Source organism: Conger conger, chromosome 8 (assembly GCF_963514075.1).
Source record: "Conger conger chromosome 8, fConCon1.1, whole genome shotgun sequence".
NCBI classification, from domain to species: Eukaryota; Metazoa; Chordata; class Actinopteri; order Anguilliformes; family Congridae; genus Conger; species Conger conger.
The window spans coordinates 37384496-37672853 of NC_083767.1; the positions used below are offsets into that span (position 1 = coordinate 37384496).

General features: G+C 43.3%; 2 protein-coding genes and 1 long non-coding RNA gene across 5 annotated transcripts; all 3 read right to left on the reverse strand.

Moving 5' to 3' along the window:
* Positions 1 to 42922: 42922 nt before the first annotated feature.
* Positions 42923 to 44161, reverse strand: LOC133134690 (uncharacterized; the record flags this gene model as incomplete). The annotated part of the gene is made up of 2 exons (XM_061250979.1): positions 42923 to 43849; positions 44045 to 44161. Coding segments are annotated over 2 exons (924 nt in total), but the record flags the coding sequence as incomplete, so codon positions are not given.
* A 4145-nt stretch (positions 44162 to 48306) lies between these two features.
* On the reverse strand, positions 48307 to 49949 carry LOC133134644 (uncharacterized). Its single transcript, XR_009709319.1, has 3 exons — positions 49932 to 49949; positions 49069 to 49399; positions 48307 to 48486 (listed from the first exon to the last, which is right to left on the reverse strand). It is a non-coding gene; the product is annotated as an uncharacterized LOC133134644 (long non-coding RNA).
* Positions 49950 to 70936: 20987 nt separating this feature from the next.
* Positions 70937 to 218112, reverse strand: pcdh7b (protocadherin 7b). Of its 3 annotated transcripts, none has more exons than XM_061252371.1 (4): positions 218049 to 218112; positions 214044 to 217908; positions 146586 to 146802; positions 70937 to 76338 (listed from the first exon to the last, which is right to left on the reverse strand). In XM_061252371.1, exons 2-4 carry the CDS (start codon positions 217140 to 217142, stop codon positions 75947 to 75949), a joined length of 3708 nt encoding a protein of 1235 aa, XP_061108355.1. In that variant the 5' UTR covers positions 217143 to 217908; positions 218049 to 218112; the 3' UTR covers positions 70937 to 75946. The 3 variants fall into 3 exon arrangements, with proteins under 3 accessions (XP_061108355.1, XP_061108354.1, XP_061108356.1); XM_061252372.1 differs by adding an exon at positions 77872 to 77890 and having other exon boundaries at positions 76303 to 76338; positions 214044 to 218076; XM_061252370.1 differs by having other exon boundaries at positions 214044 to 218076.
* Positions 218113 to 288358: the final 70246 nt, after the last annotated feature.

The window sequence follows — 288358 nt, forward strand, 5'->3', positions numbered from 1 at the left end:
GTTCCCAATTTGATAGCAAATATCCAATCAAATGTCTCATCTGGTCCTGTGATACAGTTGGTTTTTTTAAACATTATTAATAACACAGAGTAATGATGAGATGGGAATTTTTGTTGGAGTTGAAAAAAGCCTGTATGCTGGGTTTTATTGCTCTAGGACAGGAATGAGCAACTCAGGGTCCTTGAGGGCTGAGAGCTACTGGTTTCTCACCCTCCCTTTACCCAGGAGTCAGGTATGAAGACAGTCTGGCCAATCAGTAGCACTAATTACCCGGGAGAAAAGAAAACCAGGGCTGGATTTGGATTTAAGGGCCACAGTTCATGATCCCTGCTCTAGAGCAGGGGTGTCAAACTCCAGTCCTGGAGGGCCGCAGTGTCTGCAGGTATTTGTGGTTTCCTTTCAATCAGCAGCCAATTAAAGCCTTGAGAACAAGGTGTGTGGACTCTTTAGCCAATGAAAGACTTTGAAATGTATCAAAGTTGGACACGCCTACTTTAGAGCAATAAAATCTAGTATACAATATCGGGCTTTTTTTCAGTCAAACTCCAACAAACATTCAATCTCAACATTTCTCTGTGTTATTAATGATGCATGAAAAGCCAACTGTATCTCAGAACCAGATGAGACATTTGATTGGACATCTGTCCCTTTCACACCTATTGTCATCTGCATGTAGCCACAGTAATGATGTAGTGGGTATTTTGTTTAGTTTTTTTCTGTGTCCATCTTACTGCATGCTGTCTGCTTCACGATCAATGGTGGAAAAATTGTCATAAAGTCGCGCCGTTTTAATGCCATTTCATTCACCCAGCACACAGGGGAGAAAAAGGCACACATTTAGTATTTTCCTCCCTTTCCTTTAACTTGAGTAAATGATTTTGCTGGATTCTGGCTTTTTTATTTTAGGATTGCCCTTTTCCTAAATTGGTTAGCATGGCTCAGATGACACATGTTAGCAGGGAACAGAAGGATGACGTCTCACCATTAAACTGATATTTCTCTCAGCCTTTGTTCCTGTCCTGTATTTTTCATGACGAACATCGATGCCAGTTGGCTCAATTAACTGTAGCCACGGGAAGATATTTCTTATTCCTAAGCGTACCTTATGCGGGAAAGTTGTTTTTTTGTACATCATGTATTTATGTAAATTTGTGTCAAAATTTTCAGTAAATAAATACTACACAAGCCATGATGGCAATATCCTACTGACTTCTTACTGATCTCAGTTATCCATTATCTAACCCACTTTTTCCTGGTCAGGGTCACGGGAGGAACAGGAGCATATCCCAGCAAGCATTGGGCTACAGGCAGGAATATACCCGAGACAGGTCGGCAATCCCGCGCAGGGCACACACACAATACTCACTTACCCATTGACATTTAAAAGCAATTAAGACTCTCCTGAACCTAACCTGCTTGTCTTTGGCCTGTGGGAGGCAACAGAGGCCCAGAGGAAACCCAAATGGACATAGTGAGAGAATGCAAACCCCACATAGAAAGACCAAGGCTGTGATTGAAACCCAGGGCCTTCTTGCAGTGAGGCAACATTGCTACCTACTGTGTCGTATATGCAATCCCAAGGTTCAGGCTTTGCAGAGGAAGGAATGAAGCATTGTTACATAAGGCTGCCAATGTAAACGAGGTTGGCAGAAGCAAGAAATCAACAGAACAGAAAGGATGAGCTGCCCCTTCAAATTTCCAATATGTCAATAGTGTTTCCTCTCACGTTTTCCGTTGAACCATCTTTTACCTCTGTCTGCTGGTCCTTTAAGCTGTCAATATCCGATCACCTCACGTTTTCAATAGCCAGTCCCAGGGCAGGTGTCACTTTACATGTTAAATATTTTATGGATTTCGCTCAAACTCTGAAAGACAGGCCACACAGGTTGGTCATATAATGGCTATTTAAATTCTTTAGCAATAAAGCAGCTGTGATTTAAGGCCTGGCATTAGATAATGCCTGCAATATATAAATTCAGCCTTGAGGGAAAAAGCCCCTGAGCTCAAATGTCAACTTCATTCCAAAGAACTTTGTTTGATTAGACACTAAAAAAAATTCTTAATTTTTTATGTATTTATGTATTTATTTATTTCATCATTGTTTTATGTTTCGCCCATTGGTAATGCGGTGCGTGCAATTTGCTGACAAGCGCAGAACAATGCTGATAATGCAAAACGATCATCTGCTAAAGATATGAGCTTGAGTGTTCCGGAACCTTCCGCTTCCCTTTCGATCAAATTACTCGTGCTCCAAATAAATTCACCCTATAAAAAGCCGGCACTCGGAGACGTATTGAATTTTCGCTTGTGTACTTTCTATACCTAGATATGTTCCCCGACAGACAATGGACATATTTGTTTTCCCCGTTATTGATCTGAGTGCCTTTTGACGACAGCGTACATCTGAGAATGAATGGCGCGCGGCTGAAGGAGCGGTTTGTGTTGTGAATTCAGGTGCGGACAACTGAGGAATTTATGGCTCATCCCTGGCCATGCGCTGCCATTTCGCATTCACAGAGAAAAGATGTGGTCAGTTATCTATTTATTTACTGATTTGTTCATTTATTTATTTATTTAGTCAATTCATTCGTTCATGTGGAAACAGAACTGAGCAACAGACAAAATCAATCGCTGCCAACTATTTCCCATAAGCAATTTAGTTGTAGGTACAGTAAATAACAATATCTAATTAAGATTTAATGCAATGTTTGGTGTTTATTTCTACATTCTGTACTAAGATAATGTCGACTGCTAAGAGAAAACATGAGTTTCAGCTCATCTATTGTAGAGTGGTAGTTTGGGTTAAAACTGGTTTTTAAAATGGCTTTGCATGTTTTTGAATGCATGTGAGGCACAACAGACTCACTCACCATTGTTGCACAATAACATTAATGAAGTAAATTAATGATTGCCTGGGGGCTGCCTGTAGCCAAGTAGCTAAGGCACATGAGTGGGACCCTGAAGGTTGGTGGTTCAAGCCACAATAAGATCCGCACAGCTGTTGAGCCCCGCATTGCTCCAGGGGGGATTGTACCTGGCTTAGTCTAATCAAACGTACAGTGAGTTGCTTCGGATAAAAGCATCAGCTAAATCACTGTAATGTAACTTGTTAGCTACGTTCGACTGAGGCCTCCCAGTAAACTTTTGTGAGATACTTTTGTTCCGTTCACCGTGACAAGCGAAAGAGCGAACACGAAAAACATAAATGATCTCTAAGCCGTCCTCCGTGACTCTCCATATTGACAACATGCGATAATTAGCCCGAGACATTCTGTTGTTTTGCAGAGAGGAAATGTACCAGTGGCTTTGCTGCCGAAGGACATGTGGCCATTCCTCCTGCTTCCCATGATGAATCTTCTATTTTCTGGAGGGCATTTGCGCCCTATCCATCTCGGACGCGCACGGCTCATTTGTTAAACGGTTGATGGAAAATGGGTCTTTGTCCATTTTCTTCTGTTAATCTTCCGCTAATTACTCAACGGGAGTTGTTTGCCTTTTTTCAGGTCAGTCCTTAGTGTGAAGCACTCTTCAGAAAACGAGGGGGCAAAACAGTTGCGGCTAATTCCCATTTTGAAAAGGATAACGTTGCACTTCCTCGCAGTAATTGGCCCACAAACACGCTGCAATTTCCAGACTCGAGTGCGGTTTCAAGTCATGAAAATGTAAATTTAGCATCTGAGAACTCTTGGTTAATCAATTCTTGTAAAGCAATCCTTTTAGTTCATTAGTCAGACATTTCCATTTTAATCCACGAGAATATTGGTCCCAAATGCTTATCGGGGTAAGCTTTGGTTTTTGTCTTTAAGAATGGTAAGCAAGTTCAAATGTAGTCCCCTGCTTCTGCCACAACAGCAACACATTTGTTTAACCGAAGTGTTTAAGAAGACACAAGTAAGCGTTTGTGTTATTACACTCAGAATGAGTGTCAGAACTTAGTTTTGTTGCTCCTTGTACACAAGAGTAACCAAGTGCCTGAGTGTCTATGTGTGTGTTCTCTGCCATCTGCAAACTTGACAATGGCTTGTGCCTGTGAGACCTTGCTCATTTTGCGTTCCAGGGGGGTTGGATACACACAGCAAGCAGCGCTGTCTAGATGGGACAAATGACAGGGAAACAGACTCCTAATGGTGATTGGCTGTTTGGCTGAGGGCCAGAGCAACCATCATTTTGTAAAAAAAAAAAAACCCTTTATTCCAAGTAGGGGCCAGGAAGACCCCCCAAGGTAATCGCCCAGAGCTTTGCGAGAAAGGGTCACACACTAATCTTCTTCGCTGTGAGGAATGAGCGGTGTTTTCGTGTTGCCTTTTGGACTGAAAGTTGCCCCGGTCTTTCAGGCGGGAGAGCGGCCATCAATCTGCTGTCTGCCGTGCATTGTTTTGATTTCTGCGTGGTTAAGCGTGGATGCTGTGAGCTGGTGGGACTGTCGGCGAGAGGTTGTTTAACTGCTATTGTCTAGGCGTGGGGAGTACGTGGACAGCAAATCACTCCTTCAAGAGCGATTCTTCAGCGTTTATTTATTTATTCATTCGCTCGCTCGCTTGTGTTTGTGTTTCCGCAGACTTAAATATGCTCCATCTGTGCATTTTTTTTTTTTGCGCTTCCCTTGCATGAGATTAAAAATGACAGCGAGCCTGAGAGAATTAGCATTGCAGAAGTCAGATTTAGGCCACGAGAAGCTCCGGTTCTGGTTTCTGCTTAACAGCGAGCAATACATTTGAACGAGTGTAACTTTATAATTATCGACACGGTTTCTGTTTGTTTCCACTGCCGCCAGATGTAATTATATCTATGCAATGAGATGCACGTTAAAAAGAGCATTAATATGTAACACACCACCTGTTCACATTATGCTAACCACGGTGATGGGCCGTTCTTAAAGGTACAATAGGTAAGATTTTTGTGTTAAAACATTGTTACAAGACCATTGCAAATCCCTTCCTATCATTGAAAAAGGTTCACTGACATGTTGACTCACCCTCTGCCTGTGTTTATAGTCTTTAAATTCGGGTCTCAAAATATACAGTTGAATGCCCTGATGCTCTGTTCCAAAACATTGTATACCTGTGCAAGCTCATTGGTTGAAAATTGGTTCTAATTGCCACTGCCAATGGCATTTCAACGTCACCGTGTTTACAGAGAAGGGGGAGGGATAAACAGTGTTGTGGTTTGAGGGTGTTTGTTGCAGCAGTTCCTCTCTTTACCTTTAAAAGTCCAAAATTATTGTACCTTTAATTACTGTGTTTTGAAGTGAACGTTATGTATCAATCAATGCTATTGCTCATGATATCAATATCTCTCATAATGTCAATAATATCAATGAACCCTGCAAAAAAAAGCATGCAGAATTCAGGAAGAAACCAACAACAGTACCAAATAAAAAATCCAGCCATTGGGCTGAACAACAGCTCCAGCTTGTAAAAAAAGAGAGCGAGTAGGAGAGAGGATAAAGAACATGGCTGGAAGTTGTAATTAGAGGGTGGTCCCGTGTGATTTACTGGGAAGCCTCTCTCTCTTTCTCTCCCTCTCCCCTCTCTGTCTTCTCTCCCTCTCTCCAGTCTCTCTCTTCCTTCTCTCTCTTTTCTCCCTCTCTCCTCTCTCTCTCTTCTCTCCCGCGACCGCCCCTCGGGGAGCAATCTTTCGTCTCCCTGACACCAAACCTCCGTCCCTATCAGAGGGGAGCTAAACGGGAAGCGAGGAGTACACTCTCCCCCCCCCCCCCCCCCCCATACGCCAGCTCCATACGCGCAAGCTCTACAGATAGTTCTGATCACAGGCACCGTCAGCTCCTCTCCGTTCACACATCTGTCAAACGCCGACGCCACGCCAAACACGGCGAACCGCGCCCGCCAAAAATCCCTCTCTCTTCCCTCCTCTTGTGTTTATTTCCTTCATTGGTTTTGCAGGCACCCTCGAGCAGAACGACTTACGCTAGGCATTAGCTTGCCCTCTGCCCTTGCCCGGATCTGTGGCTGGGTATTTACAGCAGAAATGGTGAATGGTCTGCATTTATATAGCGCATTTATCCAAAGCGCTGTGCAATTGATGCTTCTCATTCACCTATTCACACACAGTCACTCACACACCAATGGCGATTAGCTGCCGTGCAAGGTCCCAACCAGCTCGTCAGGAGCATTTGGGGGTTAGGTGTCTCGCTCAGAGACACCCAGGGTAGGATTGAACTGGCAACCCTCTGACTGCCAGACGACTGCTCTTATCTCCCTTACCTCCTGAGTCGCGAAATTCACAGGAAGTTCCGTTCTAAAGCACGTAGTGGTGGCGAGATCCATATCCACCCCCGCCTCAAGCCAAGGTCACCTTGACAGGATTCATCTTTCGTTTGTTACTCCATCATTGTGCAGGGCGTTTAGGATGTATATACTGCATATATGGAGCGTAGATGACAGCGTCTGGTGAATTCGCATTTCTATTGCTTCCCCCTCACACACAGTCCTGCCGTTTAATAGGTTTTGCCTGCTACACAAACCATGAAATCACTTTAGTTTTGTTCCTCTGTGAATTAAGTGCTTTTGACTAATATTATATCTGATGGAATGCACTCCCCCATTAATCCCCAATGCCTTCTACCGATGTATTTATCTTTTTAATATAAGACTGCTTATATAGTAATATACTAACCTGAAGTATATAAGGCCATAATTCATAATACATGAAGATGAACTGTAAACGTTTCCTATGTAATTATCAAATAGATCATTTGTTTTACTGTGCTGACATGCATTCTGCTAGAAAGGCTATTGCGCTCATAGTCATGCACACACCAGCCCAGGCACCAGCCTAATAATAGTACAATGGGCCTGAGCTTATAATGCAGGCAGCATTTGGATCCCTGCTGAGAGGGAAATTATAAACAAACTCACAAGAGGGTGAAGGCATAGAATACAGCAAACACAAACATGGGAACTCTCATCTCAGCAAACGCAAAAGCTGTGGTGATGTCACAAAAGGGTGATAATAGTGAGGGTTGTGGAGGTGATGTCACAAAGTGCCGTAGCGGTGATGTGACAAACGTCTATGGCGGCGATGTCACAAAGGTACGGTCAGCAGCGAGAGGAGGAACAAAGCACGGTGACATCAGAAAGGATTGTGAAGGTGAAGTCACAAAGGGCTATAATAGTGATGTCAGAACGGATTGTGAGGGTGATGTCACAAAGGGCTATATTAGTGATGTCAGAACGGATTGTGCAGGTGATGTCACAAAGGGCTATAATAGTGATGTCAGAAAGGATTGTGAAGGTGATGTCACAAAGGGTTATGATAGTGATGTCAGAAAGGATTGTGAAGGTGATGTCACAGGGCTATGATAGTGATGTCAGAAAGGATTGTGAAGGTGATGTCACAAAGGCTTATAATAGTGATGTCAGAAAGGATTGTGAAGGTGATGTCACAAAGGGTTATAATAGTGATGTCAGAAAGGATTGTGAAGGTGATGTCACAAAGGGCTGCGGCAGTGATGTCACAACAGCCACTGCGGCGATCTCACAAAGGTACAGTCAGCAGCGGGAGAAAGAAAAGAAGCCCTTTCTTGAAGGCAGATGCACGGGGATTTTTTTTCTCCCCTGACATTCCGGTGTGGCAGAGATCCGCCGGACAGCTTGGAGCCCAGCGTGCGTCCCTGTTCTCACCCCCCCCTTCCCGCCTGGTCATCTGCGGCTCGCCGTCGGGCGTGTTGGGCGGGCCTCGGCAGGCCTCCGCGGGCTCTTTAGCGGCCAGCCAATCTGCCGCCAGGAGCCCCGCCCCCCCACCCCCCCGTCCCAGAACCGAGCCAACCGAGCAGAAACGCCATCTGACCGCGACACGCTTCCAACGAGCGCTTCCGAGAGCCGAGGTGAAGGAGGGAACGGCGTCTCTTCCTGAAGGAGATTCCCTCTGCATAAACGCTGCTTTCCGTAACATGGGGTAAAACCTCAGAGCTAAAAGCAGGTCAGCTCACAGGGAGTGGAACCTGGAAGTAGCATATGCAATTAAGCCTTTCTTTTAGGTGGACATATACCTTCTGCTCTCTGTACTGTAGCTGTATGTTGTATGAAGAGTATGTAGAGTATGAAAATCCACCGTTTTTTCAGAGGGGGGTTTTCTCTGAAAGCTACAGGATGGGAAAATGCCATTTTTATATCCACTCAGTGATCACTTTATTAGGTATTTATTTGACTTATTTTTTTACACTTACTGGTCTCCTGCTGCAGTAGCCCATCCGCTTTAAAGTTTGATGTTGTGCGTTCAGAGATGCACTAGTCATGTACAACTGTTGTAATGAGTGGTTATTTGAGTTACTGTTGCCTTCCTGTCAGCTTCGACCAGTCTGACCATTCTCCTCTGACCTCTCTCTTTAACAAGCCGTTTTCGCCCACAGAACTGCCACTCACTGGATGTTTTTTGGGTTTTTCACACCATTTTCTGTAAACTTTTGTGTGACAATCCCAGGAGAAAAGTGCTTTCTGAGATACTCAAACCACCCCATCTTGCACCAACAATCATTCCACGGTCAAAGTCACTCAGATCACATTTCCTCCCCATTCAGTTGTTTAGTCTGAACAGGAGCTTGTCTACACACTTTGATTCATAGAGTTGCTGCCACATGATTGGTTGTTACAATATTTACATTAACAAGCTGGTGTACTGTACAGGTCTACCTAATAAACTGTTAGTGTTAGTGAAAGGAGCACAGGAGTGTAATGCAAGTGCTTGAGATGCATGCTCGTGGTACGCACACTAAAAGTACACTTAATCAATGTCAACCGCTCTCTTTGTTAATGAGCTTAGCATGATTGTGATCACCCCCCCCCCCCCAGCCCCCAACCATGCTGCCACAACATGGAAGTATCTCTTAAATGTTATAATGTGCTTAAAGGCTACTGCAGATAACTGACCTTTTCATAGCGGTTGTGTGTAGTCAGCGCTCAGACACATAGAAATCCATGGAACCATTACGGTTATTTTTCCCACTCCCACTTCACGATTATCTGGCTGCCTGTGAGTCCTCCTTTACTTCACAAGATGTCACCCCCTAGCAGTAACCTTTGAATTTAACGTCACACCGGCGTGAACGTGAGAAGGCCCAACCGGCGGTTCCGTGAACACACGTGTCCAAATGTCAGGCTTTTTGAAGGTTTTTGCTTTATTGCTTCATAAAAAGGTATGCGAATGTACAGTGGAGAGGATATAGAAGGAGCACCTACACACTAAGATGTGTCACACAGACACAGACAGAAATAACCTTTGTTAGCCCCATTGTGATGTTCACATCATAGGGAACGCAAGAGCCATTGTTCTGTTGAACATTTTCCTTGCATTTGAAAATAAATAATTGCGAACTTTGCGAACTAAGTTTTGGCGAGATCAAATTTGTGATTGATAAACTTTATTTGCGTGGAAAGCAAAATGTAGGACTTGCATTTCTGAGACAAAGTCAAAGTACAAATACAGCAGCACCTGTTCTTCTAGCAATTCAACTCTTTCATGTGACTCATTTGATTCATCGCTGTTTCAGTTTGAAGCCCTGCCACAGCACCATGTGCTGTTCTTATACCACAGGCGAAACCAGGACTGCTCTCCCAGCACCTCTTCCACACAGTGGTCCAAGGCTCCGCGATGTTTTTTCAAAATATCTCACAAATATTTTGAGCTCAGAACTAAACGTGTGCCATATTGTCCACCTTTTTTCAGTGTTTTATTTATGTAAGAAGACGTTTGTATGGTTTTAAGTGCCAAAAGCATTCTCTATTCTGTTTTACATGTCAATTCTCCAGTGCCGCCCCACGTGCTTTAACAAGAACAGACAGTTCCGGTGACTGTGTCTTTAAGGCTCATTAATATCAATGAATATCAGTGTTCCGATTGGCTGGCTAACTCCTATGAACCGAACGGCATCTATGCTGAGGGCTTGTATTTCTTCCAGCTACAAGGTGGGCCTTGTTGAAGCCGGACATATGCTAATGACCGTATTGTTGTGATGTCGCAAATTCACAGCAGTGCAAAAGGCTAGTTGAAATGCACATCTTCTGCATACAGATGGATTAATTTTGGTGATGGAGTCTTTTGATACATTTACAGTGTTTTTTAATTTAATTCTCTCTGTTTTCTCTAACATGCACTATTCTTAGATTGTGATTTACACAACAATAATTATTATCATCACCACCATAATCGGAATCATTAATGTATTAAATATTTTTATGAATGCTGGCAGAAGGCAGATTCAAATGCCAAACTTATATGAATTGTGTTTTAAAATGACCAACTTTTGCTGTTTTATTCCGCTTGTCTGGGGGAAGGCAAAGGTCTGTGTAATTATTTCCTGCCTGCACAGAGCACAGAGCGTGTTCATTATTTCGCAGTCGTAGCGCTCTATCTCTCCGGGTTTTGTTTCCCTTGAATCAGAAAATCGGCGTTAAACACGGAGCTCTATTGAGATGCTTCCAGAGACAAGCGCGAGCAGCTGTCTGAATGAAATGCGGGGAAAACCGGGCCGAGTCTAGACAGCCAGGTTTATTGAAGTGATGTAGTCTGTCAGATTGATGGAAGACAAGGGAGAACAGTCTCACTTAAAGGGACAGGACACGTTTTTTATGCTTAATTTACTTTAAAAATGATTTATTATCCCTTTAAGTCTTACTGCCTGTTGAGTGCGATATCATGGGCGGAACAGTCACGAGACGGTAAAACGTGCTCGTTGCGCGGTCCGGGTGAATTCCTCCAACCGTCCCCCTGTTTCTTTGGTTTTCAGCTTTCCCCCCCCCCCTCACTTATGGTAATAAAACACATCACGTGTTCGGAACGACAAGGACGGATGGATGCATGTGGCAGGGTTGTGGTTTCAGGGTGATGTCATTATTGCGTAAGGGGTGAGGGATTTGTCTCCGGTGAGATATTGGCAGTAAGGCCGGGGTAGAATGTGTCACTGCCTGTGTCACCTACAGCTAGTCATAGAAGGCCATGCCAAGACTCCTCACTTGACCAATCACGGAGGGCCATGCCAATTCTCTTCACCGGGCCAATCACAGAGGGCCATGCCAATTCCCTTCTCTGGACCAATCATTGAAGGCCATGCCAATTCTCGTCACTCAGCGAATCACAGAAGGCCATGCCAACAGGCTCCATTGTTAACACAAATGAGAATAACCTTCTTTGTATCTGTGCTTGATTGAGAGACCACCGCCAGACCAGCTTCCAGGAGAATCTAATGATCTACCTCCTTACTTTAATTGCAATAATAACATATCAACACGCCAAGCGTATTGCTTTTGACGTTTACTTAAAAGTATCTTTAACTAAAGTATTTTGTGCAGTCATAAAAAACTGGGGTTTTAAATGGCAAGTCTGTGAGATGCGATCCTGAATTTCTGTGCCTATCATGTTTAATAGCAGGACAACCGCAGGAGGTGGTGTTATCACCGTGTCTGCTTTCTGGGAACTGCAGCTCGGAGTGACTAGCGAATGGGGGAGAGGGAGGGGAATGACATCACGTAAACGAGCAGGGGAGGAAGTGTGCGGACGCCGAGGTGTAAAAGCGTTTCTGTGGTTTTATTTCATTTCGCAGTCCTTCGAAAGTAAGGTGTCAAAGAATGAGCCATACGTCACCAAAGGATACAGAATATCCGAGGCCGTTTCAGGACCCATGGCTATGCTGCAGAACAACTGCAATACAGCCAATGTTCCCAGAGCCTTGCTTAACAGTATTTGTATCAGTTTTTATCCTGATTCTTTACATGTCTGATCCTGTTTGTTCACCTGTCTGGTTGCAGCATCTCTACATTTGGGATAAAGCAGACCAGCACTTTCTGTCCTCTACAGTAGTGGTTCTCAAACGTTTCTGTCGCAAGGCACACCATTTATGAAAACAAGTATTTCCAAGGCACATCTTGTGACTATAGCTATGTAAATCATCATAAATGAGACAAATTCCAAGGCACACCTGGCCAGCTCCCAAGACACAAAGGATACATACTATAGTGTGTGCGGCGGCGCGCAGTTTGAGAACGGCCGCTCTAAAGCATGCGCAGGCTGCAGCTGAGCTGCGCAGACGACGTGTCGGAAGAGCGCACGTGGCGTGCGGCCGGCTCGTTCCGAACGCGGGCGGTCAGTGTGCCAGGGCTCCTGCCGATGCACAGCGGAACAGAGACGGTAACACAGGAGTTAAACCCTACGCTAGCGGCACAACAGCCAGTCACGTGCGGCACCGTAGAGCACCCAGGCTCAGTCAACGATGCCTGAGTCACCGATGAATCAACTCACTCTGAAACCACCAACACACTGAGATGTGCAACGCTGACAGTGCGTACCCACGAGGGGATTAAAATGCACTCTGTTAGGTTAAAACGTACGCCATCAGAGTAAAACGTACTCCATCAGATTGAAATAGCAGAGCAATGTTTACTAGATCAGAGTTAAATGTTGTCTATCAGTGTAAAATGTAATTTCCATTTTACATTAGCAAGATGAACTGCCCAGGAGCACAAACACTTATATATAGTGTGTAAAATCTAGAATAGTATGTATCCAATTTCCTGGTTCTTAACATTACTCATACAAGTTAATTTATTTAATTTTCATTTAATTTTCATGACAATATACTTGTCTTTATATTGACATACAGTAATACAGTAGGCCATATATGCACAGTTAATTAAAAGGCTATTTATTGCATTTGTCTTGTTTACCTAAGAAAGACTCATTACCAGTATCAGTTGACTTTCTTATGAAAGCTATTTGTGACAAATAACTTCAGTGTGATTCTGAATTTGCTTTAACAAGTAGACACAAGTTTGTTAAATGAAAGTCTTTCAGATGTTAGTTTTTTTTCTCAGTGCCAGAATTTTACAGTCTAATCTATTCAGTTAACACAGTAATTTGTTGGATTGCTCTAAAGTCATCATGATCACTGTCTCTGTCTAATTAATCATTTCTTAATCGCTGCTAATTACCATGCTATGTGTTCATGACAAGAGCAGTTACATTGGCTTTCATCAGAATTACAGGCTACAAAAACCGGGTTTTTAAAACAGAAGAGCCCTTTTTGGTGACATGAACAAAACAATTCAATGACAAAAGGATTTAAACAGGTGTAGTAACTGAAAGTTGTACAATTAACGCTCAACACCAGCCATAGTGAGCTGACCTTTGAGGTACACTAAAAGTTAAAGGCTACGGACAAGTACATCCATAACCTTTTCACACTTTTATTTTGTTACTGTAACTTCATCGTTGCCTTTTTAATGGTCTTCTCCGGAAATGTTCCTCCAATTCAGGATAATTTATCACCGTTTTCTTATTTTTTGTTCCATACCAAAGCTGTGATTTGTATATATCATGTATTTTTTTATCTTTAGAAACACTCCTTAAAATTGCATTGTTTGATAAGACAAATCACAAGCCGCTTTAGCCAGTAACCACCCAGCTGTCACTGTCTGGGGCCGCTGGGGCGGCCTGTAGCGTAGAGGTTAAGGTAAATGACTGGGACACGCAAAGGTCGGTGGTTCTAATCCTGGTGTAGCCACAATAAGATCTGCACAGCCATTGGGCCCTTGAGCAAGGCCCTTAACCCTGCATTGCTCCAGGGGAGGATTGTCTCCTGCTTAGTCTAATCAACTGTACGTCGCTCTGGATAAGAGCGTCTGCCAAATGCCAATAATGTAATGTAATGTCTGTATGGAATTTACATGAATGCGATACCTGGCACTTCCTTATTGCTTCTGATATGTTGTTGTTGAGATAATAGGAACAGTTTGGTCTCCCTGACGTACAGTATGTTCAATTCAGCGAACGTTCACAGGGAACTATGTTGAACATTACATTTAGTTCACCACCAACGCTTTTTGAAAACAGTTTTTTCAAACTGTTAGCTAACGTTAGCAAACGATTGTGTTTGAATATGTCGGCTAACATTAGGTAACGTCAGCCATCTTGAATGCACGTCTGGACCAAGGAGTACTGCCACAGTTTCATGACAGGGATACTGCAACAGTATCCAGCTTCTTGTGAATGAGTTATTGAACAGAGGCCTTGACTCAATGCACCATAGGTCTCAAGGATTAGCTTCATACTGACCGAATGCCCGGTCTGGCGGGTTAATCACCTCCCAGTTTAATTGGGCGAATAAAACTCGGTCTCTGCTCCAGTTTAAGCAGGGGGAGGTGCAAAATGGCCCAGGCGGGGAGCGAGATGCTAACAGAGTTTGAGGTGAGTAAGCCCTCTCCCTATCCAGTCATAACATTTGTTGCAGTGTACTTGACCTCGCACTTGGGCGCAGAATGATTACCATTCTTATTTTATGTATGGTATCCTTCTCTCCAGAATTGTGTTGTACAGCGCATTGAGTGTGTGTGTGTGTGTGTGTGTGTGTGAATACAATTTACTGTTAATATTATTACCGTCACTGCCAGGTGCTGTGGGTGTCTTGAGTGGAACCCAAGCACAATATCAATGAAATCCTTCCATTTCTCGAAAACAATCATACCCTATTTTCAGTAGGAATTCAATCACTCAAAACATCATCGGGTGACTTATTTCTAATCTACTATATAGGTGGTTGTCAGAAGCAGGTAAGGACAAACCTTCAGAGCCCGTGGCTCTGCTTGGCTTCAGTAATGCGAAACCGGGCATTAGAAAGAGCCTGCTTTATTTCTGAATTGGAAAGATAAGTGGCTGCTGAAGGGACTAAAGGTCCCGGCAAAGGTCACTCTTATTCGGGGGAGCGGCCGTCAGATTCGGTCAGGGACGTTTCCCCTCAAACACGCGTTTTGCCCTCAGCTTCTAAAATTATATGGAATTGAATCCGTTCCGTTAAATGTCATTCCAAGGGTTTCTTTTTTCTTTTTCTTTTTTTTGTAAAGCTGCATTTGTGCACGTGCTTGTCTTTCTGTGTGAGGGAGAGAGAAAGAAAGTGAGAGAGAGAAGAAAAAGAAACAAGGACAAGGGGATAAAACTGGATTTCAGAAGAGGGAAAACCAGCTCTTGTGGGTGCAGGCCTCATATTTAGGGGGTGGCGTAAATGACCCCGGTGGTTGAAAGGAAAATCACTCTGACAGGTTTGATTACAGTAGTTTCTCCCTGTAATCCTTTCAGATGCTTTCTCTCCGCCGCACTGCGTTCAGCTATGTTATAATTAACTTGGCTGCCAAGAAATATTATATATCATCAGATGTTTCGCTGGCCTTAGGAAGTCATAGAGTGGCAGTGGTATTGTTCTGGCCTTAATCAGGTCAAAGCTGTGGCAACTTTAATTACAGTTATTTCCAAGGTGCTGGTTAGCATCCATAACAACAGATCTTGTCATTTGTCACCTTTTCTGTGTCTTTTTTTGAGCCCAGGAAGAAGCAATTAGGTTCAAAATCCAACCCCCTGCAAGAGACCCCTCGGTGCATCAGTAGGAAATGTCACTTGAAGCACCGACTGTGCTGTACATTATAATCTCTGCTGCTATGACTCACAAAAGATAAAATTCATAAAAGTCAAATAAATTTGAATATAAAAAATGCAGTATATATATAATAGATAATACTGACATTGCTATTCTTGAACACATATGCAAGAATATTCAGAATATGCAATATATATGTCTATTTTATAATAATGCCTAATTATAACATTATTATTATTATTATTATTATTATTATTATTATTTTTGTTATTTGGTTTTATTTGAGTATTCATATGTATCAAACACATTTTTGTATAAATGCATACGTATTTCACCCTGTACCCAAACTACCAAATTCACTAACGAACCCAGCCGTAACCCTCGTGCTCTGACCTGAGCTCTATGTAACGCCTGACGATAACTGCACCGAATCCATTTACAGAACGACAAAATAATTAACAGGTATTAGACCAGGTGTAGGTGTAGACTGGTTGACGATATCAATGACAAAATATTGGCGAGGTACAACAGCAAAAAAAATTAAAAATCAACCCAGACAGTGTGACAGGGGAGCATTCAATTTCATTGGCAAATCCAAACCAGGGAATGGTTGGTCGCAGATAATCTCAAAGCATAAAATAAATATAATAAAAGAATATTTTTAGAGCAACTGGATGATTTCATCTGTTCCCAAGGGCTAAGAAGAATGGATGAATCACCCAAATTGTCTAGGCCCGGTGTAGTCCAGAAGTCTGCTCGTCCAGATGTTCTGTTCTCCTGTCTCCGGTCACTGGATAGGATCCAGATTAAATAAAACATTTTGTTTGGGATTTCCTCACAGTTTGCAGCAGGGGAACAATGTGTCTCCCAATGTGTTGTGAAAAAGTATTTCTGATTTCATCTGTTATTGCACATTCTGTTTTACTGACTGGTTTCACGTTCTTAGACAAAATGTAATATTAGACAAAGGGAACCTGAGCAGGGATAGGTGAAAATACATCAAAATGTATTTTGATACAAAATACACAAAATGTGAATGTCTCAAAATAAACTTCTAAATACTGCAACCAAAAAAATTCTCAAAATAAAAAACAGTATTTTCTATTTTGAAAAAAATTTTCTAAATTAATTTTCCAGTGAGCATTAGCTTGGTGGTTCAAAAGCCTCCACTCCATATACAGTGCCCCCTAAATGTATGGTAACAGTAAAAACAACAATTTGTTATTTTTACCATATACTTACACCATTTGTATGTGAGAGCAATAGCAATCAGCTTTAATTGCATGGTATTTACATGTGTATATGTTTTACAGAAACAGCTCTTTTTGTGTTGAGTCCCCCCCGATTTCCCGCTCGGCAAAAGGAAGTTGCGAGATTGCATTTGGAGCCAGCAGACATACACCATTGTGAAAGAAACCACTGGTGGACATTAAACACTGCATAGGTCGGCAAAGGAAGACAACTGCGATTCATGACTGTGAAGAAAAGCTCTAAAACAACAGTCAGTGACATCACCAGCAGTCTCCAGATTGCAGGGGTGGAAATATCAAAACCCACCATACACAAAAGAGCACAGCACAGAGGCTATGCTGGTAGGTGCAAACCTCTCATCAATAGCAAGAAAAAAGAAATGGTAGACTAGAATTTGTCAAAAAATGTAAGGTTCGTTACGATGTTTTATGGACATATGAGACCAAAATAAACATTTACCACAATGACAGAAAGCCAAAAGTGTGGCCCAATGAAGGAACAGCCCATGGTCCAAAGCACCCACTTCATCTATGAAATATGGAGGAGGTAGTGTGTGTTATGTCTTGGGTATGTATGGATGGTTCTGGAACAGGCTCACTTGTCTTTATTATTGCTGTAACATGAACATGGAAGCAACAGCATAGCCAGACCTCATCCTGCAGCAAGACAATGCCAAAACCAGAAACACGCTGCCTACACTACCAAAGCATTCATCAGTGGGAAAAAGTGAAATGTTTTGGACTGGCCAAGTCAGTCACCAAATTTAAATCCAATCGAGCATTAACTTGCTGAACAGGATATTTAAGACAGAAACATACTGGGAAAATGACATTGCAGGCCAAAGTTCACTGCTTAGAAGCAATTTATTCTCAATGAAAAATGTTACTGACGAAGATAAAGATGTTGTTTCTGGATTGGTGCACTGGTTGATACACTGCCCAAATGGCTTAAGCCAGGTTGCAAATCGAATGCACACACTAGCCTCCTTTCCACTGTAAGCCAAAAGCCTAGGAACATAAGCCCAGGAACTCACGCCTGCTAGGGCCATATTTTTTGTCGCATTTTCACTGGGATTCAGCCAGTGTATCCCAGCTGTACCCTTGGAAATGAAGCAGAACAACATTTTTACATCTCAAAGCCAGTGGAGCTGATAGGCTGTGCATTTTACTTACCCTGTGGGAGATTCTGAAAGAGGATGAGGCCACCACCTTGCGGATGACAAGCCAGCTTACTGCAAATGGGTGGCGATTAAAAAGCTTTTAAAATGACAACTTAAAATGAAACATCTCAAAGAAAAGCAGTGAGAGACGACTAGTTATTCTGTGGTAATAATTATTGTAGTTATTTAACGCTAGTAGGCTAAGCCAGTTTGTAAAAAAAAAAAAAAATTCTAACATTCTAAGTTCTGGATAGCAAGATAAGTCCTTGCTGATTTTGGTGCTGACAAGAGTATCGAAGCAAACCAAGCAAATGTAGGGAAGTTTAGTGAACAGCTGTTGTGTTGGCTAACTTCCTCCAGTTGGCCGTGCCAATAAAAACAATGCCAGAGAACAGCCGGGCTAAAAATAAATGTCTCTACGAAAACATCTGTCCTCAATGTCATGTAAGCTAACATTGCCTATCTTCTCTATTAGAGTAAATCAGAGTAAAGCTAATGTTTAAAACTGTTTGCAAACATAGCTAGAGAGTGAGTTGTGTTTCGTAACAAAGCTAGCTAGGTGGCTGATCAGTTAGTGATAGCTAGATTTTGTGAAGGGCTAAAAAGACTACTGATGGGTTGTTTGACATAAAAACTGTAAAATGTTGAAGCAGTGCTTCTTGATGACATGTAATGACAGCTATGTTGGCTGCTGGAGAGTGCTTGTAGTGGGGAGTTCCTAGATGAGGCCTGTTTAAGCCAAACCCAGAACAGTGGAAAAGGGCCCAGGAACCCTGGAATTAAGTTCAGGCACTAGGTTTGGCCCAATGACACAGTTTTGTGGATGGATGAAAATACCAAAATGCACAACTATAATGTATTTTGATATAAATTACATGGAATGGAGATTTTTTTCTCCAACATAAAATACAAATGACAAAATACTATTTTGTATTTCAAATACATATTTCAAATACACGTATCAGAAATACTGCCCATCCCTGAACCTGAGTAAGCACAAAACATACAATTTTTATACAAAATTTCCATCTGCTTTTCAAAATGGTAAACATCAAAAAAGCATTAAAAATAATGATAAATATATGGCCATTGCTTAACATCTTTCAGTAGATAAACGTGAATATGGACACCGTTTAAAAGCATGAATACTGCATGTGAAAAAATTTACATATCTTGTGTGTACGTGGATGTGTGTCTGTGGGTGTGCATGCGTATGAAAGTGTGTATTTAGCAAAAAAAAAAAGAAAATAGTCACTTTTCAGACACTATTCAGTGAACACTGCTCAATTAGCAACAAGTATGTGGGCCTCTTTTTTTCCCAATTAACCTTACTCTCTGCACTAACATTCCACAAATTGCTTAGAGTTTTAAAATCACAAAAACTAATTCCATTCTGTTTACTACCAAGTATGAATAATGGAAGTGACAAAATGAATCTCTCAGCAGTAATCGTAGTAGAGGCTTTAAGCAGTGTTTCGTTAGGCTTGGATAGTTTTTGTAATTATGTTTTTTTTTTTCTCCAGCCTATGAATAGTTTAAAAAAAAAAAGCCAAGTTCAGTCTATAACAGTCTATATCTAAAATGGTCTCTCTTGCATTTGATTTTGTTCCCGGTTGGCATTAAATCCCATTGTTCTCTTTGAACAGAAACATGTACTGTACTATTGCGAAGGGACCTGCTTTTTTTTGGGTGGGGGTCCGATATCATGTACTGTACATGAACCAGTGGGAAAGATACCTTATACCGTTCCTGTTTCCAATTTAGCTTTTGAGGTTCTTTTAACAATGTTTGAAAATACTGTCGGGGGACTGGCGACCTTTTGCTTATTTAGACCGCATTGCTTTATTAATTTATTTATTTATTTGCTTATTTATTTTCTTTAGTGTTGCAAGGGTCATTTGCCTGCTACTTCATTACTAGAATGGCGTAAATCTGCAGTCTGTGAACTGCACTGTGAGTGTGGGGAAGAGAGAGAGAGAGAGAGAGAGAGAGAGAGAGAGAGAGAGAGAGAGAGAGAGAGAGAGAGAGCATGAGGGAGAGAGAGAGATAGAGAGAGAGAGAGAATATGAGAAAGAAGAGAGAGAACATGAGAGAGAGAGAGAGATTGTTCATAGTTTCCTATATATTCTTTTCTAACAATGAGCATATCTGGAGGGCAGCTGAGGAGCGATGCACAGTCTCTGGACTCAAGGAGTCAGGAGGAGGCTCTCATGTTCATCTGATGTGAAGTCAAAGGGTTCTCCTCGACAGGATGGTGGAGGAAGGCCTGTCAGATCTCCTTATCGCCTGTCTGAGGAGGCGCTCCTTTCCCACCCATCTCGACGTCTCGGCGTCGGACTCTAGTTCTCCACAGGGCTAGCAAGCACGATCAAAATCCACCGTACAGCTGGACCGGGAGAATCCGTAATGGTACAAGCCCCAGCCCTGGGTTTACAGAAGCTCAGCACCACTTGGGCTGAGAATATATTTAATCTTTAATCTTTAAAATCTTCTGCCTTTAAAGATCTTGCTTTTAATCCTTTTCATATCTTATCAGAATTAGTTTTTTTTTTTTAAAGATAGTGGACAGTCTGACCTCATGAATTTATTTTTACTCAGAGCAAGAAAAAAGAAAAATGTGGACTTGGTACAGAACTTGCCGGAAACGATCCTCTAGTCACACAGGACGTCCTACGAACACATGTACACTGGTTCACAGTTGGCCGCCTGACAGAATGTACCACATGGTCTTGCCAAATGCTGCATTTCTAAATCCAGTTCTTTCGCTCACGGATTAATTTCAGAAGCTGTCAGTTAACTAGTAAGAAATAAAGAATTCACAATCTTTTTTTTTACCAACTGTTAACAGAGACCCACTGTTTTTTCATGTTTTACAATCCTGGCCCTAATATTCTGTATATATATTTTTTTTTGTATTGATCACCAATATTGTTTTTGTGTCTGTGTTCTGTTATTATATTTGAACATACATTTTTCTGCTGCTTGTTTTGTACAGTACTCCACTGGAGAGTAGATGTCAGAAAGCACTGAGCTGAACTGAGTCAGGTTTAATTGACTTTAAATCACTGATCCCATTCCGCGTAACACCTTGTGCACACAGATGAAAGCTTTCAGGTCACTTAAAGTTTAGGGCATTGTACAACTTCAGGTTAACATTGGCTCAGTAATTTGGTTCGATCCCACCCTGGGTGTGTCAAAGTGTCCCCATGGAATGGTTGTATAAATAGTTGTATAAATACCAACTATTTACCATTTTACCAGTTACTACAGTACCATGGTATCCTGTTTGAAGCAGACTCTTAGTTTCAACTAAAGAGTACAGCAGAAGCTCTATATTAAGTGGACCAAAACACAAAAAGGGCTCCACAAAAATCTGAAGTATACGCAACATTTTCTGCATTCTGTTGCCAAATGCTTGCAGCTTTTTTGCTCAAGGTTTGAATTAGTCATTATTCTTGATTTGAGTTTCTTCATAACACTAATATGAGAATAAGAATGCGACAATTATTTGATAGCTTATCTCATGAGCCTAATTATGCCAATTGAATGTGTCGCAATTGTGAGATTGTTCATGTTTTTATCTTGATGAAATGACTCCACAGGGTTTGGCGGGATGGATGGGAGGTTGGGGGAGATGGGGGGGGGGGGGGTGTTGGTTGTCGTGGGGGGGGGTTGTCCTGGGGGTGTTGAGGGTGAATCATATAGTGAAGATAGTGTCAAAAAGCTCACACAAAGCATGAGCTTTTGTCTGCAATGATATAATTTGCCAATGTATCTACAATGTTTTTTTCTCTGTGTTGCTTTTCCAGTAGTATTACTGTCTTTGCTACTTTCATTTTATCTGCTATATTTTTCAGAATAATGTTGAGAAATGTGATATATGATAACCCTTATCATAACTTTCCCTGCAGCAATGAGAAAGCAAGCTTACAAACCTGTATTTACAATATGAAATGCCCACTCAGCTAATAACATGCTAATGGCAAATGGTTGGCATTTATATAGCGCCTTTATCCAAAGCGCTGTACAATTGATGCATCTCATTCACCCATTCATTCACCCGTTCATACACACACTCACACACCGACGACGATTGGCTGCCATGCAAGGCACCGGCCAGCTCGTCGGGAGCATTTGGGGGTTAGGTGTCTTGCTCAGGGACACTTTACCCTTATACCGACACAGCCCGGGCGGGGGATCGAACCGGCAACCCTCCGACTGCTCTTACTGCCTGAGCCATGTCGCCCCGAGGTTCAATGGCATACAACAAGTGAAAAGACAAAAATATGGTATTACAGTACCTCTTCACTGTGCAGTTTTTCACCATGGAAACAAACTCACTCAATCACTCACTCTTCAGGTACGATATCGAAAGGAATATTTAGCTAATGTTAGCCAAATAGACCATGCCTACCTACCTACATTATGCAAATTGCTACAGTAACTGCTGAAACTGCTCAGCAGATCTGTTGCCCAGGCTACCAAGATGCCAGTGATAAAAAAAAAAACTAAAAAAAAAAAAAAAACTACAAGTGCCATAACAACTGAGGTACTTGCTGTTGTTGCCATCTGTGTCAATTAGCAACCGCAAGTACTGAGTGCGCCTTTAATAACGTCCATCTTGGTTTCCAGTGCTCTGTAGATTCTAAAGGTTATCAGCCCTCAGCCATGTTGAGACAACCTGTCAAAGGCTCAATGATAACAATAACTCTGGTGCATGATTTAAGTGCAGAAACTGTGACAAATGCATGAGTAGTTGTTCACCCGCATTAATTAAATGCACCCCCCCCCCCACCCCACTCTGTCATAGGCCTGCTCCCATCTCCGGGAAAGTCGCGTGGCTATTTATAAAATAAAGGACCGTGTAATATAAAGCCTATTAACTGCAAGTGAGACATCCCAAATGCACTGCCAGATCTGCACAGAGGCAGCCAATCAAGCACAAACTCGCTATACGAAGGAGCCAATCGCATGCAAGATGCCTGTCCATGTCAAATGCCCCATCCAATCAGGAGCAAAGCAGACTCCGGCCGATGCGCGCTGTAAAATTCCATGGCTTACAGGCAAACCCAGCACATGACTAACTGACCTTGGTTTGACCTCACCGGCCACGTCATCCCTCTGAGTTCGCCCGTTAACCACAGCGGGTTCCCCTGCTGCACTAAAGTATAATTCGGATTGATTTACTTAAGATGAGATAAAGTGACAGAGATTATTACCCTTCTGTCAATGCAGAGCTGATGAGTGTGTTTTATTTTTCCTGAGGACTTCATAATGACTGTGGAAAAAATCGGATGTGAATGCAGGTAATGCGATGGAAAAAATCTGTATCTAAAATGGAATCCATATGAAATGGAATTAGCCGGATTGTAAAATGGAAATTGGCAGAATTCAGTCCAGTCAAATGTTTTACAGGTTATGTGTAAGATAAACCAGGAAAAAACGACGAAATCGAATGCATACAAGGAGAAGCACCTCACACCTACTGTCAAATATGGCTGTGGGTCATTGATATTTTGGAGTTGTTTTGTTGCCAGTGGTTCAGGAGCACTATTTAACAAATTACCAGGAAAGTATCTTGTTAGAAAATCTGTTTGCCTCTGTTAAGAAGCTGAGACTTGGTCGTAGGTAGATTTCCCAGCAGGACAATGACTCCAAACATACATCAAAATCCACACAAAAATGGTTAAGTAAAAACAGCAACCATGTTCTGCAATGGCCATCTCAGTCTCCAGACTTAAATCCCACGAAAAACATGTTTTCTGTACTGAAGAGGCGGGTATTGCAATGCGTTCTGCATGGAGGAATCCTTCCAAATGTGTTCTCTAACTTTATCACAAATTCTAGAAAAAGATGGCTGTCATTTTTGCCGAGGGTGTTTGCAAGTATTAAACCAGGGTTGCCAATAATAGTGCAACCTGTTCTCTGGGGAAACATTTTTTTTTTCATATTTTGAAGGGTGCCAATAATTCCAGGGGCCAATAATTCCAGGGACCTATCGCTTTCTGTTCCTAATCACTTAATTAACTCAATCATATGCATGATCTTTTTCGGTAAATGTATTTTTTTTTTTTTTTTTCTAAGCTTATGAATCACAGATGCTTGCTCCTGTCTGAAACATTTTCCTGTGGTCTATTCTGCAAGTGAAGCAGCTTTGATGCTGTTCTTAGAGCTAATTAGTTAATTGATCTGGAGTAACTAGGGAAAAAGATCCCAGTGCAGACACCTCCCATCCAGCGATGGAATTGCCAATCTGTGCTATGATGCAGACTAACATTTTTTGGAGCCTTTGAAATGCTATCCTTCATATTTACCCCGGCAATAGCCGGCTTATATTTGGCACAATACAATCTGATAATAATACCTCCATTTAGTTCAGGAACAAAGTAAATCCTCATGCGATGCATTCATTTTTTTTCTTGGCTTGCGGTAGCAGACATTTGGTTTGACACCTAGTTGCCTGTGACCCACACCATAATTGGAACAAGTCCTAATGCCAAAAGCAATGGCCTGCATTCAATCTCTATTTGTCCCAACTCTGGCTGCAGTTTTCTTAAAAGTGTTAGCGCCACAAACACTTCGGCAAATTGTGTGTCTGAAGCAAAAAAAAAAAACAAATACCTATTTATTTGCAAGAGAAATTTAAGAACAAACGTTGATTTAATCTCAGCCAATACCGTCTTAATGAGAAACATTTCTTTTTTATCTCTCCTTTCTTTCTCTCTCTTTCTTTTTGGCTGCTCTCATCTTTGGAAGTGAACTTGTATCAAAGGCGGCGATGCCAGTGAGCAGGTAAAACTGGGCTAAGTGTTTTCACACACCTGTCTCTATCCGCTTTTCACACTTCACAGATTTGGTGAAAACACAAGCGCGGGTCCCGGAAAAGCCGGCGTAGCCTTTTCAGTCTGCCGGAACGGGACTGTCACACTGCCATTAAGCCGCCACGGAGATAACGGGAATTGCGCTGAAACACGTTCGCGTTTATTAAATCCTCTTTCCCATCACATGTGGTTACAAGGGAGAGGAATGCTCAGGGTAGAAACAAAATAAGCATTCAGCACGTAGACCACATACCTCTTTGTGAAAACAGTTATTAGATCACCGTTCCCAAAACCGTGCCCAGATCTAGACCCCCAACCTGGTCTCACAATCCATTCTCATCTATTTAATGAATCTTCAGCCCTAAAATGAGTTCTTATTCTACGAATGATGGACGCCTCGCATCATGTGACTTAAGGAGATTCTCCTAATCAATCTGAACCAGAACTAAAATCTGCCATTGAATGGTGAATCAATAAAGGTAAGCCAATGTCGATACTGAATTTCAAATGTGCATTTTTAGAAAACCTTATTTCATAATTGCATTAAAAAAAAGCATTTTCATCTCTGTTACATTACCAGTTGTTTCTCTCATGGCTATCTACAGTACATAGCTGTCCACCTAGGTCCATTTAGATCAGTGAGGCTGCGGTGTTATGTTTAAGAATGGAATTAGCTTGTGTGCTAGCCATCAGAGCAAGTTGTTTTTTATTACTTTGAAACCTTCAGTATAACACAAGTAGAAGCCTATATAATTTAAGAGGGACATGTTTTCCATTTCCATAAACTGATTTAGCAATATAATTGGCCATACAAAAACCCAAGGTGAAATAAAGGTTTAGTTTTGTTATTGTTGTTGTTGTTGTTGGTAAAGCCCAAACTCATTCAATCACAGCACACAGCACATAGAGAATGTCAATCTACAAGATAAATACTGTTGTCACTTATCACATTTGCGCTGATTATAGCCTATTTATGAATTGATGTTTGCCAATTCATCACACCGTCTTTAGGTTTTGCGTTAAAACAGTATGCAGATGTGTATCAACGTTATATTGAACAATTATTCGCTATAAAAGAAATGCCTAGATCGATGTACTGTACATGACATCTGCGCGCACACACACACACACACACACACACACACGTGTGCAGAGGGTCGTGTTGATGATGACTTGAGGAGCCGGCTGTTTGCTGATCTCAGAGCAGTTTAAAGAGGTGTCATGCCTCAGGTCGGTGTAAAATCACACCTGCCCCTCAGCCTGCCAGCCATGGCCGCTCTCCTTTATTCCCCTTCTCCCACACTCCTGACGGTGGGGTCAAAGTTCACCTTCAATCATCCCCGCCAACCTGGCGGCAGGTGTTTGGGGTCTCTTTACCGTTTTTTGATCTCTCCTCCAGAGATCCCCTGATAGTGGCACTCACGTCGATGCGTGAAACGCCATCGCAGAAAAAACAACAAGCACCGACAACAAAATTAGGGAAAAGGAGCCTCTCCGCGCTCCCCGTTTGAGGTAAAGGGTGAAACCTGCTAAAGATCACACCCCATTCCTCGCATCTGACTCCTCTGTTCCTCGGTCTTAGTCCCAGTGTGAAATAACAAAGCGAAAATCTCATTTTCGCTCTTCCTTTCCTGTTTTTCCCTGCCACTTTTATTCTGCATCGCCGGAATATTTATTCTTTTGAACTCCTTAAATATGTAAACAGGCTTATTTGTTTCCGAAACTGCGCTCGACTGTCTTATAATGCCGTAGAGCTTGGGTTTCCTGCGCATAAACGAGATTCAATCTGACTCAGACATCTGATTATCGTTGTACGTTTCCTTTCCCTAACATAAACTCATTATACCTCATGGTGTACTGTGTATTAATGTCCAATGTTCCATGCTCTTCGGTGTATCCTGACGTTGTAGGACATTTGTACATCGCATGCATTGGCACTAACAAGCCCTTTCGAGCAGAGGAATGCATCATCATTATTTGACAGAGAAAGTACAGTATGCATTACCCCCCGTGCAGAAAGCAAGGCCTTGGGCAACAGGCATTTGTTTTTCAGAGTCTCAGACCACCGATAAAAACAATCAATAAAAAAACTGGGACACGTTCTAATGGCTTGTTCACCGCTGTTACCGAATCGAGGCCATTTTTTGACTGCGTTCGCGATGGATTACGGTTTGGATTCAGTTAAGATTTTCACAAGTAGAGAACTGGAATATTGCAATTCATGTTAATATAGCGAATTAAGTTTAAATAATTTGTGAAAAGAAGGCTGCAAATTCTTCATATCAAATAGAAGGGCCTATTTAACTTTGATTTGCAAATACATTGGAGCACTACCTTTTTCATTTCAATTTTCCCTCATAAATTTCACAATCACTGAACTGAAGTTGGTACTCAGTGAAAGTAAATTGGAGTGCAAACCACGGAATCTCCTTTTGAATGTAGGGGCTGTTGATGTCTCTCATTCAGTGTGTTTTTAACCACCCCGCTCTCCACCTGTGTCATGGGTATCTGCCTATGTGAAAGGTGATTTCAATGAAGCTTATAGCATTGAAATAACAATAATGTCTCTGACTCACAAAAACTGTCACTCAAATTCAACAAGAATATATCAACAAAGAACATACCGTAGCTAATTTGCTAGCAACACAGGGTACACATACACCCCTAGTTTCAAACAATTTCCCTGTGCATTAGTCAAGAGGCAAGTAAACTTGTAACTGCTAAGTTACTGTTTTTATTTAATACATGAAAATGCCAGCGGATATATGGCTCCAAGAATCTGTCGGAAGGTGTGATATATGTTTTTTTTTTCTTTGTCTTACTCTTGTGTGTCTATAATAAAGTTTAAAGGAGTTGCAGACGCAGAGACAGACATAAACAGAAAGACATATTTTTCCTCCCCTATCACACATGGACAAAACTTAAACCCCCCCCCCCACTTATCTTATCTCCCTTTGGTTTATCACAGAAAGTAGAGACTACTGCGTCTCAGTCTTATGTAAGTAGCTTTGAATAACGAAAAGCATTACACCTTTTTAATCCTTTTTCCCATCAACTGTTTTTTCACACTCTCCGATTCCCAAGGCTTTTCTGAAAAGCTGCCATCCAAACCACAGGCCGCTGCGCTAAGCCTTCCTGCCCTTAATATACCAGATGCCAGCGTTTTTGGTAATGACACCAATGGCAAAACTGACACGGCCATAACTCAGTAACTCAGTGAGATATTTAGAATACATTAACATTCCGCTGATTCTCGCGCTGTCGGGGGAGGGCGGGCTGTTCCCGGTCTCTATAGGTACTGTTGCCGCGCACCTTCCATAGCAACAGTTCGAAGCACCTGGAGAAGTGAGAATATTTCAATCAGCGCTGGTGATGATTCACTGGGGGAAAAAAAAAAACATTAAGTGGTTATTTTAATAATGTAAAAAGCGCTTGCTAAAAGTAGAACAGGTTTACACGGTAGTGGTGAGTGGAAACGATTTCGACAAGGATAAATGGTGAATTCATATAGCGCCTTTATCCAAAGCGCTGTACAATTGATGCTTCTCATTCACCCATTCATACACACACTCACACACCGACGGCGATTGGCTGCCATGCAAGGCACCAGCCAGCTCGTCAGGAGCATTTGGGGGGTTAGGTGTCTTCCTCAGGGACACTTGACACAGCCCGGGCGGGGGATCAAACCGGCAACCCTCCGACCGCCAGAGGACTGCTCTTACTGCCTGAGCCATGTCGCCCCCCCATAATAAAAAAATAATTTCACTAAGTGCATTATTTGGTCGAAAATGTATCTTATTGGTGTGTGTAATATGCATTGCCTTCCATAATGTTTGGGGGGAAGGAGATATTTTCTATTTGGGTCTGTACTCCACAATTTCCGATTTGTAATAAAAAGGAAAAATATAGATACAATGGGTAGTTGACAAAAACCAATATGTCCATAGTTCTTGTTAAACCCATTGGCCATCTATCCAATGGAACCCGGTTAAAGTACTGTAAATACTTTATAACAACTGACATCTTCATTTAGGACAGTTTTCTAAAGTTAGGAGAGCTTGTTCAGTCCAATGTGGTATACTGGTACGGGCCCTTCCTGCGAAAAATTCACGATAACAATACAAAAATGTTCTTCCGTGAGACCCAATGATCCAAAAGTACTACTAATGCAACAAAGGAGTATTTCAAGAAAAATTGACTGCACAAGTCAGCTACCTAATCTGAATCACCATTCTTTTCATATGCTGAAGAAAATATTAAGGAAACAAGCCCCCAAAACTATGAGTCACAGACTTCAAGCAATCATTGCATGCAAAGTGTATGTGAGAAAGTACTAAAATGTACTACTTTCAGTGACATAAAATTACACTGCCATTGAAAATAGTTGGGGGGTGGGAGGTTGGGGGGTATGTATTGCAAGTGCTGTAATTTCTACACAGTGAAACCAAAATGTATATATATATAAAAAAAACATTTAATGAAAGCTGAGAATCTGCACTTCAACCTCATGTGAATGGTTTGATTACCAGCCCACCTAATCCAGAGATGAATGCCCACTTGATTGCAATATTATTACAAGATGATAGTGTGTGCGTATGTGTATGTGTGTGTTTGTGTGTGTGTGTGTCAAATTGAATAAAGTTTCCATCCGATTGCCTTCATGGCAGTTATGTTGTTTAGGAGGGGAGGTAGTAGTGTTTGAACGCGTGCATTGTGTTGAGGGATAGTTGGGGCGAAGCAGCACGCCTCCAATTATCAGGGAGCTGGTACCCCGCGCGCAGGGAGGCAATGTCCGTGAAGGGAACGCTTCCTGTGTTGCTAATGATTAGCTGTTATCGCACATCTGTTGAACATCTTGACCTGGAATTTGTGAGGAGTTTGAGGGGGGGGGGGGGTGGTGGAGGAGGAAGGAGGGGAGAGCATTTGTAATTTTCCCGCCATTTTGTAGTCGTGCTTTGTCTTATGTCCTGAGACGGAGCTGACCTCTGTCGAGTGCACCGGGGCAAACCTCAGATGGATGTCTGAAGACGAGTATTCGGGGGATGCATCTGGAGCAGAAATTTCACTGGACTCTTTTTTTTTTTTTTTTGCTCTCTAATTAGCAGTAAAGCAGAGTCAACGGATCTTAGTGACATGGTTGCAGCCAGATGTTGTCTGAGATTTCGCCCAAGGCAAGGGTTTGTGTAATAACAGAATGAAAACATGACATTCATTTAATTTCAATCTGGAGTTTTATTTATATGTGCATAAGTACATTTCAAGATATTCAATTATTTTCTGTCAATACAATAATCCAAAAATTGAAATTTAAACACCAAGTGGGCATAGTTATGAAGTATTTCATTAAAATAGGTCAGGTGTATGGTGTATAGTTTTTGACATAACATATGGCTATGAATTCCGCCGCAGAATCATTTAAATGGGAAGTGTCCTTAAAAATGCAGAGATTACTGCTACGCCAATGCAGCTACTGTGAATTAATTACCATTTGCCCTTAATTTTGTTCACAATTATAACCCTTTATATATTTATTTATTTATTTTCATGAAAGAACATTCTTATTTTATTTTGTGGTAGCTGTACATAAATGTAGGAGGTTGCGCTAATGGCCACTGGTCCAGAATATGATTAACAACCCAAACAAAATGGGGGCATAAATAAAATCAGAGATGAATGAAATTGTCCAACAAACAAAATCAGCCCATTTTCTACATGTGCTTCCTTCTCAAAACTGCTTCACACATTTTAATATTAATCCACAGAACAGCTGGAACTCCCTAAAAAATAAACAAGGTCAACAAGAACATAGAAGCTTTTTATTGCCATGACTTATGTGTGAAATTACTACTTAAAATAATTCTTAATCATACAGAGGGACTCCTACTGGCCCGCCAAAAACCACTTCCAGCAGAAAACGTATTTTTTTCCCAGCAGTGCTTCCATCCAAGTACTAACCCGACACTTCACTTGCTTACTTCTGACTTCTGCCATTCGGCTGGAGCAGGGATGCATTGCGGGATGGCTGCTGGCCAGATATTTAATGATCAGTCGGAACTGACAGCTGTCCTCTGACGAGCGAATCTCTGTGACTGAGTCAGCCTTGTCATTGTGGGATTGAGCGCAGGTTATCGTTTGATCTAATCTCAGCGAGAGGTTCAAAATTCAAGCCTGTTATCGTATTCAATTTCATACATCCGCAGGAGGAGACCCACCGCTTGAACCGAAAGAAGAATGAGGTACTTCCAGTGGGTCTTTAGTCTTCCAGAAGCGAGTGATTAATAACAAACAAGTTAATCAACGGAAGAAGGCAGCAGGCAAGATTGATGTATATTATTTATTTGTTTGGCAAGGCCTCTAGGCTCTGCAATTCACATGCAGTAGGTAATGTTTTATATATTATTCCTTCATACATTTGGACAGTTTACCAAGTGTAGCTCAGGGAACTTTCCAGAACACCTCACCCAAGATGTAATCTCCAACATTACTCTGTCACTGCTACCTTAGTGGGCTCAGGACAAATATTACTAATATTATGTCAGCATTCTCAAGAACAGTACAGGTAATGCTAGGGTGTAGTTGGTTGTAAGAGCTAGCATATTGTGTCAAAGCTGTTTCCTATGACAGTATTCATATTATTTATTTTTTGTTGCCCCTCCTAGTCTGAGTAGTTATATTGTAACTATTACATATCATATTACATATAATCTGTATATATTGTATAATATATTTTTTGTACCAGTTTCTGGATTATTAAATTGAATGGAATCTCAGAATTGGACCTTCTACAATATTATGATTACTACTAATAATAATAATTATACTAATAATAATTATCATAATTATAATGATTATGTGTAGCATATGGTTATGATTAGAGTATGTATTTTGCTAGAAGATATCAGACTGCACCCTTGAAAGAGAGGCGTTCTCATGATACATTCATTTGTATTCTTAGACAGTATTTCTAGCATTTGTACTGGGAATAACGTAAGTGTAGAATATGTGATTTGGTCTTGATTGTGTATTTATTTTTTACACTTGTACAACGTGATGAATGCTGACAACAGATAATGAAACTCTCCAACAATGCCTGGATAAAGGTTTGAAAATTGAATTTGCTTCACCAAGTCGGATCAGCGTGTAATTCTAATTTAGATTGTTTATTATTTACTCGAATAACCTGTACAGGTACTTGACAATAAAGAATGAAATGTTCTGATAGCAAATTTACGCATGGGTGAGACGCGAAATCCTGCTTGAGCGCAAGCCGGCAATTTTGGTCTCCGCCATGTCATTTAAAACGTGGTGAATTGAAAATTGTCATTCAATCACCGGAGTTTGAAAACACGAGGTTTCGGTATTCTCGTGTTAAATGAAACGGAAGGAGAGAACGGCGGTGAGGAGTCTAATAACCCTGCGTCCTTGGTTTACCTTTTGACCCAGATCATCTGAGCCTGCAAGTTTCAGTCATATTGTGTGACACAGGATGTGATTCCACTTCCAGAAATAAGCATCTCCTCTCCTGTTTGCAGATGGATAAAGGGCAGCCATTTTGTATGAAAAAAAACCCCAATAACAACAAAAAACAATGGTTTGTAAAACAAAGATAGTGGTAACACTTTACAATCAGATCACATGAATTGGCATTAACTAATGTAGTTGTCAACATAATGATTTATGCATTAATTTAGCATGCATTTAACTTATCATTAGTTAATGTATTTAACTAATTAACTATATATTAGTTAAATGAATATTTTAAACGCATAATTAGTTAAGCATTAACAGATACATGAACTGGTTTTCTCATTCCAATATGAAAAAGTTGGCATGGACTAATGTAGTTGTTAGCATGTATTAATGATGTACTAATACATAAACAAAGCTGAACAGCTCAACTTTTCAGTAGTTAGGTAGTTAGCGACTACATTATTTCATGCCAATTCATTTAACTGTAAAGCGTCATTAAGATAGTGAATGCACGAGGAAGTGCATCACATACTTAGCTGTGAAAAGCCGTTCTACAGTACAAGGTTTCAGGAACAATTTCACCAAGCTTTATTGGCTCAGATTTCTCTTTCATTTAGTACTAAGCATCCCTTACCAGGGTGCCACACTACTGCTCCGCATACGGCAAGTTCTGTAAACACACTGTGCAAAAGGTACCCGGCGGTGCTGTTAAAACCATGTTGTTAATGAAAATAAAGTTCCTCGGAGGTGGACGGAAGGAAACAAAGGTGTTTGTAGAACACAAGAGGCCAGACCTGGTGACCTCGTCACTGGCTGGCTGGGAGAGGATGTTCTGACTGGAGTTTTCAGCACGAGAGGAGAGGTCACAGGAAGAGGCCATCAGCTGGCAAGGCCCAAATGTTACCTCGTACTCTGAGAAGGGTCACACAGGTTGGTTTGCTCTTCAGTGCTGCAAGTATACTGTATATTTTGGCTTTTTTATGCATTTTTAGTATGCCGAGCTCTGCTCCCCCTGATGAAAGGAACAAGCTGGTTGGGTGAATTTGCAAATTTGCAACAGAGCCTGTCGTTGTAATTTTTAGTTCTGACCTTGAACTGAAATGGTGTGGACAGTGAAGGGAGTGTAGGCGGGGGAGAACACAGGGAGAACATGCAAACTCCACACAGAGAGGCCAACAGGGATTCAAACCCAGGACCTCATTGCTGTGAGGCGGCAGTGCTACCCACTGCACCATCCGTGCCACCCTAGAATGGGAATACAATTGAAAAAAAAAAAAAGGATAACATTGATGCTTGTAATATTCCATGTTATCAAGAACCCAGGTTAAAAAATAAAATGTGTAATGAAATATGTATGTATCCCTGTGTATGAGGAGCATTTATGGATGTCTATAACCATACTGGAGATCTTTCATCTAAATACAGCCTTTGCAATATAGACTTTCTGTGGCCCTGAAGCTATTTTCCACATCAACGACCCGACAGTCATATTGACACAGAACATATGGTTGTTTCTGTGAGAAGATATTTTCACAGATTCCAAACATTTCAGTCTTAATGAATGTCTGAGTTATATTTAAATGTGCACAGCGCTGATAACTTCAGCAGCAACAAAAAAGTGCAATAATTAATCATTTTTTGCTGCATGTTATAATCCATTTGACACAGGCCTGAAACACATACTGTCATTTAATTTCTTAAACTGATTAAACAGGAAATATATTCAGTCAAGGAATAGATGTATTTCTTGCTGCATCAATTTCATCCCTATTAATTAAAATGCACATGCGTGATCAAAAAAAAGAGCTTTTACTGGCCGGTACGACAGAATTTCACAGGAAAGAAGTGATGGGTTGTCTTTACTAACGCATGGAAAATTGATTTTTGAGAAATTGTGAATGTGATTTTCAGCTTTTCTATCTCAGAGAATGTGTATGGACTTACAATGGGTAGAAGTCTGGGAGTGTAAAGTATGCTGTAGTCCACTAAACAGCATAAAATCGCCCCATTACTAATTAACACAATGCAGGTATTCACAAAGTCCTTCGGTCCACAAACCGTGTGAATGTTTGTTCCTTCTTTATATTAGTGAATTATCTGACATTGGGAAAAGATTCCTCCAGCCTTTCACTTTAACCTTTCAAAAATATTCAAAATGTTATGCCTTGAGTACATCTCCGTATTAGCAGCATAAACAAATTGAGCACAGGAGAATGGCACCCAGCCATTTGGTATTAAACCAAATATGTTTACTTATCTGCTGTAACCAAGCCAAATACTTGACCATACACCATTAAAGGCTGACAAAAATAAAATGTGTAAACATCTTTTGAGACTGTAGAATTGTAAGGTTTTAACTGAATGTTTTTTTCTCACTAAAATTAGCTTCATAATGAGTGTCATCAATCTGTTTTTATAAGGCACTAAATATACAGTATAAGTGAAGTTTTAAGTATGAGAAAAATGCTGAATTTAAAGGCTGTATCTACCCATTCACTTTGGTATCTTTCAAGCTCAGTATCTCAAAACAACTCATGTCAAAAGGAGTGGGGTTCCTGAAAGCCTCTTAACGCTAAGAACTTTTCTTAATGCATCTTACCATCCCCCTTAAAATAACGTTGGTTTCCAGAACACATTCGTAACAAAAATTTATCAGTAGTGACCTCGTAAGTTATGAACGATCAAGATCACAGCAAACAACCTATTTAAGATACCGCTCGCAGTCGCCCTCTCTGGTAGCATATGGAATATTCATGCATTTTCCATTCGTGCTTATGATCACAGTCTTAAAAAGTTGAATCGCATCATAGTCAATTATTTTTTATGAAGCCTCTAAACTGCTAAACTGCTTCACAGATGATGCTGAGGGTGGGTAATGTTTTATGAAATTATCCTGTCTATTATTTGTGGACAGTTTTGTTTAAATATTAGTTTTTATTTAGTAGCTATTATAATAAAAATAATATTCGGAATGAAAATGGTTATAAATGAATGATAACGCAGTATGTTCTCATGTTTTGAGCACTTCATTTTTCAGTGTTGATTGGCTAAGAAGCATGTGACGTGAAACTCTGCATAAATTGATCAACTACTTATGCCTTCAGGAGAGACGTGCATAGCAAAGAAGTTTGTTGTTAAGTTCCTCTTAAGAGTCTGTATAACAAGTGTGTTTGGGAAACCCACATAATATAATGTTCATTGATTAAGGACCTCATTCACACACTCGCAAAGAGAGGTTACCCACCCCAGAATATAACCTTCGATAGAACTCAGATAGAACCTTGTAATTCCAAGGTCACAATTTAGGGGATTGTATCTAACAATCCATCCATCCATCCATCCATTATCTGAACCCGCTTATCCTGAACAGGGTCGCAGGGGGGCTGGAGCCTATCCCAGCATACATTGGGCGAAAGGCAGGAATACACCCTGGACGGGTCGCCAGTCCATCACAGGGCACACACACCATTCACTCACACACTCATACCTACGGGCAATTTAGACTCTCCAATCAGCCTAACATGCATGTCTTTGGACTGTGGGAGGAAACCGGAGTACCCGGAGGAAACCCACGCAGACACGGGGAGAACATGCAAACTCCACACAGAGAGGCCCCGGCCGACGGGGATTCGAACCCAGGACCTCCTTGCTGTGAGGCGGCAGTGCTACCCACTGCACCATCCGTGCCGCCTATCTAACAATCAATAGACAAAATAATATATACATTGTTGTCTTTGTGATTGTTTTTTTCCCACGTTGGTGAGTTGTTCAGTGTTTCATTTGAATGCCAGAGGTCAGGAAGACCATGTGTGGTGAATTGATTCATTAAATATCCAGGTGCATAAATGGATATTGAATTGGAAGCTGCGAAGGTTGCCCGGGATAAGGGCTTCGAGTTTAACAAATGATTAACATATGATCACTGATTAAACTGCTACAAGAACAAAAATGGTCTGAAAGTCAACCAGGGCACTTAAAATTGAGCCAAGAAAGACATTAGACCTCCCTGGGGAATTCTACATAGAGGCTTTCCTGATGAGAATTGAATAAATGTCAATTATTAAATGGTGGGATTTCTCTTGCAATCAGCCAAGACTGAGCCAGTTGATAATTACTCCCTCTTTTTTCCCTCTCCTCTTTTCTCAAAATGACAATGAGAATGGCAGACAAATGTCTTGGACCTAAAAAAAGCTTTAATTCTTCCCTTTTGCGGCTCATCTTTGACAATTCGGTGTCTATGAGAAGGTCAGGGATTTTTAAGTCTGTCTAAAATGGATGTGTAGGTGTGAATGACAGACTCTCATCGGTGTACAATTTTCATATACTGTAAGTACATTATTTTAAAAACACACACATGTGCATGCACAAAATACGGTACTATGTTCCAAAACCTGCCATTTTTACAGAATTATAGATAACATAATGCCATCACCATTTTGTTAGTTATTCAGTTTAGACCCATCGCAGACTGGGCACATATCGATGGCCGCGACACGCCAGTTGGTATAATTAATGCGCGGTTTATATTGAGAGGATTGGAAGGCTACGGCGTATTTATCATGGCAGCATCTGCTTGCTTCCTCGCCCCATCAAGCCATCAGCTCGGCGGCATCGAGCAGCATATTAATCGGCGCCGACGAACAGGAAGGAGTTTGTCACGGCGCGGGGAGGATACATGACAGGATCAAAGAGTCAACGGTCTGCTGTGGAGTCCTCCTGCTGTCGCAGCTGGAGCGCCGCGGCTTAGCGAGGAGGAGGAGGAGGAGGCACGCTGTCCGTGGCGGGGGCCGGGGGCCGGCTTAACTCGCCACCCGAGGAAGGACGGCACTTTTGCGGTCTGCCGACCGGAGCGGAGGGAGCTTCGCCCGGACGACCGCGGACGGAGGCGGGAGGCGTTCCAAAGGCTGTCAGCGACTGAGGAAAGAGCCGGAAAGTTCGTCAGGCCGCTTAACTGTGCTAGGGCTGTAAGGTGCTCAACAGCCAGGAAGGTGAAGGGCAACGCTTTACAAGAAGGTCAAATGAATTGGCTAACTAATGTAGGTGTTAACATGAATTCATGGTTTACAAATGTGCTAATTAACCCTTGTGTAGTCTTAACATTGTGTATACTCCCCTTGTCCCAAGGGCAAACATGACCCGCTTTCACTAAACCCCAAACATAAAGCAGCTTAATTGAATTTTAAACCCCAACTCTATTTGCATAGAAACAACCTGAATCAAAGAACCTGAAGAAACAAGAACAACCTGAATCACAAACTTTGTCATCAAATTTAAAGTTGAAAAAGATCATTTAGGGGGTTGTCTCTGCTGTTAAACACAGTGGCGGGTCATTTTTGACCCTTAAGTCAACACAAGGGTTAATCATGAAATTAACTTTTCATTAGTTCATGTATTAGTTAACTCCAAACTAATGTATTAGTTACATGGGTATTTATACATGAGCAAACCATAGGATAAACATACAATTAGTTAAGCATTACCTGAAACATTAACTGGTTTTCTCATTCCAATATGAATTTGTCTTGCAGTCTTACAGTGCATAATTTTCATTAAAAGGTAATTAAGTAGTCACCCCCTTTTTATTTTGTTTTATGACACAGCGACTCAGTGGTCAGAAAATACGAGTCGCCCATGCAGTGCTCTCACTGTGATTGGTTCAGATCAATGACAGACTGATAACACATGATACAGACTGATAACACATGATGGCTCCATCTGTTTGAGGTTCAGGAGATCTCCATCTCCCTTATATAGGAAAAATAATCAATAACATTTACATTGAACTACAGCTGCATTGAAAGGTTTTAAGATCAATGTGGAATGCCATTAATTAGCATATAACTGTATAACTAATGTATGATCCAGAGGAGATCAACATGTTTTGGTGCATTATACACAGTATACACAGGTACAGTATACACTACTGAGCACTTAATGCTCAGTGAGTGTACAACAGCTGAACATCTTGACGGCATCTGCATGCTTTTATTTATTTTGTTGCTGCCACATGATTGGCTGATTACATATTAGCATTAACAGGCTGGTGTAGAGGTCTACCTTATAAAGTGGTCACTAAGTGTATACACTGCAAATGTCTTATCAGCCAATCATGTGGCATAAAAGCATGCAGACATGGTCAAGAGGTTCAGTTGTTGTTCAGACCAAAAATCAGAATGGGAAAGAAATGTGAGATAAGTGACTTTGACCATGGAATAAAGTTTTGTGCCAGATGGGGTGGTTTGAGTATCTCAGAATCTGCTGATCTCCTGTGATTTTCACACACAGCAGTCTTTAGATTCATACAGAGAATGATGCGAACTACAAAAAAAGTCAGAGGAGAATGGGCAGGCTGTTTCAAACTGACAGGAAGGTGACAGCAACTCAAATAACTACACCTTACAACAGTGGTATGCAGAAGAGTATCTCTGAACACGCCAAAACAGGTATTTTGTAGACAGACAGATTGGGAGATAGAGAGTAAAAATTAAGAGATGTAAACTTGAAAAAAGTATTTCAGTTTCCCAGCAGCTAAAATAAATATACCACATTAATAACAGAGCAATACCACAGGACTTTGATTAATTACTACAGGGTTTTGATTAATTTGAAAGCTCCTGAGTGTCTATTTTGGTAAATTACCCAAAAAATTAAGGGTCTAGATAGCAGGAAACCATAGACGTAAAAAAAAGAAGGGTTTGAATAGAGGAACACTGAAAGGGATATTAAAGGGCATTCATCGGCTCCACTACAATTGACCTGTTTAGCTTTTTGTCAGACAGCTGGATTAAAAGAGCTAGAGAGCTTGCTTGTTGCATACAATGGGATGCAATGAATAGCCAGGCAGGTTTGCCAGTCATGACCTTAAATATCAGATTCTGATTATTTTCTTCTGATGGCTCCCATTGGGAACAGAACACAATGAGCACATTTGAAAATCGCTTGTTTATTATAAACCATTCAAACCCATAGCCTGAGCTTCTCAAACAAAGTGTTCTCTATGGTCATTTCTGCCGATACGGCCCAAAAGATATAATATGGGATGATGAATCGCTGGTCTTTCTGAGTGATTACAGGTGTCGATGAGATGACAAAAAAGTCTTTAAGGTATCGCTGACAGAGGACAAACGCGCACGAGATGTCCTGCAGTCGAGCGAAAACCCAAAAAATCCATTCTGGTCAAGCCGCTCCCATCTGATAAACTCCCGTCTACCGAGGAACGTCAATTGACGGAACGCATTGCAAATGCCCCCATCAGCAAATGCTGCACGTTTGCAATAACCACGGCTTTGTAGAAGAGAGCGGCAGAAGAGACTTTTTAAGCAGTAAAACAGCGGAACCGAACACTAGACCCACCAGCATTCATGAAAACTCTGTCGCTATTCTATTCATAGACAGATGTAAGCGTGTGTGTGCAGGAGCTATGCTAAACATTAGCTTTCCACGCGCTGTTACGGCCTTCGACGTAGGACGAAACCCTGACAATTTTGTCTGAGGACTCCTTTTGAAAAGATGAAACAGCTTAGAAAAATTGTGTTTAATTTTGTTTGCAGAAGATATAAATACAGGAAATGTGCGCATATGTTTGTAATCGGCTCTGTTTAGGCTGGACTGAGTTTCTGTTACGGGCCATAAGACCTGCGGAGACAGAGCCACCGAGCGTTGCCAGCTTTTGTCTCTCATTAGGTTTTTGCATTGCTGGCTGGGAATCGCTGTTTTTCTAGCAGATATAAGGACATTTGAGACACGCTCTCTATCCCCTTTTCTCTCTCGTTTCATCTTCCTCTTTCTCTCTATGCATTTCTCTTTCTCTCTATTTCTCCTACCAATTTTCTCTTTCTTTCCCTCTCTCCTCTTGCTCACTCTCTTTTTCTCTCTGTCTGTGCCTCTCTCTTTCTATATTTCGTCTGCCTCTTTCTCCTAATTATCTCTCTCTCAATTCAATTCAATTCCACATGCTTTATTGGCAGGAAATACACATTGTAAACATTGCCAAAGCAAACATGAAACATATAAGTACGTATACATTACAGTCCAAGTACAAGTCAAACATGAACAATAATTAGTACTACTATAATTTAAATTTGAAATTCTGATTCATATACACTATTAAATAATAATAGTGTAAACAATATAGAAATTATAACATCAACAGCAACAACAACAATGATAATAACATTAGTAAGTAAGAATTGTCATTGTCTTCCCTGCCTCTGTCACTCACTTGGCTACGGCAGGCAAAAATAAATTGCTCTGCCAGGGGCACGCATCTCTCTCTCTCTCTCTCTCCCTCTCTCTGTCTCTCTCTCTCTCCCTCTCTCTATCTCTCCCTCTCTTTCTCTCTCCCTCTCTCTCTATCTCTCCCTCTATCTCTCTCTCTCCTTCTCTCTCTCTCTCTCTCTCTCTCTCACAAACACACACACGCACACGCACACAGTCCCCTCACTGATGTTCCCCAGCTCTGTCGCCCTCAGGCTAAACACAGCGTATTGTATTCCCCGTAATGACAACACACGTTGGCACGCTGAGGAAACTGTCACAGCCTCTTTCGGGATGAGCCGCTTGGCCAGGTGAATGTGACGGCCGTCCAGCACAGCGCCCGCTGACTGACACCCGCGCGGGAGATCACATCTCAGCCTTGTACCCCCATCCAAAAGCCAGGCCTGCCTTCTTAACAGTACAGAGAGCAGATCTATGGGTGAGGGACAGGAATATCTGGCCTCTATTCTATAGTCCAAATTCAAAGGGCTAACAGCTCACCTACATGTTATACACATGCACGGGCACATGCACACACACACATATATGCACACAGCTGCAGGCATGACCACGCACATACCCACACACATAGACGCAAACACACGGGCACACGCAGCACACACATATAGACACAGATGCAGGCAAGACCATGCACACACCCACACACACTCATACACATACACACACACACACATGCACGCATGCACACACGCACACATGCAAACACACGGGCACACGCACCACACACATATACACACAGAAGCAGGCATGACCATGCACACACCCACACACACACACACATACACATATACACACATCACAGGTGAGCCTCCAGGATCAATGGCTTTAAGATTGCAATACTTGAAAAGAGCTGAATATAAATTGTGCAAAAACAAGACCCGCCCAAATCAATAACACATAAAAACAAAAACTAGGCAATTCCTTGTAAAGTCTAATGGCTGTTTTACAGCTGAGAGAAAGAGCCAGAGAAATGTGCTCTAAAACAACAGAATTAATTTCCAATCCACCAAAAACTGTCTTGAGATCCACAATTGGATCATAATCTTTCTAGATAAATTGTACATACAGTGCCCTCCATAATGTTTGGGACAGACCCAGCATTTATTTATTTGCCTCTGTACTCTACAACTTGAGATTTGTAATGAAACAATTCACTCATGTTTGTGAATTGTTTCATTATGAAACAAATGCGCATTGTCAGCTTTTAATAAAGGGCAATTTGGTTTTCAAGTAGAAATTATAGCAGTGTTTATACATCGTCCCCCCAATTCAGGGCACCATAATGTTTGGGACACAGCAATGTTATGTAAATGAAAGTAGTCATGTTTCCTATTTTGTTGCATATCATTTGCATGCAATGACTGATCCATTCAAATGCAAATGAGTTTTAGTATCTGAAAATAAGATATGCAGACTGATGATGCAGATAGGTCAGAAACATCAGGAAGCCATGGCATGCAAAGGATATGCAACAAAATACGAAACATGAATAGTTTAATTTACATAATATTGCTGTGTCCCAAGAATTATGGTGCCATGAAGTGGAGGGACGATTTAAAACACTTATATTTCTACTACAAATCTCAAATTGTGGATAACAAATAAATTAAAAAAAGGTCCCAAATGTTTTGGAGGACACTGTATATTCCTTGCAGTTTCACTTCAATACACTGACCTTGGTTTGACCATTTAAAAACATTTTTTTGCATGTTCTGTATGTGTTTCTATGTGTCCTCAAGTTGTAAACACTACTTGTCCCTCTCAAGTCAGCCTTTATCTTTGGAGTGGCACAAACTATTTATGGCAGTACTTTTAGAGCACAGCACAGCAAGACTGCAGTGCTGGGGAATTATTACAGGGAAGGGGAAAAACAGGAGGTACTGCTGTGGAAGAAATTGTTTGGAAAAATAAAAGAAAACTGACAGAAATCTCTGCAAATAATATTTGTTTTGTTGAATCCATGTGTCTAATGTCAATTTTATTATCCAGTGCAGCTCCCCCTTCATCTTCATTAATTATTGAGCATAGAATCATCATCATTAGTATTAGTATCAATTTTAGTATTCAAAATAACTGAACTGTCCAATGAAGTTTGTTACATTTGTATAACGGTTTTACGTGTGAACCAGGAAATTGTGGAATTCCTGATCCTGAAAGTGCAGTGGGTTGTGATACTACCCACAATGCAAATGTTTTTGGATCTGTTGGGTAATTAACCATGACAACCCCTTCAGCGCAGCGAACTGAACAGAAGGCTGGGGGGGAGGGGGGGTGTCTCCGGGGAGACAGCACCTTGGGCACCCCTGTTCCACAGGGAGGTACATGAGAAACAGGAAGTAAACAGGAAGTCACACAGGGAGACAGGGATAGTGTGTGGGGGGGCTCTGCACTCATTACATTACATTACATTATTGGCATTTGGCAGACGCTCTTATCCAGAGCGACGTACAACAAAGTGCATACCCATAACCAGGGATAAGTTCGCTGAAAGACCCTAGAGGTAAGTACAATTTCAACTGCTACCTGTACAACAAAGAAAAGGACAAGGGCCTTTTTTTTTTTTTTTTTTTTTTTGAACAAACAAACAAACAGAGCAAAAGTCACCAAAGTTAACTATCCAAACACTGCTTACCTAGCCAACTAAAAATACCGATACACAAAGCAAGTCACAGAGACAACAATTAAGGTTCACAGGGAGGTAGGGAGGGATGGGGAGAGGTGCTGCTTGAAGAGGTGCGTCTTCAGCTTGCGCTTGAAGGTGGGAAGAGATTCTATAGTTCTGACCTCAACGGGGAGTTCGTTCCACCACCGTGGAGCCAGAACAGACAGTAGTCGTGAGCGTGAGGTGGAGGTTCTGAGAGGGGGAGGTGCCAAGCAGCCTGTGGAGGCTGAACGAAGAGGTCTGGCAGGGGTGTAGGGTCTGATGATTTTTTGCAGATAAGCTGGGGAAGACCCTTTAACTGCTTGGAAGGCTAGCACCAATGTTTTGAATTTGATGCGAGCCATGACAGGCAGCCAGTGGAGGGAAGTAAGCAGGGGGGTGACGTGTGAGTATTTGGGAAGGTTGAAGACCAGACGAGCTGCTGCATTCTGGATGAGTTGGAGGGGTCTGATGGCGGACGCTGGGAGGCCAGCCAAGAGGGAATTGCAGTAGTCCAGGCGGGACAGAACCATCGCTTGGACCAGGAGCTGGGTCGAGTAGGGGGTGAGAAAGGGGCGGATTCTCCGTATGTTGTATAGGAAGAACCTGCAAGACCGGGTCACCGCCGCAATGTTCTCGGAAAGGGACAGGGTGCTGTCCATCACCACGCCGAGGTTCCTTGCACTGGGTGACGGCGTGAGTGTGGTATCCCCGAGAGAAATGGAAAGATCCAGATGGGGAGAGGTATTAGCAGGGATGAATATCATTTCAGTCTTGCCTGGGTTGAGCTTTAGATGGTGGTTGTCCATCCAGCTCTGGATGTCCCTCAGGCAAGCAGAGATACGGGCTGAAACCTGCGTATCAGACGGCGGGAACGAGACGAAGAGTTGGGTATCGTCCGCATAGCAGTGGTAGGATAGCCCATGTGCAGTGATCACAGGGCCAAGGGAGCGAGTGTAGAGAGAAAAAATAAGTGGGCCAAGGACTGAGCCCTGGGGAACTCCTGTGGCGAGGGGCCGAGGTGTCGATACCGAACCAGCCCAGGCAACCTGGAAGGAGCGACCAGAGAGGTAGGACTCAATCCAGTCCAGGGCTGTGCCACAGATGCCCGTTGCTGACAGGGCAGACAGGAGGATGGAGTGATCCACAGTGTCGAAGGCAGCAGAGAGATCTAGAAGAATGAGGATAGAGGAGAGGGAGGCTGCTCGTGCGGCATGAAGTGACTCACTGACGGAGAGGAGCGCAGTCTCTGTCGAGTGGCCCGATCTGAAGCCAGACTGATGGGGGTCTAGCAGGTTGTTGTTAGAAAAGAAGGAAGAAAGTTGAGTAGAAGCGGCTCGTTCTATAGTTTTAGAAAGGAAAGGAAGAAGAGATACCGGGCGGTAGTTCTGGATGATGGAGGGATCCAGGGTAGGCTTTTTTAGCACTCCTCTAACACACATTTACACCCATATCTACCATCTACACAAACACACACACACTCACAGATCACAATGATGATGTGTCTATATACAGTGCCGTCTGAATATTTTTGGACAGTGATGGTGTGGACTGTCAGCTTTAATTAAAGAGTATTTACATCCATATTGGGTGAGCCATGTTGGAAAGGCAGCATAGTCCCTCTATTTTAGGGGACCCAAAGTAATTGGACAAATTAAGGCAATCTTATATAAAGTCATCATATTTAGTATTTTGTTGCAACTCCTTTGCACTGATAACTGCCTGTGGTCTGTGACCCACAGAAATAACCAGGCTCTAGGTATGTTCAGTCTTGGCTTCAGCAAGTGAAATGTATGTTCAACTGGATCCAGGTTTAGTGATTGACTCGGCCAGTCAAAAATATTCCACTTTTTGGCCCTGAAAAACCTTTTGGTTGATTTAACAGTGTGTTTGGGGTCATTTTCCTGCTGCAAGGTGAATCACTGTCCAATCATTTCTGAGGCATTTGGTTGGATCTGAGCAGAAAAGATATTTCTGTACACTTCAGAGAACCTATCAGCAGTTACATCATCAGACAAGTGAGTCAGTTCCAATGGCAGCCATACAGGCCCAAGCCATAACCCTCCCTCCATCAAGTTTCACAGATGATGGGATGCTATAGATCTTTTGGAGCTTTTCCTTTCTTTCTCCACACTTTTCTCTATCCATCGCTTAATACTCATCTCACCTGCCCATATGTGCTTGTTCCAGAACTCAGCTTGTAATGTAAGTTTTAAAGAAACTCAAGCCTGGCTATTCTGTTCACGAGGCTTACCGTTGGTATGCATCTTGCATTAAACTCTCTGATGTAATACTGGTGTAGTCTTCTCTTTTCTTTTACTCCACATCCAGAGGCAAAAAAATATCCACCGTGAACAACGAGTGCAGAATTATAGAGGCTACACTGCAAGATGCAAATCTCATTAGCAGCAAGTATCGAAAGGCTTGATTTGAATTCGCCAAAAAATACAGAGACGAGCCAGAAGAGCTCTGGAACAAAGTGTTATGGACAGACGAGACCAAAATAAGCCGTAACCAAAGTGATATGAAGTCGGAAGTGTGGAGAAGGGAACGAACAGACCGTTATCCGAATAAACCACCTCATCTGTGAAATATGGAGGAGGTGTCATGGCGTGGGTATGTATGGCTGCTTCTGGAACAGGCTCAGTTGTCTTTATCGATGTCTTTATTTTAACAAGGCGCAGTTTCAGTAGGATGCATTTGGAAGTGTATCGGCAGATTTTATCTGGTTATGTACGAAGAAATTCCTCCAACCTCATCACACTTCATCCTACAGCAAGACAATGACCCCAAACACACTGCCTACTCAACCAAAGCATTCATCAAGTAGAAAGTTTTGGAATGGCCACATGAGTCATCTATTCAATCAGGAATGTATTTCGCTTACTGAGGAGGGAATTCCTCCAAAACTAAGATTGGCTGCAGTGTAGGCCTTGAAGGGTTTTAAAAAGAACATACCAAACATTTTCTGATGTCAGTAAGTTTTAGTTGTATTTAATGGAAATGCAATCAAATATTAAAATGTGTTCATGCTCAAAAATCTGCCTGAAACAGGAACCTTCATCTGTTCTGAATCTGTTGTTGTCCAGTTCAGCTGTCCTCTGTAAATGCCAGGCAGCAGAGAATATGAGAATATTTAATTTAGATTTCCAGTGAACACTGACTCACAGATTTTTGACAATGATGACCTTTGAGCATACTGAAGCAATCACACCGGGGGTTGCGGGAGGGTCAGTTCATTCCAATCACCACTGATAGCACTGTTCCTCTCTACCTCAGAATTATTGTTTTCTTTTGTCATTTTTACTGTAGGTTTCATTTCATTTCTCGGTGCTTGCACACTGCGCGTTCACATCAGTTCTTTATTAAAAGTAAGGGTAAAGTGCTTCAGTGAGAGACTGAGTGCCCCCCCTCCCTTTAAAGACTCATTAATACACACCTTATCCCGTGACTTCACAGGTGACAGCTTTAACAGGCAGAATTCTCCGTGGCGGCCTCTGCTCCGCGTAGTGGCCCAGAATGTATTTATATTTCTCTCACAAGACGCAGCGTTAGTTCGCAAATGTAAGTCAAGACATTGGGGAAAAAGCGTATGCGGTGGGAGGGGAGGAGTGAGGGGGGGGGGGGGGGGAGGTCATTCTCATTTTGTTCTGTCCCTGAGGAATTGTCCCTTTGCCGCTTAACTTACGCCACGAAATTCATTGAAAAGTGTCGGAATGCAGGGCAGGTAGGAAGATCACAAAAGAGGATGGAACTGTGAATATGAAAGGAGAGAGAGAGAGAGGGGGGGAGGGAGAGAGAGATGGAGAGGAGGAAGATGTCGCCAGCTTCTTTTGTACACTGGGCGAAGCCAGCAGGGACAGCAGAAGAAGAGGAAGCCCCATTCCAGGGGGCCCTGCCTAAGTTTCCGGAGAGCAGTGGGCTGCTGAAATCACCCTTCTGTCCTAAGATGAGCCAAAACACAGGCAGTTTCGCCAGATCCCCTGTCATCCCTTTACCCCACACCAACAGACTACACCTACCCTCCATTATGGATGCATTTTTTATATTGTGCACAAAACCACTATAACACTGTACAAGTTGCATTTTTCAAAATGTGTATATTTTGTATTTACTGTGTATTTTTGGAACTACTTTTGCTATTTAATTTTGTCATAGTACATTACATTAACATTAACATTTGCCAGACGCTCATATCCAGATCGACGTACAGTTGATTAGGCTAAACAGGAGCAATGCAGGGTTAAGGGCCTTGCTTAACAGTCCAACGGCTGTGCAGATCTTATTGTGGCTACACTGGGGATTGAACCTCCAACCTTGCAGGTCCCAATCATGTACCTTAACCACTACGCTATGAATTTACTTTGAATATGCTGCACTGTTAGAAAGTTAGTAACAACAGCAGTCATAGAAATAGTAGTAGGTATACATATCCTTTATGTTGCACCATGGACCTGGAGAAACAGTATGTTTCTCCCCTGTACATCCTACATATTGTGGAATGACAATAAAGTCAGGGATAACTTAACAGTATGTTAGCAGTACAGTCCGGCACATCCTCAAAATATTACTTTGATGCACTGCCATAAAGCCTGCACGCTTAAATAAATGCAATAATGTCGCCTCGTATTCCGAATACAGATTATAATGGACAACACACATCTAAAGAGTGCTTGGGCCGGCTTTATTTCTGAAGGTCCTTGGAGTTTGCATGTTCTTCTCACGTCCTTGTGGGTTTCCTCAGGGTAGGTTAATTGGAGTCTAAATTGCCCGCAGGTATGAATGTGTGAGTGAATGGCATGTGTGGTGTGTGGGATGGGCAGTCATTGGTGTATTCCTGTCTCTTGCCCAGTGCATGCTGGGAGAGTATCCACCCCCCAACCCTGACCAGGAATAAGCAGGTTAGATCATGGGTGGATATATACAGTATGTAAGTAATTAAACAAGGAAATAGTTTTCATTCAGATATTGTTTTTCAAACAAGGAATTTCAAAAGTGTACATCAGAAATGTTTCTTTTTGGAGTGTACAGGGGAACAACCCTCTGGCATGGTTAGTTAAGGGCAAACAAAATGAGACAAAACACGTTGCTATTAAACCAGCTCTTTTCATTTTCATGAGCTCTGTACTTCTGCTTTGGTCCTTTTTAGTCGTCTTCTTTCTATTTTAATCCACACGGACAATATAAAACCAGAGGTGAGATATTGTAGCATCGACGGTTGTCATAAATGACCAAATTAGGTGGGCATTGGTGCAGCAACCACTGGTAAAAAGCCATTTGTAATGAATTATTCAGAAATGAACATGTGAGGATGAGGGTCAGGCAAGACGAGCTTGATTATAATATTCTTTGTAATGGCACGCATTTTCTCTCCCGGATAATAAGGCTTCATCTCTTCATTTTAAACGAGCTAATTGAAGTAATCGATGGGGCATCTGAAAGTGGCTCTCGCCGAGAGTCCGGGATTACTCAGTCCTCTTCGTCAGCTTATCTGAAGGAAGCAAGAAGAAAAAAGACAAGGAGAGTTTGATAAATCGTTACAGTTTTTCTTGATTGCCAAGACACATTTCTTGAGAGTATGCTCCATTTCCCAAAACTCGAAACGCAAATTCATAACTGCACACTCGACTTCACAAACTTCAAACTTCTATGTCAAAAGCAAACTCTCCGCTCAATACCTTGTAAACGCACGTCTAAACCACACTTTGCCTTCAGACATTACAGAAAAGCCATCAAATACACATACACTACAAAATAGCCATTACACATTGGTGAGATCAGTTCAAACAGTATCCTAAAAAACTCTTACTGCAATGAATAATAACACTTATGGTTTACCCCCAGAGCATCCTCTTTGCATGATGAACACATTATAAACACATGTATAAATTCTCAAAAATTTGAATTCCTCAATGTACTGTAATAAAATAAACTGAAATTGAGTGAAGAAGTAAATGCACTGTTAAAATATGCAACTGATGAAAAACGTAGAATACAGGAAAACATTTTTTTTTAACCAAGTATTTACGAATATAAACCAATTTAAAAACATCTAGAAACAAACTAGAGCCACCTGGTGGAAACTGACATTGTCCCAAATGACAATGTAGCATGGCTGGTCTGGTTGTGCTGGCTCCCTCCCTCTGGTCTAGTTGGTATACATGATCTCGCAGACCATCGAGAAAAGCCAGCTGATGGATGGTGTTGTATGGACCAAGGGTGGCATGGGGGGTGGAGGGTCCATTGGTGGCTGATGGTGGCACATATGGTCACATTCCCTCCTCGCTGGCCAGGGACATTCACAATGGCCCAATTATGTTCCTCCCCTTCTCCGCATTTTGGTAAGATTAAATCTTGCTTCATCAACTAAGATGAGTTTCTCTGGCATCAATATTAAAGATTCTCTACAAAAGAGATGAAACACAGCACAGCAAATGACTACGCTGAAAACACATTGCTATAGTAGAAAAAGTAGGCCATCATATAGCCTACTATATGATGTACTAAAGTATATACTTCTGTAATACATAACTGTACTCAAATACTTGATACAGTATGAAAAACCATACTTGAACATATTCCAAGCGCTGGTCTTTGACTCTATCGGAGTTCAAAAAGGAACATCCTCAACCTGTTCTATCAATGAATGCAGTCTATTGTTGAGATGCTCTGTTCTGTCAAAGAATGCAGTCTATTGTTGAGATGCTGACTGCATCAATGCCTTGGCATATTCCCTGATCCTCAATAACTCTCCTTTCTATCTCACGCAAGGGAATGACATTGTTGGCTATTGATGATTTCCATCTCTTGCTCTTCTGAAAAGAGATAGCCTTCTGCCTCCATTAGGTGGTCGTCTCTCAGATCTGCAAAAATAGAAGTACTGATGGGATGAATCTATTCATCTTCCACCTCATCTCCTGTGTCCTCTTCCAGTACCTTCAGGTCTTTGTGGATCCATTGTTCCAAAATAAGTGGACTGACCCATGACCCTTTTATCTATCTAACCTGAGGTTCTGATTGGTGTGTGAACTATTTTGACTCTGAGTATTTCCACCTGGGGAATTGTGTTTATTGGATTCGAGCTGTGATGACTTCAGTTAATGATATTGAATGCAAGTACTTTCTAAATGAGCAGATGGTACAGCAAGTGATATATGAAGGGTTGTGTATAGAGTTCTGAATCAATCTGAATCATGTGTGAAAATAGGGGAATAGTGTTTATAGTTTTGGGAAATGGGTCTGTTTTTTGGTAGGTGGCATCATGGTTTGGTGTTTAGTTAATTGGCACAGTTGTGTGGGTGTATAAGCGATTGCGAAAAACTGTAAAACCGCTGGTGGACCACAAGGTTATTCTCTGTTTTCCCAGCCAAAATAAAAGAAATGTAATTTTTCTGATTAAATCTGATTATGTTTATGAATAAAATAATGATTTACATAAATAGACAATTTTATAGGAACATTTTAATGGGTTATTGACCGTTAACGGTTAAAATCACTGTGATTTCCAATGAGCATTGCAAGAAATTTCCAAAGCAGGAATTCCAGCCAGTCTAGCCAATTAAGGGCAAGCAATGGTCTGACTATGAGACTCAGCTCTATAGTTTCCAGACCTGGGTCAAAGGCGTAATTGTTTTGGATTCAAATACTTTTCTGTGCTTGATTGATCTTGTCTGGTGTAACTGAGCAGACCGAGAGAACCAGAAGGCACTTTTAAAGATTATTTCATATAGTTCCGATACACAAGTCAGTAAAGCCTATAAAAGTATTTAAATTCAAAACAATTATGTATTTGACCGAGTTGGGATGGTTTCATATTGGATTCAGACATTGAGTGACTTAATGCATGCATGTTTACTTAATCAAACATTAACATCAAATTTTGACGTGTAGTGATGAAGTCACCTTACTCAGCCACCCCGTTGCAATGTCATTAAGTTTGCACCCGTAACAGTTGTCCAGACAGGCGACAAATCATGCACTGGACAGTTCTCAAAGACAATGGCAGCAAACAGTTCAACTTGATTTCATTATGGATTTAATTTGCGTTCTGATTTCAAGATGGAGTTACTTATCGAATCGACAGAAAAAACAAACAGGGTTCAGTACAATAAATTCAAAAATTCCCAGGTCTTTTTTTTAAGATTACAAGGGGAGAAGACAAAGACAACACAACAAAATAAGTACCCCTGTTTCTTTGAGCGAATCAACTTTCCATGACATTTCTGTTGTTTATTGTTCATAATATTTACACAGCCTATGTTTATTGATCAGACTATTTGCACATGGTAGAATTGCAGGGTTCAAAGCAAAAGCGCTTGCTATAATTTGAATGAAAAGTCTAAAATGAGATGCTTGCTACCTTGCTCAACATAAATAAATGTAACCCCCCCACCCCACCCCAACATTACAGTGGTCATGCATCCCATGGAATGCTGTGTCTTTGGAATGGGGGATATTAAAAAATTGGCAATTTACACAAATTAACTTTTTTAAATATCCTGCCTTTGGCATGCCATAAGAATAAGCCCTGTTCTATTAATATCTACCCTGATTACACATTATGCAACACGCATGTTTGTTTTTGCTATGATTGTTAGACTCAGTTGTGTGTGTTTGGGGGGGGGGGGGGGGGGTGATAGTGTGCAGTTGAAGGTCCTGTCCCTGATGCCAGTCCACTACTAATTAAAACTGCAAACAGAGCGACTGTACTAAGGCCAGGGAGAATGACGCTGCATGTTTCAAAAAGACCGGATAGAGTTAAACATCCCTTCTTGGCTATATAAAATTATTTCATTTTGATCGCCAAGTGCGTTTCAAGTTGGGAGCAAGCATCTCTTTTTATTGCTCCTTATTGATAGAATGCACTTTGACATTATCACTCAGTGGTAGAAAGTACATCGCATTGCAGAAATTGTTTGCCCTTCCGTGCTGAATGTTCTCTGCTTCCACACGGCGATGAGTTTTGTCTCGACAAGTTTTTCAAAGAACGGGCTCAGGTTCTGCCAGAGTTGCGTGATGCTGTCAGAAGCAAAATAACTCCACAACAGAACTCAGAACCGCAGAAAACCTATGACTTTAACACTGTGCACATTTATGTGCACTCAGAGAAAACTCAAAAGTGCAAAAAAGAAAAGTGCTTATTTAAAATGTCTGCGCTGAGTATTTATTTTTGGCCACTGAGTATTATAAGTTGCATCACTCTCTCTGTGTGCAGCACGTGTGTGTCTGTGTGTGTGTGTGTGTGTGTGTGTGTGAGTGTGGTGCGTGTTCGGGTTAGGGGGTTGTAAGGTCAAAAAGCAGCCAGATTTGAAATGTAATTGCCAAAGCACAAACTGTTCTGTGATATCTTTGTGTCTTATTGATTTCTGTTGATGCTGAAATTGTTTTGTGTGCTCTGGCTCTTACTGGGGGGACTCATGGAATTGAATATTATACTGTGGCGTTTGACATTTCAGACTCCAGTGAGGTCGGTAGTTTTTAAGCCATCAACAGGGCTAATGGAGCCCCTCACTGAGTCTCTCCCCACATCTCTAACCTTTCTGCTTTTTTCGTTCCATTTTATTTTTTTAAATTACACATCCGCTGACTATTACAATCATATGTGCTAACTGGTCACCTGCTGAAATGCAAGACATTCACATAGAGCCCATTAATTGTTGTAGGGGTCCTCGCACGGGACTCCAAATTATGTAGGGTCCTTGCACGGGCCGCCAAATAACGCAGGGATTTTACTCTCTACGAAACCGGGGCGCCAGTTAAACGTTGTGTTGCAGTATAACTGCGAAAAGTAATCAGTCTCATAAAATTACTGTTATCAGAAATATCCAACCACAAATATAGTATTTCAATTAATTAAAATAACCAATATTAATGATTGAACATACCGATAACCTGAAGGTTGGAAGTTCTTCGAAAGACTGCTTTAACTCGGCTCTCATGTCTATGCGATTCCAAAACGGACACCGGGGTTTAATAAAATATATTTATTAAACAAACATACAAACACATAACAGATAAACTAACGGGAAGTTAGTAAGGAAATTTAGTTTGGTATGTGTGTGTGCGTGTGTGTGGCGCGCGCAAGCGCGCGTGTCGCTAGAGTTCTGGGTGTGGTAATGAGTTAGAGTTAGCTGTGAGAAGGGACTACTTGCGTAGTTTTACTCTATATATGCGCAAAAGACGGCGAATCAATTCACGTACATATATATGTAGCTAACCAAACACATTACAATGGTTGGATGGTAAATATTGAAACACAGATTCACAAAAACAGTTAAGACTAAACTAAACACTGGCTATGCCTGAATGTTTGTTTTCTTACTGAGTCCATACGCATTGCTGGATCCAAAAGACATGCTGTCCTTGTAGAAGCGGCGATGGTGCTGTGAATGGTGTCCGGGAGAGATGCGCAGGCTGGGGTGTTCCCGTCTTAGCAGCGCGTTGTCGTCTGATCCGCTGGTCCTTTTCCAGGTGTAAAAGTTCGTTGCTGTTTCGTTGTTGGGCTTTATTGGGGTAAACTGATGTAGCGTTCCGCGTATAACAATTTCCACTCACTATAGGCCACGTAGTTACCGGGAGGTAACTGGGTGTGTCCGTAGGCCTGGTAGTGCGCTGTGCAGCATTCAGCCTCTGTCCGAGTCTCGGAGCAGATGAGCTGAAGCGACTGGCCAAAAAGGGTGCGTCGAAGAGAACAAGCAGAAGAACAGAAGAAGCAGAAGAGAGATCCCAAGAACGTGTCTTGCTCTTATACGGGACCGTTTATTGCTCCCGCCATTACGGGATTGGCTGAACCAAGTTAGACGTCATTCGTGGTGGACGTCGCAGAATTCTCCTGTGGGAATGTGGAAGTTGTAGTCCCTACATCCCCCCTGTGGTCTCAGGATGCGGCTGAAGCCAGTGTTCCTCGAGAGCACAAAAGTCAGTTCACAGTCCACAGGTCAAGTACATTGGGTCGGTAACACAGTTCACAATTGACTGACAAACATCCAGGCATTTATCAACAATTAACTAAACTGGTCTAAAACACATGATACAAACAATGTGAAACACTAAGGTCGAACAGTGAATACATTGTCACAAAACATGAGAAACCTTGGTGAAAGGGTTAGTCGTTTTGTTAGTTCAGGTGTTTTGTTAGTTATTGGATGGTGTCCAGAAGGTGGAGCACCAACAGGAATGACCCAGCCATGAAAATGTTCAGATGATGTAGGGGTCTAGGATGGAGAGGCTGTAGCCTTTTTGGAAGTCTTGTTCAGACTGACCAATTGTTCTAGTCCCTACAGTCAGGTTGCTGATGAGGGTTGTCATCTGAAATATGTGGGGGCATTTTCAAATTAGGGCAGCTTTCTGTATCCAAACTTAACCTTATGGCTGTGTCATCAGGAAGGAAATGGAGAGGTGGTCTCATTTCTAAATGATGTGGTAAGCTCACAAGTGGTCTTGTCTTGCTTGGGGAAGAGGTGGAGTAAGGCACACTGGGGTGTGGCAATATACTTGTAAAGATTACACTGTAGTTTCTACATGCAATACTTTACGATGGTTCAGTAGGTGTAGAAAGAAGCAATGAACGTTTACGAGTTATAACAGGTGTCGGATTTAACTCTACAGTACCTACTTACGATCTGCGTTTGCTGCTGCTACATGCAAATCTAAGTGGCTGCTATAAACTACCAGTTTATTTTGCCACCCCCCTTTGGTAGGAAAGGTGTGCAAAAGAAAGTGGTCAAAGCTTCAGCTGGGAGTCTGCCTGTGAAGAGACCACGGCTATAGATCAGTCTTATTCAACGTCTTTTGATGGAGGTTGAACAAGACCAGATAGCTCTTTGGAGTGGTTACTCAAGGCATACACACTACTGAACAAAGGTTAGAGGCTTTAGTTGTCCTCAGAGGAACTGAAGAAGCTCTCTTCAGACAAGGTATCTTCCCTATCAGAGTCATGCTGGTGACTCTGAGGCTTGGGCCTACCGGGTCGGTCTTCTCTCCAATTCCGGCTGGAATCAGAGTGGGAGAAGCGACCACGGTGGCTCTTAACCGGGAACTTACTCACATGCCGTTGTTTTGAGCCATTAGATTTTAATGGGGCAACTTGGGAAGTGCCGGCGGGCTTGGTTGGAACAACGTGCTTAGCTGTTTCCAATACCTCGTTCCTGGGCACAATCCTTAAAGTGTCCCAGACCATTTGGGCTTCATTTCTTAATTCAAGGGCTGAGTGTTGGCCCCTTGAAAACAGTGAAACATGAGTTCGGACACAGGGGTGCAGGTTGTGCACAAAAAGGGATTTGAAGGCTTGATCTTCATCTAAGCCTGGTCCGTTTCTGCCCTGGAAAAAAGCATGTTTAAGACGTTGGTAAAAGTCTTTTGGTCTTTCTGTACGGCTGTGTTTAACCTCCACAGATTTGATCATGGCTGTGGCCTGATCAAACCGTGGCAGGTACTCAGCTACCAACGCTTCACAAACCTTGGGATAGCTGGAACGAACCTGTGGTGGAAGTTGTTCCATAAATGTATGGATCTCTCTGGTTGAGGTTTTCCATACAAGTCGTACCTTTTCTCGATCGGTTGCCCTGGGCAGATCCGAGAGACAGTAGTCAACTTCCCTCAAGTAACTCTGAATGTTAAATTCGGAGTCCTTCGGGTCAAATGTGTGGACATACTTCGCCATGGCCTCTAGCTCCTCAAAGCGAAGACCATGTGAAGTTGCACTAGTCTGCCTGTTTGGAGAAGGAGAGCCTGAAATCACATTTGAATGTGAATGCGTTTCATGCGGAGCTCGACGTCCTCGGTTTGGTTTAGAGGGTGGAGCTACAAAACTGTCATTCTCACAATGGTTGGCAGAAGATGAATTGTCGCTGTCAGTGTACTGTACAGAGCTGTCACCTATCCTCTCAGTTATAAAGGGAAAGCTAGCGGGATTAGCGTTGCTTTTTGTGTGCCCAATTAATAACGTTAGATCTCCTCTACCGTGTCCACGGGAGGGTTCCCTGACCTCCTCACGAGAGGGGTGGGCATGGAAGGTGCAGTCCTGTACTTGCCTGACTGTTTCTCCCTTGCGGAGATGGACCACCGTTGGGATGGAGTCCCCCCTTTCCCTCTCCAGGGAAGAGGTGGGCAAACCATTGCATGGGTGGTCAACAGCACTGCAATCTGAGGAGACTGACGAGTCTCCATCAGAGCAAGCTGTGGAACCGGGATCTGACAAACCCGAATCAATTTGTGACCCCCCTTCCCCCGCCTTGTGGTGTAAGGAGGAAGCAGGAGAAGCTGGAGTTGGGCAAGCCTGAGAAAGCAGGCTTACAGAAGAGAGTAAATGTGGTAGCTTGTGGCATCCACTCTTCAACTGAAATAATTCCTCTCTGTAGGAACAAAGATCTGATTCGGCTGAATGCAGATCACGCAAGTATTGTACTGCTTTCTTGCCAACAGTTTGAAGCTCAAGTAAAACACTGGTGTGTTGTCCTTTGAGGTATGCCATCTCTGATTCTAAGTTTTTGTTGCTCTGAAGAGCAAGACTAATCTGTCTGGCAAAATTCAAGACCAGACAACTTAGAATTGGGTCTTTTGACTGGGTGGGGGAGTGACCTTTCTCGTTGATTAAGGAGAACATTTCTTTCCTACAATCAGTGAGGTTCATCTGATTCAGGAAGGCTACGTAGCCAGGTGCTAAACCTTGGGCTAAAAAGGAAAGGTACTCATCAATAGATATGGGTTCCATATCTCACGCCAAATAAAGCTAAAAGCTGAATCAGTAACTTAAGAGGGTACTCTTGAAGTTAACTATTTCACAAGGGCCTTGAGCTCCTAAAAGTTGGCAATGAATTGTTCACCAAAATCACAATCCAACATACAAGTTGTGATGAAGGATAAAGAATTTAAAACGCTCTTTGAATATTCTCTAACTATAGTACAAGGTAGCTATAGCATCACACAGGGACTCGAGTTGCACTAGCGGTACTGCAATGCAACAACAGCAAAATGACCGAACATATGGCGGATATTCAGACCGTAAAATAGGAACTGTGATGCTGATCACATTAATCCTAAATACCAGAATGTGATTGGTTGAAATTACAATTAAATTTGGATTTAAATGTAAAATTCAATTAATTATTAAAATTACTTTGACAAAGTAATTAAAATTAATAATACAGTGCGGCTAATAATACTATTATTGATAATACGTATTATACCGGAAGGTAAATGCCAATCAACAAACTACCGTGCAAGATTACGAATGTAATGCCACAATGTTACACGAGGGGGCAGTATATTGAGAAAGCGTCTCATGCAGGCTTTCAAAAATGGTACAAGGGTGACATCTAGCGGTATTTTCAAAAAATTGCACTGGTGGAAATTTAGCTGAGAAAGAATGCCGATAATTCGTTCTGGAGTCACGTGACATGAGCCAAAGCTCGTCTTTCTCACGCAGAGCTCCAAATTAGGAAGGGGAATTCGTTATGAAGTCACAAGACATGAAATTTGAGCCAAAGCTAGTCTTCCTCACACGGGGCGCCAAAATATGTAGGGGTCCTCGCACGGGACTCCAAATTATGTAGGGTCCTTGCACGGGCCGCCAAATAACGCAGGGATTTTACTCTCTACGAAACCGGGGCGCCAGTTAAACGTTGTGTTGCAGTATAACTGCGAAAAGTAATCAGTCTCATAAAATTACTGTTATCAGAAATATCCAACCACAAATATAGTATTTCAATTAATTAAAATAACCAATATTAATGATTGAACATACCGATAACCTGAAGGTTGGAAGTTCTTCGAAAGACTGCTTTAACTCGGCTCTCATGTCTATGCGATTCCAAAACGGACACCGGGGTTTAATAAAATATATTTATTAAACAAACATACAAACACATAACAGATAAACTAACGGGAAGTTAGTAAGGAAATTTAGTTTGGTATGTGTGTGTGCGTGTGTGTGGCGCGCGCAAGCGCGCGTGTCGCTAGAGTTCTGGGTGTGGTAATGAGTTAGAGTTAGCTGTGAGAAGGGACTACTTGCGTAGTTTTACTCTATATATGCGCAAAAGACGGCGAATCAATTCACGTACATATATATGTAGCTAACCAAACACATTACAATGGTTGGATGGTAAATATTGAAACACAGATTCACAAAAACAGTTAAGACTAAACTAAACACTGGCTATGCCTGAATGTTTGTTTTCTTACTGAGTCCATACGCATTGCTGGATCCAAAAGACATGCTGTCCTTGTAGAAGCGGCGATGGTGCTGTGAATGGTGTCCGGGAGAGATGCGCAGGCTGGGGTGTTCCCGTCTTAGCAGCGCGTTGTCGTCTGATCCGCTGGTCCTTTTCCAGGTGTAAAAGTTCGTTGCTGTTTCGTTGTTGGGCTTTATTGGGGTAAACTGATGTAGCGTTCCGCGTACAACAATTTCCACTCACTATAGGCCACGTAGTTACCGGGAGGTAACTGGGTGTGTCCGTAGGCCTGGTAGTGCGCTGTGCAGCATTCAGCCTCTGTCCGAGTCTCGGAGCAGATGAGCTGAAGCGACTGGCCAAAAAGGGTGCGTCGAAGAGAACAAGCAGAAGAACAGAAGAAGCAGAAGAGAGATCCCAAGAACGTGTCTTGCTCTTATACGGGACCGTTTATTGCTCCCGCCATTACGGGATTGGCTGAACCAAGTTAGACGTCATTCGTGGTGGACGTCGCAGAATTCTCCTGTGGGAATGTGGAAGTTGTAGTCCCTACATTGTATTGTTAGAGTATTTGTGCTGGTGACCAGTTGCAAATGTTGTCCAGATCAGCAATGTACTACGCACTCACTGAGACCTGTGCACTAGCTTGTTAATGCAAATATTATATATAATCAGCCAATCATGTGGCAGCAACTAAATGCATAAAAGCATGCAGACATGGTCAAGTGTCAGAATGGGGAAAAAATTTGATCTAAGTGACTTTGACCGTGGAATGATTGTTGGTTACAGACAGGGTGGTTTGAGTATCGCTGCTGATCTACTTATGCTGATTTTTAATGGTCTTTAACCACTTGGACTTTTGTTGTGTGTACTGTTTGTACTGTGTAGCTTTCAGCTTTCCCAATTAACGGTACTGAATTGAAAGAGGTGGACAACAAACTAATGAGCTATCAATGACGAGTAAGCCATCAATCACAAACTTGGTTTAAGCAATTAAAAGGCAGAGCCACTCTCCACAGCAAACCATGTTGAGCCAAGATGGTTGAATTCAGTGGGTCCACTGCGTTAGTACACTACGATACACCTACGGTACACATGTAGAGATATGCTCCTTTTCCACTGCTTATCATTGCTTCTCACCAGGCCTGGCTGTTTGAAAAGAAGCACCCATAATTTCCTGATAACATATTGAAGCTCCACCCACCCAGTCCTGATAGGGTGAAACGGTTCCCATGTATGAAAATCAGGTAACACTTTACAATAAGGTTGCATGAATTGGCATTAACTAATGTAGTTGATAACCACTGAGAAGTAAATGGTAAAATACATGCCTGCATTTATATAGCATCTTTTTCCAAAGTGCTGTACAATTAATGCTTCTCATTCACCCACACAGTTTATTTTTTAAAGGGACAGAGCACTGTTTTTCTTTTGGGAGCTCCCTGCACCCCACACCTGCCTGTCTACTGTTTACTTAATCAAACATTAACATATTTCAGATATCGCTGTTTAGAATGTATTATTTAAATACCTTTTTAAGATACATTTCTGACTGTGCTGTTTCGTCAGTCCATCTGTGCAGTGGGAAGTGCCAAGCAGTTTGTCCGTGGGAACCGTGCTATTGGAGGGGGTTTAAGCCACAACCTTCCAGTGACAAATACAACAAATACTCAGAAGCCAAGAGTTCTTCTTCTTCTTCTTCTTCTTCTTCTTATTATTATTATTTTTTTTAGGAGCTGTTTAGAAGTGCTGTAACCCTATTGTTTTTGTTCTGTTTTGTTTTTTTATTAAAATTTGCGCAGCAAAAAATGTCATCCGTAGAGCTACAAAACTTGGCAGGTAGGTTCCTTCACCCCACCACTACTCAGGTCATTTCAATGACACCTATCAGCCCCCTGGTGACACTGTAATGCAACCATGTATGTTTTACTCCTCAACCTTGCTCTAGAATCAAAATTATTCTTCCCCAGATTCCTTGGCTCATACCAAACAAAATGTATATTGACGATGTCATTTGCATCTGCATTCTTCTTCTCCAATCTCCAGTTTGCAATCTTCACCAATTTGACATAGTATACTGGAAGTAAAACGTTTTGTTTGATGCAGCTGCAAACCATATTGTCAATCAATTGTTGTGGGCATGGCCACTTTTCTAAAACAGCTGTGAACTTGTGAACACTATGCTTGCTCCTCACCAAACTTGAGACACGTATGTAGTCCATTATTATTATTCTTATTGATAATTGCATTGCATTTACAGATTATTCATTTTTCTTTCTAGCATCTCAAAGTGCTTTACGCTGTACAGTGTGGGGGCGGGGGGGAAAGAGGTGGGCTCACCTTTAGTTCCAATCTGTTCTATTCATTCACGGTGAGAAGGTTGGACATATTGCTCTGGAACATTCTCCACTCGTTCAGTGGAGGCGGGGACTAACATCATTAAAAACACTGCAGAGTGCAGCAACTTTCAAAACAAGGAATGACACTGATAACAGAGTTTTGTCAATTAGATACCCTAGTGTGCGGTTTGCTGCAGCAGCCGATATTTCTTATCTTCACTGAAAGGAGTCCCGATATGTTAGCCGGTTCTCAGGGGTTTGCAGCTTTAATCTGGCTCTGTGCTTAAAATGGCGGTGTACTGTCTACTGTTTATTAAGTGAGGGAAATGCACAGGCTCTGAAGTCAATGGCAGCTATCCCAGAACCCTTTGTGTTCCGGCCTCTGCTGTCACAGACAAAGCCGTACAGAGGAATTTGGAATCTCTGCCTCCCTTGTGATAAAATGTTTTGCTGTTATTGTAGCTCTCATTAATCTTCTTCCCATGCAGTATTATATACATACAGTGTAGTTCATAAGTATTTGGAGAGTGGTACAATTTATGTTCTTTTGGCTCAGTACTCCGGAACATTGGGTTTGAAACGAAACCATGCATATGCGGTTAATGTGCAGACTGTCACCTATAATTTGAGGGTATATCCATATTAGTTGATCCGTGTAGTAGTTATATCCCTTTTTTTACGTAGTCCCCCCATTTTAGGGAACAAATGTAATAGGACAGTTGGCTTCTCAGCTGTTTCTGATTAGTCAGGTGTATTCAACTAATTCTGGAGCCCACTGCCCACTGTACACTCAGTGAGCACTTTATTAGGTATTTATTAGACTTATTTTTTAGACGTATTGGTCTTCTGCTGCTGTAGCCAGAGGTTTCACATGTTGTGTTGTTTCACATGTACCGCTGTTGTCATTTATTTTTTATACGCTAGTGAAACAGAACGAGATGGAATGACACAATATAGTTATTTTAGACTGAGATTAATTAAATTGATGTAAAATTGTATTGCCAATTTCACTTTGTTTGATTTTACTTACAATAATTGCAAGGGGTGCCAATAATATTTTTTTCAGAATAAATTAGATTACTAAATAAAAAACACAAGACTAAGTATATTGAAATGAAAGTACATGGTTTACAAAGCAGGATCACTAGCCGAATAACTGCAAGTCGACGAGAACCCAGACACCCCCAAATCTGGAACACGGATTGAAACAAAAAGAGCAGTTCAGTGTTTTACTCTGTGCAGTTATACGACTGCCCCAGTAATCCTGATTTGTGGAACAGGCCCCGGCTTAAACACTGACCAGATTCCAATAGTGGTTTGTGGAAGAGTGGCATTTATGGCACAATCCTTCTTTCACCAGTCAGCCAATGGCACCTAATTTTTTGTGCTTTGAATTGGAGCCTACACCAAAAACCCACCTACACTCTCTTCAGGTGATTGTTGTTGAAAATATCTGTTATATTCCTGAAAAGCAGGCGAGTTTGTTATTGTGAACTCTTTTGCCACTGCTCTTGCTAAGCTTTGAGCGGAGAGGTTTTGACCGTATTAATGAGTGCCCGAAGAGTGCAGTGCCATTTTGACCTCACTTTCGCATTCTCATTCATACATGTATTGATTTATTTTAAAATACACGGATCTTAAAAAGGATGGAAGATTCTGTTTTTTTTGGCAGCATGTAAATTTTTCACTCACGATACAACACAGCACAACACAAGAGTTGCATTAGCCATTGCAGAGGAGCTCATTAACTCATGTTAGTCTGCCACAGACGGTGACATCGCCCCCTAGTGGCTGGGCTGTACCCAGCTCCCAGTGATGTTGACCTGGGCTTTTGATCTTAGGTTTTTTTTTTTTTTTGCGGGGGTTTATAAATGCACTTATAGAGGTGGGACACATGACACATTTTCAGCTCAGTTTCTGTCTTACTGGTCATGTAGTCAGGGCAATGTGGCAGATACAAACTTCAGTCACACTAACTGAATCTGCAGTTGGGAAGGCAAAAACTGTCAACTCCAATCCACCTCTTTAAATGCAGTAGCCCCTGTGCCTGGCAAGCACCCACTGCTAGGGGAAGCCAGTGATTAATATGTGATTGGTGAAAAAAATGTTTTATGAAGGTGTGTGTGTGTGTGTGTGTGTGTGTGTGCGTTTGCATCCATAATCTTTAAAGACACTATTAATATTGGAATAATCACAGTTACCACAAGATCTTATCAAGCTGTTTTTTTTTCATTCCAGAAGCCATCAGAAGAATGATTATGATCTTGCCAAGTATCGATTTAAACTAAAATCAATTTAAATAAGAGCACCAGCGATTGCTATAGCTTTGACCAAATCTCCCACGGTCTACTGTAAAATAAATAAATACATTATATGTTATATAATTTTAATACTTTTGCATTGTTTATAGGACAACATTGCCTCAGATCAGATGATTGCTATTTGCAACATTCTTATTTTTGTAGTCTTCAAAACTACAGCTTTAAGACTAAGTGAATAAAAAGAACCCCTTCAACAACACATTTCAGCTGGCTAATAATGACTTCAAAGGGTAATCAATGAAATAATTACATAGCCTGAGATATGCTGCGTTCCATTTACCTCGGAAGTCGGAAGTCGGAGCTGGGAATGACGTCACACCCGAGTTGACCGCATTCCAGTAAACAACTCGGATAACCAAGATGGACGCCTCCAGTGCTGTTGTTGCTATCGTTGTAGCCATTGTTAGCAATACCAGTTGAAAACACCACATTACACGATATTCTATACATACAAACACCGTAGTAACATGTCCACAGATAGATGTTGGACAGTACTACGTATACCACTTATTTAATTACACAAAAACAAAACAGAAGCGCTAAATAATACATTACGAGAGATTTTATTAACCGTTGACGCACGGAGCAGCCATCTTGGATTTCTAACTCGGGGTTACTCAGTTCTTCCGACTTTCCCAGTCGGAAATCCCACCTCAGGGGGCGTTCCAGTTGAAATATCCGACTGGGAACTCGGAAATTCCGACTTCCCAGTACAAATGGAACGCAGCATTAGACTGGCAACAGTTTTTGGCTTCCACATTTCAGTCTTTCCATTTGCTCTTTCGCTTCCCCATCCCCCTGCCCTCTCTCTCTCTCTCTGTCAAGGCAGAGGGGAGTTAGCTTTTTTTATGTCCACAGCGATGTAGAATTTACTGCATCAGGTTTATCTCGGTGCTGCCGCAGTCTCTGTTATCAGGATTGTAGCTTTGGGGTAGAAACTGCAGAATGCGCCGGATTAGACAGTCACTCCTTTAACCCTTCTTCCCCACCGCCACCACCGTGGCTGTCAAAGAACGTTCCGGAGGGTCGCGTACCTGCGTGACCTTGTTCGGGCGCCATTGGGATCGCAGTGCTGAGGCGAGCAGGGGAGGGTACAACTTCAGCCATGAATTCATGAATAAATGCTCTTCCTCTCTGATAATTCAACAGTCTGCTTGAACTGAGCATGCTCGGTTTCTGGGCCAATAGGGTCACGGAGAATTTTCTCAGCCCAGCAGCTACCTTGTATGATCCCAAAGGAGGCTACGTTTCAGCAGGTAAACAACACCGTAATAGAACTGGTCCCTCAAAGCAGGTCTTAATTCAGAGATTATAAAAAGAGGGCAAATTATATATATATTTATATTTATCAACTTATTTCTTTACACCAAATGACACAGGATGGGCAGATGGACAATACTTTCATTTTATGCATGTTATTCCTGGTTCACGATGTAATTTTTGTTCATCTTTTTTGCTAAATATTATTATTATTTTTATGACTGACTACCCCCCACCCCCCAACCCACCCCCCAATCCCCCAAACTCAGAAGCCTGTTTCCTCATGATGAGGCAAAATATAACATACTGTACCTTTGCACTCTAGACCGTAAGTGTACTGGTACTGACCTGGAATCAGCCTTTGATGTGTGAATGCCTGGGCACACCAGTTCTCCACTCTGTCTTTCAACAACATTCAATCTTCCATGCACCGCATCCTATGAAGTGGCACACTGGGGAACTAGGTGCTAAGCAGTGCAAGAGCTTGGAAACAAAGCCAGACAATATCAAGCATGCATGCTTGTACGCACACACATACACACAACTGAACACGTACACGCACATTTTCACACACACATGCAAACACACACACTCACATACTATGTGCATGCATAACCACACACAAACACAGAGACACCTACAGACACATTCGTACACATACATGCACACACACTCCCACATACACAAACAGAGTCTCACAGACACGCACACACACGTTATGATAATTCCTTTATGTCGTCCCCCATGAGACAAACAAGCCATGGCTAAAATGGGAATTATGGTGAACATGCGATAAGGCTTTTTTTCTTTAATTGCAGAAACTGTGAGTGAGGGGGGTACTGCATCTATAAAGGGGCAGGAAGGGGGGGCACCTGGGACAAAACAACAACAAACAACAACACCGGCAGCAACAAAAGCAACAAAAGCACCAGCAGTGCTGAACATCATATAACACTGCCCTTTCACAGAGGGGTTAGGGAACACATATTTCAGCACATTTACCTTTTATCTACAAACACACACACACACACACACACACATGCTCACACAGTCACACACACACACATACACACAATGTGCAAAGGGAGAAATTAAAAGACACAAAGAAAACCTGAACAGAATGTATTTGAGGACGCTGAAATACACATTATTTCTTCTTTCAGGTATTCCAATATGTTTTTTTCAATACACTGCACTATACCTGAACTGAAATGATATTCCTTTCGTACTTCTCCCCGCATATTTATAATAAATCGCAGCGTACTACCCCGGCAGAAACCACGTTGAACCCTAAGCCACTGGAACTGTGAACACACAGCGCCACCGTCCTGTCCTGGGAGAACTGCCCCCTTAACAATCTAACCGCTGGCCCCACAAGTGGAAGTATTTCCAAAAAAAGAGAAATGTGTTGGAGCCTTGCCATGTGGCTTACTGTGTGGAGCCGCTGATAAGAACCTGTGTTCGGGATCCAGTGGCACAAAAGACAAAATGGCCTGTCCGGGACCAAGGAGAGATGCACTTTGATGTCCACGACTGGTTGAGCCTGCCCCCGACTGGGTGTCGAATAACATTTTTTTATTTTTTTTTGCTGTTCCAGCTTTAATGCCCCTCTTTGTACACCCACTTTGTATCCCCCCACCCCACTCAACAGCTCATATATATCAAACCAAAAACACTACTCCATATCACACTGTAGTTTATAAAACATCGCAGCTGAGTGTACTGAAGTGGTGTACTTCAAGCGTTGTTGGTTACGAAGCTCCTGTCTCCATTCGTGTTTTATTCTGCTTATTAAGAAAGGGTTAATTCAGACATCTTAGATATTATCCTGATGAATAAAAAAGGTTAATGCAGACTTCTGAGATATCATCTGATTATTTATTCATTTTGACTTTGATGCTATCAGATTATTAAAATAGGTCTATTCAGACTTCTCAGATATTATCTTGGGTAACAAAAAAGGTTCAGTTAGGCTTATCAGATGTTATCATGGCTACTAAAAACAAGGTTGCTTGGTGCCCTATCCTGCTACAGCATTGTTTTAGTATGTAGATGACGACTTATGGATGGGCTTGTGACTGAGGGCATAGCTGGTAGCTAAGTAGGCTAATCCGAGACACTTTTTGCTACATTACATTATTACATTATTGGCATTTGGTAGACGCTCTTATCGACACACAGTTGATTAGACTAAGCAGGAGACAATCCTCCCCTGGAGCAATGCAGGGTTAAGGGCCTTGCTCAAGGGCCCAATGGCTGTGCGGATCTTATTGTGGCTACACCGGGATTAGAACCACTGACCTTGCGTGTCCCAGTCATTTACCTTTACCACTACGCTACAGGCCGCCCCATGCTAGCATTGAGGACAGGGCTACTCTGAAACATTTGCTACTAACATTAGGTACTTTGCTAGTCTACTGCTAGCATTAAGCACAGATCTACATTTAGCCACCTGCTGCTAGAACATTAAGGACAGGTCTACTCTGTCTCCCACTTGTTGCTAGCATTAAGGCCTGGGCTAGTCTGAGACACCTACCATGAGCATTTAACACAGGGCTACTTTGAGCCACTTGCTGCTAACATTAAGGACAGGGCTACTTTGAGCCACTTGTAGGTCGCATTAAGCACAGGTCAACTCTGAGACACCTGCTGCTAGCATGAAGAACAAGTCTACTTTCAGCCACTTGTTGCTAACATTAAGGACAGTCATACCTTGAGCCATTTTATTTATCAGGGACAGTACATGTGCACCTTAATCAACATTATCAGTTTCCACATCAATGTAAATATTAGCTAATGAGCTCATTTTCATCTGTAGTCCCTAACCTGGATGGTTGCTGCTAACATTAAGGACAGGTATACTTTGAGCCACTTGCAGGTAGCATTAAGGACAGTTATACTTTGAGCCACTTTATTTGTTTTATTTATCAGGGACAGTGCACATTAATAAACATTTTCAGTTTCCACATCAATGTAAATTCACCAGAGTTAGCTAACGAGCTAATTTTCATCTGTAGTCCCTAACCTGGTGTAGGGGTCCTCGCACGGGACTCCAAATTATGTAGGGTCCTCGCACGGGCCGCCAAATAACGCAGGGATTTTACTCTCTACGAAACCGGGGCGCCAGTTAAACGTTGTGTAGCAGTATAACTGCAAAAAGTAATCAGTCTCATAAAATTACTATTATCAGAAATATCTAACCACAAATTTAGTATTTTAATTAATAATTAAAATAACCAATATTAAAGATTAAACATACCGATAACCTGAAGGTTGGAAGTTCTTCGAAAGACTGCTTTAACTCGGCTCTCATGTCTATGTGATTCCAAAACGGACACCGGGGTTTAATAAAATATATTTATTAAACAAACGTAAAACACAGAACAGATAAACTAACGGGAAGTTAGTAAGGAAATTTAGTTGGGTATGTGTGTGTGCGTGTGTGTGGCGCGCGCAAGCGCGCGTGTCGCTTGAACAAAGGAAAGGTAAAAGTGGGAGTAGCTAGCTTGGGTAAGCTAGAGTTCTGGGTGTATTAGTTATTGTTAGCTGTGAGAAGACTACTTGCGTAGTTTACTCTATATATGCGCAAAAGACGGCGAATCAATTCACGTACATATATAGCTAACAAAATACATTCCAATGATAAGACGGCAAATATGGAAACACAGATTCACAAAAACAGTTAAGACTAAACTAAACACTGGCTATGCCTGAATGTTTGTTCTCTTACTGAGTCCATACGCATTGGATCCAAAAGACGTGCTGTCCTTGTAGGAGCCGCGATGGTGCTGTGAATGTGTGTCCTGGAGAGATGCGCAGGCTGGGGCGTCTTCGCCGCGCGTTGTCGTCTGGTCCGCTCGGTTACTGGAAGGATGTTCGTTGGTCCCTTTTCCGGGTGGAAAGGTTTGTTGCTGTTGTTCTTTGGTGAGCTTTGCAGGGGTACACTGATGTAGCATTCCGCGTACACCAGTTTCCACTCGCTATAGGCCACAAAGTTACCGCGAGGTAACTGGGTGTGTCCGTAGGCCTGGTAGTGCGCAGTGCAGCATTCAGCCTCTGTCCGAATCTCGGAGCAGATGAGCTGAAGCGAATGGCCAAAAAGGGTGCCTTCGAAGAGAAGAAGCAGAAGAAGCAGAAAAAGCAGAAGAGAGATCCCAAGAACGTGTCTTGCTCTTATACGGGACCATTTATTGCTCCCGCCATTACGGGATTGGCTGAACCAAGTTAGACGTCATTCGTGGTGGACGTCGCAGAATTTTCCTGTGGGAATGTGGAAGTTGTAGTCCCTACACTGGATGTTTGCTGCTAACATTAAGGACAGGTATACTTTGATCCACTTGCAGGTCGCATTAAGCACAGGTCTACTCTGAGACACACACTGCTAACATTAAGGACAGAGCAACTTGGAGCCACTTGCAGGTAGCATTAAGGACAGATAGCATTAGGGACAGGGCTACTTGGAGCCACTTCCAGGTAGCATTAAGGACAGGTAACATTAAGCACAGGTCTACTGTGAGACACTTATTGCTAGCATTAAATACAGGGCTACCCTGAGCACTTTCATGGTATTAAAACAGACCGCTTTCTTTTTTCGGCTAAGGCTACTGATGGCATCCAAACTGTCAGATCACCTTCCTTGATTGCCTGTGAGTTTTAATCCCTCAGTTTTGTTCAATGGGAAGCACAAGGAAAGGCAGTGTAAATTCCTATCCCCCAGAGCAGTTAAATCGGGGGGTAGCAGGCTATATTACTGCCAGTTTTGGAGTCACAAACAGAGGAAATAATCCTAAAGAACATGTGCTGTAGGAGGCACCATCTTTTTGGATGAGTCATTAAACCAGGGCTTCTTAACTCTAGGTCCTGCGGGCCATATTTGTTCCAACCCTGCACTACTTCTGACTTCACAAATTAGCTTATTTCCTTAACAAAGGTAAAATAATGAATGAAATTAGCTGGTGTTGTGTATGGTTGGAGCAAATATGGCAAACACGGTACCGTAGTATGGCCTTCCCCGGTGTAATGTAACAATAACGATAATAATAATAATAATAATAATAATAATAATAATAATAATAATAATAATAACCCATGCTAGTTTGGCTTCTGACAACAGTGCGCTGTCCCTAAGGAACAATTTTGAGTGAGATGTAACGAACTTTGAAAGGCATAGTATTGCTCCATTCCTTTTTGCCAATTCTTATGTCAATGGTCCATTTAAAAAATAATTGTTAACTTACCCAGACATGATATCTTAATATTAATTTGAAAGTGAAGATCCCTTATGAATGAAAGGCTAATTGGGCTCAGTGAAGTGATAAACTCACACACCTGTATTTCTCTCATACTGAAAATAACACAAAAGTAAAAAGCAATCAGAACTTGAATAGTGGACATTTTCTCATTGACATTTTGCCCCTTTGACCAAAAAAGAACATTCAGTGTTGATGCCTGGTACGGTCGAAATGGTACATTGCTGAAACAAATGTTGCTGTTAATCTGGGGAAAAAAACAAACATTGTGGACATTTTGTCTGAAAAATTTGGTGTGCTAACCATTAGAAGTACGCACTTTACTCCGTGTAAAAAGTGACCACTTATGGACATGTTTTACAAGGCGTTTATAGGCTTGTAAAATACTCTCCCGGGGGCTAGGAGAGGGCTAAGAAAAGGAACATCCCTTTTTTTTCCCAAGCTATGCTCAACCCATGCAGGCCTTCTTACACAACCCCTGAGAGGCTCCTTCTTTAAAGAAAGGTTCTGATTATTTAATTTCAGATTGATTTTATGGTATTTTGTAACGTTCTATTAAGACGCCATTGGAGCCAGTAGCGAGAAGCACTGATAGGAGACTTGGGAATAATGGTACGATCTCTAATTACCTGCTCGGTAATCAGCAAGTATATCACTGAGACATCTGGGTTAGATATGACTGTCAGCTGTGTGCAGAAAAACAGTCATAAGCATGATGTTGCAAAAGGAGTAGGCCTACACATTCATTTACCATTCATAAACGCAAAATGGTTGTCGAAAGTTTCTTTATTATGGTCATGAATGACCTGCATGAGTGGTACACTGCCACTTACTGTACGATGAAGGTGAAGGGATTTATGAAAGGCCTTCAGAATGGAATTTGTTAATTTATACTTTTTCATAAGAAGCCCTACAATTTATGAGTGTTTGGAGGTTGCCCTACTTCAAGCTCAGATGCTCAACTCAGCACTCTGATGTCAGTAAGCACTTTATTTATTTATTTTTTTTACTTTAGACTTAGCTACTACTGCTGTAGCCTATCCACTTAGAGGTTTGAGGCGTTGTGTGTTCAGAGATGCTCTTCTGCATACCACTTTTGTAATGTGTGGTTATTTGCATTAGTGTCATCTTCCTGTCAGCTTCAACCAGTCTGGCCTTCTCCTCTGACCTCACTTGTCACCTCAATCATGCCACGGTCAAAATCACTGGGATCACATTTTTCCACATTCTGATGGTTGATGCGAGCACTAACTGAAGCTCCTGACCCATATCTACATGTTTTTATGCATTGCACTGCTGCCAGACAATTGGCTGATTAGATAATTGCATGAATAAGTAGATGTACAGTTGTTCATACGAAAGTGCTGGGTGACTGTAGGGTGGAAGTGTAGCACAATACTTGTCAAAGGCTGTGTAAATGAAGTGTAAGAGAATGTAAGCAGGGTAAGTTGCTCTGTTTAATGTGTAAGTGTACACATATGACTCACAAGACACAAGACCAGCTGAGGGAATGGGATGCTCAGGAATTGACTGCCAAAGGAACATTATCTAAATACAATAGACATTCAATTCAGATGAGAAAAAAACAGGCAGTTTTGAAGGAACTGGTTTTAACATGTTATATTTTAATTTTGCAGAGACAAAAATGACAAGCAATTTATTTACAGAAAACTGTACAAAAGCAAATTAAATTATGTAAAATATTTCATAAATAGAAGTGGACTTGCGTTCAATACATTTTGCCATGTTCAGCTTCGCTGCGTGCATAGTGACTCATAATAAATGATGATAAATTGTTCCTCAATTCTATATCAACATCCAAGTTGCAGGACAAATAGTTTATGATTAATATTACAAAGATCTGATCACACAGACTGTGAATGCATGTCTTAGGACAGGGCTGGCTGGACACACACCACAGATAACCTCGCTTAAGGAGGAAAAAAGACATCATGTCAGACCAATGCTTAGACGATCCTCCATTTTGTGACAGGAGTTAAGGATTTAAAAAAATGTTTTCATTGAATTTTTTGGTCATCGCCCTGCTGCTTTGTTTTTCTCGCGGAAACCCGTCTTCATCCTGTCAGTCAAAGCGGTTACCGTGCCAATCGATCGATTTCATATCAGATGGGTGAAGGTACTGCCCTTCATCTGCAATCTCTGTATCGTTACTCCTCCTCAGTCTAGTTCTCCATCTATCTATCCGCTTACGTTCACTTTCATTCTCTGTTGTAGGCCATAGGTTAGCGTACGGCGTTATCAGAGCTAACCTACGTGGGGTTTGTTATTGATTTATGCAGATGATATCAGTGCACCTTAACTCGATGATGCCGCAGCTGGGACTCCAGACCTGCGTCTCCTCTGGCTACCTTCCCGGTTCCCTGACCCGCGCGCCACGACTCGTCCTTTCTCTCTTCATCTCCGATGCAGGGCGCGTTGTCGCCTGCCTCTAATCTGTCCACACGGAAAACACTTTGGAGCAGACAGTATTCTGACGCTATTTGAGAGCGCAGTGAAACGTTACTTTGCCACTGGTGGAGGGAATCAGACAGGGGGGGACAGCTTCTCAGATTAGATTGTGTGTGTGTGTGTGTGAGTCTGGGGTTAGGGTTGACTTGTTCCACCCTCTGAGGTGTGAATTCAGCCAGCGCCGTCCTCTGCAGCTTCTCTGTTAATCCTGTGTACCTTTCACATTAGCGTCCCTGTGTCTCCACCACCAAATGTATTCAGCCGCTTTTAACAACTGTGCAAGTTTGGAGGGTTCCCATGAGCAGGGGTCAGTGCACCTCTGCACCAGTTACTTATAGGAACAGCGCACAACTCAATACTATCCATGTTTTCTTTGAAATTCTTTTTTTTTTTTTTCAAAAGTGTGTGGCCACACCTGAATTTGAATGTGTCACTGCTGATTATGATGTGCCACCCCTGATTTCAATGTGCCACACCAGATTAGAATGTGCCACCCTAAATTAGAATGTGGCACTCTAGATTAGAATGCGGCACTCTAGATTAGAATGCGGCACTCTAGATTAGAATGTGGCACTCTAGATTAGAATGCGGCACTCCAAATTAGAATGTGGCACTCCAAATTAGAATGCGGCACTCCAGATTACAATTCTGCATTACAGATTAGAATGTGGCAATACAAATTAGAATGCAGCACTCCTGGTTGGAATGCAGCACTCCTGGTTGGAATGTCCCATTACTGTACCCGGTGAAAGTCGTTCGATATTTATTTTTCCCACATTTGGCTGGTCATGATTCGAGAAGCCATGTCGTAGGTTTTGAGAAATCACAAGAATGTATTCAATTTACAATTCAATACCTTCCAACTTTTCATTAAGCCAGTATAATTTATAATTTTACACCATTCTCAGTCCACATTGAATCATACCCATCGGTATAAAAGGCACAGTTGCATAATTTGCATTCACTCTATAGTTTTACAGAAGCACTCTAAATATACAAAGTGGCACCAGAAAAAAGGAAAAGTAAAAAAAAACAAAAAATTTGAATAATTATAATGACGGCCATTGCTATGACAACCATTATCCTTATTACTCATTAAAAAACAAATGGAATTAAATGTCATGCCAGTAAAAAGTTGCAACTTGGTTCAATGTATTAAGAAAGTTAGACTTGTATAGGTATTGTAGCTCTCATCACAGACTCACTATCACTAAAATAAACTCATTCTCAATGAGGGAGGGGGGGAGGGGGTACAAATCAAATCCGGTCATCAAAAAGCAAAAACAAACATAAAAACAAAATGATTAAAATGACATGTCGACGTAAAAAGTGTTGATGAATCCCAAGTATACTTCATCCTCTTTCCGAACCGATATACTAAGTTACACTACATGGCTAATGGTTCTTTAGATATAACAAAAGCAAGCAACAAGATGGACTTCCATGGTCACAGGAGGAGATTATTTTTTTTGTACATTTTTGTTTTATTTTTCCTTCGCTTAAGTGAAGTAAATTCCCTTTAAACGTGCAATAAAAAGTACATATTTATGTATACAGTTTTATAAGCATAGAAGCACTTCTCTTAACAACAAGTAGTACTTACAGACTACAGAAGGATAGACTGCGGTAAAAAAGCAGTCGTTTAAACCGAGGATTATCTAACGTACAAAAATGTCCAATTGCATCTGAGATTCTTTCGCTTGGTCTCTCCCAGATCTTGTGCCTCATTACCTCGACACAGGGTTTTCTCGGGAGGACGAATTCCCAGTACGGCCGCTGTCCGCCGGAGGATAACAGGGCACAAAACCTCGAGATTCCCAGCGTTGGTTTAAAACGGGACGGACGTTTAGTTTTTTTGCGGCGCCTCGCATTCTCACCCGATCGGTCAAACCTATACTTTTTGACTATACATTTACACATACGCATGTTTTTTAAAGCAACATACTACCAAAAGCTATTTTTTCAGTTTTTATTTTCTTTTGTATTTGTCTAAAACTTACCAGAGAAACACGTTTTTTTTTATTTTATTATTTATTTATTCATACCTTCATGCCAGGTTGTTATTTCCAATACTTTGGTTTATCTATGACACCCATTTGTTGGATTTTATGCAGAATGCATATTGTGTTCGCCCGCCCAAGCTCGTTTTAAGTACCTTTTCCGACGGAGGCTCTGATTGTTTTTACTCCGCCGAGCTGGACGGCGTCGATGGTCTTCGTAACCGCAGTTACAACGCAGCAATGCAACAGATGGGGTGCATGTGACATCTATGCGCACGCATGTGTACGTCTGTTTGTCTGTGTGTGTGTGTGGGTGTGTGTGTTTATTGCTCCATTTCTCACAGACACGCACATACGTTCATGCACATATATGTGGACACACGCGCACACACGTACGGCACACACACGTACATACGATGGAGCAGGTCTGAGCCAGGCTGTTGCTCAAGGCCCACTGCATTGTGGGTATTCTTTTTAGGCATGCACCTCAGGTCAGAGGGAGGGGTTATACTGCACTCTGATGCCTGTTCTCACTGCAGACACAGTGGGTGCAAGCAGAGCGAGGCTGGACCGTGTACTGTAAGCACACGTAGTGAGCATTCAGAACCATCCAGATACTTCTCACAAGCCCTAAGAAGCCGCATGTTAGGTCACGTTCTTATCCTTGCTTGACACAAATAGTCGTCCGTGTTTGTTTTCGTCGTCTTTGCGGTTAAACTCCAGGGAAAAAAAAAAAAAAAAGGTACTGAATTACAAAAGGTCCTGTAGGGTGTCCTGTTTTTTTTCTTTTTTTTCCCTTTGAAGGTGATATGTACAACCGTGTTTACACATATTTACGTCATTCAAGCAAAGACCGTCAAACATTGATTGATAATGGCTCAAAAACCTGCAATTTCTTGGGTTATCCTCAACTCTGATATCATCCAAAGATATACAAATATCTATATTTATATAGAGAGAGAAAGTGAGAAAGTAGTGGACTTAAAGCATGTGAGGGCATTTAAGTATATATACATATAGACGCATAAGTATATATGTATATATACACACATGTGCATGTGTGTGTGTGTGCGTGTGTGTGTGAGCGAGAGAGACAGAAAGAAAGGGGGAGAGAGAGATAGAGAGCAAGAAAGAGATAGAGCACACATGTAAACTTACATCTTTCAGAGTAAGTCTACGGTCTGTCACTTGAGCCAAAGGTTATCGTCACTTTAACATTACAGAAGGGATTCATGGATTCCACTGAAACTGCGGTAAGCATACGCAATGTTTCATTGCTAATAAGGAGTGAGACATTGCAGCCACAGTCTAAACCACAGAACACCATATTAAAGCTCAGTCTTTCAGTCTGTAGACTGGATATCGATTCTACGTTCATGAAGATGGTCATGCTTCCTCTTCCATTCGAATGTTTTTTTGTTTCTTCAGTCATATTTGACTTTGCATCTTTGTCTGCATTGTGGGGCGATTCGGACGTGACAGAATTCAACCGGACGGCACAGAAACGTGGCATTTGCATGGAGGCCGGCCGAGAACACGTCCACAGAAACCATCGCTCCTCAGATCCCTCCCCACCGAGTCAGACGCGAGACCGTCGAGTCTCCCCGCCTCGCTCAAAAGTCCGTTTAAAAATGGTTCTGCAAAAAACCGTACATTTACACAGCACTGTCTTTAAGGGCAGATTATGCATGCAAGTTATGAAAATGAATTCTACATCGTACATTGAAATTATCAGGCAGCAAAAAGAGGTCTCAGAGCCAGACCCGACCCGACCCGCCTCGCCAGTACCAGAACCCGGTGTCAAGCTTCGTGTTTTTTTTTTATTTTTTATTTATTTTTCTATTTTTTTGTTCCTTCTCCTCTTCACCGTTACCCTCGTCCTCTCTCAGGTTGTGAGTCGGAATTTTTCGTTTCCCGTTACGCCCGTCGTTCGACGGTCGGTTTTTCGTTTAGCTTCTGTTCATATAATCGGCCGTTCCATCGCGCGCGTTCGGTTCGTTATGTGTGGTGGGTGTTGGTTTTACGTAATTTCGTTTCTCGTCAAATTTCGTCGATTCGTAGCCTTTGCGTTTTATTTTTATTAAATTTTTTCGGCGTTTTTTTGAAAATCCCGGACGGGTCCCCTGCGGTTGGCGGGGCGGAGGCCTCACAGGTACACCTCGCGGCGGGTGAGCGTTCCGCAGGGGGACGGCTTGTACTCGCCGGTCTGTGCCAGGGGGATGTCCTCGCCCCTGGCGTCCTCGCTCTTCCCGAAGCTGGCGGCGCTGAAGGTGTCGTACGAGGACGAGGACATCTTCTTGTTCAGAAGGTTCCGGTTGCGGTCGCCCACCATGTGGGCCGGGTCTCCGTTGGCGAGGGTCTCCTGGCTGCCGTGCTCGGCGGTGCTGGGCATGAAGGTCGAGAGCTTTGGTTGGTTGTTCTTCGGCCGGCGTTCCGGCGATGTCCGTACAGGCATCCAACAAGAGTCCGAGTGTCCGTACTCGTCACATTCCCGAGTGCACTTGCCTGTCATGGCTACGTCGGGCAGGGGCCGAGAGTCTGGAAGAACACAGACAAACAGGCGCGTGTTATTAATACGCACAACAGGCCGCGGTATGAGAGAAACATATATACATACATACAATACATACACACGTATGAATACTTCAGGCTGCTATTTCTTGGGTTGCTTTTTGATGTGGTATGAGCACACATGAATTGAGGGTTCGGGGGTGGGGATTCGGTGGGGGTATCAGAAAACTTCGGCCGCATGTCGACCGCAGCGCGAGGGAAGCGTGACCGTTTTTCGAACGGATCGCTTTTTTTTAAATCCCCATACGTCGTTTTGGCGTTTTTTTCTCTTCTCCACGCGATGGGATTCGTTTTTTGGATCGAAACAGAATGGAAGCCGCGCTTGTGCGCAGATCTTTGCACTTTGCCCACGCAAAGGTCAAAGCTTTTCCTCGAAGTCGATTTTCTGATACCTTTTTTTTTTTTAATGCGCTTTCATGTTCGACACATACCACATGAATAAAAGCAAAAGTAACCAACTTAAAAACAGTGATGTGAGACTGAACTAAAGGAGCACCATGCTTTAAAAAGTGGGGCAAATGTGTGTCCAAAGAAAGTTGTGTTTTCTTAGCCTACGGTACAAATAATGTGAGCTGATTTTGTTGCCGGGAAGTTGTGTGTCTGCATTAACGAGATGACTGCATTATCCAATTAACTCTGCCATTAAAGTATCTGGAAATAGAAGTGTTGCAGAACTGCACTCTTATTCATGTAAAATTAGCATAATGAAATCTGACAAGTTAATCACCTTTTTCCCTTGAATTGCCTTTATTCCAGTTATTAAATTTGACTTCTTCAACGAGCAGAAATGTTTTTTTTTTTGCCATTAACTAAATGGAAAGCTCTCTATCTCCAAGTTTTCTACACCACAACTACCACTGCTGCTTCCTACTACTCCTACTACTATGACTACTGACTATAACTACACTACTACTACTACTACTACTAATGGTTCTTGCATTGTTCTTTCAGTTCAACAGCCTACCTGCTATCATACATACAGTATATTACTGCAGAGCCGTTAGCAAATTATATATAAGTAATCCTGACAAATGCAGAACTGCAAGAGATTCGAAACCACCTGAGGTTGCCTTCTGCTTAAGCCGAACAAGAAAAGCAAACCCCACTCTGACCTCGAGAGGAAACTGAAGGATAATCCACTACCTTTTAATATGCACTTACATGCCAAACAAACAAAAAAAAAACTAAACAAGAAAGAGACGATGGAAAAAAGTAAAGCAACGCTATTCTAGAATATCCCTCCAAAGGCTGCCTGCATCTAATGTTTTCCAGCAAAGATACCGAGACCACTGCACAGAAGACAAGCCAAAAATCTCAGACAGCACTGCTGATATTCCGAAACAAAGGTGAGCAACTATTCTCAATATTTCATGTCAACGCTGGACAGGTCATCCCCAGATATGAAATGTGAAACATTGTAAAACAAGCAAGAGGGTGAGTGGAGTCTTCAAAGCATGCTGCTCTTTGTTAAATAGAAAATTAGTTTTAATGATGGCTTACTTTTAATGTTCTTTTTCTCCTGTAAAAAAAAGGATAAAATATAATCACTATTCGTATATTGCGAAAGAACGATTTCCAGAAAGTGATATCTACAATATAATTAACAAATCGCACAGTCATTTTCATGGATGTAAATGCTTTTGGGTGCTGTTAATGATTACACCACAAAAAAAATCAAAATAAATCAATAAATAAAGAAGTAATACACACAAGGATGGAAATAAAGAATGAAAAAGGAGGAGAGAGAAAGGAAGATAGAGACGAAGAAGAGGCGGCAAAAAGATGGAATAAAATATAAAATCAAAGAAAAAAAAAACCCTACTTATGCATCTACAGCACACTACTCGTTTGCCGTCAGCTGATTGGCTGGCTGCCCGTGTCTCCTCCCACGTGTTTGGCATGCGTGAGGCGTGTGTAAGGCGGTGCCCCTGTTACGTGATGTAAAGGTCCCCTCCAATACCACCCAGCCCTGTCAGAGTCCCTGTCCTCCCCACATCTCCCCTCCACTTCCACACCCATCATCCCGCCATTAGCCCCCTCCTCCCCCCTCTCCCCTGTCAGCTGACCCTGCCCTGCCCTGCCTCCGTGACACCGTCTCATTTGTTTGTGATTGATGGCGTTTTCAATGGTCCGGCCTTCCCGCCAAACCCCAACGCTGCTTGCACATCCCTGTCATTCTGCCCCGCTGTCCTTCCCATTCGCGGTGAGAGATCGCCCGGAACCTTCCGCGGAGCTCCGGGTTCCCCGTCACTGCCCCAGAGAAATGGAAAGGCTTCCTCCTCCCTGCCCTGTCACCCCACCCCCAGCTGAACATTTATTTTCACACCGCCACCAGCCTACGTATGGCTTTTTCCGTAATACAGTAATGAACAACGGGTGATGAACAAAAACTGAATCGAAGGAACACGCAAAGGTATGCGCAAGCCACCGTTTTGCCAATCGCCAGTATGGCGGTTCGCAAGTGGAAAGACCATTCACCAGCTATGCTCTCTCTTCAGGGCTATTCCTCATTCTAGCCGACTCTGTCCTCTTACACCTTTTCTTGAAGTGTTAGTGAACTCCCAGTTGCACTACTGCTAGCTGGATACGGTGATATATCCTATCAAACAATATTTACACTCACAAAGAGTTGGTTGTTCCTAAGCACAGTGAAAAATCTAATGCGGTGGAATTCTGATAGCTTTCACATCTGAATGTGAGTGGAAAGACACATTAAAGGTCTCCATCTCCATGAGTAACATGCTCACTAGGCCTAGGTCCTATAGAGCACCTCTACAACCCACGCCTTCATTTGAAGCAGGGCAACAACAGAGGCCCTCTAATTGCTAAAAAACCTTCCCCAGTCCTTAACTTTCAGTTGAAATCAGCTCTCCTGTCTATGTCGTTATAAATCCAATCGCAATTGCTTTCAGAAACAGCACCGCGTAGCTAATCAGGCGAGCCCCCGCAATGGCCGGTATATCGGCGTGAGCAAACAAGCCATATATTGGCAGGTGACTGCCAGCCTAATCTACAATGAATAAATCAATACCGGAGTGGAGTAGGACCCAGAACACAAACAACCACAGGCACGCACACGCACACACACACACATACACACACACACACACAGGCCTAGTCACTTGTATACGCCCCCGAAACCCTGCCTGTCCACATCCCCCTCCAAAAAAAAAAGAGACTCCCTTTAGAGCCTATGAAGCCAAGTTCTAAAGTTCAGTGGACACAGACCACTTCATTTCACGACGCAGTAAAGTTCCACCCTCGGGGACAGAGGCGCTAGCAGAGAGAGCGTTCAGTACACATACGGCTGTATGGCCGTTCCGCTACGACCACAGATGACCGTTTTAGCCGCATTTCAGAACCCGTCCGACATCATTTCAGCCGTACCGCACTTCAGCTCCAGTGCTGTTTCACTCTCATAAACATAACACGATGCGTAATGGCTGCCAAAATAAACAAGGGGGAAAAAAATAATAGAAATGAGGGTTGCGGATCGAAGGACACCAGCTCTGAATTGACCTTTTCGCTTCAATAATTCACTGACGCATTGGCCCTCTCCCCAGGCCCAATCTAACCCACTTATTAAACAAATGCCACACCACAAACAATTACTGTGGATCTGTACAAAGCACCCCTATGGAACCCGACGGTTTAACTAACTGGCTTTCTTGACTGCTAGTCACTGGAGCCTGGAGTTCATGCAAGCAACTTTCTGCGGATAAAATAAAGGGCATGCTACAAAAAATATGGACAAGCTAGATAATGTTTAAGATAAATGGCTCTGTTCTTTACCAAAGGTATGGTTCTATCAAGTATATAAACAAAAAAAACAATAATGCTAACCTGGCATGTACAATGCATTATTATCAATGCTGCTGCTGCAGGTGCAGTTGTTATTGCTATGAATTTTCAAGTGAAAAAAATCCAAATACACTTTAATACAGGATAACACAACAATACCAAAAATAACGTTTGTCATCCTTTTTATTCACTGAAAACAGAAAGGTGAAAAGGATCACCGGCTGCCATTTTCTCTCACACAGATGAGAAAGGAAGTGCCGGGGAGTTTAACGCTTCTCCGAAGAGTGAGTCTTTCAGTTGCCGAGGTGTCTCACGACCGACATTACATCCGGCGCACAAATTCATGAAATACGCTCGCGCATTAAAATAGAAATCAAAATAAAACTCCTAATGGCATACACAGATGAGAAGGAAAAGAAACTGCAAACGTAGCCCGCGGCTGGGGGGGGAGGGTGCTGGAAGGGGAGGGGGGATCTCTTTCCGCGTTAAAGCCGGACTCCCTCATGCGCGCGGACTCGCTGAGAGATGCCAAACCGCTGTGTAAAACGCTTCTGCACGCCTGGAGGACCTCGACCGTGGACGGTTCACCCGGGGGGGGAGCGGGGCGGTCTCGGGAGCGGCGGGAATCGCTAGCCTTCGCCGGCGGAGCGCGGGTCGAGGGGTAACGCGCACGGTTTCCTCCGCCTGTTCGTTCGAATGAAGCCGAAAACTGAAGGGAGGGGGTGACGGGGGGGGGTGGTTTGGAGCTCTTCAAGTTCAATAAATGACACGCTCACAAAAATGCAGTTCTGCCGAGACTCCACATGCGTAACACGGCTGGCTGGTGGGAGGTAGGCTCCGGTGGGCCTGCGGTTTTGCGCGCACGCATTTCCGTCAACGGACCGGTGGTCTGCCCTGCTCACAGGCGCAGGAACCTGACGCCCGGAACGAGAAACTCACGTGTGACTGCCACACGCATACGAAATCCGATACACGCATTACACGCTCGCTTTTGCGTACCGTGTGTACCTGGCTAGCTCCGGCCGCACTAACATGAACGCTCTCAAATGTGTGAAACTGCACTCGGACTGCTTATTTTTGAATTTTAAAGCACAGCAGTCTCTAGGGTTTACTGAGTCGAAAAAAGCAAAACATCCAGCGAGCGGCAGTTCTGTGGGCGAAAACACCCTGGTCAGAAGAGAATGTCCAGACCGGTTCAAGCTGACAGGAAGGCGACAGTAATTAAAATAACCGTGCGTTATGGCACAACAGTGATACGAAGAACACACAGCACGCCAAACCTTAAAGTGGATGAACTAACAGCAGCAGAAGGACAATGCGTCCAAATAGAAATCTAATAAATATATCATAAAACGAGTATATATGGCAAGCTTCTGAGATACTGGCATGTGCCTTTCACCCCGCTGTGTCCGCTCTGTGAATAAGAGGAAGATGAGGGCAGCTGCTGCCTCCTGCCCGGGCAGATATGTGGGTCAGGGCAAACACTGACCCGCAGTGAAAGGAGCAGCGGCCTATCACACACCGCGGATGGATTCAGAGGAACGGCTGCCACGCAGAGGAGCGCTATACGTGTGTGTCAGGCCTGGGCTCCCTGACAGCTACATACACACACACACGCACATATACAGACCTGTGTACACACACACACACACACACGTGCGCATATAGAGACCTGTGCACACGCGCACACACACACACACACACACACACACTGCGGATGGATTCAGAGGAACGGCTGCCACGCAGAGGAGCGCTATACGTGTGTGTCAGGCCTGGGCTCCCTGACAGCTACATACACACACACACGCACATATACAGACCTGTGTACACACACACACATACACACACGTGCGCATATAGAGACCTGTGCACACACACACACACACACACACACACACACACACACACACATACACAGACCTGCGTGCACACACACACACACACGCATACACACACACATACACAGACCTGCGTGCACACACACACACACACATATATACACACACACACACACACACACATACACAGACCTGCGTGCACACACACACACACACACACGCATACACACACACATACACAGACCTGCGTGCACACACACACACACACACATATACACACACACATACACAGACCTGCGTACACATACACACACACACGCACACAGAGACCTGTGTACACACACACACACATACACATACACACATGCGCATATACAGACCTGCGTGCACACACACACACAAACACACACACACACATACACACACACATACACAGACCTGCGCGCACACACACACACACACATACACACACACGCATATAGACCTGTGTACACACACACACACACACACACACACACACACGCACATATAGAGACCTGTGTACACACACACGCACGCACACACACACATACACACACACACACGCGCACACACAAACACACACACACACACAAACATACACAAACACACACGCGCATATACAGACGTGCTTTATTAACCCTTAGTATTCTGTATACTCCACTTGTCCTGAGGGTAAAAAAAGACCCGCCTTCACTAAACCCCTAAAATAAAGCAGCTTCATTGAATTTTAAACCCCAAATCTATTTTGCATGAAGAAACAACCTGTTACTTACCATAAACTTTGTCCTCAAATTTAAAATTAGGGGGTTTTCTCTGCTCTTAAACATAGTGGCGGGTCAATTTTTACCCTTAAGACATCAAAATGTTTAAGTGCAGGGTAATTTCTGCCTCTGAGTGTGTCTACTGGCAGAAATGACACAGGCAGATATGGTAGCACCTGGGGCTGCCTACGCTAGTACGATTAGTGTGCTTTGTAACCGTACGTTTTCTCAAGCAGAACTGACAAGCGCACCATCACAAATCTAAAAATGTCACTGAAGCTCAAAAGTCTTTTGGAAAATGGCATCAATATTGGTCCGCTCAACAGGAAATCATAATCAAGAACTAGATTGTTTGGAAAATGACTGTTTGGAGTGACACCTACAATTACCACTCTTGCAAATCAATTAGACTGCGACCTGAAATTTGTTTCTATGGGCACCCTTCCGTGTTCTTTCAAAAAACAAGGCAGCGCGATTATTATCATTTAACATTCGACATTGACAGTCGCTGACATTGATAGTCACTGATTGTAGCTGGGTATAAGTTTCACTCTGTATTTCTACTAAAGATAAACAGAAATGATACTCATGGGCTATACAGGAATGCCTGGGTGCTAAACCAAACCCATTCCAGTGACACCTCAGCTGCATTTTTATATTGAGGGGGTACAGTTATGTATGCACAGTGAACAACGTGATTATCTCCTCTCTCTCTCTCTCTCTCTCTCTCTCTCTCTTTCTCTCACTATTTCCCTCCTTCCCACTTTTTCCTCAGACTCTCACTATCCCCACTTTTTGCCATGTAGTCCCTCTCTCTTAGCATACAAAGCTGCAACACCGCAGACACTGAGACATACACACAGAATATTTTTACACCTCATCCTTCCCATTCCACAGAGTGATCCCTTTTCTAGTGGCACATTTCATTTTAAATTCTTTGTTCTTCTAAATCAAATCTTCATAGTCTCAAAGTTGTATTAACTCAGTGTTCTTCAGGTTTCTTGTGTGTTTTATACAGGACCTTAAAATGAATATGTGAAAAATTCCAAGAGTGTCTCAGCTCACTTTAATTCTGCTGCCCAAACTAAAACCAAAACAGAAAAAATAAAAATAAATAAAACCCATTTTATATCTTTGACACACACTCTTTTCCAATTTATGTAATTTAAAAAATGCAATCGGAAGTAGTGACAACCCACGTCATGTCAAACGGTTAACTAGCTTGCTTAGAAAAACAGCTCTGAATCTAACCGGCTGTTGGAAAGGTGCAGGCTGCAGTGGAAGCAGCCTAGTCATAAAGCTTTGCTGTACAACAGCACCACTAAAAGCCTCCATTTAATTACTTGAAACTCTGTTTAGCCTTGAGACTAATTACTGGTGAGTGATCTCCACTTGCAAAGCCTTGCTCTGTGGAGCTAAGGGTTGTTCTTTATTCAGGAAATAAAAAAAAGGATCTCCTGGAAGGTTCTGGAAGGTGAGAACTGCAACTGAGTGAATAACACAAGCAACTATGACAAGTCTAAAATTATACAACAATAAAAAAGAACCAAAAAAAACACAGCCAAGAAATTGAAACAAATTTATCTTCCCGCAATTCCCGTTTTGAAACCACACAAAAAAGCAGCATGCTACCTTTGGGAAAAAGAGCAGGCGCCTGATAAAAACTGGATGTTGTAAAACTGCAGTGGGAATTCATTTTCCGATGCAAATTTAATTGTTCTGCTCAGACATTTTATATGTCTGTAGCTATCTGCTGGGGGTGTCGAAGCAAACAGGAGCGCTCGCAGCGGCAGATGGCATCGAGGGTTCCGTGGACGTAATTTCGGCACCGCGGTATAATGCATCGCTAGCGCGGAATTAGCTCAGAGCAAACATAGCATTAGCATAAATAAACACCCGGCAGAGGACGCGGGGGGTTACCGTGTCCGGATTCGGACCCCCGTTTCCTCAGAGCCTGAGATTCCTGTATCCACAAACGATTAGTCAGTCCATTTGTCACGGGCGCCTGATCCGCGCAGACGTCCCTGGAGGAGGTCGGGGTTTTTAAAGAGCCGGCAAGGAGCCGCCGCGTTGCCGTTACCTGCCGCCTGCCCCTCCGCCCACCCCCCCCACCCCCCCAAAAAATGTCAGACTCGCTCGCCCGGGGGTTTTTTCCGGTCTACGTCTCCAGACACTTTGTCAGAGGGGGTTAGGAACGGGTCAGCCTGACGTATCGGTGATTCAGCGCGCATCGATGGCGGAGGAAGAGCGTCGCGCTAGACGCAGGCCGCTACGGGGCTAGAGAAGCGATGACTAGGTGGGGACACGCGACAGGGATGCAGAGGAACCCGTTGGCGATGCGCTATGCGTCGCGAGTCTTTGTGCCGTTTTGTCTATCTTTAAAGCTACAATAGTTTGCGCTAACCCCCGGAGACATTAATCTGTGTAGATTAACCCCTAAATTCGATCTAAATCCTCAAAAGAGACTATTCTAGAAAATCACAAAAAAAGAGAGCAAAGCTTAGGGTAATCCAGCGTCATATTACAAGAGAGAATTTTAAGATGGCTTGCCGGTTTTTATTGAATCTGACAACATATTGTAATCGTTTCTGGATTAAATTGAGATGTTTTATTTTTTAGATTATTTAGAGGTTTTAATTTAATCCATATGGATGTCCCTCTTGAAGTCAACATTTGTAATCATTCTTCTACTTATGTAATTGACTGTTTTGAAAGCTCAGGCTACAATAACATATTGCCAATGTTATTTATTGAGTAGGTTCTTCTTGACTGAAAGAGTAAATGAAAGCACAGGAGTCAGCAATTTAAGGCCATGAGCTCTGGTGATCGGGAAGAACAGGGATAGTGGTGAGTGAATCATCGGGAGATATGGGAATGTTCATGCAGCACTCTCTGACCATTTTATGTGGTGAAAAGTCCAACTAGGCCAGCTAAGCGTTCAAGTGAAAACCTAGCTACAAAAAAAAAGTTTTATCGCTGACTAAGATATAGTCAGGCTATATCTGAAATTTGAGCTATTTTGGGCTTGATTTCTGGCCCTCTAGTTTCCGGCTTTTGCTCCGGGAGGAATGACTCAGTATAAAAGCTGAAATAAGGGTGATATTATTTGTGCACATAACTGATACTTTTGAGATGGAAAGATTTGGATTCTGCAGCAGGGAGGAAAGGTTCATCTGACTCCATTCATTTAAAAACCTGTAACATGGATATTTGAGTGAATACGGGTTTACCTATCTTACCTACCTAACAAACGTACTACTCATCTGGGAATGTTGCAATGAATGTTTCTACAGCATGGAAAAGTGACTTTATCCTGAAAAAACATGTGTTCCCTAGTACCAAAACTAGCAGCCACCCCAGGGAGCCCGAACTTAGGTTACTCCATCTGGGTAGTGATATCTATATATCCCAGACCATGACCCCTATATTATTTAATGAACTATCACTAGGATCCATCTGGACACTGACTATAACAGCTATTCCATTGCAGTTGCACACCTGGCAAGTGAAACTATCAATATATCCAGACAGTATCCTGGTAAATGGTATAGACGTCCCACAATTTTCTGTCTCACCCATACATATTTGTGACTATAACTTCCCGATACCATCTCAGTCTGTGCCTGTCAATGTATCGCATATCTCCTATATTTCAGATGATCATTCCCAGTCTACCATATTTATATTGCACCCCGTAATTTACATGTTTTCTTATACAGATATAATGCCCTAATTCAGTCCAGAATGTAGGTTTTGGTTCTAGCCAGGTTCCTGTCTGACCCCGCAACATCTTTTCACAACATGACAGACATAGAACTGGCCATCTCTTTACCCCATGACACATCACGCAAGCATACAGGAATGTACATATACACAAACATCCTCACCTCACAGAAAAAAGCAGTACTTTTTTGACATAATGAAAGTGAAAGAGTGAGAGAGTAAGTCATATAAACCAAAAAGCAAAATAAAGAAAGATCTATTAAAGTTACCAATTGCATGTATTGTACAAGTTATTGTGGTTCAATTTGTTTTTGCCTATTTGTTATGTGTGTTATGTCAGTGTGTACTTTGGCAGTGTGCGTGTAGCCATACCATGCCAATGAATGTTATTTGAATTTGAATTGAGAGAGAGAGATTTAGAAACACCTTTATTAAGACATTTTCCAGAAACAGAAATTATAGAGCTTCAACAAAACCAGCCAACAATAAAAAAGAAAAACAGTAACAGAGAGAGTAAGAGAGAGAGAGAGAGAGAGAGAGAGAGAGAGAGAGAGAGAGAGAGAGTGAGAGTGAGAGAGAGACAGAGAGAGTGAGTGCCAGCCATAAACTTGCGCTAATAATGGCTCCCCTTTAAACCCTACCCAGCAGCTTTGTGGAAGCATTATCATGCTGGAGAGCTACTCTACAGTGATTAATTGAAGAGAGATTAGCTAGCATAATTCCATTCCGGTGACAAGCTCCTGACCAATTACAGAATGTGACTCTGCCATTCTGCCTTCCACAAGGACCGCCCCTGTTCCGGAAAAATGCGGAGCCTGTCCCTGGTAACCTGAGTGCTCAGCGGGAGGTATTGGGGGTGGGGGGGGTGGGGTGTGCGGGGTGTAAAACCACCCTTCAAAACAAGAGAAAATCGGCAGCCTCCTTGGTATCCGCCCGCTCTTTAAATTCTGACACAGGGGACCCCCCCCCACCGCTCCGTTCCTTTCCCCCCCCCTCCACCCTCCCAAATTTAAATAATCGCCTGCATTCAGAAACTCATTAGCATGAGCCGCTATCTGATTGGTGGCCCCTGCAGGCCGGGATCGAGGCGCAGCGGGATGCAGTCAGGCAGGGAGCGGCGCTGGGCTGAACCCCTCGGAAGAGCCGACCCGGCCTTCTGGAAACACGGCGGTCCGCACAAACATCAGGTGAGCTCATTAAAGCACGCCGCGTGACCGCCAACCGCTCGCACGTAGCACAGCGCTAGAGGCTCCCGACCACGGCACTCAAAGTCCATCTTTATTTTTATTTCAACATTTGCTCTTGGACCTTCTCTCTCTGCTATGATATCTTTTTGGATCAGTTAATGAACCGAGCGTGTATATTTTTTACCCCTGTTCTGATACCTAGTAAAAAAGCGAATACAATTGAAACAAATATATATAAATAAAGTGCTATGCTCACTGTATTAAACAACCACATATTCTACACAGTTTATAATTATTAGCTTCGTAGATATCAATGCTAAAGGTCTCTGGAAGATTCTTAGTGATGTCACAGGTTCAACAATGCACATGAGGAACACAGGTCCCAGTAGAACTCAACTTCTGCATGAAGGTTCAGACAGCCTTCTGCTTTAACCAACCATCAATCAAGCCGGTGACTATAACCTTGTACCTTCAGATACGATTCTGAATTTGAAATCACACGTCTGCTCGATCAAAAAATCTCACTGGTAGATATGGGCATGGAATCAATAAACAATTGCCCTCTGCTGCTCTACTAGCATCCAAGAAAGGAAAAAAATACTTGCCGCGCTTCTCTTTAACTCATGTAATTTGCATTCAAACTGGTCAGGTTTAATGTCACCCCTTCTGGGAAAGCAAAGCTCTCAGAACCAAATATTACAAGCCAACACATTTTATTTATTTCTGAGATGCAGACTGTAATTCCGTGTGGCACAAAAACATCACACCATCATAAAATCAATGCACTTGAGAGGAGAAAAAAAAAAACGTAGATGTATTTAAAATTCCGTGTGTAGTGTGTGTATTGTTTTAATTAAGGCGCAATGAATGCGCGTAGCTATGAAAAACGATACGCAGATATGGATCGCATTGTATCGCGTTTCACTGTTTCTCAATACCTTCAGCATCGCATTTAATTCTACCATTTCTAGTCTCCTTATATCAATGGAATCCACTGCAGAGCTTCCCCCCATAAAACCACTCAATGTGTTCTTAAGTCAAAAGACTAATTAATTGTGATTGAGTCCAGACCGCAGCGTTAGCAAGATATGACTGTGAAAAGCTGTGACTTTACAAGGACAAACAAGTGGATGCAAAAATACAGACGGTCAAACGGATCAATATATTCAAATATATTCATTACAATTGGACAGATTTGATTCAGCTTTCCTCTTATTTGAAGGATGAGGAGCGCAAGCTATCCCAGTGCTCCCTTGTGTTCGCTGCTTGAAGGGGGCTCGAGCTTTAAACGTGGTAAAACTTGCAAAGGGTTAAACGCGGAAAAGCACGTTGTTGTGTTTGTTAGTCCTCGAAATTCTCGCACTTTCTTTAGAGGAAGTCCTTTCAGGCTCCACTGTCTCCCTTATCGCCAAGTTCCAGATGCGCGCACACAATGGCTTATTTTACACTGTTAAATGCTTATTTGTCAAGATACAATTTAAATTAAATCCCCAAACCTGCTGGTTTGTAGTTTTCTTCTCTTAGGGTTGGAATAAAAAGCAACCACATCTCTCTCTCCCTCTCTCTCTTGCTCTCTCTCTCTATCTCTCTACACACACACACACACATACATAGTGTGTATGTGTGTGCTTCTGCATGCATGAGTGTGCTTATGTAACAAAAAGTACAGATTTCAGAAGAATTTGCTTGATATGCTAGCATTGCATATATTCAGACTGAGTTCTTCAGAACCCACACAGCTGTTTCATTTCGGGTTCTATTTGACTCATAAAGTACATTAAAAGGGCTGTGAAATATTACAGTCGAAAATCTAAACATGAAAAAATAAAAAGATGAAACGTATAACCTACATGGGATTTTAACAGCGTGTCGCACTAAATATTTAATTTTAAGGCATGATTCATAATTTCTCCTGTAATAATAGAGGGGTAAAAAAATAACAGCTACAAATCCCATTATTATAATGGCAATGCAATATTTAGTAAATAGTAAGTGTTATCTGAGGTATTGCTTCCCACACAAATACCCCATTTATAAAAATGCAGGACAGACCGTGTACACATGGACAATTATGCTGACCTATAATGAAAATTAGTTTCAGGAAATATAAAGCCTTCATACAATCATCTGATACCTTTTCCTCAGGTGCCAAATGTTAGTTTGTGAAAATAATATTTTTCTGTGGCTGTTGCTGTAGAAATAAAAGGCATTTTCCTACATTTTGCATGACTTAATAACAGCCATAGCGACCACAGATTCATGAAATGATTATATATATATATATATATATATATATATATATATATATATATATATATAATATTATTATTCAAAAGTAATTTGTGTTCCATGCAACACATTTCATGCTATGCCTCTGATCTACACAATGTAATGACTATTAAGTAGACCTGCACACCAGCTTGTTAATGCAAATATTTAATCAGCCAATCATGTGGCAGCAACTAAATGCAAAAAAGCATGCAGACGTGGTCAAGAGGTTCAGCTGCTTTTTAGACCAAATGTCAGAATGGGCAAGCAATGTGATCTAAGTGACTTTGACCGTGGAATGATTGTGGGTACCAGACAGGGTGGTTTGAGTATCTCAGAAACTGCTGAACATGCTGCTGTCTCTAGAGTGAATGGTGTGAAAAAAAACAAGTCATCCAGTGAGCAGCAGTTATGTGGGCAGAAATGCCTTGTTAATGAGACACGTCAGAGGAGAAGGGCCAGACTGATCAAAGCTGACAGGAAGGTGGCAGTAACGCAAATAACCGCACATTACAACAGTGATATGCAGAAGAGCATCTCTGATCACACAACACGTCAAACCTCTACGTGAATAGGCTAGAGCAGCATAAGTAAAAAATATATGTTTCATGAATCACTGGGTGTACTGTAGCTTCATGCATTGCAGATGCAAAGTGCCCGTAAACTGCAAAATGTAATTAATCAAAGTTGGATTTTCTCATGTCGCTCACTTTATCGAACGGTCCAAGCGAGAACGTGGTCTCAGAGCCCTGCCAAGAGGGTGCATCCAAAGTTTTTATTATTATTATTCCTTAAAATAACAAGAGCTGATGCTTTATTTAATCTCTGTGTCATTACCATCCTCATCATCATCATCATCATCGGTAACAATATCGTCATTACCGATGGCCAGCCTGGAGTTGATGTTTTAATTAAAACTAAGAGCGAATAGAAAATGTCCACTCATGCTTATTCTGGTCTGTGAGAAAGGATTTGTTTAATATCGATAGAATGTCCATATGCAGGCAGAGCAGCTTGAACGAAGAGCATCTAATGCATGCCAAACAGGCTGTGAAGCTCTGCCAAGGAAAACAAATACATGAACAGTTTTTAAAAAAGAATGAAATAATCCTCTACATCAGGAGGAGAATATCCTATAATAATAATAATAATAATAATAATAATAATAATAATAATAATAATAATAATTAAAGAAGAATAAGAAATTTGTGGTTATACTTTAGCAGCAGATAGACTAAGCTCACCTATTTCTCTCTAGATCACTGCTTTACATATAAGCATACCCCAGCGTGTACCTGTTCGCGGGTGTGTACGTACGTGAATATTTTAGCGTGTAAATGTGTGGGAGCACGTTTGTGTGCAGAGACGGGTGCGTGCGTCATTGACTTTGCTCATCTGTTTGAAAGGTTTCACATGCGGGAGAATTAAAATGCTCTCTTACAAGAAAAGCCTTCTAGACTAATGCGCCCAGTGTGTGGAGTCGACATTGCCTTCAGCCTGATACGTGAGGGAGCCAATCAGCTTCGGCGAACAGCAGTGAAAGGTCCGGAGCTCGCCATTGGCAAATGTCCGTCGTTGATAGTGACAATGCTGCATTTCTATCCAATGGGAAGGGGAATTGGAATGAGATACCTCCCACCTCTAAACAGCCCAGTTTAATTAACCCCTGCAGACCTGAATTGTGTTCCAGGGATGGGACAAATACAGCTATGCATGTTCCCCACCCCAAATGCATCCAGAAATGAGATTCAATGATAAGAATTTCTTTCTTTTTCTTTTTTTTTTTCTACATTTCAGTGGACGCTAGGTGCAAACATGTGAGATTCAATGGACTTGTCTTTTTTTATAAATTAATGCAGTGAAAAATGTCACAAAGAATTCGAAAAAAGGGGTGAACAAGTCGTGTACATTGTAATATGCATGAGTTCTGAAAGTATTAAAGGGTTAAAGGGTTAAAATGCCCCCCACCCCCCCCTACCCAACCACTGCTGCCATATCAGTTAACACACAGGGGCCTATTTTGCTTGTAGCTACAGGACATTTTATTAAATACACCTGCACTGTTTAGCCGTTCTGTCTGGAGAATCAAAGCCAGGTGCCTATTGCAACAGATATGCTGAGCTTTCACTCTACAAAATAAATTCAATTAAACCAGGGCGGAATTGAGTAGCTGGCCAATGGGTGTGGGGGGTCCTTGCTGCTATTTCCTTACGTATGCTGCATCCCATAAGCAAAAGGTTTGTAAAAATCATATGTATATTGATTAGTATGTTTTATAAATGAAGGACATGGAACATCTCTTTATTTTTACTTGATTATGGCCCCTTGTGTATATGGCCGTGTTTGAAAGGACTGTGAAGTGTCTTAGACGTTAAAAACTAGTCAATCCGTGTATGAATTTTACACTCAGTGAGCACTTTATTAGGTAGACCTGTACACCAGCTCGTTAATGCCAATATCTAATCAGCCAAACATGTGGCAGCAACTAAATGCATAAAAGCATGCAAACTTGGTCAAGAGGTGCGGCTGTTTTTCAGACCAAATGTCAGAATGGAGAAGAAATGTGACCTAAGTGACTTTGAGTATCTCAGAAACTGCTGATCTCCTGGGATTTTCATGCACAACAGTCTCTAGAGTTTACTCAGAATGGTGCGAAAAACAAAAAACATCCACCGAACAGCAGTTCTGCGGGAAAAAAACGCATCGTTAACGAGAGACGTCAGAGGACCTAAATGTTGCTGATGAGCTGGTTGGTGCCTTGTATGGCAGCATGACTGTGTGTGTGTGTGTGTATAAATGAGTGGATAAAGGCACTAAATGTAAAACCATTTACGTTTGTTGAAGACTTTAATTTGTGGCCACACAAGGGACGGCGGGTAGGCCGGGTCACCAGCCTCTCCCGTCTTCTCGTGCCTACAGCTTCCCCGAGGGTAGACCCGCTCATCGGAACGCCCGAAAGGTCACGGCCTCCGGCTTTCATCCGAACCGCACCGTCCGCAAAAACGATAGATCGACCAAAATCTTTCTTTATCCCTTACCTTTTTTCAGCGCCCAAGGCTGCAGGAAGAGCGTTAAGAGAAAACGCGGCATGCGTTTCTTGGATCCCAGGCAGTATAAAGGTATGTCTTCCAGGCCTTTGATGCGCTCTATAAATACGGCTCTTCGTTTAATGCGTTTGACGGGCCGTTCGCTGGATCTCGACCCGATTGATTTCTCTTTCTTCCTTTTCCCGCAACGTTCCCTGATTCTAATTCAGCCGGGTTGTGGGAAATGTTTATATAAGCATTGATCCGGCGCGCTGACGGGCCTTTCATGAGCAGAGGAATTCAACGGTTTTTAGTTATTTTTTTCCCTCGCGGAAGACTTTAAATAACAAGCACGTGGAAACGGGGGCTGGAGAGGGCGAGGGACGGACGAGGAGGCGTTCTTAACCGAACTGTACTTTTTTTCCGCAGTTTAAAGAAAGTACTCGGAGCTCTTCTAGGGCCCTTGAAGCCGGGAACGCGGAAGCTAAATCAGAAGTCTTCAGTCGGCCATTTTGTTTCGAGCGGCGCTGCGTGGACGCAGCTCAGGTTGCAGCGTTCTGTGAGTCATGCGGAGAGCCCGCTGAGCTGGGTTCGTAGCCGGCGCGCTTACCGCACGCGCACGCGAGTCTCTGCGGCGAAGGCTAAGCGTTTACGGGGGAAAAAACGCATCGTTTCCGCGACTCTTTAAGGAACTTCATACATGTCAAGTGTCTCCGCGTGCCATTACATCTCACACGTAGCCGCAAGCGGCTTAAATTCTTTATGATCCCAATCCCCTTTGAGATGGCAACAATCGCACCGCGTGAATGTAAAATGGCGGGCGGTCATGTCACAGGTAATGTGCGTTAGCGGGGGGTGTGTGCAGTGTAAATGGCTTCGTGTAACATGGGGTTGAGCAGATTAAATATGGGGGGGATTATCTTCCGCAGGTGAGAGAGCTCCCTGTGACAAAGGCAGTACTGTCATTTCATGAAAAATGTAAAGGCTACACAATATTAACGCATTAAACTTTCATGTCATCGACAAAGCCGACAGCACTCCGAGCACAAAATAAATAAATAAACATGTCAATCTAAGATAGCAATGCAGTTTTCCGTTGAACATTGGACAAAGAAGCACAACACAGCCCATGTCTGAAAACTGTACACTGGACCCAACCACTAGATTACTAATCACAAAAGACTAGTGTCCTTGTCATTCAACACGGATATTACATAGTACAAAGTTTTCAAATGTTTTCAAACTCCCCACCCTGCCAAAACTGCACTTCCTTAAACCTCCTCAACTTTCAACAAAAGAGACCGGGTTTTTATTCTAAAGAAACCAGTTTTAAAATAAGCTTCTTTGTTGTAGAGGCTTCCAACAGGCTTTCTGAAAAAAACATAACAAAACAAAAAAAATGCAGTCCATAAATTTACTCTTGTATATTTAATCGTAATAGTTTTATGGGTTGATTATCATGGTTAGTATATATTTTAATGTTGAGAACGAGATGACCTCCACGGCGGCGGTGTGGGATAATGAGAATGCATGCTGGGTAATGTAGTTTAATTCAGTGTTTCTCTCTGATTGGAGCGGGGCGCCCGCGGCGCGCGGCGGACCCTCCTGTGTTAAATGTAAACTCATCACCTGTAGCAGCAGCATCATCAGGTGGCTGTTTGCGAGGACATGTCAACGCTCCTGTCAGCCCCCCTCCCCCCTCCCCCGGCGCGGCCGCGTAGATGCCCAGCGTGCGGTCGCGGTTTAATGATGGCCAGGTGTGAAATGTGACTGCCCCGTGCTGTCTCGGGTCGTGAGCGAGGGAGCGAGACAGGAGTCTCGTAAACAGCCGAGATGCTACGGGCGCTAACGCGGCTGTCTGGAAAACACCGGCGTTCGCGGAGACGGATAAAAAACTTGCAGGTGTAAAAATGTGCGCACACATGGCAACGCACGGATATACGCGCATACGCGTCTGTACAGACACACACATACAGTGCATGCGTGCTCACACATTCACAAACACACACACATACACGTGCACACACACACACACTGCTTCAAATCCTGCCCACGGTGCCCACAGCTTACCAGTTAGCATCAGTGGTGAAAGATATATCAACACCTTCCCTCGACTGAGTGTACAACATCGTTGTACGTCGCTCTGGATAAGAGCGTCTGCCAAATGCCAGCAATGTAATGAAATGCACTGAGCACTAGCTCTCCTGTAGCACTGTGTGACGTACGGCGTGACCTGCAGGTGCGTTTATCAGAGGTGTGTGATCAGCTTCAAGGCGGCTCGCACAACGCTAACTCGTAACTACAGAGGAAATACGGGGCAGAAACCATGAAGCAAAGGAGCTAGGTTTCTTCTCCGAACACTTCTGATTCAATTCCAAAGCAGGGCGCTGTCATCCAGCAGCCCTTAATGGCACTGCAGTAAATGGCTAATGTCCAGCTAGCGTTGAGAGGATCATATTTTTACATTTATTACAATAAAGGATGAGCGAAGAAAAGAGGTGGAACTGTGCCCGCTGCATAGTGTATTCCAGGACAGACTCGATGCGAGGGACTCCTCTCTGCGCTGCAAACACAAACCCATGCTCATCCGCTGGAAGACTTGAGCTCACGTACTGTAGCGCACCGGGTGAATCACGCCACTGCGGACTGGCCTCCCCCAGCGTGTGCAAGCACGCATGCACATGTGCACACACACACACACACTCTCAGAAATACACACCCGCACACACATTAACACTCTCTCACATACACACATTCTCGCTCAAATACATACCCACACGGACACTCACACTAACTCAAATACATACACTCACACTCTCTCAGATATGCACACGCACACACACACACAAACGCACACACACACACTCTCTCTTGTATACACACCCACACATTCACATTATTTCACATACACACACACATACACACACACTCTCTCACAAATACACACCCACTCATACATTCACACTCTCACATACACACATTTTCACTCAAATACATACCCACAGACACACTCACACACTCACACTCTCTCAAATACACACCCACACACACACTCACACTCTCTCAGATATGCACATGCACACGCACACAAATGCATACACATACAAACACGCACACACTCTCTCACATAGACACCCACACATTCACATTCTTTCACATACACACACACTTTTTTAAATATTTACAAATCACTTCCAGTTTCAACAATAAGGGAGACGATAGATAAGCACATCAGGAATTTGAATCCACAGCTGTCTCACTTCTGACCATGTAGCGACTCCCCACGGTTTTTGTGCTCTCCTTTAAAAAAAGATGCCAGTGCACTGTGGAGGGTTTTTTTCTCGTATCGGGGCTGCAGTAGGACCCAGAAAATAACACCTCCTTAGCAGAAGACCTAGCATTACAATACACAACAGTTTTTCAATATCAGGGAAGCACCATCTGAAAACCTAATAGGGTGTAGACTTCACTCATTCCAACAAGGCAGGAGAGAGAGCTAGCAATATGCTCGGATTTAATAAGACTCCAGAACTCCTGAATAACACTCCCCCGCCCAGCGGGGACCGGCGGGGAGGAAATGCAGATAGGAAGTGATGCGACCCCCTGACAAACCGAGGCGCTAAAAGCTTCATATAAAGGCGCAGGTAAACGTAGCGCTAGCTACGCTTTCTGTAATAAGCCACCTTTCTTTAAAGCAATCCTCAGACGCCTACTCTCCGTTATTGTGCGTGAAAATGCATTGTGCTTTTATTGAAAATGCATTAGTATTATCAACATTTCTTCTTCACTTTTTCTTATTTATTTTCCATACCATCGGCGGGCTTTAGAAATCCTCCCTCTACCTAGAATGGGTCCGTTGTTCCTGTAATACTAACCACGTATGTGGGTAAATTAGTCTCCCATAACTATGAATAATATGGTTGTTAATGGCAATGTAGGCGACATTAGTGTCCATAATAATTGATAATTAACATGCCTTCATGCATTGATTGAATGCATGTGTCTCCAACCAGCCAAAGCAGTGCTGTTCAGCTTCCTATTTCTGGTCATATCCGTAGCTTAGATTTGCTTATACAGTACAGGCAGTGGTTAGAGTACAGACCCTGGGTCGAAAAAACATTGGGCACAAAAGCTATTTCAACAAACACCAGATGCCATGAATGAATGAATGAATATAGAAATAAGTAAATAAAAAAAATAGAATGCAGGTTGTGACAAACAGTGCGCACCTGGAAAATGGTGATTCACTTTGACAGCAGAGCCACGGAAGCAGGCAAACAACAGAATGGCAGCTGGATTAGCAAAAATAACTCGAGTGTCAGTGTGATTAGGGGCATTAGAGATAGCTAAGGGCAACGCCACTTTCCGAGAGAGAGAGACTGTGTGTGTGTGTGTGTGTGTGTATTTGCACCCTTTTGCATGGGAGCACAGTTCATTGTGTGCAGAGAGAGAGAGAAACCACATAAACCATCACAATGGCGAGAAAGAAGTGATCTCAATGATTTCGACCACGGCATGATTGTTGGTGCCATACGGATTGAGTATTTCTATAACTGCTGATCTCCTGGGATTTTCACGCACAACAGTCTCCAGAATTTACACAGAATGGTTCGAAAAACAGAAACGCATTGTTAATTAAAGAGGTCAGAGGAGAAGGGCCAGACTGGTCGAATGACCATGCATTACAACAGTGGTATGCAGAAGAGCATCTCTGAACCCTCAAATCTCTAAGTGAATACGGTACAACAGCAGAAGACTAAATACGTCTAAAAACAGGTCTAATCAATACCCAATAAAGTGCTCACTGAGTGTATGTGTTTCCATGTTTCAGTATGTATCTGCATACATAGTATTACTGTATGTGTTGCTTTGGTGAATTGAAATATAAAAATTGAGAGAAAGAGAGAGAGGCAGAGAGATGAAGAGAGACAGAGAGATATAGAGATAGAGACAGAGAGATATAGAGATAGAAAGGGAGATGAAGAGAGAGAAAGAGAGAGAGGGAGAGCGATGAAGATAGAAAGAGAGAAAGAGAGGGAAGGAGAGAAAGAGAGGGAAGGAGAGAGAGAGAGGGAGATAGACAGAGAGATGGAGAGGGGGAGACAGAGAGAGAGAGAGGGATGGAGACAGAGAGAGAGATAGAGAGGGGGAGACAGAGAGAGAGGAGAGAGAGAGAGAGAGAGAGAGAGAGAGACAGAGACCCTCTCTGGTCCCCTTCCGGCCATAGTTCCTCCAGCGCCAGGAAAAGGCAGTCTGTCAAACTGCAGGGTGAAAGCAGCAGCAGTCCTAGCAGCCTGTAATTTGGGCAACTTTCTAATGACCTCATAGTTCACCTTTTCAAACAAGCCTTTTCCAGCTCGCCGCAAATAAGCTGAATACATCGCAGCCTGTCCTGGCCCTAGCCTCCCGCCATCCCCACAGCAGCCAGACGACCACTGAGCGCAAGGCCAGAGGACATCCAGGGAGTAAAAATGAAAAATGAAGGGAACTCCAGAGGTTCTGTTCACGCACGCACACATGCCCACACACACATACGCAGGTGTGCACACACACGCTCATGCAGAAATGCACAAACACACACACATCCACCCACCCACTCACACCCACACACACACACACATGCCCACACACACACGCACACCCACACACACATGCGCACACACATACACATGCACACTCGCCGCACACACGTACGCACAAATGCAGGCACACACACACCAGTCCCTGCTACAGACTGATGACTAGAGAGAAGAAGGAGATAAATATGAGTGAATCCAGATCACACACACACACACACACAAATGCACAGACACACAGACACACACACACACACACACACACACATCCACCCACACACACACACACACACCAGTCCCCGCTACGGATTGATGATTAGAGAGACGGCGGAGATAAATGTGAGTGTGACTCCAGATCACACACACACGCGCACACACGCACACACATCCACCCACCCACTCACACACACACACACTCACACACACACCAGGCTACAGATTGATGATTAGAGAGACGACAGAGATAAATAAGAGTGTGACTCCAGATCACACACACACACACACACACATGCACACACACACTCACACTCACACACGCACGCACGCACGTACGCACGCACACACACACACACACACACACACACACCAGTCCCTGCTACAGATTGATGATTAGAGGGAGGAAGGAGATAAATACAAGTGTGACTCCAGATCACACACACAGTCAGCCCATTAGGCTAGAGGAGTGCTTTAGCTTAATACGAGAGCTAGCGCACGCACTACGCAAATGAAGTGGGACTAACAAGGAACAGGCGCCCAGCAGAATACTAATCATTTCGTGCAGAACTGGGGAAAAAAAATAATAGAGAATCTTATTATAATAAATTTAGCATTTGCTCACAAATGGCCATTTAAATTCTCTCGCAAGTTTAGCGTCTTCATCGCGTGTAAATCAAGTTCCGGCTGAAGAGGAACGCGTATGTACATCCACATTTTAATTTGTTTATTATAAAGATGAACTGAATAGTTGGTGTTAAATGTGTCTTGAGTTATTTCTAAAAGTGCAATGTAATACGATCGGTACAACATTTGTCTCACCCTCATATCTAAAGTAATGAAAGAAAATTCAATAGTTCTGATTTGAGTGAAATGCATTGTAGGACACATCCTATAAAAGAGACATCAATACATACAGTATGGTTCTATTATTGAAGACTGTAATAAATAATAAAATAATTTGCTGTGTGCTGACTGGTCTGAAAGTGTTGATGTTGGCACATATGTAATATAAAAGTATGATACCCCAAAATGTTGACAATGCGTGTTTGATTTAAAATTTTATTTTTACTCACTGTTACCATAGCAGTGTGCTGTAGGTCATTATTGTGATGAGAACTTGTTCACAGTGGTAAAAAAATCTAATAAATCTCTGCCAGCTCAGTAATTATATTTGTATGTTTTTATTTTTACTGAGGGCTTGCTATGATTTATTTTTACTTGCTAAAATGGGATTGCTATCTACATCGTTCATATCTATCTGGTGGATATGCTGCATTTCTCTGTAACACTTAACTTGAACCCCTCGCCATAAGGCTGACATAACACTGTCATACGCATGACATAACAACTGTCACAAGCTGGCATAACAGACGACGTCAGCTTATGTCAAATGACATGGCGCTTTTATCGGTAAATGTTATGACAGATGTACTCTCCAGATGTTTTTGATTTCACGGATGCAGTGGCCTTCCGTACAACTCACAACTAGGGCCCTCTTCAGTCCCAATCCAAGGCAGAGACGGCTTGCGTTTCCCTCATTTTCGGGGTACAGTCTTGTAGCGCCTCGGTGTCTTGCCCAGGGGGCGCACTTGCCGTTCGGCGTGCAGGGACCGGGATTCGCTCCAAGCCCACGAGCAAGCTCGGACACGCGCAGATTTTAAATGAGCTGCACTTAAGTGCGAAAGAAAAGGGCCTGGGGTTTCCTAGCCATTAGCTTTGAATACCAAGAGGAGCACATTGAAATGGTGCGAGAACAGTGCACACCTTACATTAATCATTCACTACCATCCCTGCATGCATTAGCTAAAGATTTATTGACATCCTTGGCCTGGAAACACGGCACTTGGTCTTTGGCATGTTTCGAAAGAAATACTAGTCTAAATTACAAACACACACACGCAAAGCACAAACATTCACACGCTCACATGCAAACACACGCAAACACACAAATACGTGCTCACACGCACACACAAATACATACTCGCACACCCATTCACACTCACATGCAAACGCACACGCAAACGCACATGCTCACAAGTACACGCGCACACAAACACGCACACGCATGCACACACTAACACGGGTTCTCGATTTATTGTCATCCTCGGCCAGGAAACATGGCACATGCTCTTTGGCACGTTTCAAAAGAAATACATATCTAAAGGACACACAAACACATGCACACACACACGCATACACACACACTCACATGCAAACACACATACGCACGCACGGACACACGCAAGCACACTAACACGGGCACATATTCTCAAAAATGCCTTACTCAACGCACGTATTTTCAAAAACGGCTTACTCAAAAAAGCATTACGCGCTTGTCCTTTGCTCTGAGGGAAAAAGAGGCCGGACAGCTCATACTGAAAGATAAAGAGGTGTACTAACCACAGCTAATGCTGCCGAAGACGGATGTAAAAAACAACCGGGCTGACCAGATTGGGTTTTTTTTCCCTAAATCGAGTTAGCATGGAACAAGGTGAGGACAAAGCCTCAGAGAGAGAGAGAGAACATGGTGTTAGCGCTGTTATTATTTATTAATTCCACTAAGTGCCATGATTCAGGGAGACTCAGAGCTTCCTCAGATATCATGCCAGAGGGCGATTAAAAATATAAGAAAAAAATTTAACAAATAGCGCAATTACAGTAAACGGAAATAAGTGTGAACCCATTGCTCTCACCTTAAAGTCGCTCTGGTTTGTGATGACTAGGTACAGAATCAGGCGGAACTTAAGAGAGAGATACTGTAGGTGTTTTTCTTCCGGAAAAAACCTGCAATATAACACTTTATTTTCTCCAGATTTAAAAGATGATAAACAGTGGATTTCCAAAGTGCACGGTTAAAGCAATACATGAAAAATGGAATTAAATTGTTACAGCGTTGCTATTCCTGTCTGTCCGACGAAGGTAAATGAAAGAGATGCTCCCACACAGCTAACTGTTAATCTGAAGACAGCCGTGTCTCATAAGAAGTCCGTCTGTCACATCAGTTCAACAAATCGTCACATAAAGGCTCCTATCACACAAAAAGGCACATCCGTGCTTCACAGAGGAGTAGTCTGTCTGTCTGTCTACCTACCAACCTACCTACATGTACCCACCCGGCAACTAAATACAAATTCAAATATGCCTTTTTGGCATGACCGCACATAACCATAGTATTGCCAAAGTGAAACACCAATTGTAAAACAATAGTAAAACAATGAGACACCAATAAAAACACCTATCTATGTATCCATCTATCTATATATATATATATATATATATATATATATTAGTCTGTCTATCTATCTATCTATCTATCTATCTATAAAATAACAGCATTATATTGACCTATAACCCTTGCCTGTTTATGTCAATTCACAGAGATACTGTTGAGCTACATGGTGTTGCTTCCATCTTCCATCAGAAACTGCTATTGCATGTCCTTGTCTCACTATCTGACTATCTCAGACACAGAAAATCTGGACCACAGAAAATAGCAGGTCAGAACCTTTCCAGAACAAAATGCAGCACGTTCCATTTCAGTTTCTTTTTTTCATCACGGCAAACCGTTGCCTGAGCAAACATCAATCAGGCGACTGGCATCATCTGCCCAGATATGCCTCTCACCGGCAGCTTTACGGGATTTAGACCTGCCCGCACGGTGCCTTCCGGTGCCTTCCGCCCGCGTCTCGGCTATTTCGCGGCTCGCGAAGTAAATTGATCTATGGAATGTTAAATTGGCTTTCAATTGCTGCTCAATGCGCCTTAATTGTATTAGGCCTAAGTAAGAGATTAGTCGGCAAATCTGGCCAGAATAATAGCGATCTCACCCAGCAATACTGTATTAAATTCATGTGAATCCCACACAAGCCGGGGGAAAGCTGTTTCTGCTGTTTGAAGATAATCACAGGTTGGTTTTTTTTTTTCTTCCCCCGTGTCAATTTCGGAGGGAGAAATCATTGGTGTGTTTAAAGTGTTTATTCTATGAGAAATGTGGAAATGGGAAGTCACGGCTCCGACCGAGCCGCCATTTGCCCATTCGGTCCGGTTCACTGATGAACCGCGCCGTACATGAAGCGCATAATAAAGCCGGGGAAAAGTGCCATAAATAACAAAGAAAAATATTCATGCTTAAAAATTGTCGTTTTCTTGTCCGGGGAACTAATGAGAGAAAAGTCCCGAGACATTTTTGGATGCTGTTAGTCCCAGTGGTAGCCCACATAAAAAAGAGAAAATAATGGACTGTCCAATGGAGACAACTCCGAAGAGAATGAGGAAGAAAGAATGGAGTTATGGCCCTCCAAAAAATATGTCCTCGTTTATTGCCTGGTTATGGCAGAAGGCCAATATCTCTCACCACTAGGCTACATGTCCTTCTGGTCTGTGGTTCCAACCTGTGGTCTCACCCTGACCAAAAGACTGGGGTTCTGCCAAAACAAATAAACCTGAGACATAAAGTGAAATAAAACAATCACTGTGGTATTACAGCACTAACGTAAAACCATACTCACTGCCTAACGGAAATGAAACCTCGAGCTTGCCAGCTGAAGAGCCCTATGAACATCGTAAATATGTTACCTGTTAGCGCAAAGCTAAAGAGAGTGCTATTTCAGAGAGGCATCTAGAAGCATGTTAGCAGGGCAATATCTTCCTTGCTGAACAGTTACAGCAGCCATACTGAAGTTACATAAAGCTAACATTACATAACATATTCTGATTCTGATTTTAACACATTTAGACATGTGCTGGTTGCATTTGCTTTAAAGCAATAATAATAATAATAATAATAATAATAATAATAATAATAATAATAACAACAACAGTAATAATAAATTGTTGGAATTTATATAGCGCCTTTATCCAAAGCGCTGTACAATTTAAGCTTCTAATTGACCCATTCATACACACAGTCACATACCATAATAATAATAATCATACTAATCATACTAATAATATCAATAATAATAATCATTTATTATTATTATTATTATTATTATTATTATTATTATAATAACGCTCTTACTCGTCATGCTTTTTCTTCACAATTGTTTCTGTTTACCTTGTCTTCCTGTGCTAATAACTCAGCATTGCCCTTGAAACCCCCTCCTCCAACTCAAACAATTCTCCCTGCTAATGGAGGAGAAAGCTCCAAGCTGACTCCTAATCTAAAGAGAAAGGCACTCTGGGTACTAGCTCCTGCTGGATCAATGATGACCGAAAATACGCTAACAACCGGCAGCTCAGAGAAGCATTCAGTCTTTACTAGGTACCCCTCCACCACCTTTGACGGACAAGGCATATGACATATAACGGTCCGCTCAATTCCAGAACATTATAACAATACTTGTCCCATTATGAAATACTGATGGAGCTGTAACCAATAAAGGTGATGCAGATTACGATGTATGGATCAATGGTCGCAGCCGTTCACATACGACAGCAGCAAAGACATACAACTCTCTACCGAGCGCGAGATTCCGAATGTGTAACTTTGCAATTCTGTATTTGTATTATTATTTTGAAGGCATTAAAATGACAAAAGAACAAATAAAATGTCAGGCGGTAAGGCACCCATTTTGGTTTTCATCTCAGAAAATACTGCTTGAAAATCACCCATTACGGTGCACACTTATTTCTCAGGGCCTGTAGTTTCATCGACAGCAAATTACTTCCTATGAATCAACTTATTGTATTGAGTCACTGTAGACCAATGGAGAAAAACACGGCATAGAAGATCAATGACTGGAACGGACTAACAAATATCAGTGCACCGTTTCTATATTCCGTATACAGTATACAACTGTCTATTTGTGTGTGTGTCTAGGTGTGTGTGTGTGCGCAGGCCCGCCCCACGCCGCACTTAAATAAAACGCATCTCCCTTCAAAGTGTTAAATCCGCGTTTAGAACAAGCTCAGCCATATTCCTTCACCGTTTCGCGAAAAAAAACGTTCCCCGGGTCTATTTTCGTCCGGCGAGGTGCCCTTGCGCCCGTTTGTCGCGGAGAATATATCTGCGTGCTTTTTATGGCCGGCAAATGAAATGAAATGACTTTCATCTGTAAACTGTTTCCTTGTATGGCTTTTCGAGTCAGGGTGAAATTGCATTTTTGCCTCCCTATTCTTCTTCCCATAATGGCATTTTGATAGAACAGCTCCCAGAAAAGAGGAAAGAGAAACAAATGTGAACTGAGATCATGAATGTAGATGGAAATTGTTTTTATTGATTTTCATTGGCAGAGGAGCTCATAACATGAAGACTGCATTTATCATCGCAATTATTGATTAGGCGCCGGACGGAGAGGCCCGGTGGAGGGTCCGGAGGTTTGGCGCGCACTCTAATCAGAGGCTATCTGCATGCGAACGCATGAACCGTCGTGGCCTTATTAATTAGACGCGGGCGTAGACACACACACAGGTGCCCTCTGGGAGTTGCGTGACAAAAACGTAATTTCGCCTCAGATGAAAGATTTCCAATTTTGACGAACACCGGTCGCCGCCTGTCCTTGTTGACGTGATGTCGGCCGGCTCCGGATGAGAACCAACTGCTGCTACGCTGTACGTACAAATGCGCCCTGCTGAAAAAAACAGCTCAAGCTAGGTTCTGAAACCGGTAGCTGGTTGACTAGTTAGACCGGCTCTATACTAAATATGGTTTGACCAGCTCAAGTTATGTTTTGAAACAGCTGGTAGCTGGTATTTCAAGCTGGTCATAGCTGGATTTTACCCCAGGGTGGTTAGCTTGGTTTTATGTTAACATTGTTAATCTATCAATCCATCTGAAATCATGGATTTTATCTAGTTCACATTATTAAACCTCCCATCAGCCTACCTATTCAAGTATCTAACTTATCTGCCTGTCTCAATGCACCGAGCGCACACACACACACACACACACACACACACACACACACACACACACACACACACATAGGCAGAAGCACATTCTACTGTACAAAATAGCCCTACTAGAATTCATTTTTCTAAAGTGCACAACTGATTATTACAGCCTGAAAAGCCAACTCATAGCACACTAACAGAGCATCACTGCGATCAATGACGTGCAATGGATGTCGTTGGTCACAGTGACATTTGGTTTATACTCTGGACATACTGGAGTGTGTTTATACTTTTTGGATAATGAGCACGGTATACATAGAGCGCACAACGGCAATGGAACATTCATGAACATTCTGCGAGACACTGTCATTCGAGAGACACTGTCGCTGGAATATAAACTTGGCTTAACACCAACAGAGTTCTTTGGGCTCTCCAGGCCAAGAAGTTCCTTACTGGAGACTCCATTCAGTGCAGACTGAAGTCAGGGCACAGCTCCTGTGCTGTGCGAGGTGATTTTGGTGCACTCTAACTCTCACACCTGGCTGTCTGTCGGCTGCTTGAACAAAGACAGATGTGCCAGGGATTTTAAAGACCTCTCCGTCTTTCCTGACCATCCCTCGCGCTTATTTCTCTCCCCCCTTCCTTCATTTTTCTCCCCGGCCGCGTCAGTTCGCCGCGGAGAGCTTCTCCGGATCATTCGGGCTTCACTAAACTCGGGTTCCTCGCTACCCAGAGTGCCCAAGAAATATTTCCCGGGCAAAACCACCTGAGGTACGATTGTTCTGGAAAAATGTTAGCACAACAGACAGAATACGGGCCTCGTCCAAATGATGCAGTAAAAGCATTTGAAGAATCACTCAAATTACAAAGAATGTTATGTAAGTGGTAGATAAAGTGGACCTTCACCTATATCTCAGCTGGATATTATGTTTGCGTTGGCGTGATATTTCACTGCACTGCAGAAAAAAATTAAAGAAATGAGTCTCAAAAAGTAGTTTAGTCCCTTTTTGCCAAAAAAAATGACAAAAATTGCCAATGAGGTGACAGTTTTACTCATTTCAAGATTTACTAATGCCGTATTTCACTTGTCAAGCAAACAGTAACTTAAACCAAGCTAATATTGTCTACTTGAGAAAAAAAAATAAGATTCATTATATTCTAAATAAGTCATTACAAGACAAAAACTTTTTTTGCAGTGTGTAGGTCATGAAGTGAGCTCTCAGGGTCATCAAAACCAGAAGGCATGCTGTATGGGCCACTGAGATCCAACTGAAACAGAAACCATTTTGATTCACGTCCCCCACCATGGGATATCAGAAGATCGCAAACATTCCTGGATTATTTTCAACAGATGTGAAATTGAGATAGGCCCAGGGGTATTGAAATTCACAGAAACAGTGTCACACACACACACACACGCACGCATATGTTGAGCACACACGCACACACACACACACACACACACTCACGCATACACCAACACACGTGCTCACGCACACACGCTCACACACACGCATACACACACACACGTACACACACTCACGCATACACACACGCACACACACACAAACACGCACACAGACACAGGTACACACGTAAATGTTTCCTACAGAAGAATACACTCCGTGTTTGGCAGTTGCAGGTAATACCTCTTGCATTGATAAACAGGCTCCCCAGCACTAATGTACTTAAAATGCTCAGTCGCTATTTCAATTTGATGCATGCAGCAGCCACAGCATTAGACCTCTAGTCCTGTTGATTGAATCCATTTGCCGGATCCCCTATCATGGCCCACGCCATTAGACAGCAGCGCATCGTACAACAGTTTACGCGTATCCCCCCGTCAAATAAATAAGAGCTAAAATCTCAATACCTTAGCGGATTTGATTTACCTTTCTTCCCTTCTTCGCTTTCTTTATTTATTTCCTAAGCACGGGAGAGGGCTTTTTATGTCACATAAATACTGCATTTGCCCTAACTGAGTGCATTCACGAAAGGACAACTCCCACTGAAAGCTTAGGCCTGACTGGTGGCGAGCTTTTCCAACTCTTCACCTTTTATGCCACATAAACTAAATGAGTTGGAAATAACAGGTCTGTCTTTTGCAATAAGTCTGACAAAGTAATTCTCAAGACAATTGGAGCGAATTAGCTCTGGAATGCACTGGCACAGAAGGATATTTGCTGACATCAAGCATGCTAACTTACTTATCGGCCTGTTGGGAGAAGGGGGACTCTGTCTTTTTTATTTTTACTTTCACTGTAAAAGCACGGACCGTTATTGGGTGACCTAGAACATCTGCTGTGTTTTGTTCACATAATTTCCACACACTGCAAAAAAAAGGCAGTCTTATCTTAGTCTTATATTTAGACTTATCTTATTTTTAGAATGTTTTTGCTAAATGTGAAAAAAACTGGCAATGAGGTGAGAACGTTTGACTCATTTCAAGGTTTGCCAATGGGGTGAGAAAATGTCTCTTGCGAAGCAAACAGCAACTTAAAACAAGCTAAAATGTTCTACTTGAGAGAAAATAAATAAGATCTTAAGTCTTATTACAAGACTGAAAATGCTTGTGAAGACACCACTGCAGTACATCCCAACAATAATATTCACTCATTTATCCGTTCCGTGATCTAGATTAACTTGCCTGTATTGACTGTAAAAATCTTCCTGCAGCATTACACTCCAGTAAAAAACCACACAACTCTAAACTCTAGGGCTCAATGACTCTGAACAGGATCCATCCCAAGTGCCACTCTCAAAAATCCAAAACGGCTGTAAACTGCAGCGTGGTACACACCCTCCGCGGCAATCTTTGGCCATTTCTTAATTCGCATTGATCGATAGAATCAATTGGTTCGGGCTCTCCCAGAGGACCTCCCGAGACATCCGGGGACAGCGGCTTAAAAACGAGTTGCCCAATTAGAGGCAGACAAAACCATGCCAATAAAGTCTGAATAATGGCTTTTATGCGGCTGTAATTAATCTTAACAATGAAATACCACGGGGAGAGAAACAGGCCTATATAACGCAGTCGTTTTTCCTTAATCACAGCGATCCATAAGATTTGCATATGTGCGACATGACAACTTGGGAAACCGAGTTTGCTCAAATATGGATTATTCGAATATGACTCCATGGGAGTCACTTGCATGTGTATTATCACATTCATATATGCTAATAAAGAAACAGAGTTGGGGAAACTGCAAGGAAGGGATTCTCTTGTGTTACTGTTTTTTTTTTCTTTTAACTGCATTATAAGTACATCATTCCAACTACTGAAAAGTTTTGGCATTTCATGTATTTTGATATTACAAACAAATAAATTAGTATGAGGTATTGTTAAGAGTTGCCACCATGCTCTTCAGAGCGCATATTCTTATTTTTCATCAAACAGCAGGGCTGTTCCATCCTGCCTTCAAAAACTTAGCAGACGCTCGTATCCAGATTCAGGTTAAGTAGCTTGCTCAAGGGTACAATGGCAGTATCCTTGTGAATCAAACTGGCAACCATTTTCTAACAAGACCAGTTGCTTAAGCCTTGCAACTTATTACATTACATTTTATTTACCACACGCTTTTGTGCAAAGGGACATAGAAAACGGTTCACATCAAGGTCATACAACAAAAAACAGATAAGGTACAATTCATATATGACTGGCTTTAAGGCCATGAACATATGTCTAGTACACAAGACAGAAAGGCCAAATCTGTAACTACCATAGCAATACAACTACAACTTGAGGAACTACAGTATTGAGACAAAAAAACACACTGCCACTAGAACTGCAAGGCTTACATTTTACTAATCAGGGACTTAGTGCAATCTCTGGACCGACCAGTGGAATAACCCAACCAATTATCACCAGGTTGAACAGAACCCAGCAGCACTGTGGCCCCTCGCTGGGCAGATTTGAGTAACTAGGACCTACATTATAATCACGTACATGTAAGCAGTAGGGTATAACTTTGAATAGCTGATCAAACACTGACCTTCTGCCACTGAACAAGGGTTAACATGCTCCCTTGCATACAATAGCATATTACACTTTTATAAAGGCATTCACATTTATATACGTTCTCATTTAAATGCGATGTGCATTATTTATGAGTGATGTGCGTGATCGTTTTTTACAAATGTATTACATTTAGTTTTAACCAATGTTTTTGTTTTTTGATTACTGTCTTAGCTAATGTTCTTCTCTTTATTTTCTTTTTTGCAAGACAGCAGCATTGTAAATGAGGGGTTCTTCCCCAATGCCTCTCTGAGGTTTAAACAAAGCCTTGAGTAATGTATGGAAGAACACGTGTATTTATGATTACGTACACTCTAATAAACAAGTAATAGATCAAAGACGGATGAAGCAAGTTGGGTAATGAAACCGATTCTTCGTGGTGAAAAACATTATATTAATGCGGAGGGATTCCAAACATTAGTGTGAGAAGCCAGCTACGATGAAGCCTCATTCCTGAGATAAAATGCACCCAGAACGCAAAGGTTAATCAATAAAGAAGACAGATACGACACATTTTTGCTAAAAAAAAAAACACAAAAACGTTTTATCTGCAGCAATTTGCCCTCTCAAAAACCGGTCTTCTCGTTAATAAATTAACAATGCAGACATATTGGAGTCATGACTACCACAGTTTTGTCACTTGCGTCTCTTTCGGCACTTAACAGTACTCGAGCAATGGGAAACGGGTGGTATTGAATTAAAAATGAGCGCCCTGCTGACCTCTCTTTTGTGCTCTGTGTTACAATGTGTCTGAAAAAGCTTGCTGATGCTTTTTTCCCATTGTCACAAAAAAAAACTCCTAGTGTTGCTGGTGCATTTAGAAGCCGCCGTAAGATTTGATTGACTTCAACAAGGAGGCGTACAGTAAGGCAGGACATAAAAGCCACGATATAGACGTTGTTTTTACTTGACTTTCTTTTTTTGGCGAGACGTCCCGAATTCAGAGATAAGTACTTTAAGTGCTTAATTTTCCTCGCCGACACTGGCGCGGTCGAATCCGGGTTCCTTTGCCCGCATCAACTCGGATTTCTTAATGTCACATGTAACCCTTTAATTAAATAACGAGAGTGTGGTGTCTGACAATTTCTTTATCTCGTCCCGGTGAAGACTTGTTAGCAACACAGACTGATCACAGATGAGAAATGAAATGCCAGGGAACACAAAAGGAAGTTTTGAACAGAGCACTGACTGCTATGTCTCTGAAGCTCAGCCTCTCATCGGTGTCTTTCCGCGTTGGCAAGTTCACCCCGTCTCTCACTGTGAGTTACAGAACACAAGGCACTGTCCCTCTGTTACTGTGAGCTACAGTAGACAAACTCTGTATCTCAGTTACTGTGAGCTACAGTAGTGAAGCTCTGTCCCTCTGTTACTGTGAGGTACAGTAGACACACTCTGTATCTCTGTTACTGTGAGCTAAAGTAACAAAGCTCTGTCCATCTGTTACTGTGAGCTACAATAACCAAGCTCTGTATATCTGTTACTGTGAGCTACAGTAGCCAAGCTCTGTATATCTGTAACTGTGAGCTACAGTAGCCATGCTCTGTATATCTGTTACTGTGAGCTACAGTAGCCACGCTCCATATATCTGTTACTGTGAGCTACAGTAGCCAAGCTCTGTATATCTGTAACTGTGAGCTACAGTAGCCATGCTCTGTATATCTGTTACTGTGAGCTACAGTAGCCACGCTCCGTATATCTGTTACTGTGAGCTACAGTAGCCAAGCTCTGTATATCTGTTACTGTGAGCTACAGTAGCCAAGCTGTCCCTCTGTTACTGTGAGCTACAGTAGCCAAGCTGTCCCTCTTACTGTGAGCTACAGTAGATAAGCTCTATATCTATGTTACTGTGAGCTACAGTAGCCACGCTCCGCATCTCTGTTACTGTGCAGTGCAGATCTCAGCTTTCTTTCCTCATCATGACAAAAGAACCACAATCTCTGAAGACCCAAATCGAGCGCAAGCTCATTTTAAAATTCAATTTACCCTCTATCCCTCTCTCTCAACATGTCTCTCCTCCCCCCCCTCCCCCGCTGTTTATCCACCTCTCTTTTCCCCTTCACCTCACCCCCTCTCTCGTTTCCACTCTTCCGCTCCCTCCTCTCTCTCCCCAGCCACTGATCCCGGTGTTGTTGTTTCGCTGATCCCGAGCCGTCAGTTAGAAGCGGAGCATCGCCTCCCGGCTGCACGCAGTTAGGCCCCTGATTCACTCCCCTGCTCCCACGGTTCCTCACTCCCTGCGGAACCTTCCAGAACCAGGTGCTCATCCCCGTCCCTCCCCTCCTACCTGACAGCTGTCTCAATCCGAGCGTGCAGGTGTGAAAGGGGGGGTTAGGGGGGCACAAGTCCCATCCCATTAGCACCACTCCCACCCCCAGAAGCACAGCTGTCAGTCAACAAAGTCAGGCGGAATGTTCTCTTTGCCGCAGCAACAACCAGGAGATAATAAGACCTTTATTGTGTTCTTATACATACAGTGCCCTCCATAATGTTTGGGACAAATTATTTTCGTATCTACTGCATATCTGGCAGCAGCATGGTGGATTGAGGCTCACCTGATAACTTGGACCCTTGGTGAATTAAAGCCATTTAGCCAACAAATGTGTTTTATAATCTAGTCCCACCCGATTCTCACAGAGATCCTTCCAAATGCAAAGAGTTTTCGTATTACCTGAAACCTGAAAATAGGATATCCAGACTCATGATCATGTTGCTCAGGAAGTCTTGGCATGCAGAGGATATGCAACAAAATGCTAAACATGACTACTTTCATTTACATAACAATGCTGTGCCATGAAATGATGGGACTATGTATAAACACTGCTGTAATTTCTACATGGTGAAAACAAAATGTATTAAAAAAAAATTTTGTATTACAAATCTAAAATTGTGGAGTCCAGAGGCAAAGAAATAAATGATGGGCCCAAACATTATTTTTATATTATTAGTATTATTTTTTAACTTTTTTTCTTTTAAAAGGAAGCTATCTCAGAAAAAATACCCACATCTCCAGTTCACACTGAGATACAGAGTGCAGTCTGTTAAAGGCTTCCTGTTGTCAGACTGCGGATACGGCGGGTCTTGTTGAATATTTTAGAGAGTGCCATAAGCGCGGCTGGCCAGAATAAAGCAGCCGCCAGGGGTATGGTGCAGGTGAGGGAGGAACTTCCCACGGCGGGATACATACACCTGAGCATGCAGAACCCACAGGTAATGGGGTTTCACACAGGAACTCACACTCGGGTAACATCCCTCTGTTTCACACAGGAACTCACACTCGGGTAACATCCCTCTGTTTCACACAGGAACTCACACTTAGGTAACATCCCTCTGTTTCACACAGGAACTCACACTCGGGTAACATCCCTCTGTTTCACACAGGAACTCACACTCAGGTAACATCCCTCTGTTTCACACAGGAACTCACACTCCGGTAACATCCCTCTGTTTCACACAGGAACTCACACTTAGGTAACATCCCTCTGTTTCACACAGGAACTCACACTCGGGGAACATCCCTCTGTTTCACACAGGAACTCACACTCGGGTAACATCCCTCTGTTTCACACAGGAACTCACACTCGGGTAACATCCCTCTGTTTCACACAGGAACTCACACTCAGGTAACATCCCTCTCTTTCACAAAGGAACTTATACTCAGGTAACATCCCTCTGTTTCACACAGGAACTCACACTCGGGTAACATCCCTCTGTTTCACACAGGAACTCACACTTAGGTAACATCCCTGTGTTTCACTCAGGTAACATCCCTGTGTTTCACACAGGAATTCACACTCAGGTAACATCCCTGTGTTTCACACAGGAACTCACACTTAGGTAACATCCCTCTGTTTCACACAGGAACTCACACTCAGGTAACATCCCTGTGTTTCACACAGGAACTCACACTTAGGTAACATCCCTCTGTTTCACACAGGAACTCACATTCGGGTAACATCCCTGTGTTTCACACAGGAACTCACACTCAGGTAACATCCCTCTGTTTCACACAGGAACTCACACTCAGGCAACATCCCTCTGTTTCACACAGGAACTCACACTCAGGTAACATCCCTCTGTTTCACACCGGAACTCATACTCAGGCAACATTCCTCTGTTTCACACAGGAACCAATGAACAGGTAACACATCTCTGTTCCACACAGGAACTCATACTTAGGTAATGTGTGTTTGTTAACATACACAGGCCTTGAGTTTATGGGAATAAAAACAACAAAATGAATACATTATAAATATACCACCACAGCTAATACTACTCTAATTGTTACTACTGCCACTACTACTACTACTACTGTACTACTACTACTACTACTACTACTACTACTACTAATCCTACAACTTTACTACAACTGTTGCTGCTATTGTTATTAGTAGTAGTAGTAGTAGTATTAGCAGTAGTAATAGTAGCATTATGTTAATAATAATAACAATAATGGTTATGGTGATCTCAATGAGCATGACGAATGATGACAGCGACGATGACAACAATAAGCGTGCTTTCCAGAGAGCAGTAAACAGCGCTTATTTTGGGGATACGCTAATCAGGTTCCCAGAGACGCCTCCCTCACCCACAGGAGGTTAGACATCCTGTCTAAATATTCCTGCGCGCAGGCGAGCGGGGCTGGCGGAGGCAGAGCCGAATCGGGCGCGGCGTCTAATTAACGCTGGGGGAGCGCTCCAAGTCGCCAGGGAGACGGCGGCCCGCGGGACCGTGCGGGAAGGTGATGCCACACCGCTACATTTTCCGCCGCTGCGTTCCTTCCTCCCCGCGCGCGCCGGGGCCCGGGAGGGCGTGGGGAGAGGGAGGGTAGGGGTTGGGCCGGGCTACCTTTTTCTTGCGGAAGCACCAGAGAGCAATTAAAAGTACAAAAAAACTGCAATAATCCCCGCTAAGGCTGTGTCTTCTGAGAGAAGTTTCTGGAAGAGTTTTTATCTTTTTTTTTTTTTCTAAAGGAAGATTACGATTTGCACGGACCTCCTTGGTAGGTCTAAATCCCCTTTAATCCACCTGGAATTGATTGATGGTCGCGGGCCGGCTTGCCGACCCCCCCCTTCGAACTGCTCCTCTTCCGGCAACAAGGCCAAGGAAGGTGCCCAAATTCCACAACAACAACAAGTTCCTGTGGGCTTACCGGTAATATTGTCTGCCATCATTACTGATGAAGGATGGGGAGAGAAGTACAGGAAGAGAAAGAAAGAGAAGAAGGACAGAGAGGACAGGGAGAGAAGTAGTAATAAAAGAAGAAGAAGGACAGGCAGAGAAGAAGTAATAGAAGAAGAAGAAGAAGAAGAAGAAGGAGAGAAGTAGAAGAAGAAGGATGGGGAGAGATGGAGAGGAAGAAGAAGGATGGGGAGAGATGGAGAGGAAGAAGAAGAAGAAGGATGGGGAGAGATGTAGAAGAAGATGAAGAAATTGATGAAGTAGAACAAGGAGGACAGGTAGAGAAGCAGATGCAGAAGAAAAAAAGAAGGAGGAGGATGAGGCCGCAGAGGAGGAGAGAAGGAGAAGAAGGAGGAGGGGGAGGGTGTCAGGCCAATCCCAGGCGAGGGCAGGGTTTTTTTCCATGGGTCTCATCTCTGACTGCCATTCGGCAGAGGCGGATTACGCTAAAACCCCGCAATATGGGACCGTCCGCTGGAAATGGCAGCCTGGGACACTGACTGCTAGAGACAGGTCTGGAGCACGAAGCGGAGAAACGCTGACCACACACTGACACCCTGACAGAAGCGCTCGGTCTCGCCCTCTCCACCAGCGGCCTGCTTCAGTGGTCAGGGACTCTGGCCCAATCAAAGGCTGAAACCCTGAACTCAAGCGTGAGGGAGAGGGCCAACGTTGCACACTCGAGCAAGTCTCTCCGCTCCAAAACACTTCATTACCTACCCAGCTGTGCGTGGCAAATAAATAAATAATCATACGATTATGAAAATAGCACGTTACATAAAGCGAACGCGTGCATATTGTCGCAGCTCAAGCAGAATGAACCAGACTGTGTGTGTGTGTGTATATACACACACAGACACACACACACCGATAGCGACGCGTGGGTTCTGAACGCGACTCAAACGCGCGCCCTTTGCCAATGTCACCTACATCGACGGTGCGGGAATCGCGAGCGACCGGCGTGCGCGCTCACAGGGGCGGCCGTGTGAAGTCGCGGCGTTTAAAGCGTCTGTCTGTTATTGGAATAACACGCCCTGTGGCGGAGTATCGGGGCTTTCTCTTTTTAACCGAAGGCGTGGAAATCACGGAGGAGAACATGGAGGTTTCTGTGTTCTGCGGCACCTTGCTCCTCTCCCCCTTGCTCGCCGTTCACGACCATTAATTACCCACTTGCCGGCTCTGGCAGACAGCTGGTCACATGATCCCAGAGCTTAGCTTCAGAAAAACGCATTGGGGGGAAGGGGGGGGGGGGTCTGACAAGAAGCATAATGTTCCAGCAGGCGCATATGTGCAGTGCTAGAACGGTCTGTGGAATCTGCAGAATGAGCCTGATAACCACTGCATTCATCCTCTCTCTGTCTCTACCTCTCTACCTCTCTCTCTCTCTCTCTCTATCCCAATCTATTTTGCTCTCTCTCTCTATCTGTCTCTATCTCTTGCTCTTTCTCTTTATCCCTTTGCTTTCCCTTTTTGTGTGTCGTCTCTCCCTCTTTCACTCTTTTTCACTCTCGGTTTCTGGCACACGCATACACACACATATGGCCACATACACAAGCACACACACACACACACATATGCACACACACACACACAGACACACACAAACACACATGCAGAAACACTCTCACACTCATACACACACACAGAATCACACGCACAAACATGCTGAAACACACACACACATATGCACACACACTCTCACACACACAGGCACACACATATACACAGATTAACACACATACACAGAGACACACGCACACACATGCTGAAACACTCTCACACTCATACACACTCACACACACAGAAACACACGCACACACATGCTGAAACAGACACACAGTCACACACACACACACACACACACATTAGTCGACGTTACGGGACTGTTAGTCATGTCACATCCGCTGTTCATAAGCTAAGTTTTGGACGCACTGCAGTGCAGGTTAATGAGATCACTTTTTCCACACTCAAATCCCATGGTTTAACACGCCACCCCCCCAGGCCTCTCCCTGGGAGACAAAGAGACGTGTTTGTTTGGAAAGAGACAGACAGAACACAGGAACACCTGGAGGCTAAATATACGTAGGTGGCCCACGCTGCCAGAGACACAGAGAAGAGAGATGGAGAGAGTGAGAGAGGGAGCGACAGAGAGAGAGAGAGAGAGAGAGACAGTGCATGCGTTTGAGAGAGAGACTATGTGTGTGTGTGTGTGTGTGTGTGTGAGAAAGACAGAGAGAGAGGAGGAGGATTTTGTCATGAGAGAGAATTTAGGCTGGCCTTGAGAAAGCATTTTGCTGTAACACAGCTTACACAGAGATACATTTTTCGACATTGTAATAAATACAGATTTTAGAAATATTATTATTATTATTACTATTATTACTTTTTGACCTTTGGTTTAAGGAAATGCCATCTTTTATCAATTGATATTTAAATCCAAGATCTTCATCTGAGTCTAACTTTCTTTTACTGTCGACCTTATCCTAGTTGTACTTTGCACAGCGTTTGTTGAATATTCATCCATTTGAATTTTTAACCACACTGCTGATCACTTTGGCAATATTTACAAATGTAGCTCCTGCCAATACAGCATAATGGATTAGAGGAAGAGAGAGAGAGAGAGAAAGAGAGAGAGATAAGAGACGCAGATTTTCCAACCAATCAGCGTCATCGACTACTTCACAAAGGTGTTTCAGGGGGCGTTTATATAAAAAAACCACAAAGTAAATAAATAGTCGTTCAGATAAATGAAGCGCGGTCATTAAAATTCTTCCCAAGTTTCTAAAAGAAAAAAAAAAAGGCTTGCTAATAAACGCTTGGCAAGTTACCACACACATAATGACTCGGCTAAGTACGGCGTACATAAAAGCGTGGAGGAACGAGAGCTCCATTGAACGACGCCGAATGAGATTCGCACAGAAAAACCGGCCTAATCCCCTACAGGGGGCTTACGGACACCTCTAAGAAGCCAGGGCCCTGCAGGAGAGGCAAGGGGGGGAACTTCACTGGAGTTATAATTAGCGTTGTCTCAGTATGAAAGGGAGAGGCTAATACTTCATTACACAGCCGGAGCAATATCATTAGAAGGCCACTGGCATGAAACAGACAGAGAAAATACAGAGGGACTGTGAGAGAACGCAGGTGGAAGGATTAGCGTAGCGTGCCGCTTAACGGCCACAATGGGCCCAGCTCCTGCTTCTAATGCACACACACACAAAAAAAAGAGTGCTCGAGATCTAATTCCGTCATACGGTACGGCTATCTCTTTCTTCTTCTTTTCTTGAAAAAAAAATCTAATGTTAATGTTAAAGTTGTGCAGTGCTCGGTGAAATGAAAACCAATTAACTGCCCGCCGCAGGAGTAAAAATCGGATCGTTTAAAATGCAAGATTTAGGGATTCCGCCTTCTTTTTTTTTGAGTTTCTTCCGAATAGATGGTTATTCGCGGATAATGGGGTGCAGTGCAGGGGTGGGGGAACGGCGGACGGAATGAAGGAATGGATAGATGGAGGAATGAATACGCGTTTTCTCACCGGTGTCATCTCCATCAGCCCAGATTTCAAAAGGCTACAGAAACACCCCCCCCCCCCCCGCTCCAGAGGGTAAAATGGACCAGCCCGGGTCTGGACTGGATGACATTGGCAGTGGGACCCCGGGAGTGACATTGGTTCAGCCTGCAAGCGTTGTCACCGGGGACAGGCTAAATAAAGCCTGCAGGAAGTCCTACGCCCGAACCAACGAACGAACGCTCGCCCACCCACCATCCGCACCCCCTAACGTTCTGCACCGCCGCCCCCCCGTCCCGCCCCGTCCCCCGCCGTCCCACACCCCCTACCGAGCCACTGTCAAGTCCGCTCTCAGAAGTGGGACAGCGAGGAACACACCAGGCTTGCCCACCCACTGCCCACCTTCTACACCCCCTATTGCTCTACCCCCCCCCCCCCACCCTCCCACGCCCCCCAGCGCTCCCCTTCAACCCCCTACCCCCCAGTGTTCCTCACCCCCCCACCGAGCCAGGTCCGCTCACAGAAGTGGGCCACCGAAGAACACGGCAGGCTCGCCCACCCACCCAACCCTACCCCCCCACAGCGCTTCCCTTCAACCCCCTACCCCCCAGTGCTGTCCCCCCCCCACCGGGGCCCCACCGTCAGGCCCGCTCTCATAAGTGGGCCACCGAAGAACACGGCAGGCTTGTCCTCTAGCATCACGTCCCTCTCCTCCACCCCCCCCCCACTCCACTCCACACCTTCTGCTGAGCTCTCTGTTCCCCTCACACCAAAGACAAGAGTCCTCCAGCTTGGAAACGCACCCCGCTGATCGCATGTGGTATCTCACTGCCTTTGAAGTGTACCTGTGCTAAAGAAAAAGAACACTGGATTTATCGCAAGTCTCTTTCATTGCTAAGCTAGCTAAGCTAAGCATACCTGTGTTATCCATGCTCCTCTAATAAGACATATCTGAAGTGAGCACAGAAATGAAATTCCTAATGCGGTGGACACAAAACCTGACAAATGCAGCTGGGTCTTAACACTGAAAACTTAACTGTGTAGTCATCACGGTAGTAGTAGTCATAGTAGTACTAGTAGTAGTAGTAATAGTAGTTGCAGCAGTAGTATAGTAGTAGTAGCTGTACGTTTTATTTTCCAATTATGGCTTCCATTCAGCTGTTATTTGAAACTGTGAGTCGTTGGAAACATGAGTTCTGGCCACCTTTCTGAACAAGAACTCTGTATTCAATTACGACCATAAGGGCTAGTGGAGGTTTGACCCCAGGCTATGTCATTAGCCCGCTAAGACTAGGAGCCCGCAGGGCCCAGGCAGCATGGGGCCCAGCCTGTCAGGGCCGGGGTGAATTTTCGGCCAGTGTTTTTGCGGGTTCCCCTCAGGAAGGTTGAAAAGCGGCCGGTGCCGGTGAAGCAGCGGTCCAGGAACAGATTGATCCATCGCGCTCATAATAGTTAACGACAGGACTGGGGAGGCGAGCAACCTGATCTGGGATCAGCGCTTAAAGGCAGTTTCTGTGCCGCCCGGGGCTATAACACGTCTTAAGGGTGAACTTAGCTTTCCCCCTTCCTTAACTCGAATGTTTGCAGGTTTGACTCCTAGATTCCCAGTCAGTACCTAGATTCCCCAGTTCCACCCTTGTACTCTTGAGTCTTGAGCGCGGGATATAACCTGAATTGCTTTGGAAATTTTCCAGATGTATAAATGGATATACTTTGTTAAAGAAGTCCCCTGAAAAGCTTCCCTGAAAATCTGAAGCAAATAAATTAGGTTATGTAATCATTGTTCCTGTTTTCTTTTTGTCGTTTTGTATTGCCATCCCTTGGATGAGGCGATAAAACAAAAAGCCCTTTAAAGTCTCACTTCACCGTGGTCATTAAAGGGCTATGCCACTTCTCAAAAGACTAAGGGTGTTAACCTCGATGTGCGGGTCAAATTCTCACAAACACCGGCTCTCTACATCTAGTTCATTCAACGACACCCCACATCTGGTAGGTTGTACAATCCTTTGAACCCTGTGTCCAGATTGGTTCCTCAGGTCACCACGGCAAAAGAGAACCAAGTTCTCAGTTGACCTTCCTGATTAAGTTACGGAAAATAAATAAATAAAGTGCACGGTGAAAGACTACTTCACAGGGACTGGCCCGAAAACAAGGAACGCTGGAGCACAGCATAAATTATTTTTCTTTTCACCAAAGTTGTCCAGGTCAGATGCTTTTGTGTCATTGTCCTGGCTGTTGAGCAACTACCGTTGGCTTTGCTGGATTACTGTAATAATAGCATTTCGGACATTTCCCATTTTGAAAAAAATAAATAATTTATTATTTATTATAATAAAACTATTTTTTGGAGTTGGGACACATGCAGACAAGAGCACGGCAGGGAGTGAACCGCCAAATCTCGCCAGGCATAATTGGGCCGACCCTCTGACCCACTGTGGGTTGCTGGTGTCCACATTGAAGCATAAAACTGTGAAAACAATGAACACAAACATTGATTTCCAGTAAAAGCTAAGCCCCATTCAGACTGTTTTTGTTTTTAATTAATAAGGTACATTCACTTTTGTCCAGACCTGGGTCAATTACGTAATTGTTTTGGATTCAGATACTTTCCTAGACTTTTGCACACGCTTGTCCGGTGTATTTAAAACTATGAAATGCACTTAAAACCCCGCTGTCTGGACCTGTTGGTTGGCTCGATTGTACCAGGCGAGATCAGTCGAGCGCAGAAAGGTATTTGAATCCGAGACAATTATGTAATCGACCCAGGTCTGCTTACAGGTTCCGTTCCTGCAACGGCAACCATCTTGTTTTCTTTTCCCCTTTTGTTCTTCCAACCTTTCCCTCTGTCCCCATCATTCCGCACCTTGTAGTACACAAGGGGGTGATAAATCTAGGGCTACGCTAAAGAATGCCCTCAGACTCGCCAGTTCGAGGTACGGCTTCCGTTTCAAATGGAAACGGACGACACGTCCGCAGACGCGCGACGCCCCGCCGACCCCCGAAATATAACGTCTGCAATTAATTCTTACGTACTGTACTCCTCTTAAACGACCCGTCCGAGTTTGTCGAAAATGAGCCCGCGCTCCAAATTGAAATTGAAATGAAATCTATCGACTCCTGGGGTGGCGGAGTCGTGCTCCGAATGCAAAACGGGAGGCAGATTAAACAGACTCATTCTTCACCAAATTAAAACTGCCGGGAAAAGCTACGCCGTTAAACAATTGATTCGAGAAGCGGGAGTGGTTTGGACTAGCCCTTTTTTTGTCTGTGTTCTCTCTCTCTCTCTCTCTCTCTCTCTCTCTCTCCCTCTCTCTCCATCCCTCCCCAGAGTGAGGCTCTGCGAAATGGCTGCAGAATACCCCCCCCAGTCCGGCTGGGTGGGCTGATTTGCACGGACAGCGTTTTTCGTACCAGTAAGCAATGCAGATGAGACCGGGCCGAAGGCCTGCCCGCCCGCCCCCGGGGCAGCCCCGGGCAGACAGAGCCTCAGTCTGAAACGATCTGTATCACACCTGTGCCGCGGCGCAGGGAGTCCGCCGTGGGGTTAGCCCGGCGTCCCGCGCTCGCCCGTTCACCGCACAGCGTTTACCGCGCACCGCTTACCGCCCGGCCCTATCTGTGTACGGCCCCCGGGTCTCTGCGCATTGATTTCTCACAATGACAACTCTCACTTCCTGGGATGTGGACTGTTGGGCGAGTTTTAACCGCAGGTCAACCTTGATATATCAGCTGCCCTGCAATTTACCTCTGATGTGCGTTGAAAACAGAACATTACTACTACTGTACGACTACTACTACTACTACTGCATATGCACTACTACTAGTACTACTACTACTGTACTACCACTACTACTACCATTAAATAATAATAATAATAATAATAATAATAATAGTAAAAATAATAATATTAATAATAATAAATCTTTCCACAGACCAAAACACACACACAAGCATACACACACACACACACACACACATACATACATGCACACACACACACACACACATGCGCGCATGCTCTCACACACCCTACAGTGCCAGGATGGGCTGCATCAGCTCCACTCTGCTCCTTTCAGAGGGACTAATGCAGGGGGCAATGAGCTCCACTCAGCCCTGCTGTCTCCAGCCTGCCCTGAGAGAGCACCAGGTGGCTCTCTCAAACTGACCTTCCATTAAGTCCTGAGTGCACTTCTGTGTGTGTTTGTGTGTGTGCAGGAGTGTATGTGTGTGTGTGTGTGTGTGTCTGACCGTCTGTGTGCGTGCACATATGTCTGCATGTGTGTTCGTGTGTGCGGGAGTGTGTTCGGGATTGTGTGCAGGAGTGTGTGTGTGCGTGTGCATTTGTCTACTTATCTAACATGGACCATGGTGCTATTACATATCCACTAAGAGGGGACATAGACACAAAGAGAGGACATTTTCTAGGTCCCCTCTTGGCAAATGTCTTAAATCATGTTAAAATGATGAGTTGACCTCCCCCCCCCTTCCCATTGAAGTTTTATAAAAGTGACTGGATCGGATTTGTGTTACGTGTGTTACTTGTGTGTGTGTGTGTGTGTGTGCGTATGTGTGTGTTCAGCCACCAGACACACGAGGATGCTTTAAATGTTTACATCAAACCTCAAAAGATTTCTTCAATAAACTAAATAAAAAAATAAAAACAAACAAATAAATAAATAACATATTTCACCAGTGGCTGTATTTATTTTTTAATTGAAAACTTTTGACCCCTTTTGATTATAGATAAACTAAACCAGTTTCTCTCTGTTTCCCTCTCTGTTCCTTCTCGAGGCTGTTTCTTGTTTACCAGTGATCTGGACCCAAAAAATTGAGAACATGAAGGCATTGGAATTATGCCTCAAAAGAATCTAGCTGTACCATTAAATTTAATGACTTCAGCTACTGCCTAAATCTTTTGAAGTGCAAAAGCCTTGCTCTGACATTGTGCAGAGTGTATGAAGGTCACTGCTACAGCTCTTATAGTTATTTTAATATTTCACAATTCACATCCATTTTAAAATATTACTAATTGAGTTCAGGCATTAAAAGGATAGGACGTCATGTTAATGACAGAAGCTAATGGAACAAGAAAAATGTATACTGCCTACTGCAGACTGTTTAGGACAAAGACAGTTTTTGTCGATTGTGTACTCCACAAACAGTACACGTGTTCTTAAAGTGTAGATTTTCAGTGTGTTCAATGACTTCCTTAGTGCAGGTATAAGAGAGCGTTCTGCATGTAGTCTCTTTCGATTGCCTTTGGGGCCTATTATTGGCCTTTGTCAACATGAGGGCTAGTGTTGTGACAATGAAATTCAAGGTAGCCATTATAAGGCTGATAAATAATTAAAAAAACAGTTAGATGCATACATCTCCTCTATAAAAGGTGAAAGTCTGCATCTTAACAACAACAATTGTTTAATGACAAAGGTAAAATAGTGGTGTACATTGCCAAATCAAGAAAGTCAAAATGTCTTTGTCCCAAGACTTATGGAGCTCACTGCATATACAGTATGTACACTGTAAATTCAATGCAGAAAGTACCACTATTTTATGGGGCCTTTAATTATATTATGCAAAGTAATTCCATTATTGAAATTCCAGCGTTGCATTTGAGTAGCAATGCACGTGCTTAACATTAAAATGCCAAACCGGCCCCTTATAGATATCACATAGAATTAGGCCTGGACTTATGCTGGTCTCAACCCCCTGGGCTAAGCATTAGCATATTGCAGGGCCAATACAAATAAGCCTCTTCTGCAATGCCGTAAATGTCAAGTCTAGAGGACATGTTTTCTCTTTTTTCATTTTACTTGGCACGACTGACCCAGGGCTCAACCCCGCCACTTCCTGGTATCAGGGAAAGGCATTGTAAACACAGAGGTCAAAGGTCAAAAGTCAAAGAGGAGGTCACACTCTTGTCCGGACTGCGAGAAGGCGGGCAGTCCTCTGTCTGTCTCCTGCCCAACCGGCACTTTCACCGGCATGTGAATTATAATGACGTTTGGCATGGAGGCGATCCTTCCATGCCAAACAAAAGAACGGCACAAAGTTCAGAGCGGTCGAGGCCCGGTCTCAGTGGGTTTCACAGTTGCTCTGCTTCTTCCTGGCTCATGTGAACACCTAGTTCCTGCCTCGGTCTCACCCCCACCCCCCTCGCCAACCTCCGACCCCCAACCCCGGGAACATGGGAGTCCAGAGAGAGGCAGTCGGGCTAAGGAGCTCAGCCTTCTCTGAGAAATCAATGATCCAAAACCCCGGTCTCATTACGCTCAGCAGCGCACATTAGGATGAGCTAGGTAGGGGAAAAAGGGTCATCATCGCACGCTTGTGCGGCTTTCGTTTTCGACCAATGAGACGTTAGCTACTCGGTCCGCGTGTCCTGCCTATTTGTAGCGCCGCGGTCATTAAACCGTTAAATTATCCAAAGCTTAAAAAAAAATAAATAAATAAATTCAGTTTAATTAGCTGGAGAAGATGGATATATTGTGGCTGGTTTAATTGCTAGATTCTTTTGGAAACGTTCCTCTCTCATCGAGTCCTCGGTGGAGAGATTATTTTCTGCTCCCGAATGGATCCGGGACTCGCAGAACAGCGATGAGCAGGGATCAGCTGTCATCCATGATAATTATTCCTATTGAAAGAAGAGACTTCATTTCCCAGCTTAAGTCAGTGGGAATCATTTACTCTGACCTTATCAATGACTTTATGAAAAGAAACATTAAATTCATTATGCCGTGTGCTTTTGCCCACCCCCCGTCTTTAATTTTGACAATTAATTCCCGCATTTTATTGCAGCTGCTCCGACTGTTTTCATTGTTTTACATTTTTTTATGAACATAAAACTCAACCATCTCAGAGAGGCTTTTGTTGCCATGTACAATTGTCTCCAGCAGAAGTATTTTAACGAACTGAGATGTTGCAACCTCAAACAAGGCCATTGCATTTAGCATTCCCTCAGCTTTCTCTTAACAAAAGGGACATTCAACTAAAATGAAATAAAATATGTATTTTGAAAATATTGACACTTGTATTGTCAAAAAATGTAAAACACGTAAAACTTTTTTCATCTGGGTTTCAGGAGGTCAAGGAAAACAAAAATTAGTGTCCATGCTTAACCGTTGTGTATTCTTAACATTCTGTATACTCCCCTTGTCCTAAGGGTAAAAAATGACCCGCCTTCACTAAACACCTAAAATAAAACAGCTTCATTGAATTTTAAAGCCCAAATCTATTTTGCATGAAGAAACAACCTGTCACTCATCACAAACTTTGTCATCAAATTTCAAGTTGAAAAAAGATAATTTAGGGGGTTTTCTCTGCTGTTAAACGTAGTGGAGGGTTACCCTTGAGACAACACAAGGGTAAAAGCAGATTTGGGCAGGCTGAGGGTCTGTTGAAGAGGACATACATGGAGCGGTGAGCATCACAACGAGCATCACGACGCCTCGCCTTGGAGAAGGACAGGCATTTTGGAGCTCGGTCAAACCCGAAAGGTGCCAAAAATCACAGGTCGCTCGAAGGACACGTGGCCTCGCGCTTGTCGCTGAGCGCCAGACGCTCTCCCCTCTTTGTTTTCCGGAAGCAGACGGAACTTTTTCTCTGCAAACAGGAGGGGAGAGAAAAGCAAGCGCTAATTGCGCAGGCTGAGCTACGTGTGCACTCAGCGAAAGCCCTGTCTGAGGAAGGGTCGATAAAAACCTGATTAGTGACGGCTTTCTCTTCGATCAGAGGCACACTTGCGGGGCTGCGGAGAATTGTTTTCCCCCAAATAACCGCACTTGCCTTTTTGGAGATGAGCGTACGTCAGGTAATGCGTAAGACCTGCGCAAATCTCCTCGTTAGAAACCTGAATTAGTGACGGCATACAGACTCAGCATACGTACAGAAGAAATTATGCTCCAGTGATACCGGAGGTCAAAGCCAGAAAAACAAAATATATTCATTACTAAATACCATAACATATATCTGATGGGATAAATAATAGATAGATAGATGGATAGATACACATACAGACAAGACATATAGATAGATAGATAGATATATAGATAGAAAGATAGATAGATAGAAAGACACAGTGATAGATAGGTAGTCACACATAGATAAGTAAAATACATCATTTTACTGCATAAACAGGCACACTGCATAGACATTACTTTTCTGTTTAATTATACTAATGCACTGTGCTCAGAAAGAACAAGCTTCAGAACTCAAGTCTAGCTGTGGCAGGCAGAATCACGCATTTTATTTTGCCAAACAACGCAGTGTTGTCCAGTAGGCCTTCTTTCTGACACTCGAGACCAGACCTTCGCCAAACCTTCCGTCCAAGCGCACCTCGGCACAAACAGGAACGATGGACGTCACTCCGATGCCAGGCGACCGTGAAACGCGTGTAATGAGAACTTGGCCGTAGTCTTTATGTGCGAGTACACCTGTCTAATTACCTGTGAGCCTTCTCCGCATTACGCTACGCTGCTCGATGGAAGGGAATGGCCGTCGCCCGAGAAAAGGATTCAATCTGACACTCGGCTATAAAAAAGGAGGGGGAGAAAAGCAAGAGAAAGCTTTCAGGAACGACGTCTGCAACCCTCCCCGCTCCGGCAATCAGCATTATGGAAGACGTGCGGGGTGACAGCCCATGAGATAGATTGGCCCCCGCGTATGCGTCGAACCGCTTCCGCCCAATGTAACGGGGGCAAACTCACTCTACTTCAGGGCCAACAAAGATTGAAGATTGAAAAAAAGCTCTTATGATTTCCGGAGTCATTAAGAAGAAAGGCAAAGAGAACAACAAAAAATTGTGTTATCTGCACATTCCCTAGATCTGATTATACATTTATTAGGATGCATGGTTTTGCTTCAACTGAGGAAGAAATAAATAAAGATTATAATTCAAAAAGAAAAAAGGTCTTATTAGTGAGTCTTGGTGAAAGATTAAATGTATCATCAAAAACAGAAAGTGCAGCTTAATAAATAACTAAATTGATAAAGTACAAATCGTATGGTACTTAGAAGGTTGTTCTAATGCTTCAAAGCTCCAGCAAATGTCCATGTGTCTTCCAAAGATAGAACAACATCCTGTGGCTCAATACATAAAACCCTGTAGGCCACTAAGTTCCAGGTCTAGTTATCAGATTTGTGCAGAGTTGTACAGTTGTACCAGTCAGAGTTGTACAGAGCTGTATAGTTGTACAGGTCACAGTTGTACAGAGCTGTACATGTGTACAGGTCAGAGTTGTACAGAGATGTACAGAGTTGTACAGTCATACAGGTCAGAGCTGTACAGTCGGACAGGTCAGAGAGGTACAGAGTTGTGCAGAGTTGGACAGTTGTACAGGTCAGAGTTGTAGGCAGGAGTTACCAGCGGAGCACTGATGGCACGGACGTACAAATACAAACATAATTTCAAGGTTAAGTCTGAACCCCTGAACAGCTCGTAAGGCCCAGCACTTTCTGCAGAGGAATACACTCATTGGCATTCTGCCGTGCGCCTTCATCTACTCGCAGAAGAGGAAGTGTCCCCACGCATTCCTCACCAAAGAAAAAAAACAACCTTCTAGCAACACGATCCCACTCAGATAATATTTCCGCACACTACCAGGACAAGAAACCGACACAAAATGGCGTCCGAGGCAACACATCAACGGGGGAGCTCTGGCAACCGCTAACGCCGATACCCTCGACCAGACCTGGGCACGTCCAACAATCTCCAGACCCTTGGTCTTCCCGACACCGGCTGAGTTATGCCAGCTATGCACGGTGGCAGGACGTTAGGCGGGGGGAGAGTGCACTTATAACTCTATTATTAGTGCAGTGCTGCTGTCTCAGCATTCTCGTGATGGACGAGTGCGCATTAATTGGGCACGAGGCTTCTGCTTGCGCTATGACACACGTGCTGACTGGCAAGCGGAGCTTTCCAATTTAATAATCCAAAAGAAAAAAGAAAAAAAAACACGCCAGAAATAACTCTGTAAGGCACGAGCCGATCGAGGTCGGGCGATACCTCCGCCTGCTTGTAAAGGGGGATGATTACAAGCCACTCTTCTCAGCCTGAATGTGCACAACTCACTCACTAAACAAGGAAAGCAAAGAAAGAGAAAATAAATAAATACACAGTTGTTGTCTGTAGAAAGTTTTTGGAATACCTGTCGCCAGTATATATGCTATTCAATCCATTTTCAGGTTTTGTTTACCCCGCCTAAGACTGGGGAAGATTTGTGGAGAAAATAACAAAAGAGAGTAAATGACTTCAACGGATCATGTTTGTTTTTGAGTGCAAAGTCTTGGTTGGTTCACAGCGATTGTCAGCTCATGGTAGCTCCAGCCATTGTTCAGCGAGTTAGAACAGTGTCAATCAGTGATTGGATGCCTGTTACTAGGAAGACCCAGCACCCATAGTAATTGGCCAGAAACACCACGTAAGGGGCACAGCTCCGGCAGAGTAGGACAACTAGTACAAGTACAAGTCCTCTCAGAAATGCCTTCAATCAAGGGTAATTGAGAAAGGGTAAAAATGAAGGCATGTGGCCAGTCAACATTTGGGTGAATTTTATCACTTAACCTTTTGTCAACTCATCATCATCATCATCATCATCATCATTGCCACCACCACGATCATCATTGTCGTCATCATCATCATCATCATCACAACCATAACCATCATTGTGATAATCCTCATTATCATCATCATCATCATCATCATCACCACCACCACCATAATCATCATTGTGATCACCATCATCATCACCACCACCATAATCACCATTTTGTTCTTCATCATCATCATCACCACCACCACCATAATCATAATTGCCATCACCCTTAAATTACATTTGAACTGTTGCTTTAAGTTGTACTGTATATTGTTGGGATAAATATGTGCACAGAAAAAGTAGTAAAATCAATGATGCACAAGCACACACACACACAACACACACTCACACACTAAGAATTTTCTCATTTCCTCATTATCTGTTTCAAGATAAGCTCTTTACCTGGCTTTACCTTGGGGCCGCATGTTACCGCAACCAATGCAAAAGAGAGCAACGCATTCCTTACATTTGTCCCAGCCGCAATGCACCATGGGAGTTCAATCTGTAATAGAAGTTCTGCTTCATCTCCAAGGATTAAAGCATCTTGTTTACCGTAAACTCTTGCTTTCAAAAATGAGGGAAATAATTTTAATAATCACAATAACAGAGTACAGATTGACTATGTCAAAGTTTGCCTCTCCAGAATAGGATCAGAAGACTAATCCAGTCTAATACATGTAAGAACAAAATGAAATCAATAAGACTGACACAAAAACAGCAGAAAAAAAATGTAATTTCTTACCAAACCATCTGGTGTGGTAGAGGATTACGTGGTGGCATTTTTGATTAATATTAAAGCTATGCTGGGATACAGATGGCTTTTAAATGCTCTTAAAAAAAAACTAGGTGAATTGAAGTCCTGGACAGATTTAACAAGGTGAACCGGGGTATAGGAAGGGGGTGGTGGGGGGAGGTGGGGGTGGGGGTAAGGGTGGTTTGGGGGCAGACTGCGTTTCAGAAATGTGTCTCTCCCCTACCCTCTGAACAGCTAAGGGATTAGCATGATTTATGCTTTCCTGGCATGATTTCAGTTTCGCAACATGACGAGGTGAAGGTCGCATCACTCATCTTTTAAGGGCGAAACTTTTACTTCAGGACGAGTGTTTTTCTTTCTACGGACGCTGAAGCCGAACTTCGGACTCCTGCGCATCAAGCTGAAGCAGTTTTTTTCTTCATTTAAAAAATATCTTTCCCAATGAAGTTAAGTAGGCCCATCTGAGAAGATACACTCAAACAGAATTTAAACTGTCAGACCATCCTCTTAAATTTTATACCGTAGGTGGTTTTTTTTAATGAACCTCTGAGTTCTACCAGTTAACCTCAGTGGAGCAGGATGAAACCTGCAGCAAAAATAAGATTTTGAAGCATTAAGTCTAATGAGCGTAGTAATAAGAACATTTACCATATTCAGAGCAATTAGAATGTGTGTCCGTAGCACATATGCATTTGAAAGATCTTACGCATTCCCACTTGGCTGTCAGATGACGTGCGCGCGCGCGTATGTGTGTGCGTGAGTGTGTGTACGTGTACATACAATGCTGAAAAACAATATACCTTTAAATGGTATGGATATAAATGACTCGTTTGGCTGACCTGCCTCCAGTTGCTACGCATTAGGTAGCTATAAAACAGAGGAGGAAACATCTACCCCACCTGTTCATTAGAGAAAGGACTCTGCCCCCTCATAGCATTCCTATGTGAGATCTGCCACATTATAGCATGTGCGTGAGATTAGGTCCACGAGGAGGGGGGAAAATTCAAAATCCCTTCAATCATAACACAACCGCCACACGTTGGTGCATGAAAAAACTAAGATAGGGTAAAATGACACAGGGTTGGGGGTGGGGGAGGGGTCAGAAGCTTTTCTTACTGGGAGCTGATGACGCACGGAATGGAACAGTCCAGATTAAGTCAAAACCGGCAACCGGTGACCAAGATGACAGCCAAAGTCACATGTGCAGAAATGTTCTGCACCTAACCTTTTTCTTATCCAACCAAATGGCACTTGGCCATCCCTCTTGCATCTGACTGGCCGGTGTACTGATTGCAGAATTCAATTCCAAGATGTTCCTTCTTATTTTAAAGAGGGGGGGGGGGGGTGTTGGCATATTATCATCTTTTTTGGGTGTTTGGTGGTGGTGGTGGTGGTGGTGGTGATGGTGGGGGGGGTGGATTTACTGGTATTGTACACAGATTATTAGCCCCATCATCCGGATTAGGGTGCAGTGTGTTGTCTCCGCTCCACAAACATGCAGCCATCTCATATTATACCTCCGTCCAGATCGCCTAGATCAAGCCAGGAGGATGATACGCAGGCACAGCCAGAGCTGTGTGAGCAAAAGAGCCGCGTGTTTTTGGAAACGGGCAGATAGATCATAGGAACGCCTGAAAGCAAAATATTCCAACAGAAAGAGAGACAGAGTTATAGAGAGAGAGATTACACATTGCTATATGCTGCTATATATTGTAACATTTATCATCATCGCTATTGTTATTTTAACATTCTTTTTGTGACGATAATATCTTGCATTTTATTTATATGTATGCTTTGGCAATAGTATTTGTATTTCATGCCAATAAAGCATTTGAATTTGAGAGAGAGCAAGAGAAAGAGAGAGAAATTAGACACAGATCGTATCTACCAACCAATCAGAGAGACAGAATCCAGATTGCACTATTAAGCAAATACACCTTTCACACCTAACTCATGGGAAATATGTCGCCAATCATTGTTTTATGGTTTATTGTTTAATGATTCGGCTTGCAGATCAGGAAAGATCACGTCACAAATCCGGTGGGGACGGGGAGGGCCTGCTGTGTGTGTCTCCAGTCTGATGTCACACCTCGAGGGGGGGGCTAGGTGGGGCTGGGTGGAGCACAGGGGGGGTGGCTTAAATGAAAAAGACGCTTCTCCTGCTATGTCCTCCAAACAGCTTTCTCAGAGCGCTACGCTAAAGCTAACCCGCCCCCGTCGTCTTCAGACCTGTTTTTAAAGCCTTCCGCCGCTGCTTCCGCAAAGCCGGGTTCCCACCGCCGTCAGATTATTAAACCCTCTCCCTCGGATGGCTTTGTTCGACTACCTTTGCGATTCACGCTCTCCCTCCCCTCCGCGGCGAGGTTGGCTCCGTCGTAGGAGAGGGTCTCTCCGCGCTACGCGGAGAGGCAGAGATAAAAACAAACAAACTGGAGCTGCGAGAGGTGCGAAAGAGAAGCGATAGCAGACAGCAAAGTATCGCAACCCTTGGCTGAGGAGATGTGTGGATGTGTGGAAAAACGGAAGAAGCTTCCAGAACGAGGTGGCAGCGCCAAGCGCTCGGCGCAACTCAAATGAGTCAACGAAAAGGCCTCCTCGAATGTGGAAAAAAAAAGTCTGATATCACCAGGAAAGCTCCAGAATAAGTTGCTCAAAGCAACGGGCAACCGAACCCCTGCCAAAATGCCTACAGAATATTGGTCCTACGCTTTTTTATTAATTTTCTTTTATGCCAGATAAAAGACATACATAATACAGTGGTAACAATAGTCTGCATAATCACACAGATGGGTAAATAATCATGAGACATTTGCTCCTCAGCATTTTCGTATTAATGTATTTCAAAAACAATTTCAAATGATATAGAGTGAGTATCGATGAACCATTATAGTTGTTTTTTTGTCATCTGAGATCAACCATCACAGATGTTGGTACAGTGTAGCATAGTCACCATTCCTTATTCTTCTCTTATGTTATGGATTTTTTGTTTGACTGACAATTTGCAATCGGTAACTGTTCTTTAGCCTTAATTTGTTATGTTTTGTTCAATTTCCATAACAAAACATAGTCAACAGACACATCCACACCTGTGCAGCAAGAGGGACTGAATATTTTCCAGAAAACAACATCAGCGGTTCAAACAGAGAGCCTCAAATTTTGTATCAGGGCTGATCCACAAACATAAAAACCATCCAGGTTACCGATGACTAATCGCAGGAGCAGTGCGTTGACGCTATTTGCTTCCACAGTCCTGTTTCAAGGAAGAGGACCATGAGGTAAATATGTAATCTTTCAATTTTTTTCTGTATATTTTTCTTAAAATCAAAACAGCAGGCGGTGTCCTTGGAGGGAAGGAGAAAAGGCTAATCCTCTTTCAGCAAAAGGGTGCTTTCATCTGCTCGTACAAAAAGAAAAGAGCGGGGAGAAAACAAAGAAGGAGGGAATGAAATAAACCCTATATGTAGTAAGGGTATTGATGTTGTGGAAATATAATACATTCCTTCATTCCCCCTCCTGTGCTGTTGACAGTCCACCAATACATCTTGATATAGAGACAGATTTATATGCCGTTCTCGCCAGCGGGGAATTGAATAAAAACCGAAGCGAGCTAAGGCTGAGAGCAGCACTCACTTTTTGATATTTATTTATTTTTATTTATCTATTTATTTTTTCACGGGTCGGTGTGCCACGTGCCTTTTAGGTCCTGATGTCATCACCCACGGCATAGCGCAAGCTCCGGTATAGGAGAAACAGGTATGGCGCTGAACTTTTTTCTTCACAAATTAACAATGTAACCAGCTGTTTTTCCTTCGCCAAGATCGGAAAGTGCGGAGATCGCCTAAATTAATGCCCGGGAGCTGCGTTCACCGTGACGAAAAACGGATTTGGCTTGAGTTACATTTACGAACACGGGTCCTAAGTTCAGCAAGATGGTAAGGAAGGACAGTAGAAACATAAATGAATTAATAAATAAACATGAATTATGAGACCGCAGAGAATGCTCTCTGCGATGATTCACCGTTACATTTAAGATTTTTCCCTAAACTCGCTGGAATGCCACAAGTCTTACCACAAATTAAAGAGTAGCTTTCCAATCCGTGCATCGACTGTGTGTACATTAAAAACTCATAAGGTTGAAGACTGGACCAGCTAATTGTAATTAATGCAATTGTTGTGGATGGATTTCAGCCTATTTTTTTATATGGTCTTTTAATATGGTTTTTTGTTCCTTTTTCCACAGAATCATGAGAACAGGCCAGAATCTATACAGAATGAGTCTCTAGTACAATAAATCCCGCTATGTGTGTGTGTGCGTGTGTGTGTGTATGTGTGGCTCACCACTGTGTCCACATGTGCACCACCTCTGGTTGTATGACACAGCCCATACAGACCATGGACATTACTTAGGGTCAGGAAACACATCATTCCCATGGATTCCCCGGAAAACTGATTCATTTCCCCCCGGGAAACACGTGAGTCGGAAAGGTTTAGGAATCATGCTTTATTTTTAACTGATTTGACAATACTATCTCCGGGCTTAAACAGGGTGTGGACAGAGCCAGAGGTTAATCCACATTCCTTGTTGGCACATGCACACACACACAGACGCACGCACACTCATGGGAATCGTGGCGTTGCTGTTTGTTCATACATGAAAAACTCTCAGTGCAGTGTTGCTTTTCTTTGACGAATTAACTAAAAATGTGCAGTGAGGTTACTCATATTTCTTCCCCCTGCCCTCCAGGGAAATTCCAAACGAATATGCAACATAGTTGTTGTTTTTTTTTCCTTCCACTTGATTAAGCTAGCCTGGTTTGGTAAATAAAATCAAGATGCAGTTCATTATATCGAAGATCCAGTTTCACATGCCCCTACATATTGTACGTATTTATATTATTTATACAACGCTATTCATTCTAAACATTTCGGTAATTCAAGCATAATTTGTTCATTCGTCCCTGTAGCTGAACATATTTGTGAGTTAATAACAGTGAATATGGGCTTTTGCTGGTCCAAACCAACAGGCAATCCTCAAAAAAAACAAATATGCTCTGCTATTCTCCAGTAGTTTCATCATGTAATTAGTGTACATTTCCACAAAGGCATGGTGTGTGTGTGTGTGTGTGTGTGTGGGTGATTGTGTATGTCTCTGTGTGAGCATCGTAGTTGTGCAGATGTGTGCATATAAGTGTGTGACCTTTGACCATGGAATGATTGTTGGTGGCAGACAGGGTGGTTTGAGTATCTCAGAATCTTGTGGGATTTTCATGTACACCAGTCTCCAGAGTTTGCAAAGAATGGTGCAAAAAAAGAAAAAAATCTAGTTAGCAGTTCTGTTCTGCAGACAGAAATGACTTGTTAATGAGAGAAGTCAGAGGAGAATAGCCAGACTGTCAGCCAAAGCTGACAGGAAGGAGACAGTAACGCAAATAACCACACATTACAACAGTGCTATGCAGAAGAGCATCTCTGAACACACAGCGCATCGTAACTCTAAGTGGATAAGCTACAGCAGTAGAAGTCTAAAAAATAAGACTAATACCTAAAAAAGAAGACCTCACTTTATCTATCCAGCCCTCAGAAGCTCGTTGAATTCAGTGAAAGCTCCCGCAGTGCCGTTTTCCCTTTTCTGTTTAATATCCTCCATATTCACTCAGACCCCGCCATGTTGTCTTTTAAGCACACACAGCCAGACCTCATGCCCGTTCCCCATCGAAATTCACCGCTCATTTCAGTGGCAAGGGCGCGGAAAATACATCAGCTACAAACCTCCGTCTCCCCCCCGCCCGTCTCGCAATGGGCTAGCCGGCTGACAAATGGAGGTGGCTGTCACAATGCTCGACAACTGTAATCTGGGATCAGAGAACGTAGGTAGGGCCAGCCACCGAAATGCCTATTCACAACCATGAAATATTAACCGTAGCTGCGAGCTGAGCCTGTCTGAGCCCACCGGTCCTGAGTGAGAGGGAGTAAGACAATAAGAGAGTCGGCCTAGTGGATAAACTCACCTACACACGGACAGACGGGCCAGATACAGGGGGAGAAGGGAGGAGGAACGGAAACATGCAGATGATGATTGACGGACTGACGCACTGAAACATGCGCACGCACACGCGAGGCTGTGTCGCCATGTCAGCATCTCACATGGGGAACACCGTTGCGCACACGGACACACACACACACACACACATACATACAAACGGACACTTTAGAGCACTGAACAAGCACAACAGTTATAATCCCAGAAATGGGCACATACAATACATACATACACACACACACCCACACACATATTAAAGACAATGGCAGACAATGACAGACTCAGACAAAAAGGTTAAACACCGATAGACAGACATACAGTTACACAGACAGACAGATGGATAAAGAGAGGCGGCCATTTTGAGTCAGTAGGTGTGAGGGCCCCAAATTGGGCTCGCCCCCTGCAGGCTCAGGGGCCCACCCACCAGGCCCCCTACTTATCTGTGACACAACTCAGCACTCCATTATTTCAGCTACAGCGCAGAGCAGCCTCCACCCTGATTAATCAGCAGTAAACACCACCCTTGTTCCCACCCGAACCACCCGCCAATTCCGCAGACGCAGAACACCACCGGCACGATCAAAAGGCCTGGCGGACTTCAAACGGGGGAAAGCAAAGCGAGACTTTTCATACGCATGTATGCAAACAGCACCGAACGAGCCAAGGAACTTTCATTGTCCGCATGCCTCATCTGAAGGACACGCCCACACACACGCAAACACAGAACACGCAGTTGTGTTTACACGGCAATCAAGGGAAGGTCACAGCTGGGGTTTCTTTGGTCTGTAGTGTTGCCATTGTTGGGGCGAAGAGCACTCATGTCGGCCTAATCCACAGTAACTGCAATGCCATACTCTCCTACTGTAACCTGGAAAGGAATTTATGACACGCTAGAGTCTCTGCACAATTCTTTTTTTTTTTTTTTCTGGATGAAAAATAATACGTATATATATTTTTTCCTATTCGCCATATGGCGGCATAACGACTTTTATTACCAACCGTACCCTTAAACGCATCATTTCTTTTTTACTGAGCGAGCACCAGTGACCACTGATTCACGAGTTAATTTCCCAAGCTTACTTCATGATGTGAATAATATCACACTCCTCCTCGCACACGAGAATGGAATAACAGAACAGATTAGAGGTTAAACCTTCGTCTCTTAAAAAGATTTGTTCTTTTTTTTTTACTCGGTCATGCGCGACGTGGGCCGTATCGCGCTTTGATGGCCGTAATTAAAGTTTGCGATGACCGATCCACTCCTTCACATCCGAAAGGCCTCTGGCGGGAGTCCGCGCCGGGAAACATAAAGCGGCATGAAGCTAATTACGCCGCGCAGACTGCGGCTACTGAGGCGGGGGTTTCCGTTCGTGCGTCCGCAGGTTCCGACGGGCGCTACCCGGCCGATAGCTCCCCGCGGAAACGGGAGGGGTTTCCACCGAAACCGACGCGAAAAAGTCCCGCTTCACAGAGACCCGCTGAAGACGGAAACGTGTAGCGTCGAGTCGCCGATGCTAGCTACGTGTTTGAGCATAACTTCCTTTTCTTCTTGTGACGTCAGTTCAGAGACGTACGCAGGTAACGGCGACGCGCCCTTTGAACTAACAGGGTTTGACAATGTTTTTTTTCCGCCCTCCTCACGCAACAGGAAAAAAAGGAGCGGGTTTTGTCGAGGTGCGGTTTGCGTCGAGAGTGGCCCGGGCCTCTGAGAAAAGATGGCCGTCATTGTGAGCTCTGAAAGGAATTTTAATACCTGCCTGCTTTATGGGTGCAGTGATCAATCACGGTGCCAGGCTACCGCCCCCCCCACCCCACCCCCTTTCATTTTGACCGGCGGAACGCCCACACTGCCTCAAAATGCCGACCCGCTACTCTGATGATGTGGTCGCTGCGGTAACAGAGGAAGGGGGGCGAGGTGGGGCAGTGCGGGAGTCAGTGAGAGGGTGCTGCCTACTCCCTGCTACTGTACGTCAGTCTGTGCGTGTGTGTATGTACAGTATGAGTGTGTGTGTGTACAGGAGGTATGCGTGTGTACGTACAGCATATATACGTGCGCGTGTGTGTATGTGAGTGTGTGCGTGTATAGTATGTGAGTGTGTGTGTATGCACAGGAGGTATGTGTGTGTATGTACAGTATGCGAGTGCATGTGTATACAGCATATATGCGTGCGCGTGTGTGTATGTGAGCATATGTGTGTACAGTATGTGAGCGTGTGTGTACAGTATGTGTATGTGTGTGTGTACAGCACGTAAGTGTGTGTGTATCTGTACAGTATGTGTGTGTGCGTGTGTGTGTGTACAGTATGTGAGTGTGTGTGTGTGTGCATGGTAGTTGTGTAAAGGTGTGTGTATAGATGTGTGGGCGTATGTGTGTAAACGTTTGTGTGTCTGGCATGTATTTCTGTCTATACGCATGTATTTGTGTGTAAATAAGACTCGGCAGCTGTAGCCTACCTGCCTGTCGGTGCCCATTTCTGGGATGAATGACAGAACTGTTACATTTGTGAAATTTGTAAAATGCTTCAACATAACAACAACTCAGTGATCACTTTAATAGGTACACATGTACACCAGCTTGCAAATGCAAATACTTAATCAGCCAACCATGTGGTAGCAACTGAATGCATAAAAGCATGCAGACGTGGTCAAGAGGCCTGTTGTTCAGACCAAATATCAGAATGGGGAAGAAATGTGCTCTAATTGACTTTGACCGTGGAATGATTGTTGGTGCCAGGCAGGGTGGATTGAGTATCTCAGAAACTGCTCATCTCCTGCTATTTTTAGTCTCTAGAGCATAGAATGGTGCAAAAAACTAAAATATCCAGTGAGCCGCAGTTCTGCGGGCAGAAGTGGCTTGTTAATGAGGTCAGAGGAGAAGTGCAAGACTGGTCAAAGCTGACAGGAAGGTGACAGTAATGCAAATAACCACACATTACAACAGTGGTATGCAGGTGAGTTTCCAGTCTGTGTACACTGCGCTATGCAAACACAAAATGCGTCAAACCTCTAAGTGGATAGGCTACAGCAGCCAAAGATTAAAAAATACAGTATGTCTAATAAATACCTAATAAAGTGCTCACTGAGTGTCTTTGTTCAACTGAGTAAAATGTTCTTTGTAAAGGAAAGGACAGCGTACTGTACATCTCCTCGACTTGATTGGAGTTGTACAAGTCCGTTAAACTACATACTGTACGTGTGCAGACTACCAGACTATATTTCCTGCACACAACTGTGTACCCAAAGGGACTGCGTCATATTTTACTATCCAAGACCCCCTCCGTGCGTATCCTCGTATGCCATTTCAGGAGGAAAGCGCCCCTAGATCCCTCCAGAGTTCAGAACGCATTTATTTCATTTACCGAGACCGAAAACCCTTAAGTCACATTTCCGCGTTCATCTTTTCTTTCGCCACAGCGAACAACTTTAAAGCAGCCACCGCTATTAAACCTGAGTGCACTGCCGGCTGTAAAATTAATAAATAAAAATTTGTAAAAAAAAAAAAAAAGAAAGGGGAAGGAAGGCGGCACCCGGCTCGGGCTTTTGAAGTCGTAATTCGACTGCCGGTTCGTGGACGGCGCGCGGCGCCGCTATCGTGCTAAAGCGCGGAGCGGAGGCGTTGATTACGCGCCGTGCCAGTCTGCATCAGAGGAAGACGGACGGTGACAGAACTGTGTCGCGCGTCGTTCCCCGCCAGCGGGGGGAAAAACAGCGGGGGGGGGTTTGGGGGGGCCGGGGCCGGGGCCTAGCGCCCCGCCGGAAACACAATAGACTCAATCAGCAGCCCGGACCCCACCGCGATCTTTTTACGCGACTTAAAAAGTTGAACAACTCGGGAAGAAAAAAGAAAAAGGTGGGGGTCGGTTGGGGAGGGAGAGGACTTTGAATACGCCGTAACTACCGAGCACTTGAAATATGAATGCGCTTAATTAAACCAGCCCGTATTACCATCTGGTCTTCGGATCCCGCATGTTTAATTAACGGCGTTTTTTTTTTTTGCGCGGCGCTAATATCGAGCCTGAATGGCGAAAGCCGCCGAAAGACAAAAGCGTGACAGAATGAGAATCCGGAGGGGTGCGGAGGCACCTTAAAACGCGCGGTGATGGCGCGACTTCTACTGCGACGGGGGGGAAGAAAGGAAAGGAAAGAAAAGCAAAAAGGAAAGGAAGATGACATAATGATGAAAATACCCAGCAGCCGAATGGTGCTGTCCGGTTTTTTGAAATACGGTGACTGTTAGATGGCAGCGGCTTTCTCTGCGGCTCTGTGTGAACCTGCTCATAATGATATTCCTGAAACAGACTAGCGCCAAGAGTTTCCTCTTAAGACCCAGCGTGAGCCATCGCCATGCTGTGCCAGGCCTAAGCAGCTCTCTCTCCCGCTCTCATTCCCTATGTCTCTCGCCCTCACTTTTCTCTGTGTTTTGTCTCTTTTCTCTGTCTCTCCCCTCTCTCAAACTCTCTTTCCTCTCATCAGCTTGTCTCTCACTCCCCCTCTCTCTCTCCTAATCTCTCAGTCCTCTCTCAATCGTCTCTCTCGCTCTGTTAGAATGTGAAATATCACGCTTACATATGGGCGGGTGTCATCTGAGGCCAGAGGAGAAGATACTTTTCGTCGTGATTATTTAATCAATTTTGATGTTGCAGCTTTGCCTTCTGATATTTTGGCCACAAATCTCTAGCTTTCCTATTCGATATAACACTGGGCGGTCGATGTAAATGAAAGTAATGGATTTTCTCTTCCAAGGGACAGAATGCATCACAGTCCCAAATTAGTATTAAAACATTATCTGGTTTTAAACCATAAACAAATCCACATGAAGCGTACGGTCTTCAATTTCAGCATTTTCAAAACGAGATCATTGACTTTCTAACAGTGAGCTGCACCATCAAAGGTCGTTATGCAAATGTGGGATTGAAACAAAGAGTGTATTATATTTGTTAACTGTACTTGGGTAATGGCAATAAGGATAATCCCACGCATTACTATATTTCCAATAAATGCATATTTGAAAAGTACTCTGTAAATAAATCAATTGCATGCACATTCATGTAATTGCATTGTACTCTTTTGTCTCCGGTCTATTTTGCTATCTCGTTTCTAGGAAAGAAGCTTGACATTTCTCTCATATAAATAAATAACCGCTCGGTTATGCAAACATTTCAAGGCCTTTCGCAATTATTTACTCACAGCAAAGCTAAACATTTCAAAGTCCGAATGGACTGCCAGCAGTCAAGACTGTTGACCTTGACGAGTGTTAGTCTAAAAGGAAAATTCTTTCGTGGTCACCTCGAGTGACCGGAGCGAGCAAAACAGAGCGGGGGAAACCAGGCATCACCCAAACTGTCCAAGCAGAAATACTGATTTGGCGATTATCGATTGACAGCGACCAAGCAGTGCGGTGTGTGTGTGTGTGTGTGTATGTGGAGGTGGGGGGGGGTCTCCCACGTAAGACGAGTATGGACAGAGTTTGACTCCAGCTCTCTGTAAAACATTAAAAAAGACCATGGCTGAACAAAATTCACAGAATACAGATGTAGAAAAATATCCTCTCTTACCTTTTGAATAAATACGGAACATTACCCTACTTTACCTATTCAACAAATGCTAAAAGCTAAATATCATATCAAATTGAACACAAGCAGTTAAATATTCTGTTAGACTCCAAAAATATTTCACTCCAGGGAAGGTAGGGAAGGAAGGTAGGATGATTCATCTGAACATTTTAACCCAAAGAACCCTATGTTCTCACTTCAGCAAGTACAGCAAAATTCTGCTTCATACCTCTCATATGACAAATACCCTACCTTACCGCTTTTACAAGTAGAGTAAAACAGTATATCATATTGCTTTAGCAAATATTTCCCTACACTGGCTGGGCTGAAAGACAGATCCGCCAAATGACGAAGTGCCAATATCGGTTTATTTTATTATATTATATTTATATTTTATTTCGAGGCAGTGTATTTCTCGCTGAATTTTAAACATGTGCTTTAAATGTTTCATGTTAAGACATCATTTTAAACGCATTACACAAGTTCCCCTAGGAAAACTCACTCCACTTAAAATGTCGATGTTTCATCCATTTTGTGTAAACTGTGGCACTCTATTTACCCTGGCGCGGGACTCCAAAAGCATGTGTTCGACAGATCTTTGCCGTGTCATCCCCAAAGGACAATAATCTGCCATAAGAAATAAGAAAAGCTTTAAAGAACATACAGCTTTATCATTTAAAAATGAGAAAAGTATGCATCTTTTATGCAAGGCACTTCATCCACAAGGATCTTAGATGGCACCGTGACTTGTCACTGTACATATCGCTGCCTTTCAGCGCTGTTCCCATTAAGAGAAAAACTTTATCTCTCAAATGACCTTAATCGTGGCCAGCGACTCCTGCCATGGAGACAGACACACTCCACACGACCAATAGGAATCACCCAATGCCTCAATTACACACTTCTTTCACGCAGATAATAACCATATTACAACTGGCTAATGATGCTTCCGGAAGGAATGGCATTTCACCCATCTGCTGAGGGTTTTTTATTATTATTATTTATTTTTTTCACCGTCTAAACGACTCGGAGGGCAGTGCTCTGAGATGGCCGCCATCTTCCTTCTCGTTGCGTGTAGTCGCGTTCGATTACGCTCGAGACAAAAGATCAAACTTTAAACAATGCGCCTGATGTATTTCAGGGATATTTTAGGACCAGCGTAAAAAAAGGTTCCCGTCTTCTGTTTCCAAATAAACAACATTTAAAAACACATCACTTGTTTCATTTTCATTTTTTGCTCTGCAGAGCATTAAACTGGTAATTAAAAACCCACAGAAGTATCCAAAGCCGTTACTCCCAACTGTTAACGTAACGAGTTTCGATTCCAGCCGACGCGCAATTCCTCCTCGAGAAAACAGAACACGTTGCTTTTAAATAATGTGGTGTGCTGCATTGTGTCGGGACAAAGAGTCCATTTAAAACAGCGAGAGATGGACAAATCAAGGTAATTCATTTTTAAAGGCAGCAATCGCATCAATACTAAATAAGGCAGATGCTAAACAGGGAATACACTGGAGAACAACTGGCAAGGGATCAAAATGTCACCTCCCAGCACATTAACAGTGTGAAAACAATCCCAGCATGCAGCCCAATAAAATAGGGGGGAGAAAAAATCTCACTTTACTTAACTCTTCTGTCTGAATACAATAGCAACTTGAATTTTTCAGCCGAATTAACAGCCGTGAATTCCGTCCAAATGGCTGGGCCTATTTCTGGATGTGAATCTACTGAATTTATGTGTTAATTCTGCTGCAGATTTTTAACCATGGGCCCAGATATGTAGACTGTATGTATACAGTACAGTAATAACACAGAGAACACGAACACAGACTCTGCTGTCCTCAACAGCTGCACTGGTTCGATTGTCAATTTCCTTCAAACTTCAATCGTGCTTGCTTACCATGTTAATTGTACTTCGGCTAAAAGCATCTGGAAAATTCCTAAATGCAAATAATACAAATGATGTATTGCACGAAAGGCCAATGCCCCAAACAAAGTTCTATCTTTGGAGAGGGCAGTTAGTCTGACACGCATTCCCGTGCCACTGTGAGAGGCAATATCTGAATCAAAACCAGCTAATCAGACAGATTATACTTCGAGTAACTCCCCACTAAGGAATTTGGCGTATTTACAGACATTTTTTCCAGCGCGTGTTAAATATTTAGATTGGCAGTTTGTCACAAAGCGAGGGAAAAAATGATAAGTGACACACGGAAACATATGTGTTCGAATGCATCTGCTCCGAAGACCGTTCAAAATGAACAACAAAAGATAAATACTGAAAACGAATCTTAGGGAAAAGCTTATTCTTTACCCACTTAATTGCGGTTGCCTTTCACTGACTGGAAAAGTTTAGCTGCAAACGTATTCATACCCGGACATCCCCTCAAAGCACGTTCAGATCCTTCCCTGGTTAACACGCAGAGCACAGGCGTAGCGATTCTCTGTAACAGTTTGGCGACACTGTTTTCATACCACGGAAAATGACTCATCTGCTGCTGCTGGCTCTCCGACCTTGAAACGTCCTTCGGTGGGAAACAGCGGGAAACTAGAGTCTGCTACCGACCGAGAAAAATAAAATGAAGTGTATAAAGTATAAAGAAACAAGGGAGGACAGCATTATCTCTAAGAACGTGACGCGACGCCGGCAATGGGAACAGAGAAAGGGGCGATGGGATCGCTGCTCGTGCGCTCCGTCGATGATATTCGCTCTGAAGGGAAACACCTTTATGCCTAATTCCACTGAGGGGGGAGACGGCGGGAGACAGACAAGTCTGCGGCCCCGTATTGACATGGTGCCGTCGTCAACACGAGTAGAACTGCAGTGGTCTCGCCGGGCACTTTCTGCGACTCTCTGGACAGCACCTTAGATCTCGTTGCTTTTACTGACACCCCTGAGCTGGTACAAGAACGGCTTTCTGCTGGATTTAGAGCACTATTAACATCAGACAATCATTGGACAAACTCAAATGTAATAAGGTATACAAACCGCAGATACAGTATACAGCTAGGGAAAAATAAACACATAATAGTATAAACATACACTCAGTGAGCAGTTTATTAGGCATTTATGAGACATTTATTTGTTTTACTTATTGGTCTTCTGCTGCTGTAGTCTATCTACTTTGAGGTTTGATGTGCTGTGTGTTCAGAGGTGCACTTCCACATATCACAGCTGTAATGCGTGGTTATTTGTGTTGTCACCTTCCTGTCATCTTGACCAGTCTGGCCCTTCTCCTTCTGCCCGCAGAACTGCTGCTCATTGGATGTTTTTTGATTTTCGCACCATTCTCTGCAAACTCTAGGGACTGTTGTGCATGAAAATCCCAGGAGCAGTTTCTGAGATACTCAATCCACCCTGTCTGGCATCAACAATCTTCCATGGCCAAAGTCACTTAGATCAGATTTCTTCCCCATTCTGACATTTGATATGAAAAACAGCTGAACCTCTTGACTACATCTGCATGCTTTAACTTATTTAGTTGCTGCCAGATGATTGGCTGATGAAATATTTGCGTTAACAAGCTGGTATATAGGTCTACCTAATAAAGTGCTCACTGTGTATATACAGAACTGGAATCCCAGTTTGTCAAATTATGAGACTCTGACTGCATGACAACTCACAACTGGCCAGTTATTTGTGGATTTTTCTTTTCTTCCTTATTCCCTTTTTTTTAAGTGGGCTGGGTCGTGATTTGTTTACTGCTTGTGTAATCAAAATTTTGATTTAATAATCCCCCTCCCCCTCCCCCCCTCAATCCCCCCATATTGATTCCCTTATTCCAATTACTTTATCCAGGAGAAATTGAAGCACTTCGTTAATTGGAGCTAATTTTGCTTGCAAATTGTGAAGTGTGGTCTAAATGTGTGACATTAAGGGCCCGAAGGGGTAGCAAAACCTATGCTGAGTGGGCCAAGCAATTTAATATGAAACCGTTTAATCTGCATTAAGGCAATGGCCAATGTGCTGAAAAAGTGCAAGGTTGGAAACGAAGCTAGCCTTGCGCGACACTTGTTCATTGGCCAGAGCTGAAAGAAAAATCCCCAGTAACGCATCCGTCTAGGGTCAGCGGTATAATGTTCCGGAGCTCACCAGAAAAGTGCAAACATCTCCATTAACGCCAAGAAAATGTCTATATAAAATGTACTTATATATGTGGTGTGTGTGCATGTGTGACAGAATGACTATTTAATAATTCCACTTTTCACTTGACATTTATAATGTTATGTATTAAGCGTAGACACAGGTAATTACAGAAAAATCATGTATATTCCATATGCAGTTTCTGACTTACTGAGCCTAAACTGCTGGGATAAGTTTCCATTTCGTTACAATCCTTATGAAATTTCCTGCAGAAGACAATGCCAATGTCTGGTAACCAAGATTTTTCTCCTTAAATTTGGCCACAAAAGACAACGACTGATAGCTGTACAGGTAAATTCAGAGAAAACTAAGTGCACTGTGGTACGTGTCAACTGTGAATAATGGCAACAAGAATAACCACACATTAAATTACAACTTGTATTTTAAATCCTCCTGATTTTTATAATGCCTGGGTATTGCTGCCTTCTGCAACTTGTGCATCAATAAGCACAAAGAACTGCATTCATTATACGGACTAGATTTTACTTTGACTTCCAGAGAAAATGAAGAATCATAGAATGTGCTTGTATGACTACAATGAATAACGGGACACAATAAATGTTTTATCCTCAGGACAACACAATTTCAATACAAAAATAAAAATAAAAATAAATACATTTTATGATTGTCACTGCGGTAGACTGAAGAGGGTTTGATAGAACAGAATGGCTGAACTGTACCTCAACGAAGAGAAAACGAAGTATATTTCAACCTTTAAAATGTGAGGGCATCTAACTGAATGCTAAATACTAACATTACAAAGGATGTTCACGGGAAAGGAACCTGCTAAATTCTTACAAACCAAAAAGAGTGTATCATGACTAGAACAGAGCATTGAGCCCATCAAAGTTTATCATCTACCTGCAGCTGAGAAAGTAAGCAGCAAACGCCAAGGTCTCTGCTTCTGCCTACAGCGAGCTCAAAAGAGAACGTCCCTGAGCAGCGTCGGCGATAACTACAACAACCACGGTGGCGAAACAAACCGTCAACCGTCAACCGTGAAAAAAACCATAAACCGAGATCCTGCCAGCTTTCTTTCCGTTCCTCGGTCACGTGACACAAGGGCAGGCGCGCGTAGACGCTAACTCTCCTGGTGCCGCGGCACGTGCGACCGTGTTGCGCTGTCCTGGCGGGTATGTGTGCGTGTCTGTGTGTGTGTGTTTCTCACTGTGTATGCCCCTACCATTTTCCATGTGCTCTCCCTCACCGACACTTCCATCCGGCGTAGTCCTCTCGTAGTTGTCCTCAGGCAGGGGCAGGGCTCCCAGCCGGGGTCCGGACGAGCTCTTGCTGCTGGGCGTCTCCGATTCCTCCAGGCCGCTGTCGTAGCAGCTCTGCAGCGATCCCTGGTGGGGGTCCTGGGGCTGGCTCACCACAGAGAAGGTCACTCGGCGGAACGGCTAGGAGAGAAAAGATTCTGGGGGTCACCATTCACTGTCGCTCCTGTTGACTCGCCCGGCGGGTACCCTCCACCGAAACCACTCGCACGGTCGGCGTTATCGCTCCTGTTCCCTCGCCTGGAAGGAACTCTTTCACCGAAACCACTTAAGAGGTCGGCGCTAGCGCTCTTGTTCCCTCTCCTGGCAGGCACTCCTTCACCAGAGAGACACGGTCAGCGCTAGAACTCCTGTTCCATCGCCTGGTAGGCACCCCTCCACCACAATGACTTACGCAATAGTACTATCACTCCTGTTCTATCGGCTGGTAGGCACTCCTTCACCAGAGAGACACAGTACTATCATTCTTGTTCTATTGCCTGGTAGGCACTCCTTAACCAGAGAGACTTACACGGTCTGTACTATCACGCCTGTTCCATTGCCTGGTAGGCACTCCTTCACCAGAGAGACTTACACAGTCAGTACTATCACGCATGTTCTATTGCCTGGTAGGCACTCCTTCACCAGAGAGACTTACACAGTCAGTACTATCACGCCTGTTCCATTGCCTGGTAGGCACTCCTTCACCAGAGAGACACAGTACTATCACTCCTGTTCCATCGCCTGGTAGGCACTCCTTCACCAGAGAGACACAGTACTATCACTCCTGTTCCATCGCCTGGTAGGCACTCCTTCACCAGAGAGTCACAGTACTATCACTCCTGTTCCATCGCCTGGTAGGCACTCCTTCACCAGAGAAACTTACACAGTCAGTACTATCACGCCTGTTCCATTGCCTGGTAGGCACTCATTCACCAGAGAGACACAGTCAGCACTAGAACTCTTGTTCCACCACCCAGACCACTTATCCTGTGACTCGCATGCTGGTCATTTACACAGCTGGATGCTGTCCAGAGAATTTGGATCTGGTTAGCGCCACACCAGAGAGAACCACGGTACTGTGGGTCACGTCCGCCTGCCAAGTGCTGTTTCTAATGGTTACGACACGCTGTCGATGACCTCACCAGGCCCCAGGGGTGATGGAAAAAAAGCGAGAAAAATACAAAAAGGAGAACACCACATCCTATATGTACTTCAAAGATAAATGCTACATCAGAAAAAATATGGGGGGGGGTCACTTAAACCACAGCACAGAAGAGGGGCTAGAAAACATAATGACTGGCCTACAGTTTGCACGGAGGTACAAAGCCGCGGTTTACACAAGAACACGGTTCTCCCGCAAGGACAGTTTACCCGCAAGAGCAGTTTAGCCGCATGAACATGGTCTACACGCAGAAACACTGGGATTTACGCATGTAAGCACAATTTAAGGACGGAAGCAGAATTTGTACAGTCGAGGATCAGGTTTATGCGTGGGAGGTGGGGGGAGATTCTCTCTGAGAGAATCTTTTCAAAAGCTGGGTTATTTTGCATGACTAAAATAGAACTAAATGGAAGCACCCCAAGCTTTTATATAAGGAGAGCAAGAACGGACAATGTTTCAGGGACAGTGTTTTTACAGAGAGAATGCCCCAAACTCAACCCTGTCTTTACCTCATGCTGAAAAGAAACAGGAATAGCACAGCACTAACCACTGGCTTCAGTAAACAGTAATAATTTCACTCTCACACCAAACTACCAAGCACTAAATTACAAATCGGCACACCATCATAATATCACACAACACATCAGTGATACTATAAGATATCACTGACATCGAAATAACATTCTGAATATATCATTCATAAAGTACCAGAAAATTAATAAGTCAAACCTGTCAAAAAATATTAAACGAACCCTGATACTTCATAAATAGTTAATGGCAAGTCCCATGATTAGGAACAGCCTTCAGAAAGGAAGAAATTACTTTAAACCATTCAAATGTGAGGGCAACAATCTGTAAAGATGGGTGCAGCTAAATATAGCACCGGCTCTACAGTATAGACAATCAAGGAAGGAAACCCGGCACGCTCACAGGGCTAAACAGAACAAGCTTAAAACATATAATATGCATACACACACATACAGTACACGCGCAAGACGCACTTTCACACTTTCTGTCACCCTTGCTCTTTCTCTCTATCCCTCTACATCTTTTAAAGCTCAGATTCACCCACACTTTAAATTGTTCTGTCTATAATATCACACATTTTGAACTGAAGCAAAAGACCCTGAGTTTTAAATGTACCTTTTACCTTTCAGCTCTGCGGCATCAAGAGTTCAGCAGATGGACTCACTCCAAGAGAGTCAGACAGAGATTTATTTCTAGCTCCTTTCAACAGTTTAAAATGAAAAAAAAATATGGTTAGGAGTACTCAGAATTAAGTGTGTGTGTCTCCATTACTCCACATAAACTTTAATATCAGTTCTGTGGTAAGAACACATTAATTAATTAATTAATCCAGTCTACCATTCAATAAAGCGGTCATGGAACTTAATTTGTTACGTGTTAAAAGTAAGGCTGTGGGTTGAAAGTGTCTCACCACTTTTGCTCTCTGCATAACAGGTGCATTGTGGGTGACAGCCCTGCAGCAGACAGGTGCTCTGCCTAGGGGGCGCTATTTCTGCTTCGCAACCCCAGAGAATTGTATCAGAGCTTGTACTGCAGACCCATAGCAATATACCTGTAGTGTTTCTGAGCTTTTCATATCATCCTCAAGCGTTCGATTATTGTTTCATACCGAATACAACAATTCCAATTTCGGGAGAAGTATGCATTTTTCCAAGCTGTTCATGAAAACGATTTGCCACATGACATTTGGATAATTATCGGATGACGTTGCTGACTGTTAACTCAAAGATCTGACCACAGGAGGCAGAGTGGGGGGTGAGGGACTTACACCTACATCCCTGCTCTTTTCTGGAAGAGAACACTGATGTGTCTACGCCACTTACAGTTGATTTAGACTAAACAGGAAACAACCCTCCCCTGGAGCAATGCAGGGTTAAGGGCCTAGCTGAAGGGCCCGACGGCTGTGCGGATCTTATTGCGGCTACACCGGGGATCGAACCGGCGACCTTGAGGGTCCCAGTCACATGCCTTAACCGCTACGCTACAGACCAGCCTCGGCAGGAAAGCGTGGCGGTTCCATGGCGGATCGCGCATTCGATGCGTCCGTCTGCGGGAGCTGTGCGCCATCGGATTGACGTTTACAGCAGCCATACAGGACCCCAGGTCCTCGCACACCCCTCTACTGCCCTTAAGGGGACGTATAATAATCATGATGAGCGCTTTATTGGATACGTGTCATAAACTTTGCGGGAGAAATATACTGTTTATCCCCGGACTCACTTCCTTGCTTACAGGCTCCCAAGTGAACGTGTGTTTATTTGTATTCTGGATACCTGGATCCATTCAAACAGTCCTCTGTGACAATTAACTCTGCTGCCTCGTAGCTTTACACAGCGGATTGTAATTCAGTTTAGATTTTGCCTTTAAAAAGGGCCCTGTATGAAAATGAAGCACTGAAGGCAGTGGGCTGCACAGCTATGCTTGCCTTCCCACACTTTCTTCTTGCGCTCCGGTATTTTGCATGAAATAGTATCAAATCTAAGCGTATTTTTCTTATCTCAGTTTAAGTTAACATTTTCAAGGTGGAACTGGCAGTTCAGGACAATGTGTGGGATAAAATGTGGGTCCATGCTTACCAGTACACAAATACACAAACACACACATGCACACACACATTCCCACTTTCTCTCACAAGTAAACATGCACACACATGTATACACACACATGCACGCGCATTCCCTCACGCACAGACACACACATGCATGCACGCACCTGTATACACACACACATACGCATACACATGTATAAACATGAACACACACACACACATATGCTCCATCTCACACAAACATGCACACACCTGTATACACACATACATACGCATACACATGTATAAACATGAACACACACACACATATGCTCCATCTCACACAAACAGGCACATACCTGTATACACACACACATACACACGCACATTCCCACTCTCTCATACAAACCCACACCCACATGTACACACAAACACGCGTTCCCATACCGACACACACACACACATTTACTCGTGCACACACATTCCCTCTCTCTCACACAAACACACACACACACGTACACACACACGCACGTTCCCACACCGACACACACACACTCATACGCACACATTCCCTCTCTCTCACACAAACGCACACTCATACGCACACACATTCCCTCTCTCTCACACAAACGCGCGCACACACACACACACACACACACACACACACACAGACCGCACACTTGCGAAGAGGAGCAACGTCGAGCAGGGCTCACACACAGCGCCTTCTGCTAAATATGCACTGGGGACAAAATGGAAGAGGTAAGCCGTGCCAGCTGAGATCCTGTGGCAGGGTGAGGACATAAAGCCCCGCTGGGGTGAACGACACTTCCACATCTCTCATCGACTCTCTCACACTCCCGAGAACCATTTCTCTCTGCGCCTGGCCGAAAAAGCCTCCCTCCTCCCTCCTCCCCGCCCAGAGACCCAGACGCTTTTCCCACTAAATGAAAACCATATTAGAAGAACCGAGCATGGCAGCGTGCTGTGACCGAGGCTTTATTTTTCTCATTTTCTATTTTTCTGCCATAGAAAACAAATCTCAAATTAGTTTCCTTCAGCAACCTCCGCAACGGGGTCCAAGTCAATCAATTAAGCACGCTTTTAATAATAGTGTATTGACTCTAGAGTCGCCATTCAATCAAGGCACTGTTTGTAAATTACGCTTAAAGAAAACATGGACACGGGTCGTCGACTTTTTTGCATATGCGGGAACGTGTTCTGTGTTGAATAAACTCCGATAGAGGACGTTTTACGTTGATAAAGTACATTTGAATCCTCTTTAACTCGTATAAGCTATGATAGAGTATAATCACTGAGAATTTTGATCAACAGATGACATCTAACCCTCTCTCTCTCTCTCTCTCTCTCTCTCTCTCTCAAATTGCCTGCTATATTACATGCTGTCTTCTTTCTTTTTCATATCATGTCTCACCAGCATTTAGATACGTAAACCATGAAGGCCACACTAAAATGTAAAACAAAAAGTTGATTTGTGCAAACACTGGGCAACAAATCACTATTTACCCTAATTTACCAACGATTTCCTCTAAAAACCAGGAAACAAGTCTGATTCACCACCTCTACATTTAGCCGTGATTAATTTTTTTTTTTTTTTAGATGAAAGTGAATTCTGTTCTTCCATTACTGGGAGAATCTATTAGCGCTGAATGAAGGTACACAATGTGACTGCATTTCCTGGCTTGTCTTTCACGGGCTGACTGGTGAAAAGGCCCCGAGAATGAGAAATATCAATCTGCATGTTGCAAATGAAATTCTCCCGATTTAATAAGCATTGTATCCGCGTAATTAAATCTCTGCACCGAAAATTGCGAAGCACAGGAGAGTTTTAAATAGTAAGAGACGGAGAATAGCAACCTATCATTACGCTTTTTTTATTGCCATTGTCACAGTGTTACTTTAAGCGTAGCTACCTGTGCCTGGCGGCAATGAGGAAAGGACATCTTAGACACAACTTCTCAATCACCGGCTATATATACACGCCTACTGACACACGACTCATCACCGTCGACTTTCAAAAGGCTTTTTTTAAATTTCTCTTGTTAAACGATTAGGGGTTGAGGTGTTCAAAGCAGGTTGCGTGCGATGTCTAGCCTATCCGTTCCCACAAAATGCTTCCACGACTCCCACACGTCAAGGTCAGGTTAGCGCAAGGGCAGTGATAACGGGTGACAGTCGCAGACGAAGTCACTGCTGCTGTTACCGAGGAAAACTGTCACACGCGCCGGTCGCAAGGACGCGGACCGAAATTAACCGTGTCTCGAAATTCACCCGACCTACGCGGTAAACAAGAAACCCCGAGACATATTTTTAATTTAGAACGCAAGCCTGCTATTAGCTGCGAGGGGGGCGCGTTGGGTACGTGGGCATGCGTAAGAAAATGTGTGCACACACAGGCGCGCGCGCACACACACACACACACACGGGAGCTGCTTATCACACAATGACCATGGGAAAAACAGATCGCCGTGGAACAGAAAATGAATAGATGGAAACTGTTTGTAGTTAAATAAAGTACATGGTAAATGGACGATGTGATTAATTAAATTGAGGAACACAATGGCCTAACAGAGTGGATCAAATAACAGGAACACACGCACGCACATAGACACACACACACACACACACATACACCTCAGTCCCTCCTCCCTGTCCATGCCACAAGGGGACTCTTTTTTCAGTTATCCAGTCCATTTTAACCCTTTCACTTCTTTGTATCACCCAACACCCTTTATTACTGCAAATAACATTGCGCTGGCAATGTTAAGTCGTCCATGAATATTAGATTGAACATTAAGAATGAATAATTTATTATTAATATTTTCTCACTGTTTAACCCTTGCATTGTACATATGTCATTGTCTCTAATTTGTATCCTGTTCCCGTATGTTTTGTACGTAGCCTAAGTTTTGCGATAAAGAAGTCATCCCTGTTCAATCTACACCGACGTTCAGGGCATTCGTATGAATAATGCAGACGTAAGCGCAACGATACGCCCGCCTTTTCTATCTTGTCATCTTTGTCGCCATTGCTGCAGTCTGAAATGGCGATAAACAAACAAACAAATAATGAAATAAATAAATTGTTCAGCGATGATCCTGAAGTCATCACAAATTAACAGTCTAACAAGCTGAGCGTGCTACCCAGCACATGCTAATGCAGAGGTTTATATATTTATTTATTCCTCTTTATTTAAGTCAGCAAATGTAGCGGTCCCGGTAATAAATCATGTCTGCATGTAATTACAATCAGCATTCAACAAATGAATTCAAATAAATATTCATTGAAATTTCACATGGATAGTCAAACATTTGTTGCCTGATTAAGTCTATCCCATGAGGGGTTTTTCTTTTTAATTTTATATTTATATTTTATGTATTGTATGCATTGGGGTATGGGGTAAAACAGTAAATGACATATTAAAAAGGTGCAACACAATAAATCTCTGGATCCTGTGCTAAAGCTTTTTGACAAGCACACATTTTTTAAATCTTCGCAGTTGGTACCAAGGGGTTCGTAAACTGAAATACACTTCAGGGATACGCATACCATCATGCGGAAACAAGACGGTCATCACCCCCCCACCCCCCCAAAAGAAAAGAGGTCACACACCTGGATTTTGACCTCCACCCCATTCTGCACCCCTCCCCCTGAGAATGAAAGGTACCATTAACGCCCCCACCCCCCCCAAACCCAGCCTGGAGCAGTGCAAATTCCTCAATAAGAGAAAAGCAACCGCACCCAAGGAAAAAATGGGAGAGGGAAAAGAAACTATGAAAAAAAGCAATTACTTGCTATTTATCATTTTTATCAGGTTCAGATGTGCTTCCTGAACTAAGAGGTCTTGATTAAATCAATGAGAGATTGAACTGCAGGATAACCCAGGCATAACTCATTAAACGTTTCATTAAGAGGCAGGTATGTGACTTTGATATTCTCTGGCAAAATCAGTTGAAGAGGGTTTGAATGCGTGCGTGTGTGTGCGTTTGCGTGCGTGTGTTGTGAGTGGCCGTTCGAATAAAACCGAGGATGCGTTTCGCCGAATTCTCAGAAAGTGTCTGACCCGTGAAAACAAACAAACGAGTAAATATACGAAGACACGCGGCCAAACTGTTTACACAAAGTCCAGAACGAAACGCCAGTTCTGTTTGGAGGAGTCTTGTTTAGCGTCGTTTTGAGTGAACGTGCGTGTGCTGAGATCACATGACCCTCGGGGCAGAAGGCGATTGCGTGGAGCCGTGGTGCCGTAAGGATGCGGTAAGTGACGCCTTGTGCTCCTTCAGCAGCCCAAAAGAGAAGCGGGCTGAGAGGGAGACACTTTCACCCCTGTTTTCAGCGCTACGCCTGCACAATTAACTCCACATGTTCAATTGCAACACAATACCTGCCACGAATAGGACCCTGCGGTTGGTTCAGTTCATGGTCCCAGCCCAGAGGTTTGGTGGAAGACCACAAAGGTACCCGTACCGTTGGGCCAAGTTGCACATGTGCCCCCCTATCAAATGCAGCTACTTACACACACACGTCCCTTCACAATAAAACCATGTACACACATCTACATACACGCACAAAAACACAGATACAAATTAAGACGTTGCTCATATACACACAAATGCAGATATGCAAGTACAAGAAGCCCACTGATTGGTTGTTGCAGTGTGTAAATGGTAAAATGGTAAATGGTCTGCATTTATATAGCACCTTTATCCAAAGCGCTGATGCTTCTCATTCACCCATTCACACACACACACACACACCAACGCCGATTGGCTGACAAGCAATGCGCCAACCAGCTTGTCAGGAGCAATTGGGATTGGGGGTTAGGTGTCTTGCTCAGGAACACTTTGACACAACCAGGGCGGGATCGGACTGGCAGCCCTCCGACTGCCAGATGACTGCTCTCACCGCCTGAGCCAATGTCACCCAGGTCCCAGTCCTTCTGTTCATCCTCAGCAGAGTGAAGCCTATTGTTTGGTAGTTGCACTGTGTGTTGAGACTACAGTAAGTAGAGTGAAGCCCGTGGTTTGGTAGTTGCAGTGTGTGTTGGGCCTACAGTAAGCAGAGTGAAGCCCATGGCTTGGTCAGTGCGGTGTGTGTTGGGTCTAAGCAGAGTGAAGCCCATTGTTTAGTCATTGCAATGTGTGTTGGGTCTAAGCAGAGTGAAGCCCATGGTTTGGTAGTTGCATTGTGTGTTGGGCCTACAGTAAGCAGAGTGAAGCCCATGGCTTGGTCAGTGCGGTGTGTGTTGGGTCTAAGCAGAGTGAAGCCCATTGTTTAGTCATTGCAGTGTGTGTTGGGTCTAAGCAGAGTGAAGCCCATGGTTTGGTAGTTGCATTGTGTGTTGGGCCTACAGTAAGCAGAGTGAAGCCCATGGCTTGGTCAGTGCGGTGTGTGTTGGGTCTAAGCAGAGTGAAGCCCATTGTTTAGTCATTGCAGTGTGTGTTGGGTCTAAGCACAGTGAAGCCCATGGTTTGGTCAGTGCGGTGTGTGTCGGGCCTACAGTAAGCAGAGTGAAGCCCATGGTTTGGTAGTTGCAGTGTGTGTTGGGCCTACAGTATGCAGAGTGAAGCCCATGGTTTGGTCAGTGCGGTGTGTGTTGGGTCTAAGCAGAGTGAAGCCCATGGCTTGGTCAGTGCGGTGTGTGCTGGGGTCATGCAGGGAGACAGTACAGGGCTCATCCCTCTGTCTGCTCTGCATGCCCTGGTTCAGCTCCAGCATTGCAGTCCCTTATGGGACATATTTTACTGGACGTCTGCACTTTCCTCTTCACACAATTACCTTGCCAAAATACCAAAAAATACTTTTATATAAAACACCTGGAGTGAAACCATTATGGGGTCCAGGGGGATTTCACTTCAGAATCAATGTCCATGAAATGTGTGTGTGTGTGTGTGTGTGTGTATGTGCATGCATCTATGTGCAGCGGTATATAATACTGTATATTCTTTGCCAAAACTTTGATAAATATTCTTTCTTTTCTTTTGTTACTCTTTTTTGCAGTTTTTTGGTCTGCCTTGTACAGTTGTGAGAGAACATAAATAAAAATGTAACCACGAACAGCAATATGCCTACACAGAACAGAAAGAACAGTATTGATAGTGATTGTGGTTTGCAGTTATGGTTTTCCATCAGTTTTAATAAGTTATCAAAGGCGATAAAAATAAATAAATAAAATACAACAAAGACAAGGGCCACTATACTGCTGCCATTACCCGTTCTTCCAAATGGTTCCTTTTTATCATGCCGTGTGTTGTTTTATCCCACCATGAGGTCATTTTATGATCCAGCAGTGCACAATCGATTCGCTGCCCTTGAACTCTTTATTAATTCCACGCCAGATTCCCCCAAGGGTGCTTATTGACCCTTTATTGGCCCAGTTATATATAAATAAAAATGCTATCTGAACACACTCACAACTGAGACTACTATAGGCCATCTGCAGTACCAACTCGGGGGCTGAGTGGAGGTACCCAATTAGAACTCACACTCGCAGCAAATACAGCTTTGGATGCTCTACACTACCAAAGAGGTAGCCAATCAGAACTGAGCCTGGCAACGCAGACAGCTTCAGATCATCTACAGTACCAATCAGGGGCTGAGTTGATGTAGCCAATCAGAACTGAGCCTGGCAATGCAGACAGCTTCAGATCATCTACGGTACCAACTGTGAGGTCGAGTGGAGGTAGCCAATCAGAACGGACACTGGCAGCACCAACAGTTCCAGATAATCTAGAGTGCTAGCTCAGATTCTGAGTTGATGTAGCCAATCAGAATTTACACTAGCAGCACAGACAGCTCCATATCATCGACAGTGACAAACAGAGGCTGAGTTGATGTAGCCAATCAGAACGGACACTGGCAGCACCAACAGTTCCAGATAATCTAGAGTGCTAGCTCAGATTCTGAGTTGATGTAGCCAATCAGAATTTACACTAGCAGCACAGACAGCTCCATATCATCGACAGTGACAAACAGAGGCTGAGTTGATGTAGCCAATCAGAACTGACACTGGCAGCACCGACAGCTTTGCAGTACCTCTCCAGCTAGCACAAAACTATACCGCGACTTTTCAAAAATGTTTGGATTGAATAACAACATAATGCTAACATTTTTACAACATTCCTCTTTCGTTCATTCCACCTCTAACCTGCAGCTTTCGGCTATGCTGTAAATCGATCATAAAAACATATGAGTTTCGCCCCGTAGGAAAATGTTTTAAGGGAGTGCATATAACCTGACAAAATAGGATAATGCAATATTTTCACAAACTTTCCACAGTCTAAAAACGGCAGTCTGGATAATCAGGTGTCCAAGGGAGAAAAAAAAAAAAAACCTTGCAGGACTAGAATGAATGCAGCACTGAACTAGCCAAGTTCCACAGTGCTGCTATCCTGTGGGACATTTTAGAAAAAGGTATCATTAATCTGCAAAGTGTTCTCTGCCTCTGGTCCACCATGTATTCCTTAAATAGGCTCAAAGAATTTAGAGCAGAAGAAGACAATTATCATTCCTATTTAGTGTGACTCACGGGCCATCAGAAGGGCCTTTTTTTACTCCGATTTATTTATTTCTAAGCTTTAACTAAACTTTTAATTGCTATCTAAAAGACGGATTAAGAGGCGGAGTAACAAAGAGTGTTATTCAGGGGGGACGCATTTTGGTCCTCAAAGCTCCCCGACCTCTGACCTGTGTTGAATTTAAACTGCCAATTGTCTGCCGGCTGTTTGAGTGGCAGAGGATTACCACTCAGCTCAGAGTGCTGATTTCCCAACAGTTTTCGAGACCGAAAGAAAATGGTTTCAAGTTACCTTCACTATTGGGTCTAACAGGGTAATTACCTTACTCATAAAAGCAGACAGAACACCCCTATCGATTCTTACAATGCGATAATTAATGGCGAAACTGACACGCAAGGATTGTGAACTACACTGAGAACAGTGAGAGCGAATCAACTTTGAGGTAATTTCCGAGGTGCAATATAACAGAACTACAATGTCCATGTGACAACATGCTTGTTTCCTGGGAACGTACATGAAGTCACAGAGTTCCAGCCACGAAAAGCTTTTTTAAAATAGTTTGAAATACAGGCTACAAGTCAACAGCACACAGGTCAATAATTGTTCAAAACACAATTACTAATTTCAGAGAAAAATTATTTTGAAGTATTCAAATAACTAGATATGCTGCTTTTTCATACATCTAAAGAAATAAATGCACATCGCATAACTGTCTCCCATTTATTTTCCGAGCCCCAAACATTGTAACATATATGCATATTTCGGAATGATAGTTATTTGCCACATATTTTCTTTATTTTTCAGGGTTATGCTTTTATCATTTTCCCATTTCTCATGAAAACAGGAAAGCGTCTGGCAGAGCGCTGACTGGCTGAACAGCTATAATTGAGTCTGAGTACCATCACGGTGCAAGTATGCGACAGTTACAAAGGTCCTTGAAAAGGCTAACCGTCCACACAATAGAGCAACGAAGCACATTCTACAAAGCAACGCAACAAAAATAACAAAACATAAGTGCGACTTATGAATCGTTTCTCTGCCCACCGCGCGCTAAAACCGGGCACGGGTTTAAATTACGCGCGATGTGGATTAATCCGGTTAACAGCATCACATCGATCAAGGTTTGTGTAGAAGGCAAGACAAAGTGATGACATCACTCCTGGCTTAGGTTCAATGACAGAGAGCAGGAGGCAGGCCACTGGAACGTTGGAAGCCAGCAGATTCCAGCAAAAGTTTCTTGGCCACTATGTAATGAGATGGATCAAAAAAAATGCTGATTATGCCTTTTATTTATAATCTGGTGTCACCGATGAGGGAAACCATGCTTGACTATGAGCTGCTAAAAGGCTCTGCACTGTCAGGCACAAGAGCTGACATTCCCAGTTGAGAAAAATGGTCTGTGTACATTGTGTGCGCCTGAGTTTTTTTGTTTTTTTTTGCTTCCGATGCAGTTCTGACCACGCTCCTCTCCTAGTCACCACCAGGGGGCGTTCAGCATGACTCAATCAATCTGCTGGTGACAACTGGAAATCCGTGCATCCTCCTCCTCTAGTGCTTTCCTGACACACACTTGGCCTTGGAAAAAACTAGACTCGCCTTCTCAGTAAAAGGCTATCGATTCCTTAAATCCCAGTGATTCATAAATATTTAAACAAAACTGAAAAACCTAGAAATAAAAACATTCATTCATACATACATTTTAAAATGAATTCTCTGAACGTCTGTCACCTGTTTTATGTTTCTTAGGCGCTGCATCTTTAAAATCAGTCGCCTGTCACCGAGGACCTCGAGACAATTATGATACGAGTGATTAAGAAAGCTATCATTTAAAATGAGCCATTAAGGCCTAATGTCTGAGGAAACAAACAGGAAGGGGAAATGGGGCCCTAGGTGGGGGTATGGGGGCTGGGGGGAAAGGAGGGGGGGCAATTGGGGCTGGTGGGGGGAGAGGGGGGTGTGGGGAGTGGTGCGTGTGTAGGTGTGTGGGGAGGTGGCAGCCATTTTCCCACCACAGGTCTCACCCATGCTAACTGCCTCCCACACTGAGACAGGTAGAGGGGTGGAGAATTGCAGTATAGACACGGGGAACACATAAACAGTCTTCGCTTGCGTCTTTGAAGGTCAAACGGCTTATTCCGATAAAGAGCTCTACATACTGTGTGTGTATACCTCCACTCTCCCCGAGTTTATATACTCTTCACTAATATTAACTGTCTGTAGAAAAGAAACACCAAATGCAGTGAGCTGTGGTAGATGCCCATGTAAAAAAAAAAGAACAAATAAATGAATCAATTAATCTGCAAACCCCTGTACATTTGCCCTTTGTCCACAACCCCCTGAGAAAACCAGGCCCTGAGGCAGAGAGAACCAACAAAAAAAAACAGAATGTCATTTGAAAGAAAAGGGAAAAACATTCTCTCTAAACTGACAGGGTTGATTTCCACTCAAAGCCGAAATGAGAAGCAGATTTAACGGCACGGGGTGGGCATACAAAATGTGATTTAACACAAAGTTAGCGCGAACGAAGCGTGATAAGAAGGACTTGTGAGTTTTGGACGACTGGGTGGGTGGGGGGGGGTATGACAACGACCTGCCCCTGCTTCTCCGGAATTGTTCCAACCCTCCACAGAACGTTCCGGATAACTGAACAAATCGCGCATATATCCTTTAATCTCAGATATCTTGTTAGTTTAAAATTGAGATCTGTATGCCTTCCAGATCCTTGTCTCCGCAGATAGCCGGGCCAGATAATGGTGTTCGGCATCAAACGGCATCAAAGGGACCGCTATCAGAGAAGATATCATTGTCTGATGATGTGGATACACAAACTAATCCCCATGTAAAACTGTATCCTTCTAGGGAGTTCTTGGAGTGCACTTAGCTCCTGCTCGGTCTCCAACCAGTCAAGACACCCTCCAATATTTCAAGTATTCTCAGACTCTCAAATTCATTCTCTCTCTCTCTCTCTCTCTCTCTCTCTCTCTCGTGGAGACATTGTCGTGGATTGTAAGACAAAAAATTGTTTATTTGCATATTTATGTTTTGAAACGACTTACCTCCAGTTTCTTTATTAATGAGTTGCATTTTCAAATTGGTTGAAGATGGTTTGTGTGTGTGTGTATGTGAGAGTGTGAGTGCATGTGTGGGTGTGTATGTGAGAGTGTGTGTGTGTGTGTGTGTATTTGAGTGTGTGCGTGTGTGTGATTGTGTGTGTGTTTCTGAGTGTCTGCCACAAGAGCAAGGTGTGAGTTCGCACTGTTGTAGCTGTTGTTATTATTGGGGGAAACAATGTTTTCTCCGAACAATGAATTGCATTTTCACATTTGTTGTGTCTGCATGTGTGTGTGTGTGGGAACGTGTCTGAATGTGTCTGAGAGTTTATGTGTGTGTGTGACCATATGTGTGTGTATGCCCGTGACCATACATGTGTGTATGTGCGCGTGGATGCGCGGGTACCTGTGTGCTTTAAACTCACCGAATGTCGGGTCAAGCAAAGGTGACAGCCTGATTAGCGCACACCTGTGCCTGAGCCTGCTCGAAAGGCCTCATTAATCCCGCTCAGCCTCAACTCCGCTAGCCAAACCCGCTATCAATTTACCCACAGCAGCCAGGCTGGGAACGAGAGAGTCCCCCCCGCGGGTCCCGGGAGATTAGAAAGCAGGTAACAGTATCAGGTGTCCTGGACTCGACAGGCCACGGACGGTGACTCTGTTCTGAAGCCGTCACTCACAGGTAATCACAACACAGAGCAGCCAATGGAAAAACAGCGTCTGCTATATGTAAGCAAACGCCATGACCCTCAGGGTCAATCGCAGCATGCCTAGCTGGAGTTTAAAGCACAGGTTTCAACCTGCAGTCCACAGAGCTGCATTAGAGCTGGAACAGCTATCCGAACCTGTGGAATAAGGATTAGCCGGTCCAGTTTTATAGACCACAGGTTCAAACCTGTGGTTTAAACTCCCGCTAAGCACAATGTAATTATTACTAATATATTATTATTATTTGTTTACTTGAGTCCTTATTCCAAAATCAAAATGAAATTATATATTCTATATCTTTCTAACCATATTTACCTTATAAACAAATATATGTATTTATTCTACATCCAGAGTCAAATGTTTGTGAAGTAAAACTATCTATATATATGTATATATATATACATATATATTAATTTATTTTTATACATAAAATGTAGGCCAATAGATGGTAAAATTTTTTTATCATAGATATGATACACGTCTGCCTAAAAGCAAAGCCCCTACACTAGCCGCTACAACATGCTGGTGTCCAAACGCCACAGTGAGAGGCAATAGGAACACGACATTCAGCGTGTCACCGAAACAGCACCGTACCTATCTCCTTAAATCTTCCGCCCGGCGGAGGTGCTAAAAAACCGCGGTTCAGGGTTTTAGCGGAGCTACGCGAGTGAGCGAGCTGCGTTTTGGAAGCGGAGGAGCCACGGAGAGCTCGGGTATTAAATGACGGTGTCACAGATGTTCAGGTGGGACCGCGGCCAAAGCTTTCGCGGTGACCGGGAGCAGCGGATCTGGACGGACGCCCGTGCCGTTGTCACGCGGACGCGCTCATAAGACACAGCGGTTATTTACCTCCGAGGGAAAGAGGAGGGAAAACGGGGACCGGCGTTTGACGCAGGATCCGGTATCGCGTTTCCGAACGCGTCTGAGCTAACGTGCTAGCATAAGCCTTCCTGTAAAAGTGGGTTTTCTTTGCTAACTGCATATGAATGAGCTGGGTTTCCTACAAAATTGATGCGGCAGGCTAATGATTGCCTTCATTTAGCAGCCTAATTTAACCCCCTGTGTAATTGCTGAGATTTAGCAAAAATCTGCTAGCTTGCTGTTAATAATCAGGTTACCAACTAAATTGTGCTCCAGTGAAAACCAGAGAACGTTTGCATTTTCTTTGGAAGAATAATCAGAGCTCAGATGCAAAAATAAAAGGATTTATGTAGGTTAAGTATATTAGTAATAACATAACGCTCCATTTCTTCAGAGCAAATACTGCTTTTTGTACAGACAAATGCTGTCAGTTCAAATCATAATAAATATCTGGCACTCAGATGTGCAGGAATGTCATACAAACTGACAAGAATGCCCGCCATCCACTTACAGTATTTACTAAACGCATAGCATTCAATATTCTGACACGTATTAATTATTCATTCATTAATTGTGAATTTTTCTTCCGTCTGGCCATTGTCTTCCTTGAATATTTTTCAAAAAACAACCCAAAAAATCTCTCAACCATGATGTATGACTGTAGTACAACTGTCCACGTCAAAACAATAAAGAATAAAGAGTAGAGAAAGATATTGGACACCGATCGAGTAAACGTGATCCGTACCACCCAGTTTCCACCCAGTGGTTGGCCAATCAGTACCTCAAACCAAACCAAACCCTCCTAGCTATAGAGCCAGAATGGAGAATGTGGACCATCCAGAACAGTCTGTTCGTTTCTAATGAACTGGCCACGTTAAATATTTTATTCGGTGTGGAATTCACATCTGGAGGTCACGTTACTGCTTTGGGCAATTAGACGCTCGAACACTGAGCAGGCTGCTCCGAGCCGTATAGACATTTTTTTTTTTTCAAAAGGAATTAAGGAGTTCAGATTAATTTCTGCTTTGCCACTATCCTTGTTACATGATTCTGGGGGGAAATAAAATCCACCGTATTCCAGCTACAGTAATTTTGTTAAAATGAGAAGGGAGAATCATGCTAGGTTTTTGTGCTCGTCTTCCAGCAAATTCAGCATGTTTAATGCAATATTCTGTTAACATATATACAGTATACACTCCAGACCATTATTATTACACATTGCATTACATTAATGGCATTTGGCAAACGCTCTTATCCAGAGCGACGTGCATACCCATAACCAGGGAACACATGTGCACCAGCTTGTTAATATCAATATCCCATGAGCCAATGACATGGCAGCAACTCATTGCATAAAAGCATGCAGAAATGGTCAAGAGGTTCAGTCGTTGTTCAGACCAAACATCAGAATGGGGAATAAATGCAACATCCGCATCTTACAAAACGCGCCAACCGAAAAGCTCCTCGCTAGCGCCACGGTCCGCGTTCATTTCACACGTTTTCTTTCGATACAGTGACCGAGTTTAATCAGACGTAAGGACCGTCGATTAGCCTCCGTCGCTCCGCCAAGAGCACACGGGGATTTACATTCATAAAGGAAAGCGCCATCTTATCCGGGAGGCTCGCCGCGTTAACGCCGTGAAAACGTTTTCCGAAAATAAGACCGCGGGGTTTAAAGTGCAGCAGGCCCTCGCGTCATTGCCTTCTGGCACCGGTCCGGCTCCCATGACTGAGGAAGGGGCCGCACAATGGCCGTCGTCAAGCAGTCCTGTTTTGCGCACCAGTTGGCAGTCCGGAGGGGTGGCGAAAGGAACTCGGCTCTTAAAGCCATTGGGACAGAGTGAGACATGAGAGAAATACTGCCATAGTTGAGCCCTTGAGCCCGATGCTAAATCTGAATGACTTCAGCCATTATAATGAAGCATACAACACTGATGATATAATATACTAATAAAAATATATCGTATGTATTACACGCTTTTCATTTGATGATGATGATGATGACGACGATGACCATAATGTTGGTGGAAAGATTACGCCACCCTGGATATAGAATAATAGTTATAATAATTATAAATAAGCAGAAGCTTTAGCTCGCACACACACGCACACACACCCTACATTTATTTATTTCCAGAAGACAAACAAGCGCAAAAATTCCCTTCACCCCGCGCAAGTTCACCCGAAACCATGCCATCGCGTTAAAGAAAAAAAGAAAAAAAAAGCCGCAAACTGTCAATCAAGAATTAAGAGCCCTCGCAACAATGAGGAGGAAGATCAGCTTGAATGCTTGTTAGGGAGTGTGAAATCTCTCCTTTCATATGCAAGTACGTAAGCGCTCTCCCCCTTCCCTGACAGCGAGCCCGCTGCTGGCGAATTCATGCTGCACCGTGAGCGTCCGTGAGCCTGAGCCACTCCAACGGCGCTCTGCCTCTGACTTTCTTTGACTGTGCTCAATCCATCATTATGCTACCACTGTGAGAGGGCAGACCTGAGCCAGCGCTCTGATTCACACACTCCAGCGACTTCCTACACCGCTTATTCAGAGCAAGCCGAGCGCATGCACACAGACGCACACAAACACGCTGGGCGCGCGCATGCACGCGCACACGGACACGCACACAAACATACACACACGCAGGCACGCACACACAAACACAGACACACACTCAGACACGCTGGCGCGCGCATGCACACACACACAGACAGACACACACACAAACATATACACACGCAGGCACGCACACAGACACAGACACACACACAAACATACACACACGCAGGCACACACACACACAGACACACACACAAACATACACACATGCGCACGCATGCACGCACACACACAGACGCACACAAACACGCTGGCGCGCGCATGCACGCACACACGGACACGCACACAAACATACACACACACAGACACACACAAACACACTGGCGTGCGCATGCACACACACACACAGACACACACACAAACATACACACATGCGCATGCATGCACGCACACACACAGACACACACACAAACATACACACACACAGACACACACACAAACACACTGGTGCGCACATGCACACACACACACAGACACACACACAACCAATACACACACGCAGGCACACACACACAAACACGCTGGCGTGCGCATGTACACACATACACACACGCACGCACACACACATGCACACTTACAGACACACACAAACACCAACATAAACGCAAACACATACACACAAACATGTGTGCATGTACACCCACAAACCCACATACATGTACACAGACACACACACACGAACATGAACACATGTGCACAAACGCACAAACACAGATATGCACAGACAGGCACACAGACACACACAAACACAGACACACACTGTGTCACATTAATATGGGGATATGGGGACACATACTCATACAGGCACTTTCAAGCACACACAGATGCGCACAGCAGGTTAGGATGAGTTTAAATGATGGATGTGTTTGCCTGTGCATGATTGTTCCAGGGAAGGTATTTTCACATTGCTCTAAATGAACATATTATGAACATCTTTACGCGGATTAGGATACCTTTAAGCGTGCCTCTTTGTCATGTCGTTTGCCAGCTTTGAAAGCAACGGGCAACAACTGCAAGTGGGACCAATGAAGACACACCGCACACTGACGTAGCCCTCAACATTCGATAAATAAAATCGCTCCGGCAGCATTTACAATTCCAGTTGTCTCGTTACGGGAAGTTATTATTCTTGGATTTAGCTGCGCGGGCAGATTTCCCCGCACCTTTTCTAGCATTGTGGGGATAATTATCTGACCTGCTATGTGTAACACAAACTGCAGGGGGTAATTATATCTAACAGGTATAGGCTGCAGCTCGGCTGGTTTGGGTGCTTCTCCGTCGAGTCTGTTTACGGTTTGCAGGTGTGCCTATGAGTCAGAGATTCTGTTCGATGACACGAAGCCTCGGGCTTCGAGAACCCGTGTCCCATCCGAGCATAGCGCACTGAAGCACGGGGTGGGGGGGGGGGTATCCGGCCCTGCGTTACCATGGTGATCTCCGACTCTGGCACTGCAGCACGGCTAGTCCTAACTCCAGACAATCAATCCCAGATAGAACGTCTGGAGGACTTTGTTAAGTTTTCTGGCACCGGGCTTCCCGCGCTCTGATTGGCTCTGGCAGATTTCTGATCCTCTCCTCCGCGGGATTTGTCGGGAGCGGAAACTCGCCAGCGGTTTGTTAACATAGCGCGCCCCTGAAGACGAACGGTCTGGCGGTTGAAAAAAAAAAGACGCGCGGTTGTCATTTGCGGTACAGTACATTTCCATCACAAAGCTTTGAATGATGAGAAATAACTTATCTTGCAAGCGGTTTTGCAGACAAAAGAGGAAAGAAAGAGAGACAAAGATGAAAACGCAGCAAGGCATATAATTACAGAGATTAATAGTAGAGATAAATGGAGACTGAGATGACTCTCAGACCATGGATGTTTGTGGATAAGCGTTGCGATGTAATTGATTAGGGACGCTATGGCATAGGAAATGCTGGGATGTTATTCAGAGCATGCCTGTATTGATCCACCGAGCTGCAGAAGGATTTAGCCGCCACAGTTAATGGGGGTTAGATCCCCAGCAGGAACACAACAGTATATATACACTCAGTCAGCAATTTATTAGGTAGACCTGTACACCAGCTTGTTCATGCAAGTATTTAATTGGCAGCAACTAAATGCATAAAAGCATGCATATGTGCTCAAGAGATTCAGCTGCTGTTCAGACCAAATGTCAGAATGGGGATGAAATGTGATGTAAGTGTCTTTGACCGTTGAATGACTGCTGGTACCAGACAGGGTGGTTTGAGTATCTCAGAAACTGCTGATCTCCAGTGATTTTCACAGGAGTTTGCAGAGAATGGTGGGGGAAAAAAAACATCCAGTGAGACAGGCTAGACTGGTCGGAGCTGATAGGAAGGTGACAATAATGTAAATAAACATAAATTACAAAAGTGGTATGCAGAAGAGTTATGAACACACAATGTATCAAACCTCTAAGTGGTTAGGCTACATCAACAGAAAGTCTAAAAAGTGAGTTTAATAAATGCCTAATAAATTGCTCAGTAAGTGTATATATAGCTGATACATACAATGAGGTCCATAAGTATTTGGACAGTGACACAGTTTTAAAGGGCTGTAATTCATACACAGTGCACTTGATGTGGATGCACATATGGACCCCTGATAGTCTGCGTTTTCAGTTGATATGTGACACATTCATGTCATTGAAACCAGCTGATAAATACGTGACATATGCAATATGGCCCTGTGAGAACGGCCAATACCTACACAGATTATTGCTTGGGATCCTGTCTTTGCAGTCAGGAGAGAATTCAGGCAGTCAGGCCAACCTCAAGCTACCTAATCTCATCTGCAGCTGGTACTACACCTTACGTGGCTACATGTCTACACGCTATGTGGCTACACGCTACGTGGCCCCATGCTATGTGGCTACAAGCTACTTGGCTACACGCTACGTGGCTACACGCTATGTGGAGGCCACAGTGGCCTCCCTGCTTCACCTGCCCGAGTTAGTGGAGATGCCCAGGGTACGAGAGCAAGTAGAGACAGATGAGAGATGAGAGAGGAAAACTACACCTGTACCTGGAGCAGGGAGGAGAATCGGTGGTGCTAGGTGGGGATCGTGGGTGGGAGGGGGGAAAATCAAGAGAGAATCTTCTGTGCGCTTTTACATTTGACACCGTGTCTTCAAACAAACAACTTTCACTCCGTGCACAGCCATAAACTATTCCAGGTACAAGGCCATTTTCATTATCGACGTTTGAGTCAGAGGGAGGTAGAGAGGGAGAGGGAGAGGGAGAGGAATGGAAACAGACAGAGAGTGAGAAAGAATGAGAGCGAGAGAGAGAGAGAGAGAGAGATAGAGAATGAAAGGGAGAGAGGGACATACCATTGCCAAGCCATTCATAGTGATCAATTTTTGATGTGATAGTTTCCTTTCCACGTATGCCACCGACCAAACCAGAAGACGGGGCGCAAAACACCGTATGTATCCTGTCATCCCAATGCTGACCAAGCTTAATTAAAACCACTACACCTGCCTGTCGATCCAAAGCAACCTCGCGGAATATGAAACAAAATGGCGGCAGGGAGCAGAGCCCTGAGCACACGTGAGTAATGAGGGAGGAATCCATCGTGGCTTTAATTTAATTTCCCCCTCTGCCCTGAGTAGCACGTCAGGAATGCCACGCAGGACGCCGGGAGAATATTAATGAGGTGGGGGCTTCTTTGCCCCGGCTGACGCACACGTGTGAAGGAGGTGTGTTTGCGGGAGACACGTTATTTACATGTTATTTAGCTGTATATTAAGCCCGACAGCTGTGGAAGTCCTATTGTGGCTACACCAGGGATCGAACCACTGACCTTGCGGGTCCCAGTCATGTACCTTAACCGCTAGGCTAGAGGGCCTAGCGCATGACAGCGACGACGGGGGCGGGAGGGTGTGGGTGGGGGGGTTGCAGCTCTGAGGAGCGCTCGCTGATGCAGCGTCAGTACAGAATATATACAGCGCACGTGCTAGCAAGGGCTAGTGCGGACGCATACGCACAGATATATACACTGATGAGCCAGAATATTATGACCATGAAGCGAATAACGTTGATTATCGTGTAACAGCGGTGTACGGCAAGGTCTGGGATATATTAGACGGTAAGCGAAGAGTTGGCTCTCGTAGTCAACGTGTTGGATGTGAGAGAAATGGGCAGGTGTAAAGACCTGAGCTACTTTGACAAGGGTCAAATATTTATGGTCAGGTGGCTGGGTCAGAGCATCTCCAAAACGGCAAGGCTTGTAGGGAGGTGTCAGTCCACAGTGGTGAGTACCTACTGACAGTGGTCCGAGGAGAGGCAAACTACAAACCGGCGACAGGGTGTTGGGACGCCCATCATGTGGACAGCCAGATAAGTGTTCACAAACATATCTGCAGACCAGGTACACCCCTTCATTGCAATGGTATACTCCGATGGCCTCTTTCAGCAGTAAGATGCACGCTGCCACTCACTATTACGAAGAGTTCAAGGTGTTGCCCTGGCCTCCAAATTCCCCAGATCTCAATCCAATCAAGCATCTGTGGGATGTACTGGAACAACAAGTCCGATTTATGGTGGATCCACCTCGCAACTTACATGACTTAAAGGATTTGTTGCTAGTGTCTTGCCGCCAGATACCACAAGGCACCTTCAGTGGCCTTGTAGAGTCCATGCCTCGGTGGGTCAGAGCTGTTTTGGTAGCATGCGGAGAACCAACAGCATATTTGGCTAGTGGGCATAATGTTTTGGCTCATGGGTGTATTCACATGCACATACACATGCATACTGTACATAGATACATACTTACATGCATTCAAACAAACACACACATGCATGCACACATATACACAAGTACACACATACAAACACACATATACACATCCATATGTACATACACAAACACCAATACAACCATACATGTACATTTATGAGCAAACACTCCCTCACACACAAACACACAAGCGCCCACACACACAGACACACACACACACACACACACACAAATCCACACACACACACACAGACACATATGCGAGCGCACACACACATACAGTATGCACACGCATAGACACACACAAACACGCGCACACAAATACTGTACGCACACACACACTCATTACTGAGATGGCTTCTGGAGACAGATGAAAGTGTGTGCTTTTTGTCACAGATATAAAGTCTGGCTTTTGATTTCAAACAGGCAGCAGATTATTAGAACAGCGCTGTTGACTATTCTTTAATTTCCATTCAGACTGAGAGGGAAACAGCTCTCAGCCTCCGCTGCAGAGCGGTGTTCTAATGAGAGAGCACAGACTTTTATCCACTGTCCACAAACACTGCCAAGAACAAGCCTTCCATTTCCTCTCTCTCTCTCTCTCTCTCTCTCCCTTTCTCTCCCCTGCACTCTCTCTCTTTTTCTTTCTCTTTCCCCTGCACACTCTCCCTCTTGCATGTTCGCTCTCTGTCTTGCTCTCTCTCCTTGCAGTTCCTCTCTCCCTCTCTGGCTCTCGCTCTCTCTCCTTCTCTCTCTCGCTCTCTCTCCCTCTCTCTCTCTCTCTCTCCCTCTCTGGCTCTTTCTCTCTCTCTCTCCCTTTCTGGCTCTCTCTCTCTCTCCCTCTCTCTCTCTCTCCCTCTCTGGCTCTCTCTCTCTCTCCCTCTCTGGCTCTCGCTCTCTCTCTCCCTCTCTGGCTCTCGCTCTCTCTCTGCCTCTCTGGCTCTCTCTCTGGCTCTCTCTCTCTCTCTCTATCCCTCTCTGGCTCTCTCTCTGGCTCTCTCTCTCTCTCTCTCTCTCTCTCTCTCTCCCTCTCTGGCTCTCTCTCTCTCTCTCTCTCTCCCTCTCTGGCTCTCGCTCTCTCTCTCACTCCACTGCAGACATTTGAAGGAAAAAGGGGAGAAGTGAAAGAAAAGAAATAAAAGGGTAGAACTAATGGGATAAAGCTAGACTGCTGGGAAAAATGCCACAAAATATCGGGCTTATCTAAAGCACACATGGGAGGGGGGATACCATGTATTTAAAATTCACTTAATAGTGTGTGTGTGTGTGTGTGGGGGGGGGGGGGGGGGGCGTGAAAGTAATTGACATTCCGGTCCCATCTCTTCCGGCGACATCATTGCCCTCGATCTGGATCGATGCATTTCATTGGTGGAGCGGGGACAGATCTATTTCAGCCTCGATTCTTCCCCGCACGCTCGTTAGCGGGTATGGCAAGAGAGACGAATGACAATGATGTGTTAAATTACAGTTAAAATACTTCCCGAAGCCACGCGAGAACGGGTTCACACGTGTGAAATTGGGGAGGGATGGGGGCGGGGGGGGCGGGGAGAAGAGGGTTTAGCTTATGAATGAGATCTCAGGTGCGGTTCTGCTAGCTCTGTACCGAGGGGTTGGGGGGGTGGAGTTGAGGTTCTTGCCTACCGCACACCGAGCTGTTCCGCGGGAAGCGAGGTCTCATTTTCAGAGAAAAGGGAGAAGAATTTAATCTCCCTCCCGTCTTACGGAGCCGAACGGTCTCTGAATTTTCACACATTACCGTTTTCCCCCAGCAGCGCCCGGGATAGCCGTACGCACTCCCGTCACGGACGGTCACACTGCCATTTTGCGGCTGGTGCCGCACGCGTGTGCGCGCGAGCGTGTCGGAATGCCCGCTGCATTGTGGGAAATGCGATTCTCGCTGGCGGCTGGTCTGACCCAGTGCTGCGGTGTTCTGGGTAGTATGATCAACGGAGTCACATTTTATTTCATTTTTAAATGGTGTTTTGTGATGTAATGATTCTAACTTATGTCCCTATTCACTGATTGTAATTGCTGTCCTCATTTGATTAGATTTTTAAATGGTGTTTTGTGATGTCATCATTGTAATTCAGTAGTATTGTCATTCATTCATTCATTCATTATCCTAACCCGCTTATCCTGAACAGGGTCGCAGGGGGGCTGGAGCCTATTCCAGCATACATTGGGCGAAAGACAGGAATACACCCTGGACAGGTCGCCAGTCCATCGCAGGACACACACACCATTCACTCACACACTCATACCTATGGGCAATTTAGACTCTCCAATCAGCCTAACCTGCATGTCTTTGGACTGTGGGAGGAAACCCACGCAAACATGGGGAGAACATGCAAACTCCGCACAGAGAGGCCCCGGCCGACAGGGATTCGAACCAGGACCTCCTTGCTGTGAGGCGGCAGTGCTACCCACTGCACCATCCATGCCGCCCGTAGTATTGTCAGTACAAAGTAAATTATCATCATAAAAACGTAATATCTACCTGCAAAGGAACTAGACTAGATGTACATTAAAAAAAGGTTTAAGATCACAACGACTCGCTCCCTCAACAGCTTCCGCAGTGGTGAGTGGCAGTAACGGTACGTCCCCACAAGATGGCAGATGAAGTAGTCTCATCCACTGAAAGACACACTACATGGCTCTTTTATCCCTCACTCGTCTTCAAAAGACACATTCACCCACAGTGAGACTTTCATTCCCGCAGTTGTATATAAATAAATGAACAAATAAAACCTAATGCTTATCAAGCTTTGACTAAGTGTGGAATGTTCGAGCCAACCGCTGCAATGTGGTATGATACAGTAAGGCCTGGCTGGAGATGAGCCATACAAGAGAAACTCAATAACTGTCAGCGTTTGTGAGGCTGCGCAGAGCTTCTCTGGACAGCGAGGGCAACAACTGCAAACCACCGCCAACAACGGCAAGACTTTCATTCACAAATGTGCAAACACCAGACCTAGGTCAAATACTGTATGTAATGCTTCGGGACTCAAATACTTTTCTGTGCTCAATTAATCTCGCCTGGTGAAACTGAGCCAACCAAGAGGACCAGAAGGTTGGGTTTGCACTTTTTCAAAGGTTCCAATACACCAGACAAGCTCACTAAAGCTCAGGAAAGTATTTGAATCCGAGACAAGCACGTATTTTAACCCAGGTCTGGTAAACACACAGGAAGACTTCCCTTGCACCAGCATGTGGATAGGATACACTGATGAGGTACACCCAGGTAAGCTGACCCACCATCCCCCACTCTGAGGGCCTCAAACGAAATTGGGAGAGGCGAGACAAAGGCGGTTCTTCCGTGCCTCCAGGCCCTTCTCGCCACATTCTCCACCCAATCTCTCTCTTCGCCCCCCAGAGCACTGCGGCAGGGTGCCAGAGACCACCCGCCACCCCCTCCTCCCGGCGACCCCGTCTCCCATTCAGGGGGGGGGAAGACTATAAACGGCTCATTCAGAGCGGTAGCCGTATCCAGCGATAGCCAAGGTTAGCGTACGGTCATGTCTGCACCTTAGGGTCCGTCTTTTTCCAGCGCGTGAGAGAGCTGACCTGCAGCTAAACGCCCTACCCTGACCTCGGCTGTCCCCCTTAGAGGATTCCCACAGCGGACGCTTCCTGGCGGCTGCAGCCCGGTCAGAACCAGGGACATCCTCCGACCATCCATAACAATATTCACGTGGGAATTCAGCAGGGACAACACACGATACGCGAAGCAACCCGGAAAAAGACCAGCCTGTTATAAAATTGGTGGAAGGTATATTATGTTAAGGTTAGTAAGGAGGGGAGGAACAGAGGGTTCAGCTTATGAATGAGATTTCGGGTGCGGTTCTGCTAGCTATGTACCGACGGGTTGGGGGGTCGAGTGGGGCTGAGGTTCTTGCCTACCGCACACCGAGTTGTTCCACGAGAAGCGAGGTCTCGTTTTCAGAGAAAAGGGATAAGAATTTGATTATTATTAGGTTTTGTTTTGTGTGTTAACCCTTGAGTAGTCGTACCATTCTGTATAGTCCCCTTGGCCTAAGGGTATAAAATGACCCGCCTTCACTAAACCCCTAAAATAAAGCAGCTAAATTGAATTTTAACCCCCAAATGTATTTTGCATGGAGAAACAACATGCCACTCATTACAAACTTTGTTGAAAAAAGTCTAAAAAAGATAATGTTGGGGGTTTTCTCTGCTGTTAAACATAGTTGCGGGTCATTTTTTACCCTTAAGACAACACAAGGGTTAAATAACCATGAAAGGTGGGTGGCTAATTACAAACACACGCTCTCAGTGTCTATGTGTCACTCCACTCTTGGAAAATGGAAACTGGCAACATTTCAACAATGTATAAACAACACTGGGAGAACATTCGACATTTGCTGGGGATGGGCTTTGCTTGGTCCAAATTGGCTTTTCACTGTGTCTGTGTGGAAGCTCAGAATTAGCGTTTCTTGCTTTGCTTCTAAAAGTAATTACTGTGCTATTTTCAGTGGTGAACATTAAAAAATAGAAAGGAAACCCTGGAGTCTTCATGAGCTACTACTGCGGATGAGTGGCATTTTCATACAAGTAGAATTATTAAGTCCGGAGAGTCTATTAATGTCAAACAAATCACTGAAAATCATGTTTTGCACAAGCACACACGCACACACATGTACACGCACACACACACACACACACACACACACAGCCATTCTCTGTTAAGGGAAATATATTTTCGCTATTTTCTGAGTCAATTGTAATTCCTTACCAAGCCTGGATGAAGGTGAAAGCCCCACAGAGAAGGTAATAATGCATCGTCTGCTGATCAGATATCTTATCGTTAATACGTCTGAGAAAACATTATTTTCCCCCAGTAATAACAACAGCTACAACAGTGCAAACTCACACCTTGACCTTGTGACGGAAAGACACACAAAACCACACACGCAGCTATGCACACACACACACGCATACACACATGCACACACAGCCAGTCTGTGAGCTTAACACCTTATTTTTCATCAAAGCCGAGATGTTCTTCTTTCTCTCCTCATATATTCACACACTCCTCACACCTCCCTCCTTTTCTTCATCCCCTTTCCCCCTTCGCATCTCCTCCTCGCCTCCTCTCCCTTTCCATGCCCACCCACCCTCTGCTCCTCCAGCCTCCTCTTGTCCACCCCTCCCTACCTCTCCCCCTCTTCTCCTTATCCATGCCCACCCACCCTCTGCTTCTCCAACCTTCTCATATCCACCTCTCCCTACCTCTCCCCCTCTTCTCCTTATCCATACCCACCCACCCTCTGTTCTTCCACCCCTCCTCTTCTCTCCCCCTCTCCCTACCTCTCCCCTTCTTCTCCTTATCCATGCCCACCCACCCTCTGTTCCTCCAACCTCTTTCCCCCCCCCCACCTTCCTCTCCCCCTCCTCTCCCCCCCCCCTCTCTCTCCCCCCCCTCCCCCCGTGGACAGCAGTCACAAAGGTGTGTGTTTAAAGTATGAAGCGGTTTTATTGAAACCCATAGCAGCGCGGGGCTGTCAGCACAATAAGACTGTATAATGGATTGTAATCATTCAGCGCTGAGGAAGGCCTGCTCCAGCAGAATGGGCCTAATCCCGGCTAATGGGTCCGGCAGAGTAAGTAAAGGGCACATACTAATAAGGGAACCGCAGGACGAGAAATAAGGGAGGGGGGAGGCGGTGACGACATTCACCGTGCAGAGGAGGAGAATGAGGAGGAGGAGGAGGAGGAGAAGGAGGAGGAGGAGGAGAAGGGGGGAAAGAAACGCAAGCTCAGCACAGACTCGCAGGCTAATAGCGCCATTACTGCCGAACGCCCAGGCAATGAAAAAAAAAAAGGGTGGGTGAACGAGAGAGAGAGAGAGAGAGGGGGGGGTGTGAGAGGACGGAAGGGAATCAAAGAGAGAGAGGGGGGGGGGAGGGGGTTAGGCAGCATATTCTGCATATTAAAACTGCTGTTTTAATTTTCATGCCTGAAACTGTGAAATACTAGCTGGGCATCACCACAGAGGGCTGTAATGCCAAAGAGGAGACGCTAGCAGCATATAATAAACCCTTACTAAAACCCTTCATAAAAATGCAGAGAAAATGTCATCTTTGCCCGGGGTGTTTGCACAAAGGATTAAACCTGGGGTGCCAATAACTGTGAAACCTGTTTTTTCTGGTGAAATATTTGTTTTTATTTGAAAAATATAAGACTTTGTTTGATTCCATTGAATCATTAATAAAGCACACTGCTTTACACATGTTGGAAAATAAAACTATAATTTTTTTAGTTTAGAGCTTTATTTAGCATATTTATCAAGGGTTTAAATAATTCCGGGGCCATCTGTAGTATATTTGCTAAGGAGACTACAATTAATAAATACTTTCTTATTTCTTTATTATTATTATTCTTTTTCTTCTTCCTCCTCTTCATCTTATTCTTCTACTTAAAAAAAAAAAATTAAACAAAAAAATGAAAATAATAATAGTTGTAGTGGAAGTAGTATCATCAGAAAGGCGATAGCATTGTTGCTTTTGTTGTTGTCGTCAGCACAATGCTATAAATGTACACATAAATTAATAACTGACATTTGCAAACAGTTCAGTGAATGCTGACCTGAGAGACCGAGCAGAAACCTCGAACAGAATGACCCTGTGGGCAAAGCCAAGCACGATGCCAACCCTGCGTGCTTACGAAGCACACTCACTCAAACTGTCCAAATCCTATTTGTATGAAAGAAACGCATTCCTCCCGAGCCGTGAGGGGGGCAGACCGCAGATATAAAGTTAAAGTAAATGCGCTGAGTGGCGTTTAAATCACATTACATATTGAGAAGGGAGGAAGATAACCCATCTCTCACAGGGCAGCTGTGCACTGTCTTCACCAACAGCATATGTGCAGACACAGCCACTGCTACCAGCTGTACAATGCTTCTCATCCATAGTTTTTACTGTATTTATTAATTTTGTAGAGTTCTACGGTATATACGCATGTACTGTACAATGTGTGTCTGTTGCTGGTTTTGTTTTCAAGTTGCATCTTTTAACCAACTGTTTGTGAAGCACTTCGTAAACTTTGTTTTAGGAAAACAATGTGATTATGATAACGATGATGATGATGATGATTTTTGTTGCACAAGAATGGCCAATCAATTAAGGATCTTAATCAAAGTCTTATTTATTGACCTAATTATATTAACTTGATCGTATATTGATCTGACATTTGTATGAGCACTAGCCACAGCCACAGACCGCAAGTGCATCCTAAGGATTTTACTGTGCTCATGCACAACAGTTAACCAGCGTAGTTTTTAGAGCTGGCAGAAAACTACGACTAATGTAATTGGTTGGAACGAAAACCAGCACGCGGATCTGCTCACGAGGACCGGAGTTGTGGTAAGACACATCTTTCCTTCCTACACACTGAAATATGCACCAGCTCTTGATCCCTGAGCATACTTTCTATATTCACTTTCCCTAATCTTTTTTGCTCATCTTATTTTCAATGTCCCTCCTTCACCCATCTCTCTCTCTCTCTCTTTCCCTCTCTCTCATGCACTCTGACACATCTTCCCCATCTCTCTCCATCAGCATAATTCCTCTATTTTCTCTTCTCCTAATCCTTTTTCTCGTCTTTATCTCTCCTTTTTTTCGGGGGCTCTGGTTTTTCGCCGCGAGGCGTTAGCGTCCGGCGATCCGCTCCCCGACTCTAAACTCGAGCGCCGGCACCCATGCTCGTTCCCCGCGCACGCGAAAAAACGCGGCTCTCCCTTAACACGACGGCAAATAAAAAAAACCCTACGTCTCCCTCCCTCTCCCCCTCTACCTCTCTCTCCTCTTTCAGAGAAGAATGGGATGAGAACGGTGCCCCCAGGGTGACATGTTTTCTTCTCTCTGCTGGTTTTTTTTTTTTTTTTCTCGCCGTTCGAGCAACCGGCGTTCGCCGACTGCACGCGCGGGCGGCGCGTCCCCCGACGCCGCGACTTTGTACTCCCACGGCTCGTTCTCCTCCCACCCCGCGCGCCGGCTCCGCGGAAACGGCTCTAATAAGTCGCGCGCGCCCATTTAGAGGATATCGTTTACAGCATGAAAGAGCCGCTTCACCCCTTTCGTGCCGCCGCGCGAGTAAACAACGCTAATGCTATCATAGCGGCGAAGGCGCACGACTCCCCGTTAGAACGACCCGGGCCCCCCGCGGAGCTAAGAGCATCTTTTAACCTCTCCCCTTCGCTGTCTCCAGCGACTGACAGACGCTTTTTTTATATGTGGCGCACGCAGTCTGGTTAAACTTAGCGAGTCAAAGTGTTTTGGACGTGGTATGTATTCAATTAAGCGGTAGTCATGGGTCAATTATGTGTTTCTTTACTGGTTTGTCTGTTGACTATTACTTCACTATTTATATTTGTGAGATAAATATATAATATGCATCAGGGATCATTAAATCTTGGTCCTTGAGGTCCGAGAACTGCTGGTTTTCCACCAGGGAGTCTTTACCTGGGAGTCTGGTGAGAAGACAGTCTTGCCAAAAGTAGCACTAATTGTTCAGCTAATTACCTTGGAGAAAAGAAAACCAGGCCTGATTTCGATTCATCATCTAAGTCTAAATTCGATGACGGCTGATATGCACTTTTCAAACATTTTTTATATCATGTATAATTTCAATTAAGGTGAATTAAGGCTGCTGCATTAAAAATCACCCTAAAGTTTGTGTTATTTCTTTATTTTAGTTAACAGAATATTACTGGTTATACGTTCCACAAATCTATTGCTTTGGTTGTTTACTTCCAACTTTATATATCTCAAGGCTTAAAGCTTAGCAACAGCACTGGCTGCCAGAATAATACATCAAAGCCTATTTCTGGGTCTGAATACCCCTAAGATGTAACTTCACAAAGTCAAAGGACTTTCTCTGCGGCCTATATGGAAGTCATCGTGGATATAGAGAGCGATGGGGCGCTACCAGAAGCTTGGATCCATTCCCTGAGAAAAAAAAACATCAGCTATCCTGTACACTGATGAAACTTTCTGAATTACCTCTAAAAACTAATGATGCGCCCACAGACATTTCTGAGTGCCTGAGTGTGCCTCCGTGCCTGAGTGTGTGTCAGCGAGGTGTGTTTGTGTGTGTGTGTGTGTGTGTATGTGTGTCTGTGTGCGTGGATATATAGCGTGTGTGTATGTGTGTGTATGTATATGAGTGTATATACAGTACGTGTGTATGTATGTGTACACATATGTGCACATATGTATTTGAACATGTGTGTGTCTGTGTGTGTGTCTGCGAGGTGTGTTTGTGTGCGTGTGTGTATGTATGTGCGTGTACATGCAGTACGTGTGTGTGTGTATGGTTATGTATATATAATATGTGTGTGTGAGTGTGTGCACACATACATACACGTGCACATATGCATATGCACGTATGTGTGTGAGCATGTGTGTGTTTGTGTGTGTGCACAGGTGTGTGTGCACATTTGTGTTTGTGTGTGTGCACAGGTGTGTGTGCACATTTGTGTTTGCCTATGTGCGTGAGTGTGTATATGTATCTGTGTTTGTGTGTGTGTGTGTGTGTGTGTGTGTGTGTGTATGCGTACCTGCATGCGTGTGTGTGTTTGTGTGTGTGTGTGTGTGTGTGTGCATGCCTGCATGTGTGTGTGTTTTTGTGTGTTTGCGCATCAGAGAAGAATCATGTTTTCACCCTTGGTGTGAGACTTCATCTATCAGAGCTTGTTTGTATTGGAATCCGGGCCTTCACAGGCTTAAACCAGACTAGAGGTGACAGAGTGTCATAGTTTCTCTGTCCTTGAACTGTTCTATACAATAGTGAAGTGATGAAAACACAGGAGGCCACCACAAAACGAGACAAACACACAGACAGAAACGCACGCACACACACAGACAGAGAGAGAGAGAGAGAGGGAACGAGAGAGAGAGCAAGGAGAAATCACACTGCCCTGAATAAAAACAACTGTAAGTAAGAAGAAGAAAAAAAATACATAAGAAATGGGTTGTGAGCTTTGCGCGGATGCTAAATATAGTTCTCTGAATTTGTGGTCTTCTTGCATTTTTACATTAAAAAAAAAATCTGAACCTGATGTAACCCATTCAATAACAGGGCATGCCATGAAATGATATAATGTGCACAGAAATCGACAGTGTCTTAGAGCACATACTGCCCAGCTTTTCACAGATAGGGGCTTCATCCTTTTTGGGCAACATACTGTAAGCTGACGTCGTAGACGTGTAATCTTTCACATGAGGTCAGTCCTGTAACACGTTCCAACTCCTGGGATACTACCTGCCACAAGCGTTCCCTGCATGTTCCTCTGTACTACGAGTGAGCACTACAGTACACCACAACCAGTGCATACTGGAAGTAAGCACAATGGTAGGGTACTATAAGTGTGCGCTACAAGTGAGCACTACCACACAGCATTATTCCCACACACTACAAGTAAACGCTGCAGTAGAGCTCAATCACTGCATACTACAAGCAATAGTAGAGCACTACAAGTGAACACTACAGTACAGCTCAATCACATACACAGTGCATACTTAAAACAGTGGTAGAGCACTCTAAGTGTACACTATAAGTGAACATGAAAGCAGAGTACTATCAGTGGACAGCACACAGGAGCCTAACGGTAGAGGGTCTTTCCTGCTGCAGACATCATTGATTGAAAACTAGCCCGTCCTCAAAAATCAACACAATCGCTTGATTGGCTGGTCGGTGCCACCATTTCCGCTGCCATTCGTGGGCCCTCGAGGGTTCTGCCCCACCCCCTTACGAGTGGGTCGATGTATTGACCCGTCTGAGAAACACCGGTGATTTGACACAACACAACATCTAGTTGGGGAAGGGATGGGGGTTGGGACAGGGCGTGGGGGGAGGTGTTAGGGGGATGTAGATCCAATTCTGTCCTAATTATCACCCAGGTTCTGCGAAGGCGTCGCGACTGGGAACATCGCTACGGCGACGGCGGTCTCTGATGTCCCCCGGATCGATCTGCGCGTTTTCAGCCGTAAAGCCGCATGAATAAGTCATTCGGTTAAACTGCCACATTTACCGCGGCGTGTTCGACCACAGCGGTCGCTGGTCTGTCGCCGGCGTGACTGCGCCGTACCCGTGGCAACAGTTCTGCCTCTTGTCATGACCGCGGCCATAAGAGACACGGCCCAGAAATGAGATACGGACCGAACAGACGTTCGGGTCCAAGGGCTTGCTTAAAAGTCACCCTGAAGTGTCAAAAAGCTAAAGTGAGGCATTGAAACTGTGACTGGGGCATTGCAGTTTCGCTGTATAGCCATGCTTCCAGCTGTGAGCGGGATACGAACTACACCAGCAACATGAATGCACAAAAAACATAAACAACGTGGAATAAATATACAAAACTTCACCGTTCTGAAAATCTTCCAGAATATTGAGAAGTTTTACACAAAAACATGTGTTACAAGTAAGAAAAAATTCAAAATTGAAAAGTCGTATCTGCTTGAAGACCATCCACTTTGGTAACTTTGAAGCTCAATATCTCAAAACCACAGACAGAACCTTATAATTCCAAGGTCGCGATATCCAAACACCTCACAAATCCCACGATTTCGAAGGTGCTGTGCCACCAGACCTTTAAAAGTTTAGAGGAGCCCTGAGTTCTTAGTCGGACAGGGCGTTCGGACAGCCCCCGCCCTTCCTGGCAGGAGAACCCGGGCCTCATTACATCTCCCGCTCCAGCGAGGGAGAGAGGAGTCCGGTCACCTCTGGGAGGTCTGTGCCTACAGCGGGAGATCCCGGGGTCAGAGTGCCAATTGATGTTTCAGGGGCTTTCATTTTAAGCTTCTCCGTGAACTTCCACGACCTCACCTGTCTTTGTAGGAAGATTAAGGATTCTCAAAAATAGAAGGAAGAGGAGAAGAAGAAGGGAAGAAAAAGACCTGTCATAACTCAATGTCACCGTGACAAAAAAAAAAGTCTCCAAAGGGAATCTGTAATTAGTTTTTAAGTGTGTGTGTGTGCGTGTGTGTGTGCGTGCCCGTGGGTGTGTGTGCGTGTGTGTGTGTGTAGGGGTGTATGTGCGCACGTGTGTGTGTGGGTCTACGTGGACATGTGTGTTCTTGTGTACGTGTGCCTGTGTGTGTATATGTATGTGTGTGTGGGTCTGTGTGTGTGTGTCTCTGTGAGTATGTGTGTGCTTGCATGGGTGTGTGTGCGTGCACGTGGATGTGTGCGTGCCTGTGTGTATATGCATGTGTGTGTGGGTCTGTGTGTGTGCCTGTGTGTTTATGCGTGTGCTTGCGTGGGTGTGTGTGTGTATATGCGTGTGTGCCTGTGTGTGTATATGCATGTGTGTATGGGTCTGTGTGTGTGCCTGTGTGCTTATGCGTGTGCTTGCGTGGGTGTGTGTGTGTGTATATGTGTGTGTGTGCGCACATGGACGTGTGTGCGCCTGTGTGTGTATATGCATGTGTGTGGGTCTGTGTGTGTGCCTGTGTGCTTATGCGTGTGCTTGTGTGGGTGCGTGTGTGTGTGTATGCGCGTGTGTGTGCGCACGTGGACGTGTGTGTGCCTGTGTGTATATGCATGTGTGCGCGGGTCTGTGTGTGTGTCTGTGTGTATATGCGTGTGCTTGCGTGGGTGTGTGAGTGTGTGTGTGTTTGTGCGTGTGCGTGTGTGTTTGGGCGTGTGCGTGTGTCCACGGAGCGTGCTTTGTGCTTGCGAGCGTGTGCATTAAACCCACATAATGACACTCAAGCGTGCTGGAGTCGTTCTCGCCTCAGGCACCGTAGGCGAGGTGGACAGAACCTCTGCCTTCCCAAAGTGCCTTGTATTTATAAAAAGGTAGTGATGTTAAAGGAGAGAACAAAGAGGAGGCCATTGTTCCTGTCTCTTAAAGGGAATATCCTTCGCTGAGGCAGAAAAATCACTGACTTGGAGAAATGACACAAGCTGAATAATTGAAGCTGCTCTGGTGGTGAGCCATCAAAATGGATATTTCAAATGCCTCGCGGAGTAAAGACTAAACTCCCAAACTGAGCTACACAGGACAAGAGGCGAAGCATCGGGAAAGAATAAAACATTTGAACAGAACCCAAAAGGAAAACACTAAATCCCGCGTACACAGTCCGGTTCCAGCGTTACCAAAACCTTAAGAAGCCAAGATGCCCTCACAGGATAATACACCGCCAAATAAAGTCGCAAAAGGAAGGAGCAGATGTCCTTGGAACACAACTACAGTCAGAACAACCTTATGGACCTTCTAGTGCATTTTGTACCAGAGACGGTTCTGCTCTTCTTTTCAGGGGTATTTAGAGACAGGCCGAGGTGACTCACCGATTCCTCACTCTACATAAACATTGCTGAGTTTATTACTGCACACGCATACAAGAGCACAGGGAGACATCCTTTTCGCGAAGAACGGCCAACTCGGACAAACAGGAAGGCTGACCGAGCCTTGAGTCACGTAAATCTGTAGCAGACGCAAACTCAGTCTGCAGTAAACACGGGTTTGACGCAGGCAAAGTTTGGCAGTCTAAGCTGCTTCACGTCCGTATGCAAATCGCTGCGTTCCTGAATATTTCAACACGTCAGAGACCTCGGATTTGTAAACAAAAAATAACATATGATGGTGATATGCAACTTTAGTGACTGTTTAAGTCTGCATTAAAGCACACGCTGGTGCACTGGTTACCAACACCTCAGAAGTCAGGCCAAGACAAAGTTTCCTGTGACCGATACAGATCTCATTCCATTATTGCCATTTTGGCAGACGCTGTTATCCAGAGCCCAACGGCTGTGCTGATCTTATTGTGGCTACACCGGGATTAAAACCACTGTCCTTGCGTGTCCCAGTCATTCACCTTAACCACTACGCTACAGGCCACCACACATTCCCGGCCTCATAAGAAGAAAAAGCTGAAATTGACTTTTGAAATAATTCCTCAACCTCTCGTAAGAGTTTTGAAAGACACATCTAGATCTCAAAGGAAGCAGCAAAATAAATAGATTTTTTTTGGGGGGGGGGGGGGGTTTGTGGCTGACCTTACACGTATGGTAGAGCTACCCATGGAACCAGGTGATGAGAAAAGTAGAAAGGACTTTTTCTTCAGAAGTTGAAAGCTTTGTAAATGAATCCATTAACTGTAATCTAAGTTAAAGATTTCATACTGAAGGCCAGTCGGTGTGCTTTCAAGGAGCTATCAAATATCGGGACATTTTGCTCTGTGTAATGACACTTAAGTGCCACTTATTTGTGAGGACCACATACAAATTAGGAGAGTCTGAATCTGTCATTTTCAGTAACTATCATGGCTCATAATATGACTGCACCTGTTAAATATTGTCTAGGCGGGTATTGTTTTGCCCATGTCCACCTATTCCTAGAATTTCCCTTAAAAATTATTTAATGAAATGTAAGAAATGGTGTATTAGTGTAACAATTAAAAAAGGCTTTTCAGCAAGCCACCTGATAAAAACATTAAAAAACATTATTCACCACAACCTTGCAGCAAGGTAAAACCTTGGAATAACATTTTCTGCTGGTCTGGGTCTTCTTTTTTTCACCGGTAAGAAAACCGAGAAATGTACAGCACGCGTTTCTTCTCTAGTATTTTTCCCCTCCTTTTCTTACAATTAATATTTAAAAATGTACACAACCTGCTCTCTTCCCTCCCGACAGACTACTCCTGCTTGTGCTTTGAAGAAGAGGAGATAGCCTCCCACTGGATACTAAGCTGAACTCTGAAGAAGGCTCCGGAAACAGACGGTGAGTCTGGGTACCGCTAGTGGTGTGTGAGGCTCTTTATGCCAGGCTGTGAGACCATGCTTTTCAGGTTTCATGCTTTCCACCGAAATCGCACCGGGGGGACAGAGGAACAAACCTTATCGCGCACACCTCCGTGTTTGGACATTCTGATCTGAGAGTTTACAGTAAAAGGTGGGAACCATGTCTGTGGTGACGGTGAGGGCAGGGGGTTCTTTTTGAGAGGGACCTTGTGTGTACAGCTAAACCAAGCCTTTCAAGATTACTGAAGTTCTCATGACTTTATTCTGTCAGAAATGAGTTACTGAGATACTATCCCTTATTTTTTTGTATGATATGTTTCTGCGCGTCACCTTTAGAAATGAGGTTTTGTTTATAAGAAAAAGCACTGTTAGAATGTGTCTACAACTGCAACTTGAACTTATGCACACATCGTGTACATTTAGTAAAAACTAAATAAAATAAAAACATGCACATATCGTGCACATTTAGTTAAAAAATATGTTATAATAGTAAAAATGTGCACATACAAAACCTGGAAAATGTCAACAGCCAACAAACGTGAACTACTGACCAAAAAACGCTAGATAGCCATCTACTTCTTAGATATTAACATATATTAATAAAGATATATTAATAAAACTGTGGCTTGACCTCATTTTTAAAGAATCCCTTGAAGGGACTGTGGAGAGAGAAGAAGAGAAAAAGAGTACCGGCATGTGGCACAGAAAGGCCTTGCTGTCTCAGAACGGCACTTAAAACGGTCCGAGTGCAAGGCCTCACCGCGCTTTCTCTGAGGACCCCGTCACTGGGCGTCACAGTTCAGCCAGGACAACAGGAAGACGCGATTCGACATGAAAACCCGGATCCGTAAACCACATCTGAGGTTGTTCCAAATGAGTGAGAGGCCGGTGGCTAAGCACTTTGCACCCGTAGACGCCCCCCCCTCCTCTCCCCGACACACACACACACCAACCCAGGTATTAGCACCTTCTGTGTTCCCTCGAACAGCTCTCAGCGGGAAAGCGCATCCTTGTATTTTATCTGACGGTAATGCCCCAGCATCCACCGGAGCCAAATTCCTAAGCCGATTTCAGGAATTCAAACGGCCTCCAGCGAGAGGCACACAGACCGGATATCTCCCACCCGGGCGAAGTCTGACTTGTCTGGACTCAACCTCTGTCTACGCTCTCCTGGGAAATGGGCGCGTCATCTTCCCCCGAAATCAGCAGGTGCTCGCCCTCACCCGGGGCTGGCCCCATTTACCTCCCACGGAGACGCGCCGTAATCGCATTAGCTTACGAACTCACCGACCGCGGAGAGGCGCGCCTACCCGGGCTCCGCCGACGAACGCAGGAGCGATACCCCGGAAACGTTTTTTCGGGCGACGCTCCGCTTGCTTTGTTTTGTTTTGCTGCAGTGAGGCTCCCCTCAGTATCGCTCTAAGTGTGGTTTTTTTTTCTTCTTCCTTTTCATTTCTCTGGGGCGGAATGTCACAAGCAATTTGATGTTTCTCAGAGAAAACCTTTCCCTTTAAGGCATGTTTAAAACATAGCATGTGATTTATTCCCCCGTACAACAGAGCCCTCCCGATCGGAAAGTCGGGTTCCCCATGGCGGTATGGAGGTTCTGAATAACTACCAGCCTGGGGTGAGGATTCATGCATTTCTTGGGGATAGTAAATTCTTCTGGAAATTCCAGTTAACTCCTCCAACCCTTCAGCCACATTTCAACCAGGACTGTCTGACAGGATGCTAAGCCTCTGAGCACGCCAACCGATATCCCACGAAATACAAAATTTAAAGACATTGGAAAAGTCCAGAATATCTCAGAGATTCCACCAATGTGAACCAGCCACTGATACAGTAACGCTGAGAGTCTAGGGCATGCTTCAAAATCTACTTGAGGGGAACCGGCGCAATTAGTCGCGACTTGTAGCTAAAGCTGGCGGTTGGCTCGAAGCTCAGGCCAATTTAGCATTTAGGGGAAGAAAAAAATGGAAGTTGTGCCTTTGAGTTCGGACAACTGACCAATTAAAAGGGAATTAGACCACAGTTGACTGAGGGAGTAAAGTGTAACCCCCACTCCTAAAAAAAAGCAATAAATAAAAAATGAGAACATGTTCACTCTCTCACACACACACAAATACACACACACACGCATACACATGTGCGCACACACAGTGGATAATATATGCCAGAGTGATAATCCGCAATGGGAGGCCACATTTCCATTAGAAAATACTAATACTAATTTAAGCACTTTCTGGCACTTTCTATGACCAGACTGACTGAACTGAGTCACTGGGATATTTACAGCACCTCACGCCTGTTAGCCAGCACGCCAGGTCTCCACCGAGGGAGAGCATGCCTCTCTTCCTCCTCTAATTGAATAATACAGCGAACCAAGAGAGCTCTCATTAGCGATGTGTTTTTGCCATGGAAGTGCTGAAGAGCAGATTTTCCACGTGAAGGTAACGCGTTCGAGGGTGCCGGAAATTAATCTGGACCAACGAAGCGTCTCGGTATGGAGACGTGCAAAGAGGCGGGCGAATCTACAAAAGCCTCAAAGTACGCCAATGTGAAACAGGTGCGGTTTAGACAGCTGCGGTGGCCGGTCATCTCTCCCAGGCCCGGTAATGATGGTAGCGCGCCAGGTGAGCAGGTCCAGGTGCCCGTCTCTATTAAAGCCGGGCTCCGCCAGCAGACCTTGAGCGGAAGGCTAGCTCCCCGGCAGAACCGCTTATTCCGGGAGGCCATTTTGCGAAGCTCTCCTTTTCCGAGCATTGATTAGGGCCCATCAGCCGGCTGTGGGAACACAGTGACTCTGACGAGGCAGACAGGAGCGATTATCCGATCAAGGGGAAAGGGGGGGGGGCACCGCTCTCTCCAAATCTCCCCCTGATCCGCCCGTTTTCTTAAATATGTCTACAGACGGCTAAGGGGAACAAAGACAGCGTGGAGGAAAGGCGCTAGGGGACACGAGATTGGATTTTTTTGGGGCTTGTGCAGATTAGTGCTTCTTCTCATGGCAGAAAGGTTTGAAAATTCACCGAATATTGTCAACAACTCGAGCTGTGCAGGGGAAAAAAGGGTTAGCGTTCATCTTAGCATTTATCCCTGTTCAATGCAAAACTATGGCAGCCTAGGGTTTTATGTAGGGGCGAACATAATTAAAATATTACCTGATATTTACCAGCACATGAACATGTCTAAAATGTTTTATGTTTGAATGTAAATGTGTTTGTGCAACTGTTATTTAGAGCTGGGGTTTGTCAGACATTGGTTAACAACCAGCATTTAGCATGTAAGATACAGTATAGTTGGGTAATAGGACATTCTTTTTAAAGTGCACCTCTGCCGGATTCAGATTAGCTAACGGTGAAGGGCTGGAGATACATCTTAGTGAAGAACAGAGTGAAGTAACACAGCGTTATGAAAGCGCCTGACTCAGCCTGAAAGACCAGAGCAGGCTCAAGCACCTTCCCAAATCACGTCCCGTCTTGCAGTTAAACGCCTCTCATAAAGGCACCTAAACGACTAGTATGTGTAATCATTCGAAACAGTTGCACAGCAGTGGGAAAAGGAACGGAAAAGATATAACCTTACTTTGGCTTTTGTTTTGTCATTTTGTTCAAAATAAAGAGTAATCGGCGTAGAAGCATTTCATAGCAGGACGTAAACAAGGCCCTTACTCTAGCGAGATTATCAATTAAAGTTAAATTATGCAGGTTGTAAAGGCCCTTAAGGCAGGTGGCTGACTTCTTAGGGCTGACAAGACTGCGTACCCGTTTCTCAGACAGACGCTGTATTACAGTAAGAGAACTTGGGTTTCATACCTAATTTTCCTAACAGTGAGAATTCCCTTCAAATTGGACCCCTGCACTCTGTGATTAAGTGGTTAAATTGCATGTTACAACTGAGCATGACGAAGGAGGACGTAGAGTCAAACGGGCATTCTATGAAGTGCTGAGTAAATCAGACACGCAGGAATCCCTAAATTAAGCTTAATTGATTGTTGAGCGATTTTCTTGCTTACGTGTGTTTGTCTGTGTGTGTGCGTGCGTGCGGAAAAGGGATATGGTTGTTGTGGCTCAGTATCCCTGCTGAGTTGTGTATGCGACACATAACAAAAAATAGGAAGCGTGGTTTCTCAAAGCCCTTCCTGTCTTAAGCGCAAAAGCCACATTTAACACACGCACATTATAATACTTTGGGCTGTATTAGGCTTACGAATGGTATGAAAAGCATTACTCACATTTAAGACAGGTACTTTGGCCTACTTGAAACTACGGAGGCATAACTTTGCTGACTTAGAGTTACATGAAATGGATTATCTTGCTTCAGACCATGAATGTCGAATGTCCGGAAGCCAGCCATTGTGAAGAACAAAGTTTGAAAACCTCTGTTGATATCTCAAATATTCTTCACTGAACGCAAACAAAATATCTAAGCCAAATAAAAACATACACTAAAACAGAAATGCTATCAAACCCAGTGAGTGAACTCTCACTCTCAGGATTTTTCTTACCACACGAGATACTCAGTAATACTGGTAAATGTGCTGACCAATGACATAAACCCTCCGGTATGGATCAATAAAAGTATACCCTCTGAAAGATTTAAACTAGCATGCAATTTTGAAAACTAAAAAGGCAATCACTGGAGTGCGAGGATCAATCCACTCTCTTAGCTGCTTCAATGCTTCATATTATTAAAACCCCCAAACCGCTCATAATCACTCATGAATATGCATAGGCCTTCATTAAAGCAATCCCTGTCTTCATGAATTTATGAAGCAAAAGGAGAAAAAGCAAAAACAAGGCGAGGGAATACCTAGACGATTAGATATGGCTTGCTTTGTTTTGAAATTTATTAGCACATCCTCATTAGACGAAATGAAGCCAGAAAGGTCACTCTGACTGAATTGTGCCAAAGCTATATTTTGCATGGACTTTTGGACTCGGAAAAAACAATAAGAGCTACTGCTAAGCCCAGACAGAGAAAATAGCTATGACAGTATCCAATGTGGTCATGCAGTCTCTAAAGAGGTAGACAATGATGAGTTTAATAGATAACAAAAAAAAAGCCTTTTAAGGTTTGGGAAAAGCAGATTGAGTAACTAATAAATCACAAAGAGAGCAAAACACATATTCTGGCTCTTCCCAGGGTTTGGAAACAGACAGTCTGCAAGCCTGTGCAACACAGAGGCACCGGCATTGCGAAATGATGCTTTAGAACTCTCTTAACAGAGATAACTTCAAAGCCGGGCTGTTTGTCACCAAAACCACCTGTTTTTCCAGAGAAATTCTGTCTTTTTTTTTATCTGCATAAGTAGCAAAGTTTCTCCCTAAGGTGCAGAAGTATAGACTTGTTCCACGTATCATGTACTTATTAATCTTTCACAGCGGTGATTCAAGTAGATTACGAGTACTACTTATCAGAGATATGAAAAACCATTTTAGGAATATTTACTCTTGCTCTTTTCACAGGGAGCTCTTTTCACAGGATTATTGGTCATCTGGAATATGACGGCCGGGAAATCTGACTTCATGACAGTTAACCCCTGTGTTGTTTCCTGCTAAACACGAATATGGAAACCAAGAATAGCGTGCCTATCCCGTCACTGGAAGCCATGGAAACAGTAGTAACGTGATATTTTTCAAGTTCAGGGCAAGCTGTGACACACACTGCCGGTCTCGGCGAACAGACAGACCTCACAGAAACGTTCCCAGAAATAACCTTTTGTGCCCTACAAATGAGTCGAGCCGGGGCAAGACCCGCCCTCTCAAATCGTCTCATAGGTCTCTGTAAAAGAAGCCATTCTCAGGCCTTAATAATAGTCGCTATTGTGGATCTCTAAATGTGACGTTGATTCAGAGTGTGTGGAGATTTCTGGGACACCTTCAGCACAATATGTAAGGGAGGATAACAGCCAGTCGTTCGCATCTCTAATTATCACTTTTATGACAGACAGCCACAGAATTCCTCAAACTGACAGCTTTTGTACGCGACGTCGAAACGCGAGTGTCAGGATAGGGAGTCACGCAGACTCACGGAGAGAATCAACAAAGAAGGAGCACTAAGAACAAGCGCAGCACAGACTTGCTATTCTTTCCGCAATGTTCTCATATTTGCCAGGCGTCTATTAGATTTGATAAAAGAAAACCACGTATCTAAACACCACGTAGAGAGTCTATCACAGCACGCGACTCAAGCTTAAAACGGTGTTCTCGAAGCGGGAGGAACGCAGGTTTCGAATCGGATTCGAGGGGAACCGCTCCGCAACCTTGCGCCAAGGTTGCCCCAGTTTAAGTCTGGCAGAAATACTACACATTCCGACACGCGTGAGAGAAAATGCCATTAATAGGGACATTCGCTCTCTCCTGGTTGACAAAAAGCATCAATCGTCCCAACAATGACCACCTCGTGTTGAGAATTATCTCTATAAGCATAGCAATATCATATTATAATATTGTGTCTCCGGTGCTAAATATATGGTTACACTCCACACGTAAAATGCAGTTAAATCCCCTGGCCACACATATACTTCTATGTCTTCTTGGTACTTTTATACTTTTTACATTTCTTTCATGAAGATTTCAAGAATGCTTGTTCTATTTTTGACACAATCTATTCTTTTAAATGACTATTTATGTGCCTTCTATGAGGGCTATCGCATTTAGCAGAGCAAAACAAAACCATTTTTATTTAATGGAGTGTCTGTTTGTGTCTCTAATTGGCCACTCACTCACTGAGAAGAAAATGTAAAAGACTTGAACCACTTGTTTTACTGTTTGTTTGTTGTTTTGCTTCCATGGGTTCCTGAATTTCTCTTCTCTCGGGAAAGGATCGGCCATATAAAAAGAGTAGATAGGTAGTATCGACTTGAAATGAGAACTCCAAACAAATTTGATTTTTCTGTCTCCAGTACCCTATCCATAAGGCAGAGGGGTCGGTGAACTACAGTGTGGAAATGGTTTTGGCTCCTCTTTCCAAAGGATTTCACAGTAAGGGGAAGACAGGAAATGTGTGCCGTTATTACAACATGCCTGCAATCCTGTGTAATATATCGCACACACACACAGACACACAGACAGAGACACGCACAGACTCACAGAGACACACGCACAGACACACAGACACACGGACAGAGTCACACACACAGACACAGAGACAGAGACACACACACAGACGCACAGACAGAGACAAACGCACAGATGCACAGACACAATCACACAATCACAGTTAAAATATTTTTTTTAATCAGCAATCAGACTTCTGAGTGTTTTTCTTATGGTGGGCTGTGGATGACCAATGTGTGTGTGTGTGTGTGTGTGTGTGTGTGTGCATGTATGTGTGTGTGTGTGACTGGTTGGTGCACTGGGGAAGGGGGTGAGCAGGCAGGTTGTTAATCATCTTAAGGAGGGCGGCGAGTAAAAATGTTCCAAACACCACTGAGTCCATCACCTCTGACGGGTTTCGAGTTTTAACGCTTTCGCTTATTTTTAATTTATTTCTCGAAATGTCAGAGAGTCAGAGAGCAGTGTTACAGCTGTGCGGCCCTGCCACTGCGGCAGAACTGCGGTTTGAGATCCCAAATTCACTAACCGCCATTCCGCACTCGGGAGAGATGGAACCAGGATCCCGACGTTCCCCGACGGCGTGTGACCGCTCCAGCAGAAGAAGACGGAGGGCATCAATTATTTAGGACTTTCCTCATCCCGGCTCGAGCAGGCCTCCTGGCATGATAGCTACCAGTAAGCAGACATCTCAGAGTCTTCCTCCTATCTTTTACATAACTACAGAACCAGAACAAGGGCAGCTACAGAGGCTCCTGTAAATGTTGTGAAGTGCCTCACTCCTCTGTTTAAACTACCCGTTCCATTGATGTAAAAAAAAAAAAAAAAAAAGGTTTAGCCCAGACCCTGACTTGGGATTTACAGGAAAAAAAAAAAAACACTTTAATAAGCACCTCTCAGCACCGCGTCGCGACACACACACACGCCCTGATTACTTCTACTTTTCTGCAACCACGTCTGCAGAATTTCAAAACCGCCACAATGCCTTCCCACATAATCTGGCCAAGTCCTGACAGAGAACAGAGGTGTGAAGAAGACAGAACTCGGGAAAAACCACAGAAACGCGTGGCAGCAAGTCTTCTGCCACGGAATAAACAGGATATGGGAATGAGTTCATCTAACAATCGGAAAAAATCAGCCTCGGTGACATCACAAAGGACTCTCAATCATTGGTTGATTAACTTGGCAGCGTGGCTTCACGTGAAGACTCTATAACACGCTCGTTCTCTGTACCCCAATGCTTATGCTTTCTTATAGCATGTGTGTGTGTTGTGTGCGTGTGCGTGCGGGCGGTCGGGCCTGCGCTTGCGTGTGTATGTGTGGGTGGGTGAAAAAGAGGACAAAGAAGAATGTTCGCCCCCTTTTTTTTTTTGCCCTTTTGTTGATTGTAATGTGGCATCGATGTAAAAGAAGGGTTGGGGAAAACAACAGTGGGATCTGTTTTGCTCAAAGTAGCAAAAAAGAAACAGATGAAAAAAAAAACACATATAAATGCTTCAGTCCCGAAACAATTAATAAATATGTCAAAACCGGCTCTGGGGCTTCGCGGTTTGAAGCGAGCTGGGACGAGCAGCCTGCCACCGCCAGGGAGGCGAGGGAGGACAGGAGCCAGGTGTTCTGGGTAAACAGTCCGTTCCGGACACCCCGGCACTGTTTTCATTAGCGGCAGATACGAGCCGCCGTGTTTACGCTTTGATCGGCGGTGGTCCCCGGCTAACAGGGAGAAGACGTAACAGCGAGCATAATTAATGGAAATCTATACGCGGTACCTTCGCCGCTAACGCGGACTGTAAAACAAAAACGGGGAACGGCAGGCTCGAGCGCGCGGGTGGGGGGGGGGGGGGGGGGGGACGCGTAGCGTGCATTAGCACGCTGGGGCCCTAAGCGGCCAGGGACATGTCTGATTTATTTATGTATTTTCTTGAAGAATTTCTGCTGATGTAGCTCTCTCTCTCCACTCAGCTCTTCCTTGTGTTGCTTCACCGGGCGTGGAGATGGACGGGCGAACCAAAAACCAGGCTGCGTTGAAGTCAGCGAGGTGACTTCTACTGGCGTAAGAACAAATACATACATGGGATAATTATTAAGTATGATTCAACTGTTAAACGCTAATTAGATTGGAATAATTACCAGGACTGCACACGTTCAGACACTTCTAAGAGCATAATTCTATATTCATTATCTAATTTTACCCTAAAGGTCTGTAATCTGTGTCAAAGGAATGCACTGTACTGTATATACTGTACACACACAGAGTCTCTCAAGTAGCTTGCAAGGTGGAGCTTACTAAGCGCATACTTTGTCAGTGTTTTTCTGTTTGTCATATTTTACAGTTTCACAATCTCACATGTGTATCTCTCTCGCTCACATACACACTCACACACATACAATACATGCACGTGCATACACCTACAGGCACACACACATACACTCAACACACACCTATAAGCACACACAAACATACACACACCTAGAGACACATACACACACATACAGGCACACACACACATACACACATCTACAGATACACACGCCTACAGGCACACACACACATGCACACACACCTACAGGAGCACACGTACACCTACAGGCACACATACACAAACATACACACGCACACACAGACCTACAGGCACACACACACACACACACACTTGCACACATACACACACCTACAGGCAGGCAAACATACACTCACACACACCTACAGGCACACACACACTTGCACACATACACACACCTACAGGCAGGCAAACATACACTCACGCACACCTACAGGAACACACACACACCTACAGGCACACACACACACACACTTGCTCTCTCTTACAAACACATATTTATTATATCAGAGCTGGACAGTAATAGCTGGTTCTCTGTGGGGGCTGTCAGGATCAGAGGGAACATCATCATCACACAGGATTTCACCACAGGCAGAAATGTTAAAAGGGGAATTTGCCACTAGAAATCCTAAAGTCATTTAAAAAACCTGCTCAAACTACGCTAAGACAACGACCCAAGAAATCCTGAATTTAGGCCCGAACCATGTCTTGTGGGAGATACACTCCTCAAGGATAAAATGACAAGTTTGACCCTCATTTTGAGATTTCTCACCTTCAACTAATTGATTCGCACAGCTGCCGGGGAACTAGAGACTGCACACGCGTGTGCGCACACGCGTGTGCTTGTGTTCGCACCCGCGGCCGCGACCATGTGTCTGCGGGTGTCACGCGTGTGCGTATAAACACGGCTTGTGCGAAAAGCTGCTGACTTGTCTCGTCAGTCCGCTCGAAGAAACCATGTTCTGCGAGATGGGAGAAGACAGTGACACCGCATGCCGTGTCGATCCAGACCCGGCTGGCTCTTTCTCCCCCTGTTTCTTCCACACGAACGGAGAAAGTTACATAATTCAAATAAGAATTTTTGTCCTGAGGTGATAAAAAAAATCACTGAAAAAGATCCTTTGTAATCTCGGTCTCTCTGTGCCCTCTTAAAGGAAAAAACACATCATCTGTTTCTTTCTCTTCTCTCCCTCTCCTCTGTAATGGAGCGCATTCTCGAAAGTCATTTCTGTATTTCATTAAAAACAACCGAGAAAATATTAAAATATGCGCGACTGAAAATAGCTTCACGTGTTGTTGTTTTTTTTCATTTAATACACAGAAACTACAGTACGCTCATACGTAAAACGTCCACACTGAATTTATTTCTATCTAAAGGTGATGTTAAAAGATTCTAACATTTGGAAAATTATTTTGAAAAAGGCAGTGGCGACATTACTGGAAGCTATGTGGCTATTTTTAAACGGCTTAAGAGCCTATTACTCAGTCCTGCTGTGATTTTTAAAGCGCACAATGCTTTTATAAGGAAAATAGGCGAGAAATATGCTCTAATGAGCAAAATAATAGGAAAAGAAATGAAATGTAGGGAATAATAGGAAGAAAAAAAAGAAAGAAAAGGTCTGGGTGGGTCTTTCTGAATATATCTTTGTTCAATCAGGGAGGTAAGATGAGCCCCAGCTGGCCATTGGGAAGGTGGGAACGGTGCGTTTTTTTGTCCTTTCTTTCCGGACTAGCCATTCCGGAGCGAGGGGGCATGTGCAGTCCTGTTTTCCCCCCCGGAGCGTCCCTGCCATTACCTGTGGCCCCGGGGCGAGGCTCCGCGTTCCTCGGGGAGGGAAGGAGGGGAGGGAGCATCCCAGGAATGTCTTGTTTTCCTGCCTTGTCGGCAACACGATACTTTAGAGAGCTTAGAACCACAAAGCACCTCTGCCGGCCTGTCGGCCCCCGTCCGTCTCCCGCGTGCGAAAACAAACAGTAGCCGCGTATCGCTTTACGCGCGCGGGCTCGAAAAAGGCAGTCCCGGAGCGCAGGCACGAAAATGAACGCACGCGGCGACAGTTCGGGTAACGTTACGTTTCCCCGCGTCGAAAAAACAGCCTGTGTTTACCCTACGGGCCTGGGCCTGGTAATTGGTGATTAAAACGGAAGGGCTTCCTGTTGTTAGAGTCAGAAGGTGAGCCGCAGTCAGACTCTCCTCTTACGGTTCGGCTACGCTGGCGGGGCCAGGAGGGCGTCGCGTGCCGGGCGAGGCCCTTTAGGAAAACCGTTTTTACGCTACCGAACGCCGAAAAGCCTCCCGGCTGTCGATTACGGCTTCTTCCCTGTTTTCGCGATTGCTACATTCTCCCCGAGGCAGAGGTATGCGTGTGTTTGTCGGTTAAGCGAAAACAACCTGTGAGCGAAAGACGGAATCGAGACACATCGAGACAGGTGGAAATCTGCCACTGAGAGGCGTATTGACACAAACAGACTAATTTAGCCCCAATTTAGCTCAAGTTTCCCCCCTGACTAGATATCTAGACATTCAGGCGAAAACCCAACTATTTTTGGCTGAAAGGTTAAAGGTTTCTAACCGACTAGGACATACCCCAGGCTACATCCAGAAACCAGAGCTAAATCGGGGCTAAATTACTCAGTTTGCGTCAAAACTCCCAGATTTCCACCTCTCGGGACGTCCAGATTGCGTTTTCGCAGACCGGGGGACACGCCCCTCCGCGCGGTCGGCAGGGGTCACGGGGTCAGCGGTTCGCACGCCCCCCCCCGGCGGCGTGACCGGAGCGGTCGGGACACGGTGACTCACCGCCCCCGCCAGCGTCCCGGTGGCTCCCGCCCAAAAAGAAAACGACTCCTTCACACGCATACCTGAGCCTGCGCCTCGGCCGACTCCCACTCGCGCCGCCCACAGTCACCATGGAAACAGGGCTGTCATCAGAAGTGGCAGAAACACGCTTCGGAAGCCTCCGAATGGCAGCGGTTACAGCGAGCTGTCAGTCTCCGACTCCGCTGAATTACGCAGCGCGGCTGATGAGTTCATGAGCTTATGCTAGTCCGAGAGGGACCGAGTCCGAATGACAACGAAAAAAAAAGTTACCTTCTGAGGATGTAAACGTAACCAGGAGAAAAAAATATCAAAAATGTTCTTGACATAAGTGTCTTGAATGACAAAAACGTAGGAGTGAAAATATATTCAAATATATATTTTATCGAATTTTAATTGAATTAAGAGATAAGAAGTTAAGAGATATATACTTCTGATAATTCCTTCGTAGAATAAGACCTCAAGTCTGATAATACAGTGTACGAGAGTTCCAGTTATAAGCTGCCGTGTAAAAATTTATGTATTTATTCATTTATTGCGAAAGGAAAGCCTGCTGAGCTGAATGGCAGTTTTGCGACTCACGCATTCTGTGTCACAGTCCAGATAAATCTGGGAAGGGGGTTTATTTTATTAAAAGTTATTTTTGTCTCGGGCCCCGGTGTAACGGGTCCGTGGGACGACGGAGGGGTAGGCGGGCGGCGGTTGGGCGGCGGTTGGGCAGCGGTTGGGCAGCGGTTGGGCGGCCCCTCCGGCCCCTCAGGCAGGCTTTGATCCCGCCCGCGCATTGGCCCTGTGTCTGTGCCCCGCAGTGATCCGCCATCACCTCCCTTTCTAGCACCTATTACTGCTGTGAGGGCTCTGAGCTCTGTGACTGCCTGACAACGCTAACGCACGCCTGAGCATGCACGCACATACACATACACACACAAACACACAGATACACACACACACACTTACACACACATACACACAGAGACACACACATATAAACACACATACACACACAGAGACACACACATAAACACACACATACACAGAGAGACACATACACACACATACACATACACACACACATAGAGACACACACATACACACACGCCTGAGCATGCACGCACATACACACAGAGACACACACACATACACACACACACAGAGACACACACATAAACACACACATACACAGAGAGACACATACACACATACACATACACACACACACACAGACAGACACACACATATACACACACGCCTGAGCATGCACGCACATACACATACACACACACATAGACACATAAACACACACCCCTACACAAAGAGACACACACATATACACACAGACTCCGCCACACACACTCACATACACATACACACACAGAAAGACACACACACATAAACAGACACACACACACACACACCTGAGCATGCACACACATAGACACACACATACACACACACACACAAGCCTGAGTAGACACACACATACATACATACACAGAGACACACATACACACGCATATACAGAGAGACACACACACCTACACAGAGAGACGCACACAAGCACACAGACAGCCACATGCATAGATAAACACACCAGAGCATGCGCATGTATACACACACACTCACACACACACACATACAGAGAGAGAGACACACACAGATAAACACACCTGAGCATGCACATGTATACACACACAGGCACACACACTTACAATAAGAGACACACACAGATAAACACACCTAAGTATGCATTTGTATACACACGCACACACATGTACACACACACACACACACACACACACACACAAACAAGCACGTACACACACGCATACATGTACACACACTCTCTCTGGCTTGCTCTTTCTCTCTCACTTTCTCTATTGTAGCACACTCATTTTGATTAAGCATATGGAAATAGTTGTATTTAATAGCAGCGTCAACAGATTTCTTCAAAAGAGCAAAGCTCTGGGGAAAGTGGTGTGCTGTGAAGTGTTTATGAGAAGGAATGCTGAGACAACACAGACTGCCATGAAACCCACAACACACTTTCTCCCACCCTAATGTGTAGTGTGCAGTCAGAACACCCTACTGTGCAGTGCACAGTCAGAACACCCTACTGTGTAGTGCACAGTCAGAACACCCTACTGTGTAGTGCACAGTCAGAACACCCTACTGTCCAGTCATAACACCCTACTATGTAGTGTGCAGTCAGAACACCCTACTGTGTAGTGTGCAGTCATAACACCCTACTGTGTAGTGCACAGTCAGAACACCCTACTATGTAGTGTGCAGTCAGAACACCCCTACTGTGTAGTGTGCAGTCATAATACCCCAACTAAGCAGTGTGCAGTCAGAACACCCTACTATGTAGTGTGCAATCAGAACACCCCTACTGTGTAGTGTGCAGTCATAATACCCCTACTAAGCAGTGTGCAGTCAGAACACCCTACTGTGTAGTGTGCAGTCATAACACCCTACTGTGTAGTGTGCAGTCAGAACACCCTACTGTGTAGTGTGCAGTCAGAACACCCTACTGTGTAGTGTGCAGTCAGAACACCCTACTGTGTAGTGTGCAGTCATAATACCCCTACTAAGCAGTGTGCAGTCAGAACACCCTACTGTGTAGTGTGCAGTCATAACACCCTACTGTGTAGTGTGCAGTCAGAACACCCTACTGTGTAGTGTGCAGTCAGAACACCCCGACTACTTTGGGAAGTTTCTTTTCTGGTGTCTAGTACCATTATGGCAGAAATAGGGTCACATTCACAAACACACACAGACACAGACACATAATCACGCCTTCAAGTTTCTAAATTTGTAACTAGTCTATTTCAGTTACAACGCAACTAAAAAACTGAAAACAGCATTCTGTGAACACTGGAAATGATTTCCGTTGGGTCTCTGCATGCTTCTGCATTACTATGACGATGATCATGATTGTGCATATTATTATTAATGCTATTATTATTATTAATAATAATAATAATAATAATAATAAGTTCATTCATAAATGTATTCTTAGTTTGGAGAAGAAAAGTGTAAAAAGCTTGTGACACAACATCATTTGGCAACCAGAGGAGATATTTGATATACTAGGAACTAAAATTTCTGGAACACCCCGTGCAAGGTTATCCCTGGCAATGAGGTGCAGGTATTTTCATTGCTGTCGACACCACCTGAGGCGTTTGCCGTTACATATATATCTCTGCTAGCATGTTGTTTTGACATTAGAAATAATGAAAAAAGGGTTAAGCACATGTATCCGAGGAGAGCAGAGGAACCTTCCAGAAAGGAAGGGATGAGTTATAGCTGCCCTTGTACAGCCACTGATGATCTTTCACCGGCTAATTTAACCTCATGAATCAAGCCGGCTCAAAAGGGAGGACACAAATTACCACCCCTCCGCCGCAAAAACGTGCTAAGATCAGACGCCGTGCGGAGGAGAAACAAGCAGGCAACTCTGAGAGAGGAGAGCGAGAGAGAAAGAGAGAGAGTGAGGGAGAGCTTGTGAGAGCGTGAGGGGGCTGGGGAGAAAGAGAGGGACAGGGAGAGAGAGAGACTTTTGACGTCCTTTATTTTACTTACAAACAAATCTACCCACCACACTTACATGTTAGAGAGAGAGATTGAGAGGAAGAGAGGGAGATAGAGAGAGAGGGAAAGAGTGAGGGAAAGCTTGTAAGAGCGATAGGGGGCTGGGGAGATAGAGAGAAAAGGAGAGAGAGATGGTGGGGAGAGTGAGAGCTTGTGAGAGTGAGAGACACAGTGTGGAGAGAGAGAGAGACAGAGAGAAGCAGGAAGAGAGAGGGAGAGAGGGAGGGTGGGGAGGGAGAGAGAGGGAGAGAGAGAGAGATGGGGGGGGGTGTTAGAGCACAGTGAACTTAATCACTGATCTTGCCGCAAAACAGCGTTAGCGCTCGCCGCAGGTAGCCGCCACCCAGCCGAGGGAACACAATGTTCACACTGCCCCGCCGGCGAGCAGGGAAATGTCAAGGAGCCTGCACTATCACGCCGACGTCACGAGTAGGCCACTTTCTCCTTCTCCTTTCTGCCTTTCCCCTCTTTTCTAGCACGTTCTCCGGAGCAAAGGCGACGCCGTTAGCCGTACACCATTAAACCGCCGCATCCGCGGAGAAGAAATTAAAGAAGCGCATTACCATAGAAACACGAAGAAGCAAGCCGGCCATGTAAAAAAAAAAGCTAACCCCGCTTGTTTAAGTGGGGGAAGAACAGGAATGCGGGGGGCTTAGGGGTGCTGTGGACTCCCATTCAAACCCGGCCGTGGTGCAGCAGATAACGGAGCAGTTTAGAAATAAATTAACAAGGCTGTCAATCGTAATGTTGTGTCCTCAATTCACTTGCGGCGGGGGAGAAGGCTGAACACCTATTCACGAGGATTTTAGGGATAAAGAGCAGACACAGAGCCATAAATCTTTAAACACATACACGGGGAGGAGGGGGAGAGAAAATGAGGAGTGAAACTGCAACTTTAATACAACTGTGGCATTTCTCTGCTAACTTCCCATATCGAGGGTTTCTGTTACATAAGCCTCTCTCCCTTTTCTGGAGTGGAAATTCCCCGGTATCTTTCGAATTCCTTGCTACTTCTACCAAACCTTCTGCGTACATATCCCCCAGTCACCCCTCCCGCAAATATTATTATTCAGCCTCTCCTGCCTAATCGAACACGAAGGACGACCGTAGTTTGCCGCTGCCATAGCAACATACAGTACGATGGGCTCGCTTAAAAGTTAGCTACATTACGTTTCGTCTCATTTCGCCCAATTAGCCGCAGCTGTACTGACGCAGACAGCCGAATTCTGCCGCTAGCTAGCCTTTTGTTCCGCGCTAAGTGGTACCGACTGCTAACTCTCATTTCCCCGGGGCTACGAGGCCAGGCGATTCCCGAAAGCGAACTGGCTATCAAACCCGGGGCACTCAGCAATTTGCAATAGGCCGGTGTGTCCAAAAGTGCCGTCCTGACCCCGCCCAGAGCAAATGGACCGGAGCGAACACCGGCCCTGGCACTTATTTTCTCCTCCGAGAACCCGCCGACTAACAGAGAGCGATCCGTCTGACCCCGGCCGTTATTACCGGGCCCCGGGTTGCGGACGAGTCGAGGCGGATAACGACCCCTAAACGCCGGGGATTGGGAGCGCCCACGTCTGGACCGCGCCTCGACCTCTCGACCCGCCAGTTCTGCGGACCCCGCCGCATTCTCGCCGTCGAGAGTTCCGTTTCCATTCCGCCGAGGACGAAACATTCCGATTTGACGCATCGTGTGACGGCTCGTTCCGGCCGGCGTGACTGGTCAAGGGCGGGTGCTCTGGCGCTGCGATGTTCTGCCACTGTGAACCAGCGCTGAGAACTCCTGCTGCTATCCGGAGGACAGAAGGAACACAGGAAGAGAGAGTATTTGGCGGGTCTACAGTGCCTGCTGTGAAGGAAGGGGGCAGCCTGTAGCCTAGCGGCTAAGGTACATGACTGGGACCTGGAAGGTTGGTGGCTTAAGCTCTGGTTTAGCCACAATAAGAACTGTGCAGCTGTTGGGCCCTTGAACAAAGGCCCTTAACCCTGCATTGCTACAGGGGGGGATGGGACAGCCTGTAGCGTAGCATAGCAGCTAAGGTACAGGACTGGGACCCGGAAGGTTGGTGGTCCAAGGTCCAAGCTCCGGTTTAGCCACAATAAGAACTGTGCAGCTATTGGGCCCTTGAGCAGCTCCTGCTTAGTCTAATCAACGGTAAATCGCTTTGGATTGAAGTATCAGCTGATACAAGCGTCAGCCAAATAACATGTCATGTAATGAATTTTCCCCTGCTTAGTCTAATCAACTGTAAGTCGCTTGAGATAAAAGCTTCAGCTGTAATGTATTACTGTAATGTAAAAGGCTGGCCAACATTGACTTTCAAACTTGACCGGTTCAAACTTGAAGACATAATGCCTGTTGGGGCCTCTTTGACCGAACTGTGGTCCCAGTTCGGTCAAAGCAGCTACCCACAAGGTCGCAAATGCGGTCGACCGCGTTTTACTTTCCATCCATTTTTCCATCCATTTTGTAGGCAAGACTTGTGCAGGTCCAGTTGGATGCACAGACCGAGAGTTCATCCAGTCTGTGTACAATAGGCAGCGGGTTTGCGATTTGCCTTTTTAGAGTAAGACCCTGGGTTTGGGAGAAATCCTACACACTGGATCAGCTGGGTTAGACAAGCCACTGTGGAATTTACAGCCAGCTCTGTATATTGGAACAGACTCACTACATCACACACAACATTCCACTTGATGTGCATGTAAGAGAATACATAAACTATATAATGCTCTATGACTTCTCGGGCGAACTGTAGAGTGAAAGAAGTTACTGCCGAAAAAGGCATCCGCAAAGCTCGTATATATTCGACCGCCGTTCATATAACGTTTGAGCGGTTTCGGCAATAGCACCCGTCTCCCGGTGATGCAATATCGCCACGTTTTCTCGTCAGCAATGGCTTAATCTCTCTACATTAGCAGACATGGCAGGCATGCAAAACGCGCATTGTGTGGGACTTTTTAGAAAGAACATCATAAACCCATGCATAATGCGTGCATGTACCAGCATGGAGTCAGAAAATACTCATAGTTCTGAAAGCATGACATCTCCTTCCAAAATGAAAATTTTGGAACCGGAATTGTTTCACGTCGAGTGCGGCCGCGCGCACGTCTGCACCCTGCGATAGCATATCGCCGCGAACAGCACTCCGTTTGGCATTCTTTCCTGGAATAATGTGTTCAAAAGCCGTTTTTATTTTTCTCTTAATCCATTACACACCCCTAAATCAGCCTCAAAACAGTCTATACGTTTCATTTCGTTTCGTCTTTTGGCCGGCGTCGTTCAAGCGACGGCCTAAAACGTAGGTAGGCAGCCGGAATGTACACACCTTCTGAATTCTGTAAAATGCAGCTTGCCTGGAAAAAAACGTAAGAGCTACCGCAATTAATCCAAAAAAAGAAAATTAACAGGAAAAAAAAAAATCAACTTTCCTCCGTGAGCAAATTTACATTTCAATAAAATAATGAAAAGAGTCACGCTACGAGCGATGCCTTTAAATTACTGCGCGTTCTCTTTTTTAATATGATAGAATGCGTAACTACTGAGGAAAGCAGAAACGGAGGCAGAGGGAGAGGGAGAAAAAGAAATTAGCATTCCTGAAAATGCCTACATGACTCCATAATTCACTTTTTTTATAACGTCTAACCGTGTATCCCATAAACTACGGCGTGCCTGACCTTCATTTTTCATAAGCCACAGAGTACTGCTCAGGTTGACAAGATTTATCGTCAGACGCTAATAGCTTCAGCGCTCACAGGTGAGGCCTTATCAAGATGGAGTTCCTCTTGTTTTCATAAATCTAATGAATATTCTGCAGTTGAGGAGCTCCCCCCTCCCCTTCGACGCCTCCTTTCCGCTCCGTATTAAAGACGTCACGCTAACGCAGACATAATGTACACGCGTGCGTAAAGGCGCACCCGTACATACCAGACACATAGATATGCGTATCTCGCAATTATCCACATTGTCACATACACATGCGCACAAACAAAGAGATGGACAGATATGTGCACACATAGACACACACACGCGTACACAAACACTAACTCGTATAAACACGCTGGCACGCAGGCCCATACTGTAGCCACATATACACAAACACACATACGCAGGTGCAGGTTAGGTCGTTGTTCTCCCCCCCCTCCCGGCCGCTATTTCAGTGACAGAGCACTTCCCCCACGGTTGGATTGACAGGCATCTCCCGCCCCACGCTCCCGTGTTGTACAAACATAATCCCATTTAGGGCCAAATCCTAATAAAACACGGGTAAGAAGGGCTAACGTCTATTAGCGGCCGCTTTGTGAGCGCGCGGGCTCACTAAAGGTGCAGCCATTTTCATTTTCCTGGCGTAGCGGAATGCTAATGCGTCCTCTGCATGTGGAGGAGAATGAGTATTCTTCAAATGCCGCCCTTTTCGGCTCCGCCGCTGTGTAATTCTTACAAACGCAGCCAAGGGATCAGATATTCAAACCGGAGCAGGCTGGCGGAATACAGAGCTTCACCCGGTACGCAGGAGGGGAGATGAGAAGCAGCAGGGGTCCCCGTCGCCCCGGGGGGGGGTACCCCAACCCGAAAATACTTTTGGAATTTAAGTGCAAATGCTAGTTGTTGAAGACTTTGAACCTGTGGTTTTACAATATAATTCTAAACAGGTCAATTGTTGCTGACAGCATACGATCGGGTCTATGGAATGTAGAGCGTATTGAACTTAATACATGTTGTTATGTAATGCGGCCTACCACTACACAGCATAACATGACAGAGGATGCAGAGGAGGTTGGCCTGAAGCATGAGAATAGGGAACGGATTGTTTGGATGTTAAAACATGTTGCACCTACTTGGCTAGCAGCACTTTTCTTTTTTTAAATCGTTTTAACTTCATGATAATCCCACTAGCAAACGGTCAACTCTGGTGAAGTAACAGCCTTGAAGAATTTTAGTTTTTACATTCCATTTGGCATTCCTGCCTCTCACCTTGTGCATGCTGGGATAGGGTCAAGCCCCCCCGTGACCCAGACCAGGAATAAGCGGGTTAGATAATTGCTGGATGGATGGACATTCAATTTTCAGAAAGACCAGCATATGCGACAGAACAGAAACTTTCAGGAATGTTATGTTATCCCACTCGATAACCACCTTGTGGCCCCTACTGAAAAAAACAGCTCAAAATCGGTTTTAAAACAGTTGGTTAATCAACTCAACCAAGCTCCCAGTTCGACATGGTTTGTAGGTTGACCAGTTCAGCCCAGCTCCCAGCATGACATGGTTTGACCAACTCAAACTATGTTTTAAAAGTCATACCCAGCTAGCTCAGCCAATGACCAGATTGACCAGCTTTCAAGCTGGTCAAGCTGGCATAGCTGGATTTTACAACAGGGGAGACTTTTGCTCATCACAGAGGGATGTCATGGAGAAGGTGGTGTGGGGAGACAGGCCCCTTACACCTTACACACAGCGATGGCTTGGCATTGCATCAATCAAAAGGTTGCAACTCGTCCATGGAAAGATCTAGAAGGGGAAGCCACATCCCATTTCCTCCCAAACTTAACACGGACAACACCGTAAACTTCCCAGTGTGATCCACAATGCTGACAGCATACTATTTCCCCCGTCTACCCCAACAGAGGAGCTAAGCGATGTGAGACGTTTCTAAGATTAATGTCAAAAGGTGAAAGGAATATAACAATAATATTAATAAAAATCTAAGTGAAAATGAAAACGCTGCTTTCTGCCGGGGGGATATGCGTTAGGCGTGGGGGAGGAAGGCACGTTTTACACGGGATGACACCTCGAGAACTGATCCAGCAGAAACAGAACTCGCTTCCTCAAGAAAATGAAATCTGCGTCGAATGTCACGGCTGTGTGTATTCAACGTGAACACTCAGTATTATTACCTTACAGACGGCTCTGTACCAAGCAATCAGGAAGTACTAAAGGAAATCCTGATGCTGGCTTTTCATAAACATACCGTGACATGTGTAATCAATGTGCCCTCCACTCAATCAGAAGCACCTCGATTTTTCTACTTATTGTTGACATACAATAATAGAGGGAGAGTGACAGAGAAAGCGAGAGACAAATCTTCCTCTGGAAGGCACAGAGGACCAGAGGAAGACTGAGTAAAGGCCGACTCCTATTCTTAGTCCCACCTATACATATTTATTTCTATTGAAAATACCTTCTTGTTAGATTCATGAGTTAAAGCATGTATATGATACAATATAATGGATAGTCTAGACACTGTGTAAACATTGATAAAATGTATATAACGTTCAGGGCATACATTAATCGGATACACTGCATAGCACGCACACATAGACATGCACTCCGCTCACACATTTTTCACACACTAGGGAAGCACACGTGTCGTATTTTTAGTTGCCGCATATAAGGAACAAGTATGAAATATGCTGCTGACTGTGGCAGACAAAAACAGCCGCTGTTCGGTTAATCAAACAGCTTTAAGGAGCGTTCCGATAGCACAGCACTCTACAAAAGCAGAACGCACACGCCGCTTTGAGACGACTCTGTTGTGTAACACAGTTGTGTTACCGCTCACTACACCGGCCGTTCCTTGTGTGCGATGCCAACATCTCAGCTCGCCTTTACCGACCGGGAGCTGCTATAATGAAACAAGTCATCACCCACGGACTGATGTGTTTAAAATTCCGAACCGCAAGCAGGGTTTTCCCGGCCAATGCAATTTACAGGGGTCTCTCTTGACTAGGGCGTTTACGACTGCTCTGGCGCAGTAAATCACGGGCGCAACAAATTTGATCAAATTAACGACAGTCGGAAGCAAACAGACCACGCAACAGCCAATTCTCCTTACTAATGGAGTAATAAAACTGATGCCTAATATGATTTTGCGCTATTATTTTATCCTATTTATCATAGTTCTGTATGGAGGATTCTTCTTTTTAATTACAGGAATTATTGGATGCTTTTCAAAAGATGTGTCTGCAGGAAGCCTGCTTCTTTTATTTATTTAATTATTCCTTTGCTCATTAGACACCAGTTAAATTGTGATGAATAGTCACATTCCTTTACCATAATTACATACTTGCTCATGGAATCCATACCTTGTGAAAGCCACTGTGTATTTAGAACCATCTTTCTCTGAGGAGACTGCACACAGTAAACGCACCCACAAATCAAGGCTAGATAATGTTACACTCCCAAATTCCTAAATATACTGCCCGCAAAGCTGCTTAACTTTATAAATGAGGATTAAACAAGGCTTTGCCTTCCACGACCCATGATGAGCATCAACGCAATCACCTGGCGACCCGGTCGATGCAGTTCAATGCAAACGTCCGCAGCTAACTGCCACCTGTGGCAGCTGAAGGATTTAAATGAACATTCCAACGGGATTTCACAAACACAATGGTCCGGGGAGGAGTATCCCACAGCTTAGAGAACCCATTAACATAGCGAGGTGGCGTATGGTTAATGTCAGGTGGTTTTGACTGAAGCCACACACTTTTAAGCTCTCCAGCACCTTTTCAGGGGCCCCGTACTCTCCTCGAAGAGAAACATTTCACTAGCGGTTCCCAAAAGCTGCGTGACACTGTCCCGAACCGCAGGGTTTCCAAACAAATCTCGCTGGCTGCTCCGAATACCAGAATCATCGCAAATCAGCGAAGGTAACCAATCATGCCCCCTAAGTCAGTACATCTTGTTATAAGTAAACCAAAAAAAAGAGCAAGAATGTTCAAGGTAAACAATGGCTAAGCACACCACGGCTAAGCACATAGCTAAGCCTGGCAGTAATTGCTGCAGCATCAGAAAAAGTCCAGACAGAATGATTGTCGTGGAGACGCTCGGCACTACATAACAACAAAGAGAAGGGAAGAGACCAAACACTTCCACGAAGCGACGGGCGACTAGCAGCACTCACATCTGGAAACAAGAAGCCAGCGGGATGCAGTAAATCACAGCTTACAAAGGCAGGGCCTTTCAGAAAGGCCGTTTGGACATGTTATGAAGGGAAATGAATGTACTTACCTTCGGAGGGCCTGAAATAAAAAATAAATAAATAAACGGAAACCGGAGCCAGGCCCCGACTGCGCGCCTCCCGCCCTTGCGAGTGGACCGTTAAAAGAGGCACTAATTCAATGCTCCACGTGTAGCTCTGAGGTGCCGCTGTCACTCCTGCTCGTCCGATGCAATCATGATGCTAAGCCTAAGGGTACGCTGTCATGTGGTCCCTTTGCCGTGATCGTTTTATTGACTCTTGCCACCTAAACTGACTCTCTTCCTCTACTGTATACTGACTCTCCTCCTATACTGACTCTTCCCCTATACTTACTGTCCCCCTATACTGACTGTTTCCTATACTGACTCTCCCCCTATACTGTCCCCCTATACTGACTGTCTCCTATACTGACTCTTCCCTTATACTGACTCTTCTCATATACTGACTGTCCCCCTATACAGACTGTCCCCTATACTGACTCTTCCTTTATACTGACTCTTCCCCTATACTGACTGTCCCCCTATACAGACTGTCTCCTATACTGACTCTTCCCTTATACTGACTCTTCTCATATACTGACTGTCACCCTATACTGTGTCTTATACTGACTGTCCCCCTATACTGACTCCCTCCTACACTGACTCTCTCCCTATACTGACTCTCCTCCTATACTGAATCCTGTTCTACACTGACTCTCCCTCTACACTGACTCTTTCCTTGACTCTCCTCCCAATACTAAAAATAATCATACATTATTAGTATTCGACTTAATATGAAATTATAGTGAATAGTCATTTTAAAAAGGTAATTTCAAAAATATTTGCCAATAAGACATTTTAATGAATAAAAATGTGAACGCAATATTATTTTATCTCATATCCTCATAGAGAGAGAAAAAAAAAACAGTCCTTTCACAAGACAGCTGAAATATACCATAGCATGCATATATATACTGTATCCCACCAAAATACGGTGGCTTATTTATATAACAAAGGTTTAGAGTGACACGCTAAAATAATAACCATATGAAAAACCACAGGCAGTGTCAAACAACCAGGGAGGTGACAGTATTGTGTTCATCAATAAAGAATAATTACAACATCAGACAGAAGATCAGATTACTGTCTGGTCACTCGCTGAAGCCTGGAGCACAGGCTTCCACAAGAATAAAGAGCGCTCGCTTGCGATCGCTAGATACATTTGTGTTTGGTTTAAACAAATTTGCCACCAAGCAGACGAGTTCTCATTTGTTTTACATAATGGAGTTGTGATTGAGATAACAGAAAAAAGGAAAAAACCCACAAGTATCACCCAGCAGACTGTAGCAATTATCACAGCCTCAAGCTGCCACTGGGCTACGGAGCCACAGTCGTTACCTGCGCCTGGCATTAGAACTGATAACTGGCGCAGGTAACTGGTGAACTAACTTACAGGACTACAAAACTACAAAAAGAGCATCCAACAGGGACTACAGCCGGGCACCAGGTGAGAACCCTGGCCTCGACACCAGAGGAGACACTGCGGACAGACCTGGTCCAAATACGCAACTGTTTTGGATTCAAATACTTTTCTGTGCTCCATCGATCTTGCCTGCCGCAATTGAGCCAGAAGCTTTTTCAGAGTATGTCATACTGTAGGTTCCAATACACCAGACAAGCTTAGTAAAGCGTAGAAAAGTATTAGAATCCAAAACAATTACGTATTTGACCCAGGTCTGTCTGCGGCTTTCAGAAAAAGATGCCCTTCAGCCAAGCTTCAAGAAATAGGACACAATGCAATGTATTGAAAATATTTTGACCCTTTTGGAAACTTCACATTGCAATATCTGAATGTGGCAACAGTTTGTAAGTTCAGCCTAGTGAAATGAAACTGAAAGAAATGTATTTCTATAATGCCTATGACAAAGCATTTGTCACAATCCCCTCCACAACAAACCACAGCCTAGACTCCCCACAAAACAAGCCAAGAGTGACAGTGACCGTTTTGTGCATAGGAAGAAACCTTGAGATGAATCAGACTCGGTTGGAGGAGGCCATCTTCCTCTAGCTAGCTCTGGATGCCAGTTCATAAGGGCCAAAACAGCCAGGTCTTACACATATATTTTATTTTACATTTGCAGAACATTCCCATAAGTAGCAGCGAAAATGTATACTTGTGTTATTTCTGAAAAGATCTAAGCCGTGATTTAAAATTATTCCTGGATACCGGCCTCTACAGAGGTGCTTATCTATTATTTTGTCGATCTTTTTGTTCCCCAAGAATGAAGCACAATTTTGTTCCACGGCAACTTATCACTGCTTGTAATTTGCTTGTTTATTCAGCTTAATAGGAGCGGGTACTTTCCAACCGCGTAAAAAGGAAAATGCGTTGGATCGATCGGCCGGTGTCAAAGGTTATCTCGAGAATTAATCGCCAGTGAGATTTGGAGAGGTATCGCTGTTCGTTCCTACCTTACCTCCTTCCTTCCCCCAGAAACAGGAGACACTGGCAGAAAAGAGCGTGGAGCGAAGCTGAAGGGCTTGTTCTCGCCAGCTGCTCAGCGACACAGCGGATTCTATTTCTGCATTTGGTTACCTTAATGACTGCTTAAATGTCTAACAGGTGAAGTCCTGGCACACAAAATGGCACTGGTTGCCTGGATACCTGTCTGCTCAGGCTGCATTAATGGTGGGCGAAGGCAGGTGAGCGAGGGAGAAGTAACCTGAGGCCCAAGTACACAGGAGACAGAGGGCCTTTCTGCTCCAGAATAACAGGGGATCCTCTCTCTCTCTCTCCCTCTCTCGGTTGCTCTCTCGTTCTCACTCCTCGTCTATTTCACGCTCTCTTCCTCTCTTTAGCTTTCTCTCCTTCTTTGTCTCGCTCTCTCTCTCTCTCTCTCTCTCTCTCGCACATGCACACACAGACACACAAACAGATCTTCAACTTTAATTCTAAGATTCTGGTTCCATGAACATAAAAAACAGCATAGAACGATGTCACAATGAATGGCGTTGTATTAAGACTAATTTTAGGCAAAGAATTGGCAACAATCTCAATTCATAAGACTAAAGAAAGAATATATATGTTATAACTTGTTTGCATTGCTGAGACTAATATAGAGGATGTCGCACACAGCTTGTCCATTTAAACAGACGCACCTTAACTCAGCAAGTTTGGGTAGAATACCATACTTAGGAGTTGAGCAGCAGTGCCCCACCCTGGAATTGAACTTGCAACCTTTTGATTTCAAGTGCCCCTTCTTGCCTTCCGCATTGTGCTCTGGGTGCTCAACAACATGGTATAGTCTACACTCACAGAAGTGAAGGGTCTGATGCTGAGAGTGTTGCCCAATCCCAGCAAACACATTCTAAATAAATTATGCACATCCGTAGCGTATTAGCAGGGGAAATTATGCGTTAAACAGTTCGCAGCCTTAGATTTGAAAACAGAAAAAAATTATAATAATTAAGAGAAAAATAAATAAATAAAAGTTATTTATTTATTTGTTTGTTTATTTCTTCATTCATTTATTTTTTATTCGTTGGGGTAATCTGCCAAGAATAAGATGCTTTGCGACTTGCATTCTAACAGAAAGGTGTCCTATATTTATAGAAAATATGATAATGTGGCTCTGTTCATTATAGCAATCAATCAACACCTTTTTAAATGCCAAGACTCAATAACACTGATGAACGAAAATCGTTCGCAATAATGATCAGGTACAGGTTCGCTATATTCAATAAACATGCACGGCTGAGTGACATAAGCAGTTCACCAACAGTAAAAATGCAGCAGCACATGCGTAAAAAAAGTAAATTAATAAATTAATAAGTGCAGTGTTCAGACACACAATCCATGCACAGCACCAGCCGGTAGAGTACTGTGTTAATTATGTATGAGACATCGGTAGAAAACACGAGCAACAGCACTCGGCGCACTCAAAGCAGCGGCACGCTGAAATACTTTATTGTTCGGCATTAAGGTCTATTCAAGCAATCACGCAACCTGTCCATTACTGAGAACAGGGGAGTAAGAGGACTGGTGAGAGAGAAAAGAAGGGGTTAAAACAGAGAAAGGGAGAGATTGTGTGTGTGTGTGTGTGAGAGAGAGAGAGAGAGAGAGGGGGGGGAAGACTGAGAAAAATAGACAAGGAGAAAAGCAAAAAAGAAATGGATGGGGTGAGAGAGAGGGGAGTGGGAGAGAGAGAGGGGAAAAGACTGAGAAAAATAGACAAGGAGAAAAGCAAAAAAGAAATGGATGGGGTGAGAGAGAGAGAGAGAGATAGAGAGAGATATTGCGCGAGAGAACAGAATCACCAGCATAGTTTTTGAATAGAGGGGACAGCACTCAGGAATGCTAGTGGGGTTGCTTGCACCATGTAAGAAAGTGATCAATAATTCATTAGTTCTCTGCAGAAAACACATGAAACAACAAAGTAACTGTTCCTTCCTTGTGAAAGCCCAATAAAAGAACTGATTTCATAATGTATTACCCCTGATTCCTTCACCCGGCTACGAAAAATAACATTAAATAGTAACGATAATACAGATTTGTTATTTCAGCAAATCCCCGTAACAGAAAAAGCTCTCAACTCTTGCAGCGGAAGAAAGCCTTTTCACCGTAACACAAATGCACTGGAACGCAAAATAATAAAATAAAATAATTTTTAAAAAGGCTACTTTTGCTGATAGGTCAGTGAATTGGTACACATGCACCCCGGAATGGGGCCTCCCTTCCAGATGCTTGCAGTCAGGTTGAATGACGGCTCTTAAATATGACATAGGAGTTAATATTCCTCACTGGGCTGCCCTTGTGAGGCATGCTCACCCCCACCCACCCACCCCGCCTCGCACAGAAAGGTAAGACAGAATAGCTACACAATGAGGACACGCCAGGTCCTGACCCTGTTCAGGGAGTCTACACTGCTGCTTCTGCTGTGTGTGTGTGTGTGTGTGTGTGTGCGTGTGTGTGTGCGTGTGCATATATGTCGGTGAAACAGAGAGATAGAGACAGAATGTACTAGGGAGTCCATGTTCCTCTAGCTAATTCAGTATTTTATGAAAATGACTGCTTTGGCAATACTGTATCTATGTGTGGTTATGTTGATATTTATTTATTTATTTGAGATATGTCTTTGTGCATGTGCAAAACAGAAGTGTGACTATATGTTCACGTCCAAGCACAGGTCTACATGTGCACATATGTATGAGTGCTTGCGTGACGGCAAACCTGCCCTCTGCAAATTAAATAATGCGTGTATGCGCGCACAGCTTCCAAAAAATGTATAAAGGTAAAGGTATTGCAAAGCACAGTTAGTCATTAGATGCAGTTCACCACTGTCCATACGAGCAACAATCCCCACTTGGCTTGTTTTTACCCCGTGCATGCAAATGATACTCCGCAATGAAAAAAAAACCTTCCCGACCCTGATCTCAGCACACATCATCACAACCGAATCTTCCGTCTAGCCTGTGGTAACAAACCTCGGCAAGAGAGGACATGTAAAAAAAAACAGCCCAAAAAAACAAAACGAGAAAAAGAAAAAGGTTCAAAAGAAGAATAGAGACAAAAGGTACACAAACAAAATGCAGAAGTGGGGGGGTGGGGGCAGGTGGGGGTGATATCCTTACCTGTTTGTTGAATTTGTTGGTGGTCTGACAGCTGTACTCGGAGCAGTGGTCCGATCCGATGGATATGTTATCCCCCGTCCCCACGAAGGTGTTAGCTGGCGGGAGGTCCTGTACGGCCTGGTGCTTTTTCCCCGCCGTGGGCGACTGTGGGTGGAGTTGGACGGTGGGCAGCGGCGAGCTCGACTTGTAATGCCTGGCCAGGTCCGGGCTCCCGGGCCCTCCGTTGACCGAGCGGTAGCGTCCCATGCCGGGGCTGTCGGAGAGCTTCTCGTTGACGCCGTCGTAGCGCTGCCCGTTTGGCTTGGACGCCTCCACCGTGACGATGCTGCTGTACAACGGCTGCTTCGACTTCTTGTTCTTTTTGTCCTTTTTGGGCTTCTTGTTCTTGTCCTGCTGCGGCGTGAAGAAGTCCTCGTGGTCCTTCTTGCCCGCCTCATAACCGTTCTTGTTCTTGGGCCTGCAGTAGCGCGCCATGACCACCACCAGTATGATCAGGATGACGATCATGATGCCCGACACCACGCCGATGACGATGCTCAGCCGCTGCTTGCCCAGGTCGTAGTTGGGGTCGCCCGCCACGTCCACCGAAAGCGGCATGACCAGGCTCTTGGCAATCTGGGCATCGACCACGGTGGAGTTGGACAGGGTCTCGTTGATGTAGACGTGGACGAGGGTGGTGGTGCACTGGGACGGGATCCCGCTGTCGTTTACTTGGACGACCAAGCGGTGCAGGCCGTAGTGCTTCTGCTCCACCTTCCCCACCAGCGACACCACGCCATTGGCTGTGTCGATCTCGAACAGCTTGAAGGGGTTCCCGCCCACGATGCTGAAGTTGAGGTCGGCGTTGATGCCCGTGTCGGTGTCCGTAGCCTGCACCGTCCTCACCACTGTCCGGACGTTGCTGGACGGTGGGAGCAGGGTGTACGAGGCATTGCTGGGGAAAGTGACGGTGGGAGGGTTGTCGTTTTCGTCCATTACGAACAGGGACACCGTGGCCGTCGCAGACCGAGGGGGCTCCCCTCCATCCACCGCCTTCACCCGGAACGTGTAGGTGGTTTTCAGCTCCCTGTCGAACGACATAGTGGAGAATATCGTGCCCGTGTCATTTTCGATGGAGAATATGTCCTCCTCCTCCTCGATGTAAAGGCTCATCTCCGCGTTGTGCCCCTTGTCGGCGTCTATCACCGTCACCATGCCCACAGGGCTGTTGGGCTGCAGGTTCTCCTTGACGTAAAACGTGAACACTTCCTGCATGAACTTGGGCTCGTTGTCGTTCCTGTCCGACACCAGCACCACGACTGTGGCCGACCCTTGGAGGACTGGGACGCCCTTGTCTTTGGCCACCACTTTGAACTCGTACCTCTCCGTCTGCTCCCTGTCCAAAATGGCGTTCACCCGGATGTCCCCGCTGTCGGCGTCGATGGAGAATATCCCGTTGACGGAGGAGTCCAGGGAGTAGGCGATCTCGGCGTTCTTGCCGCTGTCGGCATCCACCGCCACCACCGCGGCCACCGTTTCGCCAGGGGCGTTGTTCTCTGGGAACGACACTTCCAGAACGTTCCGGCTGAATATAGGGGGGTTGTCGTTGGTGTCCCCCACCTTTACGATCAGGGAGTTGTTGCTAGACAGGCTGGGGCTCCCCGAGTCCACGGCCACAATGACGACGTTGTACTCCTGCACGGCTTCGTAGTCCAGAGGGGCCGACGTGTGGAGGAAGTACTTCTTCTTGTTCTGCTCGCCCTCGATCTCGCTGGCCGGCTTCAGCTGGAAGGGTACGTCGCCCACCACCGTACACGTCACCACCCCGTTCTCCCCCTGGTCCCTGTCGGACACCTGCACCAGAGCGATGGGGGTGTCCACCACCACATCCTCCGCCACGTTGGCCACGCCGTCCTTCAGGAATATCCTGCCGATCTTCCGGATGTCTATGATGGGCACGTTGTCGTTCTCGTCCTTGATGTTGAGGACCACGGTGGCCTTGTCCATTTTGGGCGGCTGGCCGCGGTCCCGGGCCATGACGGTGAAGCGAAGCTGGCTGACCTCCTCGCGGTCGATGCGGTGCAAGACGCTCAGCCAGCCCGAGCTCTCGTCCAGCCGGAGGAGCCTCCGGACGGACTCGGTGGCCGCCCCGAAGACGTACTCGATCTGCCCGTTCACGCCCACGTCCGAGTCGCCGGCCTTCAGCTGCAGGATGGGGGCGCCCGGCGAGCTGTTTTCCGCCAGGTCCGCCTCGTAGACGCTCTTCTCGAAGCGCGGGCTGTTGTCGTTGACGTCGGTGATCATCACTCGCAGGATGGCCTGGGAGGACCGAGGAGGGTCGCCGCCGTCCCGCACGCGTAGCGTCAGCTCGTACGAATCCCGCTGCTCCCTGTCCAGGGCCCCCTTGATGATCAGCTGCGGCTGCTTCTCGCCGTCGGTGGTGTCGGCCACTTGGAGCTCGAAGACGCTGCTCCTGCTCGCGGCGTCGGCGTCGAACCTCCTTTTGCCCGAATAGCCGTCTCCGCTGTCTGCGCGTCCCCCAGAGCTCGACCCTGATCGCCTGCCGGAGCTCTCCCCGCTATCCTGTAACAGCTCATATCTCTCAATGCCGTTCCTGCCAAAATCTCTGTCGGTGGCCGTGGGCAACAAATAAAGCGTTCCTATGGGTCTGTTCTCCTCCACTGATAAAGTCAGTACCGGGGAGGGGAAGGAAGGGGTGTTGTCGTTAATATCTAATATTATCACTTTCCCTTCGAACAGGTCTACCCAGCTCTGCGCCGGTCCAATCACAGACACCTCGAAATCTATGAAGCACTCGTTCTCGTCAAATATCATCTGGCACTGCTGTAATTTCTCCCGGTCTATCCGCCGCTCATTAGTGCTAAGCTCCCCAGTAATATTGTCAATTTTAAAATAATCGGATCCCGATTCCAGGGTGAATGTCACTTCACCAGACCCGGCTACAATTCCGAGGTCTGCGGCTACGTTCCCTATCCTCACATCGGCCGGACCCTCTTCAGCCATGCGGTATCGCAGGACTTGCTTAGCAGCAGGCTGAGTCAGCAACTGCAGGAGGAGTAAACAGTAGCATAAATAGTCCACTGCACCAGTAGTCCTCATGGTTTTCTGCAGCTCAATTCGTTGTTTCAGTCTTTAAAATCGTGCTGGGATGTCGCTGATTTGTATAGACTAATAACTGCAAACGTTAGCCTATTTATTTTCGCTTTGCGTTCTAGTGAAGTCCTTCGTTTCCCAGTGCATGCGACTTCATTCTCCGGACGCCTACTCCGTTCACCGTTTTAGCTGCAGTAAATTTCAGCCAGGACATAAACCACGATTATCTCCCCTTCACACCGCAGCTGGAATCACTTTCCCTCTTTCACCAAAAATCCGCAATCTGCCCACAGTAATACTGAAATGACCCGTTTCCTCTTGCCGTGGGTCAAAAAATTCTTCATGAGAACTCGATTTATTTACACAATTAAAGGATAATGGTGATAAACTGCATGTGCCTTCATGTCACTTTGCCGAAGACAGTCCAAGTCCGTTTTATTGTAGCATTAAAACAATTTATAATGCAACAGCACAAAAAACAACGGAGTTTAAAATCCTAGCTTCGAGTACCAGAGACCATCTCATTTGAAGATATTTCCCCAATGCGGAATAATATCAATACAGCCAACACTGATTCCGAACTAATGATGATACAGTACTTTACACAGCTGTCCGTCTTCTTACCTTCTAACCGCGAATAAGCAGCAAATGAGCTGTCCTGTCGTTTTTGAAATCATCCAAGTGCCCAGATTGCTTTACCTCCTTTGACTTAACACGTTGTGTTTTGTAGTTTTGTCAGTTACACGGGAGAAAAACCCGCAGCGCGGTACATCTGAAAAGAGAATGGAATAAGAGGGCGAGAAAAAAAACTGTAATTCCCACAAAGTGTTTAGAAATGTTTCAGGCAAAATCCAGCGAAATGTGTCTTCTCGCGTCCCGCATTCTCAGTCTGCTCGCCCGCTCGCTCCTCACCTGCATTAGCAGTGCATGTGTTTGCAGCTCGTATCTGCGGCACTCTGAGAGCGATTCACAAATGATATTGCAGTCCCTCGCGCTCTCTCCACCCCCTCCGCTTCCCATCCCAGTGCACGTAACCAGGGCTGAACTTGATCGCTCAGTTTAAAGGGTAGCCGACACAGTATTTGTTGGGGGGGGGGGATTCTTCTTGTCAATAAGGGTAGGATTTTTAACAAATTGTGACTCAATGTCACGTGAACACAAACAATTCAGTTAGTTCACATAGGACCGAACACGGATAGTTGTAATGCAGAGATTGGTATTGAGGAGGGGGGGTTAAATTGCATGGACAATTAATGGGTAGTCCAACTGCAACAAACAAGGGGGATTCAGTGAACATCGCGTACCTAACCGTTTACTGAATCATTGACAGTATAGATTTTTAGTATGTCAAAGTGAGCACATTCCATTGCGGCATTACAACCATGATTCTGAGACGTGGATGCGCGGGGCTTGGAATACTGAATCGATCCACGGGGCTGCGAGTATTCATTTCTTAAAATCAAAGAAAAGAAAAAAAAAGTTGGAACAATTCCTAGCATACTTGAAGTGGTGGTCCGTGAATGCTAAAATGTGTATATATTTCAACAGCGCCGTTTCCTATTGCTCAGACCACAGTCTTTTTTGTCATTTGTTTTTTCCCCCATAACCTAAACTTTGCGCATACCGTACTGTTATTACCCAGACGGTGCCCCTCCAGTCACACTAAATACGGTCCCTGCATTACAATGATATGCATATTTGCCGAGTCCGAGCGGGTCATTTCAGATGATGCCCAATTCCGCTGTAAACAGTGAGTGTTTTGCAGTCAGTGATTTATTGGCCGTTTTTATATAAAATACGTGCGGTAGTGCGCAATGGGGTTCCTCTCGCACGAGGCAACGCAAAGGGTCTCAGCTTTTACTTTGAATACGTTTAATTCAAGACAATCTTATTTCTTAGATGCACATTAGCAAAAGATGTATAGGCTACACGGGCTCAGCCGACACGCACTGGCTGCGCGTGCAGCATCCTCTCAGCCCGGCTCTCACTGAGCAAGCTGTATGCGGCAATCCGCATAGCCACCGCGTACCTATGTGCAAGTTTTCTCCCATCTCCCACACAAAGGACCAACACGGATGGGGAAGGAATTATTTCGTTTAATGATGGCGATGATATAGACTACGCTCACTTTGTGAACTGACCGGGATACACGGCTAGTGAGTGAATGAAAGCAATTAAAAATAAAAAGCAAACATGTAAGATCACGATACAACACGCGTGCCGTGTGTGCGAGACGTATTCTCATAAAATGGCAAAAGAGCGTATATCTTCCCGGCCTCTGATAACGTTCCAGTGCAGTCGGTTCGGAGAAACTACACGAATGTACCGTGCGTGTGCGTTTTAGATTGATTAAAACTTAATTCCGCACAAGGGGGCTTCCCGCTCCCTGTACATAACGTGGGAAATCCATGTTCAGCGAGGATGTCGTATCGCACAAGAATAGGGACGGAAAAGGTCTAGCGATGCTGTTTGTACCAGACAGCCGCTTGTCATTCGGGCAGTATCTGCATCCCCTGCTCTTCGGCGCCCTCTGTTGGCCAATTTGTATGCATTCGATTTCTTTTCATTGAATTTATTGCGGATAGAACTAAGGGCGATGGGAGGTCACCCCACCCCACCCCACCCCCTCCACCCAACTTTCAGGACGTGCGCGTTACTTCATGGACATTACCATTACGTGTTATGCACTGAAGGACATGGGAAGGGCAATTACTTATATACAAAATATATATAAACAAAGTGAAAATGAATATCACATGAAGAGTGACATGAAAAGCCACTAGAGGGTGTTGCCCATTTTTGCAAACTGTATTTAACAAGATAAGTCACAATCAAGATATAGCCATTTAATTATTTTGCTTGCCCCATCTGGAGAAACAGGTACAGCATATATATCACCCACTACTACTGCTGGATAATTACGAATGCAATACAGGTAAAGCACATTGCTCAAAGGTGCAGAGGCACAGACTTTCCCTGGATTAAGTCCCACAACTTTCTGGGTAAAAAGCCAAGAGAGCCCCGGCCTGCCCTCTTCCACGTCTGAACGGCATATGTGTCCAATCATCAAAGGCCAACGTGATGTAATTAGATTGAACTAATCACCTCGGTAAAGAAAAAATGCAGCCAGCATCAGACGATAAAAAAAAAAAACAGGTTGACATTGTGTTATGCTTAAACCTGCTGGTGGTTATTAAAGCGCATTGGATGTATTAAATGCCTCCAATTAGTCGCTGTAATGAACAACACTTTGCCTGAGAGACGCAGTCAGCAGCTTGCTGAAATTCAAGTTTCGCTTCCTTATTTAGATCGAGCTGTCTCACACTTCACATTGATTGTATATGTGCCTGTAAAGCTACTAATGAATCTTGAAGTCGGTGTCATAAGGCAGAAAAAAGCCCTGGAGGGAATGTCTGTGTCTTTTTTTTATCAGCCACATTTATCATCTGCTAAGGGAAGTATATTTTTATTTCCTTTTTTTCTCCAAAATTGTTTTTTATGTGCTAAGTGTCTTGCATAGCAGGGGTGCTAATATACCTATATGTCTCAACATGGTTTCAAAGAATAATGTGTTAAAAGTCAATGCATCCACATTTGCTTTTGAAGTTTATGCCTCTCTTATCCCAAAGGCATATGCTGTTTGTGTGTGACAGTCTACCAGGTGTTGAGACTGTAGGTATCACACTTAATTATGTGCCCGCAATGCAGTTACTGCAGATCTCGGGCCAGGACTTTCACCGATGTCATTAAAGCGCGGCGTTGGGTTTCACTGATTGCACCGGGCCGCAGTTTGCAAATCGGGGTGTTGGATTTCACCATCGCCGCTTTCTGACGCATTTAACACCACAGCGTTGATTTTCAGTCAATTCATGTGAATGATCCGAGAGGCTCACCAGTGACTCGCAATATCTGATAATTAATTAAACTTGCGACTTGCGGTTAGCGATAGACACAGATGCAGCCTTTGGGATGAATGTGTGTGTGTGTGTGTGTGTGTGTGTGTGTGTGTGTGTGTGTGTGTGTGTGTGTGTCTTTGCACAAACTCAAATTTTCTTGGAAGACATTATGTAATGTGATCAACGGAGAGCTATGAGAAGAACATGAAACAGGGGTCAAAGGGAATGGGAATGTTGGGAATTATAGGAATGTTTATTTTCTCTGTGGATACAGATTCATAATTCCAGTTCAAATTGTGCACATACACACACACACACATACACACACACAGAAATACAGACATGCCCAGCACACAGAGACAAAAAAGACTCCTAATCATGCATATCTTGAGTGAGGAAAATAGTATTTAAGCGACATTCTTTGAAGATTAAAAGTGTGAAAGGAACAATGTAGGAGAAAAGAAGCAGAACCAAAAAACTAGATGGAAAACAATACCCCCCCCCCCACTCTTCCTGATGTGAAAAGAGGGTGCTTGGGGCCCAATGAGGGTGGGTCCAGTCCAGGTACAAGTCAAGCTGAGGAGGTCGGAAATGGGGAGGAGAGGGGGCGGTGGGGTGCTGACAGACTGGGTGGAGGTTGGCGATCAGTTTTACGGCAGGTTTTTTTTCATAATACATGCTCCACTACCCTGCCTGGGTAAGTGCCCCCAGCAGACTCCGTATTGTTTATCATAATTAGACACGCATTCATAAAATGATGAGGCATTTATAAGCACAACTATGAGACACAAATTGGTAAGGGCCATAACTGAAACACGTAGGCGGCGTTTCCTGAATTCACCAGCGGAGAAAATCTGCCAGTCTGCACGGCGACATATCTAACACCAGCCCTCTCGATCTCTCCCTCTCCCTCTCTCTGCCCCCGGACGTGCAAGTTTAAGGATTGGAATGTCTAACGGAGACAACCCCAGTGTTAAACTGCTGAGGTGGCGCCGTTCCTGTTCATGAATGTGAAATTAAAGTGCAACGGAAGTCATTCGCACCCACAGAGCCCATAATCACTTCCATAAGAGTAGCGGCTGGATAATATAACTTTGCGGCTACATACCTAATAGATATTCACCAAAGGTCAAAAGCACACTCCCCTGACGGGCCTTAAGTATACACAGTTAGAAAAGCAAAGATAGCAAATTAATATATAATCAGGCTACAAATAGTTGCAGATACGTCTCTGTTGTTTTGCTTCTGTAAGTCCCAGTAGTGTTGAAATACTCTACTGGTAATGGAATATTGAAAATATGTGGATTTTTTTTTTTGCTAACTATGATGACATACAGTTGGTGATCACTTCATTAGGTATTAATTAGACTTGTTTTTCTTCTGCTGCTGTAGAATATCCACTTCAAGGTTCAATGTGTTGTGTGTTCAGAGATGCTCTTCTACATACTACTGTTGTAACGCATGCTTATCCTGTCACCTACCTGTCAGCTTGAACCAGTCTGGCCCTTCTCCTCTGACCTCTCTCATTTACAATGCGTTTTTTGCACACAGAAGTTCTGCTCACTGGATTTTTCATTTTATTTTTCAAACCATTTTCTGCAAAATCTAGAGACTGTTGTGCATGGAAATGCCAGGAGATCAGCAGTTTCTGAGATACTCAAATCACCCTCCCTAGCATCAACAATCCTTCCAGTCAAAATCACATTTCTGTGTGGCCTGAAAAACAACTGAACCTCTTGACCACGTCTGTGTGCTTGTATGCATTGAATTGCTGCCACATGATTGGCTGATTATAGATTTGCATTAGTGAGCTGGTGTACAGGTTTACCTAATAAAGTGATCACTGAGTGTATATTTAAGAGCAATGCATTTAAAAAAATACACGTCAAAAAAACTAAATAAACAGTAGTTAGCATATTTCGCCATATATTATATACATTATTACATTACACATTATTTATACATTATTTCACTATATGCTTATATATTCATATCGCTGTTGGGGTAGGAAGAAGGCAGAATTGAGCTGTGGGTTGAGGGAAACTGAATATAAAATGGCCGATGTATTTCACCGTATTGCGCGGGATAGGCCAGCTTGTGTCTACAGCTGACGGTAGCCTGGTTTCTGGGGCCTAAGTGAACAGGGCGGGTGTGCAGGGTCTTCACTCACCGTAATGGCTGGAATAATGACGCTTCCGCAGGGAAGGGACGCACCTGCCAGGGGCCAGGCCTGACAGGAAACCACTTAGACACTCAGTACAGAGGAGAAAATGTAGACTTCTCAATTTTTTACCCTCTCTTTTTACTTCACACTCTCTCCTTCTCTCTATCCTCGTCTCTCTCTCTCTCTCTCTCTCTCTCTCTCTCTCTACCTGTCATCATTTCTCTCTGCCTCACTACTGCTCTGTATGCCTTTCCTTCTGCCTTAACTCTCTACCCCTTTTACTCCTTTGCATTATCCCTACCTCTCTCTACCAGTATCTCTGTATCCCTCATCTTCTTTTCTTTACCTTTCTCTCCCTTTCTACCTATCCCTACCTCTCTCCCATTCCTTTGCTACCTCTCTCTCTCTCTCACACACACACACTCTGTCCATCTCTTTCCCGCTCCCGTTTCTCTCTCTCCCTCCTTGTCCCTTTCCCTCTGTCTGCTCTCCTGGCTGAAATAGAAAGAGACAGTCATTACATTAGTTCCACTCTTCCCTTTAGAGGGGTTGCGGGGAGGCAGAGGTAGTCGGTGCGATCAGAAGTGCAGCCCGGCCTAATTATCTGTGTCTCAGGACAGTGTATGGGAGAGTTCCTGCTGACTGGCTACACAGGACAGCACCCCATCCATCCAAAAGAGAGGGGGAAGTGGGCCCTCGAGGACAGCCATCGCTATTGGAGAGCGGTCGCACAGCGCACCGCGGAAACCTGGCCCAGACCGGCAGACAGGAGCTGTGCCTGGAGAACAGGATATCACGCTCAACGTATTACAATGGCAGCGTGTGACAGCCGAGCAACCCGGCAACAGCCTCAGACATTCCAAAACGCCGTGCGATAGAACACCCTTCATAACTTTGAAAATAAAGTCTGAATATCCTCATTTTCATTTGAATAATTTATTGGAATGGGTTCGTAGCATTGTTCTGGCCTTGCTTTTAAAGGGGCTCTTACTTTGTAGCTTGATAATTGTATTGAATAAGAACAAAATGATCAAACAAGCTGCAAGCAGGATCTCGTAAGAGAACAACACTGGCTTTTCAAAGAACAGAAGCGGAATAGTAGGCGAATACGCAGCTAGCACAAACATGCTACCCACCTTGTAATCATAAAAACAAATAAATTACAAAGAAGTTATGAATAATGTAGCCGATTTTAATCAATTACAGGGAAGCTGAAGTAGAGATACTTTTAGTAGCGATACATGATCATGGCGCTCATAGAAATGAATGGTAGCAGCAGTTAGCAAACATTCTATTCATTGTAAATGGCCGCAATGTGGATTATGGGTAACTTTGCTACAAAGTTAGTGCTCAGTTACTGGCCGAAAAAATGTAAGTCAGTTGGAAACTTTGTTAAGTGCCCTACTTAAATCCCGATAACAATAATAATCAATAAATCATTTTTTCCATTTTTTCTTCATTATACATGAAAAATACCAGGCTGCCTCAATGTATGATGAATAATGAGGCATGACAACAAATATTTATCCAGCTGAAAGAGCCGTTTTGACTTGATATTCCACTTTTGCCACTGAAACATTTTACAACAGAAGACCACAACATACAGCCTCTCATTGCATCTGAGGTAGGACCTGAGCCGCAAAATGCATGTCATTAAGTGCTAAGCTAGTTCTACTGAATGTCATTAATTTATCATCCATTGAATCCGCTCCTGTTGACGTATAACAAATAAAGGTATCTCTGACCAGGGAAACCACAGAGAAAAGTTGACTTGCAGAGCAAGTTCAAAGCAAGCTAGGGATGGTTCTTCCGATGACATAAAAGACATAACATCAGTGAAAATTCAATGGAATGGGTGTTCTTTCACTACCCTGCTCAACTAAAACTGCGTCCACCTCTGTTAATGAATAAATGCATCTGTCAATGTGCCAAGAAGCACATTCAATAGCATGCTCAAGTGTTATTGAACATAAGAACGTTCCATCGTTTAAGCTCCTTCTGAAACCTGTTCTGAAATACAAACTTGGTAATTTTCTGATAGATCAAACACACAGTTGTGAGAAACGTATTACCATCTTCTAATAATGTAATTCTCTAAAAGAAAGATCACAAAAAGAGAATGGAATACTTGTCTGTAGCAAGTATGCCCAGCAGTGGTATGATAGCATAATATAGCATAGCATAGCATAGCATAACATAATATAACTGTGGCGGTTGTGCAGGAAGGAAGCAGGGCAATCTGAGGACCACGCCTGCTCGTTCAGTAGGCACACACACCTGGACAGCGTTACAAGTCAGTTAAAGTGTTAAAAGCTGAGAGGGGAAGTTGAAAAGCTACCGGCTTTGGTTTACTTTGCCTTTATTATTTTAGGTTGTTATATTTATCTGGATCCCATGAGGGCGCGGGGAGACGACTTTGTTTTTGTTTTCCAGTTGCGTGCGCTCTCTCTCCCTCTCTCTCGCTCCCCAGGGGCAGGGGGACAATAAACGCAGATGGAAACCGACTTCTCCCTGTGTCCAGCTCTTCTGTCCTCTCAGGGGTGTGTCACAGCGTGTGACAATAACATAGCATAACATAACATAATGACAAGAACAGGCCATTCAGCCCAGAAATGCTCACCTTTTCCTACCACTGAAGTGCGCCTTCAACCTCAATGCTTAGATTAAAAAAGCGAGTATCAAGCACCATATAAAGTCTGGTCTTGAAAATCCCCAGAGTTCCTAACCGTTCCATGACCATGACCCTGTGTCTTGAGAGGCCACTTCAATAACAGCCCTCCGTTAGACCGTAATGGCGACACACAGCGACACCAATCACCTCATGGGTGGATTATGGATTAAAATCATATTAAATGCTATCCTTTTCTTCTAAGCAGTACAGCTCGGAGAGGGTGTAATTGCAATCCTGTGAATCACAACTTTTGTGCTGCTATTCACAAGATGGCAAGACCATAAAAAAAGCTTAACCAAACATATTATTTTCATGAATGGTTGTTGGGTACATAATTGTGTGTTACAGCAGTGAGAAGACATTAAAATTAATGTTCAGAAACAATGGCGGCGCAATATGGCTGGAAAAGGCAAAATATCCGTAGAATGCACTCGGTAGTTTTACATACTGCACAAACAGCGACGGTTTATGCAACAGTCCACTTGATGTTCCTCCCAGGGAACACTGTTCTCCACAAAATCAGGGCGAGTTTCTCTCACGATTCAGGAGACCCGCTGCATATTGGCCGTTTACATTGTCGCAGTTGATTTCAGCACAATATCAGACCAGATATATATTTTTTAGGAAACCAATAAAATATACTTGGACACGTGCCATCAGGCTGGAACAAGATATATAGTAGTATATCGTTTTAGCCGATAATCGTTCATTATTCAATGTCTACTATGCAGTTGCCCATGTATAGTCACTATCATTCTTTTAGCCACCACTTTTTAGTAATTAACGACAGAACAGGACAAAAACACACAATGAAAAAGCTATTGTGAGTGTATGTGTATTTGTGTGTGTCTAAATATATAAGGTACAGTATATAAGGGAACCATATGTCGTTCCAAAGGTCTTTCTAAGACTCTGTATCCTCACTAGTTGCCAGTTTTATGTTATCCGCAATGCAGAAAGGACCAATAAGCAAAAGTTGTACTTCCGTTGCATGTCAGTGTTGTGGCATATCAAATCGTATTAAAGGCCTTGTGCTATCAGCTACTTTAGCATTAGCACATTAGAGTGCAATGTAAGGTCCTTCTTCCTGCACCATCTGCTGTGACTTCGTATCTACTCAGCTCTCCCCAGCACTCCAAGGTCGTTCTTAAGAACGTTAAGCGTGACGCTGGCACAGCGGGGCGGGGGTGACCGGCTGCCCTATGGAGAGGGGTGGGGGTGCTCACCAGTGCTGACTGACTCCTTCTTCTCGCTATCACTCCTACCGCCCTGTGAATCACTTCTCAAAAAAAAAAACAGCCCCTCCGAGCGAGTCAGAAGCAAAGCGAGAACCATAAAAGGCCTGTGAACAGCGCTATTGTTTCTAACGCACGCCCACCCTTTTTTTTTTCTCTTCCCGGAGGGGTGGGTGTGCGTTAGCGTCACGCGCCGGCTCGCTGATGTGGAGAAGCCTCGCTCCTGTCGGACGAGCCGTCCCTCCCCGTCACCCCGGCGTGTGTTTCCTGACACGCGCACGCGTGTCGGGGGAGCGGACCGGCCCTTTATTCTACGAATTAGTCTCCCAGAAAGGACACGGCGCAGTCATTAACCGCGGCCCCGAACACAGAACGGAAACAATAGCTCTTCCCCGTCCACGGACCGGCGATATGAGAGCCATACTAAACCTGCCCCTGCTACCGCAGCAGCTGGGTTACTTATGCATTACAGCATCTGGTGAGAGTCAGCTGGCATTTAGAGACAGCAGTGACTGCAAATATATGTCTCAAATATATTTGGGTTGGACAAATATCAGAAAAGTATAAATAGGGACCTTTGCTCGCTTATCTTTGTGTGTGTATGCATGTGTGTGTATATGATGTGCGTGTGTGTGTGTGTGTGTGTGTGTGCGTGTATGTGTCTGTGTGAGAGAGAAGCATGTGTGGGTGTGCAATCAAAGAGCAAAAAACCGAAATCAAAAAACGTTTTATTCGCCACAATTTCCTTTCTCTCACAAAACACATGAATTCAGACAGCACGTGGCCCATCATCTGCTCAGATATTATGGACAGTATTCACACAGCGTGATAACTCCAAACGGGAACCCGAGCAGCCTTGCCCCTTGCTTCATCCAGCCTCCATTACGCAGTGTACCATTGATAAAACTTTCAGTCACTTCGAGCCTCCTGTCACAAATGGGCGAAAGGCATCTGTAGACATGTCTATTTCGGCTCTGTCACAGGCCAGTAACTGCCGAATGGCAGCCCGGTTCACCATTGATAAGGCTTCCCTGTCAAAATGTCTTTTAATGTAAAATACAGCCATAAACGTTATCCCTCTTCAAAACTATCCTTCATCTTACCGAGAGTGAGAGGGCTCCTTTTTTTTTCCTCACCGGCACCATCAAAGCGTGGTTTCTCTTCTTTTGTCCTTTCCTTTGCTCTTGACAGGTCTCTCCATCTCAAGGGAAGCAGGAGCACCTTCCGGAAGGATGGCAATCTACAAGGGCCCCCGTCTGATCCGAGAGAGATGCCCGGGGAGCGACAGCGCCACAGCATCGGTGCGATCGCTGAAAAGTACTGCAGCCACTGCGCCCGAAACAGGATCACATTTTTCTGTAGTTACCAGTTATGTAAATGGTAAAGCACTTCTGGATATGCTTGAGTTAAAATGTATAATTACCCTGCTCTGCTGCTACATACACACACACACACACACATGCGTGTGCATACACACACACACACTATCAGATTTGAAGCCTCCTATGGCATTTGGGTGAAAATTGTAATTTTGTACAAAAAAAAGCTATAATAAACAATCAATTTTTCACCTGAAACTCGGCCTTGACTTATTTTCTGGACACATTTCGATTGAGTACACATCCTACACCCCTCTACATTTGTATTTACAGTACATCCCTGATCCCATGTTCAGGTCGGTTTGACCTGAGAATTATGAAAGGGTGGAAATTGTAGACTAATGTGAAACAAAAAGGTGACTTCAATTCTTGTCGTACTACCTTCATCTCTAATGTGCTTTCACACCTGTTCGCACACATACATGACACACTTATGCACACATGTATTATTTCAGTCTTTCGTTCAATCACATTTGCAGTGTTCATGGATTGAACACTGCAATCCCCACAATGGATGATACAATCCCCCAAAACATTCTGCACATTAAATATTTTCTCAAACCCAGTGTTGCCAGGTTGGAGATTTTGTCTCCAAATCTGCTACTTTTTGAGAACCACTGCAAAATTACAGCAACAAAATGGAATAAATCTGGGGTTTTAGAGTGTGCGTTGCATAGACAGGCATGCACATGCACATAATAAACTGTGTTCTTTTATCCAGTGTTAATTCAGAATTATTTTTGACATTTTTGAGAGATTACATAGCCAGCCTATTTGTACTTCAGTTCAAAACAGTAAACATCAGTAGTCACCCATGCCACCCATGTCTTCATCATAGCAAAATCATGGGAAAATGAACCATATACGTATGTTATTTATGTTGTTTTTAACCACTTAAGTATTGCCCCTTTCCTTTACACAAGCTTGAAAATGACATGCACAAAATCAAATGGCTACTATTCTTGAACCCTTTTGACTACAGGCATAAACCTGGTGTCTTCTGAAAGGTACAACTTTGGGATTTGTCAGAATTACTCTAAGTGGAAGTTTTTTCTCACTGCAAAGATTTAGTTTTTTAGTGGATATAGATTATTGTAGTGGTGCCTGGTGCACTTAGAAACATAGAGCCACAGCCAAAACCCTGGATAAACCCCCTTTCAAATTTGATGACAATATCACCCAAAAATTTTATGAGCATTCTTCATAGTTTATAGCTATGTCTAGGAGGTTTTCTAAAAAGGACATTTGCAGACTCCAAAAGGACACATGGAAACTGAATTATAGAATGGGTGATATGACATACTGTATTTACTCAAATATACAACCTGAAAAAAAGTATTTGCAACTCACCCGCCTGTCACCCTCCCCCTACCCCTCCCCCTACACTCCTTGTGGGCTCCTCAGATAGCAACAGGTTGAGTAGATTGTAAAAATCTTCGGCCCTGGGACAGTGAGGGGTTAATTGAGATAATGTATTTTTTATCATATTCATTTTATTTTTATTTTGCTAAAATCCCGATAATGTCCTGGGTCTACAGTACAGAATAGACTGTGGAATCAAAGGGTAACAGTTATTGTATTATTTCTTATATTTGTGTGGGTACTGTATAGATTTCATGAAGAAAATGACCTTTTAGACAGCAGGAAAATGCTCAGTGCCTCCTACATTAGCAATAGGCTCTGGTGCCAACGTATGGAATTCCCCCTCTCTAACAAAGAAGTAATACACGGCCACTTCATTCCAGACACCCTCCAGAATGTTCACCCTCAATTTCAATGAACTGTTGTCTTATAGGGTGCTCCAGACCATGTGACCCATTACTTTACATTTTTGAAACTCAACTGTTGATATTTCTTTAAACAATTTAGTAGAAGCTAACTATTTATAAAACATTTTGGTTTTGAGAAAATAGGAATTCTTATCTCCACTTCAGTCCTTTTTTGTTCAAGGAAAATGGCATCTTTTGAAAGAAATTAAATTAAATCTTATTCAGCCAGCTATACTGACTGTATAGACACCACATTTTTTTTCATCTAGGCCAAAGAATGTCAGCGTTATGGTAAAAAAAATGCATGAAACATGACTTACTTGAAGGTGGTGCTATAGTGTAAGAAGTACTAAAGTGTAAAATACTGTGGTCAAAATCTGTCCGGGCCATGAGCCAAATACATTCAGAAAAGTTTTGTCCCATTTGCATGCAGCGTTCAGAAGTTCAGCTCACTTCCTGTTTATGTGTTTTGCCATAAACTTCATGAGAGTGGTACAGCAAAACACTTTGTTGTAGAAAATGTATTTGATAACTTTGCAACTTCGGCCTTTGAAGAGTCAGAATCCAAAAAATTGTCAATTGATTTGAGGGTGTTGGAGGAGTTTGAAAGAATAGCTTGTTCAAAAATGACAAAATGTAAAAAACCCTACAATGTGGAGATTGTAAACAGTGCATAGATTGGATACATGACTCAAGGAATCTGCCAAAAAGTTTCTAAGCATGTTTCTTCTATATTTGGGAGATACAGGCTAAAATGTGAAACACTCATAGTGCCACCATGTGGTTAATGTGGACAGGCTTTAGTGACAGAGTAGAAGCATGGGCAACATTTGCAATTGATTTGGTAGCTCTACAGCTTAGGTTTTTAAGATCTAATAGGGCAGGGGAGGAAGAGGAAGAGGAAGAGGAAGAGGAAGAGGAAGAAGAAGAAGAAGAAGGTGTGTGTGTGTGTGTGTGTCTTGTATGTATGCGTGTCATCATCAATCCCAATAGGGTTCCAGTAGCTTTGCTGCTCAGACCCCTAAAAAATGCTAAATTATAATTCCTTTTTCATGTCTCTAAAAGTGATGATACACACGCACACACACACACACACACAAACAAGACAGTAATTGTCATTTTTATTTCATAATTGGTTGCCATGACATTTTGAAGCAGATATACAATGCGTTCTTTCTATTGTCTGTGGCGTTAATTAGAGGCTGTGTGCTGAGTCGAACATTTCTGGGGGGATCTCAGGAAAATTTTGAAGTACAAACTTGGCATTCATTTGAGGGATAGGATTATATATAATTAATATTATGGCTTCATTTCAGCTGAAACCACTGATGCACATTTCTTCAATGCCTGCTGACCTGCATGTACAATCCTTCAATTTCTCAATGGTCATATTATGACTTATTATTAACATCATGTTTGGCTTCCATTAATATGTACCATCCTAATAAAAAAATACACACATGACTTCTGAAATACTTTCCCCATACCATGTATTGGTAGCGGCTGCTTCCACCAGTACTTAATGTCCGTTCAATGGTAGTATTTCTCCTGAGTAATGTGGTTTATGAGTAGGGTTGCTTATCGACTATCTCTAAAACACTTTGGTTGATGCAAATTGACCCAATAATTATAGAGAAAATGACAGATAATTGCACAACGTCTCTGCGTTCAGAAGACTGTGTTAGCTCGCAATGGTCCGAACACCGCAAAAGCTTGGTTCATAGTCTCTCGTGTAACAGCTTCCCCACTACAATGTCACAGTGGAGCACTATAACCATGTCACTGTATTCTGAAATTGATCTGAAAGTTGCACTGTTCAGAGCATAGTGAGGTAACTATGGCCTGTAGCGGCCTTTAGCGTAGTGGTTAAGGTAAATGACTGGGACGCGCTAGGTCGGTGGTTCTAATCCCGGTGTAGCCACAATAAGATCCGCACAGCCGTTGGGCCCTTGAGCAAGGCCCTTAACCCTGTATTGCTCCAGGGGAGGATTGCCTCCTGCTTAGTCTAATCAACTGTACGTCGCTCTGGATAAGAGCATCTGCCAAATGCCAATAATGTAACTTGGTGTTTGGAACACGGTGAGTTTACGTTACCTTTGATGCTGTTCAATTTTATAAACAGCTCTGGACAAGAGCACTCATGCTTTGCAATGCAATGATGTAATATGAAATGAAGAAGGTTACTCTTTACCGAAAGCATGCATTGAACACATTGCGGTAAGATGCTTGCTGTTTCACATTTTGCAGAAGACATACATTTCTATTGGGAAGACAAGCAAGCCCATAGTCTTTAGAGGGCCGATAGCTCACACAACCCCACATCACACCAACTAACCCCTGGATTCAATCAAATCTGCCACGCCACCTAAATGGAAAAAGTAACTTTGTTGTCATACAGAGCCTGATTAATCAGGAAGTCCGAATAAGAACACTTCCATTCAACGCGACTCTCCAGAAATGGATTTTGATTGAATCCTTTGTTGAATTTCCAGATAATGAAATGCAATTAAGGTATTTATTGAAATGAGACGTAATAGAGCTGTAGGGATCAGCGGTGAGGTAGCTCATGCAAAATATTTTGCCTGGAGTTCAAGGTAAGAATCAGGGCTTATATTCAGTACAATGAAACCAGTCAGTATTGTGACAGATTTCACTTCTCTTTTCATTTTTGCTTTTTATCTCGTTTTGCCACCTCTGTAGTCGTAAAAAAACAGGACTGAAGGCTCGGTTTTTCAATGACATCCAAGTCAAATGAAAAGATTTTCCGCTTTGAGGTGTGAACTTCACAGGGCTCAGTGGTTTTCCTGGGGAAAATCCTCTGCGTACGGCGATACTGTCGTGATCGACGCGTCAGGATTAGGGCGATCCTCACAATCGATCCGCGGATTAGCTTAGAAGGACGCACTGAGTGAAAATCACCAATCTGAAGAATCTAAAGAGTGCAAAATCCCGAAAGATGATTCAAATGGTTATTAATTTTTCTCCTGATGTGCTTGATTGCTTCATCAACCCCTCCTCCGCAGGTCCTTTCCCAGGTGACAGATGGCCAAAGTGGTCCATTATTGTTGTCAAAATGCACACTTGTTTTGCGATATAAAGGACACTTTGCAAAAGTCATTTGAAAAGCAGAACCCGAGGCGTCACAACAGTTAGCAGTCAATTCCTCTCTACAATGTGAAGCACAACTAGAGAAAACTCAAAGATAGCTCGCCAATGAATCATTCAGAATACTGCCATCCTTTTCAAGCCGAGGAATGTGTGGTTTTCTCTTTCCGAGCATCGCATTACAGAATGCTAAGTATTTGAAGGAGCTCAGTTTAGTTCAACAAATTTCACTGTTACATTGAATAAACTTGTGTTGTATGTATCAAACTGGCGCACAGGGTCGGAACCGCAGTATGCGTGTGATCTAGCCAGTTGTTCAAGGAGCTCTTCTGTCCTTAATGCATATACATTTATGGGCACATCGTGTAAATAACGGGCGGAGATATTACAAGTGTGGCTGATTATGTATTCCGTAGAATGTGCTTAAGTTCACGCAGTTAAAGGAGCACTGTCACGCTTTTTAAAAAATCACCGCTAGTGTAACTGTTTCCTAAATATGGGGCAAAGCTTCTCAAAAAATAAACACGTCCAGTGTCACAATCAGAAACACCAGTGAAGCCATTTGTCTCTAATATTATGGTGAAATGGATGGGGGGTGACTATGTATAAAAAGTGCTGTAATGTATACACGGTGAAACAAAAATATAAACATACAAATATAAAAATGCTATCAAATAAAAGCTGAGAATATTCACTTTAACCATGTGTGAATTGTTTGATTACACATTACGGAGTACAGAAGAAAAAAAAGCCTTTGTCCCAAACATTATGGACACGATATAGTGACATAAAAAGCAACAAGACTGTCGCAAAATATAACTGGCATTCACTATGCCTACCGCTGCTGATCACTCAGTGAATTAATCATTTGATCGTCAATCACAGAAAGTAAACAGAAACATGTTGAGAGTAATGATCCGTTTAAAAGGTAATGTTTGTGCTACCTCTGTTTCCACCTCAGTGGCTACGGCAGCATTTTGAGAAGGTTCCAGCCGTTTTTGCACCAGGAAATTTTTCGAAAATTCATTCAGGAGACAAACAAAACCGAAAAACATCTGTGGTCCTGTTACAGTCCATAATCTCACAATGGCATTAACTCTGATATTTATCTCCAACTTATTTCATGTCGGTTGGAGAAGTCAATTCCGAGGCTCACTCAATCGTTGTGGAGATGTCCCTAAAACCACGCCCCCTGCCCTTTCGCAGAAATTGCAGCATTCCGGTGCCGCATAATCCAACTGCAGAAAACACATCACAGTGAATCTAAAATTGACTGAAAATTATTTTACAGGCAATTTGCTCTGTTTTTCTCTCCTCTTATCAGAGAGTAATGGGTTGCGCATGCATTATAGTCTTTTACATACACTTTTTTAGCAAAAGACGGCTCTCTGTGCCTGATTTTCGGAACTGTACTGTCCTCTCAGGTCCACTTTTGCACTTGTTCTTGTGTTTAATTTGCACTTTGTTGTACGTCGCTTTGGATAAGAGCGTCTGCTAAATGCCACGTAATGTAATGTAATGTAATTTTGTCTTAGGCTGTGATAGAAATTGCATGGGGTATATGTTGTGTTAGCACCCGCCTTTCTATACATAACTTGGTTTTTTATCAGCTCCTTGGCTTCTCTCCCCCCAGTCCCCCCCCCCCCCGCCCCCCACCCCCGACATGAAGAGCTGTTCTTTCCGGTGGTCCCCACTTTAAGCACTGGGACTTGGAGATGAATGCCTCTTTTCCCAGGAATCAATTCACATCCGTTCTGCGCACATCACCGGGATCGGATGGCCGCTCCATCCCATAAATAATTAGTTAGGATCGGGCCCTGGTTCAGATTATATCAGAAATGTTTGCAGCAGGGAAAACCCCCAAAAAATTATTTCATCCATGAAACAGGAGTAGATGCCAGGAGTTACAGGATGCCGGTATCTGACATACAGTACTTGCAGAAACACAGAGAACACAGCCAAACATTTTGCAAAAGATGCATGCTCAGTTCATTATCTGCAGTTGAAGCACTAGTATGCAGGAACTAAACATGTTTGCAAACTGTCATTGTTTACATATTGCAGGCCTACACATATTCTAAAGAAGAAAAGAGAACTTAGATCTCACCAGCCTTCAATACTTTGAGTTGATTCCATTTCATTTTTAACACTGCTGCTTTAGAATTATAAGATATCAGCACATTCTTTTCCTCGATGATATCCCTTGCATTGGGCATGCTTATGAGGAAAATCAGTCAAGGTGTTAACAGCACCTGCAGCGCAAGCCTTCCTCCAGTAGGCCGTCTGTATCGGTAGGCCTCCGTACAATAAATGCCCCGGGGTGCAATTTGTTGTCTACCCCATTTCAGTTGATGGTATTGATCAACCGAACTGTGTTTAATTAGCTGAGTGAGATCTGCAATGCATGCTGGGCCACTCCAGTAATCAGATGCACAATCCATTACGGGTTTGTAGGCCCCTTTAATTGTAATGCCTCTTTTGTTACCGTTACGCTAAGTAATGTGAATGGAGGAGGCCACTCTTTATTGGGTATACAGCGAGAAAGAGATAAAGCAGGACACGTTCGGGGCCGGAGGCAGACAAAACAAAACCCTGCCAATGAATGTATGTCAGGTAATAGAATAGACTGCAGGGTCACTTGTCGAACGAGAGACGCATATCTCCTAAAGCCTGCAGCAAGCCGACAGCCTAAGTACAAAAGTAAGAATATAGCTCCGTAATGGTTGGGACAAAGGTATTTTTTCTTGATTTGTACTCCGCAATTTTAGGTCTGTAATCAAACTTTATTTAACTTTTTTTTTTTTACATAGTCTCCCCATTTCAGGGCACCATAATGTCTGGGTGTTCCTGATTAATCAGGCGTGTTCAATTGCTTCCCTAGTGCAGGTGTAAGAAAGCTTTCAGTGTCTAGTCATGATTCTATGCTTTTAGTTTGCATCCATGAATGTGAGGTTTAAGTGAAGACTGTCAGCTTTAAATGTCCAGGAACTGGATTAAAATTGTGGTCATATTCCCCAGAACTGACACTGGTTGTGTTCTTTGTATTTTTATCCAATTATAACCGTTGCATTGTAATAAACACTATTAGCTTATCATGACCTGTTCAGCAGACCAGGAGAGAGTGGGAATGTATCCTAAGCTTATTAATATTCATAAATGTAAGACACATCATAATGTAAACCGTGGCAGCTGTGTAGACCTCCGGTAGTTGACGTCACATCATCTGCCTGGATCAAAACAACACCATTAAGCACCATTTTTTAAAGCATAATTGTTGCTTTTAAAACAGTATATACATACATAGTTGTTCGGCCATAGGATGTCACAACAAACGAGAGAAAGGAAAAGGGAGATCATTTTTATTGTATCGGATACACTCAATCGGATACACGTTGTGTGTTCAGAAATGCTGCATACCACTGTTGGTATTCCTTGCCTTGTTGGTATTGCTGTCACCTTCCTCAGACCTCTCTCACTAACAACACATTTCTGCCCGCAGAACTGCTGCTTACTGGATGTTTTTTGCACTGTTGTGCATGAAAATCCCAGGAGATGAGCAGTTACAGACCAGCATGTCTGGCACCAACAATCATGCCACGATCCAAATCACTGATATCTCATTTTTTACCCATTCTGCTGGTTGATGTGAACACTAACTGAAGCTTCTGACCCGTATCTGCATGATTGTATGCATTGCACTGCTGCCACACAATTGGCTGATTAGATAATCGCATGAATAAGAAGGTGTACATTTCTTCCTAATAAAGTGCTTGGTGAGTGTAAATGGATTTTGGGTACCTGTAACTGCAGCTAACATTACACCAGACTAAGACAACCATTCTTGGTGATGTTAGCTTCATATGTAGCGCTCCTTTAATGTTTTAATTTAAAGCTAATGGTTGAAAATAACCCTTTTACAGCAACAGCCCGTGTTTCTCCGAATGCAGAGCTTGTCGTAGCATTAATATTTAAATCAAGCTAGCACCTATTGTCAGACACTTTCCGTTGATAATGTCAAGTGACACTAGGCATAGCAACGACATTGCAGTTTTTTCAGAAGGAATATGCCACAGCTGAATTCCAGTTCCACTTGCAGCCCTGCGAAGCCACACCGGGGTAACGGTGGGAAAGTTTATCTGGTCGTTAAAAATATTGGGATATTGCAGGTCAGGAACATTCCCCCTTTCTGTGGTTTTGATCGTTGTAAAAAGAACCCCAGGAGCATAATAAGGGTCACAGATACTTAGTCTGTCAAGTGTTTTCATATAAAAATCAATGCCTTTTTGATTGAAGTGTGCTCTGAACTCACGGTTGAAATGTGACACCACTGCACCATTCAATTTCACTCACCTGGCCTGACAGTTTTCCTGCCAAAATGGCGATGTAATATCTTGCTATGTGACACTATATAGATGAGAATAAGAATGTAACAGTATGAAATTTTGAGGGTATGATTATAGTCAGAAGAAATACCATGGTTTTACAGTTTTATGATTATTACAGGGTAATTATTAATTCATTGGTAAAGCTTTGAACTTTCAACTAAAGTTGTTTTCCACATTCAGCTATATTTGTGGCACTGCCATGTAGGAGCAAGATGTTGGAGGAAGTCACACGTGGCCATTTTCTTAAAGAAAATTCTCTATCAATCAAAAGGAAACAAGTACTGGTGCCCACGTGTGAATGCTTTACTGTCCTCCAACAGCATGCTATTCACCAACTGAATGACCAAAGCTTTGATGAAGTGTAGTCAAAAGAAATATTTTACACATACAGTATAGTCACACAAAATTAGTTAATTGCAATCGTGTGATGAAGATGAAGAATCTAGGCTGCAATGGGTATGTGTGGATGCTGTAGTTATATAAATATTAGGTTTAGCCTATATTACCATGGGGATAACGCACACATATATTTTCAGTTTTTCATGGAAACGAAATATCATTAAGGTAATGGAATACATCATGAGTGCATGAAATGTAACTGATTTGAGAGTGATCTCTGCTCTCACAAACAATCAAAAGAGTTCTCTATGGTATTGAAGTGCAAGAGGAGATGAGACATCAGGTTTGGCGGTTTTGGTAGTAAAAAATGCCGGCTTTTCTAGTTAGTGGGATAACTATTTAATGGTATAATTCAGAAAGAAGCGTATTCCTAGGCCAAATTGTTTTAAAAATTCATTTTTGGTCCTCCCCTAGTGATCAAAAAATGTCTGGTGCCCCTGGGCACTCACCCAAATCGCCATATGGATGATCCTGGCTTGAAATTGGCACACATGATTGTACTAATAATTAGTTACATATAATTACATATAATTAGCAGCACGAAGACATCGCTAGCTGTTGAATACGGTGTCCTTTGTTAGGGTTGGAGTGACAGTCCTGCCCTAGGTAATCACTACAAATGAACTGATTTTCATCTCTTTATCTCTTTCTTGTAAGTATACATGCAATAACTGGAGACGGGAAAGACTTATATTTTGAGTGTTTCGTATGTAAAGACCTACGCACAGTTCATGGAAGACAGCCATTTGAAGAATATTAGGCTAATATCAGATGAGTTTATCATCATTACAATGGCGGCTTTAGCATTGGGGCAGACGGAGAAAGTCAAGGTGATGCATAATCAACGCACCCTAGCAAAAATGGGTTAGTCTGCTTGTCCATTCCTACAACTGGAGGACATTTTCTGATTTCTCTTTAAACTACCTCCCCCCTCCATTTTTAAATATGTAAAAGAAGGCTGTCAGCTTTACACTGTGTTCTGGATGGCGATCGTCTTAAAGCCCATTCAAACAGCCAAGGCAATTAGGTCTGGCTGTTAACACTCCATATGTATTGTAAAGGATGGCATTGTACATTCTCTAATGTTATTCCGGTCTTTCAGTCCCTTTTGGGCATGATTAAAATCCAGCAGATTACAGGGACCTTTTCAGCTTGCTACAACACATTAACTCTGCACTTTTCTTTGGTCACAACCCACTGGACAACTTACAGCCGAAAATAGGAAAAAAATTGGATTATTATCATATGAATTTTATATTCGTTACTTTTTTCCCTTGACCAGAAGTTTTTTTTTTCTTTTTAAACCTAAAGTGCACACCAGCCCTTGACATTGCATCGGTCACGACATTTACAGTTCAGCGAGAAAATCCAGAACATTCACAGTTTCAGTTCTGCATATGACTTCTGCCGTAATAGTTTAGAGCAAAACACTTTTATAAAGGTGCAATTGTTTTATGGATTGTATTCCAAAATAGTTTTCAAGGTTCTTCTTTCTTGCAGAGCAATATTTCAGGCATTGTGTTTGTCTTAGTTTTGACTTAGTTGAGCAAAAATAAAGACAACTTTGTGTGCACTTGACTAAGAATTCAATCGAACAGGATTCTATAGCATATACAAACCATTTTGTGGCAAGTGCTCAACACCTCTAAGGATAAGGAACATGGAAAAGACAGCATTTAGCCAATTAAACTCAGTCAGTTAGTCATACTGAGGAACCAGCCATTACGGCAAAACACCAGGGAACCCCAGTGGTTTTTCTGATGAGTAATGGGAAGATTTAATAATGATAGTAAATCTGGATCTTAGTTTAAAGAGAATTAGCCACAATAACATATTTCACAATATTTCATTCATCCTTATTCTATTATCAATGCAATGTCATAGGCATTGGATTATGTACAGTACGTTGATAATATAAGGATTATTTAAGATAAACTTTGTATTCTCAAAATTGAAATTATTTAAACTGCAACCATAATGCACTACAATGGACAACAACTACAAATTGTCAGTGGGAATATAAATGAGTCAGTGGGTAAAATAACTTCACCTGGTGTAAAATAAGCACCTATTCTATTCTATAAATCTTTTAATTCCACCAAGACATGTGCCATGGGACCTTAGAGATGGAGAATCCCTACCTCTTTACTCAAGTTATTTGACTTAACCTTTTTTCCAATACAAAGCTATTTGGAAAGCCCTAGGTAGACAGGTGGCTGTTTGGCACGCAAGTGAAAGCAACCATTGGCAGCATGTCACTGCAAAAAAAAAAATCACTGAAACAATTTTAAGGAAACACGGCAGAGTCCTTGACTACATGAACGTACTCAGCACATAATTGATCAATTAATAGGTACAATAGGTAAGATTTTTGTGTTAAAACATTGTTACAATACCATTGTACAAACAACTGACATGTTGACTCACCCTCTGCCTGTGTTTATAGTCCTTAAATTCAGGTTTCAAAATATGCAGTTGACAGGCCGACACTCTGTACCAAAACATCGTACAGCTGTACAATATTTCAAGCTCATTGGTTAAGAATTGGTTCTAACTGCCACGGCCAATGGCATGGGGGGGTTTCAATGTCAGTGCGTTCACAGAGAAGGAGGAGGGATAAACAATGTTGTGGTTTGAGGGTGTTTGTTGCTGCAATTCCTCTCTTGACCGTTAGAAGTCCGAAATGACCTATTGTACGTTTAAAGTTAATTACGCAGTTAACTCACCTCACCTGGTTGGGTCTGATATGAAGGAGAAAACAAAAACCAGAAAACCCTGCAGTTCTCCAGGACTGGGAGTGAAGACCACTGCCCTAAAATGACAGTGTGAATCCCACCAGGCTTGGAGTAGCTGCCACACCCCAACCATCACTCCCGCTTTCTACGTCACAGGATGGCATGCATTGGTGGCTCCTGAGCTCAGGAATCGAAGAAACAGAAAGTATCCCCTGAAACTAGTTATTGGTCTTGACCTGTTTTCAATCATTTTCCTTGATTAACAAGTTTGCCAGGTAGGTAAACACATAGCTTCTTTCTTCACTCCTTATTAGAGAGATTAATCGATTCAATTTAAGACATTTTTAGGGACGTTGTATTCACAGCATACACAAAAAAATCTACTGTGTTGCAACAAAGGCTATCTAACCTTAGCTTGATTGTTTTAATGACTAAATTTGCGTATTGGAAGATACATCTTTACCATGAATATTCTCGCAGTATGAGCACGGAATACAAAGAGTAGCTATCAACAATTGTATCAACAGTTTTAAATAATGTTGATTGAAATGTGGACAAATAAAGACTTTTATTACCTAATAGAGTGAAGTGGCTACACCTGATAGTACGAACGCTTTAGCACATTCTTCATCAAGGAAAATGATTGAAAACAGGTCAAGACTAATAATTAGTTTAAGGTGATAGTTTCTGCCTCCTGGATTTTGAGTTCATGAGCCGCCACTTATGTCAGGGATCTGAAGCTGGCCTGGAGCTGTGCTCACAGCTAGCTGATTGAAATGCAAACCCTCACCATTTTTCAACAGGGTACTTAACCTTTGCACAGACTACATTTAATAAAATGAAATTAATTTCCAGCACGGCAAACCAGTCCTCCTCTTTCGTCATACTGTTCTTACTCCACACTTACCTGCAGTATGTTGACTTAACCTTTATATAAAACATTAAGATGATTTTTTTTTTTTTGTCAGATGCCTTCACCGAAACCAAATAGAAGGCAAATAAAATATCCAACATTCATGTACCATGTATAAGCAGGGGATTTAAAGTAAATAATTCAGGTGCATTTCACAGCTGGGGTTCCAGCATTCAACCTTACCCTTGCATCAATAAGAAGTGTTCTTTAAACAACACAACACGCTGTCATCTGTCATTTTGTGTTCAGGAATCGCGGAATTCCGATAACAAATGCAGAAAGCAATGTCGTACCGCTGATAATAAAACAAAACAATTTGATATACTATTTTGGATAATAGATACCTGAAAACATCGGTTCTGTTGCTTTGTGTGGGACATTGATACATATGTTTGTTCATTCAATTCCAAACTAACACAAAACACTTTTATCTGGTTTTCTTCCATTCTCCATTACCGCTGTTGTAATTCATACATTTTTCACAACCCTGTCTTTTTTTTTTTTCCAGGGACACACAGCTATCAGATTCCATATTGACTGAGAAGTAAAAGAACATTAGACCCATCGCAAGGGCTCAGGTGTGAGGCTATGTCTGTATTCCACAGACACATTTTCAAAAGTCAGATCTTTTTTTCCCTCGCTCTCAGAGACATAAGAAGCTCTAGTGGACTGCAGGCCCGGCTAATCTGAAATACTTTTCCCCTAAGTATGGATCATATCGATGTTCTTTCACAACCACAGTTCCTTGCATGTCCTGGATAACATAATAAAATTGAGGTCTCGGATAAGACAGGGGTGTGGATCTATTTCATATTATCCACAAATTGACAGTTCAGCTACACTAAGCCTCCAATCCAAAAAAGACAATGGATTTGGTCTTGGTGAGGCTACATGCATTGATGAAAGTCATTTTTATAGACACACAGAGTAGGGAGGAAGGTGAGAAGGCTCAGTTTGGCCGTAAGGAAGTCAGTTGAAACTAAATTGTCAAAATCGAAATGCTCCCGCTTTTATTTTATTATTTTTGTTTTTTGTCTTGCCTTGAATAGCATATTTTAATCTGGTCCTTCCTCCAAATTTTGTGGAAATGAGGACATAAACACTCTCAGGACCCTAGAAGCCACCGTGAATTTCTGTAGTTGCCCAGTGGGCAAAAGCTGGAATCTAGGCATCTAGAGGCGCGCAAATCTAGGTTGAGATACATTTTGACATAAACGGACAAGGTTAACCCCTATATAGCTCAGGGTTTACCATGATATAGCTTGGCTACATCCCAGTCAGGTAGAGAACTTTCACTTTTCAACCAAATTCAACCTGAATGCCTGGATGGTGTTTCAGCAACTGTTCACCACAAAAATGGGTAGAATCAAATGCATGGTCTTCAGAGGATTGTGGTGCTTCAATACAGTAATGAGACAGTGTGGCTACACGGTCCCCATAATGAGCAACTACTGTATGTGCTGGCAATCACTGAGTACATTAGTCTGCAAAAATACAGTGGCCAATTTAAAGGGACATATGCAAGTATGATTGATTCTCATTGGCCAATCAGGAATAACACAGGACAGCCTCAGCCATTTTGAAGACCCACACTCCCAGTGCTTGTTAACATAGCACACGCTGTACACATCAGTAGCAGATTTACGCAGGACTTGACACAGCATACAGAGACATTAGCCGTTATTTTGGTACAAAACTAAATAAAAAACAAACAGTTCTGAAAGCACAGTTTAAAGACATTGAGACAAATTAGCATTTTTCCACAATATTTAATGCAATCACGCACAGTTATTCTTATGATACACTGAGGTGCTAATTACTACAAGAGATTAATGTGTTAATGAACAGAAGCTAGATGAGTTTGCTAAGCATCCACATTTCTTTGTCAGTCAACACCCTTTGAAAATTCACACCCTCCCTCAAAGACTGACTGACTTTGAACTGATTCATTAAAGCACTTTTCCTGAAAACATTAGAACAAATTATATTGCACAAAACAATTCAGCATTGCTTGAGCATTCTTTCGAATACTGAACGTACCAGTAAATGGCCTGTCTGTAAATGGCGGTGCTTTGGAGCTGGAAACAAAGCTTGACAATACGTGCAATGTAACATTGTGCTCACCTTATTACTTTGTATGTTCTTTGTAACTTGTTTCTTTATTTTTTTTTATTTTTTTTTTTTTTTAAGGTGACACTTCTGTAGAGGAAGGTGTTGTTGTTTTCCTATGTGTCAATCCTGCTGATTACCACAGTAGAGCAACATAAATTACAACTATATGCAGTTAAGACCATCATATATTCATTTGTATATTTTCTGTCAGGAAACCAATGTGACAGCTATTTGTGCTGAGTCTGTTGTTAAATATTCTGTTGTGTTTTGTTACCTGGAGTAGGATTGGGGGTCGTTCTGTGAACATGTCATCTGTGAGCCTGTAGCTTCCAGACACGGTCACCTCCATCATCAGTGTTCATTTCAAGGAAGGGCCCTTGATGTGGGAACCCCCTAATTGTAAATAAATAAATATATATTCTCCCTCTTCTCACTGCACTATATTTTGATGGGGAAATACATGATAATACTGATAAAGTGTTCTCATTTGAATCCTGCATTTTCTGCTTATATTAAACATGTAATATGAAAGTGCATTGTATGATCTTCATAGTGGTTGATCGAATACATACTGCTTCTAGGCTATTATACTACTTTGTACTTATAGTTCAATGGCCAAAAACCTGGTAATGACATAACACTCAGCAGTGGGAAATGTCTCATATGAATCCATCCACCTTTCTATTAACAGGATGCACTTACAGAAAACTCCTGGATTTAATATTTCGTGAATACTAGACAGTCAGTTCAGTACTTTAGTCAGCACACAATTCACAGATGTAGATTCGCTAAAGCATTAGGCATGCTAAAAAAGCCTACCCTGGATCCCTCCATCATCCAGAACTACCGCCCGGTATCTCTTCTTCCTTTCTAAAACTATAGAACGAGCCGCTTCTACTCAACTTTCTTCCTTCTTTTCTAACAACAACCTGCTAGACCCCCATCAGTCTGGCTTCAGATCGGGCCACTCGACAGAGACTGCGCTCCTCTCCGTCAGTGAGTCACTTCATGCCGCACGAGCAGCCTCCCTCTCCTCTATCCTCATTCTTCTAGATCTCTCTGCTGCCTTCGACACTGTGGATCACTCCATCCTCCTGTCTGCCCTGTCGGCAACGGGCATCTGTGGCACAGCCCTGGACTGGATTGAGTCCTACCTCTCTGGTCGCTCCTTCCAGGTTGCCTGGGCTGGTTCGGTATCGACACCTCGGCCCCTCGCCACAGGAGTTCCCCAGGGCTCAGTCCTTGGCCCACTTCTTTTTTCTCTCTACACTCGCTCCCTTGGCCCTGTGATCACTGCACATGGGCTATCCTACCACTGCTATGCGGACGATACCCAACTCTTCGTCTCGTTCCCGCCGTCTGATACGCAGGTTTCAGCCCGTATCTCTGTTTGCCTGAGGTACATCCAGAGCTGGATGGACAACCACCATCTAAAGCTCAACCCAGGTAAAACTGAAATGATATTCATCCCTGCTAATACCTCTCCCCATCTGGATCTCTCCATTTCTCTCGGGGATACCACACTCACGCCGTCACCCAGTGCAAGGAACCTCGGTGTGGTGATGGACAGCAGACTGTCCCTTTCCGAGAACATTGCGGCGGTGACCCGGTCTTGCAGGTTCTTCCTATACAACATATGGAGAATCCGCCCCTTTCTCACCCCCTACTCGACCCAGCTCCTGGTCCAAGCGATGGTTCTGTCCCGCCTGGACTACTGCAATTCCCTCTTGGCTGGCCTCCCAGCGTCCGCCATCAGACCCCTCCAACTCATCCAGAATGCAGCAGCTCGTCTGGTCTTCAACCTTCCCAAATACTCACACGTCACCCCCCTGCTTACTTCCCTCCACTGGCTGCCTGTCATGGCTCGCATCAAATTCAAAACATTGGTGCTAGCCTTCCAAGCAGTTAAAGGGTCTTCCCCAGCTTATCTGCAAAAAATCATCAGACCCTACACCCCTGCCAGACCTCTTCGTTCAGCCTCCACAGGCCGCTTGGCACCTCCCCCTCTCAGAACCTCCACCTCACGCTCACGACTACTGTCTGTTCTGGCTCCACGGTGGTGGAACGAACTCCCCGTTGAGGTCAGAACTATAGAATCTCTCCCCACCTTCAAGCGCAAGCTGAAGACGCACCTCTTCAAGCAGCACCTCTCCCCATCCCTCCCTACCTCCCTGTGAACCTTAATTGTTGTCTCTGTGACTGCTTTGTGTATCGGTATTTTTAGTTGGCTAGGTAAGCAGTGTTTGGATAGTTAACTTTGGTGACTTTTGCTCTGTTTGTTTGTTTGTTTGTTTGTTCAAAAAAAAAAATTAAAAAAAAAAAATGCCCCTTGTCCTTATCTTTGTCGTACAGGTAGCAGTTGAAATTGTACTTACCTCTAGGGTCTTTCAGCGAACTTATCCCTGGTTATGGGTATGCACTTTGTTGTACGTCGCTCTGGATAAGAGCGTCTGCCAAATGCCAATAATGTAATGTAATGTAATGCATCATCCTTGGTGGTACAAAAACGCAAAAAATAAGTCAACAAAATACTAGCAACAGGTCAAATTCACCGTCAAGACGTCAGCCATTCTGAGCCTCCGGTATTGATGCATATGCAGTTGTGCATATGCATATGTATTAATGAGTTATTCCAGCAAAAACAAGGAGGAGACTGTGTAAATGAGGTTCATTAAGCATTCCAACTAATTCACAGAGGCCCTCGCTAATTATGTGCTCAGATCAGTCCCGACCAAGAATACACTCCAAAATGTCAACTTACTTCCAAACAACTTTGATGTAATAAAGAGATTCATAATGAACAGTTGTACAGTTTCTCTGCACTCTGTAAATTTTATTTTTAACCTTTGAACAGTCAATGTTGAATGCACATGCATGTCAGAAAAAAAACACAACCAGATAGGGAGCTTGCCAGAATAACCTCACATTGAAATTGTATGGACACTCAGCAAAAATGTTAGTAAAAGGCACCAGAATATGGAAAAAGCTTTATCAGCCCTGGTTCTGATGTCACAACAGCCCTCTCCAACATACAATGGCATTCATTAAACAGACCAAACTTCCTGAGTCCACAGTGAGTGAAAAAGTATGTTTCATGTAGTATTATTATCATCATTATTATTATTCATTTCATTTTTTCAACAAAGCTCACAAACAATTTGACAAGGATGGCACTCTTCTTACCAATTTCATCATTTAATTATAGACTTTCTCAGTCTATATACTATTCCAAATGTATATACCGTACTGTTAACAAGCTAACTGGTCGTCCACATTGTTGTTCCATTCTTGCATTGAAGAATAAAGTTGAGCAGTTGAGACTGCAGACAGCAATTAAGAAGTAAGCCCCAGTAGGCAAACGAAAGTAAGAGTTTTTTGGATGAAGTTGTTTTCATTGTCATAATTGAATTACATTACTTAATAAAGAATGCTTTTCAGAATGAGTCTAAATAGCATTGATTCTGTCTATCCATTTTGCACCTTAGGGCACTAACCCAGCTTGTTGGCTAATTTAATGACTACTCTCATTAATATCTATCCTCCCAATGAACAGTGTATACTTTTCAGCATACTGACGAACACTGTGCAGACATTCCTAACGGTTGTGCCATCGCAACACCACTGACCAAATCAGTGCAAACGGCTTGAACGAAAGATGGTCTAATCATGTTATACACTGAACGTACTTGACAGCCACTGTACCATCGCAAAACCATCACACATTTGTAAAAAAAGAAAGATGCATTGACCACTTGGAATTTTTTTGGACAACATCTGCTGAGGTATAATATATATTCTCAAAAATGGTTGAATGGATTACAAAATAAACTTTAACATTAATCAGAAAACAATCGTAGCTTCATAAGCAGGTGGGATAATGGCTTCCATAAATAGATCTGTATCGAATAATTGGACGTGGAATGGATGTGTTCATTCATTCAACTTCTGAATTGTGTATTTTTGTCCTTATACTGCAACATTATTTTTTGATGCAGAGGAATGGAATCAAGGATTGTTAGAATATGCCTTTTCTGGTCTGAGTCTGTGACAAGGTCAGAGTTGTAAACCGTTAGTTTGGCATGGGGGAGCCTGCTGTTTTATTGCCCTGCATTGCAAATAAGAGGCTAATAAGAATCAGTCTTTTTGGCATCGCCAGTACCGTTTTGCAGTTTTATTATGCCACAGTTTTTTTTGCATGATATAAATATGAACGCAACAATAATTTGAGACGTCGACGACTCAACCGCAAGGGAGCAGAGCGGATGGGGACAATGCTCGTACTTTGCTCAATGTCGCCCCGTGATCTTTAGCTTTAATCTCGTCCCAAAGTATCTTACGCAACTCTGACTACAAATGCTTTTAAGTACTTCCTGTTTTAACATCCTACACCTGGCAGCTAAAACTGAACTTTTCCTGGCAGAACTTCAGTAGCAGGAGGCGATTTCTCAGCATGTGTCCGCACGTCTCCCCACGTCTCCCAGCGCTCAAAGTGAGCGTACGCGGCGCAGAGCACGGACGAGGATCCGAGTACCGGTTTTCCGCACACACCCCTCGCCCCTTACTCCTGACTGACGCCTCTAATAGGAGCACAAAGCTCCGCTAATCTCTCTTCATCGCTGTCGTCATCGCCTGACCCGCTGTATGCTTTCAATCATTTACATCGCACCTCAAGTAAGCATATCAATCTCTCCTGTAGCCCCCTCCCTCCCCAGCCACCCTGCCTTGTGTTTGTTCCTGTAAACAGAGACTCAATGGAGAGAGGACACCCAAAATGGCTGCTGCAGTAGTGTTGGTGCTGTCCTTATGGCTGCTGTCTGGAGGGCTATGACTCTACTCTATGTCTACATGTCCATATGCAACCTGACATTAGCATGATCATCTGCAGGTCTGCTACCCAACAGAGATAAATGTCCAGAGCATGGCTGGTAAAACCAATGAGTTTGCGAAAGCAACTCTGAACATGAAGCTAGCTGCCTACCAGCTTCTTACCAGCCTGCATCTAACTAGTAAGTTTAGAGAGATTCTAAATGTTTCAGAAGTGAAATTTGTAAGATTGAGATTTGTGCATTTTTGCACAAACTCACAAGATGATCACACGCACACACACGCACAAACACATGAACGCACACACACACACACCAGAAATCCAGACAGTGTGAGAAGTTGTTCGAAAGACAGGACAGGAAGCCAGCTGTGGCACATGAGTCGTGAGATGTGAAGCTGTAAGAAATAAGAGCTGATGTTCTTCAGGTTCCTCCGTCATAACAGTGTTGACGAACAAATCTAAACGTGATTGATCTTTGATAGATTGTTCATGTACATGTCTACATTCCCATGCCTACATAATGTATGTATGTATGAGTACATGCGTGTTTCCCTGTGTGCGTACATGTGTGCACGTGCTCATTCATGTGCAGATGAAGGCGTTCGGAGGGTTGGAACTACAGTGGTGCAACGCGAATCAATACCAATCCTGAAGGACTCTCTCATTAGTACCGATTCATTGACAGTTTCAAGACCAGAAACAGCCTGGTATTGCTTTGCCACCTTTCAAATCAAACATGTGAACAAAACAGTGTGAATCCACTGAGAAGGAATGCACTTTCCCCCCTCCCTCTAAAAGCAAAGGCCATAATCCCGAATTAACCGCTAAATCCCATGTAGGCTGACATAATGCCCTCTAAGCTGACTAATTCCCCAGAACCTATCTGTTTAGTGTGCTTTCTGCATTTTCTTGTGCATTTTCCTAAAGTACAAAAACAACAACAATAACAACAACGGAATGGGCACATATGGTTGCTAGGTTACGTCGTCCGGGGTTTATGTGTAAGATTGTTTTGTGTGATTGCCTTTCATTATCACTCTGCTGACAGCATTTGTGGGGGTTTGGGTACAGTAGATTGAGCCAAAGTGGATTGACTGAGCCAAGCCTTTTGAGAATTAAACTGTGCATTGCGGAGGAAGTAAATTGAGAGTCCAAATATGCATCAGGTGACCATTAAAGTGATATTTTCTGAATAGAGGAAAATTATTTTATTGAACATTTGGAGAAAAAGATTACCATTTACAAGTGATGTGTTTGTTGAGCTGACTTAAATAGGCATAGGATTATAGGGGGACATCCCTCCCCCCATGTAAAGCTTTGTATAATAAATGCTGCAACAGCAGTAAAAATGGCTTTCAAATTATGATGACACATATGTAATGCCTGCAAACATAACATTAATTATTGACCCTCCCTTTCAGACAGCAGCAGACAGCACTAACTTCCAATCCAATCTGACTAGCTAAGATATGAACTGGATGACGGTGAAAAACGATCCCAGTCACAGCAGTTGAAAATAACGGTATTGTGAATTGTATACTTTTAAACATTACCAAGCTATAGATATACCAGATGAAAGAAACGTTCAAAACATTAATATCAACAAATGAACTAACTATGATATCTCGTTGTATGTGATGAGATTGGCAGCAACACTAGTACCATGTCCTGAAATCCATCCCATCATGAACCTGTTGTCTGAACTGAACAAGGCAGGCCATAAAGACAAAACCAAGGATACACTCAGAAAAAAAGGTACAAACGCATGTAGCTGAGGTGGTACCTTATAGGTACATAAAATGACCTCTTACCAGGTACTATCTGCTTGTGTGTACACGTATGTGCCTGTGTGCATGTGCATATCTGTGTGTGTGTGTGTGTGTGTGTGTGAGTGTTTTACTGGAAGTTGGAGTGTGGTCACAGTGGCAGCTCACCCACCATTGGGCAGCTCACCCACCATTGGCAGCTCACCACCCACTGCCTATGATGTCTGAGAGCCTCCTTAGGGTCCAGCTCTTAAGCAGCCCTCTGCCCTGGCTCACAAAAGCACAAGCAACCTCCTCCCCCTGTACGTGCACCCCACCTCGTACCTTGGACTAGCACACAGCTGGAGGCCAGGAGGGGGGCTGTCTCCCAGGGAGTGGACCAGCCAGTGAACTCCAGAAAAAAAAAAAGAATCACGCTCCTCAGTTAGATTTATCGACAAGGAAACGAAAGAGTCTACAGCATTCAAGATGGCTTCCGCCAGGTATTCGCGGTATGTGTTTACACCTTGTGAGGGCAGTTAGCAAACAGCCGACGCGAAAAAGCAATTGAACAAAAAGAATTGGAAGAACAAACGTACCCTAGAACTAACAAGATAAGAGCATGCGTTACAGTTTACAGTTTTGTAAAAGATTGAATCGATGCCCTCTCACGGGAATTCAGTCAGCAAGACGGTTACTAGGATTCTTGAGCTATTTTAACAACCTCGGAGGATGCTGTCCAATTATGTCTATTACTCTTACATCAGTTTATGCACAATCATTTCTGACTTGTACTTGTGCATTAATTAACATGCGATCTTATCTCATTACAGTTTGTGCATCAGCTAACAAACTGCCAGGTCCAATCTTTGCGTGGGCTTCCTGTAACACAAGCTCATCTGTTTGGTCTTTAAATAGCTTCTCTTTTTTTTCTTGCGTCTGTTATTCCGTTTTAACCCCCATGTTTTACAAGCCAATACTGAGTGATTGGTCCCCAGCCAAAGGGACATTTGTTTATGACTCTCCTCGTGTGCATATTAGTGGGGACAAACCTCAAACACTGGTTTCTGACACAAAAGCTTGCTCTACGATGCTTCATTAGTCTCATTCCATGCAATCCCGGTGGGAACTGTTTTTAATCATGGAGATTTAAGTATCGACCAGGCTTATGATGCAGAATATGCTTGCATTTTATGTGTGTGGAGGTAGATAAGGTAGAACACTTTTATATGGTCGGATACAGGCTGTATTCAGTGCGTCACTTCCGCGTGATGGTTAAAATTATAAGGGCGTGAAAATAAACAGAAAATCTGAAGTCACCCTGTGACTTATTTTCCATACCTGGTTTTCTCTTTCTTCTCCTGCTATAACTATATATGCTACCTCTACTAAATCTACTAATACTGTTTTTACCCTTAAGCAGGAAGGAATCACCCAGTAATAGGACTTATATTATCACCTTTTGAAGTTTGTTTTTGATTGTGTAATCTTAACATTGTGTATACTCCCCCTGTTCTAGGGTCAAAAATGACCCTCCTTCACGAAACCCCTAAAATAAAGCAGCTTCATTGAATTTTTAACCCCAAATCTGTTTCTCCTGTCACTCATCACTTTGTCATCAAATTTCAAGTTGAAAAAGATCATTTGAGGGGTCTTCTCTGTTGTTTTTGACCCTTAAGACAACACAAGGGTTAAGAAGAGCCCGAGTGACAGAGAGAAAACACATGAGGGATGGAGCAGTACACGTGACACACTCGCGATGAAAAGGTTGCCAAAATGGCCACCGGGGGGATAAAGCAAACCGGGTCTGCCACCGCGCTTAGCGAAAAACACACAATTGACCCGCGCACAGTCCTGTTCGCGCAGACCGCTGTAAACATCGGCCGCAACACAAAGCTATTTGCGCCTCGCACCTAAAAGCCAATTACTCCGTAGGCTCCGCGGTGGAGCTCTGAATTCGTAAGAGTGGATTTTAGCTTTCACCTGCGGCAGGGGAGTCAGTCGGCTCCCCTCAGCCAACGCTTGCCATAAATACTCCGTGACTAGAAAAGGTAAAACCAGGGTAGCTTGTGTTTGTCTGGCATTGGATACCCCCAGCATCAGAGTACCCATGTCCTTGCCCAAAGAATGAGGTAAAATTGCTTTGCACATAACCTGCAGAGAAACTGTTCAGCAAAAATGTACAAAAACAAATATGTGTTATTGCCTCTGATAGAGTGCATGAGTCTTGTCGGTGTCACCTAAACACTGTGAGAGTTTAATTAACTCTGAACATGGCCAGTAAACTCCTCTGTGTTTTGATACGGTGTAGAGTGCGGTCGAGCGGTTGATCCGCTGATTCCAAGAGCCAATCACGAGATTGCCTGGATATTGTATTTAGTGCACGATATCATCCTTATAATTAACCTTGATTGGGTGCTCCCTTCCGCACTGTATCATATGTACAGTAACAAAGGTTTCAGAATCTGAAAGTAAATAAATTAAGTCAATAAATGAAGATACAGTAAGCAAGATTGCATTGTATTTTTTCAGAAGGGAAATAACGCACGGTGAGTGAAACGCCGTAGAAAATAAAATTGACGTGTTTAAATATCACTGGCACCCCCTACCCTCAAGCCTCTACTGGTTAACAAAGGCCACAATGCCAGAATAAACAGCTCTGTTACAGAAATCCGCTGTAGGAGATTTCACTTTGTAACTGCTGTTTTCTCTACAGGCTCCCCTGCCCCACAAATTGCCTTATTGTGTTCACACTTTATACTCACCTCAGAACACCCAGCTTCTAACAAAACCATTGAATAATTTACACAAAATTAGTATTCTTGCATACTCCTACTGTTACGATGACCTGACCACAATGAGAGTGAAAATAGTTTTTTTATATTTAATTTCAAAATCGACAGTGACAGTGCTGAGAAATCGGCTCCTACTAGTGACAGGAATCCTAAAGAGTTCTGAATTACTTAATATGTGACCTGCTCTATCAAAATCAGTCACATTGACCCCTAGGCCCCTAGTCTAGAAACTAATCGAAAGCGGAGAATGAAAGCTTTCTAATGATACCAAAGTTATCTCCACCTCAGCACTAATTGGACTTACCTGTAGCATTTTTATGTGAGATCGTATTGTTGTCTGTCTTTTTTTTCTGTCCTGTACTGTATGTTAGTGTTGCACTCTCCATGTACCTCTGGTGAGGTTCTAAAACTATTTCCAATGAACATATTGTCCATATGTGCAAAAATAACTAATCTCTCTACTCCAGATATCAAGGGAGTTGTCCCGTTTATAGCTTGTCATCTTATCTATAAATCCTTTAAAACTATATTTTTAATCTTAACATTTACTCTTGACATTAAGACATACAGCCCATGAAAGCCTGTACATTAATTGTACTCACAAACGCAGCTAATGTGTTTGTGACAAGCTGGCTAGCCTCCAAACAATGCACAACTCCAGTGTTACTTCTACTTTGAGATATTGCATATTTTTACATAAACATCGATTTATGTGAAATTGGCTATTGCGGCTTATGACTGATTATGATAGAAAATAATCACAAATAATAGTCACAAATAATCAGCAGAAAGGTGGAAAGGGCATTTAAAATATAATAATAATGGCCAATCAATCCTCTCGGCTGTGGAACCTTTGCCTTGAGCTCAGTGGGCTAAGGGAATATCTTGGCATGAACACATGTCTTGTGTGGTGGAGGCTGATGTTGGAAACACACAACAGGCTCCCTGTTACACCTACCAGACCTGGGTCAAATGCATAATTGTTTTGGATTCAAATACCTTTTTGTGTTCGATTGATTTTGTCTGGTGCAATTGAGACAAACAAGAGGGTGGGAAGATGGGGGTTGCACTTTTTCAGATGATTTCGTTCAGTAAAGCGTAGAAAAGTATTTGAAACAATGACGTATTTGACCCAGGTCTGATACCTGCAGATAGAAATGGGAATTCCAAACAGAGGAGGAAAGGCGTGGATTTGGGACAATGTGAGACAAAGAGAGATGAAATGTGAATCAGCCTGCATGCTACCAAACTGACCGAGGGAGCTGTTTCAAGAAAGAGAAAAGTAAATAAAAAACGGGTTGAAGAAAAGTTTTTTTTTAAACTGAAAAAAGGCTTACAAAAAAAGTTGCTTCTTTTAAAGGAGAGAAAAATCACACAGGGACCCTGAGGGCACCGTGTTTACCTAAGATGTCAACGCTGTTTTCGCCTCCTGCAATGAGCTTCAAGTGTCTCCTTTTGTATCCAGGTAAAAAAAACAAAAAATGTAGGCCTGCATCAGCCCAGACATTTTAGCACATGCATAGAGATGATCCCTCAGTCCAGAGGGGGGGGGGGGACCTGTTGTTTGCTGGATTGCGGCTCCCGTTGTGCTTTATTTTATTTAACAGGTGCTGTCAGACGGAGGTGTCTGGCTGGGGGAGCGTGGGGACGCTAATGAAAGGGTTGTGACTGAGAGGCTCCGGGTTCAGGCAGCCTCTGAGCAACACTCGGGCAGATTTCATTCAATTTATTGTCTTCTGCTGAATATCGCCTTGAGCTGCGGAGCCAAAGAGCAAGCTTTCAATCTCTCGGAGTAAAAGGCGGAATGAAAACACACAAACACGCGCGCACGCGCGCGGTTGTCTTTCTTTTCCGTACGCTTAGCTATCTGTCTAAGTTGTTTCTACTCGTGTCTATAGTATTTAAAATCGTTATTTAACTATTTAACTCAGGTCTGTCTGAGAGAGAGTGCGAGGAGAGAGAGAGAGAGAGAGAGAGAGAGAGAGAGAGAGAGAGAGTGAGAGAGAAAGAGAGCATTCTGGGTAAGCTGGTGACCTGTTTACCATGCAGGGGCTGAAGAAACAACTTCTTTTTTTGTTTCATCTGAGCGATGCCCCATGCTCCACTCCTCTCCTGTCACGCTCTCACTCCCCTTCTCTTTTTGCTTTCTCCTCCTTCTTTCTCCCTCTCTACGTCTAGCTATCTCTCCTTCTCCCCCGATACACACACTCACTCTCTCTCCCTCTCTCTCTCTCTCTCCCCCCACAGAGCGAGCACATTATGCGTCACAGATGGAAAGACATCCTCTAAAGAGTTTTTGACCTCCACACGGTCCCACTCTATACACTACACAGGGAAACACAGGGCTTCTGCTGGATGGGGACTCATTAATATTACATGTATCATAATTAGTGTATGCTGGATAATGAAGGAACAGATGTTCAGCCAAGCAATGATCGCTGATAGATTGTGATAATATATTAATAATGCTGTAGATTTGATGGATTTTAATTTTTTTTATTTAGCAAAATTGTAATTCTTCATTAATCTACCCCAGAATACATGTTTTCAATATTGTTTGTTGCACCTACATTAGCTTAGTTTGGGGGTTATGGGCAGACACAATAATCCCCCAAAAATATGGACTCTGCCTCACAAACAACACCAACACTGTACAGGGATATGTAATGTCCAGAGCTGAAAATATACTGCTCTAAGAATATAAAGGGAGCAAATGCATTTGCAACAGATTGCAGCTCTTGGGAATACTAGATCTCAACGATCAAGGCATATTACTGGACTGCTGACTCTGACTATACAGTAGGTAAGAAAGTTACACCAAGCACTTTACAGTTTGGCTCTAATAATCACACAAATAAAGACATAATAAATAAATAAAAGTTACATGGGCCAGTTTCCTGTTTCCAAAGTTAAATTACAGAATTAAATCTGACGGACACATGCAGAATTCTGCATATGCCTTGGCCGAGCAATGGCCGATTGGATACAGCTGGACCCCGGAAGAAAACGGTCACGGTGTCGTGCTATGCAGATGACCAGGAGAAAGATAGTAGCAGCTGTACTTTGGGATAATGCTTCGACTGTCGCGGGAAGGAATGAATGTCTAATCTCGGACAAATCCAATCTGAGCGTGTTTCACGCTTGTTTCAGACAGTTTTATTGGCTGCAGTTAGTTGAAGGAGACAGTCGCTCCTTCAGGATTTGTGTTTAAGTTTTCGCGATGACAGGCATCTATAGGCAGGGATGCGCTGTATGAGAATGCATGTGGCAAGGTTATGTATCCGGCATACTAAAATGCAGTAACATTATTCTGTTATAGTTATGAGCATACAGACCAATGATACTGCCATAAAGTTCAGTAGAACATTAACACTGACTAGAATCGATAAAGCAATTATCTCCCTCCCCATATTTTTGCAAATTCACACAACAATCTGCACGCTGCAGTTCAAGGTGACTCTGTATTATTCTATATGTCATACATATACCTACACAGAAAAATATAGCAGTTAATTGTTTCTAGAATTTAAAAAAGTCAAATTTGGAAAGAATACCTTAAAAAAACGAATAAATAAATGAATATAAAATCAACATCATGGCAAGATACATTTTTAAGAGCTAGCAGTCTTTGAATGTTTGCATACAAAATTGTACATAAGTAGCCGTCGGCAAGTAAATAATATTTCAAACCCCTAATGGGGAAACATGGTATCAACTGGTGATTATATGTTCAAGAAGTATTAAAATAATTCAGATGAGAATAGAGTCGAAAGGAAAAAAATATATTTTGACTCAATATTTTGGTACTGAATTATATATAATTTGTGAACCTTAATGTAGCTGTGAGAATATGAACAAACAGTACATGAAGAAGGAACCAAGGGAAGTTGAGTCTGGTTCAAAAGCATTTCAGTCTAGACAACCATTACCTTCGCTGTCAGACACTGAGTGTAAACAGCAAGTGAATAAATGAAAGAAAAATAGTTATCTTTAGAACAAGCTCTGCAGCCACTGTTCTTGATGAGAAGACATGCTCAAAGCAAACCCTTCGGGCTGGTTAAAATGTTGGGGTATGAACTCTGTGAAGATCTTGAGAAATTAACACTTTTCTTTCAGTTGAATAATGAAGAACTTGGAGTTGCTGGTTAGCCCACCTGCTAAAACATTGTTCTGTGTGGATGGGCTCCATGGTCTGGTATTAAATCTGGCCCATGCCAGTGGCCATTGTGACATCAGTCCCCGAGAGAGACACATAATTGGCCAGACCACCATCCAGGGAGGGAGGGATGACTGGACTTCTGTCTGTGATAGGTTCACAATATGTTAAACACGTAGCACTGACTTTCAATTTTTGAATATGGTATTTCAAACAGCGAAAATAGGATCCAAATAAATCAATAATCAATATTGCACATTACATCAGACCTGCAGTAAACCCTACTGCAGTATGAGAGAATGCTGCTACCACCACCACAGAAACACTACGCTGATCCATGATGTCAGCTACTCTCAGAAAAAAAAGGGTTCTTTGGCTTGTCTCCATAAAGGAACATACAGGTCTTCATACAGGAACCCTCTACTATAGGTGTGTGTGAAGGCTCCCAGACTAAGAACCATTTTGCCCCACAAAGAACCCGTGAACTAGTAGATATGGTCCTTCTAAGGAATCAAAGGGTTCCTTTTTGAACCATTTTTTCCGAAGGTCTCTAATGCAGTCTGAAATAAAGGAAATGTCAAGCCTGTAAAAAATGTAATATATTTGATAAATACAGTCTATGCATACTGAGTTGATCTTGCTTTTTCTTGCCATAGTGGATCTTGCTATTCTTTCTTCCCCTCGCCCCCATCCCCCTCCTTTTTTTTTTCTTGTTTAGATTTTTATTTTATTTTATTAAAATGCATATGTGACATGCGGTCTGCTTGAGAAGCAGATTGTCTCGCCCCCGCGTACTGGTGGAGAGGGCACACACACCTGGGTCGCTTTAATTAATCAGCTTAGGTGCTTAAAGTGTGCTCGTTTCCACAGTACGAGGCCGAGACCGGGAGATCACTTCAGAGCGCCGGTTTTGTGTGGCGGTTTTTATTTAAGTTTGCTTATCCTTCGGTTCAACTGCACACTTGGAAGGAAGACGCCACTGAAAAGCAGTGGGCTAGAAAGCTGTCGCTCGGTTTTACTTTCTTTTGCTTTTTTATTTTACTTTATTGTCTGTGTTTATTATTTTTACCCTGAACCTGTGAGGGGAAAAGGTGAAGACTATTTATTTGGGAAACACAGGGCTTCCAGGCAGCAAACAATAACGAAAATCCCGGACATGCCTCCCAGGGGAGTCACAAGGAGTGTGACCGCATAAAATTTTGGTTTCACCATGTATAAATTACAGCTCACTAATTATATAGGCCTACCCTATTATTTCACCAGTGCTACATTGTATTTGCATGACAATGCTGCAGTATATGCTGACAGCATGTGTAAATATACTGTATTTACATTTCATAATAACCATTAGCTGTTACACGTATATAATAACAGCACAACATATACAAATTATACCGTTCTTATGTGATATAGTGGGACTTGGAGTCTTGCATGCTACAAAGTGAATGAAAGGAATACATGATCAGCTTTGTAAAAGCATAATTCTATGTCACAGTGCTTTGGAGAAAGAAGGCTTTGGGACATAAAATAATAGTAATGCTCTTAGTGGCCATTAACCCCAGGATCTGGAAGAATCAGAAAAAGGATTAGCAGCACAAATGTGCTCTAAAGACGCTTGGAATAAAACTTAGTGGCAACCCGTTGGATATGGGATATGCCACAGCAGATGTTTCCCATTTTTCATAACATGTTTGGCCTTTTTTATAGAGTTTAAATCCTTCATTAATGTATTTATAAGAGCATATACTGTAATTTCTAATGCCATTTTCCCTCCAGTCAACAAGCAACTTTTCTTATTCTAGTACAGCATAGGCAGTGATCACAAGATGTACTCTACAGAAAGAGCATCTCCTTATTAAGCTCATTACTCACATATAATTTGCTATGCTTTTTCTTTTCAATATATTTTTGTTTAGAAAGAGTTAAGCAATCGGCGAAAAGAAAGTTGTCTGCGTCATAGGAGGTCCGTTCATCAGATATAGGCTCCGTGTTCCTGACAATACAATGCCTCGGTTCAGATAAGAAAATAATTAAAAGCAATTAAGAACCATTCTAATTGTCAGGAAACCTCTAACTTTAATTTGGTTCACACCACCAATGTTATTATGGGGAAGGCTTCGGGCCTGGAGAGAACGCAGAGTAAATGAACGTTTCGGACAGGGCAAACACTCGTTATCAGTCTCCCAGTCCCTTTTTGTTTTTGGCTCTGTCGGTAGATTACATGGAGCAGCTACATTCTTTAGCCCCAATAAAGACATCTTTTTAACATGCTTATAATTCGTTTTCTAAGGACCATCTCCCCGGGTGTCTGTCGTCTCTCGGTGAGAAGCAAGCCTGTCAACAAATGGAAACAAACCTTCCCGACATCCGCTCCGGCTTGTAATCTGCTCCAAATTGCTTATCGAACACCGGGGGAAATTCACACCCGGCATCATGTTTTGGGATGCAAAAAGCAATTGAGGACTTCAATTTTTTATCATTTAGCCGTCCTGTAATTAATCTTGCCATGTATTTAATTAAAAAGAAAAGTTGAAGGTGCAATTGAAAGTAATTTGCTCCGTGTACGCATCTAGGGAAAGAATGTGACTGATAATGGGCGATGGCACGAGAGATTCATCAGGGGAGGGAATTCAGAGTTGCGGTGTTGACCTCAGCCACTTTGCTGCGCAACAACAACAAAAAAAGTCATGTTTTCTATTATTTCTTTTTCTTTCTTTTTCACTCAACGGGAAGTAGTTGTAACCATCCCGATGAAGGATGATTAACTGAATGGAAGATTTTCAAATATGTCTGACTGCTTCGACAGATGAAAAGATTTTACAACAAAAATCAAATGCTATCAATCTTGTGGATTGCCTTGCAAGTGACACAAAAGTATAAACATGCATACAAAGGTCTGCTACAATGGCAACATGCTCACCAACTACTGATTTTGGTTTTGCTACGTAGTGCCAGTTCTGTGTTATGGATACCCTTAACACATTAGCATAAACAATTCAGACTGTTTTGCAACAAAAAAAAATTAAATCCAATCTTGACATTAGACCACTCATTTTGTCCGTAATTCAGAAGCATGCATGCATCCTAATTTCATGACAGTACATTGTATTAAATTTGAATCATAAATAAAATTCTAAACTTCAACCCAACCCCGAAACACAATGCTAACTTGACGGCATGGTTGGTGCAGTGGGTAGCACTGCCGCCTCGCAGCAAGGAGGTCCTGGGTTTGAATCCCTGTCGGCCGGGGCCTCTCTGTGCGGAGTTAAATGTTCAAAATGCACTTAATATGCAAATATAGTGTTGATGGCAGGCAGTTGGTGTCTCCTTAAGATTTGATTAAAGAAATGCACTTCAGACAGCAGAATTATTGTTGAAATGGAAAAGAATGACATTACCTAGGTATACTTTCATATCATGCACTTTTAGGTTTTGAAAAATATAAATATATACGCATATTAGAGCAAATGTTTTCACCCAGAAAGAAGATGCATGTCTTTGCAATGAGTATAGACCATCGGTACAGATTTAGGACAATCCCAATCCAGCACTGAACTCAGTGATGTCACACTTCAGCTCTCTTTGTTGTGTCTTTATTGATGAACTCATTCAAAGTTGCTTCCACCTGCATTTTGACTAGTTTTAGAAAACATAGGCGACACAGCAATTGAATACAGTTAGCTAGCTTATGGGATAGCAAGGTATTTTTGGCTATATTTTTTCCACGAATCATGTAACTACGTACGTTGTGCAAACAACAAGTCATTACTATGGAATAACTGCCGCCTGGCAGATCTCCCGAGGCAGAAGGGCCAAATGAAACACGAAACCACCAATATCTGACTGCTTACTGCTATGAAGGACCAGTCGAACAAAGTCTTACCCGAATATTTGAAGGTGATCAACTTTGAGGTAAACTGGGGTAATGTGACGGAAATTTGACAAAATAAGTTTATTCACCAAGGTAAGCCAGGGGGGAAACACCCCATGTACAAGCCTGAATTTCTAGGTTATTCAACCATTTGGGTACCGTATTTAGAGAAATGGCTGCCTTTCGCACAAAAGCCGTCTTAGCCTGCACACTTCTGATATGCGCTTGACAGAGTCCATTTGAAGCAAGCCCCTTTAAACCGCAAGCCTACCGCTGCCCCGCAAATGGACCTTTAATGTTGTATTTCATAGTCCTCGGAACCTGATTACACTTTGCGTTTGCGGGTAGAAGGGAGAGGAAAAGATTAAGAAAGATGCACATGTCAGCCTACATTCTCCAGCACCCAGCAACTTTGCTCGACTTCCAACGTTTCCGTCGTTCACAGTGCCATAAATAAAGAAAGCGAGCATGAAAAACAGATGTGATTTTTTTCTATGCTACTGGCTATAGTAACAAGATATAGGTTCATATTATCCAAAAGCGGAGATAAAAGAGCAAGAGTGTGTTCGCGTGGCTTTTATGACTGACAACATATATTTCAACCTTGCTGAGGTGGCACACTAACACAAAATCTGTCTCTGACACAGGGGAGAATTCATTAAACCCGGCAACAATGTACTTTGTCTGTTACTTTTAAGGACAAATGTAAGCTCCTTTCTGCTTCTCCCTCACTGCGCAGGATCCCAAAGTTCATGAAAGTTGTAAAATTTGCTTATAGCTAAAATCTATGGGGAGACAAAATCACATTGTGCACTGCGATTACTGAAGTGTTAAGAAAAGAAGGAACTGTACCTGCCAAAGTATTGGTGCTAATAGTATTCCTGGCACAGTCATTACAAAAACAACACTTGTGCAAGAGAGTGGGACATGACCGTAAAGCAATTTCTAAAGTCATTTGGGCCAATCTTGTGCTGGATTGATGGCACTACTGTTTGTTGATTAGCGAAGAAAGAATAATGTGTAGAGGACAGAAGGTGCCCTGGTGCAGACCTGCCTGACTATTTAGTTTGTGCTGTCCAATATGACCCAAAAACAATCTGGCTTGATAGGGTGCTCAGAACATTACATTTGTCTACTAAAAAGTCTTTGAAGCCTTATTTTTACTACAGTGTTTGTTATGTGGCACATCAATCACTGTCCAACAAGTGTAAAGGTAACACATATCTTTTTGTATGGATTGAAATTTTGCACATGGTATTTTTCAGATTAAGTAGCAAGAGATTAGTTTTACAATGATGTTCAATATCCCAATAAGACATCAGCGTTTTATGATAAATTATCTGCGTGTGGAGGCACAAATCACTCAGATAGAGCCAGGGAAGGCAGGGAAGTGTTGATGTGGAAATGTAGAGAATAGGTAGGGGATAAACGAGCGATCTTTACAGGCACAAACTTTTTTTACTCATTCAATGGAAGGAGCCAGCATTTCTGTCTATTGGCCTTTTTCACAGCAAACAGTCCCTAAGTGCCTTGTTTGTGGGGGTGAGGTTTATCATCCTGAAAAGGAATTAAAATTAAAAGCGATTGTCATTCCTCACATTCTAATCCTACATGCAACGACGCTGTTCATTCAGAAGAGACAACAATGTAATTTCAGGTCTGAAATAGGAAATAGAACATCACAGCCCTGATGGTGAAAATCACTCCAGTGATTGTCAGTGATTACCAGTGCGGTAACTGTCATTTCACGCGGCGTAGAATTACAATTAGTGCATGTATACATGTGATACAATCATAGAATAACCAGAAAGACATAATCGTACTGCACAATTTGCGATTGGCGATGGTATATATAATTCATGAAAGCAAAATAAAAGAAAATTAGAACAAATCAAAAAGCAAAATCCAATCGCATTAGAGCATTATCGCTGAGAAGGATCCACGGAGAGTAATTTACATTAAAACTATGAAAGATCAATGTCTCGCACCCCCTGCTAATTCAGAAGATTGTTGGAATCATCAGGTGCTGGGACTGAATGAGCCGTTGCATCTGTTTCCTCGTGTCTACAGCTCAGAACTTCTTTGGAGAGGGAACGAAGACGGCTCAGACCCTTGGTGAAGAGGCCGGCTAAGAATGAAAAGAACAACCTTGCTTACGTTTCCTTGGCATTCATCTACCACCAGACATCTCAATCTCCCGTGCTCGTGGCCATTAAAATAGATTTCTTATCTAGTGGGGGTGGAGGGGAGACACAAGCCTCTGTCTGTTCGGTTGAAGACAGACACAAGAATTACCTCATTACGTCCTCGGCGAGTGAAATATTAAAGCATTATTTACAGTACCATTCTGTAATTAAGAGTTGGGACGGGTCAAGTTTAATTAACCCCCTGATCAATTAAAATGCCAGCCAGTGGCAGAGCATAAAGCGTATATACTGAGGGTATTTCTTAGCGGGAAATAAATGACTTTGACTCCAACCGCCTGACTCACTGCAACGCTTAGGAGGGACGGAAATATAAAAAAATAAATATACTATATGACATGCAGATTCTGAAATGCCATCGAATGAGCGGTTGGATGAACTTCAGGCCTTCAAAACAACAATGGTAACACCACTGATCAAGACCACAGTTTAAACACTGTCATCCATGTCTAATTCATGTATTTTTATGACTTTATTTTGTGTTGCACTAGAGCATAGCTGGATATGCTGATGGACAAGCCCACTCCCAACCTATCTGCTTTCTGTTTCAACTGAACTTCAAGAACTGTTACATGAGAATTTGGGAGGAAGTGATGAAAAAAATGAAATGCTCGTTTTCCATATTTCCTTTGTAAATGGTATTTTGAGCAATTCTCTCGACTGTGAGTCACTTCATAAAATGTGACAGGCAGGTCGGCAATGTTCCATATGTAGAGCGCGATCTCCCGCTCGGATGATCAGCAGGGTTTTCAGAAAAATTACACAGTACCATACGTTTATGTAAAACATACATGTTTACATTTTATTTCCTGCATTTTTACAGCTGTGGTTATACTGACATATCTAATTCACCACTTAATATGCAATATGTGTGAAATGTGTTAATGTTAGCATCTCTGTCACGATGCTCATTACCTGCCAAAACAGCATCCAACTGACAAAATTATTACAAACCGTAACAAAGTTCTCCCCTCTATCATTTAGGATTGTTATTTAGTAGGTATTGGCGACAAAATGTAACAGAACTATTTGTATGCTATACAAACATATTTTTATTTTGCTGGAATAATATTTTAACCAGCCATACTCTACTTAATTTTAGGTTGTTAGCTGATGTTTTTATCCAAAGCGGCTTACAGTTGATTAGTTATGTACAGTACCTTAGCCACTACTTAGCTGATGCTTTTATCCAAAGCAACTTACAGTTGATTACACTAAGAAGTGTAGGGTTAAGAGCCTTGCTCAAGAGCGAACAGCTGTGCAGATCCTATTGTGGCTACACCAGGACTTGAACCACCAACCTTCCCAGTCATGTACAGTACCTTAACCGCTAGGCTACAAGCTGCTCCCAATGTAGCATTCAGGATGGCTACATCCACCCCATAATACCTGGTACCTTTTTTTTGGTAGTAATTTAATTCCAAGAACTATTCACAGTCCACTGCTGGCAATGGAAACACATCCAAACCTCATGATCATGGTTTCACTGATTGCACTGCTGCAGGACTGTGGGAAAGGGGAATATGCTAATATCATACTGTGCAAAAGTATTAGGCATCCTAGATTTGGTCTTAGTTTTTTTTCTGCATTGGTGAAAGAGCAAATTTGAGATTTTCTAAAACAATGAAATGTACATGGTAAACTGTGGTGTCGATACACAATTGGCTGGCCAATTAACAAGCAAATAAACAAATAAATAAATGAAAAATACAAGCGGACAATGAGGACACAATTAATTGAATTCCTCTAACGTCCAGCCGTATGGGTACATAATAAAGGGTCACACTTCTCAAGAGCAACTTCATAAAGGTCTTCATAAATCATTTGTACCACCTTCACGGTATTATAATCACAAAAACGGCAGTGCTTAATGATGTGTGATATGAAATTATAGAAACAAAAGTAAGAATTAATAAACGAAAAATCCTACACGAGGCAAAAAGTGGTTTTAGCCATTATCATGCGCAATATTTGCTAAATTATAATTGCTTCATTATGACTGGTATCTACACACCCATAAGGGTCCTATCTGTGCTTAGAACAGCATTATAAAGGCTGGTTAAACTTTGTGAGCTGGGCGAGAATGCCCCATTAGACAAACAGCGTGTTACGTTTCACTGGCCTCAGTCTGGTGGCATTGTGCTGGGCACAGCTCGCATTCTCAGCGGTCGAGTAAACGCTTCTCGCTTCAAGCTGCGGTCAGCTGCCTGGACCGTGCGTGAGCACAGCAGGCGGGGGTTGGGGCAGGGGTGGGGGTCGGTTGGGGGCTGGGGGGGGATAAATGGAGTTGACGGAGTGAAGATTTGCCGGGTTTGGAGCGGAGGAAAAGCAGGAAACAAGCAGGAAACTTGGCAAGCTGGAGCATTTAATATGGTTGGTGAAGGGAGCCCTGATTGGGCTGAGTATATTCACAATATCGCTTCGCTTTCGAGAGACACGGCAACAGCCATTTTTCTATTATTCATTCTGTAATTCATTCTGTTGCCATGGCTTGGACATTTTCCCACAAAAAGTAAAGCAGTTAAAGTTCTCATGGTGTATGGGGAAAGCCTGGTATATCTTCACATATGAGCTCTTTTAATCATACATAAATGACAATATATAACAATAAAAAGATGAAAATAAAAATAAAAATTGTAGAATGAATTAACTAGAAATAGTGAGCTGGCCATCTATAAACTATTGAATAGAAACTTAGATATAATGTTATCTTCAGCGGGAATGAAATGAATGCTGCGATGAAGTCTCAATTTGTCTTGTTTTTTTTCTTCTTTTTTTTCATGGGTTTACACTAATAACATGTAATAACATCCAATAATCCGTGATATTTGGTATTAAAAGCATAAGTCTGATAATATTGCTACCCTCTGGAAAACGTCTAAACTACTGTACATAATCTGCTGTGATGAGGGCTTACATCGGCCATTGAGGTTCTCCTGGTAATCCTCAGAGAGCACAAGTGACAGAGTGCAGAGACGCAGACTGGATGCAACTGTCTCGAAAGTTAATTACCGACGTCTCCTTTCTAAAGATACGCATTTATTTTTTTACTCCTCAGAAGCCAAACTTGACCACTAGCAGATAAACTCAATGTGCAATTTCCCTCTATCTGCTGCTATTTATATCAATGTAGGTTGTGTGATGAAATTCTAATGAAATACTACCTGAAGAGCAGCAATAATAAGTCTGGGGAAGCTAAACAAACAAGCAAAAAAGAAAGAAAAACCAGACCGGTGGATATAAACGCAGCGGTGATGGTATATCATTCACCTACACGGAGAAGGAGAAGGAGGGTGTGGGACCCGGGTGGAACAGACGCGTCGGAATTAAACAGATGCTACGGTAACACTTCAAAGGCCCTTCAAACACTTATTGTTCCACGGTCTTTTGTTCCACTGTAATGAGCCACACATTCCGGGGGCAGTTCCAAATAATAGCAAATTAGCCTTGGAGTGCTACCATTTTGTATTCATTATTTTATTATTTTTAGGCTGGTGTACAGGTCTACCTAATAAAGTGATCATTGAGTGTATGTGCAAATCACATACTGGATTATTATTATTATTATTATTATTTAAAACCAATTGTTTTATATCTGCAATCATGGAAAAAATGGAATACATTAATGTTTGCTTTAAATGGTTGCTTTCTAGAGAGCACCCCAGTCGTCAACAACATGTAGCCCCCACCTGAGCAGTACAATGCAAGGCAGCCATTTTGTGTCATTAGAGGCAGCCTTACTGAGGTGGAGAGAGAGAAAATTATTCAGCCGGTGAAATTATTGGTGGTACAGCCGCAGTCGGAAAGGTGTTAATATAGAGAAGGGTACTTTCACACCAGTACCATACAACTTGTAGTAATTCTGTCATTGAAAATCGTAAACTGTGCTGTCTTATATTCAGCAAAGCCCAGCTTAAGGGTAGAACATTAGAACAGTGAGGCACCTAGTACTATTACTGTAGATGAATGTGTCCATGCTAATATGTCTCAAGAGGGCAGTAGACTGTGTGTATTAATAGTAAATAGAAATATACCATGCATTATGAAAACTGTTAAAATGGCTCAAGAGCAGTGGAATGTTTTTTTCTATTCATTTTTATGACTTGTTTTCCAGTCTTTCTGCACAGTAATGGAAAATAAAAATCAATCGTAAGATAAACACTGCAAAACTGACTGCTAACATGATGTAAATATACACTCACTTAGCACTTTATTAGGAACAACTGTACACCTACTTATTGATGTGATTATCTAATTAGCCAATCAAGTGGCAGCATTTCAGCACATACAATCATGCAGATACAGGTCAGGAAATGTCCACATTACATTACATTATAGGCATTTGGCAGACGCTCTTATCCAGAGCAACGTACAGTTGATTAGACTAAGCAGGAGACAATGCAGGGTTAAGGGCCTTGCTCAAGGGCCCAACGGCTGTGCGGGTCTTATTGTGGCTACAACGGGATTAGAACCACCGACCTTGCGTGTCCCAGTCATTTATCTTAACCACTACACTACAGGCCGCCCTATATCCCACATCAACCATCAGAATGGGGAAAAAGTGTGATCTCAGTGATTTCGTCTGTGGCATCATTGTTTGTGCCAGACGGCCTGGTTTGAGTATTTTTGTAAATGCTGATCTCCTGGGATTTTCACACGCAACAATCTTTAAATTGACTTTAAAAATAAAAATCATCAGTGAGCCATTGTTCTTCAGGCAGAAACAGATTGGTAACGAGAGAGGTCAAAGGAGAAGGGCCAGACTCGTTGAAGCTGACAGGAAGGTTATAGTAATGCAAATAACCACACATTACAACAGTGGTATGCAGAAGAGCATCCCTGAACACATAACGCATCAAACCTCTGAAGTGGATAGGCTACAGCAGCAGAAGACCAATAAGTCAAAAAAATAAGTCTAATAAATACCTAAAAAAAAGTGTATATAACTTTAATCGACCTCTCAGTTTAGGATATTTAAATATTTAATTACCGTAGTTAGAGCACTTCAGGAAAACTATGATTTAATTGGACAATTTAGTGGTTTCTTTGATTAGAAACATCACTGTCCTTTAACGTACTGTAGAGTAGAATAGGACACCCCCCCCCCCCCCAAAAAAAAGGAAAAATAAAAAATAGAATAAATAAATAAATAGACATAAAAAAAGAATTTCAAGAAATGGAAAATGCTCAGTCCAAAGCAACATTTTCTGTGTATAATCAACTCTGAAAGGGTACTTTTAATTGCACTTGAGTACAAATGGTCTTTGGACTCCAAAACACCGTTAATTTAATAGTATTTTGATGTAATGAGCAGTGTTTGTGCTCTCTGTAAGGAGGTCAGACAGCAGGCAGAAAAAGAGAAATGGTTGCTCAGGCCTGTTAAATCAAGTACCGTGTGGCACATTCTGGTCGAAAGTGTGCACACAAAAGAGACTGATCTCACTCTTGTGAATCGCTCTTATCGCCCTGACTTGACTCCTGTCCAACAGGGATGAAATAGCAGAACTATTTTTTTATTTTTATTTTTTTATACAGATTATATGTTATCTGTTGTCTCCAAAATATGTGTTATTACTAGGTCAGAGGGTTTTCTTGCATTCAAGAGTACACCGTTGCACTCTAGAAACTTTAACAGGATTACCTTAGGGTTGTTGTTTAGTTTTTTGGGGGAGGGGGGGCTTTTTTAGAAGAGCACAAAGCATTTTTTATTGTATGTCAAGCAGCCCCTGCCGAACACCACCCAACCACCCCCCCCCTCCCCTCCCCCCAACTTTTATCTTCCAATGATATTTATGTTTTATTATCTACAACAAACAAACAAACCAGCGAAACAGCAGTGAGAGCCATATTGATTTTGACACATTAATATTACATTGTGTGATTCATTCAGGTTTATCCTCACTGATGGCGTGATGGTGTGTTGATTTGTATCATTTGGAAGAGAACAGATAAAAATAAACTCCCAGGGATGCACAATCCTTACATCCTATCATGCTTACATCCTTTTCTGCACCTTTGTAAACAATAAAATCATAATATATTCACATTATAAAAGTGTTTTTATCTACCGTCGTTAGCTTGGTATTCCAGTTTCTTGATAATTGAAGGCAAAGTATGTCTCCATCAGGTGAGCAGGAAGTCTGGTTCAGTGTTAGTGCGCGATACTAATTTACTCCCATTAACATAATCAGAGTAAACTATTAATAGTGCAGTGCTGTAAAATAGACTTTCAACAGTGAAGAGAAGTGCAGCGCATTGCAGTCTGGTCCCTCAGCAGCAAGAGTGATGACATCTAAGAACACTTTCCCTGGCAAAGAAAAAAATAATAAAAAAATAAAATAAATAAAATAAAACAATATTCTGATGGGACTAGCGAGAGAATTCCTGTTGCAAACGATACTGGACTCATTCCATGTGAAAGAGAGCTCCAGCCCTCTTGAACAGCAGCTGAAGAATCTGTTCAAACATTGCTTTTGGACAGACGACAGAAAACATGTTGTGTGAAATCTGGGTTAATCTGGAAGTCAATTATTGTGCAAATCTACTGTAGGGCCAAAGCGAAGGGAAAATCCACTGCGCACAAAAGAGAAATCACAGGAAAATGTGCCTGGTTATAACTTGCTTTGCTTCGTACATCCGTGTGCGGAATTCAACACAGGTCCGCATCGTAAGCACTGGAGAATTAACTCTCAGATGAATGGCAAACATTCTGATTGGCTGTGGCTATAGAAGAACCAGGTAAAAATTGCATCTTTGAACAAATTATAACATAATCCCATTTTTCAAGATTGCATATGGCTGTGCATCTGTCATTGGGTACCTATAACTAGGGAAAAGATGTAATAATTAAAATGGCAAAAAATAAATAAAGACTTCTGTGACAGCGACAGAGTTGATTAAACATGACAACTGGATTGGCCACATCACTTGATGTTCTTTTAATATATAAAATATCACAATAGTGAATTATTTCGTAATATAAGATGAAACTGATAAACTGTCTCTTTAAGCACGGATGTGCCTTTTTTTCTCTTTTCTTTGACTGGCAAATTGTAAATGATGGCAAACTTTGACCTGCTCTGCACATACTGCTAAACAGATCATTTAAGTTAATAAACCATGTTATTATCAGAGTAATGTTGATATTTACCACCTCAGGTGATGAGCAGCACCTTCTGGCCCTTTCCGTACCCCGTGGAGTACAAACACTCCTCCTGAGAATTTTCAGCGTAAAGCACACTATAGTAAAGGTGTGACAAGTGCCGGAGGGGTGTGTGTGTGTGTATGTGTGTGTGTATGTCTCGTCCTGTGCCCCTACATCCTAGTTATTCTCTGATTTCCCTGTTTTATTTACAGAGTTCCATGTTCTGTTTCATGAATGATTTCACAGAATGATCCAGCTAGTATGGAACCAGCAGACTCAGTCAGGCACTGGACTCTCCAGGAGAGGCTGGACGATCTCCATAACACGCATCCAGGCCACCCAGTGGTTCATAGCACAGATTCCGCTCATTTAATTTGGACTCTGCTCAGTCTCCAGCCCCACCCCAGACTCCGTCTCCAGCCCCACCCCAGGCTCCGTCTCCAGCCCCACCTCAGACTCAGTCTCCAGCCCCACCCCAGACTCAGTCTCCAGCCCCACCCCAGACTCAGTCTCCAGCCCCACCCCAGGCTTTGTCTCTTGCCCCACCCCAGACTCCGTCTCCAGCCCCACCCCAGACTCCATCCCCAGTGACTACTCCACCATCTCTGGCTCCGTTTCCAGTGCCGCCTCAGGCTCCATCCCCAGCTCCATCTCTTGTCCCTGGCACCGCTCTGAACTCCGTCCTCATCGGTCCTCCGGTGCCACCCCGGGCTTCGCCCCAGGCCCTGGTTCCGGCCCGGGCCCCATCTCTAGCTCCATCTCAGGCTCGGGACGCCGGCCCACATGGCTCATCCGGCTGCCCCTCATTGTATACGCCTCGGGACCCGTGTCCAGCCCCTGTGTCATCTCCACCACAGGACCCGTGTCCAGCCCCTGTGTCATCTCCACCACAGGACCCGTGTCCAGCCCCTACTCCATCTCCACCACAGGACCCGTGTCCAGCCCCTACTCCATCTCCACCACAGGACCCGTGTCCAGCCCCTCCTCTGACTCCGGCCCTGTCTCAGACTTCCACCCTGCCTTAGGTTCAGGCCCCCTCCTAAATCCTAATCTTAGTCTTCCCAGAGGTTCAAATCAAAGGTCGTGCCATGTATGTAGTCTGTTTTAAGTAGTCTGTCATGACCTACAGTGTAGACTGATCTTCAGCATTATTTCAGCCCCAAGAGAGTTCAAAAGCTAGATAAAAAAACTAGAAACTCTGTTAGTGTTAAATGTACTCTGACACATTTACAATTTTACTGTGCATTTACTCATCCAGTTTTCTGGAATGCAGACTTATTTTTACATGTCTCCCTCTGCAAGCTAATGTCATTGAGGGTGCATTTTAGGGCAAAACAACAGCACAGTTTTTCTAACAGTGAATAAAGCACCAGGAGAAAGTATACAATGTTGGGGTCCCTTGTTGTCACATCCTGTTACAAAATCTATCTTCAACCGTTCTTGTGCTAACTATGTTTAGCAGCCCCACAGGGGTGGAGTATATTTGGCTGCAACACCATGGAGGGCGTGTACCGTGGCCTCTCGGTGTCTCTGACCAATGAAGCATATGAAGACTGGCTGTGTAGATACAGAGAAATACAAATACTGTCCCAAATAATGAGCGAGAAATGCGGTTTAAAAAATGGTTATAGGAGTGTAGAGCAATGAAATAGCATTAGATAAGGGTGCTGGCTATGGACATGAATAATACATACAATTGGGTTCCGTATTTTACACACAAAACCCAGCGGAGCAACAACTGTACAAAACCGTAAATACTGCGCACTTACAACACATAAAATACCCATTGCATTTATGTACGCGAGTATTAAGTCCAATGTAAGACGCTTGTTAAGTTCTCCCATGTAGGATGGAAGCAGTGGTAATATTCACAAAAACAACCAGCATTTGCAGACCAAATATAGTCTGGTTTTAACTTCCTGCTTAAGAGTAAAGCAGTTTAATTTCTGTGTTCTTCTTCATCACCCACACAGAAATGAAACGGATTTACTCTTATTATGAAAAATTCAGTATACTTTCCTTTCTGTGTGGCAACAATTGAGTTTTAAATGTGGAGGTATTCCAGGTAAACATTACGAATTACTTCCATCATCCACATCTTGCTCTGCTTTTTTCTCTCATCAAAAGTTTCCTCTGTTAAAATAATGTGCCTTTGTTATCAAGCATCATCCCAAACATTTGAACAATGTATACAGCATATATAGAAAGTTAATCTTGTGCAATTTACCCATACAAATGTTCTTTCCGACCCATTGAAATAGCCCTCACCTTCTTTATAACAGCTAGCCATAGGTCGCCCTGCAAAGGGTTAGTAGCTAGATGCACATGGCACATCTGCAATGCATGGCTAGCATACCCAATAAGTGCAGACTACCTTAAATGAACCCCACTGCTGTCTGTGACTGTTGGCAAGGCTGAACTGGCAAGAGCCGAACAGCTTTGTAAGGACATAAGTCACAAGCTTTCTGTGGCATTCATTTTTGAATTTCCCAGCTCATTCTGCCTGCAAGTGCCCTCCTTCCTTACATGCTTATAATACGAAATATACTTCTGCACTTCCTCTGCATTTCAGAATTATGCAGTTACTTCATACGCATGCATACACAAAGATAACGCAACATTGCTTTTTCCATCATGATTCCTCAATTATATTATAAATAATACATTTTTATGAATCAGTTCTTATAGCAGAATGAAAAATACTTCATTTCCAGGAGCTTAGTTTGCTAACAGTAGCTTGACAAATCATTGACAGTTTGACAGCTCCACTGTATGTTTTAAACAAATGCTTTATTTTCTGTTTCTCATGTATTAACTGGACATAACTTTTTTCCACCGAAAAGCTCATGGAGCACTTATTAGCGTATTACTGTGTGTGTGTGTCTGTGTGTTCCTCTGTGACTCCTTTGTACTTGCGCTGTGTGGTTCACCTTTGAACCAAGCAGCTCAAACTGGACTTTGTTTTTGGGGCTCACTTCCTGGTCTTGTTGAGAGATGTTGCAGTGGGGTTGGCTCCTGTATAAGTGTCTCAGCCACTGCTTTCAGGGTGAGTCAAACAGTAAAAATATGAAGTCAATAATTTTTTACCCATAAGAAAATGTAGATGCAATAGGTATTTCTTCATTGTCTAATGTCTCCCACATCTCTCCATGTACCAACTGCTATGGGCAGCCTGTTGTGTAGTGGTTATGGTACATGACTGGGTGTGTGTGTGTCGGTCGTTCAATCCCTGCTGTAGCCACAATAATATCCGCACAGCCGTTGGGCCCTTGAGCAAGGCTCTTAACTCTGCATTGCTCCAGGGGAGGACTGTCTCCTGCTTAGTCTAATCAACTGTTAGTCGCTTTGGATGAAAGCATCAAAATGACATGTAGTGTTATTGTGTTTTTCAGACAGACTTGTCCAGTGGTCCCCAATCCTGGTCCTGGAGAGCTACAGGCTCTGCTGTTTTTTGTTTTCACCTTAAAACCAGCACCCTAAAAAGAGTTTTTCATTTGCTAGGTTTTGTCTAAGTTGTCAGCTTTTCCGTGTATTGTTACCCTCTGTACTTTCCATAGCTTGTCTGTCTCCCCATTCATTCCCATTCGTTTCACCTGTTTTCAGTTCCTTGTTATCGTGCACACCTGATTGTGATTTCCCCTCGTTTATCCCTGTATATAAGCCTGTCTGTTTCGTTAGATCACTGCCAGATCATGAGCTTTAGCCTTGCTTTCCAGCGTTTATTTATGATTGATACCTGGTTCGACCCGTTTTGCTTTCGACTTCCGCCTTCTGCTTATTCCGTCTGTCTAGTTTGGAACCACTGTGTATCAACCTGTTTTTGTGTATCGACTTTTGTTTTAGGATTCTATTTCTGTCTGATTTGCCGGCTTGTATTCAACCCTTCGTTTGTGATATCGACCACGTATTGGATTATCCCTGCTGAACTTGTTTGCTTGTGCACCGACCCTTTGCCTGGACTCTCGTTTTCGAACTGCCTGATCTCGGTCACAGCTGTTTGCTGGGTATCGACCCCTGCCTGTCTGATCTGTTCTGAAAGTACTAAAGACTTTAACATTAACTTCAGTGGTCTCACTCTTGGGTCCAGTGTTCTGATTCCTGACACTAAACTTTGTTTTTGCAACAAGAAAAAAAACCATGAGGAAAGAAATAAAAATAATAATAATAAAAAATGTGATTAACAGTATATAATCCATTAAAAGCAATTAAAATCAAAATCAAAACTCAACTGGCTGACCTAATTCCAGAATAAAGGCAGCTGGGACAGTATGGGGAAAGGACATTGCTACACTGTACCAAGCATCTGTGTCATTTAAAGCCTGAGTGCATGCTTCAATCAGACATCAATGGTTTTATCAAACATGTGTTCAGTGCAGGGGCATTTTATTGGGTTCTAGCCTTTTATGGGTTTCTATGAATCACAAATACCCCATGTTGTTTTCTTTTGTTGAAGCCCCATCTATTATTATCTTGAGTGGGGGAATCAGCAACGGGCATGGTGAATTTATCTGCCTGTGCTCCGCACCATAGCTGTTTGGTTACAGTCTTCACTCTTTAGCTGGGAGTTGTAAAGAAAATTCGAGAGTTGAAGCTAACCAGACAGTTATTTCCCACTGTATAGTGTGTCTAGAAATCAAATGTATTTGGGCATGGTAACTCCAAGCATATGAGGAAAAATAAAATATCCACTTTTCCTGTAAATATTTGCTGTGGGCCAATATTCAAGGCCTGGATTCAGTATAGATGTGTCCAAAACTCTGGCTTACAATTAATTCATAGTCTGAGTTGTTTTCTTCATCAGCACAGTTGGTGAATCTACTCTCTGAACTTGGCAATCTGTCTGTGAAACAACAAACATTTCATAGTGGGGCAAACCTATGGTTGCATTGATTGAATCCTGATTATGGTGCATCTTGAAGAAGTAATCCAAATGCCATTTTGCCAAGAGAACATTGGATGGTGAGTCACTTACAAACCTTTGATTGATTTATGATTAATGTTAAATATTCACCCATGATACTGCATGCTAATAACAACCTTGTACTCACCTCATGTGCTTAGAACATAACCAATGCACTGGACAGAAGTATGCAGACATAACTTTATTCTTTTAAAAATGGACACTTGGCAATAAGCATGTGCAAAGTTACACAGAAAAACATCAATGGTGTTTGCTTGTTTTCTGTAAATATGTAACCTTGTTCAGGAACATTCATTTTCATGCAAACATTTAAAGAAGAATGCAAGATAGATTTCAGTGTTCAGGATTATTTGAAGGACTTCACCCTTGATTTCCAGGGAGTAATGATTATGAATTCGCAATAATTATTTCTGTCCTCATTCAGTGAGCAATTTCCTCCTGTTCTGTTGCCATGGGCTACACACTTGCACATCAGCAAAGCTGTTATCATAGAACTCACTTGGCAATCCTCTACTGCTATGACTCAAACAGGTGGGTTGTGAATTTTTTTAGGCGACATGAATTTTTCAGCATTTAGCTCTGCTTGATAAGCTCAGAGTGTCAGACAAATAGAAATCTTAAACCTGCAGAGTCCAGCACTCTCCAATGGCAAGCTGGCGTCTTCAATTCTTGTCAGACTTCATTTTTTCTCCAGGTTGACACAGAATCAAGTCACAGCATCATATTCAGAGAGAGTACGGCTTTGACAGGGTCAAATCAATCTATGGAGACAATCTTATTTGCTTGTAATTTCCTTAGGCTAGTAACATTGTCTCAATTTAAACTCTTCCAAAGCTCAGATCAAACACTGACCTGCTTTCTGACAGCTCACAAAACCTCTTGATTGGGAATTGAGATATAAAGTTTGGCTCCTGTTTGCAGGTAGCGATTTAATCTAGTGGCTTTTAATTTCAGGAACTGCTGTGTGTTTGTGTGAGTCCCTGACACTGCGACTTATTAGTTCTGTCCATTTGACGGACTGAGAAAGAATGTGAGAAACGGCGAATGGAGAAAGAGTGACAGAGAAGGAGAGAAAGAGAGGGATAGAGAGACAGTGAGAGAGTAATAGAGAGAGGGCAAAAGGGAGGGAGATGCGGAGAGAAAACAAGAGAGAGGAAACGAAAAAGAGAGAAGGTTAAAAACAATGTCATTCTCATGTGCCGTGTGACTCCCCTGGGAGGACAGGAGCCGTACAAAGGGTGATACAAAAATTCCGGACGTTTCAGGCCTTTATTCACAAAGGGTAGTAATGCAGAGGGAGAGAGAGCATGCTAACAAATGCTAAAATTAAACAAAAGTCTTAAAGTGTCACCCTCACGGGATTCGGATTAAAAATAACAAGGTAAAATAATAAATGCAAAAGAAAATAAGCAGTCACCTGCGCCTTTTCAGCTGGCTGGCTTTTAAGCTGGCTTACGTCTCAGCTCTTTCCTGGTCTCAGCCACCTACTGTGGAAAAAAGGACACGTTTAACTCCTGGACTGGCGCATACACCTGGATCTGCAATGCCATCCAGGTGTGTGCGCCTACTTAACCAGTAGGCACGGTCCTCGGATTGCCCTGCTTCCTTCCTGCACACCAAGCCCAGCCACCACAGTCATCTATGAGTTTCGCATCTGCATTTCTTTTTACACTAACCAACTTACTTGGTGCTATTATCTTATTGCTTATGAATGAAGCAATATACATATAATACAGTTACCCAGGGACATAAACCCATTTGGGATTTTAAGGGAAAACCCCCACAAAACAAACAACAACTGAAAGAGGCTGCAGTAAAAGCCTGGAAAAGCATCACAAAAGAAGAATGCAACAGTTTGGTGATGTTAATGGGTCTGAGACAAAGGATATACTACCAAATATTAGGTGTTATTTACTTTCATTTACTGAAATACTCTCTGTTCCAATACTTTTGCTCACCTAAAAATTGGGTGCTACAAGTTGTTTAACACATCTAGGTGTAAATACCAGGAAATAAAAGCTGAAATCTCTTGTCACGTGTTCATATTTTTATCTCATTTCCAAATGTATTCAGTGTATTGCAAAAACAAAGGAATTGGCCTTGCTGTTCCAATAATTTTGGCGAGGACTGTATGTCCAGATGCCCCAGGATTAAACTGTTGAACAGTGTTCGATATTAATTCAGCTGCACCCTAACACAAAGGTATACCGAGCTTCCTAAGCACACTTATGAAACAAAATGGAGCACAGATTTGCTTTTACGCCTTGGTTTGTACAAATTAATGTCTAATTTATACAAGATAGTAAGTGGTTTGTAAGAGTTAATTACGTAATTTAGTCAGCTAAGTGGTTTTACAAATGAATCTTGTTTTCATGACTGGGAATCATTCCATGTTACATTTCAAAGGTGTATTTTGGTCTCTGTATAATACATTTAATGGAAGAGAGCATTGTGTTTACCATGCTGGAGTAATTTAAACGCAATGCTCTCTTTCTTTCATGACTTTTTCTAAATATTTGGGCTTTAAACAATTCTGTTTTTGAAATTCAAAAAAATCTACTCAGCGAAGAAATACAGGCAGTTCGTGTCATTTTCTTGATAGAAATCTCGCACCAGGCGATTAACAGTAGGTACTGGTACCCAGGTGTGAATGTGTCGTTCTCCTCCAACAAGCCATTCAGCAACTGAATGGCTGACACTTAGACGTAAATTGCGGAATCAAGTGCTATCAAACTAATTTCACAGAAATAATCAAACAAAATTATTGAATTGCAATTGTTCTCTCAATCGGTAAGAATGGGGAAAGGTAATCCACATTTTAGAGAAAGGTGATGCTAATTGTTAATAATGAAAAAAAAAAACTCTCCAAAGCTTCAAACACCAAAACAAATATTGAGAACCACATATTACTTAGAGTAGGACATCTGTGCTTATCTCTGTTAAGTGTGATTACACTAAAAAAGCATATTGTGAAACAGACAGCTGCTTGTTTAACCCAAACAGATCTGTGTTGCAGCAGGTCATGATACTGGCTTGGCAACCAATGTTAAACTGAACATTGGCCACACTAACAGAATTCACTGAAATGGCTGAATTCAGTTTACTCCTATTCCTGTTGGCATTTGAGCATGAGGAATACAGCCTTTCTTGCTCACACTCCATTATTGAGGGATTAACTTTAAAAGCATGCCTCCTGCAGCTCTGTTGCTGACATCCCTGTATATTACAATCCTGCACATTCACCCCTGTATGTCTAATATGCTGCATGATATGACATAATTTGAATATCAATGCTTTTTACCTGCTATACCACACCAGGGCAGATGGCAAAGTCTGTGGAAAGCCAGCAGGCACATTTTCTCACAATGCTGTCATGCAATAGTAACATTATAACATTTTGCATTAGTTTGGAAGATGAAGATAATGGAGCTTGCTTCTAAATGGCAGAGATCCATTAGTTTGTGAGGAGCACAGGGCTGATAACCACGGTAACCAAAAACCAACCAATAATAAGCATCAATCATGGCTGTGAGCTGAACTCAGCGGGGTCAGCTGAACTTCAGTCATTAAATACCACATCACCATTAGCCAAAAAGTTAAATGAAGGAAATTAATTTTTGTTATGAAATTGCAGATTTATTGTATGTTTTGGTAATGTTGAGTACACTTTTTGAAATGTCTTAAAAGATGTGTTGCTGGTCTTAATAAATAATGCATTTCTTATCCCACACTGATTTGGCTTCTGTTCCTGTCTACAGTATCTGATTATCCTGCTTTTCCTGTAGTTAACATATCTCTGGTACTAACAGGGTCAGATATGTGGGTAAGTACTACATATACATACAGTGAACTTGATCTTTTAAATATGCAAATCTGCTGCATGGTTCATAAGGCCAGCATGACCAAAGAAAACAAAGCAGGCCTTAATCAAAATTTGTCCCATGAATAATGACTAAAATGAAATCATTCAAACAGTTTTCAGCAACTGCACAGTTTAGCGATCATGAAAGTTAACTTATCATGTAACTGTAATGCTTGCAGAGTCAGACAATAGGCTAAATCAGGAAAAATGTGTTGTCTAAAATGTCTCAAAGAAATCTGAATAATGAATAATGATGCACTTTCAGACTGAATCTTCCGATCTGCTTGCCGCAGTTATCCAGCCAACTCCCTCCTTCAACCTTGGCTCAGGCCACTGAAAGAACCTAAGAAACAATCTGAAGGCTGCCAAAACAGAAAGTGATCTTCAGCTGAACAGTACAATAACTAAAATTGGATACTGTTTTGATCAGTGAAGGAGTTTTAAAGAAGAGAACGTATACTAAAGACTGATGTAAGTTAACGTGAACACATTATCTTTTAGTGGTGCTAATTAGCTGCAAATATGATAACAGTTGATACCAAAATTTCTCCTTTACTCCTTCTCCTGTCTTGAAATATGGGAGGGGATCAAACGAATGGAGTGTAGGGTCCTTGCATGGGACGCCACATTACGTAGGGATTTTACCCTCTACGAAAACAAGCCGCCAATTAACGTTATGTAGCAGTATAACTGCAAAAAGTAATCAGTCTCATAAAATTACTGTTATCAGAAATATCTAACCACAAATTTAGTATTTTAATTAATAACCAATAGCAATGATTAAACATACCGATAACGTGAAGGTTTGGAAATTCCTCGAAAGACTGATTTGACTTGGCTCTCGTGTCCGTGTGACAGCAAAACAGACACCGGGTTTAATAAAATATATTTATGAAACAAACATACAAACTTGCGTGTCCCTTGAACAACGGAAAGGTAAGAGTAGCTAGCTTGGGTGGCTTGCTTGGGTAGTGTGAGAGTGTTAGTGTTAGCTGTGAGAAAGAGAAACTACTTGCGTAGCTTAACTCTATATTAACGCAAATGACGGCGAATCTATTCACTTAACCAACTAACCGAATGCATTCAAAGGATAACACAAAGCAAATATAAAAACACAGATATCAGAAAAGACTAAGTTAAACACTGGCTATGCCTGGAATGTTTGTTAAGTCTTACTGAGTTCATTCGCATTGCTGGATCCAAAAGACGTGCTGTCCTTGTAGAAGCGGCGATGGTGCTGTGAATGATGTCCTGGAGAGGTCCGCAAAGCTGGGGTGTTCCTGTCTCAGCTGCGTGTTTTCGTTTTGTCCTTTCGGTCGCTGAAAAGATGTCCGCTGGTCCTTTTTCTGGGTGGAAAAGTTTGTTTGCTGCAGTTCCTAGTGGAAAACTAATGTAGCGGTCCGCGTACACCAGTTTCCACTCACTATAGGCCACTAAGTTTGTGTCCGTAAGGCCTTGTAGTGCGCTGTCGAGAAGTCAGCCTCTGTCCGAGTGTCGGCGGCTGGGCGTAGTTGTAGAAGCCATTACATTACATTGCATTACAAGGCATTTAGCAGACGCTCTTATCCAGAGCAACATACATTGAAGTGCAGATCAAACCCGAGTCCTAACATGATCATACAGATACAATCGGAACCCTTGAAGAATACATCAACTTACAAACTAGCATACCACAGTTGGCAGCTAGAATACCCCGAGTACAACAATACAATAGCTAATACAAAACACAAAAATATCTATATCTAACTATATAAGTGCCATTATAATCTAAGCCGGAGGCCAGATGAGGTGAAGGAAAGGGCAAAGAGAGTCAAAAAGTCATCGAAAGAGTGGAAATCCAGAAAGGGTGCCTTACTCTTAAAAGTATTGGCTTAACTGTAACTAGATGTCATACCGGGTGCACGTCGCAGAATTGTCCTGTGGGATTGTGGGAAATATAGTTTTGCGGTTCCTACAGGAGGAAAAGAGGATTTTTTTTGGTGCCTATTTCGGACGCACTGCATCTGAATAGTACTAATTTGTGTGCCGCCGGGTGCAGGAGAGTTTGCTTTGGCACATCTGCCTCGCTGTTCTTGATATTTTTGCTATTCTGTTTCCATTTTTTAAAATGTTTCATTTGTAAAGTTTTCATTCTAAAACAGGTATGTACGCTATGGCATACTCTATTTATGAAAATCAGACTGTCACATAGTTTACATAGTAAACAGAAGGGAAGAAAAATGGGAAATATCAGCACTCCCAAATAGCAAATTAGGTAAACAACTCCCTGGTGGGAGAAAAAACCCTCAAACACTGGTGAGAAAAAACTCTGTGATGCTGGCTATAGGAGGAAGCCCATCCCCTACTGGCCTATAGGCTAAGATGGTAATAGTTCAGGTATTTAACTAGCAGGTAATCTAGAAAGTTCACAAAGTCATGAAAGAAGGCAGCAGTTTGCCCCTATTTTAACAGATCGGTAAATCAATAAGGTGCTCTTGGTTGTTTAACACAGGTTTCAGTTCGTCCTTATTTAAAAAAAATGTTTTACTTATTAACACAATGGAAGTTTGTCATGTTATCATTTGCTTTAGCCTATCTTACCAAATGGTTTGTTCATCAATAAACAACTTCATACAATTTTTTATGCTTTTTCATGGTAAGCATACTAAGCATACCATGAACATCCAGCATATCCAGGAACCACTGGTCTGTATCCTGTTCTGCATGATCTGAAACCTAAACACACAACTGTAAACCCACAACCAAAAAAAGAAACACTGTCATTGTTTTCTGGTTACCAGATCACCCACTGCAACAGGAAAAAACACTGCTTTTTTCTTTCTTTTCAATTCATATTGAGGAACTGAAAAATGTAAGAAAACTGTATGTTTTTTTGAATACTTTACCAGTATAACAGAAATTAAATAACAAAATAATGAATGATACAGGGACCTATCATATAGTAAAATCTGTTCAGCATGTAAATGGATGTCAAAACATGTCACCAATGTTAGTAATGTTAATTATCCCTGAAAGTCTTCGCTGCACAAAAGTGTTAAAGTAATAAGGGTAATATCAGAACAGCTGTGGAGGAGAGTGCTCCTATTTGCCACCTGGTGGTTGTTGTGGGAAAAGCAAACCCTAAACCATGATGGTTTATGGGTAATCTTGCTACAAATGACTGCTCTGCCTGTTACAGGCCAAAATGCAACGTGGCTGCTGAATGAAACACAAAAGCCCAGCAATTTGGTGACATACAGCAAAAGGTACAAGTGTCCTGCTTCATTTGAGCCATTTTCCAAATCTTTATAAAGCCTTAAATAGATAGATAAACAGGAATAGATTTCATAAAAAAGGAGAGGATTGACCAGATTTTGCATCTGCTCGAAAGGGGTTAATTCAAGACCATTCAGCAAGGCACTGGCACTGTCATGTCTATTTCATTAAACCTCATTCATATTCAATGCCATTTCAGGGTTGTTACACAGAATATTCTAGCATATTTTACATCACTGGCTACAGTCAGATATAGAGGGTATACATTGTATGAGTTGAAACCATTCAAAAGTCTGAATTGTCTTTATTTTTCAAGAAGCTGACATTTTGGCTGTGTTTTGATTCAGTTGCTATTTTATGTTATTCTTATTCGTATTATTTTTAAAAGAAAATGGTAAAAACATGATGTGATCATGGGCAGCCTTGATAGCAACATGCGGTCGGAGCCTATGGGTTAATAGCTTACATTTTCTTTCTCTTTCTATTTTTCTTCCTGAAAGTGCAGCTGAAATTAAGGTCAGAAATCTGTACTTTCATTGAATGTTGCCAGACCTTTTCAGTACACAGTTGGAATTTTAAAAATATTCATCAGGAGCTAATCAGGCAAGCTATGCAACCCCAGACCACACACAGACTGTGAATAGGACCTGCTGGAGAGAAAGCTGGCTGTGTCCAGACTCATCAATGCCTCCCCTTGCATTAGTAGGCCTTAAGGAAGTTTAAAAGCATTTCAATCAATGAGACGGACATGGCTAATGGCTGCCTTTCGGGGAAGAACCGAAAATATATGTTTTCGTTTGGGTACTAAATTACAGCTTTGCCACATATAAATGCGGAAGATGCATTTATGAATTTGTAGAATAAAGCTTTTGAAAGGTTTAACTTAAATGTGATCATTATCATTGTCGATGGTATCATTCACAGATTTATTTAATAATAAAAAACATTCACCAAAGAAACCAAGGACTGAATCTTACTAGACAGTGGTGGATGGGAGGCAGGAATATATCCCAGACATACACATTCAAGAACCTGGAACCTTCTTGCTGTGAGATGAGAGTCTACCTACTACACCAACATGACATGAATCTTACTACATGTACCCCTTTCTACCTCTTTATGAACAAACATTATCTCATACATATATATCTCATATTATTGCAAAGCATTTACCAGTCGGATATTACTGTATCACTGTGGCAGTACTACAGCATATGCTGGTTGGGGGGTGCGGTCATTGAACTGACTGGGAGAGGCTTATTATGTTATATACATACAAAGGTCTAAGTGAAGCAAATCTCTGTCAATTTGAGATTTGACAACAGGCAAATCTGTGACTTATGATGATGATGATGATGATGATGATGATGATGATGATTATTATTATTATTATTATTGCAGGAAATAAAATAGTAATCACATTACTTATACTACATATTACTTTGAAATATTGTGCATGTCACCAAGTCTTCATTTAATAAAGGTTCTCTCTTTTTCCCAAAAATAGAAATATTCTTCAGCATATTATACTTCAGATTCCATTCCAGGCATTAGACTGTGCTGACATTTCTAATACCAAGAAAAATGTGAACGCCTCTGTTCATTAGCAGACGCTGTTCAGCAGGGTTAGAGACAATGCGAGGGGTCTCTGTGTGAACAGGTTATAAATAATTTCTTGAGCACTGAAGAGTTTTAAAATACCTGCTGTCTCTGGGTGTCTGAGCTATGAGAGAGAGAGAGCATGCTGTTAATTATTTGAATGAAGTAAATCATCCTTTACTGTCTCCTAACTTTCATTTATTTACTTTCATGCCCCACCCCCCACCCCCATATAGCTCCAAACATTTTTCCATGATGTATAATGATATACGGCAAACATTTTAATACCAAGAAAATGAATTAATCAGATTTGTAGCACCTTATAATGTGCTCTTTTCAGACATCAGTAATTCATTTAATTTTCAAGCAAATTCAATTATACTTCATTTTACTGTGCAACTACAATGGTTACAATAATTCAATCGTCCTAGGCCTTTTTAACTATGTGTTTTTCAGAAACAAACAACCAAGTTTGATAAACTGCCAATTCATAAATACATGTATTGTTTCAATAATATTAGGACTGCTATTATCTAATTAGGACAGTGTTATATGAGTTAACACAATTGAAGCTCAGTTAATATGTGGTCCAAAAAGATTCATTGTAATCTATATTAATTACAGCAAGTAATTGCTGTGTGATTATTTTTTTTACGTTTTCTGCAAGTGGAGATGGTGAGCCCAATGAATTAATAAATAAATACAGGCCAAGTAACTTCTTAGATGGAAATACAAAAGATATCAATTTAAATACAACATATATCCATTGGCTATCTATTGAAAAGTTGTTTCTGCTGTCACAGAGATAAGTTGCAGTAAGAGAATACCCCGAGCAGTGTGGTGAGATTACTTTGGGTGTTGCATGCAACGTAAGAGATCAAGGAGGAAATGGCAGCAAATAAGGAAATGAATAAATAAATAAACCAATCTTTCTTTATCAGTGATGACCTGGCGCCTGGTGCCATAGATCAGATATAGGTCAGGCTATGTTCGTTTAGCAGACTCTCGCTAAACTGTATGTTAAAAGGGCAGTCTAGTCAAAGCCTACAGTATGCTATGTTGTGTTACACATGAGAAGCACCGACCTAATGACTGTGGACGATGGCTCCTAAGAGCAGATGGATGGCTCAACTCTCTAGCCCCCGCTGTCTAACACTGATGGAGGGACTGAGGTCTGAGCTGTACCTACGTCTGTGAAAGAGACAAACATCTTTCCCACAGCACAAATGTTCTCCATTCTGCAATGGGTTTACCATTTACAACAAGAGTGCACAAGCTAAGTGTTCCTGCAAAATTCTGAGTGAGTGTCTGAGCCCACAGACCTTTTTTCAGATCTCAGCTTTTTTTCTTCTATTCACTTTGGCAATGGATCGAATTAACATGGACATGGTTTTTGAGCATGGAATAATGCCATTGGGGGGGGGGGGGTTCTTGTAAATGTTTCCATTTATATACCGACTTTATCCAAATCCCTGTACAATTGATGCTTTTCATTCATCCATTCATATACACACTCACACACCAACGGCGATTGGCTGCCATGTAAGGCAACAACCAGTTTGTCAGGAGCAATTGGGGATTAGGTGTCTTGCTCAGGGACACTTCGACACACCCAGGGCGGGAATCAAATCAGCAACCCTCCGACTGCCAGACGACTGCTCTTGCCTCCTCCTAAAAACCTCATAGTGACTGTGTGTAGGTGTGGGCACATTTATGCCTGTTGTAGGAATATCACGGGTGAATATCACCAACAAAATAAAAATATATATTCAGCATGTATGTTGATGTATGTTACATATAAACCTTTTCTCCATAATTGTTCCTCTCACAGATAGGACCAGAAGGTCAGGCTAGCAGACAGTAGCATTCAGTTCGTACAACTGCACAAAGGCTTCAGAATGGAAAACAGCTGCTTATTCCTAGTTGCAGCCTATATGTCGCTCTGTATGACTCTTAGCCTGTTCCCTGCAGGCTTACATTAGACAGTATGACTTCAAATAAAATAAAATAAAACATTTTATGGCTGCTTAGGCCAGGGTCCTCTGCTGCGAGTGGGAAATGTGATGTACTGACCTGAGGAAATCCAAAATGTTTCAGTTTAATCAGAACAAGGATAAGGCCTATCTATGCGAAAGAGGGAAAAGAAACAGCGAAATGTCATTCTTTCAATTTCAGCGATTTCCTCATGTCCTTGAATGGCGAAATCTGTGCCTAGAGCTTGTGTTCACAGCTGAACCCAGAATCCAGTCATAGCCATTTAGATACTTTAAGGACAAATGCTGTTCAATCAAACAAGGTTTAAGTTTATCCATATTCAATAAAGCCAACTCTGTCCTGACAAGGAGGGTATTCAGGACAAGCAACAGCCTTGGAAGGCTGAAAATACAGCCTTTTTGTCTGCATATACAGAAGGGAATGTTTGCTACCCACCTTTTTGTTAACATTAAACCAGTGCAAGAAGCTCAGAAGCATTTCAGACAATAACCATAAATCCATAGGAATCGTTACATGAAGCAGTGGATATTTCAAGATCTGATGTCACAGAAAGTATTCCTAGACTCGCTATTTAGCACATACCTGTTATAGCCCACTCATTAACATGAAATTATGTTTTGAATGTTACGGGCTCTGGAAAGTTGCATATACTGCAATAATAGTAAATTACATTCATTTCATGCTAGACATCATGAAGAATGACAGGTTCAATTTATGCAGTGAGACATGACACATGGTATCACTTGTCTGAATGTCAAGAGTCAACAAAAAAATGTATGAATTATGTTATCCTTAACGTATTATTTTTTAATTACCGAAGGCCTCCTGGAGGACAGGGAAAAAATATGAAATTAACAATCTGGTAAAAGACTATCAATAATCTGATGTGGTACGTTTGTGATTTTATGTAGAGGGAAAAAAAGAACAGCGCTCTGTGTAATGTGCCTTATATTGTGATCATGTGACAGGAAGTTTGGCAACCATTCATGCAATTAGCATGCAAAGGCACCTGCCGTTGACTGACTGATACATTCAGCTATTTTTTCCATTTAAAAATGAAGCAGCCAAAAAAAAATTTTTCTCGAGGTTCAAATGAATTTGGTGGTTGGGGGTCGGGTGAAATGTGTCAAATGAGAATACTTTGATGATTTATGTTTTGGAATTTGACTATTGCAGAGTACAGTTTGTGAGTATGGCATCCAACAGGATCATTCGAAAAAAACACTTGCAATTAGAGGTACACTGTTCTGTGCAGGAACAGGAATCATAGAGTTCTGTAACACAAAGTTGTGCTTTGATGCAATGTTTAGACTTGCAACTGAGAGTGAAGCTCTAGGGCATGGTTGAGGGATAAGTTGAGGGTATGTGTTATTAAAAATGATTACGAAGGGAAGCTGTTGTTTACTATATGTATTTACATTGCACGGCTATTCAAGAAACTGCTTGTATTTCCCCCATCACTGTTTATTACCATTATAATAAGAGGAAACAGTGTTGGGAATTTACCAAAACATTGTTTTCTAATTATAACTTGGCATGTCTATTATGCAGTTGTGCTGTTTTAATCTGGAAAATACAGTAATGCGTTTGCATAATAAAAGCTCTGTAAGTCACGCTGGGTTAATCAAAAAAAATTGTGACACAATGTGGAATTCTAAATTAGTGCAAGGCAAGCCCTATAGTCTAGAAATGTATCAACTGCATGAGTCCTGGTTCTAGTTTTATTTCATTCGTGAACTTGACCAGGGTCCCCATGTGGCAGGTTAGTTCTAGTTTTATTTCATTAGTGAACTTGACCAGGGTCTTCTGTGACAGGCTAGCTTTAATTTTTTTTATTTAGTGAACGTATACGTATATGGGACATAGGACAGTCATGGTCGCATGGGTCACCAATACATTAGAGCCCTAAATCAGTAGAAAGTCAAGAATATAAGATTACCATTTGTCATCAGTTGGCAGGCTAGTTCTAGTTTTATTTCATTAGTGAACTTGGCCAGGGTCTTCTGTGACAGGCTAGCTTTAATTTTTTTTATTTAGTGAACGTATACGTATATGGGACATAGGACAGTCATGGTCGCATGGGTCAC

What these genes read in the sequence shown, in the direction of transcription:
- pcdh7b (XM_061252371.1), bottom strand. Translation starts at nt 217,142, where the DNA reads ATGAGGACTACTGGTGCAGTGGACTATTTATGCTACTGTTTACTCCTC. An exon ending in CCAACAAATTCAACAAACAG is followed by an intron (nt 146,803 to 214,043) that starts GTAAGGATATCA and finishes TTTCTCTCCTAG; the next exon opens with CCGTTCCGCCGAGTGACCTT. An exon ending in GGGAGAGCACATGGAAAATG is followed by an intron (nt 76,339 to 146,585) that starts GTAGGGGCATAC and finishes GTGTTCTTCCAG; the next exon opens with ACTCTCGGCCCCTGCCCGAC.